The sequence below is a fragment of the Lutjanus erythropterus genome, chromosome 6, assembly GCF_056507025.1.
Source record: "Lutjanus erythropterus isolate fLutEry1 chromosome 6, fLutEry1.hap2, whole genome shotgun sequence".
Taxonomy (NCBI): domain Eukaryota; kingdom Metazoa; phylum Chordata; class Actinopteri; order Lutjaniformes; family Lutjanidae; genus Lutjanus; species Lutjanus erythropterus.
This window is the reverse complement of record NC_139322.1, coordinates 33,300,756-33,581,280: the sequence shown is the minus strand read 5'-3', so window position 1 is coordinate 33,581,280 and position 280,525 is coordinate 33,300,756. Positions and strand designations below refer to the sequence as shown.

General features: G+C 39.7%; 8 protein-coding genes across 19 annotated transcripts; 1 reads left to right on the top strand and 7 right to left on the bottom strand.

Moving 5' to 3' along the window:
* Positions 1 to 41,677: 41,677 nt before the first annotated feature.
* On the bottom strand, positions 41,678 to 78,879 carry kcnq2a (potassium voltage-gated channel, KQT-like subfamily, member 2a). 2 transcript variants are annotated; one of them, XM_084721743.1, is made up of 19 exons: positions 78,221 to 78,879; positions 60,918 to 61,008; positions 60,704 to 60,830; positions 60,162 to 60,337; positions 58,414 to 58,539; positions 58,149 to 58,259; positions 56,491 to 56,586; positions 56,272 to 56,366; positions 55,561 to 55,620; positions 54,079 to 54,108; positions 53,259 to 53,312; positions 52,224 to 52,432; positions 50,141 to 50,188; positions 49,825 to 49,842; positions 47,810 to 47,915; positions 46,739 to 46,870; positions 46,020 to 46,088; positions 45,130 to 45,223; positions 41,678 to 43,802 (listed from the first exon to the last, which is right to left on the bottom strand). In XM_084721743.1, the coding sequence occupies exons 1-19, from the start codon at positions 78,517 to 78,519 to the stop codon at positions 42,945 to 42,947; spliced, it is 2,799 nt and encodes a 932-aa protein (XP_084577869.1). In that variant the 5' UTR covers positions 78,520 to 78,879; the 3' UTR covers positions 41,678 to 42,944. The 2 variants fall into 2 exon arrangements, with proteins under 2 accessions (XP_084577869.1, XP_084577870.1); XM_084721744.1 differs by lacking the exons at positions 46,020 to 46,088; positions 50,141 to 50,188 and having other exon boundaries at positions 78,221 to 78,877.
* Positions 78,880 to 80,747: 1,868 nt separating this feature from the next.
* Positions 80,748 to 180,464, bottom strand: prex1 (phosphatidylinositol-3,4,5-trisphosphate-dependent Rac exchange factor 1). The gene is made up of 40 exons (XM_084721742.1): positions 180,076 to 180,464; positions 157,856 to 157,921; positions 157,481 to 157,603; positions 150,520 to 150,624; positions 145,966 to 146,067; positions 145,471 to 145,632; positions 140,176 to 140,309; positions 139,713 to 139,828; positions 137,772 to 137,921; positions 132,471 to 132,618; positions 126,568 to 126,668; positions 124,658 to 124,761; positions 123,644 to 123,693; positions 121,026 to 121,101; positions 120,453 to 120,525; positions 116,152 to 116,297; positions 112,710 to 112,802; positions 110,006 to 110,154; positions 109,831 to 109,916; positions 108,285 to 108,424; positions 106,234 to 106,378; positions 105,252 to 105,427; positions 104,686 to 104,847; positions 103,612 to 103,822; positions 102,029 to 102,314; positions 100,733 to 100,951; positions 96,720 to 96,808; positions 95,885 to 95,967; positions 94,490 to 94,580; positions 93,780 to 93,908; positions 93,629 to 93,670; positions 92,485 to 92,702; positions 91,697 to 91,799; positions 88,337 to 88,480; positions 87,257 to 87,371; positions 86,359 to 86,425; positions 84,505 to 84,680; positions 84,181 to 84,283; positions 83,044 to 83,111; positions 80,748 to 82,931 (listed from the first exon to the last, which is right to left on the bottom strand). Exons 1-40 carry the CDS (start codon positions 180,217 to 180,219, stop codon positions 82,889 to 82,891), a joined length of 4,938 nt encoding a protein of 1,645 aa, XP_084577868.1. The 5' UTR covers positions 180,220 to 180,464; the 3' UTR covers positions 80,748 to 82,888.
* A 1,673-nt stretch (positions 180,465 to 182,137) lies between these two features.
* On the bottom strand, positions 182,138 to 209,903 carry LOC146325611 (ral GTPase-activating protein subunit beta-like). Of its 11 annotated transcripts, none has more exons than XM_084721730.1 (33): positions 209,766 to 209,903; positions 207,774 to 207,994; positions 204,603 to 204,805; positions 204,262 to 204,428; positions 203,986 to 204,172; positions 203,568 to 203,699; positions 202,728 to 202,906; positions 201,964 to 202,032; positions 201,321 to 201,472; positions 200,571 to 200,808; positions 199,912 to 199,947; positions 198,877 to 199,078; positions 197,306 to 197,473; positions 196,393 to 196,507; positions 196,076 to 196,223; positions 195,877 to 195,941; positions 195,622 to 195,766; positions 194,023 to 194,153; positions 192,966 to 193,148; positions 192,630 to 192,778; positions 190,863 to 191,050; positions 190,600 to 190,703; positions 190,265 to 190,420; positions 190,029 to 190,094; positions 188,838 to 189,047; positions 188,401 to 188,559; positions 188,012 to 188,180; positions 187,749 to 187,871; positions 187,502 to 187,638; positions 187,167 to 187,275; positions 186,871 to 186,949; positions 185,888 to 186,036; positions 182,138 to 184,469 (listed from the first exon to the last, which is right to left on the bottom strand). In XM_084721730.1, the coding sequence occupies exons 2-33, from the start codon at positions 207,948 to 207,950 to the stop codon at positions 184,276 to 184,278; spliced, it is 4,689 nt and encodes a 1,562-aa protein (XP_084577856.1). In that variant the 5' UTR covers positions 207,951 to 207,994; positions 209,766 to 209,903; the 3' UTR covers positions 182,138 to 184,275. The 11 variants fall into 11 exon arrangements, with proteins under 11 accessions (XP_084577856.1, XP_084577858.1, XP_084577859.1 ...); XM_084721732.1 differs by having other exon boundaries at positions 190,265 to 190,417; XM_084721733.1 differs by having other exon boundaries at positions 194,023 to 194,144.
* An 8,206-nt stretch (positions 209,904 to 218,109) lies between these two features.
* On the bottom strand, positions 218,110 to 233,142 carry vwa1 (von Willebrand factor A domain containing 1). The gene is made up of 6 exons (XM_084721729.1): positions 232,746 to 233,142; positions 226,848 to 227,405; positions 223,061 to 223,384; positions 220,894 to 221,169; positions 220,328 to 220,597; positions 218,110 to 219,101 (listed from the first exon to the last, which is right to left on the bottom strand). The coding sequence occupies exons 1-6, from the start codon at positions 232,831 to 232,833 to the stop codon at positions 219,073 to 219,075; spliced, it is 1,545 nt and encodes a 514-aa protein (XP_084577855.1). The 5' UTR covers positions 232,834 to 233,142; the 3' UTR covers positions 218,110 to 219,072.
* A 16,338-nt stretch (positions 233,143 to 249,480) lies between these two features.
* tmco4 (transmembrane and coiled-coil domains 4) lies at positions 249,481 to 261,426 on the top strand. The gene is made up of 14 exons (XM_084721727.1): positions 249,481 to 249,624; positions 250,330 to 250,480; positions 251,855 to 252,029; positions 252,446 to 252,473; positions 252,576 to 252,705; positions 253,077 to 253,174; positions 253,778 to 253,921; positions 254,064 to 254,183; positions 255,701 to 255,865; positions 256,113 to 256,249; positions 257,230 to 257,314; positions 257,623 to 257,740; positions 257,899 to 258,016; positions 259,774 to 261,426. The coding sequence occupies exons 1-14, from the start codon at positions 249,582 to 249,584 to the stop codon at positions 260,254 to 260,256; spliced, it is 1,995 nt and encodes a 664-aa protein (XP_084577853.1). The 5' UTR covers positions 249,481 to 249,581; the 3' UTR covers positions 260,257 to 261,426.
* An 88-nt stretch (positions 261,427 to 261,514) lies between these two features.
* On the bottom strand, positions 261,515 to 269,684 carry htr6 (5-hydroxytryptamine (serotonin) receptor 6). Its single transcript, XM_084721728.1, has 3 exons — positions 267,778 to 269,684; positions 265,172 to 265,306; positions 261,515 to 261,983 (listed from the first exon to the last, which is right to left on the bottom strand). The coding sequence occupies exons 1-3, from the start codon at positions 268,690 to 268,692 to the stop codon at positions 261,627 to 261,629; spliced, it is 1,407 nt and encodes a 468-aa protein (XP_084577854.1). The 5' UTR covers positions 268,693 to 269,684; the 3' UTR covers positions 261,515 to 261,626.
* Positions 269,685 to 271,528: 1,844 nt separating this feature from the next.
* On the bottom strand, positions 271,529 to 274,471 carry micos10 (mitochondrial contact site and cristae organizing system subunit 10). Its single transcript, XM_084720056.1, has 4 exons — positions 274,352 to 274,471; positions 273,007 to 273,054; positions 271,897 to 272,003; positions 271,529 to 271,757 (listed from the first exon to the last, which is right to left on the bottom strand). Exons 1-4 carry the CDS (start codon positions 274,422 to 274,424, stop codon positions 271,752 to 271,754), a joined length of 234 nt encoding a protein of 77 aa, XP_084576182.1. The 5' UTR covers positions 274,425 to 274,471; the 3' UTR covers positions 271,529 to 271,751.
* Positions 274,472 to 275,984: 1,513 nt separating this feature from the next.
* On the bottom strand, positions 275,985 to 280,286 carry sike1 (suppressor of IKBKE 1). Its single transcript, XM_084721726.1, has 5 exons — positions 279,694 to 280,286; positions 278,644 to 278,749; positions 278,420 to 278,562; positions 278,188 to 278,301; positions 275,985 to 277,136 (listed from the first exon to the last, which is right to left on the bottom strand). Exons 1-5 carry the CDS (start codon positions 279,850 to 279,852, stop codon positions 277,005 to 277,007), a joined length of 654 nt encoding a protein of 217 aa, XP_084577852.1. The 5' UTR covers positions 279,853 to 280,286; the 3' UTR covers positions 275,985 to 277,004.
* Positions 280,287 to 280,525: the final 239 nt, after the last annotated feature.

The following is a 280,525-nucleotide window of genomic DNA, read 5'->3' as shown; positions in this document are numbered from 1 at the left end:
GCTATACCATAGTTGCAGACTTCAGTCTAATTGATTAATTAAAAAAAAGTGTAACTCCACTTTCACTTAAAACACTGACGACTCTGCTTGGCTTTATGGGAATGAAATGAGCTGATATCCTGCCAAACCCAGATTAATAACGCTAATCATGTGCTTCTGCTCCTCATTCTCTCACAAGCGTGTTACACTCATGAGGAGAAATTGTAGGACAGAGACAGAGAACTGTGAGAGATGCAACGGGGAATAACACAATGTGGGATTTAATGTAGATGCCTAATCAGTCAATACAAGTTCTTTTAAATCCTAAAAGTGATTAAGAACTTAAGTGGACCAGTGTGATTTAACCAGGATGCTTGACTGTTTGGACCCTGTGCCTGGTTGTACGTGAAAATCACCAATTTTACATTTATTAATAATTAATCATTATCATTATTATTAATATTTAGCATGGCATATCCCTCAGTCCATTTCCCATTTCCAAGGGCATTGTCAACAGGTGCAGACCAGAATGACTCTACCTACCAACAATCAGAGCAACGAAACGTGACCTTGGTCCTAAGGGCTCCAAGAAATATCTCTGAAGGGAGGGTGATCATATATATCTGTCAAAGCAAATCAATCATTAGTTTGTAGATTCTCATGCTATTTCATATTAAGTAATAGTTAAAATGTAGTCGTGGCATTGCATTTGCTAAAGCATATATAATAAAATTTAACATACAACAATCATGGGACTCCAGTTACCTAGACTTGAGTCTTGACAAGGTCATTCTCCCACATGGGCTGTACTGTAATCTCAGCTTTAGGTGATGATGTTTCTTCAAGTTAAACAGCACAGCAGGATGAATCAGTGCTGAAGTGGCAATATGGCCAAGTTAGATAGGTGAGGTAAAGAGTGCACTTCCTGCCACTGAAAAGTTTAGTTTTATAGCAATTTTAAATGTTTGCTGGCAAACCTATAAAGAGTGAAGCTTCAATATTGTAACTGATGAAGCTTCATCAATTACACAATGATCAAAACAGTGATAACAATGGCAGTGTCTATCTGCAGTATTAAGCCCCATCCCTTCAGATATATTTTTTTTAACAGAATGAATGATATTACTATATCATTGCAGTAAGACATCTACCATTGAGCAGTGGTTCCGACATGAGGACTTGAGTTAGCTCCAAGGGATCATCAGCAAAAATAATTTCCACTTGGAGTTTAGGATGAGACCTAATGAAAGATTGTGTAATAGAATAAAAGGTTTCACTGCTACTCCACAGCTGATCTCCACATGCAGCTGAGCCCGTTTTAACAAAGCTCTAAGAGCCCTGCACACTTGAGCACAGAGAAGGGAGGGAAGGATCTTATTTCTTTATCCATTTACTAATTCAAGAGTAGATTCATGGCCTGTGTACGCAGCAATGTAAGCAATGTAGGAAACCTAATCCATGGGTTTTCAAGGTGCAGCCTGTGGGGCAGAAACATTTTGTGCAGCCTCTCACTGTAGTATGAAATGCATGCGTTACACTTTAATTGTTTGCTGTCCATTTCAATACTTTAACTTTCAATAGACTACACTAAACACAATAACTTGTTGCTGTGTCAAATTGCCACCCTCTAACAAGCATCTGTCAGGCAAGGAATTGCAACTTGTTGAAAGCTACTGGTTGTGTGGCAACTAGTGACTTAAGTTACTGTTTTCAGTGGACAACCTGGCAGTTTAATGTTAAAGAGAAATGGAAAAGCTAGCACAGACAAAAACGCTGCATGGTTGAAGAGAGAATTAAGTTTCAGGAAAAATGGATCGACTCTTACCTAGACCTCTGAGGGCAGATAAAGACATCTGGCCTGTCTGCAAACAGGTGAATTCGGTGCTCAAAGAATTTTTATTCCAATCATAAATCAAAGTCATGGGTTTTCCTTTGCAGCCCAAAATCATATGCTGTCATCAAAACTTTGAACCCCTGACCTAAAGAGAGAAGTTTAAACTCTGGATCCTCCCTCTTCTCCATGCACCTATATGTATAACTGCAAAGAGAAAGGAGCTAACACTAGTTCCTAATACAGTGCTTCCTCTGGCTGACTTATGTCTTGATATTTTGATGTACAAGTCTTGAACCTCCGCGCCGGCAACCCATTATTGTGAACGCAATATCTCAAGAACGCCTTGAGGGAATTTCTTCAAAGTTTGCACATATGTCCACTTGGACTCAAGGATGAACTGATTAGCTCTTGGTGATCAAAGGTCCCTGTGACTTCACATCCATCCCGCTCTCGTGAAACGTGACATCTCAGGAAAAACCGGGGTGGAATTTCTTCAAATTTGGTGCAAACGTCCACTTGGATGAAGGAGCATGTACTGCTAAGAATTTGAGGATCACAGGTCAAGGTCACACTGACATCATAATGTTCAGCTCTCTATCTGTCCTCTGTACTCTTCTGTAAAAACAGTCTTTAAGTTAAGACAGCATTTTTCTCACTCGGAACTGGAATCACATGTCAATATAGAAAAAACTTTCATTTTGCAAAAAAAATACACTTAATACTTTTATTACACTGCTTCAAAATCTTCACTGCTTAGTGAATGAGTCTTGACAGACATGAATGTAACTTCAACTTGGCTACAACTGCAAGGCGGTTGGTCTAAGTGTGAGCCCCCAGTTACAACCTCAGCCACGGAGGTTATGTATTCTGTGTCCTTCGTCTGCCCGTTTTTCAGCAGAATTATGGAAAAACAACAGGCCCAATTTAAATGAAACTTGGTGAAAGGGTGTAGCATGGGCCAAGGAAGACCCCATTAAATTTTGGAACTGATCAGAATCACTGTGCGGAAACACAAATTATTTTTCACTTTCGTTAACATTGCAAGATGGGTTTTGGCCTTGGTGGAGGGATGTCTGCCCCCTTCAAGTTGCCCTTGAGAAAAAGAGAACTTGAGAATCTTGGCCTAAATAACTCTCACCTACTTAACGCTTGAGTGCACTACGCTACTCGGTGGTCATTAACAACGATCAGATAGATGTCCTACATTAACATAAGCATGTTAGCAGCGATACACACATGTATATGAATGTGGATGTACGTATATGACAACAAGAATAGTGGGAGGCTGAGCTATAGATTTCATGTTAATCAGAAAACTGTCAGTAGCCATGGGGGGATTGAATCATACGTGAGAACAGTAGCATTATTGATGGACTCCCAAAACCCAGTGAAGCATCTGTAGTATTGATCAAATCTCAGAGTATGTTCCCACTGAAGCCAGCAGCTTCAATGAGGAGAGCTCCCTGGAACAGCCCCAGGATCTGAGATCACCAGGTCAGCTCACACTGATTCACACAGCTCTCTTTGTTACACTCACACTGACATGCATCCACCTTCATACGCACAAACCCACACAGACACAGGGATTCATCCCATGCATACATAAGCACCCAGTCTACTCGGGCTGCCAAGATCACCTGTCAATCACGGCTACTGCTCCTTTAAAGACGAGACAAAAACCACATCTGCACTTCTCCTGGATTATCTGTGGAACATAAAGCCGCTTCAGTTTTACTTCTCTGCAAATGCCTTGTAGGCATTTGAATGGAAGGGCAGATCTTTCAGCTTTAAATAATAATAATATTGTTGCCTTTGCTGTCGCACAGTCTTCTTTTTGTCAAGTTTGCTTTGAGGAAGGAGTCATATTGGATGGAACTAGCACCCTGAAGCAGTGGATGGGTGTTGAAGCCATCCAGAATGCTTTGGGCAAAGGCAAATATTGACATACAGCAGTCAGATGCCAACCGTGAACCCACCTGCAACAGCCCAGGGGTGAGCGGAGATGGCCACTGAACAGGTACCAGCTAAGATGGGGCACCTGCAGCATCTGTGAGCACCATCTGTTAGTTACACACACAACCATAACAAAAAAATGACGCCGTCTCTGTTGGTCTCTTTGAAAAAGATTAGATTAATGAAACTAGAGATGATTCAGTGCAATTTCTACCCAATACTGACTCCGATACCTGGACCTGGACCAAGTATTGATCAGATACCAGTATGTTTAAAAGAAAATCTCACAGTTCAGTCCACTCAGTAAAGAGTCAGTTTTTTTTTTTCCCCAAACAGTTCACAATAATATAAATATGTATTCACAATTAAATGTGTCATAACGTGTAATATACATGCCTGGTACTCCAGTATCAGTGGTCAGTCAGGTTTGCATGTTCAGCTTTAGCTCCAATAAAGCACTGGCAACTCCTGAGAAACTCCAGCTGAGTTTATTTCTCCTCTTGTCACAGACTCCAGAAACCTTCTGCTTACCACGAGCTGGCTACAATAACGCCGACTTTGTAACATGATCTGATGCCAAAGTAAAGCTGCCGTTTCTTTCCTCACCTGACCATAAAATTTGTCGGACTCTGCTACTTCCCAGCAGTGTCCAGTGCATAGTATCAGATCAGTGCAGACTCGCTGCATTTTAAGCAGTATCAGATGCAATTTCCAATACTGGTATTGGTATCGAAATAATCCCATATGAAACTCCCTTTTTCTTGTTTTTTTTATAGTAGCCATCCAGAAAGCTGTGGGCAAAATGTCACCATCTCTTTCAAAAGGGTTACAAGATGTTCCTGTATGACTTTTCCATCCTGATGCTGATTCTGACACCTGAATTTTGTGTATTGGCTGGTATCTAGTACCAATGAGACACCAGTGTGTTTAAATCCTCAGAATTCAGTCCACTCAGTAAAGAGTCTGTTTTATTTTCCCCACAGCCCCAAAACAGTTCAGTCCATTCCACTTCACAATCACCAAAGAAAGACAGCTCAAAATCAGCTCCATATCAGGAAATAATTAAATGTAATTAAAATAACAACGTCTGCATTCACAGTTCAGTTACAAAGATTATGTACAATATACACACCCACTACTCATTCCACTGATGTTGAGTCAAAAACAGTTTGTAGCATCAACTTTAGGACCAATAAAACACTGGCAACTCCTGGAGAAACTCCGACTGGGAAAACATAATCCACAGAATTATTCCTCCTCCTGTCACAAACTCCAGACACCTTCTGCTTACCATGAGCTCACCACAATAACTCTGCAACACGATCTGAAGATGACTTAAAGCTGTCTTTTTACTCCTCCACTGACCATAAAATTTGGTGTACAGGAAGCTGCTGGGAAGTAGCAGGTCCCCTATCAGTGCTGATACATTATGTGGTATTGGATCAGTGTGGAGCTGTATTTTAGGCAGTGTCCGAGGTATTTTCCAAAATTTTTTTAATTTAAAAAGACAAAGAATTTATTTTTTTCAAATTGTAGCCAATATCATTGACACTTTATTGCCTTCGTTTAACACTAGCTAATGCTACATGCAGGTATCAGTGCTGGTGGAGATCAATATTATTTTGATTACAGTGAAAATCAATAGGCACAAACACCATTAAACCACACAATGTTATGTTCAGGAACAATAGCGATTCTGCCTTTATGTGTTGTAGTTCATCTACTGTTAATAGATTGATCATCAACGTGATATTACAGAGCCGTTAGAGCTACATTACTGTATAATGGTGTTCACGGATGTCATGAGTTAGTAAAAGTAATGATAGCTACACTTACAGCAGAATATTGTAATGTCAATGTGGGGTTATATTAAAGTGTATTACTGGAGGAAGAATACATGCATTCTTTAGCCCTATAGATTAATGTTTTCACATAGAAAAGAAATACATTTCTTCTTTCTTCTGTAACACTGTCTTCATAATTTTCACCACACATCACAATTGCACCTTTTTACAAAGACATACTCCTTTAGCTTGACATTTCATTATCTTATTTTTCTTTGCCTTGTACATTTTACATTTTTATTTAGCTATGTTTCCAATTATTTCATTCCACATGAATCCAGGTCTGAATGCTTCTCTTTAAAGGCAGTGACAATGATTTTTCATTCATAATGGCACCTGGCCTTCAATGTTTTCATCACCATGTTCATTTTGAAAAAAGACACATCGGAAATTAATTTAAATGATACAATCCTCATAATTCTCAGCTGGCTTATTTTTTTTTACTATGAATGCTGGAATAATATATTTGTTTTCCGATAGCAACAAATAATAACCAACTCCTGGCAACAAGTTTTGCCTCAGAGCATTAAATGGCCCTGCCCTTCCATTCAATAAAGAGTTAGTTTTTCTCTCTGATCTTATTCAATCATGCCTAACAGAAGGTCTGCATGTTGTTCTCCATACTGAAAAGAAAACAGCTGGGGGCAGAGGATCTCCTTCAGCCTGCACAAATCTTCAGTCATACATCTACAGAATCAAACCATCTCAAACACCACCTGGCACTGCCTTAGAAAAAAATCTGAATATTTGAAATGAATTTTTTTAAGCTGCTACTAGAACATCCTGTATATATAAGACTCACCATTATAGACACGGATATATGTTTTTTTTTGTTTGTTTGTTTTTTGTTTTTTGCTTTAATGGTTATCTGTATTCGTTTATAAATATTTTCCAGAACAAAATTTGTCAGGAAATTACCAGTTGGCTCTGCGCTACACATGAGACAGCAGCGCACATTTGAACCGACATCAGTACAAGGAATTTGGTATCAGTACTCAACAGTACCTTTGTAGGTACTTTAGGCTACTCCTTCTGTAATGATAAGATTGTAATTACAGTTGCAAGCTTCTTGAAGGGATAGTTCATCCAAAAATGAAAATTCAGTCATTATCTACTCACCCTCAAGCCGACTGAAGTTTGGGTTTATATTTTTTAATATAAAAAACGCTGCTTTTTCTCAGTTTGTTGTTTAAAGGCAGTGACAAAAAATCAGTATGTGACGAGTTGGGATAAGAACATGGTGAACCACCACTGCCCACATATTTCCATCCGTCCTTTACACTGGCATGGATGCTAAGCAGTACATCCACTAGAGGGCGGTTTGAACATTACACCAAAGAAGAAGAAGAAGAAGAAGAAGAGTCAAAATTCCTGGCAACAACAAACATGACAACGCTGGAGGAGGTTGTATAAGTGTACCTCTTTAGAGACAGGCAAAAGTGTAGGCAGAAGGTGGTGAGAAGGTGGTGAGAAGGTGGAGCCATTAAATACACTGTGTCAGGTGAACAGAGAATTCTTGTCACCAACTAATTGATGAAAAACAGGTACCATTGATTGACTTAACGTGAATCAATAGGCCTACTCAGTAGTATCAGCATTATTCATTCGGTAGCCTTAAAAGTAGGAGAGTAAGAGTTTGGCTACCAAACTCTAGTCAGCACCATTAATGACTGTGAGTTAAACATTGCAATTAGTGTAGTCAGTGGAGCAAATCTACTGACGATCTATGCAATAGTAGGCTATATGGAGCTAATGGAAAAGTCATGTTAACCATAATTATTGTATAGCCTGTAGTTATAAGTTGTGTTGCCTTAAAGTGTTTTAACTGTACCTAAGCTTTCAGCGGTTTTGTAGAGATTATGTAATATCCATGTTGGGCTTGATTAACTCAACAGCCACCTGAGATTTAAGCTAATACAGTAAAAATCTGTTGGTACACAGTGGTACACAGAAAAATTCAATTACAGTTTAATTACTATACACAAAGGACTGGGGGCTTACAATCCTCTGCTGCCACTGCTGACTCAGGATTTTCCACACAAGGGCATGTATGTGCTAATAATTTCTGTTGTAATGCGCACAGAGGGACACCATGTGTGAAAGACAAATCTATTGTTTAAGTTTGTAGACATTGTTGGTGAACTTTTCTCATCTATTGTTTAATGAGTTTAATCAAAATGTCAATACACTCATGCTCCTCCCATTTCCCCTTCCACACTTTGTTACCCTTTGAGGTTTGAGGTGGCCCCACGGAGGGGGGGTATAATCTGTCAAAAACGCAATATTGCTTTCTATGAGACACGTTTGCATCATAGTGAGTATGTGACCGCTTGGGGCATGACATAATTACAAATGGGAAATAAGATGCAGCTGTAAGTGTGACACTATTGTTGTCATCCCAAAGGTACATGTTCATCCGCCGTAGTAGACGACAACCCACCACAATGTTGATTTGACTTTTAAGTCTTTGAGAGATGGAGCCATCCAGCGGCTTCACTCTGCAAGTCTAAACCCACTGTCTTTATCTTTAAATCACACTCTTACCTTACCTTACCTCTGTGTCCATTTGCAGTGTGCTATCTGAACATCTAAAAGAAAATAAGGCTGCCAACTCTGTTTAATTAACTACAGAACCTGATGTGCAAGGTAATCCTGGATTTTCAGAGAAATTTCAGAATAAAAGCTTTATTAGAATAAAAAAAAATGCTCCATTTAAACATCTTGATGAGAATGAACTGGCCCATTTGGAAGAAAACTGTTTGAAAAGCGTGGTAAACTGTAGATCTTATGTAATGTTATCAAAAGATAGAAATGATGTCAGCTCTTCTATCTATATTCTTACTGTGCATTCCACACCCACTTGATGTTATCTAGTTTCTGTGAGGTTTTGAATCATGGTGGGTGCTGCGCCTACTTCTGTTTATTAAGAGAACTATAGTCACATAAAACAGTAATAATTCTGCAGTGCAGTTTGCACAGGTCCAACCTTTTCGGAGGTTTGTCTGTGGAAATAAATTGTGTCCTGTAGGTGCAGCCTTTGTTTAGAATTTGCATGTTTCATTTATAAAGGCGAAAAAACATGAGCCGGAACAAAGGCTATCTGTCATTTACCAGTCTCATTCAAAGAGCTCACAAAGAGAGTGGCACTGATATACAAACCCCTCCTTCAGCTCCACTTTGACTCAAAGAGGAATCCAGCTGAAGTGATTACAAAAGCAACAGCAGAAGAGAGAATAATACTCTGTGGGTTAAGCTCGCATACATATTTCTGATATGTGGAGAAGTGTTGTATGTTTCTCTCATGTTTTTTTTATTGCCTTATAATGCAATAAAAACTAACATTAGCCCACAATACGGCCATAAATCAACTTCCAATGATGTTCACACTGTAAGTAGCTATGATAAATATTTGCACCATACATCATCTCAATGGTACGGCTGCAGAATGTGATATATCTGGAGGATGTGTTTAGAGGATATAGTGTTGTATGTGGGGGAGTATGGTGTGAAGTCCCTGGCGTGTCAGCAGCATATCAGTAGAAACAGCTGAGGAGGCTCCCCTGGGAAACAGTGCAGGGGCACAAATTCACATTTTTATGAGGGGGAAATTTGATTTTATTATTACTATCATTATTAGTTTCATTGTACTGTATTTGGTTGCATACATTGTTTTATGAACGTAAACTACAGTAGAAAGAAGGGCTGCGCAATATAGAAAAAAAAATCATACTGCGATCAGTTTGACAGATAATACGATTATTCATGATTAGTGGGAATCTTTATGATGATTATGATGATATGATCAGGACCATCGCGAGAGGGTGGTGCAAGAACCTGTCCAAACTTGATGAGCGAGGCCCTCCTCACATTCGTTCGTATGAATCATGGACAAATGTACATATTCTAGTTCTACTGCATTGCCACACGTGTAATCGTGATGAAATGCATTTTGTCCAGATATAATATGAGCAATGTCGCAGCAGCACAGCTTGTTATTTCTCCCCCTGCAGATGAGTAAGTGTCTATTTATTCATCACTAACATAATTATCGTAAGACAGTCTTGTTTTTATACACTTGGGGACAGTTTACTTATTCCCAACAGCTCCCTGTTTTTCTTCCAAATGTCGTCCTTTTGGGGGATATTTCCATAAATAAAACATCATGAAATGTGCCACTTCTCAACCTTGTTATTAGTCTCTCATCCTCCTTGTTGACTGCTTTGATGACAGGTAATAGAAAGGACATCGGCATTGCTTTTGATCAGATGAAATATCTTGGCGGTTTAGCAAAACTTTGCTAAAATACAGCCAGGGCGAGTGTTCTTTCAAACAAGCAACACATCGCTTAGCCCATTCACTGATGCACGGAGCAGATTAGGACATCCTCATTAGAAATACTGAAACAATCAGCTGTTTTTTCGCATCACTTCTAATTAGGAAGGGCCAGTATCACAATAAAGTAGTCCAGTATGCACACTCTGGGGCTGCGGTGTATTCACTTTACCATTTTAGGCAGAGATTCTGTGGGCAAATCAACCTCCGGAGGGCCACTAAATCGTGGCGGTGGACAATCCACCCCAAGCTTCAGTCCCATTTAGCGAGGTCAGTGTCAGATCATCAGGTAAGTACAGGATTTCTGAAACCTCTCGCAGTCTTGCGTCTGGTAAGTGTTCCTCTTTCTTGCAGCAGTGGTTTGGTGACCACTCAGATAATAATCAATGAGACACTGCCTGCTAACTGGGGAGGTGAGATGGTAAAACACCAATGAAGGCCATCACTCAAGAAATCAAGATTATTGAAAGGGATATTTAGTCCTGTGGACTCAACTTTCTTCTCTCTTCTTTCCTCTCCTCCCTCATCAAAGTGAGTTTAGTCCATGTTTAGTCAGAACAGACAGCTCTTCTTGACTCTACTTCCCTCTTGCTCTATTCATTCTACTGTAATCTCTTTCTCTCTTTCTCTCTCTGTCTATTGTTCTAAATTATTCTACCTTCTCCATATGGACACTTACTTCAACATAGTCCTTCCTGATCACTCTCCAGTAGGCTGCGCACACTTCGCACAGCCTATGCAACGGATGTGGATGTGACGTTTGTTGCGATGGTCTGTACCAAACAAACATGCTGTCTTACATCTGGAGAACAAGATTTGTAGGACAGGGCATCTCTGTAGCACTACAGTACTTCAATATAATGCCGTTTTGTCATACAGGTTTCCTTTATCAAAACCTGCAGCATCTTTTTTCTTGGATTCTTTTTGGATATTATATTTGGCCATGTTGTAGTTTTGATAATATTTTGATTAAATGTGCAGCCCTAGTAGAAACACCTTTTAATAATTAAGATGTGTAAACATTAGTATTGAAATATACATGACAAACATTATTTATAACTAACATTTGGCTTCAAGATCCGAATTAAACAAATCTGAGGCAAGTGAGACAATAATATCCCTTTAATCTGCTCTGTGATTTTCTTATGACTTCTTCTTGATCTTTTCATCACGGTGATGAAGACAGTAATAAAAAAAAATCAAAAAAGATTCAAACATAAACACAAAAAGCAAACAATGAAACTGCACATCAACTAATACTATGAGACAGTTTCGAAAGACAGGATGTTCCCATGGAAACGTTGCGGTGAGGGTAAGTTTCTCAGACTTATGGAAAAGTTTGGATCATGTATAAGCTCCATCTGCCAATGTGTTCATTAATGTTGCATGTGTTCCAATACCTTTTGCTTTCTTATTATTTCTAGCCAGTTCACCAGTTGCTATGCAAGATGTAAAAAAATTACCATAAAGCCACCCAGGAGGTCTAGAACAGCAAACTCTACCTTCAAGCTCTTAAGATAAAAGGTAATATACAGAAAATACTGTACATGGGTTGAAAAGAGTCAGTTTGGGATTTTGGAGGTCTTGGAGGTTATATTTTTCATAACAGAGGAAGAAAACAGAATACTACACTGTCTACAATCATGAAAACATTACTGAAATGTGTTATACAGTGGCTTGTTGAGTCTGCTGTTTCAAGAGAGTCCGATCCCAGCAGCAGGAAGCTTATAGCCCTAATACCCTATGGGAATACTGCAGGAGTATGACAAAGCCATAGGAGATTGAAACTATACTCAACAAATATATAAAGACAACACTTTTGTTTTTACTCCTGTTTTTCATGAGTTGAAGTAAAAATCTCACACTTCTTCAGTGCACACAAAAAATGTTTTCTTTCATATTTGTTTGTCACATGAATTTGTGGCATATAGAGATGCTGATTAAACAGTGTGATCATTGCACGAGTGTGTCTTGGACTGGTCACAATAAAAGGGCTCTAAACTGTGCACTTTTATCTTTAAAAAAGACATTTATTAAGTGATGAAATATGGCTATTTCACACAGAGCTACGATATTTTTTTTCCCAGGAGGGCAAACTCATGACCTACCCTACTCTGCCTCTGATTGACTTGCCCTGATAGTCTTACTCTAACACCAATCCATCACTCCTTATGTCTAAACCTAACCAATCCAACCAATAAAGGCAAGTACTATCAGAGGCAGGCTCTTTTTCTTACAGGATGGCAAAGTCATGACTTGCCCTACTCTGCCTCTTAGTACTTCTTGCCTTTATTGGTTGTGTTGGTTAGGTGAAGGCAAAAGGTGTGATTAATTATGGTTATGCTAAGAATAGCCAAATCAGAGGCAGAGTAGAGCGGGTCATGATTTTGCCCTCCAGGGAAAAAAGGGGTATCTATGACCCTATGTGAAATAGCCATAGTTCAGTGACTAATTAATGTTCTTTTTCCAAGATAAAACTGCTCATTTTGAGAGACCTTCCATTGTGACCAGTCCAAAGCAATATTAATTCTGTTTAATAAGCACCTCTATATGCCACACCTGTCAGGTGAATGGATAACCTTGGCAAAGGAGAAGTGCTCGCTAACAAGGATTTTAACAAATTCGTGAACAAAATTTGAGGGGAATAAACCTTTTGTCGGAAATACATACTGAGTAAGAAACCACTGCAGATAAATAGATCATATTCTAGTGACTGCTGTCGATGACATCCCCTAAATGGTGACACCTTTGAAATTTTATTTTCATGTCATGATTCATACTGAGTTATCCTCACCTTTAGCTTCACTATGGAAATCACACTTCTCGCATTTGCACTGAACTTTTTCTGCCGAGCATAAATTGGCACTGCAGGATTGTTGCATATGAATGTAATTCATAGGAGACGGGGTGGAATTAACAAGACGTCTCTAAAATGTCAAGTGAATTAGGGGGAATCTCCAATGCATATTAAGAGTCATTTGTCTCGGCCGCACTGAGCGGCCCACGTGGTGACACCAGGGTCCTGAACGTCCCTGGCTGTTTCTAGCATGTTGCTACTGGCTCCACAATCCATCATGAGTGAACTTGACAGCACACAATGTGCCTGGCTGACTTTTGTGACTATTAGCCTCTGATCCCCCCTCGCCCATCCTGCTGTGTTTCCCAGCAAGCCATGCGTGATTTCTTTCCCAAATGGTGATCCATCAATGACAGTATTAGTACAGGTAACATTTCACCATGCTTGTATCCTTGTTATACTGACTTCTCTATGAGAAGGCTGCTGTCAGCCATGTGCCATGGCCAAAGTTGTGCCAATCCCCTTGTGTGTTGTCATATTAACAAATGGATTTTTCTCATTTATTACTCTTCTCAGTCTTGGTTCAACTTCTCAGTCTATTGTAAAGAATTGCAGCTACAGCAGCCACTGTACTATATTCAACCTATTTTTAATATATTGTAAGTGCAGTTTTGGGCTGTAGGGGCAGAATCAGCTCCTAGACTAATCTTTGCCTTGTTCACACACACACACACACACACACACACACACACACACACACACACACACACACACACACACTAGTATCCTGCTAATATGGTTGCCAGAGGTGAACTTTTACCTTTATGAGAATTTTTCAAGTCTGTCACTAATTTTAAAATCAAAATTAGGCCTGCAATTTGGAATTAATATCCAAACCTTTCATCTAAGTCTTAAAGACACAGTATGTATTTTCTGCTGCTAGGGAAAACACTCACTTTCAAAACATCATGAAGTAACGGGGGATCATGGCACCTGTTCGGTGTTCAACTACCTCTGTTGCCGATGAAAACCTATCTGAGGTCGCTTAGGCAGAGATGATCATGGACGAGGTAATGTATCCAAGTTTTATTAATGCCCTGTTTAGTAACATTCAACAAATTCCTGAGGGAAAACAGACTTGGGAACAAATAAAAAACAAATATTAACATAATTCAAAGCGGTCAGCAGGCTTGCATTCATATCTTGTTAACCTTCAACAAGAACAAGGCTTTAATGCTCTAATCAGTCTCTGTTGGTGGATGATATCATTATATAAAAGCACGATGAAATAACACTTTTCCTTCCTCCCTCTCATGAGCTGCACACCAAGCTCCACAGGATCTTTCCCAGCGCCGGTTAATACATTTTCCAGGAGCATTGATTTATCAGTAGGCGGTGCTTTTATCCGAGTTGATCTCTTATCTCAACCATAACGTGCTCCAGAGCAGATTAGCATTTCACTGTAAGCTACCATGGCAGTTTACCATGGTTAGAGGTAGACCACTATTGTAGGACCAAAAATAGAGATAAGCCTAAAGGTTACCTTGCTAACCATAAATCCTGCTTGGTAGTACAGGCCCCTGGTGTTTCTCGTGTTTCCCCTGAAGCAACCAAAAGTATAAAATTATTTGAACATTGTTGGAAACATTTGGGATGATGTAAGTACACAACTCAACAAAATATATAACATGAGCCAAGCCAGTTTTAACGCAAAAATGCTTCATATCACCCTTTTAAAGATCGCATATATTTGCTGTTATGTGCTGTGAATGTCTTGCATTTGCTGGCATTCATTTTTGTCAAGCTTTAATAAAATATAAAACTTTTAAAACTTCTTAACTTTGCAAACACAGAAATTGTAGTGTTACCTGGTGGATTTAATGTACTGAGCTGATGGCAGGGGGCACCTCAGTGCAATGGTAATAATATTACACTGTTGCCCCATCACAACCTCAGCTCCTGCTCCACTGAAACACAAAAAAATAATAATATACAGCACCGCTCTTATTACCAGACATGTACCTCAAATGGGTGCCCACCAGCTGGAGCAACAATAAACATAATGGAGCCCATCTCATTTCCTCCTCCTCTATAATAATGGAGGAGGAGGAGGCTGTCTGACTGCAGGCAACGAGGCTCATCAGTGATTGACAAGGAAGTCATTTGTGCTGCTGAGCTTTTTGGGGTGTCAACAGCCGTGGGGCTTGTTGTCTCCGGTTTCCATATCTACTTTATCCAGCAGTTGAGGACAGTGTTGAAAGTTCATGTACAGTCTTATCATAATTTGAGGCATCTTTGTGCTGTTTAAAACCAGCTTAACATACTGTGCTACAAAAGCATATTTTTTAACCTTTTTATTAAGTGGCTAAAGTGACTGTGAATCGTGAAAATAGTTGCTGTGAAAAGTAAATGGTGAGTAGTTTTCCTCCGAATAAAAAATGTTCAATATAGCAACCTTGAACACTGATTACTGGCTGTACTTTTAAGCTATTCAGAAACAAAAACATCTCTCTTTGTTCTCTACCTTTCACACAGGTAACATCCATGAGAACTGAAGCTGTAGGAAACTGTCTGTGGTGATTGCTACAAAGTATATCCTACCATTGCTGTTCTTCTTCTTTTGTCTCACTCTGTTGTCCCAACTTCTGTCCCTCTTTGGGCCACTATCCATCTCAATCTGTCTCTCCAAGTCCAACTGCTGTCGTCTCTTCAGTATAAGGAGGGTCAGGGGAGTCTGTGCACATTTGTGTGTGTGCGTGTGTGAGAGAGAGAGAAACCTGTTTTTTTAACAATGTGTAGGCATCCACAGCAGCAGACAAACTGTCATTAGTGTGTTTTGAAAAGTAAAACTTAAGATAAAACTTAGATACACACATATACTAGACTCCAATGAGTTGAATATTTAAAATAAAATGCAGAAAACCTGTGGTGTTTCTTTTCAGCAAGCACACTAGAGACACGCTTCCCTTTGGGAGCGAGGCTGAGTCACTGTCTCTCATTATAAAAGACTCTTTTCATTGCTACTACTGCACACTAATGAAGCCTTGTTGTCCTTCACCTCAGGGCGACTCCATCTGTATTCTTTTCTGTGTTTTACAAATGGAAGCTCCCACTCAGCCGTGAGCAAAAAGCAGTGACGTAGGTTAGAGCGCTGACGCCCTCCCCTCCCTCAACATCTGGCGTTTATATGTAGCAACGTTATCGTGCAAAAAGCTGTGTCAGGTCACGTGGAAAAACATTTTTAGAGGGGCTTGACGTTAAAACGCTCGCATTTTGACCAAAATTTGATCGTTTGGATTTCAGCAACACTGGAAAGATCCAGAATGAGATTTTAAAAAAAAGGGGGGGGTAAAGCAGAGCTTGGCCCAGGTTGTGTTCAGCCTGGGGGGAGAACTGTTGACCCATGATGAGGATATTTTTGGGTGGTGGAAGAAGCACTTTGAGAATCTGTTTGCTGTTGCCCCATGTCTCCATTTCTGATTGTGATATTCATGGACAGGAGCTCATGGTGCAGCCAGGGTGAGGAGAGCGGAGAATTGCTTCTTTGCTTTTTTCAGATGATGTGGTTAGATTGGCTTCCTCAGACACTGATCTTTAGCACACTTTGAGGCAGTCGAGTCTGAATGATGAGAGTCAGCACCTCCAAGTCTGCCAGAAAACAGTGGATATCTCCCTCTGGTTGAGGAGTGAGTTGCTTCCCAAAGTAAAGGAGTTCAAATATCTCAGAGTCTTGTTCACGAGTGACATGAAATGGAGTGTGAGATCAACAGGTGGGTTGTGCAGCGTCAGCAGTAACATTGAAGTGAAGGGGGAGCTGAGACGGAAACCTTACCTATTGTCACGAGCTTGTGTAGTGACAGAAAGACAGAGATAGTGGATATAAATGGCCGAAATTAGTTACCTCTGTACGGTGGCTGGGCTCAGCCTTAGAGATTGGACAGCCGATCCAGCTGAAGTGGTTCAGGCATCTGTTAAGGATGCCTCCTGGATGCCTCCCTCTGGAGGTATTCATGGCAAGTCCCACTGAGGGGCAACCCCAGGGTAGACCCAGAACCCACTGGAAGGATTACATATCTCATCTGGCCTGGAAATGCCTCGGGATCCCTCAGGAGGAGCTGAAGGGTGTTGCTGGGGAGAGGGACGTCTGGAAAACCCCGCCTGGCCTACAGCAAATTGATGAATGTATGGATGGATGAAAAACTTCTAAATAACAGGACCCACCCTTTAATACTCTTAACTGTTACAGATTATTTATCTGACATAGAGTTAGGGAAAGAAAGAAGAGGTAAAATGCTGCTCCACCAACAGCCTCAGTAGACCAGGGTGCATTGCAGTCACAAGACATGCTCTGCGTATGTGTTGCAGCACTCATTTTATATCTACTGAAGCTGCTATAGACCTTTTTCACAGCAACCATTTTGACATGAAATAGTGCACAGGTGTAACCAATGATTGTAATTCACGACAAACAGAGTCAGGGTGCTGGTACTGTGCAAGTTAGCTCACTGGAAAGGCTCTGCTGCACTAAATGGAACAGGACCTTAATTAGTATCATTGCTGAGACGTGTTTTCTATTTCATATTAGTATGGCTGCCATGAAAAGTTATATTGCTATTACTTTGTCAATCTACACATATAACTCAAGAATGGGTATGAGACCCATTCTCTTAAGTTGCCAAAAGGAAATCTGGGAAATGTAGGCAGTCTTTAATGAAAAAGCTGATCTACATGAAGCAGATAAAGTTGAACTTTTATTGTGAACATGTGTAGGATTGGCCTTTAAACTTTTGCTTAGTTTTTAAAGTGTCTTCATGTCAGCTTTAACAATGGGCCCATTTTCCTCCTGCTGTTTTCAATTATTGATGTGATACTGAATACGTGAATACTTTTTCTGCTCCAGTGTGCAATTATTTGTTACATACCTCGGTTAAAGTTTCTTATGAAATAAACAAAAGGGTTTTTTTTCCTTTCTCCTTTCCTAATGGCCTATTGGGGGCATGGGAATAGCACAGAATGACATTTAACAATGAGTCCCAGCCAGACTCGAACTAGGACAAGGTTGCAGTTCATTGTTCAGTAAGTTTGAAACAATTAACAACGTGCCGTCCAACCGTCTTATGACAGGAATGTTTATATCTGTTCTTCATGTCCACACTTAAATGTGAATCAGCCTCCATCTCTCACTGACTCCACCATGTCTTTCTAAGAACTCTGAGCCAAATTTACCACATAACACATACTGCATTTATTAAGCAGGCACACCAGGCTGAAATCGCAGTTTGCATGTCATTTGTTCACACCCTCCTCCTCATTGCATATGCATTTAAGGGAGGATCAAGCAAGTAATAATAGGAGGAGATGGGTTCGCAGAGGTTGATTATTCATTCTGCTGGATTTATTGAGGTCACGTCGTTTGCGACTTTCAGTTTTGTGTGCAAATACTCCACCCCCGAAAAGGAGGTGCAAACACACTGTAGATAGGAATTACAAGAATAGTGTAGCAGTGAATGAAATGTACATTAAATGCAGACTTGTATATAACTAAAAATTATTATTAGGAAAAAATTAAGCAATTAGACAATCACAAGATCTGATTACTGATTACACACACAAACAGTGGATGGATTTTGGTTTGTGTCCATCAAACTTCAATTTTACCTTGACCATCAGTGATCTCTCTTTCTTTTATAAATGTGATGAAATCAGCCTCACTTCCAATGTTGCTATAAAAAAAGAACCGCCGCACTCCACCACATGGTGACTGAGCCGTCCGGTCCGGTGTCTTGGGTATTCCTTTCAACGGTCTCTGGCATGAAATGTTAGAGACACTGTCTCGTCGTGCACGGAGGGTTTTTTTTTTTGTTTTGTTTTATGATGATGTTTTATTTATGAGAATAAATCCCTCTGGAATGACATTGCTCAGGACCGTTCTGTGTGCAACAACTGGCCAGAAAAGATGAATAAATCAAGTGTCCTGCCTCTGAATAGGACCTCAGTACTGTAAATCCCCCTGTGTGGTACCAAGCTGAGGTAAGTGAAGAGCAGGCTGCTGGTGTTACGTGTTAGGGCTCTTGCTGCACTCTTGCAGCTACATTATGTATAAGAGATAAGATCCGTGCTTCTTTTTCGTTATTATCATTGTTTGCTGCAACTTTGTGGAAATGTTTGGAGAAATCAAAGTGTTAAAGTATCGAGTTTCTTAAAGCATATATTTAATTTGTTTTTGTAATTATAATTTTTACTCACTATTGAGGAATCCAACACACCCTTGGACCAATTTGTATAGTAACTCGATTTACCTGTTTTTTTAATTCATGCAATTCAATTTGCACCTCAGTGCACAGATAGAAAATTAAAGCACTTTCTGTTCTGATGGTTCAAAGCAACTCGGGATCACGATGTATATTGAATGTGGAATACATACATTAGTTAGACCGGCTGCAGTACTGAGCCAATAAGGAACGACACATTAAATAGCATCTCTCCAAGTAGATGAACATAAAGAAGAAAATTGTTTTTCCTGTAAATGGCATCACTGTTATTACGTTGCAGTTTTTTCCATACATAATATGAGCTTTAATATTCTTTCCTACTTAAAACAAATTATGAAAATAACAAATAACCTTTTTGCACTCCACCTTTTTAACGCTTCATCTTTCATTTGCCTATTGTTATGAGTCTTTCACTAATGCCTACTGATTACCCAGTTTAAAGAGCGCCCCATTTTGATCGCTTTAATTAAATAGGGAATACTTAAGTGCAGCCTGGGTGACTAATGCTGTTCCCCTGATGTTCAGGTCACCATCTGAGGTCCAGTGTGGGCGGGATTGTCAATATCTCAACATATTCTCAATAGATAAGTGCTGGTTTTTTGTCCCCAGAGACACTGAAACATCATGCAGTAACAAATGACCACACGACAAATGCATTCAACAATTTTAACCCCTCCTGGCGTCTTTGCTCAGGAAGAATAAGGGTTAAATGCTAATGACAATTAGCTTTGGCCAATCAGTCTATTTTTAGTCATGCATGTTACTTTGCGATGCAGTTAATTCATTTCATTCATTTAACCAAAGCTCCCAGTCTTTATATACACCTTTTAATTTGTTTGATGAGTCTTGGGCACTCATGCCTTCAGGCTCTTATCCAGTGGCACTTTTAATTTAATGGAAGTTCTTTCAACGGTGTCCAAATTGAAGGGCCAACAGTTTTTTTTTTTTTATGCTCGTCTTAATCCCATAGGGCAGTGAGAAACCAATCTTACATTCTGGTTCAGAGGCTTATAACAAAAGCTTAATCTTAGGTGTGCTAAGACACAAATTGATTCTGAAACATGAAGGGGTAAACCCTCTGGAAAAAAAATGTAGCAGTTGTTTAAAGAGCTATGAGGTAAACTGGGGTGAAGGGGAGACCCGGGTCCTGTGTGTCCTTGATGCAACTGACACAAATGGACGTGTTGGACGTGTTCACAGAGGGGGACAGCATTGAAGATTCATGTCCTTGTCTCTGCATTATCAACAAGTGCCTCCTCATAAAGTAGGGTTGAATTTATGCTCGTCCATTAAGGTGTTCCCCACCAAGATGCCTCCATTTTATGATTGAATTTATTGTTCAGCGAAGATTTTAACTTAATGATTGTCGTACTGCAACACCAGTTGTACGCGTCATACGCTATCAGGCTGTGACAAACATCCATCATCTGCTCAAAGTGATCGTGTTGGCATTTTTTCACTCAGACCTTAGTATGTGTATCTGGTGAGTCAGACTAACTTTTGTGTGGTTTTCTATAGAAAGGATTAGTATTAGAGGGATCTCTGGTAATTTGTAATAATTTCAGAGCTTGTCTGTGATCAGAATTCCATGTGAGTCTGCCGTGTCTGTAATGTCCCATCCAAATAGCGTTCATGACAAAGTTGGCTGTGTGAAATATATTTACTATCAAAAATACAAATGTGTGTGCTCATGCAGAAAAGGGCTGGATTGTTCAGCTTTTCTTCACACTTGTTCCAGGTTGTCTTCACCATCAATGATCTGTATTGGCATCAGAAACAATGAGGGAGAAAAATACAAGCAGCCCAACCTGAGCAGTCACAGTTCTTTTGGCATCTCTATAGACAGTAGAAACAGTGGACGGAGGTTACGGGTCTGAAAAGTGAAGCTAATGCCTAAGTGCATTCTCTCAGATGGTCAGTAGGGGGCGACTCTACTGGCTGCAAAATGAAGTCTGATTGTATTGCGTCTTATATGGAAATGACTCTATTTCTCACTTGATTTATGGCAGTTTATGGTATTAATCACTAGTTTCAAGTTTTCTTCAATACAGCACGATGTTCATTTTGGAAGATACAGTAAAGTGAATGATAAACCAGGGTATGCGTTAGGGCGGGGCAACCAGGTAATTGACGAGTCATTCTCAGTGAGTCTGTCCAGAGCTCCCGAAACTCAGATGAAACTGTCAAACTAGGCAATGCTGATCAAATATGGATCAAGATTGAGAAAGACAGGAGAAATATGAATATAAAAAAGATGACAACCAGGCAGCTCCCTATTATTTCCTGCTGAACAGATGAGCCAAAACCAACCACCACCAAAGTTACAGTTCCTCACCCACCAGCTTCACGCTCTCATCGGTACTGTGCATACTTTGGTTACAAAAAACCAAGATCCTCCACAGTCGAAGACTGTACTGTAACAATGAGAAAGCTCAAAATTTCTAGGAAACATACTAAAATAGATCTTTGAGTTTTCAGATTCTTAAATTTTGAAAAAGTTTTACCAACTTCAGATCCTCTTTTGAGATAATTTACTTTTAAAGTATTGTACTAATAAAATATTGAGTAAATCCATTAAAATGAAAGTGAAGGATGGTTAAAATTTTAAAGTTTTCAATTAAAACCATTTATTTTTCAAGCACCAAAACCATCACAAACTGTTTTTTTTTACAGTGTGGCAGTCAGAAAATGGTGAAATCATGGATCAAGCCAGAGCTCATATTCACCACTGAGACAATCTCATTTCAACCTTTTCAACTATTCAATATGAAGTGTGATAAAAAATAATTGAAATACATCCTTGTTGTCTGTCCATGTCTTTTTTTTTTTCGTGTGTTTGTCCACGTCAGTCATTTTTGGAGAGCAGAGGATCTGATTCCTGCATTGTGGACGCCAGCTGTGATAATAATTGCAAGGTGAGAACATCTCTGTCAGTGGAGATGGAGAAGATGGATGAGATATTAAAGATGGATGAGCGATAATTGTGTTGCAGAGCTTGACAAGACTTCCTGGGGTTCCCCATCGTGTTGTCCCTCACCACCCACTGTGGTTTGAGGCACACTTCACAGTACTGCCGTCATTTGCCTGGCGCAATGTGGTAAAGTTAATAAAGTTGTGTATTTTTTGAGTTTATATTTAACTAATTTAATGAGATGTGTCTGTTATTTGAACCATAGACATATATACAATTCAGCTTCTGATGTTTAATACAAAATGGCTGAGATGTTGTCTTCCTTATCCGATTTGGGCTTATTTTGTGCTTTCCCTGAATTTCTAATGAAAGTTTGACAGTGGCATTTGCTCTTGCACAGACTTTACTTGATTTGCCTCTTTATGAATCAAGGCCAACAGTCACTGAGGAATATACAAACAGACTGGTGAGAGACAGACTGGTGGAGATTTCAGTGACGCAGCAGTTTCTGAGGAGTCTTTTGAACACATTAGTGCTTTTTAGGTAGAGCCTTCCCAGGGAGACAAATTGCCATAAATATACTGTATGTGCATCTCAACCTACAACCTTAAACCTTTTTATATTTTTATATTGTACAGTAACTCACAGCTCCTCAAAATACCTCTAATGCATCAGAGGTCAGAGTACATCTCGCTTGTTTTCTCTGCAAGAATGTCGTAAATCATTTCCAATTCAAAAGCGATGACGAATGTCTAGAAGAAATTGCAAAGAGGCTAAGAGATTTGCTGATTTAAATATTTCCAACCATTTCACAAGTCATCCTCCACCTTTGAAAGGTAACTTTAAAGTGATCCATCCTTAGTGTATGGGGTTGTTTTTTAATGGTACCTAATTTATACCAAATGTGGCCAAGCATTTTGTCCCCACTCTCTTTTTTGATTGTGAGCCAAAAGCTTAGAACAGCTCCACTGGAATCAGTCCAGACCTTGAAAAGATGAGGGACACCATGTTGACCATTCCTTTTCAGATTGTGCAAACACATTATTGGGTATCTGGTACTGGTAAATGATTAACTGATTTGCCATGTCTGGACAGTACACAATATATACATTTAATCTATAAAAGCTGTTGTGTACGATTCCCAAAGTCAACACAACTGAAATCAGAGTCTGCGCTAAACACGAAAGGGTTGACAGCTGTAGCTGGACTGCAGGGATTAAATGTCCACTTTTTTGGAGTGACACTATGGTTGAGTTTGTGACAGAAATGTCTCTTTAACACTGTTACTGTGGCAGGTTAGAAATTATACCTAGACGGGTCACAGAAATCACTTATTACTAGGATATTAAAGACTTAGTGGTAAAAGATTCTGGTGTCTTTTGGTCAGTCATCAAGGATCAATGTTTTAACCACCCTGATTATGATGTGCAAAGGAGCTGACAGTAGTTTGGGCCTCATTATCTCAGAGGTCATGTACTGTGAAAAAATGTCAATAAAACTTAATTCCACCCCCAAAGCAGGACAATTGGCTGTGGAGTGAACCCAGAAAATAACCTAGTGATGTCATTAGGGTATTGCCTGCATAACAAACGTGGAGTTTGAAAGAGGTAGGTGTTAACCAGGCAGGGAGGGTCTAAAGAAAGTTGTATTCTGGAAAGTGTAATATCCAGAGTTTTTGAGCTTGACCAATAGAAGTTGGGGTATCCTCAGACCTAAACTTTATGATGATGAGTGCAATACTCACTTTATAAACCCTGCACCATACGTATTACCCATTGACATACATAAAGATGAATGCCACATTTCCATTTCCTCCCACTTTACAAAATTAAGCCAAAATATCATGGATATGAGTGCAGCCATGCTATGCTTGTGACAGAGTCAGAGTCTGCGCAGTAGTGATCAGCGCTGGAGCATTCACCTGTCTGACTCAATCATGATGTCAGCTGTCAATCATGGCCCTTTTTATGGCATGATTACTAACTAATATTGATTAATAACTCATGAAAACCAAACTTATCAGAAAAATGAACAGTAAACATACATCAGTATGATAAGAACTACCTAAAATTACATTTATTTGATGTTTTAGTTTAGCAAATGTCCCATCTGAAAGACTCAAGAGGAATGATTTTTCACCTATACCGCAGCCAGCCACCAGGGGGTAATTGACATGTTATGGCTTCACCTGGGGGTGTAGCTATCATGTTGACCATGTTTATATATGTCTGCCTTATTACCCAACAGAAAAACTACTGTTTTCTACTGAATCAGCGATATGTACACTGTCATGATCTGGGGTTTTGGTTTGGTTTGGTACACATAATTGTGTATTTAGTCAGTGTGCGCTCGCTCTTTCAGTTGTCAGGTCATCGGTGTCTGCTCCGCAGTCCTGTGTTTCTCCATTCTAGATTGTTCTTTGTTGTTTCATGGTCAGTCTCATGCGGATTTATTTTTGTTGGACTTGTTTTTTTCTGGTTTCCTCAGCCGCTTTTTATTATTTTGTGTTCATAGCCTTCTTGCCTGTAAGTTTTTAAAGTTACCTTTTTGTTCATTCACTCTTGAGAGTCTGCAGTGCGGGTTCACGTTAGCACTGAACTCAGCCAAACACCGGAACAGACAAACATCGTCTGTCTCTGAACACCAGAACAAAACTGATCAAAGATGTTGTCAGTGGATGACCAGAGAGGGGGATCAAGGAGCCCAGTCACATCTGATGCTAGAGACCATCTCAAAGAAACAAAAATAATTGCACAAACATCATGTTGTGCACAAAAGACACCGTTTCATACCAGATTGTAGAATGAGTTCTATCTGTATAAAGTACCAGGGAAAAGTCATGTTAAACCACAATAAATGCACATTTAGACCCATACACAAACAAGATAATAAAGTCATCCTAAGCATCGTGCATCTCACCTCATCTCTGCCCGGGTCTCCAGGTTTTTTATACAGGTTAAGTGATGAGCTCACACCTTTGCCTCCCATCTATTAAGCTGAGGTTAGTAGGTCAACCCTAAAACTCTCAGCTCAAATCATTGGCAGGCTTGTTGCTCTGGATAGTAGCTTCCATTCCTCTGCCCTGGACAAGTCCTGACTAAAAAAAACACACTGCCTTCTGTGTTCATCTGTGTCACTTGTCACACAGCACTGAGTCCTTCACTGAGCAGCACCTTCTGTCACATTTTAAGAAGATACAGGGCAGATGGGTCTCCTCCAAATGGCTAAATGTCTAAATTTATTTTCCTCAGACATACACCACTCTCCTCTTCAGCGCTACAGTAAACTGTCACACAAGTCTTTTTTCTTACACTTAAACAGCATGGGGAGTGTTAAAAGCTCAGCATATCGAGAACAAATCTTTGTGCTTTCCTCTCAGAAGCTCATACTCTTTGTGCCAGACTAGTTCCAGCATCTTCAGTCACTGTGTTCCTAAAGGGTGTCCTCAGACAGAAAAGCAAAGCAAATTTTCACATTATTTATGCCAATGTGACCGTCGGACCATGCAGTCCATGTTTATTCACCACAATCAAACTACAGACAGCTGACTTTAGCTGTAAGCTAGGTGGCAACATACGGACGTGTTTATGTGACAACTCCTCCATTTCCTCTTATTTCTAAATATTTATAGTCTATTTTATATTTTTGTGTCATGATTCACATCTGGGCTTTCCCATGTGGAGTTTCAAGATACCACTATTTTACAAAGTATGTATCCTCCTATAATATATACCAACAAAAGTTATCACATTATGAAGTATGCTGCTTCTATCTTCTTTCAAATACCTGTAATATATTTTGAATAACACATTTTTAATGACCTGAACATTGAAGAGAACTGTTACTTACCTGCAACTTATCCTGATTGAGAGCTTTTTTTTTCCCTCATCTTGCCGGCTTTCACCAAGTAACAAACACATCCAAATGTTTCACCTGTGAACAGCCAGTCTTTCCATACAAAATCAATATATGTTTTGTCTTATTAAACAAAGCATTGTGCTGTTACTCAAATTTGTCATGTAACTGCACCCACTCACATCCTTCCACTGACTTTACATTGCAGTTGCACTTCGTCTAAAATCAGTCTCATGGTGAAGACCCACTGGAAGTGCATGGATTGTACCACGTTACCTCAGTAGCCTCTTATTTGTCGCTGTGCTCACAAGCTAGGAAGTCACTTTCTCTCTACATTTTCTATTGAACATGGCAAACGCAACCCTATTTGAAAGCAGCATCGGTCGGCTTTCTCCTCTCCTGTTTCCTGTACTTAGATAGCTAACTTGCTAGCTAATCAAGTTTCAAGACAATCGATCAAGACAAGCCTAGCACATAGCACATTTAAGGGCAGAAACAGGAACAGAGAAGGGATGGGCTTAGGAGGGACCAATTGATGTTGTGATGTTGTGCGAAGTGGCACACAGAAAAAAAAAACAACACTGGTCAGGTCTATGTCACCTGGAATGACATAATGCCTTGTCCCATGAAAATCAATGGGACAGACTTTGCATGGTGTCAAACCTGCTCAGTGCGTCTTATTCTGTGTGAAGACACTTTATCGCCAGCCTTTTTGGTAACCTTCAAATGACCTGTAGGCCCACAGTCATTTTTCTGGTGAGGACAGGCTGAACCGTCCAGGTTGCAGTCCTCCACAGCTGGACTCCTCACACTTTCCTCCAACCTGGCCGGACTGAACTGATTCAAGACCTTCACTTTGTCTTTGAGCTTCATCTCATATTCCCAGACCTATTTCCCCCTTGAGCTTCATTCACGCACATTTATCTCACTGGTGCCATTGTCTTCTTTTAAACTGCTGACTGGTTCTCTCTGACCTTCAGTTTCCCATTTCCATACACATGTGGCTATCAAAGAAACTAAAAAAAGAACCTCCACGTCCACCCAAGAGCTTATATTTCTCACTTCAGACCTCTCTGGCTTCATTCTCTCACACTGTTTCCAACCACAAATACTCAAGAGCCCATATTTTTTTGGCGTTGTGAGCTTTTCAGCTTATTTTTAACCTCTGTGAAATTACATCAGCTAAAGATATGCCAATCATGCTTCTCTCCAGGATCCCTTTCTAATCACAAAATCAGCTGAGGTCACCACAGACACACTTAAACTGCTGCCAAGTTGTTAATTAGAGCTGGCATATTGCCAGGGTAATAATCGAGGCATCGACAAATTACCGAATTATTTCCCGTTCAAATGTGGGAAATAACAAGACTGTGCATTCACCTCAAAGTCACTCACCTCGCAGTCGCCAGACTGCCATATTCATGTTGTTCAGTTTATCACAGCCTGTGAGTTTTCCTGTCTTTTTCTCCTCCCTGACCGGTCTGCTTTTCGTCCTGTGATAGGTTAGACCAAAACAGCTGAGATAATGTGTTGAAGCATGTTGTAAGTAATTCCCTTCCCAATCCATTTTCTTTTCAGGATTGTTGCATCCTAAAATGCCTGATTTTATGGCAGCTTTTCTAAAAAAAAAAACCAAAAAGGTGATGCATGTTGCAACTTTTTTAGGCATTATTTTGCAATGAAGAGGAGAACTGTAAAAGTGCTTTTTTTTCGTTTAAAATTAGCAGCACCTTGTTCTGGTGAGAGTAAAATAAAGTCACACTCTGCTGTGACTGTTCCAAGTAACCTTGCCAAAAAGGCTCAGGATTAGAAACATTTTAACGTGTGCTTTGTTTGCAAATTAAACACCCTTGAAGGGTATTCCACAAAGAAGCAAAACATTTTTGGAGCGCAAACTCAGCCAGAAATATAAAAGTGCACATAAATGTCAATAATAATGACAAACCTTGTGTTCTTGTCAGTACCGGGGACAAACTGAAAAATACATAAAAATACAAAACACTAATAAATAAATAAAACACTGAGTTGGGTCATTGAGACGTACAATGAATGTATGATGTTTGTGCGGGGGACTGCAGTGATTGGTGCAACTCAAGGGAAGATAACTGATGATGATGATTAATTGCAAAGTCGTGCAGAAATCATAAGAATTGGTTGAATGTGCATGAACATCACAACTTGCCTTATGATGAGTGTTGTCTCCCTGGGTGTGTTGCTGTCTTGTAGTTCCTGTCGCCCAGCCTCACTTTCGACAACCCTTTCATAATAATTTCTTAATTCATGTTATATTTGTTAAACCATTTTCTGAGGCTTTTGATGGGTAGTAATAGGAGTATTTTTTAAGAATTTAAGCTGAGAGATAAACCCTCAACAGCTTCCTTCAGCAGCTGCCATCAAGTAGTAGCACTCATTCAGAAAAACACTGTGCATGTTCAGCTCCATCAGAATCAAAGATCATGTCCAAGGCTTTCCCCAAGGCTCTGTGAGACGGGCCGTGCTACTCCCGCTGAATACTAATGAATGTAAAAGCAGCGCCACTGACAGCTACATCCTCACCTCTGTGGCCAACTTTGTGATGCAACCCCCGCGTGGAGAGGGCGAACAAACTGATCTTGATGAAATAAGGTCGCTTTACTCCTGCAGAATTTACACTACTCACACTGTACACAGTGTCTAGACTCTGTAATTATTTACATACGGGACATTTTGATGTAATGTATCTGAAGGCTGTCTTTAAATAGCCAGAGAGAGAGTCACAGAAACATTTTATGATATGAGATCTATGCCTCAGTTTGACAATCTGGTGACCACGATGAAATATATTTATCTGTGCAGTTTGAACAGTCATGGAGGTCATCGCTCTCCTAACTTCATTTCCAGACAGGCCAGGACAGTGATTTCAGCTCCAGTATGTGGGGTGTGCTCCCAACGCAGTCTTTGGCTTCTTTCCTCCAACTGCAGCATGATAATGTGCGAGTTTAACTTGAACAATTTCAATTTAGGCTCCTCTTATAAATACGGAATTAGCTGAAAACTTTTTACTTTTATTTGTGCTTAAGCAGCACTGTTTCTTTGTCTACTTGGTTTTCAATTATGTTTGTTTGCTTGGAGTTCAATTATGTTTTGTTCATTTTGCTGAGAAGGATTTATTGAGCTACACTGAGAGACCTTAATGGACTCAGCAACTCTTCCCATTGTTTAGCTCATTTCTGTTATATCTCCATTAATTTAAACTAAGGCAAGTGAGTGTGATTCTTGGTAGTGGTATGAGTTCTGTAGTATTTGTAGTTGTATTTGTAGAAGTGGTCAAGTGGTCCATGTTCAAATACATAATCAAATGTATCTTGTCACTGACACCTTGAGAGCATTAACCAGCAGTCAGCTTGCTTCAAACAACTAAAATATAATAAAACAGAGAAGTCAGAAAAAAGCAATATGATGAGATGCAAGAAAATCCTGTTATCCATTTCAGTATTCTTGACCAATCTCTAATTAATGTGGAACGTTCTAGAAATTACAGGGTAAATCATGATTGGCATCAGACATCATCAGTCTTAAACTATGAAATGAAAAGCTGTCAACTTTGATTTGGGGTTTTCTATCTAACTACTAATGAGTACTTTAGTCACCCTTGTTTAAACCACCTTGTAGCTGCATCTGTCACACTTTGTGTGTGGACTGCAAAAGTTGAAAATTCACTTCAGATTAAAAGCAAAAGCGACAACAAAATCATCAATATCTGTTCGAAAGGCAGGAAAGTATTCCTTCTTAAAGGTACTATGTGGATTGTCATGATCAACAGCCTGTTGTTGATGCATGCAAGCTCACACTGCGTAGGTGCAAAAGAGCAAGATCAGCCAAAACAGTGACATGACACAAAGGAGGTAAGTAAAGTTAGGCTTGTGTTGTGGTGAGTGTTTTTGCTGTAGGGGGACTCTGGAAGGTCTCAAGGTCTTAAATTACATTAATTTGTTCATATGTTAGACTTGTTAGACATTGATTAGCGTTTACAGTAGTCAATAATGCTGTGCGTTACGCCCCTCCCACCATGCAACATGGATGTGACGCTACGAGGGAGAGTGGTCCTATTAGCTGACTCTCCCCAGTCTGAGAGCTCCCTGTGAACCCAGCCAGACCGAGACCAAAACAGCCTCTAAGACCAACGGAGGTCAGCTTGAGGAAACTGTAGTACCAAGCTAGTTTTCTGGATTTGGTTCCCAGCAGCCTGGGGTTAAGTCATGGCTAACTGGACTAACAGTAGTATTGCATTTACCTAACTTCTGTGTTGTGTTGGTTGTGTTCAGTGCACACACCCTGGTTCTGTTGCTTGCTAATGACACTTAAAAGCTAACCATTACGAGTGAGGCTGGAAAGCTATCTGTCTATCAGGAAATTCTGCAATTAAATCACAGAGTTGACATCAGAGGTGAACCCAGAAAACATGCTCTCCATGAAATATGATCCAGTTTCACCCAAATCAGTGAATTAAGTTATAAAATTGTGCTTTTGTACAGTGAGGCGGGGCCACAGAAACACTCTGGTGTATGAATCCATTTTCTTTCCATGCTCCACAGCGTGATAAGCAGGAAAGCATCAAATTTAATAACGCCCCCAAGTGCAGGATGAGTTATCAACAGATTTAAATCATTTTCCAGGAAAAGACAAACTCTAAAAATATTACAATAACCCGACAATATCTACAAAACATTTGTCATTGTTGGGTCAGATACTGATGTGTAGATGGTGTATAAAACGATATATGATTTTTTTGAAAACACACAAAGAAGCCATATTACACTTTTTGGGCTTTTCCCTTTTCCTTTACTGTGTTATATGTTTTTGTGCATGTAAAAGCTCTGCAAAGTCACAAAGACCAAAGTCCAATATGAACACAAACTCCATAAATCACAAATAAATGTGATCGTGACCGTATATATTCAGTATTATATATTGGTAGGAATGCCTCCTTGATCACGGTCTCTGCTTTTGATTTGTGGTGTACAGCTTGTATTTCACCTGACTTATTTCAGCTCATTTCAATTCTTTATTGAAATAAGTTCTGTGTATTCAAAGGTCAGAGCTCACCTTGCTTACCTTGAAACCAGGAAATTTCACCGACTCACAAGGAACAAATTAAATCTTAAGTATTATCTCTAACTAAACATCACATCAGTGGTTTTGCCCCATAGATCATAGATGAGGGGTTTGCTTGGCTCCTGTAAACCCACGTCATCTCTCTGCTCAAAGATAAAGGAGTCCCTGTCATTTCCTGCTTTGAAAAGGAATCTGCTGATGGAAAGTGAAGGACTGTTTTTTTTTTTTTAACAAAGTCTTCAGTCAATTTCAGCCTCCCACCTTCCTTTTCTTTGTGTCACTCCAGTGATTGATGTCACAGAGGCTGTCCTGGTGTTATGAATACTATTACAGACATGTAAAGCTGCTAAATATCACAAAAATGTCATCAGTGCACAACAGACATGAGAGTACTTTAGTTTTCTGTTTCTATTTCTTTACACAATTGTGGTGCATACATTAAATGCATGAGCTCTCTAAAAATCCCCAATATATACAGACTCAGCTGCTGCTCCTGAAAATATTCATGAGCTTCTATTTAACATTTTCCCTCCTTAGTAATGGAATTGTAAAAGACAAGTCTAAAGCATGGTAATGTTTTTGCATTTTCCTTGGATTTTTGGTAGATTTTTAATAATAAGATTTTTTAAGTTGCTCAAATCAATATTTCTCTGAGTCAGATGATTATCTGTAATGTGAAAGTGGGTGGCTCGTGCTGCCAAACCCTGACTCTATAGTTCAGTTCTATGAAGCCTTACAGCATCTGTTACCTTGGTGTTGTAGTTTTATGGCCTTAAATTTCATTGTTTTTGGTTCAGTCTCGCTGTTCTCACCAGTATCATTTCCAGCAGCCCCAGGTAGCTGTAAGAAAGCTTTAATAAAACCACAGTAGACCCTACCTGCACAGCACCAAACAGCAGACAGACAAAATTAGCAGGTAGATGGTGAACTTGTGGAGCATTTAGCAGCTAAAGAGACAGATTTTCCTCGGGAGTGTGAGTATTGGACTTATATGTGTCAGGTCACCTGAAACACAAATCCAAATGAATGCTAATGAAAATAGGCGACTCTTTGCAAACCAAGGTTTGGAGGGTTACTTTAAAATGTATTCTAATACAATTACTATTTACCTAAATTAAAAAAAATGTATTTGGTAACTGAATCTTGATTACTTTCTGTTATTCTTGGATTACCTCAGTACTGGATATGTTGAAATTGTTAAGCCTAATATGTTTCATGTTGGTTGTTAGGTTTATTAATTGTTTGTCAAGCCATTCCTTCCCTTGTTATGCACAAATGCACATTTGGATTAATAGCAGTAACATCAGGGGTTGGTCACACCTGTCATTGTTTGCTCGCAGATGACAGTATTTTTACAAAATGTATCAGGCATCTGATCATGTCTTACTTTGCTGCAGCCAGTCGGCAAAAAAAAAAAGCATTGCTTTCTGCTTTCAGCATGGTCTCCAGTTTTCTTTAGCCTGAATTGTAAACTATGTCACAGTTCAGGTGTTGATAACAGGAAGGGGAGCTAAATGCAGACACTGTCAGAGCAGGGAGAATCAAATGAACAAAAAGCTGACTTACTTTGGGCAGCATGAAGGAAATCCAAAGCAGTAAGCTAATCAAATAGGAGAAAGTCAGGAAAGCAGGTCACAGCCAATTGAGGTTACAAGGCACAGGTGGTTGATGGAGTATGGGGCTTTTTCCCCCCTATCTTTATTCCAGAACGAGGTCTTTCAATTTGAGAGCACTTCTCAGCGGTTCAGGTTTTGTAATGCTTTCCTTCCCACATGCAGCCCTTGTTTGCACATATATTTGCTCTGCTGCTGCTCAAACTGTGTGCTTGCACTCAGATATACTGTTGCTTGCACAGATTTCCTGCGCTTCAGCTTCAGCCCTTCTCCTCGCGCTCCGGCTGCTTCTGCACGCTCGTGAAACGTCTGGGCTTTAAGTAAATGAGTCACACTCTTAAAATGAAAGACAGGAATAAAGCCCCAACTGGCAGTCGGTGGGAAAGTGTGAGGGCATCTGGTGGACAGGTGGGGGATAACAATATCTGAAGAGTTTCATAATAAATACATTAGCCTGAGGAGGGGTGAAGGTTAGAGAGTGGAGAAACAGAGACAGGGCAGGCCAGGTGTCGTGACAACGTGGTGTAATCTCTGTGGAAAACGTCATAAATTATATAAATGAGATTACATAATGAAGACCACAAAAGTTTAGTTTTTGGGCTCATCAGTGTTTGAGACAAAGGTGTGTTTGAAGCAGTGTGCTTGTTGATGGATGCCAGCTCAAAACTTTCTGTCTTATTCAGTTTGACTGAAGAAAATCTGCAGTTTTCTCTTCATTCCTTTTGTTCTGAATTATTTATTTTGTGCACCAACCTGACTGATTTTTTCCTTTAAATTTTTAATTTTTCTTTTAAGCAAACCAAAAACACTGAGAGTTGAGGTTTATTATTGCAACAGTAAAACCTCACCTTGATCCCAATTTGTGTTTTTTTTAACTTCATTCGATTTCAACATCAGTAACATAAAACATAAAGCAGTATTAAACAGTCCTTGAAGCAGTCTTCTTTTCATTTTTCCCTTTCCCAAAATTCAAGTACAACATAACTGCAGTCCACCTTTATTTTAATTATTTCTATCATATATGCTACTGTGTAGACTGAGTTTGCGTCAGCAAAAGCTCTTTCCTCCAACTGACAGTTTTTCCTTGCAGTGTTTGGCTCTGTCCGTTACATTTTGGTGTGGAGTACAAACAACGAAGGCTCTATTGGGATGGCAATTTTCATTATCTTTTAAATTCTTCTCTTATATCTTACCAAAATCCAAGCAGTATTGAACAGTCCCAGAGGATATATGAGTGATCTCCAAGCAGCCCACATTTCCTTCAACATAAGGCTGATACTGAACCTTTATCAAACATCGAGTGTCAGTGGAATCCTGAAAAATCTAATTTTTATCTTCCAATCAAATTAGATGACAGTTAATACCTTTGTGACGACTTATACAGTCATCCAAAATCCTGTCTGAAATAATTATATTTAATTCTAAATCCAATTTCTCTTTATTATGCCATATTTTATGCCGTGCAGCTGTCCTTAATACCCATTTACACCAAATGGATGTTGTAACTATTTAGCATTTTCATCTTGTGAAGGGAAGTTTATGCTGATAGGACACAATTCAAGTCACTGTGTAATAACAGAGAATTTGTTGGAGAGGGGGATTGTTTTTTGTTTCAATTTTTAATAAATAAAGGGGAATGGCTACAGTTAGTGTAGCTCTATTAGTGTAGCCTTAACTCATTTCAAACACATACAACCTGAATCTGGACAGTGTGAAACTGATAATGTAATAATTGCATATAATGTAGTAAAACTAACCATATACCTGCCAACACTGTAAAAATAAGATGTTTCTTTTAACTAAAAAAATTTGATCTGAAAAGACAAGTTGAGGTAATTTTGTAATGATTCAAATCAACTTTTGTCATCAGATCTTCTCGACATTATTTCAATTGTACTTGAGAAAACATGTTTAATTCAAAGTTCACGATATTAAGTTGAACCAACAACTTTTCAGTCTTACTGACAAACATCACAGATAAATTTTATTTCCTCTTACGTTTTATCAGTTTGAAGAGTCGATTCTTCATTTCTTATTTTAAAGTGAATTCGAAGCACACAACAAGCTTTTTATCATATGTTTTCTTCAAACTATAAAAAAGGAGGGTCTCAGAATATTTGTAACTCTCATGCAATGCATGTTGGGACGTCTGCTAATGTGCATGCTTCTTTAGAAACTTCATTTAATGAGTTGATTGAACTCTGCACAGTAAATTCATTCAACTCATTGTTTCAAAAGACTTCAAATTAGAAGAATGTGTCTATAAGTTCTGAAGTGTTCTAAAAATAAATAGTAGAAATTTTATGTTTAATTAACCTGACTAAATAAAACTTTTATATTTACATTAAACTGATGGAAAATGACTAGTTGATTCCAATGTTGATAGGCACACAGATATCTGATTATATTTTCTGAATGTGTCACATGGGAGCACAGTCACATGATTGTGACTTTGCTGTCTTATAATTATAAGAAGCTAATAAGTCAACTCAGATTATATACATTAATAAAATTGCCCTCTCCCTCCTCCGATCTGATAAATGGATCACCAGATTTGCTTCGGGCAAAAGCCTTGAGGGAATTAAGATCAATCCAATTCAGTAATTGTCTGATGATTAATGATAAGCCGTGTGCACTCAATTAGGTTCAGTCCAAGGTATTATTTTCCTACAGGAACCAATATATAGATTCACCCTGCTTTTTTTTTAATTGTTGACCCAAGACTGAAATTTTGTCGTTTTGAAAGAACTTGTCACTCAAATCATACCACATTTACACACTGATGATGAGAATAGGTCTGCATGTGTCACGTGCCGTTCCTGTGAAACATATATTTTTACCTCAGTTATAAATCCCTCTTTTATTCACATTACATCTATGACCTCAGTATGATTATGTTTTTTCATCTGTATAGCCTATAATGATGCTTTCACATATCTATGTCTTCATATAAGAGCCAGAATTTGCCATTGGTTTGCAGTCCTGGAGCATTAAAGCAATACAAATCGCCCTTGTCATTTTGCACAGCCTTTGTCTGAAATGCAGCCCATGTGTAATGAATCTAAATTGTGATATATTACATGTTCGCCAGTATTATTTACACAACCGTTAATCCCCACCCCCCCGTCATGATTGTGGACCAGCATGTCTTTCTCTGTGTATGTTATAGACAGAGGAAGGAAGGTGACCTGTGTCTGCCCTTGGCGGACATTGATGGCACATTGCTGATGTTAACTAACATAAATAAAATGTTTGCATGGAGACCTCCAGACGAGACCTATACACAAACACAGCTGATGCCAAGGACACCAGAGTCATTGCTTCCTCTCAGCTGTAAATAGAGAAACTCTTCTATAGCAAATTAAGGCTTTACATTCAATCTGAGCTCATTTAAAGAAACAGCATGTTAATTCATCTATTTATACATTTGAAATGCAATCAAATCAGATGGTATCAGTGTTGTTTGTTCTGGTGAAGAGATGCAAATAAACTGTGGGGGAGACCAGGGAGTGTTGGAACACATGGTTAGTTGTAACACTGTCAGTTTAACCAATTAGGACTGTAACATTTTCGATCAGGATTATTTTTTTCTGAGCATTCATTGTATTGTACATATAATGGTTTGACTTACATAACCGAAAGTAGAAGTTTCTCTAGTTTAATCTGATGCTTCGCATCCATGCTACCTTAAAGCCTGTATGCAAAAATTCAAAAAATGGCTGCTTGAGACGGGGATAGTTGTAAAAGTTTGTTAAAATGATGAGAATATCGGCATTGTGTGTATGAAAAACTTTGCAAACTCAATGCAAAACTAAATGCAGGTCAATTCTAGACCCCCAAAGCCTTCACCATAGATGCAACCATCTACATTTGCCTCAACAGTGACACTGATTGAACCCTGAGCTGACACATGCACATTCAGGAATACAGTCCATACACACACACACACACACACACACACACACACACACACACACACACACACACACAAACTTCTTTTGTTGACTTCATTCAAAAATGTTTATTATTTATTCCTCACTGAAGGTCTTTGATAAATTGGATAGTCTTAATTCAGCAGATTACCTCTCATTGTTATATCTGTCCCAGCCAGTGTTGCAACTCATCCTATCAGTGACGTAGGTTCTAACAACAGAACTCTTTTTTGTTGTTGTTGTTTTATATATTAACTCATATAATCTGTAACTGTGTCCTGGGTCCAATGGACCCTTCCTAATCCTAACAGTTGAGTAATCTTGGTAAATGGTGTCACCTCGGTCAATTCTCTCCTTTCCTGTTACCTGTACTTAGATATGCTAAATGCTAGGCTTGTCTATGTTAAATAAAGTTTTTTTTATAGTGAAAAAGATCTTGCTGGGGAACCTGTAAAGGCCACATGTAGTCACATCTTATGTTAGACAAAATAATAACTAACTAGTTAGTGAACAGTTAATGTAGATTAGCTAACTAGCTGGCTTACCTTTTGCTAACATCAGTGATCAGATGTAGCTAGATAGCTTATAATGGAGGTTGATTAGCTTGCTAGTTAGTTAGTAAGCTAAAACTTCTTTTAACCATCTTCAAAAGTTGGTTGTATTTCTAACATAGATGAGCTTAGCTCATAGCATGTGAAAATACAGGAAACTGTAGAGTTTATCAAGGTTCCGAAAAGGGCAGGATTTAGGAGGGGTCATTTGAGTTTTATTTGCAGCAGACAAATATGGTTACCGTTAATCAAAGTTTAACAGGTCTAGCAGGAACGACCACTGAGTTACAGGTGCTCAAACAAAAAGTGTTACTACCGTCCCCGGTCTCCCCTAAATGTATTCAATGAGGCCACTAGATGAGCTACATTCTATTGCATTCCTGTCAGAGCACTGACTGGTGGAACATGTCAGCACACATACCATTACTAAAATGCATACAGTCCATCTGTTTTTGGCGTCCCTCTCTCTTGACAGGTCTCCCGTAAAAGTCGGATCACTAATGGCTTCATTGATTGTTGGGTGTTATCATTCATCACCAAGGGGTCAATGTCCTACCCCTGTCTAATGATGCCATTTGAACGTAAATCTCACATCTCTGAATAAATGCCCTGAGCAAACTGATGCAGGAAAGTGCCAACAATGAGGAAACATTTAAATCTTGCTAATTCATTTTGCTGTGATGTCACTTTAATAAGTTTTCCTCTGCAAAACTCTGTCTGTCCTTGGTACAGTGTCATAAACCTACATTTTTCATTCTGGTTATATAATGATATAATATTCACAAATTCGCTGTTGTAGATTCAATTTCAAATGTTTGTCTTTGCTCCTTGTTTGTCCTCTGCTCTGTGCTTTGGCTGGTCAAGACATCTGCAATTCCCCAGGTGCTACAGAGAGTAAATAAGCCTTAGGTGCTGTGTCGCCATCATCTGACTTTTATTAATGAGCCAATCAATTCCTATTTGTATCACCCTTTCAACTAAAATCCTGGCCTCACAACACTTAACAAATTGGCTGACCCGGGGTTGATCATGTGGCATGGAAACGCTCCTTTGCTATTTCATTGACATTGGCCAACGGTTGTTAAATAGCTTGTTAAATAAAATCTGTCAAGCAATAGCAATGAATAAATCAACCTTTTGCTGACGTATACACACTAGTAGAGAGTTACAGTGGGTTAATTTACAGTATATGTTTTTGTGTAACGTTTGGTCTGGGGCCGTTTTTCATTGTTTGAATTAGGTCCCTTATTTCAAATTAAGGGAAGTTTTTATGTGACAGCATACAGTGATACTGTGGGCCAATAGAGTGCTGACTGACCTGGACAGAGCCGTGACCACAATCCCATCCAAGACCTCTGGGATGAACTGGAGCGTTGACTGCGAGCCAGGTCTTTGCTAATTGTCCATCTTGGACCTCACAAATGTTACTGTGGCTGAATGGGAGCAAGTCCCTACAGATAGCTTCTGAAATCTGGTGAAAAGCTTTTCCAGGTACCACTCTCTGTTGAGTGTCACTTTATAAAAAGTTTTTAAGTCATAACTGACGGTGTTATTTATGGTTGATGAATTATTTACACTTTAGTTAGTGTAGACTTACTATAAGCCATCAATAAGAGCAAATTTTGTGTTGCCAGGTTGTGAAAAAATCCAACTGGTGTATATCCTATACAATACTGAAAATATTCATGTTTGTAATCCATTAATTTATACCTGTGGGCTTCTAATAAGCCATCAGGTCTGTAGATGTTCATCAGTTGTTAATACATGTTGGCCCAAATTCTCTGCAGTGATTCTTTAAACCAGTGGTTCCCAACCATTTTACTTAAAGAACCAGTGTGCAGAATTTAGTGGCCTCTAGTGGTGAGCTTGGAGATTGCAAACGCCTTGCCTCAGTCTCCCATTACAAGCATGTAAGAGAACCTATAGTGGCCATGAAAAATGCAATAGGCTATCTCATGCAATTGTTTGGTTTGTCCGATTTGGGTTACTGTAGAAACATAGCAGGACAACCTGACAGACTCTATGATAGAGGACCAGCACCCTCTGTTGACTTTCCTGATATGTTCAGGAGCTTTTAATACTTTTCTCTGTATTGTGTTTTTTTTTTTTTTAATTTTCATACATACATTATAGACTCCTGCGATGAACTGGCGACTTGTCCAGGGTGTACCCCGCCTCCCGTCCAGTGTCAGCCGGGATAGGCTCCAGCAGCCCGCTCCCTGATGCTTGACCATTGTCCTGTTAGGTCTTTGCTTGTTTTAACTGTGTGCTTTTCTAATGCAGGACAACACTCTTTAGCAGAGAGCATGTGTTCAGTTCTTCAACATGCCCTTATCCTTTGAGATTTTCTCAGTGTCTTAAATAATAATAATCTAAACTTTGAATACAATAATTTGATTTAGTTTTCCGCCCAGAAATGAATAAACTGGGATATAGGGCTATTGAATTGTTCTTTAAAAAGCTTACTTACACACCTTGAAATGAAGAAGGCCATGTGACCCCCTGTGAACCTTTGGAGACCCCAAGTGGGAGTCGGAACCAGTTCATTAGAGGGTCTTCCTGATGAATTAAAGAACTGAAAGGACTAGTCTCCTGCAACACCTGCATGAGGAGGTAGCCTATTGGTCCCCACTAATGGCTTATAACTGCTCTACAAACTATAAACTGGTTGATAAACCACAAGTAAATGATTTAGTATTCTATTAAATTAATAAAGCCATCTGGTATCTATCTATCTATCTATCTATCTATCTATCTATCTATCTATCTATCTATCTATCTATCTCTTCAACATTTCACACCTATGCTGTAACAAGAAAACACTAATTTGAAGCTCTTGATTGCCATCTAGTGATACGTGGCCACTATTACACCAAATGGCTGATGCACATCTCACCGTCTTGGTTAGACACAGCAGATCATGTCACAGTGCTGCTGTATTGAAACAGACCATAAAAACATGAGACCACAGACATGTTTTTTTTTCCAGTGATGTACAAAGTTTTATTATTGAAGAAGAAGGTGCAGTTACATGATGGTGTTAAACTAAGAGCTACTGTGTCATGTAAAACCCTACATGTCCTTTCTTTGGGTTGTAGAAAACATGCCAGCAGGTTTGTTTCTTCTTTTCTGAAAAATATGGACTGTGTGTCTTTGTGTGAATAGTCTCTACTAAATGATATTTCCTCTCTCATCGTGTCCATGTTTCGTTGTTAATATTAAAATGTTGATTTGCTATGACTTGGGAAGAACTGTTCATGCTTCAGATGCCCCTATGACTCCCATGCTTTTTAGCATTATCAATGACTAAATTTGTAACCCGGAATAACAGCTCTCAGGCCACAGAACCTCCTATATAACACTTGAAAATGTACTTGCACTACCTTTATGAAATGTTTAGAATGTAATTGTTAATTTTAGTTACAAAACAATGGGTTTTGGTGTGAAAAATAAGGCCATGTTACAGTAATGTTGGTACAGGATGGTTCTTGATTGCCTTGCTTGCTTTTTATTGCATTTCCTCATTTAGTGCAGAACTGACATAGCAGCAGAGAGTCTAAATGACTGACCTATGCATTGCAGGCTCAATGCCATCATGCCTGAGTTACAAGTGTCCCATTCGATCCAACGTCAACACTGCATGTTGGGTGATAACAATACAAAATGTGCGAGCTAATGTCCATTTGAGCCCATATTGTCTCCATATGTGGCATTAAACATCTGCCTTTGTATTTCACGTGGACATATTTGCCCAGAAAAGAAGAGCCATTGAAATTAGCAAGCTCGGGCTGCATCTACATGATTGGAATTCAAGCAAAGCCACATAAAAAAATCAACACATTGTGGCTTGAAACCAGTCATGCATGCACATTTTCATGTTTTATTCACCGCTGTTTGTCTGTTTAGAAGAAAAAAACACTTGTGGAATTTTTCTGCTGACTTTTCACAGCTGTTGTCTGGTTTTGTAGCCTGCTTTAACACAGCCCTTAAATCAACCATTTAACATGCCATGCTGCAGATTCACTGGCTTATTGACGGGGGGGAAGTATCTGCAATACTTTGAGGGGGGCGAGGGGGTTCTTCTGTAGTATTCAGTAAACACCAGGCTGAATTAATGATTCTGAAAAGCAAGCACTTTTTTTTTTATCTCTGCAAGAATCTAATTGATTATCATAGCTAAGATTTTGGCATCATAACACCTCAAGTCATTCAAAGGTATAGAAGTTATCAAGACACTATGCTAACCATGTGATAAGACTTTGACAATCTTGCATCGCTAGCTCCCACAAAGTTTAAGAGGTCAGTGTAACAGAGGAAGTGCTGAAATGAACTCACTATTCATAAAAGAAATCAAGGCGATTTTCTCTTGTGTTTTATACAAATCAATGCACACTGAACAAAAATATAACTTGTTTTTGCTGCCATCATGAGTAAAAGTAAACTAAAGACTTCCTCTGTGTGCACATGAGGTTTATTTCTGACAAATTTGTTCACAACTTTGTTAAAATGTGTGTTAGTGAGCACTTCCTCTTTGCCAAAATAATCCATCTGACAGGTGTAGCATGTAAAGATGCTGATTAAATATTCTGATTATTGCACATGTATGTCTAGGACTGGTCAAAATCGATAGATGAGGAAAACCCAAGTGGAGGATGCTGAATTTGTTGGCCAGTCGGATGCCACAGGAGAGCGAGTCTGAAAAGTGGCTAACTGAGCTAACATGGGTACTATACATGGGTTCTGTTTGTTTTATGTTCAAGATATGCAATGTTGTGGCTGAGGCAGAGACAGTTTGCTCACACTGGAAAAGTAGCAAGTGGCAGCATGTTGGAATAAATTCCAAGGGTAAAAAAAGGATTTAAAAGCACAGTAAACTCCAGTAAGAAGGTGACCAGCTAGTCTAGCCACTTGGCTAAAATCAAACCTCAGCTAACGTTTCACTAGCAGCAGTAGAGGAAGTCCAGAATCACTCATTTCACTTAGGTCCAGGTGTCCAATTATAAAAACTTTTATCCGGTTTAGACATCCAGCACGTGTCATAAAATAAAACTTAAAATCTGGATTAAACAAACATTCAAGACAGTGCTTTGTACAGAGAAAACATAGACCCGATTATGTCAAGTCTCTTGGTATCCGCAGGACTACAGATACCTTTTTTTCCAAACTCGAGACCCGTCCTACTCTGCCTTTGATTGGCTAGTACTCACTGTCTTTGTTGGTTAGGTTTAGCACAAGGAGTGATTGGTTAGGTTTAGGGTGAAAATGTCAAGAGTAGGGCAGGTCATGACTTTGCCCTTTGGGGAAAAATGGTATCTGCAGCCCTAGTGACCTTTTATTGCGACCAGTCTAAGGTACACCTGTGCAATAACCCTGATGTTTAATCAGCATCTCTATATGCCATATCTGTCGGGTGGATGGATTATCCTAGCAAAGAGGAAATCCTCAAGGATTTTAATAAATTTGTGAACAAAATTTGACAGAAATAAATGTTTCATGTGTAAGAATTCTTAGATTTTTTTTACTTCAACTAATGAAAAATGGGAGCAAAAACTTAAGTGTTGTATTTATATTTTTGTTGAGTGTAAAAGTAGTTTGATGACCTGAAATTAAGTGTCCCTCACACATCTACACTCTCATGTATCTTTCATCGCTAATAAATACAACTGAAATGTCCCCGACTAAGTTAAAGAAATATCCCTAAACAGCTATTTTCTATTCAATCAAACGCTTGATGAATGCAATGCAACTGTAATTAAGCACTGCTTGTAAAGTGTTACATCACAAAAACAAACATGGTGATAAAGGACCATCTGCAGTAATAAACAGCTAATCATGACCATTCACTTAAAGTAAAATAGTCTGTAATAGCATCGTCAGCAACAACAGTCAGTCAGTTGGCTACAAGGTCTCATGAAGGTCTTGTGTTGGCAACTGAAGCGCAGATCTCTTCTCTCCAGGCGAAGTAGTCCTTCTTGACCTACTTCAGTCCTGGCCATGCCCTCTCTCCACATGTGGGCTCTCCGGTGAAGGACAAAGGGGAGGGAGCATAGAGGTCAGAGTCTGTGTCTGATTCTCCCTCTGCTATGAAGGGTCTGACCCTGGCACAGAGTGAGGGTCCAGCTGCGGCTTCAGTCCCCGTTCCAGCTGCAACCCCTGAGCCCGTAAAGAAAGAAGGCCCAAAGAAGTCCTCCTTGGCCTGGGAGATGCTGAAGCCGCTGAAGGAGCGCTCCAGCTCCTCGTGGTCAACAGACGGGATGGACAGAGACGTGTCGCTCTCCACAGCAGTGGCGTCCTGTTGGCATCTCTGTCTCCTGTGGCGCCTCCTGCCCTGGGAGCTGCTTTCTCTGCCGCTGCCACCTGGGCCAGAGGATGAACGGTCGTGAACCGGAGCAGGCGGAGGAGGAAGGCGGAAAAGGGTGGGCGAATGATCACCGCTGCCACCGACTGGTGAAGGGGTGTTGGCCACGCTGCTGTTCCAGGCAGGCTGGCTGAGGGGGTGCTGCAGCTGGTGCTGCCAGGAGGTAGAGGGGCGGCTGTGGCTGCCAGAAGGAGTACCCACCGATCTCGCCACAGACCGACCCAGTAAAGGATCTTTCTTTTCCAAAGACCCATCAGAGCATGGGACATCTGCAGCTGAGCATGTCTTCACCTCCTTTTCCTCCTTCACTTCCTCTTTATCCTCCTTCTCCACCTTGCTCTCCTCTGGGCTGTGGTAAGGCGGGGCTGGATACGGCTCTTTGGAGTTGAAAAAGGCCTCTGTTTCTGAACGAGGGATACCCATACGCTGCACGTACACGTTGACCAGGAAATCAAGTTTCCTGTCCATACAGAGCACCTACAGGGAGAAAGAAAATGCAATGATGAAATGGTGTTCCATCACTACAATAAAATATACCCATCATCAGAAAAATATATATATCAGTCCAATCCATTATTGTCCAGGGGGGAACATATGGACCTGATGTATTTTATTTTTTAATGATAGACTATTTAATGCTTTACTTGGCTCCAAACGAATTAACACCATGTCAAAGTACCAGCACAAATAGCTCAATTTGCCCCCAGCCTCAGAAGAACTGAGTGGATAAAAAGTTGATGATGACAACATGTGTGAATTTTACTCTGCCAGCCTGTTTTACCAATGAGGGCTGGTAATGGTTCAAGCTCAATGATAAATTGATACCAGCTGTCTGCGATCAGACTTCAATCTTGAAAGCTGTTTGTTTTATGTTGTTTAATTAGTAGGTTATCCTGTTGAATTTGGTGCTAGCACACTGCTAATGTGGCTATTACCACAATTTAATTAATTAAATTAGTAATTTATAATATTGAGGGACAGTCAAGAGAAACTGTGTCAATGTAAAGCCTTATTTGAAGCCAACTAAATAACAAGGGTAGAAAGTTGGATGTATTGTTTTCAGGTTGCTTTTTGTGGAGTTTATACTATAGCAGGATATGTAACATTAAATGTATGTGATAGACATGCTCTGAAGGTAATGACAGAGCCATGTGTGAAAAAGTATTAGTCAAATTACAGGACTTTAATTTATTTGGTTGGCAACATGTTACTTGGATTAGCATCCATTTATGCATGCAGGTATAGTGCAGGCAATGTGCTGTGGCTGATTTAGTTAATATAGAGACGCAAGATGTTTTTTGCCCATCAACTAATCGATCAGTTAAATAGTAGTGAAATTTTCTTTGGCTGACTACAGCTCTCTCTGTAAAAAATATATCTGCATATGAATGCATAAATGCATCTGTAGGCAAGGGACAAGGTAGGATGAAATCCAATCTCAGAACCTAGCAGCTATCGTATGACAACAATTAAGCTTTTTATTGTCATTAGCTTTTTAAAAAATATATATTAATCTGCATTCATTTGCAGATATCTGTATAGGCAAAATGCATCTGTCTCATCAGTCTTTTGTCTCAAGTTGCTGATTGGACAATAATCAATGGCTGGTACATGGAAAAGGAAGACTTGGCCCAAATATCTGTTATATCCACTGACTACACCAGAAGCCTGAAACACTGGTCATTGCCCCCAGAGGTTAAATCTCCTTTAGACAATAGCTGATATGTTCAGAGATTATTCAGAGATTAACCTCAGTGTTAACCAACTCATATAATCTTTACAGACCTGGAAGAAACATTCATACCTGCTTTTCCACTTTGACCAGACGTCCCATCATGCTCTGGTCCTCTGCAGCCTCTCCTTCAGTTTTAGGACCTTTACCAACTATCTGGTCAACTCTAACATTTGAGAAAAGTAAAGTATAGATTAAAACAAACACTCTGTTCTGCCACATGAGTTTAACCTATTAGTTTAAACTTGAGGTGATGATGCGATTATGTGAACTACTGTTACGTGGAGATAAATTAAGTGTTTATGTTGATGATACTTGTCAAGCTACAGATATGTTTTGAATGAATGAATGAGCATTTCCTGAGAAAGTATTGATTTCAGGTGGACGGTGTGGACGCATGCATAATGAGTTGAGGCAATCTAAGGAAACACAATGTGAAGAGAGGGGACATTTTGTCTATAGGGCCAAAATGCATCACTTGGCATGCTTTTGTTGTGCTTCATGCTTCATTTCCATTGCATCCTACTGGGGGAGCTCTCCCTCTGTCTCTCCAGTATGAGAGCAAGCATCTAGCGCTGTCAAACCCCTGTTGAGTGAGGCCATATGACATGGCTCATTAACATTCAGTGAGAAAACTGCAGGATGTCTCATTTTTTCTTTTTTTAATATAATGATATAAAGTGGCATAACTGCAAAAGTAACCAGCAGGACATCCTAAAATGATGCACACAGAACAGCTCATTAAACACTTATTTAGATTTTATTTAATATAAAATATTTAATATTGGCTTAAGCATGTATTATCCAGGTAAATGAGACAAGTCAAGTGGCTTGAACTCAAAAGGGGTTCCATCAATCAAAATAATAAGGTAGCATGTAACTGCTTTAATATTTGGACTATGGTATAAGGAGCATAATGCTGGTAAAACGGTCATTCTAAAGGTGCAGTCTATTAACCTAACCTAGGACCTTCAGTGGACTTCTTATGGCGAGGTGTTGTTGGGGGAGGGGGCCCCACAATCATATCTATCCTGGCAAGGCACACAGAGACGATATGAGTGCAATGCAAAATGAAGCAACGTGGGAATCACATCAGCTATGGACAACAGGTTTCAATATATTCCACACACACGAGACGTACGGTGAGTCTGACTTGCTTTGTGGATGGAAAGTGCATGTGTTTCACTGTTGGAATATATTTATTTTACATGTTAGACCTTCAGGGGTAAAAAATGTGAGGAGCTAGTTTTGCGGAAGGTAAAACTGATACAGAAAACAATGTGAGTTATACAGCAATGTCATTTTTAAAATGAATTTGTGACGCATTCAAAGCTGAAGGCGTGAAACATATTTTGATATAAAGAGGTAACAGATATAAAACTGAGATCTGAATACAACACATGTAGCTGGACAAATGAAACAGGCAAATCAATGACTCACAACATGTGTGTATCCAGTGGCACCCAAACAACTGTATTACTGATACACATCTCTACTGTTCATCTGAATTTAACTGATTATTGAACTAAAGAAATAACTTGTATCCATGTATCTTCCACATCCATCCTGACATGTGGGCTCACAGCAAAAGAAGTCACAGTTCGGCAAGTTATTCACTCTGAGACAACCTAAAAAAAAGAGTGTGGGTCAGATTTAAACTGTATAGTGAACGTGCACTTGCCTGGACTGCAGGTTCTTAATGCGAGACAGCATGTCCAGGTGACCTGCAGAGTACTGCTCGATCACATCCATGACATCGTAAGGCCGCAAGCTCTCTTTGAACCTCCTCTTTGACACCAGGAACTTCATGATGCTGAGGGAGAACACAATCATTTTCTCATGTGACACACAGAGGCAGCAGACATTAAGACTTGTCGGAAAAAACAAGTGTTAGTAATAGCATTAAAAATGGGTAATAGGACACTGGGAACTTAGGACCCTAGTAATATAGGAACTTTGGAATGTAGGATCTTGGGAACATAGGACCTTGGGATCTTAGGACCCTGGGAACATACAACACTGGGAACATAGGTCTGCAGGAATTTAGCACCCTTGGAACATGGGACCTGGGTAAAATAGATTCGCTCCCCTAAGTAAGTCATGGTAGTGTGACAGTGAGTCAGCATCAGTGGCAGCAACCTGACAGTGAATCAGCTAACTAGAATTCAACCATCATGGTGATGCTCATTCTGCTTTGTATATATGTGTTTATATATGTGTGTCTGTCTCTCTGTATCTCTCACAGACAGAGAGCAGAGAGTTGGTTGCCATGTTTTCATAAAGTCCTGACCTCAAGACTTGCACAATGTATTGCTGTACAGGCAGAGGGCAGAGACTGTGCAGATACAGCCACCACCACACAATTCTACTGGGTAATAAGTGACGGTGAAGTACTATGTTTAAATAAGTCCATACATTTCTTTTTTTTTTAGGTAAATGTTGCATAGCATGTCTTTAAATCTCTCTGACCGTATATTTGATGACTGTTCATGTTTCTTGCCCCATCAGACTTCTTTTTACTGCTTTCACCATGTTCCCATGTACCTAACTCCCTCTCAGTTTGGTACACTGTTATTATGACTGATAGGACTGATAACCAAAACTAAAAGAGCTGAGCTTGTAAAGCCTGTGTCACTGATCACCACAGTGTGAAGGAAACAAAGTAAGCACAAACCATAAATGTCTACTATAAAAGTCTCCACTGGTGAAGTAAACATTGCAGAACCATAAAAATATTAAAGTGAATTCTTACCAGATTGCCCTTATCGTAACCTTCAAGCCTGGTGGTAACTCTTGAGTGAGAAACTCGCAGTGGCAGCTCTTATCATCACCAATTTCCTCTCCTGGGAGGCTCGCCTCTACAAAGCAAAGACAAGGACACTCTTAAAGAATACATCATCTGCTTCTACATGACCAGCGTCCACAGCAGAAGCAGAGCAGTGCTATTGCTTTTAGCTTTAAAGGTGCAAAACTCAATTACCAAGTTGGTTTCAAGCCAGTTAGCCAGTTTGTGAGCGTAGTGAGCGGGCTTTGTGGAACAACAGAAAAAAAGACTTGGTGCAGAATTGAAGGATAGTGCTGATGATGGGGTAAAGCTTTACTGGAACCTTTAATGACAAGTACTCTCTTCCCACCACCAATTATACTATAGATTAGCATCGTAACTAGCATGTTTAGTTTAGCCAGAAGGCTAATCTATGGATTTTGAAGCATACAGGCAAAGGTGTCAGGGCCTAATCACTGTTTATCAGGAATCAGATGTGGATCTGGTAGGGAAAGTGAGGTCTCTTCATGCAACGTGAAGCGGGGCTTTTGGGCATTTGGTCTCTGGGTCAATTTTAGATTATCTTGGCACCACTTGACTTGAACCCACAATCAACTTACCTATTATATTAAAGGAACAGTTCACTCCAAAATCAAAAACATATATTTTTCCTGTAGTATCTTACTGTAGTGCTATTTATCCATCTAGAGTAATGTGAGTTGCAGAGAAGTGTAGCGATGTATTGTGGTGCTCCAAGTGCCAAAAACTACCTTTAAAAAACTCAACAGCAATGTCTCATTCAGCAATCATGACCTTGTCACTCAAGTTAATCCAGCTACACTCGGCAACAGTATCACTGCACAGAAGGAAGTGTGCATCTACTCACGGACAAGAGGCTTGTAGTCATGACAGTGCAGAATGTAAACATTAATGGCATCCTACTTGGCTGAGCTGTAACCTCTCGTCCACGAGTAGATACACACCTCCTTCTGCACTGGGATGCAGTTGGTGGTTGTAGTTTGGTAGAAAGAATATAGGTCCTATGACTATAAAAAAAAAAAAAAGTAACAAAAGATTCAATTTTAAAAATGTGAAAAACCTAAATTTTGAGTTAAGTTTAAGTCAAACTTAAATGCTTAAGTTTTGACATAAACTCAAAATAGTTTTGCATACCTATTATCTTTTGTTTAGATAATTTACTTGTCTTCTTTAGATAAACTTGAACCATTGAGTTTCAGAAACCCCAGAACCCAATTTGTCAGTATTTGGGTGCTTGAAAATTAAATGGTTTCAACTGAAAATTTTAAATTATTACGCATTATTCACTTCAATTTTAATGGCCTTACTCAACAATTCTTGAAATACAACATTTTTTATTTCTAAAACTCAAAGATTCTTTTTTTTTTAAAAGAAGAAAAGCAAAGCTTAAGAGTTTGAGTTTGATTCAAAACTCAAATTCAAATTTAGTGAAGACAGTTGCCACAATGCTTTTTTTTTTTTTTTTTTTTTTTTTTTACACTTTTTTTTTACACTACAAGGTCTGTGGATTATCTTGAGTAACCAGGTCACTATTTCCTATATACTCCAGAGAAGGCAGACATCTTCACAGCTGATATCTCCAAAACTCACCAACTCACACCAAAACAATCTTGATGGATAAATCGCGCTACAGGTAAGGGAAAATATATGTACTTTTGATTTTGGGGTGAATTGTCCCTTTAACTTGCCTACCACTACTCTAAATAAATACTATAATCATTCGTATGGAATCCTTGAATGCTAATAAATACTTGAATCATTACATGCGTGTTTTCAGCTAGGATCATGCTTCAGTCTTCAGTCATCGTTGGGGGGAGGGGGGACTTGAAAATAAAAAGGGTTCATGTCAAGTGAACAAATTTCAGCAGGTTTCAGCATGCAGGTTTCTCAGACCAGTGAAGGTGACTTGTCTTTTGATTATTTCCCCCACAGAAGCCAACCAACAAAATGTCCCAATGTCTTACTTATTAAACCTTCAATTGCTGCAAAAAGAGAGAGAGGAGAGACATGGAAAAAGATTTGTTATGGATTCTAGCAGGATGACTATGGCAGACAAATCAATTCCAAACATGGGAACTTGTGGAGTCCACTGAATGGTTTCTGGTTCATGTTTGAAAGGGCTGGTCTCTCTTCTCTAAATATCTATATTTAACAAACTACTAATATCATAAAGCTTTATATAACATATATGGTCAAATATAGGCTACTGTACATCTAGACATTACATTGCAGAGTATATTACAATCTAAATTGAAGACATGTCATGATGACTTGTCTAACCTGGAGAACTCTTCAGTCCAAAGTCTTCGTCCTGCATTTCAATCAGCACTTTAACATGCCATGAAGCGGAAGAAGAAAAACAGCTAATGAGAATTGGTTCAAATTGTTGAACAAAAAGGCAAAGAAATGGTGAAGGAGAAGAAGTATACTTGTTGATAGTGACACAGTGGCCTGGATGATATATGGATGCAGCTGGGCTGTCTAGGAGTAAATGATGACCAACAGACTCTTGTCTCCCCAGCAAAATGTTGAAATGTTGGCTTTAGTATGTCAAGAAAATCTCCGTCTTCTTCGTGTCTTTTAATACATGCAGGTCAAAGTATATAGCACGGCCTGCACAATGACTGCATCTTAAAGATTAAGTTAAGTGTCATCAACACTTTCCTTCTGAACACAAAAGTGGGGAGTTGTTAGTCTTGAGCTGACACACAGATCTCTGTGATGTACAGTAATCTTCACATTAACTGATATCAGTACTGTGGAAAGATTCATCGTCTTAGTCAAGTAAGCTTTGGAGGAGGTTATGCTTATTTTTTGGCTAGGATGTTAGATGAGAAGTCTGACAGTCAAGTCGAATCAGTTTTCTTTCTACGGCCCAAAATCACAAATCACAACTTTGCTTCAAAGGGTTATAATCTGTATAGCATAGAACAGCCTTTACCTGCACATCTTTGATACCTAGAGGCTAAATATGAAGTTGGAGTGAGCAGGGAAGTATTTTAGCTTAGCTTTAATGCTGGAAGCAGGGGGAAACAGCTAGCTTGGCCCTGTCAAAAAATAATATTAAACTGTAAAACCACAACGTGTCTAACTTGCCTAAACTATCAGCTTTAGGCATCATTATGTCTGTCCTTTGGTATCTCACTTTAGTCCAGAGAGCCATCAAATTTTGTACAGATGTTAATGGTTGTCAAAGAATGATTCCAAGGCCCTTTGGTGATTTCTTGACTTTATAGCACCACCAGTAGGTCAAATCGTTCACTTATATTTAAAATATCTCAACATCTACTGGATGGATTGTGACCCATCCTAGGTCCCATCCCTCTTTGCTCTGTGCTCTAACAACAGTTGAGCAAGCTTGGTACCAGGCAGAACCTTGATCAAATTGTGCCTTTCCTGTTTCCTGTACTTAGACATGCTATGTGCTAGGCTGTTCAAAAGAAAACCTAATTTTGAAGATGAGTTGTATGGATTAAACAAGATGTCATAAGTTAATTAGTGAGCTTTAGGTGCTGGTATAGGTGGATTTTGTTACCTTCGGACAGAGCATGGCTAACTGTTGCGGACTGCTCATTGTTCCAATGGCCCATTATTCTGAAACCCCAAAAGTCTGAAAAATGTCTCATTGAACTGAGAGCCCATTTGTCTGACAGCCCATTATCTTGAGAACAAACACCCACTGCTTCAGAGGCTCATATTCAGAAGATACAAGAGCCACAGTGCTGAATTGGCAGGGGTTTTCCCTTAATAGGCTATCTTTCTGGTCTTACACCAAATAGCATTTCGAGCAATTTTACTGTCACAGACAAATTCCCAATGTCAGAATAAAAGCATGCGAGTTTCACCTCAGTTGGTGCAAGCCCCCATCACTCAAGTCATTAAATGGGTTCGATATAGCAAACGCAGGGAGAGGGTGCGTTTTCAGAGCAATGGACATTTGTTTTTGGGATAACAGGGCTGTCGGATGAATGGGATTTCGGTCAAATGGAACATTTTCTTGGACTACTTTTTTTGTTTTGAAAATAGAACTAGAAATGGCACCAGCTGTTTACCCCTGCTGCCAGTCTCTGGGCTAAGCTGCTAAGTCTCTTGCCATAGTTTCATATACAGACATGAGTGGTACTGATCTGCTCATTTAACTCCCAGCAAGAGAGCAAATAAGTGGATATCCCAAAATGTCAAGCTAATCCTTTAAACAGCTGTTAACCTCCCTTAAATAGTGACTTTTTCAACAGTTTGGTTTTTTATGATGGTTTAAATGCTGTTTCAGAGACTTTCCACCGTAACATGAATTCTATTGTAGAGCAAAGAGATCATTTACATCTGCTCAGATGTTATTCTGCACTGTGTGTAGTTCACTCACCCTCTGAGTTTTGACGTGAGGTGCTTCCCCGGACTCTGAACGCAGAATGTTTTGCCCCACGGTTCTTCTCGTTGAAGCTCCAGCTCTTGGTGACCTTGCTGGGACTCGCCTCAGCCCCGTCCTCTGCCCCTGGAGACTGGGCCTTTCCCTTGGCCACGGGAGCCTTGGAAGGACTGGGGAACACCTTGTCCTTCAGGCTGGCCTTCCGACTACAGAAAGCAAGTAACGAGAAGGGAAATGTAACCAATTTTGCATTTTTTGTAAGAGCATCATTAAATTAAAGTAAATAACTATCTGTAGCTAAATGTCTTTGTCCTACTGCTCTTGGGAATTTGTCGAATTCAGCACTGATGTGATAATAAATCTTACCTCAGCAGAAACGCAAAATGGGCAATGTCCTACAGCAGAAGGAGCCATGTCCACATACGAACATAGTGGTGCATTCAGTGGGTCAGGCAAGCAGCAGGAAGCTACAAGCAAGCATGCGTGGGAAGCAAAGTGACAGCGCACGTCTCAAAAGGAAGAGCTTCTTACTCTATGCAAAAAGTCAACATAAATCATGCAAAACAATTCACCATACATCATACTGTATGCTCCACCTGATACATGGAAATTGGTCAAAGGAAAAGCATTGTTAGGTACTCAGCAATATGCACCTTGCCTGCTGAACAGAGGTTTAGAAGGGCTGAATAGGCAAAAATGGCAGCAAGCAAATCAACTGCATAAAGACATTATTAAACAGAAACCATAAATCAAGTGTGACAGGGCGGTAAACAAGGATGTATATCTGCATTTTTTTTTTCATAGAAAGAGGCAAAAGGTGTGGGCAGATTAGCTCTTCTGTTTATATAAAGCGTAAAGCTTTCATTTTGAGCTTTACTACGCTATAAAAAGTAAACTAGTCAGATTTTCTTGTTATTCTGTGATTCCTCTACCTTTGCTTGTGTTTAAAGAGGGAGAGGAACAGAGATAGGAATGTAAGGCGGCACACAGACTTGCAGTGCAGTTGTCAGTATATCTGTGCAGCAACTATACCTAATAGTTCTCGGACAGCACCCGCAAAGTCTGTCTTTGTGTGCATTTTCATTACTGGAGTGGTGGGCAGTAGAGGAGACAAAAAGATAAAAAATAGCAGTGGGTATAGTCAAAAAACAGCAGTGTGTGCCATACTGTAATGCCAGTAACACTTTATTGTAACTATAGTTTCTATTACATTTGCAACCCTTTTGTCTGTCATATCATAAATAAAACATTTTGTATTTTTTTTCCCATGTGTAGAATTCATTTAAATAGCTTTATAATGCCATTATAAGGCTGGTTTTTCATATCATACTTTAACAGTGAGTTAAAGTGTGCAAATGGCTTATAAAGGACTATGTCATGATAAAGTGTTACTACATCATCATTAATTCCACTTGTTTCTTTTGTCAAAAACAGTGTGATAAAAAGTCAAGCAAGGCTCTTAAAGTGTTCAAAATCACTTTTTCCCGAGGTGATGCTGAAAGCCAGAGTATCAAAGAACAGCTTATTTGTGAATATTTAATAAAGCTGCCGGTTGGGAGTGAGGCCAAAGTGAGCTGATCTTTGAGCACCATGTGAGCAAATGCAGCAAGACCGTTCTTGAAGGAGGCATTTAACACACAGCCGCATACATGTCTGACACGCAGCACCTATAATAACCCCCAACACCTACACACACAGGCACACACACACACACACACACACACACACACACACAAATATACTGTACACGCACTCCCCCAAGAAGAGTGCCTCAGCAGCAGCTAAGAGCAGAATTGAAGGGAGCCAAAGGGAAGTGAAGAGAGACAAAAAAAATAATAATTTGATCACAGACCTGGGAGAGGTTTCTGTCTGAGACTCCTTCCTGTGAGGAGAAAGGACACCAACTGTTACACAGTGCAAGTCAGTCATTCAGTCATGTATTACACTGCACATCGCTCCATGTTGTGCTGCTGCAGATCCAAATCATCCATGGGACAAGACAAAAAGTTAATGTTATCCAGTCCTGGCACTTAAAGGCACACTCTGCAGAAAACAATATATGAATCATATAAATATAATCCCTCTTAATTGCCACTTATGACCCGCTAGAGGTGTGTGTTAGTGTCTGTATCTGCAGCGACCCTGCACTCTGCCTGTATTTTCTTATTTCCTCATTATTTTACTCTGTTCAGGACGGTTTACCAACCCGAGTTGGCATTTGATAACCCTAGAATGAGATTCATCAATCAATTATCTTTCTGGTGCATTTACAAACAGCAGCCCACAGATCCTGCATATTCTACCAGTCATACTGTATGCATATATATGAAAATGAATGATGAATGAATGAATATTTAAATTAAACCTGCAGGAAGTAATTTTGTGGTCACTTGGAGGAAATAAGTTCAAGCTGGTATGATGGACTTGTTGGCAAAAAGCTGCATATTTGCACATTCAGCAGATACTGAGCACTCATTTGAAATTGAATGTTCAACAAATGACTGTAAACACAATATTCACTCTCCTTTAGCTCTGTTTTTGATCTCCACCACTCATGGGAAGTAGCTGACATGCTCTGTAGTTGCTAGGTGCTACTGCATTATTCACCAGCCAGTCGCTAACCTTGTCTGTCTGTCATTTGGTGCTGAGCTGGTAGCGTGCAGAGGGTTTATCAGAACCATTTTGCTGAAAACAGCCATTCAAAAAAAAAAAAATGCCAAAAATGTTCTGGTAAACCAAAACTGTGTGGACAAGTCACATGACTTGGAATCAAGTCAGACTCAAGTCACAAATTTGATGACTTTCAACTGGACTTGACAGAATCAAAAGTATTTGAAATTCTACTTGGATTTTCTCTGCAAGTAGAGACTAATATTAGCATGATTAGTGGGCTAATGCTTAGCTAATGTTAGCTAAACTTTATATATCCAAGAGACTGAAAAATCACTGTTACATTATTGGGACTTGAGAACAAAGATTTGAGACTTGCTTTTGGCTTGCAAAATAATATTTGATCCAGCCTCTGCTATAAAGCTCTGTAGAGGTGAGAGGAGCTGCAGAATGAGGTGATAATTCTCTGTGCAGTTTGTCACTATGAGTGACCCCTTTCATATTACACAGTTATTTGAACCTTGTTAATATAATAATATTGGTAAGTGTAGTTTTAACATGAATGGCAAATTCTTTTTTTTCTCAAGTCTTTCTTTTCTATTTCAAGATTCTTGTTTTCACCATTACTAATCATTATTATCATCACTTCTATCCCCATTCTGACATCCTCATCATCATGAGATCATCATCATCAGCTGAGTCACTCTTTCGGTCATATTTATACCTGAATGACTTGCCCTTTAGATTCCTCAGCAGGTCCAGCTGATTCAGAGGTGGAATAAGTCTGAAAAGAAAAATACAAAGAGCATTTTGTCATTCCGTCAAAGACAGTTTCACCAACTCAGTGCCCAAAGGTTAAAGCTTGCCGATGGGCACTTTAAAGCTAATTCCATTTAGTTTGGCAGTTATCTATTCTGCTGGTCATCACCTTTTCACCTCAAATTACTGCTGGAATGAAACCGAACATGATGCCATTTCCAAATAGGACAGATGAGCAGCGATCTTCTACTTCTAGACGCATAAAAGGCAGAAATCTGTGTTGTGAAAGTCAAGCAGCTTATATGCTGATTCATTCAGCTGGACAGAAATATAGTTGGTTAATTTTACAAAGTAGCCACTGGCAGTGTTTGTCTTTTGAACAGCATTTCAAAGAGATCCAGCTGTCACTGCCAACGGCAGCCTCATCCACTGTAAAATTACCCTTATTAAAGCAGAAAGTGAAAAGTCACACCAGTGTGTGAGTCTCCACAACAGGCAGTAGTATCTGATTCAACAAGGGAATACAATAAGTTGAGGATACTCTGTGGGCTCACTTTTCATCTTAGCTTCCCAGTTTAAGGAGAGATGACAGAATATGATATGGCAAAGCAGTTGTATTTATTGAAAATGCTGAATAATGTTCAGCATCATATATTCAGACAGTTTTATAAGTTACCTGTACATTGGAACAGCTACAGTCTGCTCATAAAAATCCCAAGTGCACAGCAGGTCTGTTCGGGAAAGGTTGGTAGCATAATACCTCCAAGCACCCTGGATGGAGGAATTTAAAAAAAAAAAGTCTTTTTAACTTTTTATCAGAAGCATAAAACAGAGATTATATCTGTTTGATAAATGTGTACACTGTTTTGTTATAGAGTTTTTACTGGACGCATACCTGGATGAGGCCTGCTGCAGGGTTACGTCTCTTCTCAAAATGTTTCTGCCTGTGTTGCTCTTGAACTTTGAGGGCGAAGCCAGAACCCAGGATGCCCTGCACAGATTCAGAGTGACACAGAGAGCTCATAAAGTGATCAGTGACTTTTATTGACCTCTACAGGTCAAGAGTTGCAACAACAGCATGCTGTCTCCTCCAGCACCTTGTATGATCCTTCCACAGCAGGGAGCACTGAGCAAATCCAACAAAATAAATACATAATATCACAGATTTTCACTTGTCGTCAGAGCCTCCAGGTAAAAGAAACATGAGCCAGAAGTCAGCGTGACCATTTCCTGTTAAGTGAGTGCTGGTCACAGCAATACAGTTATTTTTAAGTGTGATAGACTGAGCAGGTCTTAGCTGCTTACTCAAAGCTGACTGCAGAGTCTGACATCTTCAATCCTCAGGTGAAATGCCAAACATTTACCAGCTGCTGACAAACACATCAGCAACTGGAATTACAGCACCATAAGATGAGAGCTTTCTGAATGTGACGTGAAAAAAAAGAGCTTTTGCAGATGCAGAGGAAGCTTTTAGCTTAATTCTGTAGCCTAAGTACCACAGATGACAAACATAACACAACAGAGTGCTAGAGTAGGATCATAAAAGACTGAAAACTGCACAAGACCATACAAAGTACTTGTCCAAAATATATGTTTTGTCACAGCAGACAATTCATAATAACATTTTAAAAGCACAGGTGTAATTAATAACATTAACAATATCTACATTCTGTTTAAATGTCCAGTGCTCTGGTATTACACATGCTGGTTCACCAAGACAATTAAATGAAGTGTTATTGGTTCCATGTGTGCTTTGCTAAGATCTAAAAAATGAAAAAACAAACAAAAACAAAAAAACAAAACAAACAAACAGATAAATGAAGTTAAAGCTACTAGGAGGAACTTTTATATTTTGTTGATTTTGGAGGCCCCTGTGGTCAAAAACGGCAGTGTTTCCATCATACTAACCACAAAATATTATGTCAGAAATACAGTTGTATAAACAAAAATCTCCTCCTGGTTCTTATTAACTAGCTAACATTCTAGTCACTGTAACTTTGCCTAACAAAGTGTAAACACAGGCTTCATTTGAGTTCAGATAGAATCCAACCCTGTGGCAGGCATTAAGAATAACTTTCTTGTTTCATCTCTATGAGCAACACTTTTCACATTACACATATTAATTTGATCCATTGTTAACACAGCTAAAGATTAGTGCAGCTTTGAAGAAATAATTAGCCATGTTTAATCAGATTTGCTAGCATAGACCAATAATGCTAGAATCCAAATTAGGTATATTCAAATCATTACATTTTTTCCACCTGCTCTTCCAAATATTCACTGTCTTGTGGGTCTTGGCACGACAGGCGATAAAAAGAACAGCCAAAGAGCGACAAACTTCATCAAAAGAAAATCCAAGGACACACACATCATATAACTGGACACACTGTTCCTTAGGGATGTGCAGGGCAGTAACACTTCATCGATGCGCACTTAACACCATGATGGATACACTGAATGAACACAAATGAGGCTCTTACAAATCAGCACTTTTAAGTTGCTCTTTTGCTAGCGTCACTGGGTTCAAAGTCCTGACAAAGTCCTCGTACTTACAGCAGGAAGGGCAAAGAAGGCCACCCCGATCATGCTGAATGTGGCTGCCAGCAATCGTCCATTCCAGGTCTTGGGAACCTTGTCACCATATCCGATCGTGGTGAGAGTGATCTGAGCAAAAGATAAATTGGAGGTGTGGCACAGCCTGGAGATATTTTGGGAGAAAATTACCACTATAAAATCACAGGATGCTATTTTTGAGTAATTCTGTGAACAGCAAAGTGGATACCCTTCTGTTTGTTTGTTTTTTTCAGTTTAGTCTTACCAGTCCCCACCAAAGAGCATCAGCATAAGTCTCGAACTCATCATTCGACCCCTTCTCCACAGAGTAGACCAGGAAAGAAGCCAGGATGAGACACAGAAAGCCGATGTACCAGGCTGTGATGAGCTCCTACAGAGAAAACCAATGCAATAAGCTTCAGGGACTCTAAAGTAATAAAGTGTCATCTAGGAGGCCTTGCAAAGTGCTGATGTAACCATGGTAATTTGGTTCTGTAATAATATTGGACATGATTATGTGAGTTGCTTGCCCTCTGTGGCAAACCAAGTATTTCATAAACGTCTTTATTTCCCTCAACTCCACACATGCCACACACCCGCCCTCTCTCCTTCTCACCACACTGCACTAACACACACACACACACACACACACACACACACACACACACACACACACACACAGTTAAACATTTTCCACAGCTTATTAGTGTAAGCAAATAATTCTATTTCAAAGCTCATTAAAATAAAACTGAGAGAATTGTGTTTCCTCACCCTGACAGAATTACTTGGAAGAGGCACGACTGGAAACAGTGCGTCACTGAAGTAGCACAGTGGAAATTAAAGACCTGCAGCACTTTAGCTTCAACTCCGATGCTTCAAAATCCATGTGAAGGTGTTGTCTACATGTTCAAAGTTACACATGAATAGTATTAACTCAGACTTTTGGATTTAAAGGTGCAGACAGCTAAAATGTGCTACTCTATATTGATACCTGAACACTTTGTTTTTATGTAAATGTATCTAGTAACATAAGGGTGATGGTATGACTCCAAGGAAAAGAGAATGCTGAACGAATGAAGACAACAGAAGCAAAAAGGCAGCAGTGAAAACACATTTCTGATAAGGTGCCACCAAAGCACATAATTTCCACTCTGGATGGCTGAGACATGTCCCCCACACTTTTCAAAATCCCAAGCTCTGAGCTTTGTCTCTCGGGTTTATTTATGGAGGTTGTTGATGCTGTATGCAACCTGAAAGAAGGACTGCAGACATTACTCAGGGCTGAAAAATTATATTCACCTCCTGTGTATCTTTTTTTTCTTGAAAGAGGGCTGTTTATTAAAAAAGATTCTGGGATTGGACAATAATCAAAGATAAGATAGGAAAAGATCATCTTTAAGATGCAACATTGCACAGTTTCGACTCTGAAATCCTGATTCTGAGATTGTTGCTAATGTCAAACAATTCCTACAGCTGCAGCTTCATATTAAAAGCATTTAAGTGGCAAAATTGAGAATTGACTTTTATAATGGAATAGTCACATGAAATGCAGCATATTTCCACAAAACATGATGACGGTTGTTTTCAGTTTTTTTTGACAGTGGATCAGTGTGAAATATTACAGGGAGTGATGGAACAAGAAGGGGCAGCCACAACGAGCTGTTAGATGAAGAGCTGCAGGCGACAAGCTGCACACCTCCAACTTCTCAGGCAGATAAACAACCCCTTTCAACGCACCCTGCTGACCACAGACTCATGCTGTGTTCGACATAAAATCAAATCACGGTTGCTTACGCTTGCCTGACTTTTTAAAAAAAAAAAAATTAAAATAACAATAGTTTGTTTTGCTGCCCCCTGATTTCTGCATTTGCTGTCGCCACCAGTAACTACGGGTATCACCAAATCAAATAGGATTGAAATCTTTGAGATTACCACTTTAAAAAAAAAAAACATGTATTGCTGGTTGGTGTTTCCATAAAGTAGTGGCCACCCTCTAATGAATGAACTGATCACCTTGCTGTGGGCGTAAACTACAGATCCAAGCAGCTTCCAGGTGCCTCCACGGCGGTCCATTCGCAGCATGCGCAGGATCTGCAGGAATCTCAGACTCCTGATGGCTGAGGTGGCAAATACATTGCCCTGAGACCCAGCAGCCAGTACAGATACTGAGGCGATCAGCACCATGATGTCTGCAGAGAGAGAGCGAAACACAATCATATTATACTATATTGACTGGGAAGCAGAGGAAGTTCAAGATAGTATATCCTTGATCAAATCAGACTGAATTAACAACACTTTACTGTGTGCAGTGAGGATCAGTTTGCATGGAATTGAACATTGACCTAATTACATGGGAGCAACTAGTATTAGAAGTGTCATTATAAGTATTAGAAGGTTTCTGTAGTTACAAATCTAGTTTCACTGTGTCGTCAAAGAACAAAGATGGTCATCATATTCTCGTTCAGGAGTGGAAAAACACAGTAATGTGTTCTTCTGAGAGAGTAAGGTGAGAGAAATGACAACCAGCAAAGCACATGCCAACCCTGTTTTCTCACCTATGACACAGAAAGGCTTTCTGGCAAATTTTACCCTTCCTCTCCATCCTCTGTATCGACAGCAGCACCCAGCGGCCCATATCCTCACAATGTACTCGACTCCAAACACCACGATGGTCACAATTTCCTGTGGAGGAACCCGAAAGGGCGGAGTTAACCACATAATATGGATGTATATGGAATATAGATCCACAGAAGATAAAATGATACCTACCAGGATGTACAAGGCACTCTCTGAGCTATTTTTGAACTCTTTGATGGTGGCAAAGACTGAAAGTATGAGACAGGAGAAGACCAAGAGGAATCTGGAAGAGATAGAAACAAAAACAGTTATTGCTTTTTCTTTTTAAAGAATGTCACAGTTAAATTTGTCACATCAAGTTGGAAGTGAAACAGCTGGCTTAATTTAAAGTTAGGTTGTAGGCTGTAGGAACATATGAATATAGCATCTGTGATGTCAGTGAAATGTTTCTGAGGAGCTGCGTTTACTGCTCATAGCCATGCTTGTCAGTTAAAAACCAAAATTCGGTGTCTTGGTGTGCCAAGCAGGTGGCAACCACTGTGTGTGTCATAGGTCATAACAGTCAAGCAAACAAAACCTAAGAGCTACTTATGCCTTAATATTGCATGGATGGAACATTTACTTTACTTTACTGCACACTTAAATGTGTTTTTCGAGCTGTAAACAACATGACTTGTACTGTAGCTTTTTGTTTTTCTTTTTCTGCACTGGCGCCCCCCAGGGCTGTGCGCTCAGCCCCTTCCTGTTCACACTGTTTACTCATGACTGCAACCCCCGACACAGAGAAAACTGTTTCGTGAAGTTTGCAGATCACACCACCATCATCGACCGGATTATGAACGACCATGAGACTTCACAATCAACAGTTTTGTAAGGCGGTGCAGTGTCAGCAAAACCAAGGAGCTGATTGTTGATTTTCGGAGAGGAGGCAAAGACACACATCCCTGTCCACATCAGTGCAGCTGAGGTGGAGCAGCAGTTTTAGGTCCATGAGAATCAACATCACAGGTCACACATCTCCACCCTGGTAAAGAAAGCTCAGAAACTGCTGCATTTCTCAAAGAAATTTAAGAAGGCAAAATTCTTGTGTCATGTTCTTGACAACTACAGAGGAGCAATTGAAAGCATTCTGACTGGAAACATCACAACCTGACATCATTAGACGTGCAGGGCCAGGACAGAAACATTCTACAGCTGGTCATGAAAATGGCCCAGAACATCACTGGTGTCCATCCACTGAACATCAGTGATATTGGGGAGTTGAGATGCCTGTGCAGAACTCAAAGGAATAAAATATTTTCCCCACCCCAACCACAGCCTGTTTACCCTGCTGCCATCAGGCAGGAGAAACATCCACCGCCGAACCACCAGACTGAAGAGCAGCATCTTCCCTCAGGCTGTGAGACAGCTTAATTAATCCTCAGCACTACAAAATGTAAATTACTTTGCTCTATTTTTTTTTTTTATCTCTCCAACCAATTCCTGTCAGTCAGTAAAAGAGGGAACTACACTGACATTTCATTATACAACCTTGTTGTAAATGATAAATAAATTGCCTTGTTTCCTTATTCCTTATTGACGTTTCTTACTTAATTTATAATATCAGCATTTCATGGGTTGAAAATGGATGAAAATAGCACCCACTGTTTGCCCATCATCTTGAACCTTGCAAGGACAATGGTGAGACAGAGTTAACAGTTTGGGACCTATAAACATCCCCTCCCAGACTCTTGCCTACTTTTTATAATTTTTCAAAATTACACAGGGGTGGAGTTGGGTTCAGACGTCAGGGTGAAGTTACACTTTAAAAAGCACCATCAAGACACACAGTAAAATTGATACTATAATATCTAAAGGGCCAGTTCACCCAGTTTATTTTCTCACTTCTTCTGTATCTGCTGTGGTTTTGTGATTCACCTCTGAACAGCAGGTGATTTGTTAATATTTAACAGGGGGGTGACCTAATAGGGTGCCCAAGTGATGAGAAGACGAGTCCTCCTAACTAACTGGTATATATGCTATATATAGTTTATAGAAGGGCAGGACTGAGAGAAAAAAAACCTTTACAAATCAAATACATTTGTCTGTTACATCAGCACCAAGGACAGTCCCATACACAGCTCAGTAAGACTGCCGAGGTCTCAGAGCCATGGTCGAGGTTGTAGATTCTAAGTTGCACAAACCTCTGTCAGATAAAGAATCAATGAGTCAGGCAGCCTAGAATATCATATTAAACTAAACAACCTCTCTGCACTCTCTGTGCTCTGCTAAGAGATGGAGATGGCATGGCAAGTTAACAAAGTAAATGCATTTTGCTAGAAAGAGGGATAGCATAGCCCCTCAAATCACCCAGTGCCTCTGAAATGTGTCGTCACCCCAATACAACAGCAGACAAAAAAATCATTTGACTGCTGTTGATAAAAGCACTGAAAAGTGTCATTTGAATAACTTTAACAGCATGTCATGTCTCAGTTCATCTGGATCAATCACAGACCTCAGTCAGCACTTATCACTGGGATTACTTCTTTGGTTAAAATAAAAACATAACCATCTGTATTGCTAGATACCATGAGGGATGAACCAAACCTTAACGACATAGTTCCACATTGGATTTAATAATATTCAGTAATATCCTGTTGATGTCTGCAATATAATCTACCATCTGCTAATCAATTCCTAACGCTTAAGTGAGCGCAGTTGGGAACTCGATGAATAATTAGAACTGCAGATCCTGGGTGGTGCCTTTATTAGTGGAAAGAAGCCAAACCGCTGCAGCTCAGTTAAAATACAGGAACTGACGAGTAAAAGAAAATGAAAACTTAAAGGAAGAACTGAGGGCAGGCAAGCAGATAAAATTAAGTAAGGTGAAAGCTCGCTTGAACATAGATTTTTCCTGAATCAGTTGAATAAATTTAATTCCGTTATATTAAGGTTTCATATAAGCAATAAGTGAGCATATGCAAAAAGTGTACCAGAAATCCTGCAAGTATGGAACATAGAGGAACATCAGATATTGTCACCAACCTGCGCTGAGACAGACATATTCACAGAAGATGTCGAGGATAACTCAATTAAGTTTAAGAATAACTTATTTCCATTGTGGTCCTCTTTCCAGGAAGGAAGACCAAAATAGCAGTATAGATAGTATAGAGTCTCAGAGGACTAACATGCCCTGTACCACACATAAGCTGCAATAAAAAACAATACATACATATAAAACTACACAGCAAAACAAAAGTAGATAAAAATTCTATCTATATAAATGTATACATCAACATAATTACTGTGGAAACATAGCAAAGGCTACTTACAGACATACCTACACTACACATATTCCAACCTATTACATCAGTCTAAACTTCAGTGAAATGACCGTTTCCCACATGCATATTTAAAACTATGACAGAGCTAACTTTTTTTTCTCTCTACTGGAAGTCTACTGCCATGTACAGAAAGTATTTTGTCCACTTAACAACCCCACCCTTTGAAATCTCTACAATGGAAAAACAAAAGCTTATCAATCTCCACCTTACAGTATAAACAACATTATCTGCCTTTTGCAGAAAGCATTAGTGATGTTTATCATATTAGCTTTTTCAACTTAGGATGAGAGTTAAATTTAAGTGGTTTTTGTTAAGAGTGAGACAATATAATTGACCAAACATCTCCACAAACACGTCAAATCAGTTCAAAGATCATTGAAACCCAACTTTTAGATAAAACAGAAAGGTGATGGATGGTAGAGTGTTTTAAGTGGACTGATGTGATTCTAAGACTTTAAAAAGGTTTGGAAGAAAATCAATTGTGCAGCCACGCCTCCAGGAGACTGACTGAGACCATCGGGCGAGCGTTTTATTGGATAGAAGATAACATGTGATCTGAAGAGGAAGAGGCACGGCAGGACCCGACCTCAGGGACTTTCTTTAGAAAAGATCTTCTGGAGGGAATCCAAAGCAGAGCTAATGGAGAGTGCCTGGTGAAACCCAATACTGGGACAATGCAGGATTTTCAAAAGACGCAGCAGGCGCAGCCAACATTAATCATAGTAGAGATACTGTGGAATGACAGCAAATACTTCCTGAGTACACGGTGTTACACTGGAAAGACCACACTACACCCAAGTGATGTAGTTTATCAGTATAAGCTATATGAGATACAATCATCATTTCTGCAATGAAAGGAGTTGCTTTTTAGGGAAACTTCCATCTGATGTTATACTTGTGCCTCATGACATCATTATTTGTATCTGTGTCTGTGGCTGTATCTGTGTGTGTTCAATCAACAAAATTATCTGTATCTGTTTTAGGATGAAAGACCAGGAGTGGGCGTGGTTTATACCAGAAGTCATGTTAAATCATGTAAATAGTATATTAAAATATGTTAATGATATGTTAAATTATTATATGCTGTTATTTTCTTACCAAATATTCAATACTCAAGGTGTTGTGCCTTTAAAGCAACAAATTGAGTTAATATTGGCATATAATTAATTATGAAATATATCTCTTCATCCCTGTCTTTTTTTTAATTTTCATTTTTACCTAAACTAAGATTTATGAACTGAACCCCACCACTTCCCCTTTAACAGGGGGACACTGAACTATCATAAACTGAAAAAAAACATCCTTTATAAATCAAAACATTCAGTTTTTCATTTGACATAACTGTTTAAAGTAAATATATAAACCATATCCTTCAGTTGAAGGGGAAAATGCAAATTGCAAAATTGCAATCATGCTGCATTTATCTTTCTTGATATATTAATCTACTGCTGTTCACAGTATTACAGTATTACATATTAATATATTACAGTAGCATACTATAAAATTAAGTAATTGTGTAAAAATGTACTTACATAAAAGTAAAATGTAGAACTCTTAACATTACTGTGTTACATTTTGGAAATAATAAGAAGCATATAAGGATAGGATCTGTTTTAATCACATTATTTCTGCTTTCCCAAATATTCTACTTGTATCCAGGTGCATCCCTAGTAATTATATGTATATTATTATATTACATCAGTTAGTCCTACTTGCATGTTTATTTCCTGTCAACCGTAACGTTAAGCCTCCATCATCTCCCCAGTACTTTTTCATTCTTAATTTAATAACTTCATGTTTCAAGTTAGCTTTGTACATATTGTTAATCGTATTTACATTTGTTTTTTGTTTTGTTTTTTAATTGATAATCACCTCAGTGTCTTAGATAATCATTAGTGACATTAGCTAGTCACTCAGTGTAGCACTAATGTTGATGATTTTCATGGCTTGGCTAACATTAGAATGCCAGAGCCAACAACAATGAGGTTGTAGCTTACTGCTAAAACTGTGTATATCACTCACTCTCATTTTTAGCATTTCTGAGTTTCTACAAAATAGGCCTTGCAACCTAACATTAGCTAAGCTGTGAAAATCAAGCTAACATTGCTGCTTCACTGAGTGGACACTGAGGTGATTATCAAAAATAAACTATAACATTATGATTATTAACAATATGTACAAAGCTAACTAAAAGTGAAATAACTACTTTATGCAAAATCACTGTAAGGTAATATGACTGTAGAAATGACAGGAGGTAAATAGACATGTGATAAACATGTATGTCACACTACATTGTGCAAGTAGAGAAACAACAACAACTTTAGCATTTATCTTGAATTGTGATTCAGTCCACTTGGTGAATTTAAGTCTCTTCTTTTGCTAAATGCTTCACTATGTTCACCAGCTGGTTGCTAACTTTGTCTGTCTGTTGTTCAGTGCTGGACAAGTAGAATACAGCTGCTCGCTACAGCTCAAAAACCAGCTGATGCCAGCAGAGTTTGCAGGTCAAAAGAGGTGAAAGCACTGATGGGAACTGCAGTGTTGAGTGATACCTCTGAAATGGTTTTAAATCCCTCATTGCCCGGGAAAACTGCAGGTAAGCAGGGCAGATAAAAGTTGAACCAGGAAGCTGGTCTGTAAAGTGCTGCAGCTGATGACACCTTTCCATTACACATAGTCATTTCATCCATTATTAATATAAAAAATATTGCTTTGTGCAGCTTTAAAAATGTAGAGGGAGGCCGTCATGGTAAAATTTCACATACTGTAAGGCTGAGAAAGACCTGATACACAGTCTTGACAACCTCTAATTATACTATTTGACCAATTTTCACAAGAGCCTATGGGTATGGCAAATAATTTCGACTTAAATGAATCTTATCAGAAGTTGAAAATGTAGACTGTGATTTAGTCATTGCTTAAATTAGTCAGGCATATAAATTCAGCAGTATTTTTTGCTTTGCCATCATCTGTTCAGCAATTCAGAGGCAAGAAGTAAAAGCTTGACTCTGAAAATACAAAGGCAATGAGAGAAATTTCTTTCCTAAATCCTGCCAATTAATTGGTTGTCTCAGTCATCATCTGCCAGTGAAACTTCCCTTCCAGGAAGCTATTTCCACAAATTCCTCTCAGTTTAGAGTGAATCAGGCCAAACATCTATAGTATCTGATTTTTTTACACGATCCATCTTGACACACCAGGTCTATGCTCTTATTTTACATTATGCTTCATTTAACCCTCATCAACTCTCTCTGGATCCCTTTCCTGATTTTTTCAATAACAATAATAACAACAACACTTTTTTCTTTCCTAGAATTTATTTAAACTCTCAACTGCGGCTCACCTGATTTCCCTTTTTCTGCTGCGTCAGTTTCTGTTTGGTCACATCAAACTCTTGGCAGAGGCCGTTGGCTGTCAGCCAATCAGAGTGAAGCAGCAGAGATCAATGGTACAGCATGTAGCAATGGTAAAGTCCATAAGCTGATTCTTTATAAACTTCTTTATTATTCTTCATATGAGGTATTAAGACACACTGATGAAGAGCAAAATGAGCTCTTGGCACATTTAGTTCTGTACATTTTACATTGTTTGGTAAGACTGAGGACATTCTCTCCAACATCTACAGCATATGTGTGTTTTTGGCATCTCATACATCATTGATGGCTACAGCATTCAAGGCTTACTTGAGAAAAGTCAGCTTTTCACATGCAGAGAAAGCTTTTATTACATCCTGTCTACAGTCTGCAGCTTGTCAGTGTAGTTTGGATCATTACAACTAAATCTTAAATGTAAGCCGCTGAAAGGCATCTCTGATGTATTGCAATCACTGTATAGGTTTTGTCAGTTTAAATTAACAGCACTGTATTATTCATAACAACTTTTCTTCTATTCTAGGTCACTTAATATTGCAGCCTGTTTTTATTTGACAGGTTTCTACTACCAGCACTACCAGTGCTTGTCATATATTATATGTACATGCCAGGAATGACAAAAATACATTTCTTCCTCTTTTTAGCACCCATTTTATTCCTAAATAATCACCTCCATCGCCTCATCCTGCAAGAGAAGGTGCAAATAACGTGTGCTCGCTGTGTTAAAATTCATTTATATATCTACTGAAATAGGATTTGAGCTGGTTTTGAGCTCTGAGGGAATAAAGTACCTGCCATGTAAGCACATGCTTTCCTCAAATCCAGAAAAACATTGTGTTGTGACGATTCTGAGATGTCTGCTGTTCCCATCTTTTCAAGCGTAGCCACACAGCACATTTAGGTCAGTCAGTCAAGGAGTCAGACACTTCACATCTTGTCATTTACAGTACTTTGACCTGTCACATCGACTTGTCATTTCATCGTCTGAAGACCAGCATTTCTTCCTGGAAACAGTAAATGGCCCCTCCTGGTCAGAATACACTACATTACATTATAGTCTGACATAATCGTGCTAACACCTTAACAAGTTGCACTATGAGACTGCACAAAATCAGTTTTGTACATGTTTACACTAACGTGGGAGTTAGATTATTCCTCCAGTAATTAGCTCCATAGTGCCAAAATAACAAAAAGCTCCTACTTGTTCTAAAATTACAGTCAAGCAGATCTCTGTTATTCCTAAATGCATAGAGTATAACCACTGAAATTAAATGTTGCAGACAAAGAAGCTGGCTGGCTACGAGTCTAATTGGACATCAGTTTATGCAACTTTCCTGACTCGACCTTGCCAAGCTCATCAGTACCTACTAATGAGGACACTTGCTGATAAAGGAGAGGGACAGAATCTGCCTCCTGAAGCAGTCAAACAATTAGCTTCTGCAGCTACTCGCCTATCATTCGCTTCACCATCAGCAGAGCGATTCATTTATACCTCTCCATCATACCTACTGTCTGTGGACGGATACACATAGCAGCTGATGGTTGGGTCTGTCTGGGAGACATGGTCAAATATATATGAGGTCTTGTCAGGACAGCAAACAGAGGGTAATATAGGCCACAGTGTCTGACTGCAATAATGGCAGGATACAAACTGTGAAAGTTTTTTGTTAAACAAAACATCATTTCACATAATTATCATTTTATTTCAGAGAGTCAGTTGAAGAGATTGACTTCACTCTCAAGCTACACTTAGCATCTGGTTATCTTAGTGAAGCAAAAAGACTGAAAGCAGTGAAAATGCTTCAAAAAGAAACAAAACAATACATTTAGTTTTTTATGGATCAGACAAACAATACAAAACATGTTTATTGAGCTTTTAGATGTGGTGGTTGGTGGATTTGCTACCTTTAACCAGAGCCAGGCTGTGTTGTCAGTATCAATGCTAATAAGCTAACCATCTCCTGGCTGTAGCTTCATATTTAGCATAAAGACATGAGAGTGCTATCAATCATCTGTTTTGATTCTCTGAAAAAAAAGAAAAGAAAAGTAAGGGTATGTCTTAAAATCTTGGACATTTCAATTATTATTTTAAAGCAGAGGTTTTCAGAGTTGGAGGCAGGTCTCCCCAGCGGTGCTCCAAACAGTTTCATGGGAGGTTCAGTAAATGGAAGTGAAAAGGTATTACATAAGTTATATAAAGGTGATCACATAGCCTAAATATGCATGGTTTAGTTAAAGAGAGTTCAACATACAGTAGTTTGTGGGAAAATCTACTCCCTTTATCACTTTCCCAGTGTCAGAAACCAAGAAATACCTTTGGACATTTACAAATACAAATACAAGACTCTACCATGCAAAGTGAAAGTGGAGAAACTTCTCTGCAGCCCAGTCTCATATGAAATGGACTGACAGAAAGTGGAAAAAAGTGCGCTGTGTTTTCATTTGACCTCCAACTCCTCTAACTCGCGCTGACTTCAAATGCCTGCATCTCTGATGGTATGTTAGTGTGTTAGTGCCCATGACATGGTCACATCTGTGAAGGCCCCATTAATGCTGTAAGGTGTTACAACAGTGTGGCTTTGTAGTAATAGAGTTTGAGTCTCCCACTGAAAATGTGTGGTACATTATGAAGCACAAAATACAACAACAGGGACCTTGGACTGTTGGGCACCCGAAGTAAGAATGAGAAAGAATTTCACTTTGTTAAAAGAAAAGTTTATCACAGTGCTGCCATCCCAACTTTTTTGGAATGTGTTGCAGGCATCAAATTCAGAATTAATGTATATTTACAAAAGAGTTTGAACATTAAATATCTTAACTTTGGACTGTAGGTCAAAAAGTTTTTGCTAATCATAGCATTCTATTTTTAATTTATATTTTACACAATGTCCCAACTTTTTTGGAATTGGGATTCTGTGAAGTTCTGTAAAACAGCAGCATTAGACTATTCTGGCTCGATTGTTCAGTGTCTAAGAGATCAGTCATGATCACATAACTGTCCCACACAGACACATCACATCACAAAGATAAGAATTAAGCTAAATAAGCAAGTAAACTAAGAGGGGCATCTTGTACCAGGCTTTGTCTGAGTGGAGGACCACAGTCTCACAGTCATGCTATGCATCCTGGTACATGTAGGCACTGTTGATATGGGTTTGCAAGTAGGAGATCACTTTTTATGTTCAATATATAACACACTGAGGAATTTATCGCTTTAATTGACAACATTTACTGTCTGTAAATTTGAGAGTATTATAGAAGCAAGAAGAAATTGAGTAAAGTGCAGTTCTGAGGGGAAAAAAAGCCTCATTTACAAATTTGCCTCCTGCTTCAGCAGCACAGACAGTGCCATGGATTTATCAATACACAGAACAGTTAGATATTTCAGAGCCATGATCAGGGCCAAAGCTTTGAACTTGCACAAACCTCAGTCAGATAAAAGATCAATGAGTCAGGCAGACTAGACTAACATGCTGTATTTAACTAAACAATGCTTCTGCCCCTGCTCTCTCTGCTATGCATTTTGGTCATTTTGCATTCATATCCCCCCTCACATGCCCTCAAATCACCTACTGCTGATACCACGTGCACCACCAGAATAAGAGCTATGGTCTCAGACACACACACACAAACACACACAACAGTTCTATTTATGTCATCTCATCTGGACTGCCACCTCTGTCCCCAATAAAAACCCACTTAGAATGAAAATCACATTAACTCTTGCAGTCGACAAACAGCCTTGGGCAGCAAAACACACACACACACACACACACACACACAACACTTGTTGCCAGAGAGGTCCAGACAACATCAGTAGGAACGTGACTTTTGATCAATCAAGCCAAGGGGACTGTTGTTGGAAGCAGAAAAGCCTGCATTTCCTCCTGAGCTGCAGATAAAGAAACATTGATTTGCCCCGCTCAGCACAACATTGCCTACCCAGACATACTCATCACGCTAAATTTAGACTGCGACGAACTCGAGGAGAGCAAATAAGAAAGAAGGGGATTTTTCACTGAGCAAATAGTGCCTGTGAGGACCATGTGCCAGCATGGCACTGCGGCGTCCACTCTGTGGCCTCCTCGGGGGGGATGTTTGAGGGTGATTATGACTTTCTGGGGCACTCGTCTTGTTAAAGAAAGACACAAGTGACCCTGCTACTGTAGCTACCTGCTGTCACTGTGTTCCCTTTGAGCCACAGAGGTATCTTGCAGTGCCTGCAGCATTCACAGCACCTTTAGAGAACTCTGCCAAGTGAAAACTACATCAGCAAATAATGTAATATCCAATGCAATTAAAGGCAATTTAGGCCTGTTCCATTAGAAAGAGATTCGAGTGATTTTTTATGGGGATAATATGTAAAATATAAAGATTTAAACTGTGGCAAAAGTAAGTACCTCAAATGAACAGCAGATACTGTTCTGTATTAGACTAACAGTTCATAGCTTGCTACTTATCTATCTGCAAAATCAGTGTAAGAAAAATTACATTTTTATTTGGTTTGACATTGAATGTGACCCTCAAGATATGATGGAAAAAGTACAGAAAGAGTCCTTTAATGAGAAAAAGGAGACGCAGTGGAGGGATCCATCTGTCAGGACACATCCCAGTGGATGTAGAATATAAAGAGTAAACAGATGGACCTGTAGCAAAACTACCATTCAATTCAAAACAAAAGTGATACAAAAAACAACAAAATTTTATGTCTTTTATGCTTATCTGAGCCTGGCCATATTGTGTTTAGCCCTGCTACCTGTGAGGCAACACTTTTTCACAGCAACCATTTTGACATGAAATAGTAGTGTGAACACAGGTATTATCAATTGTATTGATTAAGGTTCAGTTTCCATACAGTTCAAAGAGTCATAATGCCGTTATCGTGCATGCTGGCTCACTGGAAAGGCTCTGCTGTCGCCTGTGTTATCCTACTATTTCATATCAATATGGCTACAGTGAAAAGGTCTGCAACCTGCAAAACCTGACGGCAGGGCAGCAGAAGCAGGCTGCAAGCAAAATACAACGGCTCATTTACATAACAAGAGGACGTTAAGCAACATTTGTGCTGTTTCCATCTGATGAATGTAGCTCCATCCATCCATCCTCTAAGGAAAATCAGGCTGCTCTTTAGCTGCTAAATGCTCTACGCACCATGTTCACCAGCAGGTTCCTAAATTTGTTGGATTGCTATTTGGAGCCGGGCAGGTATTGAACATGAGTTTATCAAAGACTTTCTGTTGAAAAAGCAGCTGCCTGCTGCAGCCAAAAACAGTAGCATGAAACCAGTGAGACTGAACCAAAAACACTAAAGCTGCAGGCTATAAAATCATAACATTCAGCTCAAAGATGCTGTAAAGGTCTGAAGAGCTGAGGGGATGTAGAAATTATTGATTGATTAAAGCAGCTTTAAAGAATTATTTTGTTAAGAAATTTTAATGCTCTGATTATTTGATTGCAGGTCCTTAGAAAGTCTAAAAATTCTAAAATCTGACATTTAGGCTTAAAAATGTCTTAAATATGATTTTGACAGGCCTTAAAGTTTAGTTCAGGAGGTTACACGAGGAACTTATAATGTTGCATTAATTTCAGTCTCGTTTTTAAATGTTTTAATGTATTGTATTATGTTGTATCACACTATAAGAACTACAAAATGAAATCAATATGGAAACTGTGCAGTATGGCAATGTAGCATGTGGCAGTATGGATGTTAAATAGGCCATAAATTGCATTTATGATGGTCTTTAAAAGTCTTAAATTTAACTTGTTGAAACCTGCAGAAATCCTGTTCTAGCACTGCTGTTTGCCCCTGTTGTTATGACTGTCATCATGAATAGACAGCTAGTGACAAACAAATTTAAAGCTAGCTTTTTGCCACTGCGGCCTCAGGTCACATCAGTGTGATGATGCTAAATGCTAAACCATAGTGCACAAGAATAGCAGCTGCAGAGAAGAGTCAGCAAAGTGACGTAATATCAGATTCACAGCAATATTATCATCATATATCAAATATCATATATCAAAAGGTTGCTAACGTTAGCTAACATTAGTCACTGTAAGCTAACTCGTTGTTCCCAAGTATGTCCGGGATGTAGTGACAAAACCCCTTAATGTATTTACTAGATTATTAAATATTAAAATATCATAACAGCTTTCTGGGGCTTCTCATCAAAATCACAGCGGGACACAATCCATTCATAGCCATAATTCAGCAACAGGACTCAGCATTCAGACCCGTCTTCTCCCAAAACAGACCACTCCATCACATCTCAGGGACTTGGCAACCAGCATCTGTCTGCGACTGTCCTCGCCTTATTTCTTCCTCAGTTTGTCTCCAGCTGGCTAGCTCAGCAGAATAGTGAATAACTGGACCATGTCCTCAATCTGTCTCTCTAAATCACCTCGTGAAAGTTTAACAGAACATTTATTTTGTTTTCACTGATTGATCACTTTCTGAACTCTTTTTGTTTTGTTTGTTTCGCACCCCCCTTTTCTTTGCCATCTTTCCCACCAGCACTCCTCTTTGTCCCACTTTGGTGCAGAACTGACACGTTTTGTCAGTGCCTTTCATTTTTCTCACACAGCTGCTGCCTCCTGCAAGAGAACACACAGTAATGAGGCTCCTGTTAAAGCCAAATCAGTGAAGGTATCACAGCTCCATTGCTGGGATAGATCTATCTGTGGCTAGAGACAAGAACCTGACAAACATAAAAGTCTTTTCTTTTTTTCAAATTGTCCCTTTTTACAGAGTTTGTGTCAACGAAGAACAGAGACACACAGCAGAATCATTTTTTGTAGAACGTTTTTGGGTAACACTTTACACTAAGGTAAACAAAATTTTGAGAAATTACCAGGAAACAAATGAGGAAAGAATAACTGCTAGTGAATGCTAGTCAATGAGTAACTGCTAATCAAATCATATAGAGTGACTAATGATTAGTTAATGATAAGTTAATGAAGAAACAAATGAGGAACAAATCAGGAACTACTTGATAATTGATGAATCGTTAATAAGTACTTCCTTAATAATTCATAATGGAGCTATATAGTAAATAATGATGAGTTACTAAAGAACAGACTGTGAGATCATATATTAATGAATGACTAGGTAATGATTAGTTCATGAATACCTGCAAATCAATCATACTGATCACTTTCTTTATGAATGGTTCCTGATTAACTCTGAACCAGCTGGTGAATGGCACAAAACTAGGAGTAGTTTGTTATTACCTTATGATTACTTAGCCTTTTTGTGTACATTAAAATAAAGTCATACATAATACTGAGTAGTTACTGAGTAATACCTTATGATTACTTACCCTAATTTGACCCTTCTAGTAAAGTGATAAATAATACTGAGTAGTAACTAATCAGTCCTTCATTACCTTAAGATTACTTACTCTTTTTGTGTCCACTGAAGTCAGGTAATCACTGTCTACTATATAGTCCTCCACTGAGAATTATTGGGGTAGTACTTGTTAACTAATGGTTTACTAGGAGTTAGCAGTGGTAAGGTGTTAGCGGTTTTTCTACAGTTTTCACTTTCACTTATAAGATTTCAAACTTGTCAAACCCAGTCTGTGCTTTTTGCAAGATGTTAAAGCTCTGGATCCACAGGAACATCCTTGACTGTGGATCACTGTGTCTCCCCTTTAACTAATGTTGGACCAGAGACGGAACACAGGGGGAACAGTGGCCTTGATCTCGGACAGCTAGATAGATAGAGAGTGAGACGAGAGGCAGCAACACACTGGAGAGTACGCTGGATATAGGTGTGCTCATGTTGCATGTATCGATCACTCACACATGCGTTACAAACGAAAACACCTGCCAAACATTTCAGCAGGGTGGCCGTCAGAGAGAAATAGCTGTTGTCTGTTCACAAGCAGGTTTTGCAGCACCGTCTCTCTCTGTCTGTCAGTTCAAGGCAGAGGTGTCATTTTGTTTTGCCAAACGCTGTCTTTTGGAGCAGAGACAAGTTGAAGAATGAAGGAGGAGGGGAAAGATTTGACTGAAGTCAGCACATGATAGTTTTATAAATCAGCTGCCTGGAAGAGTTGGGAGATTAAATGAAGTGTGGTGGCTATGAATAATGTATAGGAGAGACAAATGGAATAGAAGCAGAGTTGTGGTGGTTACTCTATGCAGATGTTCTTTTGCAGGCTGGATGGCTCAGTGTGAACTATGAACTTGCTGTAAGTGTACATGTAGGCATGACAGAGTGACTTTTATGATCAAAGTCATGTGTGCTGTCACTTTGAGACCAGATTCTTCATATTAGGTTAGAGTTGTGTACTAATTTATAACATGGTATCCAGAGGATTCAGAACTAGGCAGCACACATGCTCCTGACCCTGTTCTAACTAGGTTGCTTGGTGAAGTTTGGCTTCCATACGCTGCGATATCCTACAAAAAAGCATCACGGCTGCCCGCACTAGTTTCAGCAGTGAAGCTAGCACCATCTCCTGAAAGCGACGGCGGTCAATAAAGATCTCCAAAAAGCAAAACAAATGGGGAAGGAGTTTTAGCTGGCTGCTATAGTATTCAGTTAATATTTCAAAAGCACCCTGAGGGCCTGTGTGAGTGTGTGTGCAAGTGTGTGTGTGTGTGTGTGTGCGGTTTCACATTAAAGCACAGGCTTACTTCTGGGCATCCAGCCGTCTCTGGGGAGTCGATATGCTGTGCACAGTGAATTCCTTAATGCTGTGGCCATTTCAACTCCTCACTACTGAGCATGCGGTATCACTGAAACTGAAGGATTTGGGCATGGCTGGAGGGTAAACTACCAACTGCACTTTATCCACTGTGTCATTTGGAGAATAGAGCTTACATTTGTTGGCTAATATACTGTAATTACCATATCTCACATTAATAGGGTGCACAAAACTACTGTGTATAAAATAAAACTTCATTGATTTTACACATAAAGGTCATGTTACCTATTATTTGGGAGCTTGTGCAAACAGCTAAAATTACTCCTAGGGGCTGTATTACAGAAACTTGTTAGTTTGCAGATCTTAACTGTTTAACCATGGTCATTAGGGTTAAGACCCGATTTAGCTGACAAGCATGTTGACATCCCAAAATCTTAAATAAGTCACTCAACTTTAACATAACATTCTTAACTTTCACTTTTCCACCAGGTAATGTTAGCTAACTTAAAACGGGTAGCTAACTTACTAATTAGCAAACAGCAATTAACAGTAGTGTTGGCTAACATTAGTTAATGGTAGGGTTGGCTAACAGTAGTGGTGGCTAACAGTGGCTAAAGACAGTGTTAGCTAACTTGTTAAATCTGTGTAGCTGCTCTTTTATTGCTTTGGCACAATGGACACCGGATTCAATGCAGACTGTTAGAAAGTTGTTTAGAGTAGAAGTGGTTGCTAGGTAACAGACATTAAAGTTGATAAGCAGTGTTGGATTGAGTATTTATGATTTTCTAATCTGAAATAAAATAGGTTGAAGTGAGATAAGAATAGACAAACTCCATCCTAGACTAGACGTTTCTGTAATAGAGCCCCTGGAAGAGAAAATAAGAATAAGAATAAGAATAATAAATGATCATGGGTGACACAATTTTATAACAGAAAGTCTACATTTCAGACATGATGCCGGAAAGACATAGGTGATGATGAGACAGGGAGGATCTAACTAAAACATCCTCTTGCCGGCATTATGGGAAATGTAGGATGTATATCTGTATAATATTTGCCATTACTGCATAAATTCTCTCTATTCTGGTTTGAGTTTCATGTTAGTCCCCCAGCTTTATTACTTATGACAGATTGCCCAAAATACAAGATTATATATTAAAATTTCAAGTTGTTTCATTCTAATGTAACACACTATTTTTTGTTAGGTCTGACCAAACCAAAAATATGTTAGCAATGGCAATAAAAAAAGCAGTTTTTCAGAAAACTGAATGTTCTTGAAACACTTGAACACTGAATTGGGGTCCTCCAATGAGAGAAAAATACCACCTGAGTTTGAGAACCCTGGATGAAGGAACGTTTTTCCTCAAGAAATTGTTGCTATTGGTGGTTGTTTACCTCAATGCTGGTCATTCAGCAGAGGTCACAGATCATATCTATATTATTTATGATGACATCAGTGGAGTCAATATTTTGGATTCAGCCAAGACCTCACACACACACACACACACACACACACAGGTAGAGCATCATGTTCTCGCCACGAAAAGCTCACAGACTGTCTTAATGTCTGTCTGATTACTAGCTGTAGTATCCAGAACACTCCCTCTGCCTGCACACATACACACTGTGTGTGTGTGTGTGTGTGTGTGTGTGTGTGTGTGTGTGTGTGTGTGTGTATGTGTGTGTGTGTGTGTGTGTGAAGTCCACATGACTGTGCAGAGCTGAACTGCAACGTTAATTACTGAAAGTAGTGACGCGGCGCGGAGCTGTCCACACACCGCGGTGCTGAAACCAAACGCTGCCGCAACACATGAGAACTCTGATCAATGGAAAACAATACAGTACAATATACACGGGCTGTAGGCATGTCCTACTGCACATCATCATAAACAGTCGGACAGATCAAAAAACAAGCAGCCAACATGTATGACATAAGCACGAGTTGCCATATGAAGAGTTATAAGAGGAGTTATGCAGGTGAAGTGACACCCCACGTATAAGCAGGCTGTGGCAGCTTGGATGCACCATCTGATCAGTGAAGAAGGAGACACAAAACTCCATGACAGCTCCCCCCCCCCCCCCAAAATCCTGACACAGTAGCGGCGGTAAAAGGCCACGATGACAGAATCAAACATGCGAGCATCACTTACACATAAGCGTGGTAGACGAACGCCCATCCCCGCGGTCTCTCCAGCGCATTATAGAGGAAATTCTGTAGTTTCCGATAGCTGGCGTTTTTCTTCGTCGGTCTGGGTCTGCCGGCGGAGATGCTGGACCTCGGTCTGCAGAGGATGCTGCTCCGCTTGGTGCTTTCCGAACCCGCAATGAGCAGCGCCCCATCCCTGCTGGATTCGGGAGCCCCGGGGTCCAAGCCGACGAACCCGACTTTGTGCTTCTTCTCTCCGGCTTGAGTTGGGTAAACCCCGCCGTTGAGAGATTTCTGCACCATTCTAAAGTCGAGACGACTCTGACGAGGAGTTGTCCGTGCCCTTGCCGCGGGGATGCATCACCGGTGCTGAGGGGTGTGTGCTGCTGCTGCTGCTGCTGCTGCCGCCGCTGCTGGTGATGATGATTGCAGTCGCTGTCGGTCCCCCTAGAAAACCAATTGCAATAAGCACGAGAAACTGCACACTGGATGCTTTTACCTTAGCCCCTTCCGGCCATTTGACACACGCACTCAGCGAGGAGAGAAATGCACATGATTCTCACTCCACAGTCTAATCACGTTGGCCATCAGCAATTTAGATCTGCAATCAGATTTCTTTGGGCCAGAGATGACGAACACTGCAAAGTTAGATTGCAAGCAGCCTTTTCATAGTGTAACAACATCTGGTTTGTCAATCTGGAGTCAAGTTTTTTTTTTGTAGATGATTAGGAGGAGAGGATGTTACTGTGTTTTGGGAACATGGACGTGTCTTGTTTCAAATATATAAATAAATAAATAATAAAGATCTATCCTGAGATAACCCCCCCTCCACCTCCATCCTCTCCACTCAAGTCCAAGAGAGAAGCTGCAAGAGAGACTTTCATTTGATGCTGGTCTGCAATATTCATATGCGCAGATTTCTTCAGTCAGGGTAATGGATACTTAAAACTATGTCAAGCAATGGTAAATGACACATACAGTACTACAATGACTCCATAATGTATAGAAGTGCTGCATGTTGAGTGAATTCAATTTCCCCATGATAATGATCAGGGTTGGTTAGAAAGCAGGATGTAATTATGATCTGTGACTTAAAGCAACACTTCAGTCAGAGAGGTCCTGTCAGGCAAAGATCTTCTGAGTCTTAAATAAAAAAAACATAGTCTAATACAGTAGACTAAAGGCAACATAAGCATGGGAGGACCAGTAGGTGATTTGAGGGGGATGCCATCCCCTTGTTAGTAAAATGATCAAAATGCATCATCCCTCTCCATTCTCCTGTGGCAGAGAGAGTGCAGGGGTGGTGGGATTGTGTGAATATGTTAGTCTAGTCTGCCTGAATCATTGATCCTTCATCTGACTGAGGTCTGTGCACGTTAAGAGTCTATGGCCACTGACCATGGCTTTGAAATATCAGTAGTCTAACTGTGGTGTGTATTGAATTGTAATCACACTTTTATCTCTCAGCCCCGCCCTTCTGTCAGCTTTGTCCTGGACCTTTAATATTCTCTCCACCATTTTCTATAAACACTCAACTGACCCTTCCTAAATCCTGACCCTTTTGGAACCACGTCAACGTTCTCCTTCCTGTTTACTGCACTAAGATATGCTAAGTAGCTGGCTCATTGATGTTGACAAGAAAACCAAATTTGAAGATGGTTAAGGGTGCTAGGGGACCTGTAAAAATTACATATAGTCACATCTTTAGTTAGTTAATGTCAGCAATACACTAACTAAGCTGCTAATTAATCTACATCAGTTGTAAGCAAACCTTTTAAAAATGTTAGCTACCTAGCTACTAGCTAATCCTAAATCATTAGCTAGGCAATTAGCAAGAATTTTGCTAATATAAGCAAACTTGTGATGTGAATATTTGCCACTTTTACAGATACCAGTGACATCTTTTAACCATTTTCATAATTTGGTCTCCTTTTCAATGTAGACAAGCCTGTAACTGCATTTCTAGGTACAGGAGAGGAGGAAGTGAGTGAGGTTCCACCAAGTTAAAAGATTGGAGCACAGAGCAAAAAGGGGCGGGACTTAAGGAGGGTAAATTATACACTGTATTATATTCATAATCAAAGTGATGAGTAGAAATGTGGTCACAAAAGAGTGAGAAGATAATAAAGTACCAAAGCTACAACATTAAAGAAATACTCAAGGTACCCATTCAAAACCTGAAATTGGGCTTGCAGCAAAACCAGACAGTGTTCAAGTGACTTTTTCTGTCACCAGGGTGCCTAGGACTTTACTTTTCTTTTTGCCATAACATTGAAACAGGTTTCTTTTATTCTTTTTTTTTAGTCTGTGAAGACCCTCTGTGCTGCTGAAATTACATCAGAAGACTAAGCCACTTCTGTAACAAAATATTTCAGGGGAGATGTGACTATAGATATAGTTTTTACAGATGTTCTTGACAGGACCACTTAAACCACTGAAGCTGTGTGCATTTGCATTTACATATTGGATATCACATCCTCTGTTGGATTACCACTTCCCAACATCGCTGCTTCACTGAAAAACAATCATCATACTGTGAACATTTTATTTACTATCTTGTTAAGATTGCATTTACAATTATAATTTTAGAAAGATTCAACAAAGATTCTTTGTACAGTTATTTTCAAGCAACATAAAATTGCAAATAAAGTATATACAAAAACATTAGAATAATGTAAATAAATGTGTAATCAGTGACATGTATGTTTGTCCAGCTACACCAACATGCTGCAGTCATTAGCTAATTTAAACTGGTGACACTTAAAACCACATTACAGAGGCGACTCTTGCTCTCTGAGTTTATATAATGTACACTGCTCAGATTAAGATCAAATCAAATTTGATGAGGGAAATCGTAATAATGCAAATATCCACTGAGTCTCATAGGCCAAGAGAGAAATGCAGATAAACAGCGGCCTTGCTAGTGCCGACTCTTTCAACATGCCTATTTGGAACCAGACTGCTTTTAAATAAATAAAAAGGACTAAGTGATCCACCTAATGAATGCAGCATGTCAAAGACAGATTCTTGAAATGCACATCGAACCTTTTTAACAGTCGAAAACAATAAGTTGTCAGTGAGGTTACGCTCAGCAAAGAGAAACTGCTTCTCTTCAAATGCACAGTCATGAATAGAAAATGTTTTATATACTATATTATCTCCATAAAAATAATCCAATTTAACTTAGAGCATTACTCAGCTGCTGCTGTGAAACATGTCCTATCTTTTTCTGACATTGCTACAGTTTGTATGTACAAAAACTTAAAATTTTCAGTAAAACAATGTTACTGTGTTTCAGTCCTGAAACGATCCCTTTGTTTACATCGCCCACAAACACATGCTTACAGTACTTTTTGCTAACACTGCAACTTGAATGGACCAATTGTTGCACTTCTTTTAATACCTACAGTAAAGTCCCAAGATGCTGTAAAAACCAATTTAAAAATCCAAATAATGTCTTAGTTAACAGAAGGCAATCCTTCAACTAGTACAGGTGAATTAATATATTAATAATTTAACAATATCCCAACCTGTTGACTTGGCTGCTTGTTGACAAACAACCTTGTTTGCTTTAGCTTCCTTTGTCCTGATTCTGATTAGCTAGCTTCTGTTCAACGCCCCTCCCTTACGCTCCCTGAAGATCAATGTAACACTTCCTGACATGATAAAAGTCCATACATATAAATAAAATACACAAGCAGTTACGTCTAAAAAAAAAAAACATGGCATGCCATTGGTCCTTTAAATACTGTTCATCAACACGTAGGCTGGAATGCTTTTAGATTCTTTAATACCTGATATAGTATAAGTGAGGGATAAAAATGCTCCTTCCGGACACAATAAATAACTATCCTTCATATAGTGCAGTAATACAGTACTCACACTAAACCTACAGTAATTGCACAGTAACCACATGCAATGGGCTGAAGAAAGAGCAGCCCCCCCACCCCCTATCATCCGTCTTTTCATCTGTCCCTCAATCCCTACTTCCATCTTTCTGTCTATTCTTTGACTTTCTGCATCTATTCTGCCAGCTAACGTACACGAATACCAGAATATTCACAAGTATTCTACTTCACGCTCAATGCTGAGCCCTGCAGAACACCAGCCCAAACAGAGAAGGAGACAGCTCTCTGGAGTTGCAGTCCAAGGCAAAATGGGTAACATTTGCATTTAGGATGACAGTCAGCTACAGGTAGTTTGGTTAATCCAGTTAATAGTAAGAGCTCGGGTTATGAGCATAATCACTGTTGATGTCCTCCTCTCCTTTTCACTTATGTTGTGAATATTTTGCACCAGTTGTCAAGTCGTTCGTGTCAGCTTTGTGGAGACAGACAGCTCAAGCAATAATACTTCTATCTGGGGGGTGTTCCCCATACGACAGTACATGACTAGTCTCGAGTTTCAGGCTGTATCAGTCTCACTGTAGGTGCTCGCTTGTCCCGTTCAGCCTGCGTGTGCACTGAAGACTCTAGTGGTATCCATGGTGGAATGATCCCTGTGTAACTGGAGCAATTTGGGGGGAGGGGGGCAGGGCAAGGGGTCTTTCCATCGGCAGTGTCTCTTGGAAAGAAAGCAGGGAGACTCGCGCTCTTCAGTTATTGTCATCTCTCATTTCTCCCTCTTTCACATTTACCCTTCCTCTGATGAGTTCTCTGAAGTGAAGCTTTTCTTAGAGTTCTCCGTCTGAGGGTGGCAAACACAGCTTGAAGAGCCTGTTGAAAGAGAAGAACTTCAAATGAGGGGAATCGGCCTTGTCTAAAATTATAAACGGTATAAAGTACTGATGGCATAGGAAGAGGTGCTTGAAGTTGTTTCATATTTTACCTTGGGAATGCTGGAGTCATCTGGTCCATTACCTTGAGATTTTTAGCAGAGAGCTCAACTCTTGCCCCCTGGTAGAAGAGAAAACATACTCCTTAAACTCCACAATGACAAAGTTGCAGCTTAATTTCTCATAACGGCTAAACATACAATGTTCAGAGTCAGATGATTTGATTTGATATGATTTTGCCAAAGGCATCCATGCAGTAAGATGTTGTGGTTGAGGTGTAGATCAGAGATGTCTTGATGATAATAGTTACGCTTACTCTATATGTAATCTACTTTGGGTGTGACTCAGTGTTGTAATTCAAAAGGAAGATGATATTGCTCCGCTTGTCAATACAATTTCTAAGACCCACATCGCATTCTGGGAATTTGTGTTTTATTTGCTGCAATTTCTAATTAAGGAGCAATCTCTGCGGGACATACTTCTTCTGCAATCTTCAGTCGGGGGAAAAGCACAAGAGCACCTTTACAGCTTATCAAGTAAGATAAACTTGATGCCCCTTTCTCTGTTGAGCTGTTTGATGATGCTCAAATCTTTTAAGGTCTCCAACAAAAAAGCTACATTAGCCACAGGCTGTTTTGTTTTATACTGATACCACCATGTTTCTGTCATTCCCAGAAACTCCGCCACCCATTGTTACCCTCTCGTTTGGCAAACATGGAGCAAGACTAAACGATTATTCCGATTTGGTTATTATTCTGATTATAAGTGGAATATTAGATTCCATGTAAACGTAGCCATTATGATCATACCTTGTCATCACTTCCTACTATTATCTTTTAAGAATGTTGTTATCCAAAGAAGTAATTTAAAGTAAATTGCATTTGAGTACATATGTCTGGATTTTTGTCAGATGTCATGCATTAATGAGAAGAAACGGTTCATTGCATTGGATATCACACATTATCATTTTATAAGTGATTTTTGCATATCTTTGCTATACTGTGACATACATCAGTATCAGAAAAATAAACTATTCCACTGCTAATATTATGATACTAATTTCAACCTTTTTCCACAGTCCCAGTGCTTAATAACATGATTTCCATCTGAGGGAAAAATACAAGTTCAAACAAACTACACTTTAGTTGGGAAGTCCCCAGAACCCCAAATCAGCTGCCCCTGAGGTTTACCTGTTTGCGCATTATATCCATGGTCTGCATGATGCAGCGCGGCATGAGACCGTGGTTCCTGGCTAAGATCATCGCCTGCTCCAGTGTCACATTTAGGGTACATCTGTAAAGAACAAAGAGCCAAAAGGTGAGCGCCGTGTGGACCTCTGACCCTGTTGAAAGACCCTCCAAGTAGAAATTAATCCGGACATTGAGGTGAGGCTGCGCTTTTAAGGTTCAGTGGTGCACGTCATCCACTGTGCACTGTGTTAATCTTTACTCCAGCTGACAATCTGGTGGTAATACACAAACAGTATAATAATGTTGGCATGGTGCCAGGCTGACCTCTGCATGCCTGTACCACACATGGTGATGTGGCAGGCTCCCAGGCGGTTGCACAGCTCAGAGGACACGCACAGCACGCTGACACCTGACGGGTGGCCTTGGGGGCTCGGGCGCACGTTGACGTAGGACTGCATTAGTCGACAGAGGTCGTCCAGTGTGTTGAGGGGTCGCAGCAGCTATGAGGGGAAGACAGTGAAGGTTGGAGAGGGTCAGTGGTTAAATGGACTGTTGAAAAGATGATATAATATCACAAAAGTGGCCATCTTAACAAGTCATTTAGACCACTATAAGAGCGCTGCAGGAATGTGTTCTAAAAGCCAGAAATGAGTTTGCATTGGTAACACTTCCAGTTCCCTCATCTCAAAGTCAGTGGGTTTTTTCAATGGGTTTTTGGCTAGATGCCTGAAATAAGCTCTGTGGATAACACAAGCTCTCATAGGTGCTGCCGTTGTTGTATGACATCAGGTAACTATAACTTAACGTGGGTAAATCCATCTACCCTGAAATTCACAAGTAGGAACTCTGAATTTGAGTGACCTTCCATTGTACTTGTAAAAGGTCAAGAACTTCAAAAACAACTTCTGAGTTTACTGGAATGCCACATCAGGGGTGGTGATGTTGAAGTCAGGTGACCACGGTGTGGTCTGTTGTAGCCTTACATTAATTTTTTACTTCTGGTGATTGCAATTACACTTCAAAAATCATGAAAGTGCCTTTCATTTGTGAAGATTATCTTCCTGAATAAAACATGAAAGTATCATAAACTTTCGTCAACCACAGGATTTATTTTCTGCACTAATCCAAAATCCAAAGGAAAAATCCCATTAGCCTGTTGTGAAGGGAACCAGGGTGATGCTAAATTACAGGTTGGCCTAAAAAAATACATCATCCCTACATCACTCTACTGAGAGTTAAAACCTGTATTTTATAGAACAAACTGGAGGGAAAAAGTCACTTGTTCCCTATGTACTTTATGCAAATTCAAGGTCTGTCAATTTTTCTCAAGACAAGTGATACTACTGACATAAGGAAAATAATAAGTAGAGAGAAATGAGATAGAACATAGACATAAAGTTGATTTTTATTAAAAAAAAATTATTGTCTTATGCCACTTGATATATTTTGAATATTCAATACTAGAATAAGTAGAGTAACTGACTTGTTAAGATGGTACCAGCAGAAATAGGGAGAAATCCATCAAAAATAAGACATAGAAATTCAACTCTTTGCAGTCTTTGAGAATAAAGCTCGCTATACAGACAATTTTCATGGCAGTCATATTGATATGACATAGTGAGGTAAAAACAGGTGTTACCAATGATACTAATTAAGGTCCCATTAAATTTAGCCTAGCAGAGCCTTTGAGGGGAGCCAACATTCACAAGAGCAGCACCCTGACTCTGTCTGACCTGAGTGGAAACTTAATTACCATCACTGGTGACACCTGTGTTTTCTCTGCTATTTAATATCAATATGGCTGCCGTAAAAAAGGTCAATTGAAACTACTGTGTGTTCTACACAGTTTGAATCAGTGGGATCTATTTCAGCTACAGTCAGTTTAGGATTTTCAGGTTCAAATGGAAGCAGTTTATGATGTTGGAGTGCCGAGGTTAGTTAGAGTTAATAGGAGGAGTCTTGACGAGCTAGTGGGGGGTTTCCAGTGGAGGGAACAGGACACCAGTTCATCTTACTTTTGAAATGCTTGGTTGAAGGTCTCTAACTTCAAGGCCCAGTATCTGTGCTTGCATTTATATTCAGTCACAACATTATATAAAAATGGACTTATGTTACAAGAACAGGATATAAGTTACGTGATAAAAGAACATATAGGCTGCAGAATCAGTGGATATTTACCTGGTCTATCTTCATCGCTGTGGTGTTGGAGTCTGTTGGGAGATTGGACTTCTCCAAATAGAAAGCCCTGTTAGGACAAAAACATATCTATTTCAGTTTTTTAAACTCTCCATCTCCTTCGAAAATCTACAGATTTTTTCTCCTCTGAGTCACTCGATGTGAGAGCTGAGTCATCGAGCATCTACAGTGGAGTACATTGCTTTATAGAATATGCATCTGCTACACTACATGTTTCATTATTTATTGATGTTGCATGAGTCATTTTGTGGGAATTAGTGTGTGGACATATGAGAAATCACGACCATATTAACATGTTATTTAAAAGACATGACTATATTAAAGGGCAATTAACAATAATAACTAAAGTAGCTCTGTAAATCTTTACAAATTAAAAAATACATGAAAAGTTTACACTTGTTTGAATACACATGAGGTTTTGATGTAAACATCTTGCATAGCCTGTACAAATTATGCTTAAAAACTATGATTATCATGTTTATTTTTCAAAGAGAAATTATTAAAAAATTAACAATTTTGACTGTATTTTGACCTTTTGATCACATTCATTACAAAGTAAAACTACACGTGCTGATGTCTGAGAAACAGTAGCACAGAGCAATTTGGCATCACTAAAGGAGCCATTCACATAGCCAACAAAATCCTGTTTGTTGATGTGGGGCTTTGTCAGAGGCAGGTCTAGATAAATGATACAGTTCTAACCTTGAAAAATTCTGGACCTTGAAAATAGTTAAAAGAAAAGTGAAACAGCAATCAAAGCGTAGTTCTTGCTTGCTTATGCAACACCAGGGGGTGAACGCTCCCTTTAAGGTGAAATATATCCTGAGTGCTAGTGAGTAAGCCGCTGGAGGGCTGTGATGCAGTGCACAGCATAGTCTACCTGAGTCTGCGGTAGTAGGCCTTGACCTTCTCTAGTGAGATGGCGTTGGTGCGCTGCTGGAACTCCTCCATGGCTGCGTAGTCCTGCTGGGACACTCCCTCAGGACGCTCCAGAGCTGGATTAAACGGACAGGAGGCATTCAGATCAACACACAGAGGAACGCATTTATATTATCACATATTTACATGACAACTTTTATACTAACTGCTTCAAACCTCATCATCCTTAAACTAACATGAATATAATTTTAATATTAACTCTGAAGACCAAATTAGGCCTTAAATATAATCCTAATCTTAATATTTTCGAAAAAGTCAGAACAGGCAAAAATACCCTTACTCCTTACTTCAGAGGACTTTTTTAATCTATATGAGGACATATGGTGCTCCCAGATATGGCCACACACTCACACAAATAGCATCTGCAATATCTTTAGGTGCCCCACACTCCCTGCCCCCTCCAACCTGCAGCAGAGTCTACTTCCCAGTAGGTGTCAGTGTTCATCCACAAATCACCACGCCTGCATCACTCTGAAGCCGTGCTGCAGCACTACATGAGGGCAATATGAGCTTTCTCATTGGGTTAGTGTTCCAACTGGCACTTGTCTATGGAAAATTAATGGCTATTTGGCAGACAGGCTTGATGCATAATGCTATCCATTCATATGAGGCCAGCTGAGAGTGATGGAGAGCTAGAAGGAGCACAGCAGCAAAGGAGACCGTAAAGGCGTCAATCTAACTCAATAAAAGCTATCAGGAAATGTGCACATATGATAGGCTTCATAATGCACTGAGAGGGGTTTTAAATTATACAATGTATAGTGCATATAAGTGATTTTCATTCCCTGGCTTGTGCATTAAAAACAAAAAAAGATAAAGCCTAATTTAATCAATAATTTAAGCAAGAACTTAAACTGAAATTCTATTTAAAACCATTGCTTTAGTACTCAGGTATTGTATTTTAAAAGGAACAACACCCAGTTGCATGTGCCACTGTTGTGTTATGCTGTAGCCATTTATTTACACCCTGGACTTCTAGTTTTCTCTCCACTTCCTCTGTCCCAGTCTGCCCAGTACTCACCCCTGGTGAAGAGGACAGTGTGAAGCTTGAGGCTGCCTCCGTTTTGCAGCCGACTGGGCAGCTCACTGAAGTGACAGCTGTCCAGGTACAGGGTGACCCTCAGGGCCTGCCGGCTGCCCTCCACCTGGTAACACACGGGTGTGTCTGCAATAAACAGGCACAGACAAGGAAGACATTAACAAGACTGCATTATTATACTATCAAACTCAACAAATGAAAATGTTGGAATTATAATGGCCGTTAATTTAGTTACTGTTAATTGCTTTTAGAAAATTAGTTATGGATGTCCACAGAGTGAACAGTGCAGGGCTGCAGCTAACAATTATTTCCATTATCGATTAACCTGTTGACCATTTTCTCAATGAATTGATTGAATTGAGCAGTCCATAAAATGTCAGAAAATGCTGAAAAATGCTGATCACTGTTTCCCAAAAGCCTAAGATGACGTCTTCAAATGTCTTGTTTTGTTGACAACCCAAACCAAATCACATTTGAGAAGTTAGAGAATTTGGACATTTTTTCTTAAAAAATGACTCAAAACAATTAATCAATAATCAAAATAGTTAGTGATTAATTTAATAGTTGACAACTAATGAATTAATCTAGTAATTGTTGCAGCTCTAGAACTGTGAATCATTTGTTTTCAGCATTTTACAAATACAAAACTCAACACTAATAGAATAAGGAATAGTGAAGTTTTACAGTAGATCCTCCAATACATTTGCCACAGTCAGAGTCAGAGGCTGTTATAGTGCAGGTTTTCCAGTTCCATTAAAAATTGGGGAGCTGCATTGGTGAGCATCAGTCATTTCAAATAATTTGCACTTTTTCTACACGATGATTTCAGAAACTACATCCTGATGTATGCGGAGAGTCCACAGTGTCTCCAGCACGGCCTTAGTTTTGCTTTGACACTGCCACAGACTGCACAGTAATGGAAAAAATGACGAAAGTCTATTTAAATGTAACAGTGGTAGTTACCTGCGTGTTAGTCATATTGGGAAAATCCACGGTACACATACTTTTATATCTGTAAGCTGTTTTTTATGTAGTGGCAGCTGGTAAATACACTGGTGGAATCAGATTTTGACACTTTAAAAGAAGCAAAATAAAAGACATGTCATTGCCTCACATGATGAAATCATCATCTATATGTACCATTTACATATTTATGTCTATGTCTGGTACATTTTTAATCTTTCTTTATCTTTCTGCACCTAAAACATTTGTAGTTTAAAAGAATTTGTCATTACTTGTATGGAGAGCAGTGACCTTTTCTAATTCTATAAACAATACATGACTAGCAATAATTTACAAGTTGATTTCTCTTAACATTTTCCGACTGGCACGTGAGCAGTTCTCTGGAAATGGAAGAGATGACTTTTTACTGAGCGACCTCCTGGGTCAGCACTCTTTCCTCGAGAACCCATCAAGCAATAATCCTGTGGAATTGGCTGTGATGCTTCAGGCTGAACTCAGGGGGCCTCAGGCTCTGTGCTGCTTACATGACTCTACCACCTCATACCACCTACAGTACAGTACAGTACAGTATACCTCCCAGCCTGCTGAAGATGCTATTAGCAAATCAATACTGTCCAATGGACTCTGTCGCCACAAACCATCTGCCTGCACTGCAGCAGTCTGAGTAGAAAATGCAACTTCAGCAGAGCAGTTTGGTTAAAACTATTTTTTTTTTACGTCAAAGTGGACGAGTCTGCACACTATATAGCTCTACAGTATGAATGACCAAGTAAATGTATGTGTTAGTGCATCCATTGATTGGCATGCTTGTGTACAATATAAGCATGTGTGCACTAAATACTTTCTGCTGCTGAGTGTGAACCTATAATAGCATATCCTTGCTTCATCCTTGGCCTTGCCTCCTAAAATGGGAAGTGCATGTTTTGCTTTTCCTTTGAGCGGCAATCTCTGCTGGCCATATTGAGGCAGCTGAAAAGAAAACTGATTCAGGATGCAGTCGCCTTTGTATCTGCCGGCTTTAAGGCTTTTGGTAGCCAGGAGTGCTTCATTGAATACAGATACTGAGGTTATTAAAGACCCAAATACCCCAGGTCTTAAACTTAATATACACACACTCGTGTCAAGATGCTCACAATGCCCACTGTGAGCAACCTAGGTGCATCCTTATTTGAAAACTGCTGCAGCGCTCTATTGTATTTGAAGGCTTACTCTGTTCTGACCTTAAACGGTTTCGCAGGACAGAAATGATGCAAACCACAAAATCATTTTCATGGTCCAAAGGCATATTTCTCTACTACAGCACAGCTGCATGGGGTGCAAGAATATTACATATATGTGAGTGTTTAAATGTGCTGTTTGTGAATATCTGTGGGTCCTTCCACCATATATCAGGGAACAACAGTTAATCAAAAAAATTATCAAAATCCCAATATGTCAAGAGCAATATTCTAATTGCAGGAGCTGCAATCCTTTGATCAAGGTAAAATCTATCTTCATCATTAATGAAGCATTGAGGCGTGAACATGCATGTTTAGTAAATACACCAGCAAAAATCACATTCATTCACACTCATTTCATTCAGGACTGCAAATAATTATTTTCTTTATCAATTAATGTCAATCATTTTCATGAAAAAAAATGGTGAAAAATGTTGATCTGTTTTTCCCAAACTAAAGGTTACTTCCTCAAGTGTCTTATTTTGTCCACAGCCCAAAGACATTCAGTTTACTGTCAGAGAAAACTAAGCAATCCAGACAATATTAACATCTGAGACACTGAAATCAGAGAATTTGGATTTTTTTTAAAAAAAGATTAGTCAAAATTATTAAATAAACTTTCAAAATAGTTGGTGAATTATTTAATAGTTGATAGCTAAATGATTAATCAACTAATCATTACAGCTGTAATAATTTTTACTATGTTCTTCTGTGAAAATGAAATGCAAAAAGTTCTTTCTTGCTAAAAATTTGACTCACTGCAATTGCAGTATCTGTCAAAATAATTGCAATATTAGCCCTACCATATATGTGTTAGTATTTCATGTGTCTCAGAGCGGCACTAAAGTTTAAATGAAGCCCATCACAGCCTGACAGGAAGGGACCATCTTATCTGTAATACAAGGACAACGAGGACGAGGCTCTGCCCTTGTTTAAGATGATTTATGGGGCCATTATAGTGTTGTTTTAGCTCCCTATTCACTCGCTCTACACTGAAAAGAAAATTAAATCTGCAACGGCAAAATGGCAATTTCACCCTCAATAGCTACCATACATGCACATAATGGAACTTTATTCAGAGTTGGTCAAACCATACAGCTGCTCATTAGCGGCAGCGTGGTTTGAAAGAGCCAAGTCAGTCTTTGTTGATGGAGTCTCTTACTTGCGACTAGACACTCATCTTCCAGTTGCCTGAAGAACACAGTGACTTTGTCCAAATCCAACAGGGCCGCCTTGGTGTCTTCCAGCATGGTCCGCTCCTCTTTCTGCCGGGAGGAGAGAAAAGAAAAGCTCAGAGGTCGCACCAGGATGAGAGTTTTGATGGTGGTAAGGCAGCTGCAGGGCAAGACGACCATAAAAACCCAAAACACTTCACAAATGTGGATACAACAGGAAAAACACTACATTTAGATGTTTGCTGAAAGGGATAGTTTGGATTATTTGATATAGGCTTATATGAGTTACTTACACACAGTAAGTGTATTACAGTAGCAGTAGTAACAAACTAACCAATGGAGGCAGCAGTATATCAGGAACTACCGTGTTGCGGGAGTTTGGATGGTTTTTGATATCTGGCTTATATAACAGCTGTTTCATATCACAAAAGGCTGTCTGATGGCAAGTTTAAGTGGTGAAAATATTCTAAATATAGCATAGACTTGAGGAAAAAATACCTGTTGCCTTGTTGATGATCCTGTTCACAGCAGTACATTACTTAGTTTCCGTGCTGGTACTTAAAATTGGGGACTTGCTGACTGGCATCTGCTGTAGGTAACTGACTACTGACAAGTACCTCATAGAAGCCAACTTCAAAAACTTCAAACTATCCCTTTAAAACTGCATCAGCTATGGCTTCCAATTCATGAATTTACATTACAAAGTGGGGCTGCATTTGAAAACCCATCAGTTTGTCCTTTTTGTCAAACAGTTCAACAGAACACCTGTCCTCACCAGGTGTGGCGCTAGCGTGGACTGGAAGTGCAACAGCACGCCAATGACGGATATTTGCTCCAGCCACTTGCGGCTCGTCTCTTTGCCGTCTTCCTGGTACTCGCCAGCGTTGTTGAACCGCGACCGCAGCGCCGCCAACAGCTGCTCCGCCAGCGTGCACAGGGCGGCCGTCGCCGCCTGGCAGAAGATCACATCCCGTCGCAGCTGCAGAGATGTGTCTGGTGTTGGGGAGGTTGGAGAGCAAGAGAAGTTTTGATGTCAGTGAGTGATGGAGGGAGATCGGGGGGGGGGCACAAAGGTTACAAGGTAACCTTCCTCATTACACGTGTCCTGGAGTTACTAAGGTTTGTATACTTGATTCCATTAGCCTGGATCCCTAGAGAGAATATCGCCCATTAACCAGCACCATCTGCCACTGTGCACAGTTCAAAGTGACTGGAGCTTCATGTGCCCCGACACCCAGCCTCATTCCTGTACAAACATACAGAACAACTGGCCTCAACCTGGATATGATCCACATCTGGGAAATTAAACTAAGACTTTTTAGAACTATTTAATTACACTGGAAATTAAATAAATTTAAACATCTGCTTTATCTCTTTGTAATAAAGCTGATGTGATGAAATCAAAACATACTTGGTATATGGCTACATCACAGACAATTACATTAGGCTGTTTATTATTAACATAAAAGTGCATTGCTTCAAAGCTAATGTGACAAACTGAAAAAACTGACAATAAAGACAATAAAAATATAACTTCATTACATGTTGAAAAATTCCAGAGAAACTATATTCTTGACATGTTAAATAAACATTTTTGTGATAATTTAATAATCTTTGGAGATATTTTAAAGACCTGCAGATGTCCTCATGTAGAACCGGCTGTATTTTCATATGATGGATGATCTCATTTGCTCAGAAACTCTAAACTGTTGGAATCATTTAAAATACTCCAGTTATGAGGCTTTTCCTGCTGCTTCAGACTGAACTCTGCTGAGCGATTGTACAGCCGGACTTGACAAGTCCTCTGGTAGATTTTATGGAAAATTAGAGCTGGATTTTTTTTTTCTAGTTTGATTATTCGCCATCAGCTCACTCTGAATATGAACTGGTTTCTATTAAACACTGACATGTTACTCTACCTGTGCACTTCAGCAGAGCCAGGAGGAGCTGGTTCTTTCCATCTGTAGAGGAAGAAGAAAAACAAGATGGACTGACTGATTGTAACTGTATACCGTGTGTGTGTGTGTGTGTGTGTGTGTGTGTGTGTGTGTGTGTGTGTGTTCCACTCACCATCTACAAATCTCTGCAGGCTCTCCACCAGGGTTTTAATAGAGCTGGGCAGGTTCCAAGGGTCCTCCTGGATGTTCTTGTGGATAATGTAACGACAACGCACAGTCCAATCTTCTGTTTGGCGGAACTCTGTTCACATAAAACGCAAGAATGTGTGAGTGCGTGTAGCTGCTGTGTGACAGCTGTATTATTGTTATTTATTTATTTGGATCCCCATTAGCCACTACCAAGGTAGCGACCACTCTTCCTGGAGTCCACACAAGTAAACATTACATCATAATGTTAAACAAATTCAAAAAGTCAAGGAAAAAGGGGACAAGTAAGACATTTCATTCTGCTCAAAGTAATACTAATAGCACAGCATATAATGTAACAGAGAAAATAAAGTGAAAATAAAATGATACATGACCAGGAAAGGCCCTCATTAATGATCATTAGTCTAATACTATGTAGCAAAACATGTCCCATTTGAAAGAGAGGCTGGTGCTCTGTGCCATTAAATATTTCTTTAATTAGTAAAAGTGTTTTTAAAAAAGTTTAGATGTGTAATTTCTGATGGAAACTCATTCCATAATTCCACTCCTCTGTGCATAACAGCACACTGAGAAACAACCTCTTGATGCACACCTAGTATTATAACAGCAGCATGACGACACAGACACACCCTTTAATCTTTCAAGCTGTCACTACACACAAGTTAAAATGTGTACCTGGTTGGCTGTGGTCAGAGTAAAAGTGCTTAGTCTCCTCGCAGGCCTTGGCCATGACAGGTCCTTTGAGTAGGCTGTTGATGGAGTCAACCTGTGTGCAAAAATAAAAGGATACACACACACACACACACACACACACAGAAAGATAAGGTAATCAATCAGGTTTCCTCTGTCCTCATTGATACTCAGCCCTAATCTATCTTCCAGCTTCCTCCTTTCTTTTTGTGTCATTCAAACATACTCACACACACACACACACACACACACACACACACACACACACACACACACACACACACACACACACACACACACACAACTCTGTGATGCCTCCTGGTAAGTGTATTTCAGCATTAATAACAACAAGGCTTGTGTTTTCAGGCCCCCTGAGCTGCTGTTTACATGTGGAAAGAACTAAAGCAGCCAAAGTGAGTGCACCCCACGAGGGCAGTCATGGGAGCAACATCAAATGCTGGTAAGAGGAGATGAAAAGATGGATGGATGTCTTCAACCGAGCCCACGTACCAGTGAGAGTTTATATGTGTGTGTGTGAGGAAATGCAGAGAAAGAGAAGCGTACTTTAAGGAAAGAAAGAAAGGAGGTCAAGTGAAAGATGAGAGAGAAAAGTGGGATCCTGACCAGAGGACAGAGAGCTCCACGAGGTAACTCAGCCCAGATGCTGACTGATTACTATCACAATCTCTGTTCCAAATGGTTTGGCGGCAGCGGTGGTGGGGGTAAGGCTGACATGTGTGTGTGTTCTTGTTTTACTATCTCTCAGTTTTAAATCTTCTGACTGAGTTCAAACTCTCAGTCAGTCACTTCTTCTAAGGTGTAGTTTGAGAATAAAGATTAATTCATGTTTTGGTGAAATTAGGATTAGATTTAATTAAGGGTTTGGAGAAGTGATTAGGGACAGTGTACAATTCGGCAACACAAAACATCTTAAAATACATGTACTAATTCCTAGGACTGACCAAGTACTTGGATGAAACTAATATCCAGTATGGATAATGTACTTTTTACAAGCTCAAGTACCATCAGAGTGAAATGTGTCGATAATATCAGCGCTCATGATGAATGATGTAAGTAGCTAATACTGCACGTGTTCACTTAAGTTTATTCATTTAAGTTTCTAAAAACTTGGTCTGTAATAGTTCTCTTAGTCATGTGACCAAAAACATTGACCTGAAGCTCCATTCTGTGTCTGTTCTGTAATTTTATAATAAACAATCTTTTATCTAAACAATCTTTAATCCCGCACACTTGCAGTTTAAGCACCGCCCATGTCTGGTTTAAACCCTGAACATTCCAAGCATGGAGACGGATAAAGATAATTTACTTGGTTGAACAGATATGGATACAGATAATGGTGTACTGAGCCCTTGAACTAACCTGGTTGAAAAGGTGCTCGAGGCAGCCGTGCAGCTTGTCCTGTTTGTCTGAGGGGATCCTCATGTCACACGGCAGCTCGTCGCCTAGCAGGCAAGAAAAAAAAAAAAGAAGTTGAGGAGTAATTACACATTTGGACACCAGCATTCACTTTTGAACATTTGAACATCTGCGCTTATTAAAACATGTTTCTATCCATCTGTTTTCATGTAAAGTCTGATGCATCGAATTGGAGACGAGGAAGGATAATAAACCATTTCAAGAGAGTGTCTCATTGTGGGCTGTTTAAAATATAATGCTGATATAAACAAAGTGATAAACAGCAGTGGACACATACTTGGCTCACAGCACGATAAATGTGGCTGCGAGGATTATGAAATGTTGCGTCTGAAATATCTGACCATATTCACCTCCAGGAAATATCTACAGTGTCTCACTGTTTTGGCACCCTGAATGCATGACATATGAACAACATTATGACAAATTAAAAAGGATTCACTACAGATAATTCTTACTTAAACAGCCATTATTTCTTGCCGTTGTTTGACACTCAGGAAGCATGTGTTTGCTTCAGCCTAGCTTATGTTGTTTATGTTGAATTCACTCTCTGGTGTTGTCTGTTTGGACAGTGACACACTTTTTCTTGCGTTTACTCAAAATTGGATCTGAACTGATTATCATTTCACTTGAAATCCATTGTGCTGGAGGACAAAATAATTCAACACTGTAGATGAAATAACAAATATTCTAATGAGGAGTTTCTAGAAGAAAACATAAAAAATGTACAGCTCTGCATTATAATGAGCTACATTTACAGATGGACAGAAAAGCTGCATACCTGATCCCATCTCATCACTCCCCAGGTAAGAGCTGTTACTTCGCACGCTGGTGTAGGACAGGACCGAATCTCTGTTGCTGTTGCATTCACTGTAACAATGCCAATACACATACAAATGCACACAGTTAAAATGCATTGCAAAGCAGAGGGTTCATTTCGTTGTTAAACCACAGAGAGGATTTGGAAAGCTGCGTCTTGTAATTATGCTGCCAAATAATCCTTCTGATTGTAAATGCCTTTTCTGATTTACAGTACAGTGAGACCAAAGGTAATTAAATGCTTCTCATAGCAACAACCGCCACTGGCTTGCACAGAGAAGCGTTCAGCAAACTGGAGCTGCATCAGAGTCCCAAACATCTGACTAATAATAAATTTGTACATTAGACTTAAACACTGCAATGCATCTCACTTATTTACACAAACCATTTAGAAACACGTTTTTTTCAGCAGTGCCAGTGTGCTGTAGTTCTGTTGTCAGTGTATTCTTACTGGTGTGTGTGGAGTACTTTAATCTACCTTAGACACATTTTGGAAAATGACATAGTCAGGTATTTATAGTCATATGTCTACGTGATTCAACATGATTACCGGGAGCATGTGGAAGATTTACGTGGCTCAAATTATATATCGCTTAGAGGAGCTCTGAATGATTCACAAGCTGAATTACCATGACAAATGGCCTACGAGTGACTACGAGCTACAAAACTACAACACACGCTTTGTCTTCCTTTGCCATTACCCGACTTGGCTGGAGGACAAAGTGGGGGAGTGGGGGGTGGATATCACCTGCCGAGTTTATCCTGTGGTCCCTGATGTGTGTGTAGAAGTGTGTGAATGTGTGGTTGTGGTGGTAGTAGTGGGGGTTGGCCAAGTGAGAGCTGCTACAATTATGGGCAGAGAGTTAATATAACCATCTTTTAGTAGTTTGGCTTCAGTTCTCTGCTGGCTTTCATTCACACACAAACACTCGTACAAACACACCCAAGTTTTAGTGTTTGTACTCTTTCCCTCATCAGACTTCAGGCCGCCCGTTGCTTTTCTCTTTATTTGTTGCCCATTATACACACAATTCCTTCTCACTGTGTGTCCTGTATTATTTCCCTTCTGGCTATCTGGTCCTGCATTGGGCTTCTGTTGTATTTTCCAGAATTTGGGATAAATACATGCACTCTCTCTGTTTGACACACATACACACAGGAGGTGATTTCCAATTTTAGATGCACACTTCCTGCCAAAAGTGTGATCACCACTGTGACAATTATCCTGCTTGTAGTAGCAGATCTGGCCTAAATCTGAACCACACACACACACACAGGTCCTGTTCACACTTACATTGAAATAAACACTGGGTGATGTATTCACAACACAACATATAGGTAAGAATGCATTCATAAACACATTGAGAACACACTGGGATCCCAGTGAAAACTCATTAAAAGCCTCCTCTGAGGTTGCTTCTTAAATTGTAGCCAAGCCCTATTTGCACTGTCTGGGGCTGTAAAATCACATATATTTAGTTCTGTAACTATTAATCGACTATTTTGATAATTGATTGATTGTTTTGAGTTATTTTTCAAGAACAAAAATGTATCTGATTTCAGCTTCTCAAATGTGAATATTTTCTGGTTTGTTTACTTCTCTATGTCAGCAAACTGAATATCACTGGGTTGTAAACAAAAAAAGACATTTGAGGATGTCGCCTTGGAAACAGTGATCGACAGTTTTCACCATTTTCTGACATTTTATGGTCCAAAAAACTGATTGATTAATCAAGAAAACGCTGGACAGATTAATCAATAATCAAATCATTGGTTTCATCCCTTCTTTAAATTCTACCACGCAGAGAAAAAGACCTGAATTATGAGTGGACATATTGTCCCAAAATGTAATGTACAATGAAAACTGAGGAGCTCCTCAGCCATTAAAGTGGTTAAACAAATTTGGACTTTGATGAGACAGCCTCAGGAACATCCCGAGAATCAAAAAAATATAAAATAATTGGAGATGAATTTGACTTTTCACACTGTGTTCAGGCTGAAGAGGTCCATTACGTCTCCAAATTAAGGTCCATTTACTGTCAGTAAGTGGAACATCTTGAGCTGGTTTGCCAAAGGAAGCCAAAAAGAAATGTCTGTGTTAGATTGATTTTGTGTAGACTCTTGTTTAAGGAAACAGACGGAATGAATAGTACTATCTGAAATGTTAGGCAACGAAGGAAGATCAATCACAGATCGTCACGTGAGCAGCATTTTGATGCCAGGAGTGAAGTGTAATCTGTCTCAGCTGGACCTGGACACACTCTACATACACTGTATCTAAATACAAGACAAAGGGTCTTGACAGGGCCAAAACACACACGCACACATACGGGTGCACATTAGAGAGCCAAAGATTAATGACAAACAAAATGTACCAGAGTTTAGAACAAACACTACTTGACTACCATTTCTTCTCACACTCTTCGCTCTTGATTTCTTTCTGTATTTTTCTGTCTTTGACCCCCCTGCGTCCGTCTGTCTCTCTGTGCGTGCACAGAACCAGTCTTTTCTGCCCTTGTTCTCACATTATGTTCCTCACAAGCTGTACTTGGCCAGTGACCTCCGACTGTTGAGCTCTGCTGCAGTCTGTCACCACCTCAGGCTTTAATGTCTGAATCTCTCAGCAAGAAAAAAATGAAAGAAAAGATTCACCACCCACCTCTGGAGCACAGAAGCACTTTTCATCACATCCAAAATTTCACAAGTGGGATGATTCATCCACATTCACGGTGCAGACTTATACTGCCACCTTGAACAGAGTTTTTTTTTTGTTTTTTATACACAGGGCTTCCAACCCCTGAGTAAACACCTCACGGACCGTGTGTGTGTGTGCACCACACATACTACAGAACAGCCTACATTTTCCTTTACATTTTATTGCGATGAGGTAGTTGCGTTTCACATGGCGTGGCTGGGGCCTTAATGACAGAGTGGGTGAGGAGGCCGCGCCCCAAACATTTGGCTCTATTATACACCAGCCCACCACACCAACAACCAATAACTACATCTTAGTGGGTGGTGGAGGGTGGGGCTCAGTGGAGCACTGCCCAGTGAACCGTGCATACACACACTCTCTCTCTCTCTCACACACACACACACACACACACACACAGAAACATCCGAATGAACTCACAACAAGCAAATGACATAACCAGATCTGACCAAAACATTTTGAAGTCATTTTTAGCACTCGATCTCGGTTAAAATGCCAACATCTGGAATGAATTCTAGCCTCCAAAGGGGGGAAATGAGCACCCTTATGGGTTTGTAGAGTAAAGAGGGATTCTGAACGTCCACAGTACAAATCCAGGTGTGAGAAAAGGGTGTCCCACATCTCCCTTCTTGTGCTTTATAAAGATGTTGCTAAACTAGGTGAATACAGATATTTCCCCAACATCAATAATTAATTGTGTTTTTTTAACCAGGCAGCATACTGAGAAAGGAAGAATTACAATATCATTCTAAATCATTAAATTCAAACAACAGAAGTGTAATTGTGGTTCAGTTTTAAATGACCAGTGTAAGATTTAGTGGCATTTTTCCCCCATTCTCCCCTTTCAAGCCTGTAAGGGAACCTACGGTGTCTGCAAATTGAAAAAACTTGAAAGGCTGTATATAGAGCCAGTGTTTAGTTTGTCCATTCTGGGCTACTGTAGAAACACGGTCGATCAACACAGCGGCCTCTGTCAAACAGGACCCGCACCCTCTGTAGATATAACCAGCTCATTCTGAAGCAACATGATGAAAATGATTCTTATTTTCAGGTGATTATACATCAATGAAAACGTATTTAAGAATATTATATACAGTTTCTGCCTTATTCTTTTGATAAATCTCCCTACATGTTACACACTGGACCCTTAAGCTGGTCTCAGTTTAGAGAAATGTATTTTCTAAGCCTCATCAACACATTCTAATATCAACATCTTCAAAAAGTCAGTTTGATTCATTTGTGGTGCAGTCTTCAGCCATTACCTGTAGGAGTCCCTGTAGCTCATGGTGTCATGACCAGAGTCCTCCTGGTCCTCCTCATTCACCTTAAAGCAGACCCTTTTAATGCCGCCTTGTTCCACTTTGTCCTGGTCGCAGCCGTCCTCGCAGGGGGCCAGAGAGGGTGGTTGACTTGGCTCATAAACCGGAGGTTCCCCACCATCCCCCTGGAGTTGTGTGGGTTCAGTGATAGATGACAAGAGGCTGAATGGAAAAACAAAACAAAACAGGGGATTATTCCCAAAATTAGATTTGAGAACAAATTTAAGGCAAACTATGCAGCATTCTCCTAAAAAAACAAGATTTGAGTTCAGGACTCTATGAAAACATAGCAACAAACGGTTTCATCACATTTTTCATCTCCTTCCTCTGCTCTCTGTCTGTGAGAGCTCAGTGGACACACACATGCGCGCGCACACATTTATTTTATTTATTTACATAAATTTGTTTTATTTTTGTGATTCACTGCTTTGCTCTCACTAACGGTGCTCGCTCTCTTAATTCACACTCTATGTCTTTACCCCTCTTTCTTGTTCAATGAGCCAGGGAGGAGGGGTTGATGTTGAATGGTTCATTTACAAACAATGCTGCATATTCTATTTTCAAAATATGGCTAGTGATGTTGAAGTTACATGTCACCTTAGAAGTGTTAAATACAATTTATAGCATATACTATAATATATTTTTGTGGTATATTTCTAGCATTTTTAGATGACAGCTTAAGAGATATAAAGTATTCTGGAATAAACCCTTGAAATAATGTGAAGACATTATCATGCTTATATTTATATTATAATACACTCTGCATAGATGCCTTCACAATTCATCTATTCTTCCACATTGTCACACCCCTTCCTTTGCACAGACACACAATATGTGTCTCTTTCTCTTGATGTTATCCTGGCCTCACTCCCTGTTCCTGTACTCGGCCCGGCCCATAAATATTTTGGCCCTGAAGAATGTTCCTTTTGTAAATCCTCAGCTTTAAACAAGGCAAAGGGCAGACAGACAAAGAGAGGCTGACGAACAGCCTCAGGAGGCTGGTGTGGGGATAACAGCTCCCAGCTTTTTATGCACAGATCTCTAAATGTCACTGTGAAGGCTACCAAAATAGTCCACTCACATATAAACACCAGTGGAATGCCAATATTTGATAACCGCAGCAGCTGTCGGAGCTGAAAATAGTTTCTGAATGGATGGAGTAAACACTTTCTTTTCATTTGATAGATGACATTTGCCACAGGGGTAGAGATAAGAGGTTGATATTGAATATTTACTTACACATCTATCTGAGCGACATACTGCTTCATCTCCCTCACAGCAACGTCCAGGCGGCTGTACAAGTTAATGTAGGCGTCCTGGGTCTCCGTGTCTTCCTGTTTGAGCAGGAAGCTCAACCCGCCTTCCCCGTGGCCGCCCCGTCGACTGTCCGTCAAGCCCTCGCCTCCGTCCACGGTCACCTCCTCGCTGCTGTCCGCCTCGTCCCCTTCCAGGCCAGAGCAGTTCCAGGATGGAGCTCCCATGCTGGTCACACAGTGCTGGGTGTGGGACATGGGGTTCAGTTGTGCTACAGGAGGAGAGGAGAATTGAGAATAAACAACATGTTCGCAGCAGATAAATGAAACAGACTTCACTCTCTGAAAATTATATCTACCCCAGATGTTCAAAACCTTATGAAGTAACACGCCTGTCTGTTCTCCATTTAGACTTGATGGAAAACAACTTCTTAAAGAGCACTTATGCAACTGATATGCACAGTGAGAGCAGGATGCAAAACTGTTTGTTTGGGTTGAATGCCAAACTAAGCTGCAATAACCTGAGACATCCCAAAACTGCAGACGGATTAAGTTCTTGCAATGAGCCCACAGTGTGTACTATTAGTGCACAGTGAATGTTACGATTAAATGGAGAAGCCCTCATACATTTTATGTACATTCCAGTCATACCTTTAAAACCCAGGGAACAGTGCTGGAAATTTTTTATCGCCTCAGGTAATAAACCTTGTAATTTCAGTCTATTTCTGATTGCACCACTAAAGACTAGCAACTTTAAACATCATCTCCGTGGCTGTTGACTGGTTGAGGCAGCAGAACACACGCTGAAAGACACCAGAGCTGAATATGTCGTCAGTACAACTGCGAGGCAGATGTCTGACTTGCAGCTGGTGCTGAGAGGAAAGATGAGGACGAGGCATCCTGGAACAATGCAAGCAATGCTAACTGTCTGCTGTCTAGACAGCTGTATTGCATTTTCATCTTTGCTGAGACTAGAGGGGGTTCAGCAGCCAAGCCAAAAGACTAATTAATATCAAGCTGCGTCACAATTAAGTCCTGCCAAACAGACAGAAGAGAGGATACTTCTTTCTGTATCTGTGCATGAACAACTTCTTAATGTTTTGCCCTCTTATTCCCTCTCTTTCTCACACCTTTGACCTCTTCAGCTGCAGCATTTAGTGAACGGCACACATTCCTATGTGGCTGTTGAGGCACAGTCTTTGCTGACATCATTCATTCACTTCTCATGTCAATAACATGAGTGTGGCCCGGGGCTAATGGAGTCTTAATGGCAAACCACTTATCTAATTTACTATGGGAATCCTTGTTCAGACCTTATGGCTACTGTGGGAGGCTAGGGTTGACTTTCCCTTCTCTGTGCTGCGGGGATTTAAATGGTCACGCAGGGTAATTAGTCAAAATGATCAGTGAGCTGGTGTTAAGTGGGTTAAGCTTTATTATAATGAAGGAGATGGATCTCAGTGAAGCTTAGTTTAAGCAGTGGATATGTGACAGAGATTCTGCTAAAGCAAACCAGTACAAATCTTGATATTGGACAGAAGTGTGTGTGTGTGTGTGTGTCTCCGCTACCTTGGTCAGGATCCAGGCCGAACAGGGAGTTCTTGCGCCCAAAGCGGATGCTGAAAGTCCTGCCGGCAGAGGTAGTGCTCTTGGGGTAGGAGACCTGCATGAAGTTGATATGGCAGTTGGTGGGAACAAAGTCCATGCAGCCCAGCGGGTGAGGGCGAATGCCGGCCTGCCTGAAGGAGGGCCACGCCTTGTTCCTCAGCTCCAGGGCAAACTTGTGGAAAAAAGAGACACAAACATAGTTTAGGGAAAACTCTAGCTGCATGACTGACAGCTCTAATATTTGTATTGTATGTTTATATTCAACACAAAACATGGTCACTGTTGCAGAAAATCTGACATGTAGACACAATAAGGATTAATGGTGTAAAGTAATTTTAAAATTAGAAAAAATTTAGTTGAGGAGAGTTCTGGCTGTCTTGAGCAGATGAAAGCAAATTGAATTTTACTTTACATTATGTGACCCAATGTAAGAAACATACTTATTTTTAACCCAAACCCTTATCTTTTCCTAAACGTACCCAAGTAGTTTTGTTGCCTAAACTTACAAAGTAGTTTGAGTGTTTTTTGTGCCTTTATTTTGAAAGTCTACCCATTTACTGTTACTAACTTGACCGCAGGGCCTTGCACATGCAAAACTGACACTAGAAGGTCATATAGTGCCGTAGTTTGAAGCACCTGCCAGTGGTTTAAAGGGTGACTCCCTCTGTCCTCTTTTCCGAGGTTTTCAAATGAAAGCTGTTAGCAAAAAACAATGATGTAGGTTACAGTGCTGATGCTCTCCCCCTCCCATCCCTCAACACTATATCATCACAATGTCATCATGTAGAAACCTACATCAGGTCAGGTGGAAAAAACATTTTTAGAATGGGCTGGGGAAAATGCTATTTTGACACTAAAACATACCTACTTTGATCAAAATTTAATTTTTTTTATTTGAATACTTAAAGAACACTACTGGAAAGCCAGCAAATTATAGAAAAAAATACTCAAAAAATATAAAATTATCATCTTTGGTGCTTTTAAAAACTCACTTGGATGTGTTCAAGAGCATACAGAAAAAGTATGTCTTAGTACCTGCTGATAGCTGCTGATCCGCCGTCGGATACTCTCCAGCTTGGTGTCACAGATTTGTCTGAACTCGTACTGAGGCATGGTAACTACTCGGTCGCTCTGGGAGATGAGCTGGCTGCAGTTACGAACAAAGAGGCTGTCATCACCAGAAAATGCCTCCAGAATCTGTAGTGACAAGAGACACTAGTCAGGACGGATTACTCCTACAATAAAAGCCTAGAAACTTGATTTAATCGAGCAAAAATAGCATTCCTAGTAGCAGCAAGTACGTTTTTTTTTATCTAGCTAAACATTCAGCTTTCCAACACTAACAACTCAAACAGAGAGTGAGGCCAAAAAACACTTTTGCAGCTTTCAGATCCTGTCATAATTGTACATGTTGAATAAATATCAGTGACTCACCAAATGGTGAATAGCCAAGTTGAGATCTTCTATGATGTGAACATTACACAACATCTAGCTAATAAATGAATGAAAGTATGCCTTATACTCCTGTGGTACATTCTCTCTTCAGTATCTTACTCATTCACTTAAGATGATGAAACTTCGTCTCTTTCTTCCATAACTACCTTAGCGGTGAGGCTGAAGCAGCCTTTGGGCTCCACCATCTTCTCAAGGACATGGCTCTTGATGCCGGCGGTGCTGACGTATTCGTAGACGACACCGTGCTCCAGATGAACGTTATCTACCGTCATACTGACCAGAGGCAGGTCATCTGAGAGGGAAAGTCTGGCCAGCCGGTAGTCTGTGGAGCACAGTTTTCATCAGTCAGTATGTGTACTTTGTCTTTTGGGTACTGAAATAAACATTTACTGCACCTCTGAACGAATGCAAAGCTGAATTTCAGTTGTACCAGTTCATTCTTGCCATGTCAACAAACATGGTAATGATTTGGTCTAGTGGCTTTCATCACAGCATCTGTTCATATGATATACTCTATTTCAAAATCTCTAAGTTTAGCATTCTGCATTTAGAGAGAACACAAATGCGCAATCAAAAAAACCTCAAAAAGGTAATCTGTTCCAGAGAGCAGAGGTGGAGTCATGGCCTATAATGTTGGAGGTACACAGTGTGCTGCACATATTGTTGTACAGTGGCAACGAGTGTTACTGTCTGTAACTGTGTATAGCATGTGGATGTGTAATTTTGAAACAGAGAATTTTCTATATCTAGAGCAAATTACCGACTGTTGAACCCATTATACTGACATAGAGGCTGTGACCCAATTCAGAGGTCATCTGAGAATAGCAATCTAGGTGGAACACAATATTCTGATGTAATGTTTTTGGCAGCGACGGATTTATTTTTAACATCAAGCCTGCAATCAATCTACACAGACTCACAAAGCAGCCACAGTATATAAGGACACTCCCAAGTAACACTAATACTTTTTGCTGACTGATGGGCAACAAGTGAAACTTATTGCTTATAGTCACTGGCATTAAATCTGGTATGGGCATTAAAAAACTTTTAAACTTTTAAAATATGACCTTATTAATAAAAAATAAATGGAAACACAAAAAAGACAGAGGATATAACATTATGTGTCACCTGTTCCATTGGTGCCGCTCTCCTCCTCATGGTCAGAGCCATTTTCGACTGGATAAGGCTTGAAAAGGCTCTCCTCCTTCTCATTCGCACCTCTGTCTTTTTCTAGTTGTTCCACATCCTCAAATGCACGATACACCCACTGACACTGGGGTAAAACAGAGGAGATAAGAGTCGAACAGTTATATTAAGGATCACTGTAATGTGTAAAAAAAAATCATCACAGAAATCAAAATGAAGAAGTGAGCATGAAGTGAGCAGAAAAAGAAATACAGTGAGAGGTGTAAAAAGGGAGACAGCATGAAAGATAAAGAAAGGGGAAATTGTTATATTTAGTCATGCTCATGTGTGAGCTTTTCTTTAAACAAAGTTGAAGATGTGGGTGTGCTTGCTACAGAGAATTTGAAGGGAGAATCTGAGGTATTTCTGCGTGCCCTGTCGACACTTTTCACCTGACAAGGGGCCGACTGCACCGCCCCGAACTCGTCAGTGCAGTCAGCCACATCAACAACATCCTGGTAATTTATCCTGCTGTTAAATGAAGCAGCAAACATTTACTGGAACGAGGCCAAAATAAGGCTGCTGAGCTAAGCCTGTTCAAGAGGATTTGCAAGAAGAGTAAGAGCTAAATATAACAAAACAAAACAATGTGCTTTACACAGTAAGGAGGACATCTGTAAAATACTGCCTGGAGCCAAACATTCAAACAAACATACGTGGGTGTTGCATTTTTAACGTTGGCTACGTATTATGGAGTGTAAATACTAGCATCCAGTTATGACTGAAAAATAAAATTCTGTCAATGTTACTTTAAAACAGAATTCAACTTAAAATGAATGCATGAATGGATGAAAATTCAGCAGAAAGAGGCAAGCTGTTTATCTGTTGCTTTGGGCTACGATTGCACTCCGAGGAGCTGAAAAATGTTCAACTCTCACTACATTTGGCCTTCAGCAACAAAGTGACAGCCAGCAATTTATGTTTTGAGATCACTAGGCCACCCAGTGTTGAAGCCAAGAACGCTGATGAAGCGAAGAAACATGCTGTATGATTCCAAATTGGTATCATACAGAGATGAAAATTTAAAAGAGCAAGTGTGTAGCGAGGTCAGTGAAATCCTTGAAGTTCTTAATACGTTTTTCAAACATTAACTTTCTGTGACTAATTCCAGCTTTTAACTACTGTTAATTTTGTTTTATGTTCTGTCTCAGAGCAGGAATGTCTGGGTCACTGAGGGTCTCTCGTCTGTAAGAATGTGAATTTAGTGAGCTGTCTTACACTGGTGAATAATCTGTGAAATTAACTTCCAAAGATACAACCAGTGGGGAAAGAAGCATTCAAAGTACTAATACCACACTGTGAAACTACTCCACTACATGTGAAACTCCTGCATTCTAAACCTTACATAAGCAAAATGTATCAGCAATGTGTACTTGTAGTTAATAAGTAATTCTTAAGTAAAATGGTCTCTGTGTTTTACCACATATGATGCTTTTGGATTAATATTACTGTTACATTTATGTGCATGTTTCATTTACCTACTGAACATGTTTCAGGTTGAACTACTTTATATACTGTTGCTTAGTTAAATCTACAGCATTATATTCTATAAGATCATCATGTGTGTGTAGTGTTGCTGTCCTGTGAGAACCATGCCTCTATAAAAAGTTAACTTATCATGAGCTCAGAAAAACGGCCCTGTCTCTAGCTTCATGACAATACATTTGCCAGCTTATCCAAGAGGGCTTATAAGTAGTTATTCTGGCTTCAGAAGGAGGGGAATTTTCTCAACCCATATCAGCAACGTTCGAAGGTTACACAATTTGAGGCACACTAGACAGGAGTGTATGAATAACTGTAACCTGAAAAGTAACTAGTAACTAAAGCAGTACAGTGAGAGCCGTAACCACACAGATGTAAATGTAAAAACTGACTGGACACCATGTACAGAGTTTTATTTATTTTAAAATGCTCCCAATTAACGCCCCGCTTACACTACAAAATGTTCTGATGAAGAAAAGGTGGTGTGTGTTTGTTTTCACATGTTCCCTCACCGCCTGGGGAGGCTCCTGGTGTGTGTGCTGTGCGGTGAAGTGCTCAAGGACCTCCTGGTAGTCACTGTGGTTGACGTTGTTGCCGTTGACCTTCAGGATGACCTGGCCGGGCTGAAGACCGGCCGCCACCGCCTCCCAGCCTGCAATGTGTCAACACAGGCTTTGAGGTCAAAGGTTACAGTGTGGTGTAATTACAGTGGAACTGTATACAACACATTGGGCTATTATGTAAACATGACATTAAAGTTCAGGAAAAAGAGGAGTTGAAAGTGTCATAGGGTCTCCTATATCTAGGAAAAATCTTCACCAAAATTAAATCAAAGCACATGAGTCAGTTTTCTATTCTCTCTTTTTGAAAATCTCATTTTGGACGTGATTCCCTTATCTGTACATAACCTTGCCCTTTTTGTTCCTTCAGGAAAATAGAAAATTACTTGGTTCAATGCTGTAACATGCTGTCCCAAGCTACTAATGGCTTTACAGCCTGGAAGTCCAATCAACACCTCCATCATCTTCCTCTCCGACCTAAAAATACCAGCGCTGGCATCACTTCCACGCAGGATGCCAGCAATTACCTAACCCTGGGGCTACTTGACCCATGCAAGGATATCACACAAGGGGACTGATTTAGGAAGAAAAAAAAGACACAACTCTGAATTCATATGGAAAAAAAACTGCTCCTCAAGACACAAGAAGAGAGAAAAGGAGGAGTGTGGAGAGGGAGGGGAAAGGAGAGAAATGGGGGGAACTGAAAGGGAGAGAAAGTGGAGACGTAAAACCAGGAGATCACATTCCTTCCTTGCTACATTCGGCAGCTTCTCTTCTTGCTGTTTTTGTGGGAGTCTCCTACTCCTGTCTGGTTTACACATTGGGATTCATCCCTCATCCAACTTGTCATAAATCTCTAATTTTTCTATTTCTAGGCAGTGCAAATATCTGGTTAGGAGGTTGTAACGACAGAGCAGTAGGAATAAGAAGGAAGAACAAAAGTGTCTTTTCAGAAACCTATTACTGTGTGTGTGTGTGTGTGTGTGTGTGTGTGTGTGTGTGTGTGTGTGTGTGTGTGTGTGTGTGTGTGTGTGTGTGTGTGCACGTGTATGTGTTTTGAAAGTAGAGTTTGATCTATTAGGGGTTTGAACCCTGACCACAGGCTGTCTGGCTGACAGGTGGCCATAAAAACCTAATAAAGGCTCACTAAAAGCAGAATGTAACAGGTGGTTAGAGGCTAGAGTTACCTCATCTTTCCCTTGAATTCTGCCAGATTTATTTGTCTTTCTGACACCGTAAACACTTTCAAAGCATTTACTGGCACTGATCCTGCGATAACAAGGTCAAATTTTTACAAATCTGTTACAGATCTCCAGTTCCGGGGCTATTAGTAAAATACATGTCACTAAATTGAAAAATTATTAATTTAATTACATCTACCTGGGAGCTGTGAACTGTTAAACCAATTACTTTTCCATTACACATTCAAACTGATGGTGTCCTTTTACCTTTAAAAACTATTTTGTATACTATGTCATTTCTCATGAGTGTCACTCACCTTTCCTGACAGCGTGGACATGAGGAGGGGCAGAACCACAGAGTCTGAAGGAGAGGCTATCTGGGTGGTCAGGGATCTTCACAATCCTGGATTAGAAAAGACCAGTCAGACTAGTGTGCCCTCTATTTGTGTCTGTATATGTGTGTGTCTGAGTGTATGTGTGTGTGTTCCTCACTCCTTGGCCTTGGTGGCGACCAGCAGCCGGAGGGAGCGTCGCATGCAGAAGGCCTGGCTGATCATGGTTTCCACCTCGGAGAAGGGCCTGAGGAACAGCAGGTCCTCGTTGATGGTGTAGATCTTCCTGCCCACCTGCAGGCCCGCCATCTGGAAGGACAGACGGACAGACAGGAGACAAAATGCTTTTATTTTTAGGTTGCAGCTCGTTTAAGATCCCCCTTAAGCCCCATTTGCATGGTAAGAGTTTCAGGAAGGGTCCCTAGAGTCACAGCAAGACCTACACTGTGTGCTGCACTTGGCTCAGATTAAGTATGACTCAATACTAGAGTGTATTACCCCAAATCAAGTCCCTGTTCAGTATACGTGCCTCCAAAGAGCATGACAGAAAACAATCCAAAACATAAGAGAGAAAATCAGTGAGTACTGCTCAGTGTTTTCACAGCATGTTCAGTCTTGTCATGTATTTTCCAGCATATGAACAGGCTTTTTATGGATGGAGTGCATTTCAAGATCAGCAACTAGATATGATAAAGCTGCATGATATTTACATCTGAATCCCCCTGTCTGCTGGATTTGCACACACAGATTACAGATTAAAGGGTGACTCTCAATTGAGATTCACTCTGTTTACATTTTTCTCTTAATGTGTCCACTTTCTGCCTGCAACTACTGGCGATTTGAGTTACTGGATTTTGCCTTTTTCCTGACCAGTCACAGTGCATGTAAGCATCTGGGGAATACAGCAACAATTCCACACACAAATATACATGCTCATAAAATATCAAACATTCTTGGCTTTGCGTAGTCAGATCTCAACTTCTGAAATCCCTTTACAAATGACAGACACAGAGCACCAGCAGCCTGCTGCACGTCAGTGAATGCAGTCATCTTGCACATCTTCGGTCACGTTGTGAGAATAATGCTGCCTCTGTGTGTTCGCTGTGTGAGTCCAGTGTCCTGGGCACAGATCCGGTGGGGTGGCCTTGGCTCAGCCGGGGCCTGACTCTGGATAACGGCCCAGGATGGATGCAGTGAACGACCGGGAGGAGCCACAGACATCTGAATGTGGAAGGATGTGTGTATGTGTGTGTGTGTGTGTGTGTGTGTGTGTGTGTGTGTGTGTGTGTGTGTGTGTGTGTGTGTGATTATACAGGATGGGTGTATGTCTGCACGTGACTTTCTATAATGGTATCATATAGTGAAAGAGCTCTGTGTGTGTATGTGTATGTGCGCGTGTGTGTGTGTGTGTGTGTGTGTGTGTGTGTGTGTGTGTGTGATTATACAGGATGGGTGTATGTCTGCACGTGACTTTCTATAATGGTATCATATAGTGAAAGAGCTCTGTGTGTGTATGTGTATATGCGCGCGCGTGTGTGTGTGTGTGTGTGTGTGTGTGTGTGTGTGTGTGTGTGTGTGCGCGCGCGCAAGTCTTAGCCCTTTTCAGAGCCCCATGGGAATCAGCTGAGCTTCATTCACTGTGCTGGCACATGGGTTGTGTCACAACTAGCTATCCTGTTATTGTGGGGCAAGGGGGACATGGGGTATGAATAACAGAGTAGAAGGGGCAGGAGAATGAGGTTTTACTGCGATGGAAGCAGGCAGGGGAGAAAGAGAAAGATTATCCAGAGAGCGACTGAGGAGCAGAGCACTATGGGAAGAAACTGCAATGAGTAACATAACAGAAAGCAATCAGGAAACTTGAACCAGAGGGACAGGAGAGAAACGAGGGGAAAATGAAATGGTGTGGAGCAAGACGCCTAAACTCAATAGCTGACGAAAAGGTTTTTCATCTCTAGCCTGAGAAAAAGAAAGATTACACAAACAACAGGGGCATCATCCTGTGTTTTCAAGTAGAAAAATGCTAGAAAGATTGTATAAACAATACATAGGCTTTGGATTTATGTCACTGGTCTAATCAGACTGGGGTGACATGAAGCAAAGGCAAAATCATAGGAAAAGAAATGTTAGTTTATGGCTTCGCACAAGCAAGTAACTATAGCAGGGGTTGGTGTTGGGGTGGAGGGGGTACTAAGGTTAAAAGAAAACAGGAGAAAAAGCGTGAATTTGTTCACTAATTTAGTCTACAATGGAGATATAATCATGCCCAGTGGCAGACTGTTTTTTCATAGTGAAAGTGAGGCTTATCTAAATGCGGATGGTGTTACTATTCCACAGCGACTACAATGTGCAATCAACATTCACTTCATAATGATGAGTTGAATCAAAAACTTGTGTATTTCTATTTGAATGTGACTGTATTTGTGTCAGCTTGAAAAACAATAGGTCTGTGAGTGCTGTAGCCACACATGCTGCTCCTGAACAGAACAATACTACAACAAGCTTTATTAAAAAAGAAACTCAATAATTATGCACGTTTTAAATGCACTGTCACAATCGTATTGGCATTTTAAACTGCTCTGGATGAGTCAAATCGTGTGTGAGCAAGCATGTCTAATGACCCTACAGCCAATCAGAGCCAAGTCCTTCCAAAAGGAACAGAGGAAGACTGACAGCAGCCGTCAAAACAGTAGACAGCCATTACCTACTGGAACTAATGCCCTGGGGCGGGAAGGAGATACAGAGTGTGTGTGTGTGTGTGTGTGTGTGTGTGTGTGTGTGTGTGTGTGTGTGTGTGTGTGTGTGTGTGTGTGTGTGTGTGTGTGTGTGTGTGTGTGTGTGTGTGTGCGTGTGTTGACCATTACCTCAGCATGTGAGCCCCTGGTGACAGATTTCACCACAATGGCCTTGTTTTTCTCCTCTATTTCGAAGCCGTAGTCTTCTTCCTCTGGGTGAATCTAGCACAGAGAAAATCACCTCATTACTCTCACATTTACACTGGTGAACACCTGTTTGACTTAAATATCATTAGTAAATGGCACAGTAATTGTCATGACACATACATTGATACTTATTTTATTCACCTCACTATGCTCTGCTGCTATACTGTACACCATGTAAATATCTTGTAATGTGTGTCTCCTATGGCTGCAGTCTCTTGCCATAAAAGGCAATTTGTTCGTATTTACTGCATTAACCAAATTTCTTCTGAGGAATCACTGAAGTTTCACGTTATAAACGTGATGTATGCCATTCTCTCTGGGTGGTCACATATATACAAACTATCCACACACTAGTTTCAATCTTGCAGGCTTGCAATTTGTGATTTTCATTGCGTGTCAGGTGTCTTGCTTCTCATATTCTATTCCCCAGCGGGGCACGGCTTAGTTAAACACTGTCATCACCAAACACATTAGCCGGCTTCCATTAGGTAAGCTGCTGGGGCCATCTTTTCCTGCTGCACGGCCCTGATAAGATGGGGATCTCTGCTGTTACATCACAGGAGATGGCTGTGGTAAATAAAGAGTTCCTGCACTTCAATTCAATAATAGCCATAAGGGAGGATTTATTCTGCTAATCAAAGAAAAAAGCCTTATCCACTTCTTGTGGAAGGCCAGATAGCGTGCCTACTTCCCACTCTGATATGGAAAGGGATGCAAGAGATGCTGCAAGGTTTCCCCAAAGATTAAGGACTTAACTAAACAGTTCACTTTCTGTTTCAGTCCGTGGAAACCACTGTATGCTGGACCCAGAACAGTGTACACGGACACCAGTTATATTCTCGTTTCATACTGAAGAGGCTGTGTGCTATATGACCTATTGCACAAATTATAATGACAAAAGGACATCAGACTATTTTTCTTCTTCTACTGTCAAAAAAATAATTACAATAGAAGTCTCTCGTCAGCCTATGATGGTAATAGAACCGCAGCTAATGATTATTTTTATTGTCAATTAATCTGCCAATTATTTTCGCAATTAATTGTTTAGTCTTATAAATTAAGTGAAATATGCTCATCACTATTTCCCAGGGCTCAAAGTGACATCTCTATATTACATCTTTTATCCAACCAACAGTCCAAAACCAAAAGAGTCCTAACTGACAACAGCAACTCCTTACAAATAAGAAGCTGGAACCAGCACATTTTTACTGGAAAAAAAGCAATGAATTGATTGTCAAAGTAGTTGGCAATTTTTTTTTTTGATAGACTAATCAATAAATCACCTCACTGTTGCAGCTCTAGCTGGCAGGACGTTGATGTGGAAAAAGTCACCGTTTTTCAGTACAGAGAAGTTTTGGGAAATTTAATCTGATGAGCAGACTATTTTTCCCAAATCTATTACCTTGTACCCAGCCTATAGGTTGGAACATCCACACAACCAGCTTTCTGTATGTATGTTACTTGCAGCAGTGTTTTTTTTTTTGTTTGTTTTAATGTCTCATCATGCCTGGAGCTTTCTTTAAAAAATTCTGAACATTTTAGAAACTTCAGGAATGCTCCCACAATTTTGCAGTGTTGTTTACAGCAGCTGCTTCAACCAATTTCACTGAGGACAAGGTAGGCACTGTTTAAACATCTCACTCCTGATGTTTGTCCCTCTTGGAGGTTTCTCCTCTTCACTCTATTCTCCCTCCCATCACCTGTTTTCTCATGTCATGAATGAGGATTGTTAAATGTCAATGTAGCACCAAGGATAAAAAAAGGGGCAATGTAAATATGCAAGCAGTGAAAAAGAGCAACAGTAAAGAGCTTCTGCATTATTAGATAAGGGGACCAAGCAGCCTGTTGGTAAAAGAAATAATAGGAACCAAGACTGGAATGACATTAAAAGTCACAAGTCCTGACTAGCAAGCTGGCTCACTTTTTGAAATAATTCACATAAAGGTTTTGTGTGTGTCCCTCTATGTATCATTACTTCCCCAAAGAGCGAAAAAAGAAGAGATCTGCGGCTTCAGGCCATCCGCAGAAAGGATGAATGGTAAACTGTGTGACCCGGCAGTCCAGCCAGTCAATGCATGTCTGTTGATGCCACTGGGTAAATGAAATGTGTGCTGATTGTGCCAGTAGATCGAAGTGAAATAAGAAAAGAGTCTTAGTGATGGTGGAACTTACGTTTTTACTGTGAAAAATATAACCCTACCATAAAATTACTTAACTTAAAAGTTAAGAGTTAATAGTCTGCCCAATGCAAAGACGGCCAGGAACAGAGGGTATTCACATACATTAGGCTGACCCACTACCTTCAAATAATGAACCTTGTAAACAGCATTAAGTACTACCACTGCTTCTCTCGGCTCATAATAAAAGGTTGTATGATTAGCGAATGTCAAACAAAATAGTCAGTACACCACTGTCCCACACTAAGTTGTAATGAGCTCTGTGCCCTTACTGGCGAGCTATTTTAAATGTTCATATTGAAGCAGAACAATTAGTAAAAGAAGGAAAATCCAAAGTAGGCTAACTACCGCTTACTAAGCCCCGGGTCACGTCACTATGCAAGTGCACTAAAATGAAATGTTTCCGACCATTTATTAAATGAGGACTGTAGAGTATATTTGACTGCAGCAATCACATCCTGTCACCTCTCATAGTTTACTCTCTTGTCTCAGCAGCAGCACAAAAGGGACTTCATCCCAGGCAGTACAGTTGATTATATTAACACAAGACAACACTCATTAAAATGCATACGGATCAGAGCAAATTCAAAGGTGTTTATTGTCATCAAAGCAGCCCCCGCTCCCATGAGGACAAGGGGGTCTGTTTCTGTGTGTATAGTGATGTTAATTACATCTAGTTATGGAGATCAGAAAGAAATACACACACACGCACCCACACAGGTCTAAACAAACTGGAGTGAAGGATGTAGTGGATACCACTATGTCAGTTCAATTAGCTATACAATACAGTCCTGTTACATAAATGCTGTGTGCATACACATGTACAAACACTGAATACACAGTACTCTGCACATACTGTGTGTGCATGTATGTGTGTATCTGCATGACAGAGTGACACATATCCAGATCAGTGAGAATACATTTGTTTTGGCATCTATCCACACTGTTTCTCACCCCTTTTTTTTATAATGCTGGTATCACAGTGTAGTGAATTAAAAGATTTTGAGCCACATTTAGTGCGCTTGCTTAAGGGAAAAACTTCAACATTCTCTTTATTATCTGCATACTTCTCTTCAAAGGAAACAAAAACCATGGCTCAGTGACAACAAGTAGCTGCGAAGCCATGTATTTGTGTGAGAGAATGTGGAAATCTGTGCGTTAGTGTATGTGTCTGTGCTCCAGCTCACCACAAGGGATTTGGCCAAGATGTTTTCAATGAGTTTGAAGTCATTCCGCTGGAGCTGCTTGCTCTTGGTGCTGGTTCCCTCCATCTCCTCGTCCGCATAGAAACGGAAGAACTGGGACTCGTCTTTGAACTCGCTCTTCTCCAAGACTGAGGGAAAAAAACACACACACAGCATGTGGTCAGAAACACACTGCAGAAAGTAATAATGAGAGAAGCAGCAATCTCAGATCACATCTCAGTATTTCAGTTAAAACATTGCTAAAAAATAAGTTAACTGAAATCGATGAAAGGCAAAAAAGCTACAGGCATTAAGCATTAACTTTAACAATACATTGCTGCCTGTGTGTTTGTGCTTATATGGGCTACATTAATGGTCTTATAAGAGAACTGGAGCATGTAAATGTTAGGAGTGCAGAGATGGTAAGTAACTATGAACAAACACTTTTCAGGTATCTGTACTTTACTTTGTGTATTTATTTGTCTTTCAACTTTTTGCTTGTACTACCTACATTTCAACACAATTATTTGTAATTTCTACTCCTTACATTTTCAAAAACTAATCTATCTCATGACGGCCTACTCCTAATGTAGCTCACGTTCCCTATTAGTGGGTAAACAATTCAACACTTTGTAAAATTCTGCTTCACAATGATAACAAAAGCAGACATCAAAGGATCAGTTACTTTGGATTTAAAGCATTTGAGTGAAATTATTGCTTATTTCTCTTTTACATTAAGATCAAAACCAATTTCAACATAAATGGATGGAACAATAACAGACGATTCCTTAAGTACATATCACACTTAACAGACTTAACAGGACAAAAACAACAGAAAAGAAATAACATGAATAAGGTTCAATTAGCTTTACACAGCCAGTAGAAATGTCCTTCAGAGGGCTAGTTATTACTTTTATACTTTTATACATTGCATAAGTATCTCTACTTTCTTTTTTAATGTCTTTTTTACACAAGTATCTGCACTTCTACTTAAGTAAAGAATGTGTGCACTTTTACCACCTCTGTAAGTGTGTTACATGATGACACAACCCCTGTTTTGCAGGTCATTTGCAACTTCAAAGACCTATAGAGATACACAAGTGATTGCCAGAGCAGAATCAAAAGAAACTGCCACTTAATCTGTGGGAATCTTCACACAAACAAGCAAACGCTTAATTAGTCCATGAGCTAATGATGCTAGCAGGAACATCTGGAGCCAAACCACATCTGGGCTGTGCCAGCTCAGGCCAGCACTAGGAAGAGTTTTCCCAAGGACACAAGAAGAAATGTCTGCTGTGTGTGTCTGAGTGTGTTCAGAAATCCCACTGATGGGCCGAGCCTCACTCCAACACATGGGGCACTTCAAACAGGTGAGCAGCACATTACAGATGCTTCTCCAGTCACAGCAGCAAAACACAATACATTAAAACTACTGCAGATGAATGTTTCTCTGAGAAGGAGCCAAGCCACTGAAATAAAGCCCTCAGTTACAGTATTTGAGCATTTATTGTGTTCAACAACCATTTTAATGAATGAAAGATGCTGCCATTCAAAGTTTAACTTTGTTATTTTATGTGGAACACTAAATGAAAGAAACATAATGCTCTTTAAAAATAATTTTCCACTCATGATGGCTGTCAGTTTTCATTTGCTTCAAGTCAAAGCACAAGCATTGGACGCTGCAACAGGTGCATAAACACAAGTATGCTTAGGACGACAGGATATCAATTTCACTGTATGAAGTTTGACAGCTGGCATTGACAGAGCTTTTTGATGTTTACGTTTGGACAACAGCCATGCTGTGGGTGGGAGATTTTATTGAGCTGGAAAGAATTAAGAACATATCCATGTTGTCTGTCACATAGGAGTTGACATGTTTGACATTTGGCCCAAATTTCAAACACATTCACAGATAACCAACCAGTGGCCTAATCTTAGGTGTATAAATCCGTATGGCCACTGTAAAATGGGGCTTGTACAGGCAACAGTGATAGCCAACGGTACCCAGCTGTTCAGAGATTTAGAGAGCATCTGGCACCCTCAGGTGAACAAAAGCCTTCACAAACTGATTACACACACACATATGCGCGCGCCAAATCCACTCACACTGGCCTTATGCCAACTCAAACAAACCCTGAACGTGAGTTATTTCCTCTGAGTCACAGAGGCTGTGGTCATATAATAATCTTAACACGACCTATTCAACTGGTGGGAGTGCTCCTCCGGAAACTGTCATACAGTAATGACACACACACAATTACGCACACACGATGGTAAATCATCATTTAAATACTGAGAAAAGCTGACAAGAAAACACCGCTAAAACTAAGACTTTTATTCACAAGAGTAGGAATGCACTTGACAGAACTAAATAGTGTATCTTTTAAATGTTACTTTATTAAATTAAACTATGTATAAATGCCATAAAACACTATGCACTGATAAAACTATATGGGCAATAATTAAATAAAAACTTCATTAAGTGTCCACTCTACTAAGTAAAAACAATCTAACAATTTAAAACATACATTTGTGACTCATCTAGGTGCAGTGGTACCTTGAACCAGACCATCAAACAGAACCCTGACCTTGACACAATGGATCCCAACAAAGTTTCATTTTGCCCCAGAGGAACACGGAAGCATTAGTTTTTACTGGTATAGTATTGAACTGTTTAATTGTTAAGACCGCAGATAAGAGAACTGTGGTTAAAGGGAAGTCTGTCATTAAAAAGATCATTACTATTCACCACTGCTTCCATTATTGCATTCTACAGTTAATATTGCTGAATGGATAACTAAAATATTTTGGGCTGAGGAGCCATTCAACTCTGCTGTATAACAGGACTCACATTGCTCTATCTGATGTTTTGCTCTGTTTGCAGAGTTCGCTGAAGGGCAAACTTCAACAGGTGTTCACAGCAGACATTTAGATGAATGATGTAAGCAGGTAAGGACAGATGAAAGGCATATTAACTGTGTTGTCTGTTCTCAGCGATATTGCCACCAGTGAGGAGCCTCCATAACCTCATATCAAATAAAAACAGACAGACAAGGACAGAAAACAGACAGAAATAGAAAGAGAGCTCTGAAGGAACCGGGTCAAGAGCAGCAGATGTGCTGACTAAGGACTAAAGAAAAAGTGACTTGAGGAAAGGTGAGGAGTGCAGACGGGCTGAGAACAGAAAGGTCGTGACCCTGATGAAGGGCAGACAAGAGGAAGAGGTACAAGAGAACAGGTGACACCTTCTAACAGATGGCAGAGGGAGGGAGGTGTATGTGTGAGTGGCAAGAAGGCAAGTGAAAGGTGAGGTGAAAGCCACTATAAGCCTGCCTGAGAGTGTTTGTGTGTGTTTAAATGACAGTGAAATACAAACTCTTGACATAGTATTTATGGAAGAGATTTATAAGCTTTTACTCGTGTACATTTAAACTTTGATACTGTATACATTCAGATTTATTACTTGTACCGACTACTTACTGCAAGGCATGTTAATAAGCATCCTGTGAAATAGTACCTGTGTGCTAGTGAAACCTATATGTAATTCACTCCTAGGACAACTGTACAGGCTCTCTCTAAAAATAGATACCAGTCTACAAATTTGCCCAATTAGAGCCCTTGTAACAATGTATGTTTTTGTCTTAGGTATCAGTCTCTTTGCTTGCCTTACTATATGCATCTGGAAGCCCTGTCATCATGTTACTTCTTCAGTATTTCAACACTAACTATTTCTTTTAAGTGGTTCTCACTTTACACATAATACATTCGAAGATGATGAAGATGGTCGACTCAGTTTTATGGTCACGGTTCAGCGGACTGACCCAGACAGCCATGTAGCTACGCCAAACAGCTCTGGTTAGGGTACACTGCTAATGCTGTTTACATTCAACATGCTGGGCTAGAACCAAAGCCGCTCCACTACAATGTGGTCAGTGAGGTTACAGGGATTTGGCTGGACCGGGTATGCAAATTTACGATGCTCCTTTTTCAACTTATGACAGCATGACATAGGAGAGGCTAATATTACATTTTTGTGGGTAGAGAGAAGGATTGACTATGGGGACAAATAAAGGGCAAAATGAGGTAATTAAGTTGAAAAAGGGATTTACTGGGGCAAGACTGGCAGAATGATCCATTCATATAACAATGAAAATAAATTTAAACCAGAGCTATTACAAAGAAAACTGTAAATCATAAGTTGAATAAAGAGTGTCATCAAAGTGAACGGAAGTAAAGTCAGTTTGTGTGAGTTTCCCGTCCTTCATGTATGTGTGTGTGTGTGAGAGAAAGAGAATTCAACTGACCGTGGTGCATGAAGCCATTGTTGCAGAGCCCCACACCCAGCATCACGGCATCCTCTCGGGTTGAGCAGTCTCCCTGGGAAACCAAATCAATGACGCACACAGTTGGTCAGTTACAATGCCTGTTTACACCTTTTCATACAAAGCAGACAGCAGCATTGCTGGCCTGAGGTATCAGAGTGGTGATTACAGTGAAGATGATGATTTGTGAGCCATTATGTGTTGATAAAAACATTTATAATATAGACAATGAGAGACTGTCACTGACTGTGCTTTACAAGGTCATTGAATAGTGACAAATGCAAAAAATGTGAAAAAATAATGTGAAAAACCCTCGTGTTTTAAATTTAATTAAATTAAATTTCCAAGTTTTTTCAGTGGCTAGTTTCATTTGCATTAGGTGGACTGCAAAATACTCAAAATACAGTTTAAGAATGATAAAATACTGACATGAAGTTTGCACTCAAATAGTACAGTTACACAAAAAAGATACCCAGTTCCATCAGTGACAGTTTTCAGTTGTTTAGCATTATGTAGGTTTGGATTAAATGAAAGTATAATAGACATTGATTTTACCTGCAGGAGTAACCAGTCAACAAGTTTGCTGGCAGGCACCACAGATTTAAAGGTTTTCAGATGGTGATCTCTGTCCCTAAAAGAGCAGAAAAAAAGTTACATAAAATCTGTTCTTGCAGAAACCTGTGGCTTCACATGAAACAAGTGTTTCAAGAGTAATAACAAGTGATATCAAAAACAGCATCAGCACTCAACAGTGTCTGTTATGTTTATGTAATGTTGCTTTTCTTGATTAACTGGCAAGAGCATCCCTACTTAGTCAGAGAAAGTAATAAAAAGCACATATTATTATTGTTATTGCCATGACAACATCCATATCATGAGCAGTATGCATTTGCAGATGCAGAACTACATGTGCTACATGTGTTGCTGAGAGTCTGTTGTCCTACAGTTTTCTAAATCCTGCTACAATAAAAAACAACTCACATTCATTGTCTTGTTAATATCTGATTCTTTGAGCTTTTGTGAGATTACATGAATGATCACAGCGGAGCAACCAGCATAACATGTTAACATGTAAAACAGGAAATGCTACAGAGGATGTGCAGTTCACTGTGTGACTTGACAGGTGTTTCGCAGCTGATCAAGTGAGCATTATGCTCTATTTGCTTTACCATCTCAGGGTTATGAGTAAGACATGTATCTGCACCACCCATATTACACACACATCAGAACAAAAGACAAATGCAATACGTGTCAAGCACACATGCACACAATGCCTTCAAACAATACGAGGAATGAGGTGCTTCCAGACATGTGATCAATGATTTTTTGTATCATCCTCTACAGCATGAGACATTTGTGGCATTCCTATGATTGATTTTATTAGGTTTATATCTATTTTATCACATTATAATTCTTATTTACTGCATTTTAATGTTATGAAACTGGCGGGTGCTTTGTCACTCAAACAAGTTTAATAAAACACAGGCACAGTTTATGATTATTTATGATTCATAAAACGCTATACATCCATCACTCAAAAATTAAAATTAATGGTTGCTACATACAATGCCAATTTAGTGATGGATTAAACAAAAAAAGCCAGGCCATATTACATAATATCTCACTGGCAGGCAGAGGGCTTGCCTTTGTATGTTAATAGGATTTGTCCCCGAACCAAAAGCTCTTTGTTTGCACCGATGGCAACCCCGGGCACTTCAATCAGCGGGTGAGTGATGGAGGGAGAGATAGAGAGATGAAGGGGGAACAATACGAAGGGAGGAGTGAGTTTGTGTGTGTGTGTGTGTGTGTGTGTGTGTGTGTGTGTGTGTGTGTGTGTGTGTGTTTGAGGGGGTGTCAGAGGGAGAGGATGTGTGTTTCCTGTGCTTCAGTACAAATTCGTACATGTATTCTGACGCTTAGACTTTCAGATGGAAAACATTTTTGTAAAGTGAGCTCATTCTTTCACTTCTCAGGACTAATTCCAGTTTCTGGATTACAATTTAGATTTCTTTTAGATAAAGTTTACCCTGACTGAATCCTTTAGTTTTAGGTCTTAAAAAATTTGAATTATAGAAAGACTTAGTTCAGATTTATTTTTTTATTTTTTTATTGGTATTGTATGGAGTACATATCCATAGTCAGTGTAATACTTTTTCCTGAGGGAAACAGCCGTTACATAAGCCAAATCTTGCTTTTTTCAAACCAACCAAATTCCATTGATAAAAACTGCCATTTTGTGTTATTGTGTTTTAAAAGGTTAGTTTGAAGTCACACAATAACAAAGTTTTCTTTCTGAAAAAGTTGTCTGAATGTAAGGTAAAGTGGTGAAAACATTCTAAATATAGCGTACACTTAAACTGATATTGATTTTTTAGGTGGCTATATAGGTGGTTTTGCAGCTGACCCTATTCACAGCAGTACTCTGTTTAGCTTCCTACAACAGTACTCCTGCTGCATCTCCAAACTCGGGGTGTGCCGACCACATTATACTGTAAGTGATACACTGACTCTGAGATCTCATCGAGATCGATAAGTACCTCATACAATGTCCAAACTACCTCTTTAAGGACTAATGGAGCACTGCATTTGTATATTGACGTAAAGAGGGTCTAACATTCAGGGGATGGTGTGTTTATGTGTGTGTGTGTGTATGTATGTACTGTATACAGTAGTGTTTACATTTCTGAGTATGTGTACTACATATGTAAGCAAGAAAGTGAGAAAGTGTGTGTGTATTTATGTGCGCCAAAGAATGGGAGAGCATGAAGAAGAAATAAAAAGCGATTCATGAGTTTAAAAATGTTTGGACAACCACTTAACTTATGTAAATTTAAATAGTCACGAACATAAATCAGCTTGATTTTGAATTTTCATAATATGTGGCTCTCCTTAACTCTTTAAGAGCTACCTCACATAAACCTGCGGTCATGAAAACCTGGCATCCCCATCCTGAACTGAATCCTGGCTGGGAGTCCGAGTTGGTGTGGAAAGTGGTTGGAGGGCTGTCATTCCTGGCAGTCATTACAGAGAGGGTGAGGTGGGCCGAATGTGAACCCCTCATAAATATGCATTCATGCACCTGGAGAGCGGGAACATTAGCATATCGGGGGAGGTGGGGGGGGGGGGGGGGGGGATGGAGTAGGAGAGGAGGGGAGAGAAGGGCAGGTACTTACTTGATGACAGGCGTGTGGAGGCTGTGAAGGCGGCAGTACAGCCTGACGCCCTGAAAGAAAAACGGAGCCGCTGAGTCATAGAACATACACACCTTGGGTAAACAAGTACAAGCATGGCTTCAGGACAAGAGATTTAAGTGTTGGCTGTGAAAAGAAAGAGCTACCCCAAGGCTACAGTTTTAAGATTTCAAAATTTCAAAACCATAGGCTCTGAATGAGAGGCGAACATAACCAACCTTTATGTGCTGTTTTTTTTGGAGATTTAGTTTCTGACTGAGTTTTCTATGGGAAGAGATTAATGCCTCCAGAGATTATATTTCAACATTTGCATAAACTGTTAGACACCACTCACATGAGGCTTATTCAATAATGTAAATTTTAAGACACTTTAAAAACATGATACAGTTACTTAAAAGGGTAACACTTTCTATGAAGGTCATGTCTATAATGCATTAGAAGTACATTCATAATACATTACAATGCACTTCCAAGGCCTTCTAAAACTCTTGAGAAATGTTTATAATCATGCATGACAACTTAGAATGATTATAAAGTATTGTAAGTAAACATCTTATATTATAAGTTCAGCATTCATAATGTGTTTATAACTCCATGCCAAAGTGACGACAGTCTTTGAAAGAAGATTCAGAGTAAAGGGTTACACAGCACGATATACCTACCATAACTTTAGTCAGTTATAAACACAAATAGAGAACTGCTCTAATGCATCATAACAGATTATAAATTCTAAGTTTCTGAAACTGAATAATGGCTTATAAACATCAATTATTCAGTATAGCATTACTGTGAGCTTTAACTGACAGAACTGTATGAGGTTATAAGCAAATGCATGATACTATAACACAAGACTGAGCAGTATTTATAAAGAGTTTCCCAGAGACTTATAAATGCATTATAAACGTGACCCTTGGTCATTAAAATTATATTTCACTCAGTATGGGAGGTGTACATGCAATTTTAAAACTAAGGATATCCAGAGGCACTAACTGTTACCTTTGACATGATGTCCTCCATTTCACTGCGGGCCTTGTAGGTGCCATCGTCGTAGCGGAATCGGTACAACACCTGCTCGTTCTTGAACTGGTGTTTGTCTGACACTGAAATATCACCAGAAGAAGAAGATGTCACCTCAGCTGGACAACTTGAATACTGGGAGATTTGGGGCTCATGGGACTTCTAGCTTCCCATATGGCCTTCATCCTCCACTCTTAACTCTCAGTTAACTGTCTCAACTGTCATTTCAGTAAGTCTGCGTTTCTAAATATACAGGTAGATGCATTAACTGATTCCATCTATGTATTATTTATTCTATTTGTTGTATCAAAGCATATCTGTGTTGAGTCAACCTCTGAAGAAACTTTGCCGGATACGGTGAAGCTTGGGCTACCACTAATTTGTCTGGGCCTTTTCAAACATGCCAGTTTCATAATGTTTGTAGAATAGCTGAGCATTAGGTTTTTAATGTATTCTGCTGATTTTACGCACTTGATTTCCTGAAGGTATTGGGATAAGTACAGATAAGAGTCGAGAAGCAAGAAGCAAAAGTTTGGGGGAAACACTGCAGTTGTAAATTCATGTCTGTGTTGAGTAAGCCATGAGAGTCAAATATTTAACATAGCAGACAGCTGCCAATTCCCATAAAATCCCCCAAGTCACATTAATAAACAACTCCAAAACAAGTTCTTATTTATAATCAATCCAAAACAGAAAAATGACTAATACACACATAAGCAGATGTCTAACAGTGAAATCTGCCAAACGGAGGCAGTTTGGTTCCACCACAACAAGTTGGCATGAGCCCAAACAAGCTGCTGGTTTTCTCAGTCTAGACTTAAAATACCCTCATAAAACAGGCAGCACACAATCATGCATTGTAAAGTGTCAAATGTGGAATTTAAAGTACATGAAATGATAGCTGAATTATTATGGGACCAAAGGAGATGTCAAAATTGCAAACATTCAAGTATGAACTGGTGAGTTTTAGTGTCTTAAACATGTAAAGCCAATGGGAAAGTTCATAAGATGTACAATAAAATGTATGTGGTTGACTGTCTCTTTTTATGTGTCTCCTCACGAAAGAAATGTATGACTTAGGAGGGATGCATGGACAGCTTCAATTTGCCACTCTGTCATATAACCTCTTTTGGTCTGATTTCTTTTCACTGACTAACTGGTGACACCTACACTTTGCCTGCAGGGCCCTGAGCCTCTTCGGTGTGCCCACAAAGCCTCATTGCTATCCCACAGAGCCCTGCATGTCATCATTGTATCTCTCTGCGGTCGTAGGCTACTGTGAGGGAGGATCTCAGGGGATTTTCCACAGGTATTAAGAAGTATGAACATTGGGTTTCAGCAAATTTCCCTGACAGGGTGGCATGTATAAATCGTGACAGCGGTTCGTATGTACTTTGTACAAGAACCCCTTCGGCAACACTCTGGACAACTGCATTCATGCATTATTTATAGCTGTTTGTGTGTGTGTGTGCGCGTGTCTGTCACTTCTCAATGCATAATTCAGGTTAGTGGACCTGTGAATGTCACACTCAAGACAAAAATCAGGGAAGGGGAAATAATGTGAGGCACATTTCCAGAATCTTTTTTACGAAGCAATGACTTTGGATCATGGCATTTGCTACGCTAAAACATCTGATCCAGTGGTAAGTGGGGGATAAATTTACAACATGAATGAGTAAAGCAATTATAAAAAGGAAAATCTGAATCAGGCAGACAGTAAAACAAGCCAAAAAAACAAGTTAACAAAGTTAAACAGAATAAAAAAAAATGATGAGGGGACTGCAAAGAGCATCAGAATGTGGGTGAAAAGTATGTAGGAACAGTAGATGAAGGAGGTTTAACAAGCAGAGAATAAGGAAAGAAGAGAGAGGATTTTTGTTTTGTCTCACCATGGTGAATGATGCCATTTTCCAGCAAAGCTTGTCCCAGGTTCACCCCTTCATCAGGCTTACTGATCTCTCCACTCTCTATCAGCCACGACACAAACTCACTGGAAAACAAAAGACAACAACGCAGAATGAGACCTGCTTTCTTAAAGCAGTAATATGTTCATGGTTTGCTCTTAAAATTGTTACCATCTTTGACATGGGGCTCCTTGCTGTGCTGTTTTTGCATGAACATTTCACAGAAATCACCTTGGCAGACACACGGTGTGGGTGCCACCATGCCACTATGTTTTTTTCTTTCTGATTAAGCTGGTATTTCTGAAAGTTGTCCTATTTTCTTTCACAGTCATGCGTGAAGCCTCTCACGCTAAATACTGAACCTCACACTACACACACAAAACATGCAACACTTGCCTGGTTCAGGGGAATCATCAAGATCAACATCAAATTTAAAAAAGTTAAAAAATAAATGTGAAGAAATTTTGAGAAATGTTTTGTTGTATTAGTCATAGTGGTGGCACATAATCTCATCTGCAACACCTACATTTATGAGAAATGCTTTGGCATATCCACTTGAGCAGGGGATTTCCCTACAGTACAGTCTTCAGCTGAAAACTGCATCTTGGTATTTTAGTTGGGAAAGTGCACAGCTTATTATGGATCCACTATTTGTTGTCAAAGTGTTTATGCACGTGTAGAGATGCATTAGTTAAAAACTATTTTGATAATCAATTAATTGTTTCAGTCATTTTTCATGCAGAACTGTTTAACAATTGCTGGTTCCAGCTCCTTGAATGTAAAAATGTGCTGCTTTTTTGTCATTTATGATAGTAAATGAAAAGCCTTTGGGTTTTGGACTCTTGCTTGGACAAAAGAAGCAATTTTAAGACATAACTTTGAACATTTTACACAATTTTTTATAGACAAAAGGATTAATCAATTAATTTTGAAAATAATTGGAAGATCATGTTACTGCTTTTGCAACTAGCCAAGGTGATAATGACTCTGCATGCTCCAGTTTGCCTCTGGCACCAACAGAAACTAAGTGGATGTACAGACTTGATGACTTGTGCACAATGGGGGGCTGAAAAATTTGACTGTGATTAAGTGATTTTGAATCCAATCCTTTGTTTGTAAATGACAAGGACTGCAACACATGACTGGCTATGGCTGTGACTGTTAAATATGACAAGTTTAACATTTTAGCAGGAGCTAGTTAGTTTAGAATATGGTGTTTTTGCCTGTTTCCACTTTGAACAGAAGTAGTAATTGTCTGTGTGATTGTTCTGTATCCTAGTAGGGCTGGGTGATATGGATTAAAAATAATATCTTGATATTTTAAGGCTATGCCAAGATGATATATATCTCGATTTTCTAATTTTCTGTTAAACAACATAGCATAAATTCTAAAATAGTGCAAACATATAATGATTTTTATAGAATATGACTTAACTATAATGAAGATTTTAACACTTATGCCATATCACAGTATCAATATAATATTGATACATGGTCCAGCCCTATATGTTAGTGGTACATGCAATGCACACAGTGTTTACAAGCAGATGTATGTCTCTTGCAAGCAGAGTCTATCACTTTAAGTCGGCCCATGAGCCACAACCAGTGAAATCCATTCTAAAGCTGAGCTGCCCCTGATGTTCACCATTGAGAGCCTTGTGCAATGCAACATGTTGACACTGTACAAGGCTCTTCAGCTCTTTGAGCTATTCAGCCTGTCAGTATGACATTTAAAATGGTTACAGTGGTTTTAATGAACTACTTAAACCACAGTCAGAGACAGGGCATCTACAGTATAAATTCAAAGAAGAGTTTATCCTCTTCTCTTCTGCTACAAATATCCCTGAGGCTTTGATACTGAACATGCATTAAGCATCTAAATGTAAGCACTTCAGCTCTGCTCCCTTCTTGTCACGCCCAGTGTGTGCTGAACTAATGTTTGAAGGAGAAAATTACATTTTGGCCTTCTTCGTCTTTCATGCTACTGAGTGAAATCACTTCCCCAGATAATAATGAACAGTGAATTAGAGAGAGCTTGTGCGGCTGTGTTCACAAATTCTGACATTGAACACTCCAGCTTGGGAATCATTCCAAAGCTTGTGTGGATTTTCTTTCAGGCAGTCATACAACGGATGTATGAGTGTATGCGCGATCACTTAGCAAGCGTAAATGTCAACCATACAAAGTTTGTGCTTGCAAGTGTGTGTGTGTGTGTGTATAACCCACAAGCATATAATTTCTGTGTGTATGATCATGCAGAACCACGGACACCTTGAGCCATCTGCCACTAGTCCTCTTTGTCTGCCGGAAACTCAAAAGGAATATTTTATCATACTAATTTTTTTAAAAGTTTTTCTTATGACCTGCCAGGTACATGCTATAACCTGTAAGCGCTGTATGTGTGTGTGAGCTATATTTTATATTTTCTGCCAAATTTCAGACTCAAGAACAGTTAGTTGGGGATGGCTGGTGCAACTGGGGACAGACGCCATTTCCCCATTTCACAAAAATGCAGTGTGGTTAAGGTTAGAGTTTGGTTACATTTATGGTAAGGGTTAGGCAATTTGTTGGTATGTGTAGGGTTCATCTCCAGGAAATAAATGCAAGTCTATGTAATGTTCGAAAAAATAACATAACTAAACTTCTATGTGCTTGTGTGTGTGTGTGTGTGTGTGTGTGTGTGTGTGTGTGTGTGTGTGTGTGTGTGTGTGTGTGTGTGTGTGTATGTGTGTTTTCACTGTCTTCCTGCATGTTCATGTTAAGACTGGTGGCTGTTAATTGACACTGACTGGGGACTGAAGTGAATGCAGTGTGTGTGTGAATGTTATGTAAGAGTCAGGTTAATTTTGGACACAGATCTGTTATGGAAATTAATACGATGAGCAGGAGTAGGGTGTGTGTTTGTGTGTGCAAGAAGGAGATTTGTGGGAATATCTGATGGCGATTGGTTGAGCTTCTGCATATTTCTGTAACTGAAAACTGTGCAACTGTATGTGAAGTTCAGTGGCTTTAGCGGGGTTGTTTTTATATGCAAAAGAATAGTTCATTTTGTCACTTTACTGAGCAACAGAGATCAAAAGAAATTTTACCACATTCTGAAGTGAGTCCCTATTCATCTAGGCTTGGATAGACAACCACTGTGGCCCAGATCCATACTACTTACTAACTGTGTATAATATATACCAGATACTGTTTTGCAATGAGTATACAAGAAATCAACATAGTTTTACTGTTTTTATACCAAGTTTCATACCGAGTTTATACCAAAATTACACAATACGGGTGCCACTGTATCCATCATCAATCAAACTGCAACTTAGGACTGTCACTGCAAATTAAATTTCACAAGGAGAAAACAAAATGTTTTTCCCAAACACTTCATGTTTTTGTTTTCTAAGATCTTCCTGGAGCCGTCTCACCACCATTTGCTATTTATTTTAATTTGTTCCAGCTCTGTTTGCTTTGTGAATTGCATTGTGGGACAATAGGGTGCATCAACAACACATTATTACACAGACTTTTCATATTGTGCTTAGTTTTGCCATGTTTACACTGTGAAAACACTACATGCTCAAAACCTTCTTAGAATGAAAGTGCAGTATGGAACTGGGACGCAGCTAATGTATTTTTCCTCAAAGGGTAAGGAAATAAACTGACAACCAAACGATGGAACAGAAGCTAACCCAGAAATGGAGCTGGAAGATTTGTCTCAGAGTGAACAGTTGAGACTTAATTCCATCTCTTCCTAGTTTTGGCTCTACTCTCAAAACAAAAAGAAAAAAATTAGGATATATCACTACTCTCCACAAATGATGCTAGGAAAGCACTACCAAAAAAGTAGAAGTAAGAAAATATAAAGCATTTGAACACTGACCATCTTCCAAAGTAGATAGCAGACAGATGATGGAATTATGCTATCAAGACAACAGCGTGCTATCAAACCGGCAGTCAGCATCTCTGTTTAATGCAATAAACACTCAAACTATGGCTGCCACTAATTTCATCAGAAAGACAAATGCAGAGCTAATGCAGGTTGCACACATCGGCAGGAAATGGCCGAGTGATAAAGCGAGCAAAGTGGGAGACGGTAGAAATTGAGACCAGAGTGAGAGAAAGAGGCACACAAACTAGACTTATACCATGTAGATGAGACAAAGGAAAGAAGGAGTAACTGATAAAGGTTTGTCAGAGAAAAGAAACATCCATGTTGGTAGACAATGGAGTTTAAAAAAGCTGCTATGACAGCTTCTGTTCTGGCACTGACTTTTAAACTCTGTCCTGCATGTAAAATAGGGGCAAGATAAAACATGACTACGCTGCAAAGAAACTAATAACACACTATTCATAAAAGAAAAGCTTGGATTATCTGAGGTGGCGCTGTATAAGGTATGAGGTGCTCTCTAGGCAGTATGTTACCTACAGTAGGTGGCGGTCAACACGCCCCCAGTTTGGAGCAGCAGAGAGGAGTAGAATGTATGGAAGCAAAGCTATGTACTGGCATGGACAGGTTCAGCAATAAAAGGTATTTTAGCAACTTAAAAAAGGCCCACCTGAAAAAATCAAACACTACCAGTTTGCACTATACTGTATTAAGAATATTTTCACTGCTTTACCCTGGTGTCAGACAGCCAGACCCAACTGGCAAAATCAATACTTTAAAGTCACATGACACGAGTTGCTGGTCTACCACTGTCTCAACCTGTTCGCTTGTGTTATTGTGTGACTTTGGTTTGTTAAAAAATGTTAAGTTTCACCAAAACTTATACAACAATAATGACATTTTTTTTAGGTAGGCCTTTTTGCAAGTGGCTAAAACTAATTTTGATGCTGACCCTGTTCACAGCAGTACATGTCTGAGCATCTGTGCTGGTACTCCTCTCTGCTTCTCCAAATTGAGGGCGTGTACAACCCCACAACATACAATCCCACTTCAAATAATCCAAATTATCCCTTTAATGCAGTCTGCTCAGGCAGGGAAGAGGAATGCTGAGTGTTGACAAACACAATATGCAGGACTGAAATTCCTGGGAGGTCTCATGATCCAGACTGCCTACATGTAGTGAGGTTTATCGGACAGAGAGAGGAAAACACCAAGACAAGGACTTCATATGACGCCATGAAGACGGAGCATGTCTCCCAGAAACACCATTATGTTTCTGAGCAACTCATTAAACTCCCTTCTTGGCATTAGCTGAATGTAGTGCTATCTTCCACTACATGTACCTCCAGAAAACTATTTCAGATGGAGGATGCATTTAATGATTTGCAATATACTAAGAGGCCATGCTGGTAGTGTTGCAGACATCAATGACTGCTCCCTCGTTTCTCTTTACAAGACCAGTCATCAGTCACCATCATTTTGTTTCTTTTTATTATTTGTCACCCCAAGATGGTGCTGGAAAGAATTTAATTGATGCTCAGGATGTCACAAATGTTGGTGTGTAAGTAGAGCATCTGAGAGAAACTTGAGCGAGTCTCTCATTGTCTATTCATTGCACTGAAACATCAAGGCGACACAAAGGGGAATGGCTTGCTGAGGAGCGTCAGTTAAAGGTCCTTTACTAATGAAAGTCTGGGTGTGTGAGTGTGTGCTTGATGATATGAGTGTGTGGGGAGCGACTTGGGCCTTTCTGTGACCCGTGAGAGGAGACTTTGGTGGGGGGTTGGGGGGGGGGGGGGGGGGGGGCTCATTACAGACAAGAGCATGTAGGGATAAAATAGTTTAGGCATGTTGCCAGGACTCTGAGAGACTGGATCCCAGCTCTTTTGAAAACCTACTGATCTTACGTAACAGCAATTTGTAAAGATCCCCTTGTGAACAGCAAAGCATTGCAGTCACATTCCTGGAAACTGAAGAAACCAGGCACTGAGGACGCAAAGGAACTCACTTTCCCATGAAGCACTTGGGCACAATGCTGAGCTTCCTGCGCCTATCCTTAATCAGGTGCCGACTTTTGGTCATCATCATGTGGTAGAGTTTCTCCCCCTTCTCTGCGATCATCACATAGGCATCCCGCTCCATTCCGAGTTTGAGACCTACCAACAAAAGAAAAAAACAAGTCAGATCCAAGTGGATTTGTCAACATCGCCACCATCAGAATGTGAAAACAGTGAGAACATTTTAGTGAGCGAGTTGACGACAGGGGATGTGAAAGTGGAAATAAATTAACAAACAAAATCTCACTCCGACACAGTGACTGTGTCATAGTGCCAAGACAAACAGAATCATTATAGAGCACAAACTCCAGCTTTCTTTCCAGAGCTATCTACATGCATCAAAGCCAAAAGGCAGAGGCTGTCATGGTGCTGTTAGAGGAGACAAACAGGTCTTTGCCTGGTCGGCCTGGTTGTGTTCTGGTATTGTGCAGATGGAATGAAGCCAGGAGCAGAGAGAGCATGGCGGCCCGGGTCTGCCACAACCTTCTGAAACAAACCCAGATGTTAATCTCGCCTAGACAAGCCGCTTTTAGAGTGCGTAAAGTTCAGGAGGGCAGTGTGATCTTGATCTTGTTTCTGTGTTGGTTTGTTAACTATTATTTCTCTATTGTACAGCCAAACATGTGAGGGTCCATTGTAAGGCCTGCTGCCCCAATAAAACCTCTTCAGTGAGTGCACTGTTTGAGCTGCTTAACCTCATTGTGGGTTTGATGAACTTCTGAACCAAACTGTGAAGCTTTCTGACTCGGGGTAAGTCAACTCTGCTACACCGCGCCTCCCTAAGCTGCTTAACTCTACTGAGAGATACACCAATCTGCTGAAACTGACAATAAAGTGTTCTGATTTAAGTATCACAGTACTCTTGCCAAAGAACTTTGAATATATTTGTGACACCTGGAAAAAGATCTGACATGGGATCTTCATCATATGTGAGCCACCTTGCTTTCTCTCAGGGCCCTGACACACAAGCTGACAATTGGCTGTCGTTTACCATTGTGTCAGTAAGCCTTTGCTGACTGGCTGCTCAGTGAATTTAGTGCCACTTCTCCTTTTTGGCTTGAAAGCTGACTTTGTTTTTCTTCCTCTGATGTTCTTTGGACTACAAGTACAAACTGCTGACTTGTTATTTCCTCACATGCAGCCGCAACACATTCGTGCATGCTGGCAGTCAGCTGGCATTTGACTGTAGCCTTTGCACTGACTTCATCTACAAATGTGAACAGAAGGCAATGTGCGGCAACTGAGGGCCTTACATCAGTTGTCAATAGTTCTTTGCAGCCGGCATGGAGTGCCACAGTCCTTAAAGGCACAAAAATGAACATTCATATCATGTTGATTTTAGAGGCAACTGTGGACAAAAGCATTAGTGTTTCCACTGTAATAAGCACAAAATATAACATCAAAAATAAAATGATCTTAATAAAGATCTCTTCCTGCTTCATTTTAACTGGCTATTATATGACTCACTGTAACTTTGCCTGGGAAAACGTAAACACAGGTGGCTTTATCCCATTTCAAGGAGAATCCAAACCGGTGGCAGGTTTTTTAAGAACTATACAGAAATAGCTTATCTTCTTGCAGATGGTTTTGTGAACTTATGAAGGTCATAACGAGGCAACATAATAAACTGAGACAATTTCACAACCAGTTAAACACTCCTTGTAATAGCTTTAAAATGTGAATCACTATGCTGTCCAGCAGAGGTGTGGATGAAGAGATATGACAAAGAGTTGTGTCGCAAATTTGATGACTTCAGACTCAACTTGACAAAATCAAAAAAGACTTACAACCTGACTTGGACCTTAACATCAGTCACTCATGACTTGACTTGAACTTGAACCTTCTGACCACAAAATACTTGATACTTTCCCGTCTGTTATTTCAAAAGTGCACCATGAATCAGTTGATTTCCCTTCTTGACCAGCAAGTAGTCACTTATTCTCCAGATCCACTTTGTTTAGGGTCACAGCCTCCAATCAAGCTGCAGTATTCATAAAGACCTAACTTTATGTTACTGAGCTCTAGTTGGATAAAATACCATCAAAGATAACTGTGTTTGCGGTGGTCAACAAAAAACTAAGTATGCAAAACATGCAGGTCGGAAATTACAGAAGGAGAAGAACTTCCAAGTGCATGACTTCTTCAGGACTTGAAACTCAAAGTTTAGAACTTTGGACCTGACTTAAGACTTGTCTGTCTTGACTTGGGACTTGTGTGCAAAGACTTGAGACTTATTTATGACTTGTAAAACAATGCCTTGGTCCCACCTCTGCTGTTCGGTAAAACTTACGCAATACACAGATGAAAACAAATATAATTTATACTGGATTATGCAACTTGCAGCACCTGAAAGTAGAAAGCTAAGTGACAAGTGTTGGGATATAAGTCCGACCACTAAAAGGGAGTAAAAGGGATGAGACAAACAATGTCTAAAGTTTCACAGCCAGCTCTTGAATCCCATTTTCCCATTGAGTCTTTGGGGTTCTGCAGTGGCAGCGTGTGATGGAGGTGGGGTTATATTACATTTGACAGCAGCTGGAGTAGATTTAAACAATGAGTGTCATTGAACAACAGACGGGGGCTGGTCCACAGCGGAGGCCCCCCTCAGCTTCTGGTCCAGCTGTCAGAGTTTGTCTTGTGGTGCTCCTCGTCTCGCCATGCTTATTGGCACAAGCTAATACCCTACTGCATTATCCTGCCCACACATTTTCCCCAAACTTCCATGAAAATGGTGATAAGACAGAAACCTCCAGCTGACAATCACTGAACAATCACAGTCTTTTGAGGGAGTTTGGGAACAACACATGGAAGGGCCACAGTGATACATGGAAAAGGTCACATTAAACAAGGCGTGGCAGGAAAAGCAATAATGCATGAAGGAGGAGAGGTGGGAAAAAAATCAGGATTTATTGCAGTAAAACTTTATCATGTAGCTGTCTAGACTGTAATAAAGAGGCTGAGAGAAAGAGTACGCACACTGAGAGCAGAGCACACTGCACAGTGGGTAATAGAAAGGGAGAGTGTGGGGAAATTGGGCACTGTGACGGATCTGGCATCTGTTAGCCTCAGGTCGATTTCCGCCGGGTTGAAACGTAACACCACAAGCTGCAGCACACTCCTCCGCACTTATTTGTACTCTGAAACCCTTTCATCACAGGATCAGATGCTGGTGATGTCAAACTCTGCTGTGGATGCTTGTTTAATGTAAAGCTACACAGACTAATTAACAAAAAAGCAAATGTTCATGTTGATAGTTGTACTCTCTGTAGTTCAAATCCCTGTACATGTGTCATTTTTAGCAAAATCCTGTTCAAATAGCTTTAGGGATCCAGTTTTGATTTCCAGCCATCAATGCTATCAGGTGGCCTGTTGTGTACTGCCCAAAATCAGGTGAAAGCCTTTAACACTGTCTAATGCACACAACATAACAAAGACAGATGGCCAGAGCTGAACAGGTGGGAACACATTTTAAAGGAAAAGAGGGAAGTCGCATGATGAAGGGGCAAGAATATCAGTTTACATTAACAATCTCAAATCAGTGGAGGCGGTGCTGTGTAGGTTTTTTTTTCTTTTTTTTACCATCAATGATTAAAATGTATCTCTTTGTAGTTTTTTGGGTGAGACTAAATACACTTTTGAATTTAAGCACATTAATCCAAAGCTTATTTCACAGCTAATTTGTCATATGTTTACAAAACTGCTGAAACAGATACAAGTCAGCCTTTAAGTCTGTGCAAGACACACACACTTTTATTACAGCAGAAACAAATCCTGATTTATTAAAGAAGTGCATGACGTAAATTAGCTCCACTTTCTTTGACAACTGAATGTGCTTCTATTTTAAGCATTTGATCAAGACTCTTTTTTTTAGCACATATGTTGTTTGTGAATGGGACGCTTGATTTGTCAGTAACTTTCCATCAAAGACTTTAATTTAGTGAAATATCTGTGTTGTATTGCTTTTTTGAATGTGAAAACATTGGTGCGGCAGCCTCCATTTGGTGCACAGGCCAACAAGGCCAACCGTACACGTCATGTCACCTAAGCCTCTATTTACAAAGCAAAGCCAGGCAGCTTGTTCAAGGTGGAACATACCCATCGGACACAAACACTGCATCCAGGTCATAAGCACATCCATAGTCATTACTGTGTGCCAGCTGTGGGAGCTTTGATAGTAAGTGAATCTAAGGTGACACCAACATGTAGGGCAACATGCGATGGATGAACTAGCAGAAAAAGCCTCACAACCGCATGACTATATCTGCAAATCAGGAAAACAAAAGTGGGAAAACAAGGTCAGAGACACATCACAGCAGTGGCCACGCTATTTGATTCATAAGTTATTTCTAGGAATGCAGCTCAACACTGCAATGAGTGTGTAGCACAGAAGATTGAGACAAGATAAAGAACGCGGATTCTGCAGATCGAGAAAGCAAAGGAAGTGGCAAGAAGGCAGAGGGTAGAGAGGGGCAGTACACTTAGTTGCCAGTTTATTAGGTACAGCTAGCTAAATCTAACATTGTCTAATACACCAGTCCAGTGATAAATCCTCACTGGATACAGTTTGTGGTGCTGTTTAACTGTATGGTATTATACTGAGAGGTGTTTCCATTATTTTAGCCCCATTTATAACATATTGCAATTCAACAGCACCACAAAGTTGAATTAAAGGGTATTTCACAAACAAACTAAACGACTGAGGCAGTGGGGGGCCAACAACTCCTGTGTTCAGCGAGGTAAAATGAATGTTTTTGTCAGTGTAGTCTGGTGGCTTTTGAAGAGAGTGGTATAATGGCTGTTTCTGGTTAAACAAAAATGAACCTACTCTTAAACTAAAAAGCTCTATGTATGTATGTATCCCTTCCATAATGTTGACACTTAGAATATCAATCTGAGCCCTTCAGTGGAAAAAAAAGCACTTTTAGTGGGCTTACTTTGACAGGCACAGTTGCCCCAATGATTATGTTTCAGTCACTGTAACTCCTTTGGTGGATGCCAGCTGAGGCAATCTACCTGACCTATTTCAAAACTTTTTGTATCTACTTAACACTATACTTGTGTATTTCATGTAATGATCTCGATGAAGTATTAAATAAATCAATAATTATTCACACCCGTGAGTTCCCTTGTAAAACATGGTTGGTTTTCTGTGAAGGAACACCAGCATAAAAAAGGATAATTTCTGGTTTTGCGCTGTCAGTCCAATAAACCAATAATGCCATAAAAGTGACCCTTAAAAAAGTGTTACTCACTCTCTCTCTGCTCCCGTTCTCTCAAGATGGCGTCCAGCCACTTCTGCTTGTCCTCTGCATTTTTGGCCATGCAGACAAACCACTTGTTTTTTGCAGTGTTGTGGATCTTCCAGCCATTAGTCACAGTGTAGTTGTTGCTGTGATAGTCCGCTGCAGGGCAAAAAAAAAAATATCAAGCAATTAATTTTTAAAATGGGAGAGACGTATACAGCCAGATGAGCTTATTTTAATATATCAGGCTGACAGCATACTGGAATAGCCCTTAAGGTTTAAGGATTTACTTAAAACAAATCACCTAATTAAAATCAAATTCATTACTGCAAATCATCTTTCTGGTTCACTGTTTTTTGTTAAACATGTTTTTCTTTCCCCTCTTGTTCTCTTTTAGGCATTTTTCATTTTGAGAAAATGATACAAAAACCACAGATGCACACACCATGTGAACACTAACATCAGTGGTGAGTAAAGGAAGTAATGAGTATGATCACATTTCAAAGATGTTGTATAAGTTAACGCTACGGTTGTCTCTGAAAGGGATTTACTACTCGAGCAGTGATTTACAAACCAATTAAAGATAAACATGATGCACCATGAGAGCAGTACGAGATCTTTCCACTGACTCAACAAAATCTCTCCTCGTACTCCTTTCTAATTTTATCATCCATTTAGCTGCAGGTGAGCAGCCACTGAATAATGAATGGCCACTGGTAATGGGGTGCATTAGTCTCACACTCAAAGGTCATATAAATAGATCTGATACTTCAGGCCCCCACAGGGAGCAGCTCCTGCTGGTTTGGGAGAGCATGGATCTGGGTTGGGACACACACTACTGTGTTGAGCCTCTTTTTTAAGCACTGGGATGGAAAAGATGGATTCTGGTAAAATCTTATATAAGTATATGCTGAGATCAGACAGTGTCAGTGAAGGTGAGGATATTCTTCATTTTTGCTAAAGCTTTCCCCTCAGTTTGAAATAAATTAATCAAACAGTTATTTGTTATTTTAGCCAACCTCTTTAACTGTGGGATTTAAGGTTGTAGCATGTTGTGTGTAGTTTATGAAATTTGGGTTATCTGTTATTAGACATTTCCATTTGAGTTTTCAGCAGATGACCCCAACCACTCCCACATTTCATATCTGTTACACTTAGTGATCAGATAATGTGTCTTCTGGTAGATCACACATGTACGCATTCGCAGTGTGGGACGTTGTTCTGCGAATAAGGCATGTTTTTCTTTGTGGTTTCCCCTACAGCAACCTAAATGTGACAGCCGGCAGCCAACATGCAGAAAAAAGGTCATGTGAGCTTGCAAAATATTCTGCCAGCACAGAAGAGGAAAAAAAAGAGGAAACATATGAGAGAGAGGAAGACGAAGTGTTTCTACACCAGCAGACAACTCGTACCGAGCCCAATCCGGTGCCTCGCAACAAACCACAACGGCAACGTGAGCAGAGGGACGGGCGTATCAGGACGAGCCCACAGATGTGTCATTTATCTGCAGCACAAAATCTCAATCCGAGCATGAGTTTCATCACCTAGCTCAGAGTTGCTTTTGTGCTTCAGATTTGTATCAACACGTTAACCCATCACTGAATAGCTGACTTCAAAAGGTGGTACATGAGGTTGTGAGCTACATCCTGTTTGAAACTAGGTGCAAGTATGATACTCCACCCAAACTGTCAACAAGTACCTGATTCACATCCAGCCACTAGTTTTTAAATGGCACCGTTTCATGAGCTAAGATGTAAAATGAAAAATGAGCACTGAGGAAAATTGAAAGTAGTAATTAATACTGTTATTTACATGTCTACTTTACCTGGGATATCAAAGTGAACAAATCAAGAGCTAAGGTAAGGTGGCTGTCACATCAGAAATTACACAAATGCTCCAGGAGAGCTGCATGAATGAACATATAGACAGTCTAAAAAGGCAAACACAAACCTGTTCCATCTTCTACATTTTCCACCTCCATCACCTCTGTGTTGATTCGGCCTCTGAACACATAGAGGGGCCCGTTGATAGACTTGGTCCTCTTGGTGGACTTCTTTCCAGAAACCCTAGGAAATGGGACAACACTGTGGTTACGCTCGGCAGGGAAAACATCCGTTGATGCCAGTGCCACGGCAAGAAAAGAACTTGTGTCTGTAACACACATGCACATTCATACAGATGCAGCTATGGCAGCAGCAGACACGTGTAGCTGTTTTTGTTTTGCCTCCATACTAAAAATCTGTCTACACAAACAGGAATGTGGACTTTTGCTACAATTTTCCGTGTCTAGCTTCTTTCCAGTAATCAGCTAATAAAAAGATTTTTGAATGTTTTCTTGTTCCTCTTGTTCTGCTTTGACATGCTGCTGCGGTAGCTGTTGTACAAGCATTTGTCCAGAAATGGCTTTTCTCACCTGGACTTCCTCTTACAGTAAACCAAAAGGTTGTCAAACAAGAAGAAGACACGTTCCTGGATGTTGCCTGCTGAGATTTTTAGGAGATTCCCATGAAGCAGCAGCTCTGTGCAAATATCTGTCAGGTTGGTTCCCTGAAAAAAAAACAAAAATTGAAAAGGACATTAGCTACTGACATCATTACTGTATCAACATTAAGAGTTACACAACTTAAAGAAATAGTTCAGATTATTTGGAGTGGGGTTGTGTGAGGTTCTTATCCATAGTCAGTGAATTACCTACAGTAGAAGGCGGTTGGCATGACAAGCACCAGCAGTACCAGCATAGGAAGCTAAGTAATATACTAATATGGACAGGGTGGGTAGCAAAACATATTTTAGCGACAAAAATCAGTATCAGTTTAAGAGTACAATATATTTAGAATATTTTCACTGCTTTAAAAGTGCTGTCAGACAAACCTTTTCTGACGAGAAACTGCTGTTATATTAGTCACATATTGCTCTCTCCAAAACAACCAGACTCCACTGGCAAAAACAGTGATTTTGCCTCACACAACATGGGAGTTGGCTGTCTACCATTGCCTTGGTTGACTGTTTTGTTTGCGTTATTGAGAGACTTTGGTTAATCTGAATAAACCTTTTAAAATACTTAAGTAACACAATAACACGAACAAACTAACTGATGGAGGCAGAGGTTAGACTAACAACTCCCGCTTTCTGCAAGGTAAAATGACTGTTTGTATCAAAGGTGTCTAGTTCCTTTGGAGAGAGATATTTGCCTCATAAAATCAGGCTTACCTTCAGAAAAGACTGCCAGACGGCAAGGTAAAGCAGAAAAAATATTCTAAATAATAGTGTATCCTTACACAGATATTAATTTTTAAATGGGCCTTTTTTGGGTGGCTAAAATACATTTTGTTGCTGACCCTGTCCACAGCAGTACTTCTCCAAACTGTCAACCTACATCTACTATAGGTAATACACTGACTATGAATCAGTACCTCATACATCCCATTTCAAATAATCCAAACTATCCCTTAAAGAATGTAGTTTGATCCATTATATACGATGCCATTTGTCAATTCCAGAGTCTTCATGCTCATCTGCTGCAACCATAGTTTACTTTATCTGAGCAGAGTGTGGAAACTCTGATAGCACTCTCAGTCGAAATCGGGTAGCTGCAAAGAAAACATTCTTGTCTTTGTCAAAACTTGAAGAGTTCACAACCTCAGTGAAACAATATGAAATACAATTTTGACATTGTGAACAATTTGTTTTCATTCCATCGTCAATGATAGGAAGGAGTAAACACAGCTGTCCCCCACCCATCTCTACAATTCAAAACTGCACACTGTTCACCGCCAGAACAGTCAGGCTCAATCAGTGAACCAAAACTTAGCACTACTGCACTGAGTGTTGTCAACACAAAGTAGCTGGCAAGCTTCCCAGCATTACTGCAGGATAATACTGAATTGAAGGTTTTTGCAAATTCATGATGTGTAAGTTAATTGGAGGCAATAAATACTAGAGCGGCAGGGCAGCCCTGCTAAACTGTTACCTTGGCCTACATATGATTTCCTGTGGGAACAAACAAAGCCTCTGTTTTCCCTTCTTAGGATGTAAATACACAGAAATACATGCCTCCATCCATACACATAAACAGCTACAGCTACAGGCATAGAGAAAGGGAATACATGACTGTTGACATAGTAAAGAATAGGTGGAAGTGCTTAAACCTTTTTCTGATCCCTACAGAGAAACCTGATGAAATGCTTTGTACCACTGTCACGCCAAGAGGGAATTTAAAAAATTGTGAAAAAGCAAAAAAAAAAAAAAAAAAAAAAAGCCAAGTCCACTTTACTGTACTTATTCAAGAAGATGTATTATATTACTCTGCAGCCCACCACCTTCACAGGATGTGCCTTTCTTAAAAGCCGTTTCTCGTCAGCTATCAAATACACCACAACCTGTTTGAGACCAAGAGAACCTTTCTTTCTGTATGAAGCAGTGCCAAGGCCAGTGACAAAAAAACCACACACTCTGGTCTTCTACAGTCAACACACTGTGAGAGCTGAAACAAATGCAATGTCGCTCAGTTCGACATACAGTTTTTGCCAAATTTTCTGTGTACAACCGTCTGAATTAAGGCTGGGTGAAATAGCTTAAAAATTATCATTACAGTCTCTATTGATAATTTTTAATTACCTCTTTTTTAATAAAGACATTCATTATGTGCTTTCATTGTGGTTTGCATATAATACATTTATGTGAAAACATTGAACATTTTTTAAATAATTTTTTATTGCTACTGATGAAGGGTCTGTTGCCAGTACATATAGCTACTGTTTTTATTGCTCTGGTCTAGTCTGAATTATACTAATCATCAAAGATCAAGAGGTGTCTGAGTACTTAATTTCTCATTTTATGCTGAAATTTAGAAAATGACTATTTAGAAAAGTGGTTTATGACCCTTTCAGTCTTTGTTAATGAGGTTATTGATGTCAGTCTGGAACTGTTTAAAAAAATGCCTTGTTGATTGACCACAGCATGGTATTTCATTAACCTTTTCACGGAGTGAAAGTGACTGAACTTCAGGACAAATTACTAACATTATTCATTAGTTTTAGAAATTCAGGATCTACACATTTCCTACTAAGGCACAGAAACTGATTTCATAGATACAGATATATGCATGAGCAATCAAGCACATGTTCCTGTCTGAGCTGTGAATGACTGAGGAAACTATTTCCTAGAATCAAAACTCAAACAACCAAGGAAATACTGAGGGATTTAATTCAACATGGATAAGTTTCTAGTTAGTCCATGAGCAGGGGTAGGTAAACCGGCTGCCCACCGCCAAAGCTGTCCAAACAGGACTACTAAAACATAATATAGAGTAACTGAGTTAAAATACATCTCATTACTCAATTGTTAAACGCATCATTCCACTCCAAATCATCTGGAACTAAATACACCCATGTGTGGACTCAGGACAGCCTCCCCCCTTTGGCTTGTAGAGCACCCGTGATCACCCCCCGCCACATCCCCACAGGCACACACGTATACATCAGATTTGGACTTCATTGTTGTCTTTGATGTTTCTGACACTGGGTCCACCAGAGACCTGTGGAAACCCCCTGCCGGCCACACCCACACTCGAGCGTCCATAATTGATTCCCATGAGTATATATTTATGATTGATGTTCATCGCTCCAGAGTTCATAAAGAGAAAAATGATTCTCTGAGATTTTCTTAAAGGTGCATTCCGACAGAGTCTGGGGAGGGGATCGTATTTCAGACGATCGATTCAACCTCATGTTAACTGCACTGAGCCGAGGTGGGGGGTGGGCATTAGTGTGTGTAGAAGTGTATGAGAATGCAGAGGGCATGCCTGTACTTAAGGGTGTATGTGCACACATCTCTTGCAGTGTGTGTTTTCATGCACGTGTGTGCTTTCCTTCATTTATAATGTATGTGTAAACATGGAAGTGTAAGAATATGTGGTGGTGCGATGTGTGTGTGCGCGTGTGTGCAGTGTATCTGAGCAGTGGTAATGCGTCTGGGCCTGATTCGGCACTCCTGGCGTCCTCTTCCATTAGGGCTGGAGGTGATTAGCCTGGAGAGTGGCTGCAGAGAGGCAAGAAGAGCGAGACTAATGCTGCAAGGCTGAGAGCTCGAAGTGAGTAGGAGGCGGGGCAGGGGCAGGGTGAGCTTTGACTGAGTTGCTCAGAAGAAGAAGAGACTGAAAAATTTTCCATTTTGAATAGCAAAAATTACAGTTCGTTTGAGGTTTTTCCCCTGAATAAATCAGATATGCATCAAACAGAAGTAAAAGTTGCACTTTGAGTGAAACTTCATTTCTGGTTAATGACTAATATCAATTGAGTTCAACAATGATTCACACTCAAGCCATTTAGGTAATCAACTATCAGTCCAGTATTAAGCTATTACCAATTTTGAGTGACTCGCAATGATGCTACTACCATTAGGGTTTTACCTTAGAATTATTTCCATTATTCATTATTATTTCCAACGACGCAATAAAAGGCGTGGTCAGTGATTCTGGAGAGAGATAGGTGATTATTAAGTATAAAATTAACAACACTTTAGATTAATGGTTCTACGATGGTTAATTGTTAAGTTTCATACCCAGGTCCTGAAATGCTTTGGAGAATGAGACTCAACTATCTTACCAACCAGTGATTTGCCAAATTTTCCAAACCCTGAAAACAAAGCCAAGAGGAGGAGCAGAAGTCTAGGTTTCTCTCAAACCATTAGAATCAGATTATGCTTAAAGGTTATTATAGAACGTTTCCCCAATGACACCAAAAATAAACTGCATACCTCGGCTTATTTAATTTAAATTTGTCTTCACAGTTTAGAAGATGGAACTGGAGAACCTTTGATAGTTTTGCTTGAAAAATCACAATTCTGACTGATTATCAAAATCACTGATGGTTTCTCTCAAACTTCTGCTCAGCTCCTTCAGAACTACCTTGCTATGGACTTGACTTATACTTGATACATAAAATAAAGGATGGGGGCATCATTGTGGCTAATGCACAAGCCATTTAATAAAAAGAAACACAAGAGGGACCAGAAAATATTCTGTATGATCTTTATCTGTCAGTATACCCAAATTAAATATCCATTCCTTGCTTTTTTGTAATGGTGGCAGACAATTATCAGGGTCAAGTGGTGACATTTTTCTGAGGGAAAGGCAGAAAAGGGGTCTGTTTTGGCAAGCAGATAGTAGGATGTCCCCGTGGGGCCCACTCTCTGGTTCCATCGTTCAATTTTCTTCCTTTCCCCCCTTCAAATGTCCCCTCGTATAACCCTCCCAGTGCATGTGAGACTAGAGCTCTACTTCCTAGCTCTCTTCTGATTGGGCAGTATGCCCGTTGGCATCCCCCTTGGCACCCTGTGTGGGTGGATTGTCCCATTGGTGCCTGCGAAGACAAGGCCTCTGTTGTGGTGGGTGAGGGAGGCGTGAAAAATGCACTGGACCCTTCACTCGGCTCCCAAGCCCTGTTTGTGGCCCCTGTGCACAGAGATGTGATTTGGCTGCAATGGCACTCAACTCTTAAGATAAATGGAGATTGCAGTGGACGGGGTATTTCTAAAATAAGTCTGGAAGGTTTTGTCATGGTTATGTTACAGGACTTTCATTTCTTCCTTCTGCAGAAATCTTGTGTAACTGTGCTGCACTTTTAGCGTGCTCTGAGAAAAGGATGTCTTCTTTAGAACTATTGCCTCTGCTCTTCCCCCTGACACTTTCTCTCCTGCCTGCTCTCACCTCCCAGCCCTCAATGTGGGACTGCAGCTGCTCGAGAGCCTCCAGTTTTTCCATCTGCCTCTTGGTCTCATTGATGTTGGAGCAGACAGCCTTCATGGCCTGCAGAGCCTCTTCCACTGCTGGATAGTCGGCATGCTTCTTAGGCGTCCGCTTCAACAGTTCCTAGTTTGAGGAAACACACATTCAGAAAAACACATCAGTCTTCCAGGGGCATAAAGGTGTCTGTGACCTTTAGTAACAACACCTCTTCTACACGAGTCCTAAGTCCGCTGTCAGAAATACTAGTGGTGGGGAAGATTGGGTGCCTTGAAATGCCAGCGGATATAAAGTTTTTGCTCTAGAATATTTGGCCGAATAATGTAAAATGAGTCACTGTTCAACATATATATAGTACATGCAATTCCATTCTGGTGTTTGCTATTATGTTACCTTAGTTTTTACATTGTCTGAGCAGGCTGTGATGACAGGACCAGGACATTAGTGCAGTGGTTTTACCTTCAGCAGCAGAGGGTACTTGCAGATCCTCTGAATGGGGGTGAGAAGGTAGCCCTCCAGGGGAATATCTGTGCTTTTTTTCCCTCCAAGCAGCATACAGTGCTGTAGAAGAAATGCAAAGCAAATCATATTACACACCAATGTACACCAACATACATTAAATATTTAATAAATTAAGGATTATGTGTACAGCCTGACAGAAAGAAAAATATTCTGTCTGAAATGAAAGAGATAGAGAAAGTAAGAGCTTGAAAATAAAAGGATGTGAGGAAAGAAGATTTTATTATTTTCCCTTACTTAGCATTCTCCTTCTCCAGGGAGTCATGCAACTTAGTTAAAAATGCCAGCGTACAAAAGTGAAAACCAAAAGAGTTGGAGAGGAAAATGTGCTGGCGAGTCTAGCTTTGTCTGGACACAGTGTTGGCTTTACTTTCTGCTAGCAAACATGTTCCACTGTAATTCATCAGTGCTGCACTGCGTCAAGTTACCAGTGGAATTAATTAAAGATTTTTTTTTTAAATTTTAAATATTTATAACTGGGTCTTGTTTTTTTCAAAGTGCATCTTGGTTCAGTTACAGACTAGAAGAGTCCTTTTAACTTTTCCATACCTATTGAATAAAAAATGTTTATCATCTAAGACAGCACCTGTCTGGAAAAACTATTTTAGAGCATCTGCAGCTGTTTCAATTGCTGTCTCATGTCTCTTGTGTCTTTTTCAGCAATAAACAGACTTTAAATGACTATTGTTGCATTTCCATTCAGTCACAGTCTGTGATCTATTACAGGTCCAGGTGCACTAGAATAATCTATCTTTGTTTGTCTGTGAGCAAAGCCTCAGGAGTGGTACATTTCCATATCTTTTCTGCTTTTATAAACAAGTTATTAAACCTGTATGCAGACTGAGACATGCTCTTCATACTAAACATGCACGTGCAATTGTGAAGCAAAAGTTGTAATTGATATGGCATTTTTGTATTTAGTTTCCCAAAAATCATAAATACAGAGTGTGATTGTCATGTAGGTCTGCCTGATTTTTTTTCTTAGCCTGTTTCGACTTTTATTTTTGTTTATTTAAATATGTATTTTATTTTTGCAATTTTATTGTTGTATCAAAGTATACAGACTACAACATTTAGTAATTAATTAATTAAGTTACATTGTTCGTTGACCTCTGTGATCTCTGTGCACACCCTTGGTTTTGGTAAATATAAACCACAATAGTTGCAGTTGGAAGGAAAGCTTCGCACCGCTAAACACCACATCCTGTCACTAAAGCTTCATTTTGGCAAGTCTGTGGTGTTCAATTACTGGCAATAACATGTTCTGGTTTGATCCAGCCTCATTTTGAGATTTAGGTTGATACACATGCAAGTTCTGGACTTGCTTAGGTGTCACGTTTTTACTTTTTATTTATTTGAATTAATATAAATGCATGAAGCATGTTGGTAGCATTTTTACATAAACTAGGGCTGCACAATATAGTAAAAAAATCATACTGTAATTATTTTGACAGCTATTGTGACTGCAATATGATTCATGATTAGTGGGAATGATCACAATTTTCATTTTCTTAATTTTCACTGAAAATAATATTAAAGTCATGATATAAAATTTGTTGGGATGTGCATCAAAGAAATATGTTTTTTAATCCTGAGAACAAGATTTGTAGGCCAGGGCATCTCTGCGGTACTTCATTATAATGCTGTTTAGTCACACATTTTTCCTGTATCAGAAAATTGCAGCAATTTGGATATTGCAGTTGGTGATATTGACTAGCCTTAATGTATATGAAAAGATGATTGTCTTTATGCATCTGTTAAAGAAAACCAACAATCAGGGGCTCAAAACAAAAAAAAAAAGACTTTCCTTTACAGTGCCACGGAAAAACCCTCCAAAATATCCATGCTTTTCAACAAAAGGATCACTGAGAAACCTCTAAAGTGCCCTCTCATTCCGCAGAAGATTTTGGCTTTAAGAAACTGCCCCCGTGAACCAGATGAAAGGAGGGGTTTTCTTCAGAAAGGGGGCTTACAGTTACAGTTATGGTTTCTCTACGCCTTGTATTTTTGCAGGAGCGCAGCCCGTCAGTATGCTATGAGCTCATGGGACGGGATGAAAGATCAAAAGCAGCCATGCAGATAAACCACTTGAGTGTTCCCCAGTGGGAAAGAAGGCAGGAGATCAGTTTGGAGCATAATCATATGGCAATTCCTTTCAACTCGACACAGAGCAGGAGAGGATGGTGGGGGGTTGTGCAGAATTTTTGATGGAAAAATGAGAAACAAAAATGCAATTGATCATCATTGCAAAACTTTGGGATTCCACAAATTCCTAATATATTAATCCTAAAGTGTTTCTCTCCCATACGACCATTTCTATCTAAATCTTCCCAGACTTCCTTTTCTTCTTTTCTCTCATCTTCTGCTTATTTGTAAGCTGCCAGCCTAAAGCCAGAACTCCCTCCGCTCTTCACTCTGACCTCCTTTTGCTTTCACTTCACTTCTCTCTTCTCCTCCAATGCAATTAACACTTCATTTCTACATACAATTTCAGAAGCTCTCTTCATTGTGCGATTCAATTAGCATAAAAATAGTTTAATCCAGAGGAAAAAAATCCACTGGAATTAAACACATCTGAAAAGAAGCCAATGGCAGTACATATTACACTGCCTTTAATTACTATTACAATGATTCGACATGGTCACCACTTCAAGAATTGAAAAACCTTCATTCTGTATCGTCTGCAGTACTACAAAGGAATCAAACATTTTCTTTGTAAAAATCAATATACCTTTGAAGGGCAGTTCACCCCAAAATAAAAAATACATATTCCTCCTTTGGTCTGTAGTGCTATCAATCAATCTACACTGGTCTGGAATGAGTTATTGAGTTTTAGAGATACTGGCTATAGAGATGTTTTGACTACAATCCAACATAATGCAATTAGATGGCACTTGTGGTGCTCAAAGCCCCCAAAAATACATTTTAAAACTCAACAGCAACGTCTCTTTCTAGAAATCATGACCCAGTTATTCGAGATAATCCACAGACCTTGTTGTGAGCAGTTTCATGTAGGAACTGTTTTCTTTCTACTGAACAACAACCATGTCACCACACAGAGGGAACCGTGCATCTGAATGAGAGGTGACATCTCAGCTGGGGAGGACACCATTAATGTTAACACCCAGCACTGTCACAAGCAGGAGTCTCTCATCCATGAGCAGATGCTCACTTCCTTCTGTGCAGTGATGCAGTTGGCGGGTGTACTTCTGTAGTAAGAAAATGGTTCCTACATGAAACTGCTTACAACAAGGTCTCTGGAATACCTTGAGTTACCTGGTCATGATTTCTAGAAAGAGACATTGCTGTTGTTGAGTTCTAAAAATGTATATTTTTTTGGCATTTAGTTCCATTATATTTGAGAGAAGACAGACATCTCTACAGGCAATATCTTTAAAACTCTGCAAATCATACCAAAGCAATCTAGATGCATAAATACAGGCCAGAAGAAAAAGGTGCATTTTTGATTGTCCCTTTAAATAGACAACGCTTTATGTTTTTTTCAAAGTTCCTGTAAATCAATCTTGTTTCTATTTTGCTCACGGTTGCTACACAAAGCACAAGAACTATTCCAATATCTGAGATTACACTGAGCAGGTCTGACAACTGTTTTAATATATAACCAGATGTTGTGTAGTGATTTTATTTTGGAAGCATCAGTGTCACACAACCAACCAATTAACCACTGCATGACTGGGCCAGAGGAAGCAAAAAGCCAAAGCACACAGCAACACTCTGATCCCAGTGTTTCCAGTCTTGTGGGTCAGAATAATACCATGGAAGCAAACCATCAGGCAGCGACAAACGCAGGGCCTCAGATCTCTCAGCCAAACTCAAAAAGGCTGCCAACACTCCACAGCTGGCTGGCCTAGAATCTGCAGATGATTTCATTGGTCGGGCCCCCACTCAAAGGCCCCGTCGCCATTCTAAGTTCATTGTCCAGGACCCAAAGGTTTGGGTGTCAAAACACAGAAACAGCTGGCAGCGGAAACACTATAAGAGCGAAACAAAGTGACCTTGATGGTGGCTGCATCCTGTCCGGACAGGAAGAACCCTCTGAACTTGTTTTTTTTTCTGCCCTTTATTAAAGTGTTAACATGGAAATGGAGGCGATATGATGGAAGGAAAAAGGAGGAGGTTGGAAAGATGACAGAAAACAAAATAAGCAATTAGAGGAAAGAAATGTAGGGCAGAGGAAGACAGAAGGGAAGTTAAAAGCAAATAAAAAATAGGGTGAGAGGTTTATGTGGACAAACACAAGTCTGACCACAACTAGAGGAAAGGATACAAATGATTCATGTGACGTGAAATAATCAGAACATGGAGGGTTTTTTCTACATAATTAGGAAGAGAGAAGTCAAGAGAAATAGTAAGAAGAGGAAGGAAGCCCGTAAAAATGCAGAAGAAGGATAAAGCGATGACTTGAGAGCAGACAAGCAATGCAAAGAAAAGGCAAGACAAGCAAAGCAGAGCAGAGAAGCTGTGGTGACTTACCAGCAGAAAGGTCCTGATGTTGGGGATCTTGTTCAGCTCCATCAGAAGCCGCAAAGCCTTCTCATGATTGCTGCAGTACTCGCCGTACACTGAGAAACTCTCCCTCTGCAAAACAGGACAGAAACACAAGTCAGGATTTGAGACTGGGGGCCTCATTTTGAACTCAAGTATGATTTGACTGTTTTATCATCTCTGAGTCAGTGAACACAGTGTAGAAACAGACGAGAACAAAGTTTCTCAGCCATAACTCCTTCTTGTTGCAAGTTTCCAGCAGCATAGACGCATGAGTTTGACACCAAAGTTTTGCAATGCACAACTGTCAGCATCGATAAAAGGAATTGATAAGCTCAGAGGCATATGATTCTGATGGTTCGGGCAGTTTGGAACCAGTTCTTGATTGCCATAACTAGCTGTGATCTTGTCTTCCAAAAAGTTTGCTTTTATCTTTTGGTCTATGGCTATTCCTGACTAAACCCTCATCTGTGCTTGCAATATATAAATGGAAATCACTGATTATAAGACATGTGCCGTTAATTTAAAGTTCATTTGAGATTCATGGATCACTGGTGTGTAAGTGGACTTCTTAAAATCTGCATAAGCAAAGGTTTTTTATGCTCAGTATCTTTTATGAATTGAACATAAGCACACCATCAGAAATTACCTTACTAACTCCATGCAAAAATCTAGAACAATTTTAAGAAATGAGGCCCTGGGGACTTGATGCCATATTTTATTGGCTAGTTGGCAGCCATGAGGAATCTACTGAGACATCTGACAGGGGGAAGACTGATAGTTCAGAGCACAAACTGGAGAAAAGGCTCCAGTTAGCACAGTGTAATGAGATTCAGTTGTACTATTACAAGTAAAGTGGTGGATGACTACAACTCCACAGCTGTCATTGTTTATTATTAGCACTAGTAACAACATCAGCATTTGCCATGCCAGGCTAGATAAAGTGTTAGTGTAGCAATGATTGGACAGAACCACTAAAAGAATAATGACTCTCATAAAACTTTTTGAGTTGCTCTATACTCACATTCATCTACATCATTTGTTACACTTCTCGTTTTCAAAGTAATCGACATCATAGTGGAAAAAACAGCATGCCAACATATGACACTTCCTCTTCTTCATACATGATAGCATCACACTGTGCAGCAAGACAAAAAAAACCCTACCACTAATACAGGAGCTTTTGTCCAGCTGCCATTTAGGTTTCTTTACAATATGCAATACGACACTCAGGCAAGTTAATCTACTGTAGCTTAAAATGTATTATTCATGCAGCATACTGTAGGCAACAGTGTACACACAGTATCACAGCTGCAGTTGAATTTACACCCCGGAGCTTATTGAAGCCTATTGTGTATTCTTAACTGTGCGACGGTAATTGGGATGTGAAACCATGTGCATGGTGGGGCCTGAGCTTGAGGTCTAGAAACTGAAACTGTCATTTGAAACAGCATAGTAAGTGAAATCTAAAACTGCAGGTGCTCGGACACTGCTTTCAACCTCAACTGAAACGGTGCTGCGCCAAGGCTTTGCATGTAATCCTGGCCTGGTCATAGTACTACAAAAGGAACAGTCAATATTCAGTCACTGAGACCAATCAGGGTAAAGAGCTTAAATTTACTGATTAAGATGTTATCAAGTTCCATAAAATGATTATCCATGACAGCACCTTTAAAAATACAAATGGTTACCAAGTCAGCATCCTGTACTAGCACAGATATGGAAAATAAATGTGTGTGGTTTTTACTCCCACACACAAACGCATGTGTGCTTGTTTTACACGGTAACCCAGCAGTACTGACTGAAGCGACCAAACAAAGCTAAAAGGTCTTTTTTATAGAACTCTGTGTCTCCGCTCAGTCCCACTCTGTTGACCAGAAAGAGGTGAAAATCTTTTGTAGATGTGTAACACAAGTGAGCAGCACAATGTAAACGGAGGGCAGTTTTTAACCACACAGGCAGGCAGGAACCCAAACACACCCAAAGCTGCGTTTGGCAGGGGACTCCAGTCCAAAGCACCACTGGGAGCAACAGCTGGGCCGGCATATGGCGTGAAACCCCAGTTACTGTCAAACTGAGTTAGTACACTCACACTAGACAACTAGTAGACGAGAGCATCAGAGGGTCAAGGCGTGTACTACTTCAGTCTATTTATTCATGTGTACATGTGAAGATAAATTATTTGTATTCTATTATACATATACTATATGTACTTTACACAAGAGTAATAGAAGGCATTCTGAGTGGCAAGATTACAAACTGATATGAGATGTGACAGCAGGTAATTAAAAATGCCCAGGCCATCACTGGTACCAAGCATCAGTGATATCAGGGAGAGAAGGCGCCTGTGCAGAGCCCAAAGGATACCCAAAGACAACAAACCCCAGCCAGAACCTGTTCACTCTGCTGCTGTCTGGCAAGAGATACAGAAGCATCCGCTGCCATAGCACCAGACAGCAGAGCAGCTTCTCCCTCAGGCTGTAAGACTTCCACCATGCAAAACAGTTTGTATTATTTTGATTTCTCCAACTTCTTATTTACTCAAAAAATAATAAATGTATATAATGTTAATATATAACATTGCATTTGTGAGTAGCAAGAGAGGAAACTACAGCTTAATCCAATTATACAACCCTGTGTTGTAAAATGAACAGTTGGACATTGGTGACATTTTACATGTTGGTGTTTCTGCTCATCTGCTCAAAATCATGTCCAGTATATTTAACAGTAAGGTAGTAGTTACAGAGTTAGGAGACTTTACCACTCCCATTACCACTTTGTCATAAAACACAGGCTTCCGTTTTTATTTCAATGAGACCACTTTTGTTAGCTCTGTAGTACCAAAGCTTTCCAGCAGAAAACAAATTCAAGATAGTGTGACAATAAAGTTGATTCTGACTTTATTTTGTCCACCGCACGTAACATTGTGTCATCTGGTAACAAACTATCGATCCAAAATATCAAATATGTGCATACCTTGTATTATGGAGCAAAATGTTAATATGAATTTTGAAGCTTAATTAATTAATGCTCTTAATCTGGGCAGAATAAGTAACTTGAACAATAGCTATTCATAAAACTAGTTAACAGAATATGTCTGTCTGTTTGCTCTGCCCAGCTTCAGAGAACAGCTACATTGAATATGCCCACACTGTGAAATCCAGCAGTAAACAGGATGACATGTTTCCATGTGTCAGTATCCCAGATAGTATGCATGTATCCCAAACAACTTGTGGAGGTTTTATTTGTCTGAACTAAGCTGTTCCAGTCTATATTAAAGAGAGTACAGAAAAAAAAATACATGGATCAACTCATGAACTTGAGCAGGCTGAATATTAAGGACACGTAAAATGTAGCCACAGTATATCGGTTTACGCTTACATGCTCTTGGATATGGTGGCTCTTCAGTAGCTGAACCTGAAGACAGCATGCCTTTCTGAAACTATGTTTACAACCCAAGCCCCACTCCAAGGTATTTCCTTGTCTCAGGTGTCAATAACTACATAGTCAATTCAAGCACACTTAAATGTCTTACCAGAGCCAAAATGTGAACCACAGAGTCAATTTAAAACTCTAAGACTGAAAGACATCAGTTGTACCCAATATAGCTCAAAGACTTGGGTTGTCCCTTTGATAAACATAAGTCTTTATTTGAATTCTTCGTCACTGGAATGTTATTCCGGAGGCTAGATGAGAGGGTAGTATCACACACGAGGAATCACAGAGAGTCAAAGCATAATGGGTGTAGTTCAGAACGTGCATAATGACATGACTGTTGCTTCTTGCACAGTGCTCATGTATACACTCACAGAAATAGAGCAAATATTGATGTCTGTGATTCCTCCTCTCAAACATGACTCACTTTTTCACCTTTGCAGAGTTTGAATAATCCCATGCATGCCGTGATCTTGAAACGAGGGCTTTGACATCTGTGTGTGTGTGTTTGGTTAGAGAAAACAGACTCATTCCAAATGTTTGAATGAAAATTATTATTTGGTAAAAAGTCTTACATTTATTAATAGTGATGACGAAGCATCTCTGTACTGCTGAAGGGGAGTTATAACAACAAATGTGGTTATTTTAATTCAAAATCAAAGACTGGTGCACTGTTTTTTTTAACATCTGCAGCCTCCCAAGCCATCTTGGCAACATCTGACTTTGAATAGCAATGAATCTTCCCATTTTTCTTCCCTAACTGTGAGTGGCAGACAGTCTTGTGGAACAATGCGGGAGGTTAATCAAATCCCAGTCATGGTGTTGACCTCTGGTCGAGGTCAAGGGCTACGGCTGGAGGGCGCCAGACGAGGCCGACCGATTGGATGAGAGGTGTCAGTGTTAGAGGAGACAAAAGATCATGGGTCAAACGTAATGGATATGCAGCGTAACACTTCTTACTTTCAGTCCCCCTATTTAACATTTATAAGCAGTATAGAAACATTTATTAAGTTGTTTATAACACACTATAATGTGTATTATAGTTGTAAACTAAGTGAAGCAAGAAAGTAAAAAAGAAATGTTTTATGTATGTATTCATACTTTTATATAATTAATTTTGAAGCATTAAACATTAATGCTGAAACGATGCATTGGAACATTATTCACAAACATTTGACTGAAATTCAAAAATCATTCAAAGGAATACTTCAACATTTTAAGAAATAACTTTATTTGCTTTTCACTGAGTCAGATGAGAAGATCATTACTCCCTTCACATCTATATGGTAAATATATACCTGCTAGCAGCCTGTTAGCTTAGCTTAGCATAAAAAAGGGGAAATAACTGCCCAATGGTGACAAAAATTTGCCCGCCAGCATGTTATATTAACACGTTATATCTCATGTCTTTATGGTGTAAAAAAAACTTAAGTGTAAAAAAAGAAACTTGGTTTTACAAGGGTGTACATGGTGGACTATTTCTCAACGAGGTGCAATCACTTCCTGGAATCTTGTTGTCACTGCGAGCAGCCAGACAACCTTTGAATTATGAGGTGACCATTCCCCGCCAAAAAATTGTACATATAACCCTTTGTGAATGTGTGATTTATCTTTTTTACACTTTGTTACATTTCAAAAATTCCTTTAGTAGCTCTAAGTCACAGGGAAATAAGCTTTATCAGACTTTGTCTACAGTACTTGTTACAGTAGTAAGAAAAAACAGAATATCGTCAGCCTTCCACTTTAAGACATCCATCAACAAAAAATGTCAAACACAATCTGGTTTTTCAAAGTAAGGATTTTCTGCTTCTATCCTTCTATCCTACATTATTTTAAATGTGTCATCTTTGGCCTGTCTGTCAGACAAAACTAATTGACAATTGAATAACTGACAGATTGACTGACAATGAAAGCAATTATTAGATGCAAACCTGAAATATGTATAAACATTAATTATATTATAGTATTGGTACTATACGTTTTAAATGTGTAGAACCTGTACCTGTGTTTTTATGTGTAGTTTTCATATGACACATCATAATCTGTTGAAAAGAACTGGACTGAAATATTATTCATATTTATTATATTCTCCTTCAACACTATGACTCATCATCATACCTGAAATAGAAATCCAATTCTGGTTTGAGTCACAGAGGTTTCTTTCCTGTCATGGCACTGAGGCAGACTTGAAGTAAACTGAAATTATGAAGAGACCGAGGCTATGCCTCCCATCGATTCAGTTAGAAATCCAAGCACCTGCAGCTTCCCTATTACCCTTCCAGTCTGACCTCTATATCTCCCAGTCTGACCACAGATGGATGGAAAAAAAAAAACGGGTCAGGGTCCTTTAATCAATTTTCCACCCTGACACTTGGCCTGACAGACTGAATGACCGTAACATCTCACACATGTGTGAAGGTACATTTTGATGAGCCAATTTAACCGCCATCCACAGATGTGATTAAACTGAATTCATACTGCAAGGTATGATATAGAATATATTATTATTGAAGGGTAGTGTGGTTCATAAAGTGGCATGCAGGTTGGATTTTAAGCAGACGGTTCTCAGAGGCAAAACTTTCTCTGGAGGCAGAAATGATGTCAGTGGTTGAGTTTAATTTTAGCAGTACCAAAGATCCACAGATGCTTGGCTCTAATATTAGATTGAACCTGGGTGAAAAAGCAAGAGGCAGACAAAAACATGTCGGTCTGTTGGCTCTTCAACAATAAGAGTTTTTTTTATGCTTTTCAGAAACTAAAATTCAAATCTAATGGTATCCTGCAGCCCTGACCTGCAGACTGATGGAGGAATACCTAGCTGAGGTGTTATGTGCCTCAGTGAAAGTGAATTCAAGTTTATCAGAGAGAGACAAACAGAGAGAAAGAGAAGGAGCTTGAGATTGAGTGCAACCAGCAGAAGCATTGTCCCCTCGCTGAGTGACACACCATCTCTTCCTCCCTGGACACAAACCCTTCTTTGTTTGTTCCCTGAGGCCAAACGAGTTCAAATAGAGGGGAGGGGAGCGGAGGGGGTGGTGGTGGGGTCGCAGAGCGGAGAGGAATCTTTGGATGGAGGGATGGACAGGCAAAAAGAAGGAGATGGCAGAGACAGCAACTTGCACAGACTGATGAAGAGAGATGGAGGGCAGAGAGACTTTTTTTTTGCCTGACAGGATGCAGGCCTGTTAGGAAAAAGAGGAAAGGCAAAGGGGTGGTGGTAGCCTGTGAGAGTGTGTATGTGTTTGTGTGTGTGTGTGTGAGGGGGGAGTCCAAGAGATGGGAGGGGTGTTTCATGTGAGAAAGAGAGAATTAAGGGGTATTTTCACAGCAGGCTTTGCACGCTTTCCCTGCATCTGTGGTTACGGGTAGCCCATGAAAAGAGTTTGTGTGTGTGTTCTCGCATGGGGGAGGAATTCATGCATGCATGCGCTCCCACATGCGTGTCCATGTGCTTGTATATGCGTGTGACCGTCTTGCTGTTTTATGTGTGTTTTTGTGTGTGTAATGCACTTACAAACTGGAGGAACACGTGTCCCAGGGCATGCTGAGGGTTGGGTTCAGGCTGCAGACTGGTCTCCACTGCAGACAACACCTTGTTGTGCAACTCCAGGATGTCCTCAATATTTGAAAACAGAATCTATAAACAGAGGAATGATGTAAAGGGAGGGGATACAGAGGAAGGAAGAGATAAAGAGGCAGGGTGGAAGGAAGAGAGAGAAAAGAGCAAGGAAGTGACCAACAGATGGACAAGGATGTGGGGGAAAGAAGGAAAATCTGTGAATAAATATTATATCTGAGAAATCACAATATCAAAAACCAAATCATGTGACTTGCTAACTTGAACTTTTGACCGCACAAAAAAAAAAAAAACTTGAAAAGCCAGGCCTACCTTGACATGTTCAGGTGAGAGACACTGTTGGTCATCTGCAGTTTGCCTGATTCTGTGCAAAAAAGCCTAAAGAGAAAATGGAAACAAAGCAGGTTAAAAAAATAATCATTTACATATATGATAATATAAGCGTAGTGAGTTCTGAATGTCCCGAGTAGAGATGGTATCTAGAACTGGTAATAATCTGAATCAATTTCCTGACTTGTCAGTACTGAAATATCGATAAGCTCCTGGACAAACGATACCACTATTGGTACTTATGTAATGTCACATGAGCAGCTGACAGAGCAAAATGTTGCAGCTAAATGCAACAATTCAATGACACCACTTTAACTTCTTATTTCCACAAAAAAGTAATAATAAATTAACTGTTGAACCTTTTCACATCTTATCATGTCATATTTTTATTTTTGCACCAAAATATGGCCAGTAGAATCAATAAGAGGATCGACACACATCAGTATCAGTATCAGTATTAATGAAATTGATAATGAAACCTTTTCCTGTCCCAGGAGAGACTAATGGACTATCTAATGGGGACGCATATTAATATTTGGCACGATAAAGACTTTAAAATGAAATATCAGTATCAGCCTGATAAGATGAGCCTTAATTATGCACACCCAATGTGAATATGTCTGTGGTGTGGAGGTTTTTTGAAATGTCTAATAGTTAAGTTGCTATTTGCAATAATTGCATGTGCATCTCTACCATCAATGAGGACAGCTTTGAAGCTTTGACAGCTTTGACAGCTCAAACCCCGAACTATTTCATGTGCACACGTGAGTGGTCTGGAAGTGGAAGTCCAGGTTCCCTCTACTGATTTTAAAAGTAGTATGTACAAGTATGTATGTGCTCTCTACCTAGAGGAAACAGATATGTGTAGATTTTGTCACACCACTATGCATGAGCATAAACACACAAGCCTTTGAGCATCAGGCAGTCACATGTACACTCACACAGTCACAGAAAATTGTCTTTCATGGTGCCAGACACAGACATGTCACAGTTGTTTCACATCCCTTAGGTACCAAAGAACTTTTCCACTATATGACGTGTTTTTTCTCACTGTCTTGTGACACTGTGAAGCTCAGTGTATGGATCTGTAGTGGAAGCTAATGCACCTGAGCATTCAGCTGTAAGATACCAACAAAAATAGCTGCTTCATTGTTGCAGTGTCTACACACACCACTTCACTGAAGACGACCATAATAGGCTCATGTCAAGTTGAGCTTTGCTTGTGTGTGCAGTTTTGTCTGTGTGTGTACATGCCTGCCAATCAGAAGGACTTAGAAAAAGGGGGAGAATGGTGAAGAGAGGGGAAGTGAATCTGCAAACAGTTTCTTTTATTCTCTCTTCCTCAATTCTCTGTCTATCAGCCTGTCTCTGACAGGCTTTACCTGCCTCTGTCTGCCTCATCTCCAGGCGCCAATACTGTCTTGAAAAGAAAGGGATAGTGGAGATATGAATCCCCAAACGACCAAATAAAAGTCTACTCCTGTAGCCTCCTTCATCTGGCAGACTTCTGCTGTTGTGACTGCCTGCTTTTCAGCACCTCAAGTCTGAAAACTGATAGCATGCCACGTGGAAGACGGGTGATACAAAGGGAAAAAAACACTGGGTTCAATGATGAAATGAGTGTCACTGGAGGGTACAGCTCTTTGAGCTGATTCACACCTGCCACTTAAAAGATACAATGGTGAAACAAGCAGCGCAATGATGTGTACACAATAGAGCCTGGGCGCTCACGTTAAAGGGCAGATGATCTGGTGGTATCCAGTAGTTTTGAGTTTTATTTGCATCATAAATTTTCAACCTCAAGTTCAATACAATGGAAGCAAGCAAGCATTTGCACCCAGGTGTTAGCAGCAAACAATGCTATTGGGTAGAATAGCCAATGTAGCTATTTACATCCAAGTGTATATAGCCTAGCATGGGAGAGACAAACACATAGCTATCCAAATCCAAGAATGCTATTTGCAATGAGGGTGTAAATAGCCAATGTGGCGATTTGCATCCACATGGCAGAGACAAACCTTGAGCTTTTCCTGAACCTAAGCAAGTAGTTTCAATGCCTAAACCTGATCAAACTTCAACTGAAAAACACAGTTTCCAGGGTAAGGACTTGAACTCTGGTTTCCCAGGGGAGAGACCCGTGTTTAACCCAGTCATCCACCACAACCTCCTCTCAAGAGATTTATCTCTCTTTAGAGATTTAGAGGGGTAAATAGCTGAATAGCTGCCATGTATCTGTTCTCACCCGGGTGCAAACAGACACGTTTAACTTTTACTGTCACTCACAACATGAAAATGACAATAATTTTAACAGTTTTCTTTCCACAGTACTCAGTAGTGCTGGGTATCATTTAGAAAACGGTCAATGTCGAGTATAACACCCGAGTTTCAATACACAGCAATACGTTTTTAATACTTTTTTTCATTTAAAAATACATCAAACTGCTCAGTATATCTAAATGAAATAAAGACTAAAAATAGAGAAGTTTCGAGATCACGATCAAGAAATCTCCTATCAAAGAAATTCAAGAAGTAATGAGTACAAATCTGACCAAACCATTGTTGCTTAACATGTTTCTATTCTTGGTGCTTTTTTGATGCTACATTTTTATTTGGTATTCAAAAAGTAAAAAGATTCAAATTCCAGTCCAAATACATTTAACTAGAAAATAAACAGCAACCCAAAATGTTTGCATGGGCAGATACAACTAGATGCACATAAGAAAATGTTTTATTGTAATTTTGGTGAACCGACCTTTTATAGAAAGCCCTTGCATGCTCTCTACAGTCACACATAACATCAGCCTACTACATGTATTACTTACAGTAAGTCGCTTGCATATAATGAAAGACTGACACTTATAATCACACATTTGCTCTAAAGATAGAGGCCAGCCAACCAGGCAGTCAGGCAGTCAGGCAGCAATCATATCATTTCCTCTGAGGCCGAACACTTTGGGAGGATTGTCTCCAGTTTTTTTTTTTCCTCTCTTTACTAGCTTTTGCGTAGGTTGTACCAAAATAGAAAGCAAAGGTCCTTAGCAGTGAGCTGCGACCTTGCTAATTAAGACCAGTATTAAAGGGAAGCAGTAGTCGTTGTGCTCTTGACTGGTTTTGGGAGGGAGCTGATTGTGCTTGAGGCATACACTAATTAAATCTCCCATATGGCAACTTGTACCGTGTCCACACTGGAGGAGTCACTCATGTGAGAGATTGCTCCCTGGCAGAGAAGACAAGAAGAGGCAGGAAACAAGGCTTTTCCTCAGTCGCTTTTAGATGGTGGAGAGCAGGGTGAGGGCGGGGTGGGTGCCGGAGAAAGTAAATGGGGCAAAGGATGAAAATAAAAAAAAAGGAAAGGGACTGGGGAGTCACTCCTTATTGACATATTAGACAGCTACCATCCAAGCAGGATTCACTCCTTTGCAAAATGTGCCACACAGATGTGGTGACCGGGGAATCAGCAGGGAGGATGGAGAGAAGAAGCAACAAAGAGATCCTTTCAGTCCAGGTCCTCGCTTCAACATGGCCATTCTCAGCCCAGGGTTGTATTGGCTGTCTTCATTGTTCCATCACAAAGCACACAGGTTTATTTGGAGAGAAAATTGGAAGCTTTTTCTGTTCACCATCATGACTGAGACACTGGCTTGAGTAGAGCCAGAGTAGACAACGGAACAGAGCATAAACTGGGCATGCACACCAAGCATGTCTGAGCTTATTCAAACTCTGTTTTTTTTTTACAGCCTGGACAGCAATATATTGAGAGTGTGATCAGAATCAGCAACAGGAAATGGCCTCAAAAGAAGGTGCTGTGAGTATAATTGGAAGGATGTTGACATCTGATGGACAGCAGTTCATTATGGTTGGAAAGCAGAGCAGTGTAAGTGGGCAAACTGTAGTCTGCACTAAATTCGTATTCTGCCATTTTTTGAGCTTTTAATGGCAATTACCACCAGTCAAAGTACCTTTCTGCCAGGAAAACACAAAAGTCAGTCATACTTAGCAGAGGTTACAGAGACTGCAATCTGATTTGTTTTGACTTACTCCACATCCTAAATCTGTAACATTGCAAGCTGACTGCTTACTAAATCTCAGAGAACAGCTACATGTAATTCTAGGGCTGCCACTTGACAGTCAAACACTCAAATCACCAGCCAGAGATCTCCTGGTGCCTCTGATTCTTCAAGCAGTCGCAGGTGTTTTTGTTTGTTTGTTTTTTGTCAGAGCTCAGCTACGTCTGGGGACATTCTGGCCCCCAGACATAGGCCTGAATACACTCCCAAACAGTTACAAAGTTAGACAGCTCACAGAAAAATTATGTGATAACCAATACATTTAAATCTACTGTCATCAAAAAATGTTGTTGCACATTCCTAAAGCATCATTAGCATAGTTAGCTCACATTGGCTCAGAGGACATGAGTTTGGGAGTACAATCCAGGCTTTAACTTCGCTTGTTTACTATATTACATGAATGCTGCTGCCACTGTGAACTTCCCTGTGAACTTGGAAATTCAATAAAGTGTTGCCTTACAAAGAAAAGGAATGGATCATGGAATATCAGTATCTGATTCAGCCTAACAGATAGACTATGAATAATTCCATGTGACTTTTATTAACATGTTCAGATTGACTTTAGAACTTTAGCAGTGTGATACATATGTGTGTGTGTGTGTGTATATATTTATATACACACACACACACATATATATATTCCCATCGCTGAACACAAAAGAAGCAGATGTGACTGTACCCTCAGATAACCCTAAGCATATTACAACTCATGCATCATTTGCATAGAAAGGACAATACCTCAGAGCATTGCACAAACACACATGCATGCACACACACACACACACACACACACACACACACACACACACACACACACACACAATGACATTAAGATATGAGATGAATATTGAAAGAGCCATCCTTTCCACAGTACATCACTAAGCCTGTTGTTATTGGAAAAAAATCAATCATGAAAAACAGATGCAGCAGTGTTGACAAATTCTGTAACTCTACTCTACCCACTGGACACGGTTGTTGAGCTCATTACTTGTTCATCAACATACTGAGGGACAGCAGGATGCGGCTGACGGTCCTTGTTTACTTTCATATCTCCATCTCAGGTGACCTTTCTGCCTCTTTACTGACATCAGCACACCGTCATCAGTGAGGCAAGGGAGTGGAATCACATTAAGTGAAGGATCAGACATTGATGAATAATATTTACATGACTGATGAATAACAATAGCTGTCTATGTTAGTTACGATCGCCTGATTTACCTATCTGTTATGGAGATCTGATTCAGCCACATGCCAGCTCTTGACACATACAGGCTGCAAATTTGAGATAAATGAAAGAGGAGATGATTCTGTTTTGAAAGCCCACAGCAAACTGTGGTCCTTAAAATTATAAACGATAGATTTCCTTGGATAAAACACAGCTATGGATAAACATTGTGGCCTTTCCTGCATAAATTGCCCTAAGCAGCTCACAGCAGATTGTGTGCATAAGATACAGAGTTACTCTCCAATACCTAAAAATAGTGATGACATCAATCAATGTGTTAATAATAGTTGGTCAGATGGGACCCAAATTCATTTTTTGATACCCTTGGACTCATAATAATGAATCAGAGTGGCTCCACAGAGGGGGCTCAGCTGCTGCACGGAGCACAACAGAGATATTGCACATGATGGTCTCTTGCCACAGGGGCGATGGGCTGTTAGGGGAAACTGCTCATGATGCAATCCCACAGGAGACTAGAAACAAAACCATGAAGCTTCTTGACAGACCACAAAGTAGCTTCCAAATCCAACACTAATGTAAGAATTATACCACGAATATTTCAGTATGGTAAAGCCAGTGAAGTCCACCACAAAGGAAACAATTGAAAGTCTTACTAAAAACACAAAACACCAAGATTTACATGCTCCAAAAGGCCTGCTAAACTTGTGGTTATCAAAGAAAGAAATATACCAAACTGTTTTTTGCAGCCATTTACAGTTATTAATATATTACAAATGTGGTAGCTTTTTTTCTAAAATAAAGTAAAATTCTTGCAGTCTTACTCTTGTTGTTACCACTAACATTTTCACATTCTGGTCTGTACATTTATTATTTTGCTCAATTATAGTCTGTGCTGCAGTTATGCAGCATTGAATACTTTGTCTTTCTATTGCTCAGTACTTGTTCAGAATCTTTTCTTCCTTACTTACCCTGAAAAGCCTGTGTACTTCAACAGAAGTACCTGCTGCAGCACACTACTAAATTGTGACAGTAATAAGCATGTATTTGCAAAATGTCACTCATTCTTTAAACTTACTGGCTTGGTCTGTTCTTGTAAAGTGCTGGCATGTGGTAGTGTGTCACTTGCATGTAACTAGTCTAGACAAAAACTACAAATATTTAAGCTAGTTATTTACTACAGAAGCAAAACAACTGCAGACCTTAGGTATGCATTTGGATATTTTTATAGCATGAAAAAAGGTGAGACATGTAATAAGGCTGACTGGTCTAATTTAAACCATAAAGGGCAACTCTAAATGACCCCAAGTTCTCAGAAATAAGCCTGTGTGCTTTGTATAGTATACTAGCTTTTTGTTAGCATTTTCACATCCTCACACCCCTTCCTCAGCCCTCGTCGACAAATTGTTGTACAAGGGTGTTTTCACACTTGAACTAGCAAGAGGTTTTTCAGCACCCGAGGCCGTTTGACCAGTATCTAAGTAAGTATGTTTACTTGAGCGTGAAAACCTCTTGTCAAAGTCAGGTACAGTTCAGAAAAGCATTCTCGGGTCCACAACATAAGTGAAGACCAACCATTCTAGGATTGATCACTTTTTATCTCAACTGGGGTGACTGGTGTAATCAACACAAAAGGTCTAGTCTTATTTTAATAAACTTTTTTGGAGACTTTTTGAGCCTGCACATTATTTGAAGATGCTGCTTTCTGCACAAGGTACATTACGACAGGCCATTACTGGCCCCAGTATCATGCCAAAAACATTAACAACCAAAGTACCAGCTGTAATATAATAAAAGACATCTTCTGTTCTAAAAGTAGCACATTAGATGCAGATGTGACCGCATACAGTTTTGTCATGAATGCAAGTTGCACAATCTGTCCACAGTTTCAAGCAGACATCACTCTTCCTTCCAAACGCCTGACGAAACTAGCCAGGATCCGTGTTCAAGTGGACCGTTGTGAAACTTAGCCCTTACATCAGGTTACATAAGCTGTTGGTGGCCTGGTAGCTGAGTTGGTGGAGCCTTTGAGTCCTCTGCAGCAGCCATGGGTTCAATTTCCTCCTGCGGCCCTTTGCTGTCAGTCCTCCACAAATAAAGGCATGGAAAAGCCCCCCAAAATATTATTTAAAATTCAAAAACATAATAAAATAAAAAAAACAGCTGTCAAATGTGTCACTTGCTGAACAAGCATGTGAGCAGGTTGCAGCAAAGTTTGTCTGTCTTGAGTCACTGTCAACTTTATTGCAACAATTTATGTGCGAGAAAAGCTGAGGACAAGTTACAAAAGCCCAAACTGCAACAGCAGAAGTATGCACGCACACCTCTGTTGGGGTGTTTGTGTGTGTGGCATGCAAACAGGAAGTGAAAACAGAGCAATCACGCTGAACAAAAGCCAACACTCTTTTAGACACCCGAATCATTGACAAGAATGTTTTTTTTTTCTTTTCAAGTAGATAGGCAGCGGTTCAACTCAGTGGGGAAGGAAAACAAACAGTGTGCAGAATGAAGCAGTGCCTCTCGACACAAAAGCAGCAGCAGATGTCATTTCTGGACAGGAAGTGTGGCTTTTGTGCAAAGGAAGTACATGACATGTTTGACTGGCCGCTAACTCGACTGTGTTCCAAGTAAAGGCTGACAGTTTTGTGCTACACATGCAACCACACTGTACCAAACAAATAAATCACATTGTCCTCTATAAACATGATACATATGATTTAAATTATGGACTTTACCCTTAAATTAAAGAGCCACACTGTAATGAAACATGATGAATGAATGAAAAATGTTTTAAGGTACCAAAGATTACAAAATGAGCAGTATAAGATCATCCTATTTATTGCTATGGATATAAAGTAAGTACCGGAAATGCAAAGCAGCTGTCTTCATTATTTATTACAGCTGCAGTAATTAGTCAATTAATCGATTATTTGATCAAAATACAAATAGTTGCCAACTATTTTGGTAACCAATTAATTGTTTCAGTCATATTTCAAGCAAAAACATCTACTAGTTTCGGCTTTTTAAATGTGAGGGTTTGTTGCTTTCATTCATGATAAGAAATGAAAGTCTTCAGGTTTAGGATAATTGGTTGGACAACAGAAACAATCTGAATACGTCACTTTGGGAAGTTATGACGAGCATTTTTCACTTTTTTTTTTTACACTAGAAAACTATTAATTTATTAATTTAAAAAAATAGTCTGCGGATTAAAGGACCAGTGTGTAGTATTTAGTGGTATGCAACGGTGGCCACAAAACTTTAAAAGAAAAAAACACACAAAAGGCCGTATCTAGAGCTTGGTTTGTTTGGTTTGGAAGAGGACTTACACCCTATGTAGATATAAACAGCTCATTCTATGGTGAAGAAAACTTTTCTTATACATTAATACAATTAATACATTAATAAAAACATACCAAACTAGATTCCATTTCTGCTAATAAATCCCCATAAATCAAAATACACTGGACCTTTAATACATAATGATAATAACTGTTAGTTGCAGCCCTAGTGGATGAGTACTGTGTAAGTATTGTAAAGGAACAGGTAGGGATGCAAAGCAATTATCTTCACTGTTTAAAAATTTACATGCCAACCATCACAGTACCTGGCAGACTGAAAAAACATGTCTAATCCTACATGCATCATCACCTGCCACCCTGGACAGTGGGATCACTATTTAACACCAATAACTGGTCTTGTGTCATAAGAGGTATCAGGCATCATCTCATATGACCACCAGCCAAAGGGTTAGTTGTGGGTTGGGGGGGCTGCTAAATGTTGAGGTTTATCAGAGCGAAGAGGGGCCAGACAGTAAGGTGTGAAGATACAGAGGGACCATATGCTGGTGTGGGTTCAGTGTTCGCTCCACTGGACAGTGAGTAAGAGGCCTGCTGCCTTCACGTCTGCCTTGTCTGTCTCTGAAAAGAGCTTTCTACCTGCAGCAAAGCCAACCGCGTAACATGAACCAACAACAGCTTCACAATTTTGAGTCAAGGTCTAGAACCCTTTCAATCATCATGAAAAAAGATAAACACACATCACCATAAATTTCATCAAGCTGACCGTGAAACAAGCATGTACATCTACACTTTCTTAACAGCAGTCAAATTTAAACAAATACAAATAATTACTCAAGAAACTCTTCACAGTCACAATTATAATAGTTAAAAAACACAGCATGGAAATAACTAGAGAGAAGTAAGAAAACACCACAATTGTCAAACTAGGTCAAGTTGCAACATTGGCGAAAGTCAGGCGTACAGTCAGCCACATAGTCACACTGCTGCTGGCAGGGGATGTTGCCTCAAGAGTCACTCAGAGTCAGCTTCGGAGGATCCTTTTAATTTGCCTGTTTACGTTCAGTAAAGGTTATCCATATTAAACAGGGATTAATGAGAAGATGAATGTCTGCAAGAGCATGGCCACATGGCACCTTGACTGACATTTTGGAGGCTGTGGTGTTGTTGTACTGGACTGCATTATACTGAAAGGTGTTTCTAGTGTTTTGTACAGAAAAATAAGAAGGACAGTGCCAAAAAACCGTCAGCTGCTGCTGTACAAGACAAGAAAAGAAATCATGAGGGTTCAGTAAAAACAGGGTATTTCTGTCTATTTTAGGTCCACAAACCAACATGTGAACAAATAGATATAAACAGATATATCTGAATACTACATTCAGAAACATTTCTCTGTATTCTATTGCTCTCACCGACTAGACAAAGAGATCAACGATATAATTGGATTCAGATGAAACACTGACATAAATGCCAAAGTCGACAATCAGTTCTTTCATGTTCATTAACCTCCATTTGGTAAGCATACTCTCATGGAAACCAGAGACACAGAAGTCCTGGCATGTTACATAAAACTGATGGCTTATGTACTTGCTGCTGGTCATAAGAGCAAGAGAACATTTATATGTAATAAAAAGAAATTCCATTGCAAGACGGCGTAATGGGTATACACGTCAAATATTTCCATGACCATTTCCTTGATGGAACATTTGATAGAGCTGCCTCATAACAGAATTAGTCTGTTTATTGATGGGCCAATCAGATTCCCATCCTAATTTTCAAATATCAAACTTGATTATGTTCTTTTGCAGCGGACTTCTCTCTCATTCTTGCAGCTTCTCCATAATGAGACCAAAGATGGCATTAATGGGGACAAAACTGGGCTATTTTCCTGACTGCCCATGGCTACATCAGCATTCAGTAACAATGCTGGGCCATCTCACTCAATTCAGATATCTCACAAGAGACCCCGTATATCAAGCACAAGCTCGAACACTTGTCAGGGTTTTTCCAGCAGGCCCTGAGAGCCCCTTTTCAATTCGCTGCAGTTCCCACACCGACAGAAACAACACTTAAACAGAACCACAGATCCACAGATTCAGGACTTTTCTATGCAAGTTCTCAGGTCACCAGCCTCAAACTCTCTACCCCTCCTTATCCAAGAGAAAACAACAACAAGCTAAAAACAATGTGTCCATTAAGGGGGTCTCTTTTCAGGGAGAGGATTGGGGTGGCTAGCCACAAAGGGGGACAGGGCAGTTTTGGAGAGGGAATGGGGCCATTTTGGGGTCGACATGGCATGAAATTGAATAAATAAATGAAGAAATCCCCTCTTTGTCGCCCGAGTGCAGCGGAGCCAGAGAAAGGCCCGTGGTGTCGCCACAATGAGGGACCCCAGCAAACCTTAGCAGACTTCTTTCTCTCTGAAGCCGTAATTCACATCTCTCCCCAACCCTCCAAAAACTCCCCGAGCTCCCCTTCACCCATCCAACCAGTCCCTTGCTGTCTTCCAAGAGAAACCCTTTTTGGCAGAGCCAATCACCAAAATACAAAGTCTTCTTTGAGTCTTGTCCAGTGTTTTTTTTCTCCCACTTTCACTCACTTCCGCTTTGAAGGACTTTAAACTTCAGGGCTCTTTGAGTAGCTCATATAGGCGGAAACTGAACACTACGGGGGGATGAGACAGTGTCTCACCCACAGAGACAGTCAGTACTGCACCCGAGACTTCCCGCTTGAGACTGCCCTCTCATCAGCTCTGTTGCATTAATGAATGCATGATGCACGTCAAGTACAAATTTTCAAATAACACTTGCAGTGAAAAGTTTCTCAGCCTAGATCTGGTTGAGCAAGTCTCCTCAGTCCATCAAAATTCTGCTTTCTAAAGGTTTCAATCCTTCAATCTTCTAAGCATGCCATGTTTGTATTGCCCAAGCTGGCATGACACACACAAAACTGAGGAGGGGCATTGTCACCATCGCATTTAGCAAGATGCTTGCACTTGCTGCATGTAATTAGTGTGTTATAATCATCTTTTATGATATCTCCTCTTTTTAAAGTTGTTAGGCAGCTTCTGTCACACAATTACAGACTCACTCTCAACTCTGTCACTCATCAAACAAAAGAAAGAGGAGCACTCATTCTCACATATGACCCATGTGATAGCGCAAATGGAAATGAAGTGTGATGCATGTTGGTGTGCCTGGAAAACATGTCTTTATATTTGATTTTAACAGCCAGCACTTGCACATCTGCTGCAACCTGTAAATCTGTTAAAATGGCCTAACTTTATCTATAATTGACATGCTGAGATGACATATTCTCTTCGCAGGGAACGTTCAGCTTTCATCTTGGCTAAATAATCACCTAATTTCATCTCTACCAGGGCTGACACTCACAGGTTTGTCAGCGAGTCCTTTCTCTAAGTGGCTTTCCTGTTGAGGGGTGACATGTGGTGATCAGGAGATAACATCATGGACCAGATTGCAGAGGCCATCTGGACGTTTGGATGCAAGTTTTTTGGTGCTGACAGACGTAGGGGATCACAGACTGGATCAGAGTGTGGCGAGTATGGTGTAGAGTGAGCCATCAGAGACCTGTGAAGCTTCCGATCAGCAACAGAAAAAGATGCAGAAGATGTAGCACAGCAGATCAGTTAAGCTACAGTTAGGGATATACTATATTTTGATAAGATTGTGGCTGAATGATTTGAAAAATGTAATTGCTATTATTTTGACTGATATTTCAATTTGCGGTATACAAGAAAATTATAATTTTTATATCATGATTCTCATTTTCACTGACAAACATGATTTTGATTATTATGATTGTCAATGGTGTGATTTATGCAGCCATCTGTATCCATCAAAAATGTTGTCTTAGGTCTGTAGAATATAATTTGTAGTCCAGGACATCACTGCAGCATGACAATATTTAATTTAGCACAGTATTTTGACATACATCTTGCCTTTAACAAACATGCCTGCGATTTGAAAATTGCAGAAGGCCATATTGTGATTTTGATACAAATTTTGATTGATTGATCAACCTTACATAATACCTATACATATATGTGTTTCAAAACAAAAACATGTTTGCTTCCATAGAGGAGACTTAACTAGGCAAAACAAAAGTAAGACTGCCACACCTGGCATTCAGCTGGGCAGACATAAACAGCATCATTGGCAAAGACAGAGAGAGTGCTGGTAACGAACCAAATTAGTGTCCCACACTACAGCAGAATGGTCATTTGGCAAAACAGGGGGGAAGATAAGAGAAAACACCCACTGGTTCTAACCTAAACAGTATTTACCAACCTGATAAAGAACAGTATTTAATGAACAGACAGACAGAAGCTAGTTAAAGCCCTTCCTTGCCTGAAAAAGTCTTTTAGCTCTGAAAACACTGACGCAACTGACCTACATTCTATCTCAACTTCTCATTTTGGCAGCTGCTAAAGTGACAAACACTCGTGTTAAGTTTCCACTTACGAAAGTGATGCTTCAAGGATCATTTTGATTCACAATATTCCATCTCAGTACAAACAAAAGTGCAACAGAGATAACAGAGTGTGGAACTCAAATTGTCAAACTGAGTCACATGTGATCAGATAATGAAAAGAGATAATTCTGGTAAAATCCCTATTAAAACAAGAGCCCCATTCACTTGTAATTTTTCTGTCACATATCTATCCCATAAAGAGTCGTGTAAATGACAGCTGGAGACAAAAATCCCCAAAACTATGTTAATTCATCACGTCAAAATGTAGTAACATTTCCCTAAAAGATTCCCTGTCGGCGTGTGAGAACATAATCATCACAGTAACAGCTCAAGCATGTATGACTCAAGCCTTTAATCATGCCATGTTAGTTGGCAAAAATGTCATCACATTGAACAAATGCCAAAATAAAAGCCCTTCAGCAACCAGACCCAAGAATTTGTCAGCAGCTGTCGTGAACAGTTATAACAACATAGTCAGCAACCTCTTTAACTTGTGGGGTTAAATAACTCAAACAGAAAAAGATCGTCACTAAAGTGAAATTGTTTGTCTTAGAGATAATGTTTAATAAAGTCAATCATGACAAGATTTCTGTATAAGCCTTCCTTTTTTTCAACTTAAATGTTCTCTGTTTGTGGCCTGCTTTCACACATGCACTATAATCCTGAAGTGTTTACACATCACCCAGAGGAGCGGTATGTGAAAACGCCTGAATCAGTTGGAATGGACATTAAACAATCTTTTTTAATCCAGCAACCAGGTACAAGTCCACATAATAAATCAGATTGCACCCTTGTGTGGGTGTGCTGATAACGTTTCTATCAGGTAACTGGCACAAAACTGGAGGGATACAAACATATTGCCTGTATATTGCTTTGTACTATTTAATTTATGCTATGGATACATCCAATACACTGAATATTGATAAACGCAATTTAATTCAATTCAATTCAATTTGTATAGCACCACATCATAAGTAAATAGCTCCCACCAAGAGCAAGCACTGGGGTGACAGTGGTGGGGAAAACCTCTCATTGAAAAGCCTGAAACCTTAAAACCATCCTGCATGGTAGGTAGCCATCCACCTCGACCAGTTAAAACAAAACACTACAATTCCCTTAGCATACTGTTTGTATCATGTCCTGCCTTTGGCACACTCTAGCTAGGATCCACCCCTTGCCTAAACCAAATAAGTATTTTGAGTATTTCCAGGAGGCGAGAATGCATCTGACGTGGACAATTGCCTGTTGTGTGCTACATATGTGGAAGCGCGATTGCAGAAAATGTCCCCACCTGATTCTCAGGAAATTGTCTGTAGTAGGGTTGTACTAATTTGGCCATTATGTCCACAGTCTAACATCACAATGGACGATAACATCATTGTTTGGTGGGTGAGGAGAGAGCTATATAAAGTTAGCGAGTTAACTATACTGAGGAGGTTAAGCTATGAAAGCAAGAGTGCAATGGCAATGATGACTGTCAACCATTGTGACGGATGATGGCATCTTCCCTCTGCCTAACCCTAGTCCAGAGATTATATGAGAAAATGGGTTGGATAACGCAACAGAAATTTTATTTGGAGGAATATATATCCAATGAGATAGTTTAGATCAGTCAATTCAGGTATTGCAAAAACGCCAGCTGAGAACTTGTGGAACTGCTTCTGTACCATGGAACGAGATACAATAGGAGACGTGTGGTGACTGTGGTAGTTAGTGTGATGTGCGTGTGAGACACTTCATTGTCTTATTGTGTTGTGTGAACAGCTTCCTGGCTGGACAGTATACAGGCCAGACATTTACTCTAACCCGCCCTGACTGGCCAACACTTCAGCACTCCTGTAATCTAACCCAGGCTTTATTAAACATCTTTGCTATGTCCTCTATGTTTAATAATTATTGTGTAAAGGCGTTCTATTGTTGTTTTGTTGTTCAGCTTTCTTCTATGAGGCAACTGACCCCTGACCCTGTAAGACGCCACACATCTGGTTGCATTTGAGAAAGCAAACAAACATTGTAAGCCTGCTGCTGCAGTTAGTAAACCAAATAGGAAGCTCCCAGGGGAGAGTCTAGATGCCAAGTCATTCTGCAGGTATTCATCTATCCTATTCATTCACTTTTTCAAGGGTGTTCTCAAAAACATGCTGTACCTCAGCTCCGCCCTGAGAAAGTACCTGAGCTAACTTTGTCCAGGTCATGATCTCCAAGGGGACATTAGAGATCTCATGTTGCTACGCTTTTACAATTCAGGCCAGGTCACCCACTGTATCGTGTAACAGCCTGTTGAAAAGCTCTTCACAGAGTCACTTTTCACACACACACACACACACACACACTCACACACTGGTAGTACCTCTGTTTTGGTGTTTTCTCCAGTCATAAAAACCCTGTTAACCAAACAGTGAATCTGAAAAGTCTCTCTGGTCTTGTTTCTTGACCTTACACAGTCTAATACCTGACACAGTGAAAATAATAACATGATAGATTGCTAATAACTTCTGGTTCATGACTTTCTTGCCTCCACACACCCCAGATTCCACAGCACCCACCCCTGAACAGATTCACATCTTAAACTGCACAAACACTAACAGAAAACCACTCAAGAGAAACAATTACTCAGTTACAGACTTACTGTAATCAAATACTCAATATTCACAAAAGAGATCCTTCTATACTGATTGTGTGATACAGCTTTTCCCCTATGCTAATTCACAGCTGTAAGAATCCGCAAACATCTCTTGTGGAGGGAGGGAGGGGTGGTTTTTTGACATCATGCCTCCGGGTGTTACAGTGGTTTAGACTTGTTAACTTGAATTCTTAAAATTCCTGCTGCAGTCTTATGCCTCAAAGAAATGGCTTATCAACACACATGACTAAAAAAAGCACTAAGATTAAGTTGGAAACTGGCATTTACCCCATTTATGAAACACACTGCATTGTAATAATGAGCTAGTCTGGAACTGTAGGTGTACTGCAAGGTACCAGAGTCAGATGGAAGCATGCACAGCGGCAAGTTAAAACAGTAAGGTCACGTGTATGTAAAAAATGCAGGTCAAGTGTTTACCTCACCTGAGGTGAGAAGTAACAAACAACAAAGACTTATGAGGAGTAATGAGATATCTATAATTTATTTGAGTATTTATTTTTCTGACAATGTTTAGTCAGTACATGTAAACAATATCAGTACTTTCTATTCCTTACCCTTACAAAACAGGTCTGTTACTTTAGTTTGAATGCATTTGTGGGGAATGACTGATTATTTTTATTCTGCATCATTGCAAATCACCTTTCCAACACCAAATTCAAACTAAATGGATGGGACAGTAACACGTAAAGATGATTTCTAGGCGTACCCTTCAGTGCATATCATGCTTGACAGATGTAACAAGACGTAAATGATGTATAAGACATAACGAGGAAACAGGCAACAGAGGAAGACAAGGTGATGTTCAGCTTTGCACAGAAACATTAAGATGAAATGTACATCAGAGGACTACTTTGAGAACATTTCAGAGCCTGTACTTTTTCATTTTTTTACTTGAGCAGAGACTTTGAGTCAGTACTTCTACTTCTACCAGAGTCTTTTACACCAGTATCTTTACTTCGACTTGCAAAACGGATGTGTTTATTTTTGCCACCTCTGGGCTTTATGTTATGATAGAGCTACGGGTGTTATTTCTGACAACCAGCACTGCTTTAGAAAAAGTCAGACAAGTTGTTTTGAACACTAGTTAGCCACACATTTTAAAGTTCCGCTTTCCTCGAACACCAGCATATATGCCACAACTGAACACCACCTCCAGCATTTGAAGGTTTGATTAATCTGAGGGTTACAAGCTACATGATGAGACTATAAAGCCCAGTAATAATAAAACCCTCACAAAACCCCAGTAGTCTGTGATAGTAACTGTTCAGCCTACTGTTAGGACTCCACGGCCTATTTTTTCTCCATCACTGTTGGTATATATGTGATGTGTGCCTAGTGTTGTATGACTTCAGCAAGGCTGAGGTTGCAGTGAGCTGAAACCACTAGCATTGTGGCCAAGATGAGAGTTAGAATCTTAATCTATTTATACCCGCCTAGCCCAGAGAAACTTCATACTGGTCTTTCCCACCAAGTGGGGAGGGCTGGAGACATGGAGAGGAGGAAGAATACAAAAAAAGAAAGGAAAGAAGCAGACACAGACTCAAGTTTGGAGAGGAAGCTCAAGGCTGGCTTCCTGCATGTCTGTTTTCCTGGGCAACGGGAGGATAATGTGTTTGTATGCATGTACATACATCATCCTGTTTGCTCAGCAAGCCTTGTCAACAGTAACTACAGGTGGACATATAGAAAAGCCAACAACAGCAAAAAAAAGAAAGATGTGTGAACACTGTCGCTATAGTGTACAAGCAATCACACAACAAACCACAATATCATTTATTCACGCAAACACACATCAGTATTAGACATGTGAAAACTCACTTGTGTGTGGCCCAAAGCAAGGGTCGCAGGGGGCAGGATTTCCAGATGTTTCCTATTATCCAGCAGCCCTGACGAGACCTTCCTGGTCACCCAACTCTCTGCCTCTCACTTCTCAGAATCAAGAAGGAAAGTCAAGAGCTGACTAACTTATTGGCCAAACAATTCCACTGTTGCCTTTACTGGACAGGATTCATGAAGACATGGGTCAGTGTGGTCAAAGAATGAAAAAGCAGCTCTCAAACTGGCAAACCCCCATTTTTATGGTTTTAAAGGAAAATCCCTCACCTCTACCGGGTATGACGCCACTAACAGTATTTCTGTCATAGATAGCCTACATTTTGGTGGATCATGATGGGGAAAATCCAGTTGCCTGGATTAAATCAACAAAGAACTGCCCTGAAGAAAATCCCCAGTAATCTATGGCACTGCGAAATGATCAATTCAAACAAGGGAATTTGCTGCAACAAAAGCCTGAAGAAAGCAGTTATCACCATAAAAAGGAGTAAGCTTGATTCAATGAGACTGCTTCCACTCTACCTTGAAGAGGCGATAGATTCAGAGATTTGCAATGATAACACTGAGCAAAATGAATCCTCTAATCCCTCTTTTCACACCCCCCAACCCCCTTCTCACCTCTTCTCCTCCCACCATCCCTACATGCTTCCCTCCAGCACGTTGGATGAGCTCGTTGGCGCTGGTAATTGCCAGGGGATGAGTGACAAGCAGAATGGCTGAGATGCCAAAGCCGGATAACCATCTCTTTTGTGTGTCATTGCAATCATTGCGATTGAGAAGCTATGTTGCACAGAGGGTTAAAGATCTAGGAGGTTGTAGAAGAGCACAAAGGGAGTTGGGAAAATAAATCAGTGATAAGGCAATGGATGGAGGGCGGTCGATGGCGAGCTGTCATTCAATCAGCTAAAGTTCAATTTCTACCATGATGGACATGGGGGAAAAACCCCAATGTGACTGAGGGGAAAAAGCCGTCAGGTCCCTACAGATAAGGAATAAGCTGCATAAATAAATCAATACTGAACACTTGGCTCTGGTAATGCATTTGGGACTTAAAATTATGTCATGTCCAAACAGACCCTTTCCACCCAACATGGAAGCAGTTCTGTTCCCATTTGCACACTTTTAACCATTTGGAGTATTTCCACCAAAAATAAATTTCTCTCAGAACCTGAAAAGTTGTTACTTCCAAAAAGTGACAGATTTTCCTTGACCTGAGGTGCAAACTGAAGTGGGCATGTTATATTCTACAGGTTGCTAGGGCTACAACTGCTAATTATTTTCATTATCAATTAATCTGGCCAAAAATTTCAATTAATTGTTTAGTCTAAAATAATGTTTATCACAATATTTCCGGGCCCAAAGTGATGTCTACAAATTGTTCAACCAACAGACCAAAACCCAAAATTCATAATGATAAAGAGAAGGAGCCGATCCTTACATTTGAGAGGCTGGAACCAGCAAATGTTTGACCTCTTTGCTTGAAAAATGGCCAGCACAATTAATAATTTATTAACTATTGACTAACTGTTACAGCTCCACAGATCGATGTGCACTGTGCCATGCCCTCCATTGATGAAGCATCCTCGATTACAATTTTTCCACTCAAAATTGGTGGCAATTTGGGCTTGTTCACTAGAGCTCACCAGGGTTGCAAGAATCTTGAACAGAAACAGTTCAAGAACCAGCGGGTTTGGTGAAAAGGGGGTAACTGAGGTGTGAGTTCCACCAAATCAAAATATTCATTGTCTGTATGAAGTTCAGCGTGTAGGATAGGACAGTGGCACCAGGACTCCCGAAAGCTTCGCAACCTCAAAACATGATGTGTTTTTAGTCACACAGTGGGTGGGGTTCAAGTTTCTTGACTGGGGAAAGCACCTCTCACTGTCTAGCTCCTAACTTACCCCTGTTCCTGTCTCGCATAAGATGCATAAATGTACCAAACATTTTCAGTGACCTGTCATAGGGCACTCTGGGAAATGTAGGAGCTATCTAAATGAACTACATGAGGCAAGCTGAGAAAATGCAGACACTCAAAAATGTGAAAAACATCACTTATTGTCACAAAATAACTCTTGGGAAAAAAAATAACTGTCACAAAAAACTGAACCACCTGATTCTCTCCTATATAACCTCTCACTCACTTTTCAATATCCATCACTACTTTAGCCTCTTCTCACTAAAATACTACGCATCCCCGAACCTCCCACCCTGAACCACTGTCTATCTTTACTGAAACCATATGTTCTGAGCTCCCACAGCCAGACTTCCCTTATCAACACCAGAGTGAGCTGAATGGCGACAAAGCCGCTGCTCCCACTGAGTGAAGGGGAGCAACTCGACTGGACCCTAGACGGAGAGCTGGTGGGGGGTTTGCTGAGGATTGCTGTTGGTGGTGGGGAGTGATGTTCCTTTTCTCTTTTTGTTTTGTACTTCTTTGGCAACTTAAACAACTGAGCATTAATTCCATAAAGTCCTCCATATGGAGTTTTAGTGGACTGTGGAATGTACACACAACATATACTACACATATACAGTGCATTAGAGCAGCACACTTTGACATCAATGCTTGTTATGCACCCATGTGTGAAAATGATGAGTAATGAGAGCAATTATATGCATCTATTCCATCTTATGTAAAACACCTGGCATATTTCTCTTATACTTTCTTTCTTGATTCATTGCTGTATAAAGGCTATCTATACAAAAACAGGTAATAACAGAATCTCTTTCAAGCCTGACCGTCACTGCCCTCTGGCTATACAGCATATGGCTTAAATCAAGACATGCCAATTGATGCGATGATGGGGAGGAGCATAGTGGAGGGCACTAGCACTGACAGCTTTCATATGTTCAGAGGAAGAAAAAGCTCACAGACTTCTCTCGATAAATAATTGGGGCTTTGTCTTTATCATTATGCCGGAACTGGGCTTGGGGGGAGGAGGTCAAAGCATGGTCCCCCTGCTGCCTGGTCTGTCTTGTAACAGAAGATAAGCCTCAGCTGCCTCTTGTCTCTTGTGCAACTGAAAAAGCAAACAGTACCACAGAGGCTGACACCCAAAAAGATGCTTTATTAAGCACAAGGGTAGTATGTAAATCCATTCGGTAATCTAGTTCAGACATCTACTGCATGAAGCTACATTATATAGGTACAATTCTGAGAAAGTCAGTCTTCACTGACTTGAAATCTGTAAGATCTTTTACTATCTTTGTGACACTAGGCTATTCTGAACTATCTGTACAGAAGAACAGACATTATTTCAAGAACTTTGAGGAAGTTCCTAAACACGTGACAGCACAAGACAAAGAGGGAACCATGACTATGTTAGACAAATGCTTGCCAGATGTTTAAACTAGCTCTTTAAACTGGAAAATGTAAAGAATCATTAGCATGTTCGTAAGAAACCGTCATTTATCAGCAAGAAAATTTGATAACAACAGCCTTTTCAACCCTGGAAGCAGCAGGGTGGCAAAGTGAGTAAGAAGATAGCTTGAATCCCTACCAGCTGAAAGGTGATGTTTTGCAGCTGACCCTGACCCTTGACCTCATTGTAGAGGGGGTAATGAAAGAGGGGATTTCCCTACAGCCAGCCATAAAACGTTATAATAAAGTCACATTATTGCTGTCACATTAAATTCAGCCAATTCAAAGCTCACCACACACTGATTTCGTCTCAGCTGGAAGCAGAAACCACCTGCACTGTGCCAGCACCACAGACAAGGCAAGGATGAGGGGAGGACAAGGACAACAAAAAATGACAAGGAGAAGTGACAAATTGAATAGTCTCCTGCAGGTGGGAGCCATCTATAGCTGGCGCTCTGTTGGTGGCTGAAAGGAGCATGTAAAATTACCAGGACGTTCATTCATCAAAGGCAGCTGATGTACAATGAGTGAATAAATAGCTGTGCTGAAATGGTTTCTTATCTCTGTCTGGAAAAAGGAGGCGTGGTGGTGCCGTTGAAAGCTCATGAATATCTATTTATTTGCGAAGCAAGTGTGAACTGGACTGTCCTTTGATTGTTTTAAACCTGGGCTTTATCACACAATGGAGAGGTGTGAATGATGTCCCCAGCATTCATACCTATGTGGAAAACGCCATGCCTAAATCGTAACAACTCTACCAAGAAACATAGACTGTCTCAAATTGGCTGAAAATTTTCATTGATAATATTCGGATAAGAAGCAGCAAGTTAGACACATGTGCGTCAGTGTTTTTCACTGTCCCCTCAGATGAAAGCTGTCAATTAAAGTCCGTATGAAGTAAACCACATTATGCAGCAACTAAAAGCTGGTTACATTATATAAAACAACAACATGGAATTTAAATGTAATCTACTCATAGAGAAAGCCACTCTTTTGTACACAACCTCAAGCCAAACCCAATACGAATTTCTGGTGGTTTATCCTCACACCCAGCCAGTCAGCTACAGCCTGGGGGAAATATTAAAGTTTATTTTTCTTGTAAAACGTGTCACTTGACGTGATGTATGTGTGCCGAATATAAGAATGTGGCTTGACATTACATGAAATTGTCTAATACAAACTACGAGGCGTGTTTGTTGGCCAGTGGGAGAGGCCGCCTTGAATTGAAAGATTTATGACTGGAGTTTGGCGTGACGTTCTGCCTGTGTATGAGAGAGCGGAACGTGAACATAAGCAACATGAAAGGTAATGTCAAACTTACCGACTGAAGGAAAAGCAATGTCCGAACATAATCCCTCTCGGTGTTCAGTATTTCATTTAAAACACAAAGCCGGAGCCGCTGCTGTCTGTCCGAGTCCTTGGCGGCGTGGATACCGTTCTCCAGATGCCCGTCGTCCTCTTCCATGATGGTAATTCAACCCTCAGAAAGGCTGCTCTCTACAGAAATACTCTTCTTTTCCTAAGTATCCACACTTGGCAGACTTTGTTGCTTCAGTCCATTTTGCAGCAGTGTGTTTTCCAAAATACCCTCACGAGTAGTGATGCTCAACGCACCACACACTGGAAATAAAGTTCACCAAAAGTACCAAACAACAAGCGGAGTGAGAGCCCGGCTGTGTGGTCGCAGCACCAGCTGAGAGCAACAGTAGATCAGTTCAGGCTGGAGACACGGCAGAGAGTAGGAGGAGGAGGGACCCAGCGCCACAGACACACACACTGGCCACAACTCACTTCTGCTCTGAAAACAAACAAACAACATGTTCACAGACACATCTGTACCAGAAGTCATGGACAAACACTGGAGCTCACATTAATTACTGTGATGTTAAGATGGCCCCAAAGGAATCAAGCAATAACCCCAGAATTTATTAAAATGTGTAGTAAAAGACAGAACAAATTCTGTAGTGCCCATAATAAAGTCTTTCACCGAGTCCCAAGATCACTATATTAACTATATTAACCCTACTGCAGTGAATGTAATTAGGAGATGAGTACAGCCTGTCAGGCTACAAGTTTTATATCTAACCACAACCCTAACCCATATAATGCTGTCAAAAATACAGATTTTTAAGCATTACATTGAAACTAAAACGTAGAAAAAGTGAACAAAGTTGTGGCTAGTTAGCATTTTTCTCACTCAAATTCAATATATTCTAGCAACTTACCTTTAAGACAGAAATGACTGTTCGAGACACGACTTCTACGTCTTCTTTTTATTAAAAATGCACCTTAAAAATTTAAAAGTAAGACTTCAAATTGAGGGTCAGCAGCTATAACGCTATTAAATACTTGTAATATTTTTTACTCTCTACATTAGCTAAGTATTTTTACGCCCCTACCTGTTACAACAGCATCCCACCTGTAGCTAGCTAGTAAACGTAGGAGGAAGGCGCCCTCTGCTGGATACAGGCACAAAGTGAGAACAGACAGGCAGTCTGTTAAACGACTGTCAAACGGTCAACATGCTTGAGAAACGCACAGTCAATTCTAAACACCATTTAGCTTTGTCACGTCCTGTAGCACTGACTGGTTTTGCGCTTACAGACTTTTTTTTTTCTCAGCGACCACGTTATTAATGATACTAATTAAGGTCCGGTTCCATTTAGTGTCGCAGAGCCTCTCCAGCGAGCAAACGTGGACAACAGCAGCACCCTGACTCAGTTTGACCCGAATGGAACAGAGCCTTAAATAGCATCATTAGTGGCACCTGTGTTTCTCCTGCTATTTCATGTCAAAATGGCTGCTGAGAAAAAAGGACTATTTGAAAATGACGTCGCTTAGTTCTCAGTTATCGCAATATAAATCCGAGTGAAATACAATATTTTCGGTTTCAACCAGATTTATGAATAGTTTAAGGTCTCGCACCTGTGCTTGGTGCAGAAATTGATGCGTTCATGAATTAAAAAAAAAAAGAAAAGAAAAGAGCACGCTTCGTTACGGTAGAGCAGCTACAAATCATATTTTCAGTTACAGTACGTCAATATTGAACAGCTTGAGGACATGGACTGATGGAGACACACCTACTCTCACAGGTGTCACCCCCGGAGCTGCGGGCTGTTTTATCCGGCTTGTTTCACTGCAGTCATACACCACAGTTAACGCCTTCAGGCTACATTCATTCCGTTTGAGGTGTCAAATTTCATAACAGAATAACTGAACTGTCTGTATTTGATTCTCATGTATTTTTGGCTCTAACTAATTAAAGTAAGTTGGATCTAAATTTACAGTCTAAGCTGCAGAAAGAATTCTATCTAATATTAAAAAGTAAAAGTGAATCTTACACATGCTGTGAACAAAAGGTCAAGTGTTAGGAATGGGAGAAATTAAAATGTCAATAATAGTTTTAATTGATGCATGTTACATTCAATACCCATTGTGATCCTCCCATACATAATTGCATACATACATAACTTTTCTCGCTATCTCAGATGAGGAATGCAACAGACAACTTGTAAATGCCTTACACTATCATATATTTACAGATCATCCTCCGCTTCTGTACATGGCAAATCCTTAAATATGATCAAAACATCAGAGGAGTAACATAGGATACAATGTATGACTGATTGTATGTAGTTTCTTTGAAGCATATTTAATGTACTTTTTCCTTCCAAAAAAAGGCATGTGCATAAAGCACGGTCATAAAAAGTGAGTCACACAGTTAGACATGATAGGTTAAAAACTCCACGACACCTCTTCTTCATTCATATTTCACAAGATAAAACTCTTCCTTCAGCAGGGTTTTTCTTTCAAAAATGCACAAAAAGTACAAAAAGACATGTAAGGTAACCAAAAGAGAATAGAAAATAAACATAAAATGTGCTCAGTGCATTAAGACTTTCCAATATAACAAAGAAACTAGAGGTGTTTGCCCTGTTCCATCTCTGTGATAAATAAATTCACATTGTTACAGGCAGACAGTGAGAGGGCTTGAATCAAAACCAAAGTACAGTGAGTAAACAAGTGAAACAAATTGTGAAGCCAAAAGAAAGTTACTAAATGTGTAAAGGCAAAACTGCACATGAATGTTATCCAAACAAAATATAAATGACAATGTTAATTTTTCTCTGTCTGGGTTTATAATTTGCAAAAAAGAGAACTGATCAGCCAAAATGTGAGTCTGTTAGCTACATTGAGTGTTTTGGCCTTTGAATCACCATTCATTGGTTTGGAGGAGCGACACTTCAGCTGTGCTATGGTTCTGTTTGGCGTTGGCAGCGACCTAAATGTCTCTGTGGTCATTTCATGTTAGCCCTGCAAACATCAAGTGCAAACTCCAGGAGCTGTGTAACTACTCTCATTATCAGTAAACTCACACGTTACCAAGCATTAAGAGTAAACCAATTCTAGGGTTACGTCTTGACAGAGAAAGTTGAAATTTTCGGCACTGTATTGAGATTCTCGTTTATTTAAAGTGACAGAATTCATATTTAAATGCCTTTTTGTGGGGGTTTTAGGGGGTCATTGTGACTCTCTGTAGTGTAAATGATTTGACTGGCTGAACAAGCATACATGTGGCCATGTGTACACACACACACACACAAACACACAAACAGTGCAGTGGCTGTTGTGAGATGGGATGACTTTCAGACTGGCACGGAGACAGTGCAGGTGTCAAAAAATGACACCCACATACAATAATAAATGTTCTACAAATCAACTGGAAAATAAAATTAAAAAAAATCCTCAACAGCAATATGAGTGCTCAGTTGCTGCGATGGCCGAATGTCTGTTTGCACTAGGAAGACTTTAGCAGGTGTCTCTGCATGTAGATGAGAATTTGTAGTAAAATTACATTATGGGTTAATGCTGTCAATCATTTCTTTCATCGCTTGAAGCCACCTGCCTTGAGGCAGAAGCAGCAGTGTGTTTTATAAAACATTTTATGACGTTTACATGTTTATCTCCTTGGCAAAAATCCAACCAGAAATCTGTTTGGTTACAACAAAAACAGATATGCAGCTCTGGATTTTGGACACAACTCTGTATTAACCAAACCATCATGAAATTCACTCGTATCACAGGGTTTAAAGGACAAACTTTGTACAATTTCAGAAAGGCCAACAGTGTAACTATTGTATTGCAGTTAAGGACAAGCAGAAACTTTTTTTTGCCACAAAGCATGAACCTAAATGAGGAGAGACAGTCACTGTTGAGCTGCAGCCATTCAAATCTTCAATGAGCGGCTGCGACATAGAAATGTAGCTTTTTCCACCTTGGCATGGTTTTTGACACTTTGCTCTCGGAGTCAAAGGCAGACAGTGTTGATATATGTATTCATATAAATAACAAAACAGTACAGTATAAATATAAAGATTCTGTGTGTGTGAGAGTGTGTGTGTTTATGTGTGTGTGTATGTATGCACGCACAGTTGTAAATGAGTATAGGATAAGAGTGTGTCTGTGTGTGTGTGTTGTTGTGTGCACTTGTGAGCCAGTGTTAGGACAGGACAGAGGGGGGTTAGAGGTGAGGCTTTCCCTCCCCCACCTCGTGGAAGAGCGAGGTGTAAAACTCAGGCTCCAGTTGCTTGTTGCGGTAGCGCTGGACAATCTCAGTTATTTTCTGCTTCCGCCTCACGTGAGGCGGGTTGTACAAGTCACTTTCCAGACGCTTCCGTCGGCACACGTTGATGACCGTTTGGCGCACGAGAAACCCTGGGAGAGAGATGCAAAGACAAGAGCTCATCAGATCCAAGTAGTCAAACAGGACAGTTTTGAGACAAAAGGGATTTGTTTAAATGGATGAATCCTGTAACAGCTGATTAAGTACAAACTTTTATAACACCAGCATCTTCTCATGAGATAAAAGTAGTGAAGATAAACAAAAATAGGGCAGGAAGGAGATTGAAATATGATCCTACCTGCCTTGTCTACAGACAAAGAGAATATATATTTAGTAACACTTTCTAGGATGCCCATGTCTATAATGTATTATAATGCATTATCTTAAAATGCATTAAACTGTGCTTACAGGAATGTATAGTTATAAACACTCATATATTGATGCTTTATAGCAATAATCATAACACATTATAACACCCATGCTGATAATACATTATAATGCATTATAAACATATTTATAATATGTTATACTGTGCTTATTGCAATATTTAATTATCCTTATAATCACTCAATAATATTCAAAAATGCTTTATAACAATAATCACAACACATTACAAACCATTTTGCAATGATTTAAATGGTTAAGTAATCATAATACTTGACGATTGCTGGTCACTCACTGACTTTTTTTTTGGATCGATAGTATATTATAATTCTCACAGTTGTAATGCATTGTAACCATTTTACAATAATACATTATAATCACTATTATAATGCTTTAGAATTTGGTTGTAATGCATAATGAAATGATTATAATGTGTTACTGCAACTATGATTTGACATTAGTGAAATCGAAGTCATTCAGTTGTTCATTATCAAAGAATTGTCAAAGTTTTGTGTGTTGTTCTTGCATAGATTTAATGATATATTTCTCTTGTACGTTCTTGTTTTGGAGAGCCAAAGTTAACTGTCAAACAGAGCTTCCAACTATGCCATCTGCTGGCCAAGAGTGACATTACATGCACTGGAGCCAAATGATGTTTGTCTTGTTTTTTTTTTTTTTTGTTTATTTGTTTGTTTTTTTGTTTTTTTGTGAGGGTAAAGTTATTTACCAGCATAGGAAAGATATATGTTTTAGTTGATTTCATTCCTGGTACTACTAAATTGTGACATTTTTACCATCAGTCTGTATTTAACTGATTGTAGCTTGTGTACCCAACAAGCAGGCTTCCACTTGTGAAGACAAATAACACTTAAAAAAAAAACTATAAACTAACTATAAAACTATAAACTATAAATAGATGAAATGGAATATGTTTCCTGTTCATTATACGCTCAGATGCCAACCATAAAACATTAATGTGTGCATATCATTATTTCAGTAAGCTCATCGATGAACTTAATTGATTCCCAGTGGATACTATGTGATGCATTAAGACTTGTTGCCTCTGCTCTTTCTGATGATAAAAAAAGAATAGTAGGGATAAACAAAGAGCCGTGTGAGCTATTACCTAGCGCTCTGCGGCTGACCACCATGCCGTCCACCAGGGGAATCACCATGCCAAATTTCCCCACAGCTCCATGCAGACGGATCCTGAAGAGTCCTGTCTTCAGAGGGTGGATGAAGATCAGAGGAACGTCCTTCTCGAGTAACCCTGACCTGCAGCAGGAACAATGGGAAAAAACAGAGAGCGAGATGATGTAGGTAATGTGTAACAAACTAGAACAATACATTAATATAGAGTAATATTTGAGAAACAGTGGAACAATACAAAACAGGTTAAAAGCACCCCATTAACCAACCGATAATCTCATTTATGACAGATCAGACTGCAATCATGTAGAACCTAACTAAACTTAAGTGTTAATGAAATGAAATGTGTGTATGCACACACTGACTGGCCTCCAACTCTGGTGCAGTGTTCTGCATTTTAACTGAAAATGCGGAAAAAGCTAATTTAGCAATCTTTACAAATGCCACCCACCCATTATCTTTCAAGGGATCTGGCCACAAATTGTTACGTCACTAATGAAATGAACCGTTGCATCAGCTCACACTCCTCCAGACAACACCCTCTCAAATGTAGCACTGTTGTTGTCATCTGGTTACATAGAAACCAGTTAAATTTGTCTGAGGCTTGAGGTCTGTGGTTGCTGTTGATGTCAATATATCTACAAGGAGCTCAGTGTTATCTCAACAATGTAAGTGTGACTCATTTCACAAAAAATTAACTTTCCTTTGTGTCACTTCACACTTGTAACCACTGTCACAGCTCAGTTCCTTTTCTCTGCCTGCTTTTGCACACGCTGCATGTTGTACTTCCTGTTTTGCACGTATGTGCTCATGTACCATTTAATATCCTGCGTAAGAAACAGACGTAGAGTACATGCTCTTTTGCACCACCAATATCCTCATTTTTGCACCTGACCAGAACTAACTTATGAACCGCATGTTCTCCACACTGGCAGCAAGTGACTGCAAACTTGTGAATACCTGCAGGAAGTGCTGTTGCTCATGCTAGCTTCCAAACCCGTGCTGGTTTCCGCCAAGAGATCAGACAACGGGAAGTTCTCTAAAAAACACAAAAACATTCATGTACCTCAATCCAAACATTTTTTACCAGACACATTTTAAGGCTACAGATCTTGATTAATTTACACCAAAAGATTTTGTTTGGAGTAACTCAATTGGCTAAACAAGAAGAAAAGGTGGGAAGTAATATATTCTATCATTTGAATCCTGTGGTCTCAAATTACAGAACAGGAGTGCAGCAAGGAGTGTGTGCCTACCGATATCATCAAAGCGCTCCACCCAAACCACAAACACCTTCGTCTCAGGACCCAGTGGTGGGAAGGACTTTCCAGTTGATGACCTCTTTGTCTTCACAAGAGGACTCAGCTACAGAAATCATAAAACACACAGCGTAGGTTTAATCAAACATTACATAAAACAGAAATCATAATCACTGGTAATGGTTGGAATATTTAACAACTATTATTTTCATTTTTATCAATTCATCTTTTAGTTATTTTCACAATTTGTTGGCAATTTTCTTTTAATCAACTAACTGATTAAGACTAATTGTTGCAGCTCTAAGTCCAGATACACCCACAGGAACATTTACCTTTTTGGCAGTCTCCAGGTTTTCAGAATGGTTGGGGAACAGCTCCAGTGTGAGATTGGGTTGTTTGAGTAAACCAGGCATGAGGTCTGTGTTGGTGTCTGCCTCCACTGTGGAGTCACTGTGCACTGATGACTCCTCTGAGAAACAACAAAAGAGCAAATGGCAACTCTGTCAACCCCGAGTCCCTCACTGGGTTTTCATCACATACAATATGTATCAATTCATATTCAAGGGAGCGAGTGCTGACCAGAACTTTCTGTCAGAGACGGAACAACAAAGGCAATCTCTGTCAGAGCATCAGCGTAGTACAAAACTTTCTTCTCCCCATTGAACACCGAGCCTCCTGTGTCCTCGGGTGTAGCTGCTTCCTCTACAGTAAAAAACAAAAGAAGAAACAGAAGATCAATGCTGACATAATTATCATGAATATCCAACATGCAGGTAACAGTTGCCATGCTTTCATCCACAGTTTTCCTCAGATCTAAAGCAGTAATTAGCTAAGTCTTTTACCTGTTTGTTGTATATCATTACTGTCGGAGCAGGCGTTAAGAGACCAGCTAGTATCTAGGTGTCCCGTCCACCCTGGGTGGCGTCCCACGTCCACAGGCCAGCCCAAGGACAGCAGGAACTCCAGAAAGTGGGGCTGGACACTGGACGACGACTCCACATTCCTCAGGATCTGAAAACCACAGACATGTGAACACATCCGTTCTCATTCAGAGGTTTTCACACAAACATAGTGAAAGACGTAACAAGGTCAACATCTGTGCATTTTCAAGTTCAATTAAAACCATTTCATTTCAGTTCGATAATTTATCAATGGCAATCACAGTTTATCATTTAATTTGATACAAAATCTGCTGTGTGCTGCCACAACCAATCAGCTGGACTTTTCTCACCTCAGGGCTGCTTTTCTGTCCAGCCCTCACGTAGAATATAAAGACAGTGTCAAATGGTCGGCAGGGAAGCAGGTCCAGGTAGCTGATGTCATCAAAAAACCCTGGCAGCGACGACTCCAGGCCAATCAGATGAGGAGGTAGACGACTGTTGTTGGGCTCCTATCAACAATAAATTCATACACATGCATTCTAAATGAACTGCATTAACAACGACAATGTTATAAATGTATGTAACATGAACATTTTACACATTACAAAGCATTATCATTTATTACTATTATTCACTCCACAGACTAAATATGGCAAAAGTACCAACTAAATTCAAGTACAAGTAGCTGAAGAGCTATTACAATTTAATAAAGGCACAAAATACTTTTCGCAGCTTCAATCAAAGACATTTTATCTTGAAAAACCTCAGACAAATCATGTTTACCAACCTTGAGTGCCTCCAGAGACAGAAAGCCGAAGTGGGAGAGGAAGAGGCGTGCTGTCTGGAACTCCTGCGAGGGTGGAGGGGGTTTGCAGTCTGTCTGTGGGTCAGGGAAACGCTTGGACTTCCAGATTTCCTCGCTGTGCCGCTCCAAGGCATTCTCATAGTCTATCTGCTTGGTCATCAGGATACGAAGCTTGTCATGCTGGACCTCCAGCTGAAAAGAAGAAGGGGTTGGGGAATTTTAAAGAGGCTGTGGCTGATGAGCAGCACTCGATTTCAGCATGAATCCATACTCCCACAGTCCAAATGTCCAAATATTGTGTCACCTCCCAAAGTTGATGTAAAAGAGTAATTAATGTGCATCTGTACACTGGTTTGAGTTCCCATTTCATTGGCAAAACTTGTACAATACAATCCTGTACAACAGCTCTTCAATGAATCCAATCTTTGTGAAGCTTTTAATGTTCACCTTCTTAAAGGGACAGTTTGGATTATCATTAAAGTACGGAAGCTAAGCAATGCAATGCTGGGACAGGGTCAGCAGCAAAACATATATTAGCCACCAAAGAAAGGCTGACCTAAAAAAATCAGTTTAACCAACCAAACTCTTCAACAAAAACATTAATTTTACCCCACAAGACATGGGAGTTGCTGGTCTGCCGCTGCCTCAATCTGTTCATTTGTTTGTGTTGTTGTGTGTCTGGTAGCAACATAAACGGTTCAATTATTTTAAATATAGCATAAACTTAAACTGATACTGACTGTCTTTAGGTGGGCCATTTTTGAGGTGGCTAAAATACACTTGCTAATGACCCACAATCCACAGCAGTACATTTCTTGCCATCCTACATTGGGACTCCTGCCGCTTCCTGAAACAAAGAGCGTGCCGACCACCATCTACTGTAGTTAATACACTTAATGACTATACAAGTACCTTATTCAACACGCCATAAAAAATCCGAACTATCCCTTTAACACAGCGTCAGACACGTGTTGGTTCAACTCTATGGTTATATTTCATACCGCAGTTAGTGGTGGGTTTGGACTGCATTAAAATCTACAGAAATTATTGCAAGGGTTTGGCATTTGATTGAAAAACCAAACAAAACGATCATCACTTGTCACCACACAAGATGAGTGGACCCTTTTTCCCCAAGAGACACCCGAGTGAAATTTCATCTCTCCAACAACTCACGTGTGGGTAATTACTCATCAGTGTATTTGCTGCTCTCGAATCATCCTGCCAGCCCATACAACACACCTGAGTTTGTATGATAACAGATATGGGTCATTACTTTACTGCACGGCTCTATTTTAGCCATGACAACAAACTTGTTTTAGCTCATGGCTGCAGCAGAATAATTTAATCTCTACGTGATTAATCATCATGAGGATAAAAGATCGATGACAGGGCCGGGAAACAAATCTCACCTCTTTGCTGACAATGTCATCCAGGTCAGGAATACTGACATCAGCTTTGACAAGAGGAATCTTATCCACCTCTTCGGGGAAAGGCCTCTGCTTGACGTTGTACTTGATCCCCACATCATTGTTGGGCGTTGGACGGCCCTCAGGGACAAACACCTGCTGTGGAAGGAGAGAAATAGATAGACAGAGAACAGAGTTGTGTTATCAGCATAACAACTGAGGAACTGTAAGTTTTACAAAAGCAAAACTCTCATATGTGTTGTTACAACAGTTGTGAAGTGATTAACAGTTGAGCATTGTGGTCTTTCATGATGCAGAAATCAAAGGTGTGATCTCACCCTCTGATTGGCCCGAGCTCCTCTGGGTTGGTGGAAGAGCTGCATGGTCCAGGCATGTCTGCCGGCCGTTCCTCGGATCAAAACCGTCACTGACGGACTGGGGTCTGTGAGGACAAAGATGCTCTCATTTAGGAGAAAAAAAGACCTGATGCCTGATGTTTTACTAATTTTAACTCATTAAATCTAAACATCTTTATACATATACATTTAAAACACCCCAATGAACCAGTATGACATTAAAGGAAGGATGATAAGCTACTGACTCTGCTCATTGCCGAGGGGTTGCTCCAACATGGCAAGGATGACTGAGTTGTCCAAGACAAAGTAGCGGAAGTTGCTGGCTCCTGTGGCGCTCAGTCTGGCATAGCGAATCAGGGTGTCTTCATTCAGCAGACTGCAGGTGGAGGAGGTCCCGCTGGGAGAAGGGAAGGCCCCCAGCACCTGCATGATACTGGGGGAACACCACAGCAAGACAAGCAGGAACATAAATATACAGAAAATGGGTCAATTGGTACAGCATGACTGGGTCATTGTAGCAGCAGAGACATAGTCAGGCCTGTACCTGATGTCTTTTTTTAAACATTCAAAGCATCTATGGAGGTTTTTGACTGCTTTGACATGTCTGTTATATTTTATGACAACATAAAAAAAAATTAAAAATCAAATAAAATCCTCAATTTGAACAAGTGATTCACTTAATTAAATTAGTCTCTTTTATTTGAGCCAAAATAGATTTTTTTTGTTATTGTGGTTAAATAAATGTCATGTATGATGATGTTAGATTGCTGCTGTATCACCCTGTTTATACAGGTATGTGTCAGAGAGCAATCTTTGTACCAAAATAAAAATGCTGTGTTTGAAAGGAAAAACAGCATGCTAGCAATTTGGGAAAAGATTAAATCTTTTTTCAGAAGATTTTGACTTTTGGACCACTGGAATATAGTTCTGCAAATAGTATAATACTAATAATATTAGTGTAGACTAATCTTTATCTGCAACTGTGCAGAAATACTAGGTTTACATGCAATTAATACACATGCAAAAAACCCCCACAGCCTTTCAAAGTTGATTTAAAATTCAAATGTCAACACTATGAACTAAAAATCTACACTTCAATTTCAATTTTACTACAACTACAATTTAAAGAAAATGTCTATATGCCTCCAGCAGGGGCTGCTCCTTGGTAACAGTGTAATGTTAAGAAGATGGATTCAAGTAAAAAGGACTGCTCCGTTCTGCATCGAGACTGACTGACCTTGACACTACCAGCTACGTTTTGTCACTTATGGTGATATGATTTCTCTCTGTATTAATCTTTTGATATTTTCTACTGTACCAGTCAGTCAACGCTCCTTGACAAAAGATACATTTGATTTTTTTTATTAGATACAGTCTTTACTGTGTCACTGGGTATCTGGATCATGACAAGCTGTTCTAACTGCTACAACTGACTAGCAGCTATTAAGTCTGCACAGCAACATTAGGAGTACAAATGCACTTCTCTAAGATGGACATTTGCGTGCTGGTTTGTCAACAACCATGGTGCAAAACAAGATAAGTGTCTTTACTTGTAGATAAGAAGGAGGCGTCACGGCTGAAAAGCTACTGTCTGCTGTGGTTCATGGCTCTTTTGTGTCAGTGTCATAAACTGCTGTCTGGATGTCACTCTGTCACCAAAACACAGATGACTGAATGGTGACGGTTGCAGTTCTATGCAAATGTATTATATAATATTTTGAGTAGCAATATCCAGAGGAGTTCTCCTTCTACATACATAGAGACACACCCATCAGCATGCCTGTACACAGATGGGACACAAACATCTATGAAAGGTCAATCTTTCCCTTTTAGGTATGTTTTTCCCCTTATAAAGACGGCTCAGGACACTTAACTGACAGAGCAGATATACATGACTCTTCTAAAGTGATTAATTTTCATTTTTATTTAATTCAGTTTAAATAGCAAGATAAACAAAAGGACATTTTGAAATATATGCTTTGCTACTACTGTAGAAACTTAATGAGTCTCACCAGGACAAAGTCGCCTCAGCAGCGTCCTTCACCCTCATTGAAGCTGGGTTGTGCTCCTTCTCCCCTTTATGTCGGACTTCTTGTTCCTGTCGGGACTTGCTGCCAGAGATGCCAAGTTCCACAATCTCTAAAACCTCTACCAAACAATCCTGACCCAAAAAACAGGACAAGGGACAGAATCTCAGAGTGGGAGTGGACATTCTAACATTTATGTAAAATTCTCGCTAAATAATTTTTTTCAAGAGAAATAGCGGGGTTTCCAATTTTCTTAGTAGAAATGTAGTTTTCCCAAATAAAATTCTTCCCCTCTCTCACCAAACCACATATGAAACACACCTTCTCATCCAGCATGTCGGGGTGTTCTGTGAGCCACACACACAGAAACTGGAAGGCAGCTACAATCATGGAGTGCAGATCTCTGGACTGAAGAGGAGCTGGACGGCTACATTGATACACAATGTATCCACATATAGAGCTGACGGCACGTTTACGGTCGGCAGAGTCTACTCCCACCTTAACCTGATTAAGACCAAAAATTACAGGAAGATGTTGTACATAAGCTACATTATGCAAGTCTTTATTTCATGCGCCTTTGAACAAACTTTGTTGACTTTGGTAAGCAAATTATGACACATCTGCAGTTGTAAATAAAAGTTAGATTACAGTATTGTTAAAACTAACATTTACTGTATATAAATTTAAATAACCTTATGTAACCTCAATGTTACCTCAGCCTCTCTGCTCCTCAGTTCTCTCTGTTTGTGTGATATCGGCCATTGTAGCCAATTACAGTCTATTTTACTAATGCGAACCTTTTTGGAAACTGACACTTCTCACAGCAGCATATCACAGCAGGTGCACTAGTTAACTTGAAACAACTGCACAGCCATTACCAGACAGAGAAACAGTCTCCAGAAACTTCTCTCATTCTGGTATTTTGTGGTGTTGTGTAGACAGTTTGAGGTAAACTCCCTTGTGACAATTACAAACCGACATGAACCACCTGAAAGCACCATTAGTTGTGTTCTCTGTGAGGACTGTGAGGAGCTGCACTGGGTAAATGGAACCAGGGGTTAAGATCAAATTAAGAAGCCACATAACAGGTTAGTCTGAAGCCGCCCGTTGCCTTGGTAACAGGCAAAAGCAATCAGTAAACCTGATTTCTTGAATAGAGATTTTTCTGCAGACTTCTTGGAGAAGCAAATACAGGATTTGGGCTGTGGTTTTATGAAATGATGGCGGTGTAGGTTGAAGTGACAGTATGACAGCTTCTGGTAGGGAAACATGGGTGAACTGAAAGTCATTCAACAGTCTCACCTTGGCCTTGGCCATTTTGTACTGATTACAGATGGTTACACTGAGTTTCTGTGGTGTTTGGACAGTATATTCTTACCTTAGCGAGCCCAGCCAGCAGCTCCAGGGCAGCCAGTGAAATGCTCATGTCTTGCCTCCACTGGGAGTTGAGTCTCTGGGTGACCAGGTGGATGCTGCGCACCAGCAGGCCTGCCGCCGTATCTGGAAGAGCTAAACCATATAACACCCCGAAATACCAAACACCGCAAAGAATAGAGCAAAGCAGGATTCAGGCAACACAGCTTAGTATACAGGACAACAGGAAAAATGTCCTGGATGCCCAGTTGAAAACATGCATTAGAATAGAGTGGAGCACACAATGTTGAGGAAAACTTCAAGTACTTCAAGTAGATAAACTGAGGGATAGGGCTGAGCGATCTTTGAAAGACTTTAAAAGAAAATAAATTCTATAATCATCCAAAGCAAGGCAAACTTGTTAAAAACCTTACAGTTTTACATTACTTTATTTAAATGTGCTAGAGAGAGTTTTCAATTGGTTATGAATTTAATATTATTGCTTCTATATGACCTACATAAGCAAAAAAAGAACATCAGGGAGAAGACTGACTATTTCTATATAGTTATTCTAAATTCCTGTCACCAGGTCATATTCACCTTAAAATCAGATAAAACAATTAACGCCATGCTGACTAGAAGAGCCTATTTTTTACTTTTTCCCAGACTAAGTTTTGTTGGCCAATTAAGAAGAAACAGGAGATTTTTCTTTTGATTTGGCAGTTATGATGGTGGAAACACTACCGCTCTTCTCCACAGGGGCCTCCAGTAGAAACACATGGGAAAGTTCCTTGTAGTTGCTTTAACCTACAATCTATAGGACTAAAAAATCACTCCAAAACTAAGTAAAGCAAAGTGCATTGAACAAGAATGCAATGTTGCCTTAATAGTTCGGCTTCCTGAAGAAAAGTATTAACCAGTGGGAATAACACACCCTTAGGTAAAGCCTGTGACACTGGCGCCAGTTTTAGAAATCAGTCCTTGGATTTTCTAAATTTATGAGGATCAAAAAATCCCAAATCATGCTACATCAATGGTAACCTATGAAACAACTGCCAACGGATTCCTCCGCACTCTCAAGTCGGGATCTTCCTGTCCAGTACTGAGGCTCACAACACAATGTAACTGTCCTGTCCCACAGGAACCCTGCCGAACCCAGCCTTCCTCCATTTCCTGCTTGACAAGTCGCCTCTAAGCGGCACAGTGCTCAGTGAAAGTGAATATATAACTTGTGGGTAAAATTAAATGGCACAGGTGATTATCTTTTATATTCTCAGTCAAAAAAATGCCTCTCACATCATGTCTAACACATTAATTTAATTAAACATCGCTCAGCCCTATTGAGGAAAAGACAAGCAATCAACAGTTGTTCAACAGCACAGCATCACATCAACTCATTTTTGTTTCACCTACAAAGACATTTTACCCAACGCTTCTTAACTCGGCATATCACCGTTACCACGTTAGCTATACAGAACAAACATATTAATTTAATAAGTTACATGCTTTGCACTGATCAGCAAGCAGGTACAGATCACGTGAAATAAACCTCCAGCAAGCCTGTTATGCAAAGCTGCCAACCTTGTGTTAATTCATAGAGCACAAAGATATTAGTGCTTCTTACCGTAGTCTCGGAGCAGAGCCTGAGCAGGACGCTCAGAGTCTGGGCTCGTGGCCTCCGTGCTGCCACCGCTTGTGAAACTAATGCCACTGTTGGTGCGGCTGTGACTCTGACTCCTCACAGTCATGTGGCTCCCATCTATACTCCCCTACCACCACAAAAACACAGCAGTCTTAACGTCCACTTTATCACACTGCTTCTAGCATCATTAAATGTTAATCGCTTAATAGCAGATAACAGCAATGATCTGAGCCTTACTGTTTCAGTCTGTGCACCAATGGACTCCAACAGTGCTGAGTCTTGAACAATATTTAGCATTGCACCTGTGGGGTGAAGTTGCGGGTCAATAATTAAAAATTTAACCACTTAACTAACTATAACTATATCAACTCAGTTAATATAGTTAAAGTCAGCAAAATGGTAATGGAAAGGATGAATAAACAGATAAAGTAAATACCCAGGATGAGCTGTGTGTTGGTGGGGTCAGTCTCAGTCTGCAGTGCTCCTATGAGGACATTGACGAGACGGAGCCTCAAGGAGAGGAAAGACACGGGCTGGTCATGAGGCCACCCGTCCTCCTCGTTGAACTTTCCCTCCAACAGAACCTGAAGCACAGCATCAACATGGTTAAGACCTGGACATCCTTGTTTTTAGCAGCAAAAGGTTTTACAGTGTGGAAAAGGTTTAAACATAAGCTCTGGGGAAAAGCTGTGATAACAAAAAAACTGATTCAATTCACACCACGAACACCAGAGCAGATAACAAAGGTGTTACCTCTGATTTGATGTTGCCAAAGTGATGTGGTAACGGCAGCATGGCAAGCAGGATGTTGATGGAGGCTCTCCTCAGGTCGGTAGGATTTACATACATCTTGAATTTGGAGAGTTCCCTGTACAAGTAAAACAAATCTCATGAACTTCAAAAAACTCAGACATCTACCTCAATAACTCATCATGGAGAGACTTCGACTGGATAAATCTGATCTGTAACTTTATGATCCCTGACCAGAGATCCAATTTAGGTGGTCCTCCTGCAGGAGGGAGTGTGGGTCTTTTTCAGTGGACCATACACATATTTTGTTTGTTCTTGTGTATATGCTAAGTCTTTTTGAAAAGGAGTAGGCCATTTCATCTGAGATTCTGCACCTGAAATCTGATTTCTGTTTCAACTTTTTGTACTTATACAAATAAGTAATATTCCTCAAGGTTTCAGTAAAAGCGTCATATCCCTTTTGAAGATTTTTATGGCTGCAAGTCAAAAAAAGAAAACTATTACAAGATGCAGCCTCCAGAGGAATCCTCCTGCCATTGCCCTCTATTCAGTCAAAGGATATAATGACTTTCACTCTTTGACTTCAAAAGGAGAAGGGGAATAAATACTAAGAAAAATGGAATTGTTATAATCATATATCTTTGACTGAAGCCTTTTATACTGTATTCATTCTGAACTGTAGCCCCTTTTTTCTTTTTTACTGATTGTGCTGTAATGTCCCAGAACTCAACTGTTCTATGTTCATACAAAAACTAAAAGATATAAAAATAATTTTAAAAGGACAATAATAATAAAGACAATAATCACAATTTAATCTCACTAAAATTATTCTGTCGGAAAACACTAACTGGTAAATAAAAGATACCAATTACATGGAAACTGATTCAAAATTTGTGTAAGACGTTATCAGTCCAACCTGTCTGGTACAATAGTCTCCAGGGCAGCTATGAAGTAGGGCACGACCACATTGATGCCCTTCAGGTCAGTACAGAAGAGAGAGGAAGAATTGAGAATGATAGAAGCCAGAACTGGTCTACAGATAAAATCGGAGATTTGGAGACCCTGAATCAGGACCATGTAGAACCTACAGAGAGAGAAAGAGGAATAATTACAGTTTGGCACAGTTTAACATCTTAACAGCCATCAACACCAAAAAGGCATGTCCACAGTTTAGGCTGATGATAATGTCAGAATAAATGGCATGAAAGGGTGCTGTGACTGATCGGCCCCCGAGTGTTATCAGTTGGTATTTGTTCTGAATAGCTTGATTGCTAGTCTCTACAAAGACCAGAAAAGCCGATGATAAAGCATCCACCACAGTGGTGGGTGGTGGTTGCACTAAAATAATCATGCCCTAAAAAACTATGCTGAGAGTCTCTGGCACGTTTTGGTGTCATTTACATCTGTGCTGTTTTTGTCCTCTGCTGTCTGTGTCAGATTGACAAACACAACAGGGACTTCAAGGTTCACTGAAGTGCCCCTCATAAACTCGGGAATCTACATTGCTTTGTACGGCCATGCTTGTAGGTGAAAACAGAGACTTCATGGTGAATTCAAGTGCACCTTGTAAACTCAGAAATCTAGGTTATCTAAGTCAAAGGTGGTTTAAATGGCAAAGTTTTCTTATTTTCCTTTGCTGAAATACATAGGCCTACATCTGCCATTAGTTTCTTCTTTCACTAAGCAGTTTTAATAATTTGAAGTTAACATCACAAAATTAGCCCATTCATTTCGACATAGGCAGATTTTTTAAATTCTATTTAAAAAAGATCTTATCAAAATGTCATCAGCAAACTCAACATATTCTTGTACAACAGATTCCAAAGTACCTCTGTGAAAATTAAAGTTGCTTTGCATTTGTACTCAATATACAGTGTTGTTAAATGGATAATTCACCCAAAAAATAAAATTCATTCATTATCTACTCACCCTCACGTTGACTGTGATTGAAGTGATTTACGCAATGTTTTTAGCTCGAATCTTCACTGTGGATCTTCAGCTTGGAGCCACATTCATGAACTGGGCATTGTGTAATGTGACGGTGTGTGTGCGCAAGTGAATGGCATGTCAGGATTTTAGGAGACTTGAATCATGCCAGACAAGCACTATGGAGGCATTTTATGTTTCTTTTTTAGGTTTGAAAATTGGTCATCATTCACTTGAATTGTTTGGGAGATTTTGCAAAACTATTTTCCTGTGAAACTCCAGCAGTGTTTTGTGGCCTAATAAAACAAATCTGACCCTCAATGGGCATGAGGGTGAGTAAGTAATGACTGAATTTTCATCTTTGAGAAAACTATCCCTTCAGAAATAGTTGAATAAAAAAAGTAATACTACACAATACCAAGAGGATTTCAAACAGACCTCACGATCAATGATTGTTATCGGCTGATACTGCTTCCATTGAGCGGTGATCAGTAAACTATCCCAAAAGTCCTGATCAGAGGACCTTTATTGGTAAGATTACAAAAAACCTGATGATGTTACCTGGACAGGTAAACAGGGAGAATCTCTTCTCCAGTTTTCTTGCTACAAAAGATACGGCAGAGAGTCCCGCAGGCCTCAGCTCGTCCTGCCTCATAGCTCTCTGGGAACTCATTGGCATCAAACATGGGGTTGGACACCATGGAGTCGGTGGACATTTGGGAGCCCTTCCTTCTTAGCTCCAGACCTACTTGAGTGGCTATTGCTGTAGAGAGTGGGAAGAGACAGAGAATGAAAGGACCCTGAATTGTAATGTGGTCATTAATATACATGCATGTATGAGAAACAGGCAAACATAGACATGTAGCTACTATATGCACGCTACAGTAAAAAGTAAACGGTAAAAATCTGAAAAACAAAAGCACCATAAAGCAGACATTTAATCGCTGTCACAACAAGAGCGAACAAAGACTTCAATGACTGCAAACACACACACATACACACATCATTTAAAAGCATTCAAAAGGGTTCTCTGACACAAAGAGTTTGCCATACTGGCAGAAGTGTAGTGTGCTGGCAATAAAATGTTTTCAGCTGCAAGACCACAAAGCAAAATCCCTGTGTCAGCTCCCTGGCTGCTGCACACATGACTGTCACTCCAGGTACAGAACATTCACTTCATGCACTGAGGCACCAAACCAATAAAATCAAAACTCAAGTGAACTGACAATACAAAAGGAAAATTACAAGAAACAAAAACATTAATGCTGAACTTTAGGGGGGGTCTGAAACTAAATAATAAGGATTAGTGTGACCCAAAGGAATAGAAAATGAAAACTTAAAAACGGGGGGTGGCGTTGTCACAAACTGGCAACGTTATGGTTCGAGACAAGTGGTCAGTTGGTGAAACCCATTCCATCACCTTTGGAGAAACGCTGAGAGAACGCTGGTGAACTTTTTTATATATATGACAAGCAGTGGGAACAGAAAACAATGGCGATAATGGGCGATGACCATGAGGAACTCAACTAAAAAGCAGGAAGATTTTGTCAAGAAACGCAAATCAAGTGAGGAAAAAAAGCTGCCGTTCCTACTTACAAGATTTATAAGAAAGGAGAATTTGGATAAAAGAGGCTGCAAGATAACAGAAATAGTGGAGAGAGACAAAATCAAAGCAGATCCAATATTTTGGGATCAATTCATATCAAGCATGAATTGTTTTTTTCTTTTTTGTTCTCCTCAATACATGACTTTTGACCCATTACAACTCTTTAACATTAATCAGACATGGTAGACACGTGCAGGACACTACACCAAAAAGAGAAAAATAAATGGAGAGCCAATGATGAGCCAAATTCCTTTTTAAATAAAAAGTTCTGTATGTGCTGTCACTGACTTATCTAGTAATAATTTTACCAATAAAATGACTATATGAAGTCCTAAGCATAAGATAATAGTCTATATGAACTTTTAGCCAGGTTTCAATAGTTGACAGATGTAAATGGATTAGAATCAGATGGAAATCTCATTCCAGGCCACTTCTAACCAAGCCCTCCACACACAGAAAGGCACAACGAAGTTTCAGAGAAAATGGTGGAAAAAGGAAAGGATATCCCAACGACATACAGTAAAAAATAACACGGACACCAAAAAACACACAGATAACTTCACAAAAACACGTACTAACGAACGGCAACAAAACACCCACCTGCCCATGCATAAATGGAAACGCTATTAGCCCCCGTCTCGCTTCTTACCGGTCATGCTGGGGTCTCGGCTGAGGCCGCTGTGGAGCTTACAGTGGACCAGAGCGGCATCGAAAAGCCACTGGCCAAACAGGTTGAGGATGCTGTTGACCTTCGGCCGCGCTGGGGCCGGCAGGGGCCGAGACTCCCAGCTGCTCTGGTTGGGGCTGGAGAGAAGGGTCGGGGAGGACGAAGTTTGCTGCTGCTGCTGTTGCTGCTGGGATGCTTTGGTTGGTTGACTACCACTGCTCTGCAGGGTGGGGAGGGACAGGGGAAGGTATTTGTTGGGCTGCTTGTTGACAACATGACAAGTGGGATTAACAGATCATAGGTACAAACGCTAAGTTGAAGGTACAATATGCAACATTTTCAAAAAAAACAATACACCAAATAATCCCTGCAATCATAACTTTTAAGAACTTTACTTGTTTTACCAGATGAAGGTCTAAGGGCTGAAATTTTTTATTCTTATCTTTCTTCTTATTCTTAAAAGTTTACTACAAGTAAAGGACAGTATGCAGAGCGACACTGCCCAATGGATTTTCCTCCTACTCACCTGTTTACAAGAAACTGAAATTAAGGTGTGTATGAACCTTTAATTCTATTTTTGGAAAACAAAAAAAAGAGTTTAAAATCAAAAATGTGTCACAAATGTATCACTTCTGCTCTGTCTGTAGCTCAACTTGCAAATAATGCCATACAACAATAATTTAAACTGCACTTTTTCTTAATTGGTATTTAAACTGTTAAACTTTAACTTACAGTTGAACTCTTGCTCGTGGTTTTGGTCACCCCTGCGTGCCGTTGCTTGCGGCTATGAGGGGGCGTGGTGTTGGTGATGGAGGGGGGCGGGGACATGCTCATTCTGTTGACTGGTGTGGGCGGGGCACTGTCAGCTCTGGGACGTGATATACCTGTGGACGGGAACGTGAAATGAGCTGGAGACTTAATTTAGTGTTTTTCCCTCCACAGCAGGGGGAGATAAATATTTCTGATTAGTGTCAGCAAACAAGAAAAAGAATCTTCATCTCGCCACTTTCCCAGTGGACAAGACATGTTATGGGTAAATACAATCATTTGAAGCCATTTTTTCAAATCTATTGTTAGAGAGAGAGGAAAATGAAGTGGCTTCAGAGTTTGTAAGTTGATCATGGATAATATTAATTCACAGACATGCAAGACAACGGTTAGATATAAATCAGCAATAATTGACATCCATTCATCTTGATTGACGTTTGTGCCCCAAGACGCCCCTAGTTGTTGATCTCGTACTTTACTCTGAATGTTTGGGACATATCATTTCCCTATTACAAGACTAACCCCAGTTGTTAATATCATCACCACCAATAAATAGACTCCATCTTATGCCCATCTCATTATATGACGTATGAGCTGATGTCTGTACCATGAGAAAGCAGCACTGGACAAAAAGTGAACACCCTCTCCCGTACATCTCTCTTTTCAACAGAGACACCTACAGTGTAAAGAGAAAAATACACACTGACATGTTTCTATTCAAATGTTTAAAACAGGGATTACTGACTGACATTCTCCATTCTTGATTTTACTCAGAAGAAGTACCTAAATAAGAACTGGAAAGGAGTAAAACTGTTAGAAGAAATTAATGCTTGGTATTGCTGTCAATTGTTTAAATTACTTTTTTTTCACTACTAAACACATATACACATATTTTTACATCCATTTGTATCATTTGATTTAAATACAGAGTGAAAATTAAGTTTTAGAAACTTGAGATTTGCTTGATAAATCACAACAATCACTGTGTCTGCTTTTATTTGTAACATCTCATTTGCATGCCTTGAAAATCTGAGGGAAATACATCTAAATCTTGCGATACAAACCTGTTGTATAATGATAAATAAACTGATCTTGTATCTTAATGCTACAAATATGTAACGTTGACAATAATAAAGGCATGCTGAATGTGATGTGTTACCTTGCTGAACCACGTAGCTGGCTAGAAGGTAGGGACATTTAAAAAATTCTGAACAGATTTTGTAGCACTACCAAATTTTGCTGTTCTAAAATGTGCAAAAATGCATGTCTTCCAGCTTCTGTTTCTGCTGGCTTTTTACCATTTACAAAAAGTAACTCCTTCTTGAATGTCCCACGGCACTTCATTTACATTTTAACTTGGCATCCTCTTACCCAAGAAGGCGTCCACTAGACAGCTGACACCCCTCATGGCCCTGAAGAAGATCTGGGGTAGCTGCTTCAAACATGGATGCAGCACGACTTCATGAGGGATACCACTGGAGTTGAGAAACTGTTCCTGAAACTTTGGAGTGGTGCTCACTATCGCAGGGTTGCTCAGGTCCACCGGGTTGCTAGAAAACAAACAGAGAGAGAAGCAAATTTATGGATTAACCAAAACAGCTTGCAGATGCTGCTAACGCTTACTTGGATAGATCTGATATCTACTTCTGACGTGGCTTGGAAAGACTGGAATCAGTTCTCTGACATTTAATATTGTCAGCACTAGGATTACAACAGGACGGTATCATGACAATTTTGAAATCCTGAACAAATTTGTAACTAACAAAAGAAAAATGAGATAGTTTTAAATATTTTTAAATGATCTGTGACAAAGAATGACTTTCAAACTGTGGTCTGTGGCTGCAGTGCCACCATGAGGAAGATGTTTTGGAGCAGTTTGTGAGAATTACAGACGAAAGGAAAGAAGGATGACGGGGGAAAATGAATGAAAACAAGTAAAAGATGAAAAGGACGGAAGGATGGATGAAAAAAGGAAAAAAATACCAGCAACTGTATTAATGTTGTTTTCACAAACAGGAAGTAGGGTACTTAAGGGAAATAATTGATGTTAAGAAGGTCATAAGAGGTGCTACTTCAGTTCCATCCTGTGCTACAACTTCTCTGTCCATTACAACACATGAAAAATGTATCTCTTTCCATTAAATTTAGTCTGAATGGGGATAGAGCATCTCTTTTTCAAGTCAGAACCCAGAAAAATTAGGGTTTATGCACCTCAGCATGTGGAGAAAGCGATACCACGTCTGTGCCACACAGTCGTTGTCCATCTCTAAAGGAATCAGGTTGGCGTCTTCATCAGGAACTTTGAAAGGTGGGAAGGATGGTCCATGGGTAAAGCGCAAAAGTCTGGATGGAAGAAGTAAGACAGGAATCACTCTCAGTAGAGAATACAAGCACTTATTTTGTTTCCTACTGTCCTTGGTACAACCACCAATATATTCAGAGGCCGCTACAGTTTCAATCAAACTTAAGTTTGCTTCTCCCATCTGTGGACACAAGAGTTAAACAGGTTAGACAAGCCAAGTGACCAACTATCTTAACTCTTATCAGACAACTGAACAATACCTCAAACATAAACAAAATACACTTTCACAACTAAATTCACATGAAGTCAAGTTACTGCCTCTCTAACCTGGAGGTCAGGGCACAGGCTACTCTGCTCCACTGCTCTACAACAGGTGGGTGGTGTCTCCAGTTGGCAAGCATCTCCCTCGCTGTCTTCCAATATGGTGGCGTGGGAAAGCAGCGGGCACATGCCAGTAGCCACACCTCAAACAGCACTGCCATCAACTTCTCTGCCAGTTTCTCTGCAACCCCAACTAAAAGAGGGAAAAAATGGATTAGTAATCATTATTAATAACAAAGTAAATACAGCAAGAGAGGCCGTGAGGAACAGAGCAAGGCATACCTCCAACTGTGGGCGGGGCGAGTAATGTGTCGTTGATGCGAAGCAGGAAGAGCAGCAGCACCTCCCAGGTTTCCCTCACCATGGAAACAGACTCTCGTGCCAATTTCTGGACTGCAGTCAGAACTTGCTGGCAAAGCCTGATGTGGTTCAGACTGTGCTGCTCAGGCCTGCAGGGAGACAATGATTGTTAGAAATGAGGGGACACGGAGGAAATCAGAGGAGTGTAGAGAAAATAAGAGACACTACAAGTGACATCAGTAGCCAAAGATTAATGTAGAATTTACATTAAAAACTATGGCTAATGGGAGATAAAGGCTCTTCTGTGAACACTTCTGACATACCTCGGTACAAAGACGTTGTAGAGATGTTTGAGGATGGTCTGGACGTACATATTGGGCTCCTTGACCACAGGCTGAGGAATTGAGTCCCTGGGCGACACCAGGGCCATCATCCAGTCTGTGTACACATCCACACACAGCTTGACGGTGTCCCCCTCGAGGGGGAGGGTGAGGCCATAACACAGCACCTCCATGGTCCATTTCACCTGGGAACCAAATGATTCTCATCAGTCCACGTGAAAGTTTTTAAGTTGTGAGTTCTTGATTTCTTTTGCAGCTAAAGATGCACCGACTGATTGATTGGTGACCGGAACCAGACGGTTTCCAGCATGATTGGTCATAACCAGTGACCAGCTGGCCAGTGTCAGATAAATCACATTTATCTCATTGATTAAATGTCGATATGACAACTATTTCATTTGTTTTTACTGGCTCTCTTACATGACATACGGTTTAGTGGTGGTTGGAACTTCAAGCACTTAAAAAAAAAAAAACAGATTTTGCAAACTACAAACACTATTTCCTCACTTGGAGGAGAAAAAGTGGTGGAGTGCCATTACATTGCGCCCTGGCAGCACTACACCTATGACAGAAATGTCACTGTTATATTCAGCGGTGCTGGTCACAGCTACATACACGCACATGTTGGCACTTAACTGAGAGGAGCGATAGATTCCAAGAGCAGGATGCATCTCTGTATTGTATCATTTCACTGCACAGACAGAATGACAGCTCTCAAAACATATTTTCAGCAACGTCCTGTTCTGCAGGTGCTGCCATTCTTGTGATATTTACTGCGCCTTTGTGTCTGTCTGCATAATGTCATGTGATAACCATAAGCAGTTTAGCACTTCTGGTTTAGTGTCTCATAACAAGAAAGGCCAAAGGTTTAGGGTAAGATTATCAAGGCAATAACAATACATCACCTCTCTCTACCAAGTTTCTTAGTTTCTTGCTTTATCAAAAACAGAAAAGGCACAAAATGAATGAACATCAGATCCTAATCCACAGTGAATGTTACATGTAAAATTTAATGTACATGTCAAACCCAAAATACTGATCCAAGTTCTTATGTCTTCAGTCCCATCAAAATTGTATTTTTATGTATCTGAGCTATGTAATACAGCTACATACTTTGCCTCAAATCAACCTAAATATAAAGCCTGCAGCTCTCCTTTGACAGTCTCTTGTACATTTTGTATGATTTCCTACAGTGTTTTGTGTAAGACAGGGGAGAGTCAGCATGGATCAGTAGTGGCAGGAAGGTTTATCCGAGCTTTATCCTCAGCATGAAGTGAAGTTCAAAGCCACAGCAGCACTTCAGATGCACGGTGCACCTCAGAAACATTGCTGAAATATTTTTAACCCAACGCAGCTCGTTTCACATCCCTTCCTGACACATGCTGTCAAATCATTAATTGAAACTCCAGGCTTTCTGTGAACCCTGCAGTTCGCTCGCTCACAACGGTGTGTGTTTTATCACAAGGGAGGGAGACCACAAGGGGGACTTTTTTGACAGCTGGAGTATTCGGAGCACGCAAACAAAAGGATCTGAAATTGATCATAGTTTTTGAAGGTGACACCAATCCATCAAAAACAGCTTGAATCAGTCTCAGCCCTGATCCTACTGAAGGGTTTAAGACATCCCCATTAAACACATTAATGTTGTTGATCATTGAATATACTGTTTAATATAAGCCTCTGAGCCTTTATGATACAAAAACAGACATTTACAAAGTATTCTCCTTGTATAATCCATGCACAACATAAGTAGGAAATAAAAACAGACATAGTATCCAAACTCTTTTTCATCAACATGGAAGTTGAAGTGCAGGGGGAACTATGACAACAACAACACAAGGTGACTGTTGTGTTTCAGGCCTAAGCTTCCTGCAGAGATAGGGGAAGCTATATCTGTAGCACTTCACTACAGACTGCTAGAGCAGCTGTGCCAATGGTACTCCTGCGTAAAAACATAACACAGCCCAACTATGTTTTGACTAATGGCACTAAAATGGACGTTGAGAGCATGAGAGAAAAAGGAGACTGATCTCTTGACATAAAAACTTAACACTTTAGCCTCGATGTCAAGGATTAAAACGGGTGAATCACAGTCTACACGCGTATTATTATCCCCACAGTGAAACACAGTGGTGGCAGCATCACGCCCTGATTTTAATGGCAGGAACTGTGAAAGTGGTAAGGATTAAGGATACGATAAACAAAGCCAAATATAAAAAAGGACTCTGCTTAAATCCTGCTCCACAATGCATGCAAGCTCATGACACGTTGATACAAAGCACAAATCCAACATAGCACTGGTTTTTGTCCCAAAAATGTCTAGTGACCATGCTAGAAACATGATTTCCGGAAAGGATTAAGCACATGTACAGAAACTGAGTGTGTAGACGGAAGGGCAGGAGAAAAAGCCAGAATCTAGGTGTGCAAACCTGATCATTTCTTTTATGCGTTTGCAAATATTTCTCATATATTTTACTTATTTGGTGTATTGTTTACATTCTAAAAAAAGTTATCCAATTGCACTGGCTAATTCAACATTAACTGTCACAGTAATGACACAGAAATATGGAAAAGAGGTTCCATTTGAATGGAGTGGGCGGGAGTCACTGTTTTTATGACTCTGGCCTCTTATATGTTAATAGCATCTAGTTGGTACAGCTTCCATATGGCACTTAAGACAACTCCAGCAATTTAGGAGGCTGTTCCTTTAAGTTGATTATGGCTAAAATCACAGCAACAAACAATAATCACGAAGAGTAAAAATAATTTGAATTCAAACAACTGATATTTGTAGCTTAATCTCAATTAAAGAACTCATATGTCTTGAGTTTTTACTAATTGTAACCCTGCTTTATAGCCCACCTTTTTTATTAAGTACTTGCAAAAATAGATTGAAATGTCTATTTTACTTTAATTTCTCTCATCAAATGAGAAGCAATTTGACAATAATAGAGGCCTTTTAAATGTAATCTTGTAACTGGTGTTGTGTAAAATACATATTATGATAGAGGAATGAGACCAACCCCTCTTAAATCATATGGCACTAAATTTTAAAGCTGACAGGCTCTCCAAAGCTTGGCAAACTACCAAAGCATTACAATATGTCAAACATTGCATAGTACAAAGGCAGAACAGTGTACACCTCTTTCTCACCTCCTTATCTGTCTTGAGGATGTTCTCTGTGGCAACAGGGCTTACAGCTGTGCCCAGAGGCTTGACCACGGCATTTGCCACCTCTGTGCCCACAGTGGTGGGATATGTGTGCAGGACACTGAGGTGGCCCTGGTCACTCTGCACCACCAGCTGCAGCGAGCGCCACTCGGAGTACATACTGCTGATGTCTACTGCACCCTACTTGCACCTCCTGCCTCCACCTGCAGACACACAAAACCAAGAGTCAACTCAGTATGGCAAGTTGGGGGGATTATGAATACGCTACTTAGCCAATATCTTTCACCAATATAGTTATGCCCTTTGTTGTGAGAAGGCTTCTTCCAATACTGATAATGCGTAACCCTGCTAACAGAGAAAAATACTTGAAATTTGTTATGTTAATTATGTTGATCTGGAAACTTTCAAAGGTCCATCAAGCAGTAATGTTATTTCTTTGATTGGATTTTATTTTGAACATATAAAAAAATAAACAGATAAAATATACAAGGAACAACATATAAACTTAACAGCAAATGTTCAGAAGATTCATAATTAATAATTCATGTACTAAAAGGAGTAGGAAGAAGTGAATACTTAGTCCTACAACACCCCCACACACAGACACCTATTATATTTCATCAATAAACTTTGTGATATAGCCAGTTTTCACCAAACACAGTTCAATCAAATCAAACTACAGTTAACATTCATAACACAGCAAGAGCAAATAAGCAGAATACAACAAACAAAACAGCACAAATCAAAATCAACCTAGACATCCTGTCTTGTCTTACCATGGCAGTTCCTCATCTCCGATCATCCATTCCATATGATATAAATTGACTTTTAGCATTATCCCTCACTAATTTCTTCTTGAATTTACAAATTCCACTCAAATTGTGTTATCCTTTTCTCCTGTGGAACAACATCTGGATACTGCTGTGTAGTTGATGGGATTTTTTTGTTTCTTATATATATGATATAAGTTGAACAAATCTTTAGATCTTAGTGCTTTTAATTTTTTTGAGGGGGGCGGATGAATATACAGATATACACACCTTTGGACAGACCTTTTAATGTATTTGAGGCACTCAGAGTTTTATTAAACAGCAATAATACTCTAATATATTTTATGTGTGGCTTCCGGCATAACTTATTATCCACTATCAGTCCAGGAAATTTAATTTTGCTCATTCTTTCTGCTGTTAGTTAAACTTTATCTCATTTCACTGGTTAACTCTCGTCTTATTTATCTTGTGTGTTTTGGTTGACGGAGAATGCAGAAACAAACGATGCATAATGCGTGTTTAACGTTTGCAACGACAAAACACTAAACTGCATTACTGCATACTAAGTTACATGAATAGCAAAAATAAATGTTTCTTGGTAAACAGTCTGACAGTAAACAGGACCCATCCAACAGAGCAAATCGTTGCTAACGTTACGCTCTCTCCCTCCACAGAAAACAAAAAGTGCTTAGGCTAGCATTACATAGCATATGTTAGCTTAATATTAAAAAAGGCTTGTTTTATTCTCCGTAAACCTAAACCAAGTTACGGAATGACACGTACTAACTATTTTTATCCTAACCTCGGGTAGGTAACAAGCCGAGGAATCACAACCAGGAAACGGTTCTGAATATGATTAGCTCGCTAATGTTAGCTAGCAGTGACATCAAAACATCTTCCTCATCTTGCTGATGACATTAGCTGAAGTTAGCAGCTGGCTGGCTTCTCTGCTACAAGACTGTCTCTCTGGATAAGACAAGATGCTGCCGTTAAGAAAACCAGACGGTTATGTGTGCTAGCTTATCAGTTATCACAAACTACGTTATAGTTGATCCGACGTTGCTAGCTAGCTTGGCTAATGTTCGCTGCGCGAGCCCCTATCGTTGACATTAGCTGAGCTGCTGTCATCTGTGCTAGCTACCTAACTTTCCACTGACGCTAACGTTTGCACGCTAGCTGAGTAATCGGAGGTTTTTTCATTTACCTGGACCAGCTGGAAATGTTGTCATAACAGAGCTGTGAAACTCGCAGGTTGTGCTGTCTATGTTTCCTGGTCTACAACATAACAGCCTCCATCTTCGCAATGTCAAGGCTTGGATAGTGCAGCTTGATGGGCTAACGGGAAACAGGATCCGTAGATTGACGCCCCCTACTGGGTTGATACAGCAACTGCACCATCAGACCTGATGTTGCCTTCAGGTGCTCCCGGTCGCAGCGATTACCCTCTCGTTTCAAGGGGTGGAAGTTTGAAAACAGGGCTCATTTTGCCAAAACACTACACACAGTTCCCACAACCACAGACACAAGTAGCAGAATTCCTCAGATCTTTTGCAAAATGAAACACTTAATTCAAAACTGTACGAAAATGAGTATAAACCTAACTTTATCATCATAAGCACACACATGCCTCATATGATCTGATTTAGTTTGAACCACTTAGACACTGTTGAGCTCAGTCTAAAACATGTTTAACATTTCTGCTTTTTTATGAAAAGTCTGAGTTTTTAGAGATATTGTTAGGGCAGTGGTTCCCAAACTTTTTTGGCATTGCTGCCCTTTCATAAGCCGAACAAAGTTTGCACCACCCAACCTCACAATTTTTATTAATCATTACCAATAATTGGAGGTGGAACTGCTAAAAAAAAGGTTTGAAAGTTTAGAAGGATAGAATCAGTAAACTTTTTATTTTAACTTTTTTATTTTAATTTTACTTGTTTATTTCCCTTACATAAATCATAGTCATTCATTTTTGTTTCACTCTGTATTTCACCCCTGGTCTTCTGCACCAATATATGGATCAAACACAATGCATAACAGTGCTGCACACTGATGAAAATATTATTTCTCTCCACGCTGCAAAATTAGACAATTCATCTATGCATTTCCAAAGTTTGCATTTTGCAATGAAACAACATGTATGTATACAAAACAGAAGGTATGAATTACACTCAGGCTCTGACCTACATTGTACTGATTTGAGAGAAAAGTTGTTTCTTTCATCTTTGCTCATGTGGAAATGTCCAAATTACTGTTGCAACAGCAGATCTGTTGAGGTTGGACTGAACTCCCTGTCCATCTTCTCTCAGTATCAATATCTAAAGTTTACAACATGGTCAACAAATGCTGCATATTTGATCAATTTGACACAAGTAAACTCACCTGCTGCCTCTTCATAGTTCTCATACCTGACTGGAGAGTTTACTGTTAAGCAGCTAAGTGTCTGTACACCTGATGACAGTGTTTGATCCATTGTTTGGATTGTGTTGTATTTTGAAAGGCAGTGCTTTAAAAGGGCAGAGAACTGACATGATATTAGATTTCAGTGTCTAATGTAGAGAACTGTGTTTAGTGATTTGAAAAACACTGTCTTTAGTGTTTTGCAAAAAGTGTGAGGCTGAGAATGTGCCTGTTGTGCAGATCTGGACTGAAGTTTTGCTCCCTGAGTGTCAGGTTTCACTAACTGTGTGTTTATTTTAATTATAGTGTGCAAGTAACCATAAAAAAAACGTAAAAAACTGTAAATATACTTTATATTTAGTTGAGTAGAGATTTATATCTTGTACTTTTAATTTAAAAAAAATATTTTTAAAATATATTTATACTTTTAATAAAACTGTATTATCAGTAGTATTAAAAACACCTGATGTGCTGTAGAATGTGGAATGCGGCAGGGTCACATTAAAAGAAATCAGCGCATAGATATATTATGATGAAAACATTTTTATTAATATAATGAAATGTGTTCCTTAGTGTGTCTGCGATTTTATTGACATTCTTACAACCTTCTCCTTTGGTACACGTCTCATTTCTAGTACAAGCCTGACAGTTGTTTTTTTCTTTTAACAACCCAACACTTATTGTTTCCAAAAGAACAATCATGAGTCATTATCACAGAGTTGTGGCCTACAGAGCAGCCTGTAAAATAACCTGCTATTTTTAACTGGGGACACAGAAATGTATCTTTAGAAACAGTTTCATATAAATTTTTGTATAAATTGCAGGGTCATGCATGTGCAGGAAATCTTTGGACACACTTGAGTTTTAATGCAGAGTTTTGAAGGAATGAAAAGTGCTTGGATTTTGGATAAAGTGCTTAAACTTGCTTGAAATTGCGTTACATTCATAATAAACTGCTGCCTGACAGAATTAGTCAGTTACATTTTTACATTAAGATGTAGAATAAGTCCCATAGTCACTGAGCCAGATTGTGGAGGACATTAATGACGAGTCTTTTATCAATTAATTGCCAAATAAGAATTTAACTGATTGAACATACTAATATGTTTACATACTAATTGATTATTAATCAATAGTCTAGAAGAGGCATTAATTACGCTGCATTTGACTTTGTTTTGTCTGGCATAGCCATTCATGGATGAGGAAATTTAAAATTAAACTTCAAAAAAGGGGGGAAAAGTGAAAAAATGCATTTTATGTCTTATTAATTATTAATGATTAATCAAAAAAAATCACTCGTTAGTGATATCAACTATCTAATCAACTATCTGTTTAAGGAAATACATAAACTTTACAACTCTGATAGGAATTCATTTGTCACCTGTTTGTAGAAATTGGACATGCAGGTGACGTTGGTCCATCGCTGCAGCCTGTGAAGTGGACGGCTCCATTCCTGCTGGTGTCACGCGCTGCTTCTTGGCCGTCTGAGTTTCCTCTGCAACACAAAACACCAGTCGGTCTTCTAAAACTTTAAAAACTCAAGATACTGCTTCTTAAACCTGCTTTAAAGGATTAATATGTAACCCCCTAGTGTTCAAAAAAGAGTACTACAATCCAAATAGCAACTATATTAAATAGGCTGAATCCCTATTCAATGTACAATCTATGGTTGAAGCAAGTTGACTTGAAGCTGAAGCAGGTTGCAGGGACACTTATACTTTGACAATGACAAGCAACAATAAATCCTATACCGTTACAAAACTTGCACCTATATGTGGGTTTTCTAAACTTAGCTTAACACCAAAAAAACAGGTTATTGACTCTTGTCCCACTGAAGACAAAATCCAGATGTTAGTGGGTGTTAGTGTGTTTTTTGTCCAGTGTAAAAGAGTTTATTGTCTCAGTCACTATTGTCAAATCTTGTTCTATACAGCTTGATGTTCGTTTTGTAAATTATGGTGCAGCGCTCACAAAACTCAATATGTAAAACTAGACAGTATTGATCAATGCTCTGTTACTACATTGTCTATTTCTCACCTAAACTGTTTTCAGAAACTGTTTAATTGTAAGAAAACAAAGATCGCCAGGCAGGCTACCATTATTTCCTGCTGAATGAACCAGCTTAAACCAAGAACTGCCCAAGTCGGAGTATGTCACCTACCAGCTTCACACTCTCTTCAGTACTGTGCATGCTGTGGTTACAAAAACCAACATGGCAGCCCCCGTAATACCAAACTTGAGGCTTCAAAACAGTTGTCCACAAACCAATGGGTGACATTACAGTGGCTGCGTGCACTTATTCTACTGTCTATGGTTGTTACTGACTTGAATATTGTCTTACCTTCAGCCCCTGTGGGGGCCTGGCTCCTCTCCCGCTTCCTCTTCGTCTTTTTGTCCTACACACATACAAACATATTGATATCAGAGGATGAAAAATGTCCTAACACTGTCTTACCTGTCCGTGGCCATAAGCACCTCCTTGGCTGTACAGGTGATCTGGCTGCATGGTGGTGGGAGCAGCTGTCATCTGAGGTGTTGCTTCCAGGAAGATAGACCTGAAAAATTCTCCACATGGGCGTTCTACTGGGTGACGGTGGAGGTTGACTTCCAGCTCATCGGGGACAGGAGAAGGGGGTCTATTGTGTTGGACGGCATCAAACAAAAGTAGAGCATCCTCCAGAGGGATATTGTCAGTGTCTCCTCCATTCTGGTTTTCTGCTGGCTGAGGGTGGGGGTTCAGTTCCAGTGGGGCAGAGACAGGTGGAGGAGGTTGGTTGTCTGGAACAGCATCAAAGAAGATTAGAGCATCTTCCAGTGGGGTGCTCTCAGGGGATTCTGCACCCTGGCTGTCTGCTGGCTGAGGCTGGGGGTTCAGGTCCAGAGTGGCAGGAACAGGAAGATGAGATCCATAATCAAGAAAAGCTAAAATATCGTCCAAAATAGCGTCATCAAATCCGCCATCCTGGCTGTCTGCTGGCTGAGGGTTGGGGTTGAGTTCCAGCCTGGCAGGGACAGGAGGAGAGGGAGGAGGTGGAAGATCAGGTAGGTCATCATACAGTGTGTACAGGGCCTGGATAGCAGACTCCAACTCAGTTTGATGTCGCTGAACTCTTCCAGAAGAAAGACGTCTACGTCTGATTCAGTCTGGACTCCTGTTAAACACATCAAAAAGAAGCTGCTTTTGAGACACTTGACTGTGGAGTAACATTCATTTATATGATATATCATATAGTCATTTAGGGATATATTGTATATTTTAGTTCACTATATTTAAGTAACAACTGTTACTTTGCAGATATTGCACATACTGTGTATAAACAACTAACAACAAGATTTAGAGAAAATATTCAGCTAATTTTAGCTGTGTGTGTGTGTGTGTGTGTGTGTGTGTGTCTGTGTGTGTGTGTGTGTGTGTGTGTGTGTGTGTGTGTGTGTGTGTGTGTGTGTGTGTGTGTGCTGTTCAGTTACTTACGTTCACACATTTTACTTTGCAGTTCACTAAGTTGTCTTGAAATTCTTGAAACTCTCTCTCTGGGTTTGGATTCTTGATTCGTCGCTCTCACTGTTGCTCTGAAGGCTTCGTGAATACTAGACAAATGACCAAGTCTGGACTCAGAAGTCCCTGATGCTGTCTCTCATTCTCATGATGTCATGAGGTGCATTGTGATGTAAGCATTCCATTCTCTGACTCCATTCTAATTTATTCACTTTCTCAGAATTCATTCCAAATAAAAAAAAAAGAGTTTGAAACAAATTAACAAACAATCAAAATACAATAAATCAGAGCAGAAGATAAAACATTTCAGTCACAATTACAATAAACTCACCACAACATTTTTAAATTATAACCATGTATAACCATGATGTTGATTCACAAAATTGCATATATGTGCATATATTTCTCTTTATATTATGAAGCATTTCCTTTTTTTATTACATATCTATGGGCACAAGCATGTGTAAAATCCAACATTTTATATACAGCCTAAGATAAGCCCTTTAACACTTTTTAAAGATGAATAAAAACATTTCAAAAATGTCAGTTTGGATGGATTATGGTCTGCTGGAACAGCTCCTGGTATTAAATGGCCACTTGCTGGATAAAGTTACCTAATCAGAACTGGCCAGAACCAATCTGTCTTTTTATATATGTAGTTTTTACACCAGCTAGTGATTTAAGCTCACTCTCAACCCAGACCCTAGTTAAAGTTTTATATTACTGTGGTAAAAAAAAAAAAAAAAAAAAAGTTGAACTGAAGAATATGAAAACCACATAAACAACATTGTCTGTCAGTGAAGCTGCTGAGCTGTTAACTGCATAATCATGAGTGTCTTTCCTGTAATGATTATTTTCATTACCAATTAATCTGTCTGCCATTTTCTCTATTAATCAATTTATTTGGCCCATAAAATGTAAGAAAACTGTGAAAAATATAGATCAGTGTTTCCCACAGTCCAAGATGACGTCCTCAAATGTCTTGTTTTGTCCACAACCCAAATATATTCAGTTTACTGTCAGAGAGATTTAAAGAAACCAGAAAATATTCACACAAGCTGAAATCAGAGAATTTGTACACTTTTTATTTAAAAAATGACTTATAACAATTAATCACTTATCAAAATAGATGGAATTTAATAGTCGATAACTAAGTCAATTAAACTTCCACCCAGTGAAGCATTTTTTCACTAGAGGCTATGATAATGTGCAGGGTAGTATATCATCTATGTTTTAAAAGTGTAATCCTACTAATAATCCTACTTTTTAACTGAAAGCATCTGTAATCTGATCATGTCTTTTTTTTTATCTGTAACTGTAATGGAACACAGTTACATTTTTTTGTATCCAGATTACGTATTCCTGTTACATGTAATCTGTTACTCTCCGACCCTGAACGTTGGTCCACCTGTAGAGATGTTGCAGTGTTGTTTAAGTAGTGATCCAATGGCAGTTCTTGACCAGTTTTACTTTGGGGTCAGGCTGGAGCCAGTTGTCCTGCCGTAGTAATAGTACATAATGTAATAGCACACATTAAATACCATGATTGGTATCTGTTTGAGTACCTTACAACTGCAAGTATTTGTTTCAGTAACAGTATTCGGTTCAGTAACGTGGTGTCAGCACCATATCATTGCAAGAGAGTGATAATTTTACTATTATTGTGGCTTTTTGAAGTGAGGGGGCACAGAGGTGTCCAAACAGAACCAGTGTTACAGAGCCGCCACATAGAGATTCCTTTAATATCTCTGGTTGACGTTCCAGAAAAATCCTGCAAATCAATGAACAGGACAGCAGTTTCCTGGCAAACAAAAATATATTCTCATTTAAGTGACCTGGTTTCAAAGAGACTTTCAAAGAAAAGAGGATCCATTCCACATGTAATAGTAACTTTTATTTGATCCATTCAGAACCACTGTATTGAAGAAAATGTTTACAATGCAATCAATATTTTTAATTCAGAAAACATTGAAAATTTATACACTGGTGTTTATCAAACTGATGACTCACAGTTAACACACCGGCTGACAGCTGAAGATGCTTTTATTCACCTGCAGGGGGAAGCATTCATATATGAAAGTTGTCTTTGAGGTCAGTCAGTAGTCTACTCAGCAGTCAGTGTCCTCAACTCATTGCGTTGAGTGTGTTTATGTGACCTATGTACACAATCTAGAATGACCAAAGTTTAGTCTCAAGCCCCAGTTTACATTATAATCTACAAATACCAAGAAACTTCTCCTCAAGGTAGAGTCAGAACAGCCTGCAAATAAAATACACCTTATCCTGACTGTGATACGACTGTGCTGTTATCATGCATCTATGTCTTTCCTACATAACTGAAGTGTATAAATAGATTCAATCGTGCACCACAGTTTTGATCAATATCTACCTACTCAGTACGTTTTAACAATAAGTCACTGTCACATGACGGACAGGATTGTTGGTAACACATGAGCTGGTTCCAGAGAGTCATGCTGTTCACACCTTTTCCCAAACTAGATTAAACTTGAAGAGGAGCCAAAATGCAGTGCTTCCCAAGATTAGGAATAAATTATAATGGCAAACACTAAATAGAATTTTTAACAGAAACTAGTGATTGTTTTTTTTCCTGGATGAAAGTAGAACCTTTACTTTTAATCCCACATCTACCCTCAGACTTCTTTTGTCATATCGATCAGGTGCCTTATTGTATCTTTCAATTTTTTCATTACTTTGCCAATACTTTTCCCAAATGACTTCAAATCATTGTTTTCCCTTTCAACTTAAGGAGACAGACACAGATGCAGCAGACCGATCTCCTCATTTGCTCTCTTTTCATTTTACATAATATGCAAACTAACAGTAACTTTTCTAAATAATTTTTGATGGTTGTTTTTTTTGAGTCGTGTATTCTTGGGGTCTCTAAGGATCTCAGTCGGTAGACCTTCTATGTTGAACGTGTTGGTAGGATGAGGGTTAAGGTGAGGTTAAGGGGGGCAAATAGAGGTAGACTCCCTGTAAAAACCTGGAATGAAAAGTTCATTCTTGTCTGCCTATTTCTAAGTAATTACAGTAGTATTGTAACTAAACTAATGAAAACTAGCTCAATAAATCAGTTGAGAACCCTTACTTTGTACCCAAAATAAAAAAAAAAAATAGTGAAGGCTCTCTGAGGCCTCTCATCCTTTACAAAATGTGTAAAAAGTTTTAGTCCTTCCCTGCACTAAGACTGACTTCTGAACACAGCTAATCAAGCAGAGTGACTGCTGATGCTGCAGTTCTGCCAGTAAGTGATTCAAAAGGGCACTTTATTGATTTATTATTGCAGCAAGTTAGGCGATGTGCAATGGACAGATTTGAAAAAGAAGACACCAAGACATCTCTAATTTTAGCCCCTACAAAGGGGCAAAAAAGACTCACTACACAATGTATGCAATATACCATTTATTTGTTATCTATTTTGCAAATAAATGTTATATTGCAATAAATGTTATATCTGATAGATGTGCTTAGTGTTCCTTTGTTTTATGTCCCTAGGATGGACAGGATGACTTTATCTAACGACTCTTTGACATGTAAAATGAGTAGCACCCCCTTTAAAAAAGGCTATTCATTAGTATATTTAGCCCTAATCTTAGTGCACAATGCTAGATTGTACAATAATAAAAAAATACAGTTAGTATAAACAAAATTATTAAAGAACTTTATTGCAAGCTCATGTTAAATTTCAACAGTGGTCGACAAACATAAAACAGGACATTTCCTCTGAGAGGATAACAGTGGAAGATCAGCTGTGAGCCTGCAAGGATGCTTTCAGTAGAGGGCAGCAAAGACCAACTTTAAAAAGGTATCAGTCTTTAAACGTAAACAGCAAGTCCGTAAATACTGTGTATGCTATTAATTCTTAAACTTACATGATTCTTGATTAATAAATATAAGAGATGGATCTATGTCAAGTACAAGACTTCTCTCAGTTACACACATCTGTATCATATGCAGCAGGTCTGTAGTTTCAGGGCATGTGGCCGGTCTGTTCGTAATTTCTTGAGAGTTCAAAGCGATCCTGAAGAAGATCCTGTTATTAGGGACCGCATGTTAACTTCCCCCTGTTGCACTCCAGCGTGCGTACACACAAGTATCAGGCATGGGCTGAAAGAGAAGCCATTTAAGTATGAGTAATAAGTATTCATTATAAATGTAAATCAGATGTTGCTGAGTGTTAGCAGGGTTTGGGCATGAGGCCCACATATGGCGCAGAGCCTTTCTCCAAAACAAGCCACATAAAACATCCCACATTCCCAGCATGCCCTGTTCTGTATCTGCAAAGCAGATCTAACAAATATCTTGTATCTTTAAACTGAAGCATTATATATTTAGTACAGGTGTAAACCAGAGGAGAGAAAAGCAAACAGTCCCCTGTGGTGCAGATCATAGCAGTCAACATGTGGCCATATTGTCCCAGACCACTCTCAAGTGTCTATGGCTTCCACATGAGTGCTCATTGAGCCAAACCACTCATCTCTCCTGGATGATGTCCACAGAGGGGAGAGGCAGAGGAAAAGAGTTATGTATGAAAGTCAGCATTCTTCTTGCCGTCAGCCCTCCATGTTTGGTAAGGTGCACTTGCGGTTCAGAGGTGCTATGATTGGTAGCCATATGCTAATGCATCTAAAAAGGATGGAGGGAGAAAACGCAAGTTGAAACATCAACATTTATTCATTTAACCATTTTGGCAAAAGTGTTATGTTATGAATTTTCTTGTAGCTATGCACACTACTGTCACACTACAAACTGAATTAATGTGAGGCTATTCATCCAGTCAAACAAAAACACATTTCACTTCAAAAGGTCTGCCAAAGCTAATCGAAAAACACATATTTTCTGACTTACTTCTAGTCGTATCTAGACATGCAAGCAGGTTTTATTTGTCTAGATCCTGATGTAACTGTCTCTGTGATCTCTTCCTCAACCCAGTACATAGAGGCAAGTGGGATTTTGTTTGTGGTGTTCACAGCAATGACAATTTGCATTTAAAAATAACAAGACTATTCTAGAAAGTATAGATACAATAAAAATGTGTTGCTGGTGAGGTCAGTGAATAATCCACATTAGCAAAGAAAAGAGATGTTGAGCACCACAGATACCTCAAACCCTCAATAATAAAACCAAAACTCTGCATAGCTATAGATTCTGCACTAAATGAGATAAAAACAAATAAACAACAACCTTTTAGCAATTAAGGGAAGTATATGAGAGTGTAATAGGGCCATTGTTAGATTTTAAAAAATACAGAGCCAGGCGATGACGGTAATATTCCGATAAAAAAAACTCTGGAAAAAATACTGTTTTCCAATTTTTTTTTTCCTTTTAGGTTTGGGACTTTAATACCAGAGAATTTCTTGCAAATTTACGACATTATGAGCTCAGGGAATATCACATGTCTTCTTGTATATTAACAACTTTTATCTCAGAAATTCAGAGTTCTTCCTTGGAATACTAACCCCCTCCCCTGGCTCTGTTTTTGTTTTTTGTTTTTTTTTTTACTTACAAGGGCCATTACGCCATCATAGCTTTTAAGGGAATAATCTGATGTTTTTGTGTATTCACTGCAGCTGGCTAACTGGCTGGCTCTGTCCATAGGAAAACAAAGTTTTAGACATCCTAGCAAGTGGATTTTTGAACTTTGGAGAGAGTTTTTCCACCTGCAAGTTTTTATGCTAAGCAACGCTAACTGAATCCTGGCTCTAACTGTCCTGTAAACATTAAACTCTCTGAGAGAAAGCAAACAACTTTATTTGCCAATCTCTCTAACTATTCCTACAAATATCGATGCAACTAACGCTAAAAAATCCCCTTCATGATGTGAAATGGCCACACACACTGTCACCACTCACCTGAATGAAACTGCGCCGTGCAGCACAGTCCCTCTCCCCGCGCCGTCCGGTAAATGGGTGACACGCACACTCTAGCCGACGGAGGGAGGTTTGTGAGGCGCGTCGACTGGGAGTCGGGCGGCAAATAGAAGGAGGAGCGCAGGCCAGAGCTCTGCTGCCCCTCCCAGGTGAGCCAGTAGCCCCTCAGACTGGCTGTGCTGACCTTCCAGTCGACCTGCACCGAGTCGCTGCCCACTGTGGTCAGCTGGAGGTCCGCCAGGGCTGGAGTCACTGCAAAAGGAGACCAGAGATGTTAGTGAGAATATAATTTACAAGGAAAGAAAACTGAGCATTTTCAAGAAGAGGATATGAATGAAGAGGAAGAAAAAAAAGACTGTTTGATGGGCTCAAGCTCCTCCAGCTGCTCAGAACTGCCCTCGGAGTAGTCAAAGCTGAATGGAACTGCAAGTAATTATCTGAAATTTAAGACCCAGGAAGGATGAGGCTGCGTAGGATTAGGATTAGTCTGCACGTAAATGGATCCTTGATCATCAAGTTCAGCTGCATTTTCTTCAAATATAGCTCACCTTCCTGAGTACACGCTTTGACGGACATGGCCCTCTCCTTGCCCGAGCCGTGACGGGCGGTAACGGTGACCAGGTAAGTGGTATCTGGTTGGAGGTCTCTGAGGAGCGTGGAGTTTTGCGTTCGGCCCACTGTGGTGGCGTGGAGCTTGCCTCTAGGCAGGGCGGAGTACTCGATGTAGTAGCTGGTGACCGTCTCCGGCTGAAGAGGACCCCAACTCACCCGAACACTGGTTTCACCCGACTCAGAGACCGACACCACAGCTGGGCTCATCACCTCTGGTGTGTGGGGAGACACGGAAACAGTCAGTACAAGATAACATGGAGAAAATACACAAGAGCTGAAATCCATGATCATTTTCACACTTCATCAGCAGTCAGCTGAACAAAGGCGTAAATTTCTACAGAGGACAAACAGTGTCAAGCTTAAGAAGAAATACATCAGAGGATTGTTTGTAATTTTGCATTCAACTTTATTCCTGACATTTCAACTTTTTTCTCAACTTTTCGACTTAATTCTGAACATTTTGATTTTATTTTCAACATTTCAACTTTATTCATGACATATTGACTTTATTCTCAACTTTTCGACTTAATTCTACACATTTTCTCTTGACATTTTGACCTTAATTTCATAATGCAAAATAAAAATATTGTTCCTCCTATCATTGTGAAATAATTTCATAATAGCCTTTCAGCATTTTGTAAATCAAGTGATCTGAGACAGAACTAGACTTCTGCACCTCCTCTTGGCTCTTTTTTCAGGCTTTAGAGAATCTGGAACGTGACGGTTGACTTAAACCAATCAGAGGTCTTCTCAGACTGGGGGTTCCTGTTGGCCGTTCTATTAGTGCAGCTGCGCGCGCACGTTTCTTCAGTGAGACCCTGAATCAATGACAGGAACTCCTGCAGGAAAAGTCGCTATAAAATGAAATTTTAATCAAGAGAATCTTAAAAATAATCTAATGAGCAACATGCTCATCCCAGGAGTTTGTCAGCTCACTCAGTTACTTTTCACTTCAACTTCAGCTGAGTTCATTCACGTCTATCGTGGAGGACCGAGGGCCAAGCTCTGCAGGAGAAGACTGGAGTCAGACTAGAAATGCTTAAAAAACTTAAAAACACGAGAGTCACTCTGATGTTGGCTGCTTTACTGGCATGAGGGGAGCTCAGAGTGTATGTTTTGAACTTTTGGAATTAAAAAGCGGATTTATTTTCACTGTTGCACTTCAACCCTCTGCAGCAACGAGGAAGAAATTGTGGACCGACAGACTGGCCAGATGAGAGCTCTGTGTTTGTTTTTTAAACTTTTGGGATAATAAGTGGATTTATCTTCACATTTGCTTATAAACCAGTGTGCAGCGGCACCATGGAGGAGCCGACCGCGCTGTTTACAGTAAGATAATTAGTCTCTCTCTGTCCATTTTGACTGCTGACTGGAGGAGAAATGTGTTTGAAAGTCATGGAGTGAGAGTCAACTTTTTCCGATGAGATGTCAGTGACATCGATGTCAGTGTCGCCACTGTTTGCAATAGTAGTAGTTTCTCTTCTCTGTCGCTGTTTTTTACTGTCAGGTGTCTGTTTTATTATACACACTTGATGTCTGTTGGTCTGTGCTCGCTCACAATTGCCTCAGTAAACTGTTGCATGCCTGCATGAAGCACGTGCTGCTTGTCTGGTATGATGTTGCTGAGAATGGAGAAAACGAAATCTAACCCAGATGAGACTCAGCAAACAACCTTTTCTAGGCTTTCTACCTACTGCAGCTTTAATACTTAAAGTTCAATTTCATACTCAACATTTTGACTTTATTCTAGAAATGCAAAATTTGAAAAAAGGATCTTTATGTGGCCCTAATATACCTCCTTAATGTCCTATTTAACTATAATTAATACCAAATTTTCTGATTTTTTTGGGAAAAACATCAGATCCATAAATTGACATTAAAGGATGTCAATTAATGGTGTTTGTAAAACAGTTCAGAATCACAAGATATTCAATTCACAATGAAATATAGCAGATAAAAGCAGGGAATTCTGAAATCCGAGAGGCTGGAACTAGTGAATGTTTGTCTTTTTGCTTTATGACCAACTCAATGAAAAGTGTAGGTAGCAAAGTAAGTGGACATTTATGGGATATGACACGGTGTGTAAATAGGACGTAATCCAACCTGGCTTTGTAGTGAAGGTGACAGAGAGTGCGTTGAACGATTGCTCATTGGACTCGGGGGTCAGTGTGGCGGTGTAGGTGGTGTCAGGCTTCAGGCCTGTTAGCCTGACAGCGTTGGAATCTGCAGACTGGATCAGTCTCTGGTACTGGCTACCACTGGTGCTCGGACTGGTCCCAGGTCCGCCGCCTCCTGCTCCTCCTGTGGGGACCGGACTGAAGCGGACCTCGTAGTAGCCTGACAAACCGGACAGAACGGGACGCCACTGGAGCGTGGCAGCGTTGGTGGAGACGTCACGGACGTTGATTCGCTCAGCTCGGATGATCTCTGTTGGAGGCAGGACAGAGATGAATGGAGTTACTGTGTGTGTACACGGGTTATAATTCTGCAAAGACACAGAGAAATGATGGTGACGGGGAAGAGGATGAGACAGAGTGCTAAAAATGCCTCGGCTTCAGACAGCCACCCACATAGACAGCCAGACTTGGGTTTCTGGGTGCATTCATAACCCTTGCAACAAGACAACTTGAAATAGCCAACTCAGTGAGGCCCTGCAACAAAATAAATGCCACAGAGGTATTGATATCTGTGATAGGATCCTTAGGTACTTAGCAGGGACTGTTGCATTTATTCTTGTTGTACAGAAGCCTTATTTATACCATGCATCATGTCTTACAGCTGCAGTATATACTGTAGAATTGCTGAGGCGTCCCTTGTGAGTGTTATGGCAGTTACCTAATCTGGCCAGCGGAGTGGGTGACCTCCCCTGGTCTATATATATATATAAATTTATATAAGCAAAGTTGAATCATTAATCCAATAATAGATCATCATATCTCATTACAGAGAATCTTACACACGCACACAGACACTCTCAGAGTCCGGGCTTCCCATTTGGTCTCACTGTCTTCAGGAGCATGTGTGGAATTAGGGAGAAGCCCAGAGACATGTAATGCAGCTGTGTATGAGTGGCAGGCAGCTAGAGTGATTGTAGCTGTTTGAATGAGGGGGTTTCTGCTGCTGAAACACACAAGTTTATAGGGACTAGTATTTCTTTGGTAAAAAAAAAGTAGTTCCACAAATTGATTATATAGAGTAAATAGGACATTGTTTCTGGAAAGATGATATGCTGTTCAATTTGGGAACCAATGTCTTAGAGGAATCCCTGTAATGACTGCTGGACACGGGATGACCTGGAATTGTTAATCATAACATATATATCATTTGGAAAGTTGACCCAGGACTGTGGAGTTTTCCACCTGCATAATTGCATAACCATTCTGGTATGTATATACATACATATATATATATATATATATATATATATACATATATATGTATATGTATATGTATACATATATATATACATAAGGCATAATACGCAACATTTTCCTAAAAAAAATAATACATAGATTTATATAAACATAGTCCCTCCAAGTAATAACTTATGACCCACTAAAAGTGTGTGGTGGTGTCTGTATCTGCAGAGCCTGCCCTCTGCCTGTATTTTCTTATTGTCTCATATTTTGCTGTGCTCGGTACGCTTCTGGGCTTCAGTCTGTTTGGCAGTGGTTTGAAGCCCCCAGCTAATAACAGCGCACAGGTTTTGAGGTCAGGAGTCTGTAAAACGAACCACCAGTTACATCACATTCTCTGTTTCCTTCCTCGGCCGAGAGCTGCAAAAAGCGCTTTTCACACATCCAGGCAGAGCAGGCTAAGGACTGCTTCACCGTGTTTATTTGTGCTTTAGAACTTAACTGCCGTGTAACAATCATAAAACAAAGGTTTTATTTCTCTGATTCGCTGCTTCACTACCTGCATTTCCTCTCCCAAATCACACTCTGTGTCTTTTGTAGGGATGTCCCGATACAACTTTTTCACTTCCGATACGATACCAATATTGTAGCCTTGAGTATTGGCCGTTACTGATATCGATCCAATACGATATCAGCAAGAATTGTACATACTTTTATTATTTATTTTGTAGTGTGGAATGTTAGAAAAGGCTTGATCAGGTGATGTTACTCAAACAGAAAACAATAGTCAGCAACCAGAGTCACCTATGGATAGAAGAGCTGGAGCGGAAAATGGACTGCTTATCGGAGCGCTTATATTGGAGATTTTAGATGCAGTCCAATAAAATCCAATACTCGTTTTTTGGCTGATATCGGACCGATATCCGATATCAATATCGGATCGGGACACCCCTGGTCTTTTGTCCTCTCTCTCGTTAGTTGAGCCGAGGAGGAGGGGCCAGCTTTGACTGTTGTGTTTGCAAAAAATCTAAACACAACAGCGGCTGTAATTATTTTTTTGGCCACTTGGGGGACACATCATCATTGACATATCACTTTTCAGCCTCAAGTTACTGTGGTGTGTTAGCTAACAGCCGACAATTTTTACGTCCAGTCGACACGGATCAATATTATCATTAATTTGGAGTCATGTGGCTCATCATTTGGCAAATATAAGTCCAATATTCACTCTCGTTTGGCTCTGCTTTGGCCTCTGCCAACACCTGAGGGAGATATCTTACCCTTTAGCAGCTAAATCACTTCGTTCTCTGGCTAGCCTCAAGCTTCGTCTGCTGTTTGGTGCTAAGCAGGTAGTGCTCATTTAGCTTGGCCATTTTTTGGTTAAAATAGCTGGAAACAAGGTTGATGACAGTGGTAAGATTAAAATAAAAGAGTGAAGCTGTGAGACCTAAAACCAAAACAATGAGCTGGAAGACGCTAAAAAGCTCCATACAGCTGATGGGAACTGTGGGTTTGTCACCAAGAGCGACACCATTCACCGGACACACAGACTGTGTTTGAAATCACTCCCTTCACTCATTCAGTACTTCATCCTTAACAGACACAAGTTTACTCTACAGTCAGAAATATATAGACATTTCAGTCACTTTGCATCATCACTTAAAATAAAGACATCGCCCAGAGCGACTTTAATAAATTGGTACATTTAAGTGAACAATTCTGACTGAATTAAATTTTCCAAAATTGCAAATTAAATCAAATAAATCGCTAAATTTGAAATTACTAATGTCAATCAATTTTTATCTCACAATTTATTTGTCTCCTGTTTTAACACAGTTTCTATTTGATTTAAAGATGAGTGTTCTTCATTTAAATATATGTAAATAATGTACCACCTAAAAATGAAACCAGAGTCCAACCCAGGAAGCAGAAACAGGGGCTCTGATTGACAGACACATTAATGAGTGAAATAGCAAAGGAGTAACAAACTTTATTTTGTGATTCCATTTAAAATTTGATTAATTCAGTATTCATCAGATATTATTAAATTATTATTAAAGGCACTACGTGGAATCAAGTGAACTGCAGTCTGCAGCATCCTATGTCTCACAGGTGCGAGTGAGCAATCTGGGCGTCAGACGAAACCATGGTGTGACATACACAAGACTAAATGTGATCGGCTGGCGTCACATTGACCTGAGTAAAATTAGGCTCATGTTGTGGTGGGCGCCAGTTTGTTTGTATACATTAGCAGACCCCATTTATAAGCTAACATTAGCTAGTGTTGCACACTGTTAGCGCCGTAGGGGAGCTGAAGAGAGACAAGGCACTTAGGAGCTCACATACATGTCACATTGTGTGGATTTTCCCAGAAAAGGCGAACAATGTCCTTGACATACAGTAGACATCAGTCCACAGGCTGGTAATCCACACTGATTAATACATTTAAATCACATCACATAGTAGTCTACCATTAAACAGTAAAAAAATCAGTAATTATTTTCACTCAACAAGTTAACCCAATCTGCACTCACCAATGATGGCGTCCCGCAGGTCGTCTGTGATGATACTCAGATCATCGATGTCCACAAAGTACAGGTGGTCCTCCACAGACGGGCTCACGACTTCCCTCAACACCAGATAGTTTCCATGCCCAGTGGAGACCACCAGCACAGCCACGCCTTCCTCCCGCAGCTCTTCCATTGGTCCAATCACATCACCAGGTTTCACCCCATCTGTCAACCACACCAGCACTCTGGGGAGCCCCGGCCGGGCCCCGCCCGCCGCTCCGGGTCTCAGCACCCGCTCCTTTGCAATTTTCAGAGCCTCCACTGTGTTGGTGTCCCCCCTGAGAGGTTTGGTGTTCCTCAAAGCTCCCTGGAGGCCACTTTGGGTCGTATGGGCGTCGAAGCCAAACTCGACGCGTGGGCGGGTGCCCACCTGCAGGAGTCCAACCCTCACCTGGTCCTCTCCCAGCGAGAAGGGGAGGAGGAGCTCAGACAGGAAGGTGAGCATGCGGGAGTGCTCGTAGGACGACACACTCCCTGAGGAGTCCAATAAGAAGAGGACGTCACCTTCGCAGCAGTTCAGCACTGTGGAGGAAAAATAAATTACCAAGGTCATTAATGTGCAACTTAAGTAGTTAAAGTATGTGCTGCCTTTGAGGCTGATGAGGGAACCTCTATGATTCCTCCCACAACTTTTCCTTTGGTCAACCCTCTGTAAAAAAAAAATCATACAGGAATGTAGTGAGATCAACTAATATTTTCTCATTATATCTTAACATAAATATAAAAGTTTTATTCTTCCAAGAATTCAACATAAAATTTATAGTATGTGTTTTCAGAACATTTCAGAACAGAGAAGAGTTCTTCTAACCTGAAATATTTTGACTTGAAATAATGAGCTGAATGAATGTACTGTACAGAGTTCAATCAAGTCAATAAATTTAGTTCTTCAACAATCATGATCGGCATATCAGCGGACTTCCCAGCATGCATTGTTTCAGAGTTAAAACTCTCTTGAGACTCTTCTTTTAGTTTGAAGAAGAGAATAAAAATACTGCGAGCCATAACTGAATTCAGTCCCTTCCCTAAAATTAAAAAAATATATATTAAATTGAATGTAAAATGTAAAAAGTAATCTAATTTGTTGACGGAGAAGTCTATTAGTTCAACTTAATCTTAAGGTGAACATGAACACTGGACATGTTTTCTCAAGTACAACTTAATTAGTATCAATTTTATTTGACTAGAAAAGTTTATTTGTTTTGAATCATTACAAAATTACCTCAGTTTGTATTTTCAAATTCAGTCAACTTAAAATTTTAAGGCAGCCTGGACTCTTGACACCTCATGATTTGATTCAGATTCACAGGGCTACAATGCGATTATAAAATGCATTTTAATGCTTCAGAAAGTATTTAAGCCATGCCTTGCAGTTCCTCATGCTCAACAATCCTCACCAAAACGCAAGACGTTTAGACAAAGATAAAGAACCTACAGCCTGTCCTGCAAAATTTAAAGTTAAAAGTGATCACAATGTTGAGTTTCAAACAGCTGATTAGTAAGTTTTCTGCATTGATTTATAATATTTCAAGAAAGAATTGTGATGCAGCTCAGAATCGATTATTTCCCTACCCACACCAGACACTAACTTTTTAAAGTTGAAACAAATACTTTATTTTTTGCAGTGCATGCTTCACTGACACACAAACACACACACACACACACACACACACACACACACACACACACACACACACACACACACACACACACACACACGGAATCTCCCTTTCTCCATCCACCCTCTTGGAACAACCCAGTCACACAACTTTTATAGGGGATATTGTCAGCATGAAAGCAGCAGAGTCAGAGGCAAATAAGAAACAAGTAATTGCAGCAAAGATAAGAAGAAATCCAAACAAACAGTGGAACTACAAAATGATGAAAGCAACTTGATAACTTCAGAGGTGGACGATGGATGAAAGGCATTCAAGCACTGAGTCGGAGAGTGGATTTTTTCCCCCCCAATTTTCCATATTTCGTAACAGAGGCAAAGTTAAAAGAGCGTGAGGGACAGGAGGGAGGGAAAACAGTAGCTGCTGGGCATTAGTGGTAAAGGGAGAGGGAGTGGAGAAAGGAGGTGGAACAAGGGGAAATAAAAGGCGTTAAAAGGAGAGCGAGGGTTGGGGGGGTTGCACTAGCAGTTCCAAGTGAGAGACGAAGAGGAATGTTGGATGGCCATATACAGAGCAGAAAGAGAAAGAAGAGAGTCAGCGGCAATAGAGACGAGAATATAAAAGCAATATTTGGTTGCAAATCTCCAGACTGTGCAGTCATCCAAGAAAAAAACGCCCACTGTTGAAATCTCAGAGCGAAGGAGCGTTAAAGGGAGAAGAAATAGATGTGTGAGAGACGGATATAGTGAGAGATGGAGACCTTAGATTCCTTCTAGATTACTCTGACTTTCATAATCCTGCAATTAAAAACACCGACTTAGACACCTTGACACCTTGTCTCTTGTTTTTTTTAATATCTGGATGTTTAACACATGAGATGAGGTTGGAAGTGTTGAAAGATGAGAAGGCAGCTGGGCATGTATACACACACACACAAATCAGACATGTACACACACATACAGACGCACACGCTCGCTGCCTTTCTCTCCATCAGCCTAAAGAATTCCTCGCATTTGCTTTGTTTGGACTTTGGAGCGAGGGGGCTGCTCCGTATCGCAGCCCCCCTACCTCCACCTTTGTGCAGGTATGCCTTTATCTAAAAACCATACGTTGACGTCTGTTTATCTAGAGAGCAGATGTGTTTAAATGCGGCCTGCTGTTATCGTACGCACGATAAATTGGATTTATTGGTGGATTATTAGCACTTGAGTGATACAATGGTGGAAAAATGAAACGTGAAACCTCAAGTGGCCCCAGTAAAACACTGCAGGAGCAACCTGCTGAACACATGGGTAAGTTTACGAGTCTGACACCGACACATGCACAACCAAGCCTGAACAATACAGGTTTTCTGGGCTGGATGTGCAGAAATGCAGAATGTGAAGACCACAAAAGGCAAACTTAAGCATTTGTTGTGCTGTATATGATAAAATCTTCTCTTAAATACCATTCGTGATCCTTAATTACATTATAATTACTCATAATTGCTCATAAATTCTGCAGCATGTTCCTTCTCTTTCTGTGGGTGTTGGCTGTGTTGATGGTTGGAATGTAACAGTATCAAGAGTTCACAGTACAATAACACAAAATTGCGTTTGTGATATGCAGCACAATTAGTGGGAATTATAATTTTTGCATTGCACTTTTAATTCTACTGAAAAATATAAACTAAAATGATGATATTTGTATGATATTTTGTACCAAACAAACATGTTTTCTTTCATCTGGAGAACAACATTTTTAGGCCAGGGAATCTCTGCAGCACTACAGTGCCTCGTTGTAATTGTCTTCTCAAACATTTTTCCTCTTTCTGGTTCTACGATTTGGATATTGCACTCATAATATTGCAATCCATTGTCCATATGATATTTATCTTGATAAATTCCCTGTATTATAAAATAAATCTGTTGTTTGTTTGTTTTTCTTTGGGGGGGGGGGGGGGGGGGGGGGTTATTTTATGTACAGTGCATATGCATTATATGATGGGGGTCTCTCACATTGCAGCAATACAAAAAGTACAGTTTGATGACATTGTGAAGAAGCGTGGGATCATGGGAATTGTTTTCTTTACTGTTCACAACCACTATACCAGATGAAATTTTATCTGACAAGGCCCAAGCAGAAATCATGTTTATGAACAAGGTAATATTAAAGTTTTATTCACATAACTTAAGATACATACATATAACATAACATGTGTTATATGGTACACATAACATAAGATGCACCATTACCTTGAATAAATATGTAATTCTCTACATTTGAACATTGCTGGAAACATCTGGGATAATGTAAGTACACCACTTAACAAAATATATATCATGTAGCATTTTGAGACATTTTAATGCAGAAATTTTACATATTATAGCTTTAAGGTTCTTTTGTTTTCCTTCTTTAAAAAGATCAAATTAAAGTAGCCAGCTGCGACCTATATGTGCAAATATTTGGCTTGAATTGTCTTTGGAAATGAATGTTTTCAATATTCTATGTACAGCTGCAAAATCAAAACAATGCCACAGTCAGTAGTAGTCCTTTTAAAGAAACTAAAAAAAAAAATTGCAAAATAAAATAATTAACCATGTCATATCAGGGTAGGTACAATGATGATATCTATGGTATTGAGACATTTTCATATAGATATCATATATAGGTCACAAGTGAATATTGTATATGATATACTGTTACAAGCCCTACAAAAGACAAATTTAAGCATTTGTTGTGTTGTACAAGAGTATTTCATGTCAACAGCCACAGCCTTAGTTTCTCCTAAATTCCATTCTTGATTCTTACTTATATTTTAATTACTTATAACTACCCATAAATTGGGCAGCATGTTGCTTCTCTCTGTGGGTTGTGGGGATGGCAGCCTCTTTATTATACAAGCATGACACTAATAACATCAAGTGCACTTATAAAACGCTTAGTTACTGTAAGCCATGTCGGTTCAGTCTCATCAGGCCTCTATTAATGGAAATAGCTCAGTGACAGCAGCTCACTCACTACTATGTTAACACAGTCATAAAGATGTGCTCCCACCGACAGACTCTGTGGTGTCACCACCACCAAGTTTAGCCCATCGTCAGACACTTCATGGTCATGAGCTTTACCACAGGGCGTGAAGGCACCGCAGTGATAAAGGCTGATAACATTTGTTATCAAACTGCCGATCTGGAGTCACTCAAATGATAACCATTAGAGATGTGTATGATGTGTAAAAACAGCATATAAACTCACTGGGGGGGGTCTCAGTCTTAGTCAACTCAACATTAGAGTGAAATCACTTTATTACATTTTTTTTAGATTGTAAACTGTGGATCAGAGCTGTCATTGTTGCTCTCACTTCTCTTTTCTCATGACATGACAGGTAGAATATGCATAATCTTTCAGGTGTTGTATGAAAAAAACACCAGAAAGATGGCTAATTTATGATGATCATCAAATATTGACTACCTGAGTTGGTAAAGTGTCACAAATAAACAGCAAAATAATGAGAAAAGGCAGACGGCTGTAAGTGATGACTGAGAAGGGTTATTTTTATGAGTCTATATATTGTTTTTTTGGGAAAATCCTTCGTATTATACCTTTAATGAATGAAATAATAATTAAAATTCAGCTGTTTCTCAGTTGATCTAAAGACTGCTTTGTCCTTTTCTTGGAACTCCTTGCTGTAATGCCGAGAGATTTCATCAGCAGACAATAATGTAAGAGGTCAAGCCTTTTTTTTTTTTGAGTGTTATATGGGGAGCACCTATCCTGAAGCCTACCAAAGGAGGCATGGGTGGTCCCCTCCGCCCCCTCACCCCAAATTTGGGAACCACTGCCCCAGGCTGTGGGATTTCATCAACTCATAATTCTATAGTTGGAGTCAAGCCATTTCAACGAGAACACACTGGTGTAATATCAACCCCACCCTGATCTACCCTGACAGTCCCTCCACCTCCAGCAGCAGCATCATATGTCCTACAATGCATGAAAACTCACTTTATATTAACTGGGGACAAAGTTGTGTAAAGACTGAGGGTATATTTGGTCATTGTGGGGATTTTTTTTTTTAGCAGTTATGATTAGAAAAAAGTGAATACTGGCTCTAAAAAAAAGTAGACATTAAGTTGGATTTAATTTTATAGCATTTTTTTAGTTTTACTTTTTCAGTAATGGCTTTCAAATGGATTTCTGGCACAAGTTAACTATAATAAATGACCTTTCCACTCGAACAGTGGTGTCCATATCCATCTCTGGGGGTTCTTACCTCCTTCAGGTGCGGGGTTCTGTGCAGCCGCCTGCCGCAGGAGGAGCAGACACAGCAGCATCCATGTCAAACACACGTGGTTCTCCATCACAATGGTTATTATGAGTTAGTTCCTCCGAAGAAATTTATAACACAAGTGTTCTGGGGTTCTGGAGTCAACCATATATCCACCACAGCCCGGAGGAGCGCACTCCCAGCCAGTCAGTAAATCATAGTCAGAAGCATAATTTATCTGAGTCACATCCAGGCCGACTTTTATTTTGTTTCTTCTCTTTCTTCTTCGTTGAACATGTCGCGAACTGCTGGAGACGCAGGAAGTTAAACTTAGGCTAAACTCAAACTTCAGTCCGTGTGCGTAAAGTCTGCAGGACTCTCCGAGGCAATGCAACTGGGTCTCGCTCGCGCTCAGGGCACCCATATCAAGCACGCGACGAGTAAATACAAGATTTCCGGACAAAACTTTCAAAATAAAACTCCCATTTCCTTCCGAAAACAGATTGTCCATGTGGAATGCCAAAATACTGTACAGAGTAATAAAATTCGATTTTGATTTTGATTTTTTAGACTTTTATAGAATTTGTACAATAGTTATTAATATGGAAATATGACATCTTGGTCAGACCTATGGTTTTAGTCAGTGGTGGAGTAAAACTTTTAATAGCCTGAGTAAGTAAGTTAAAAATACCCCACTGTAAAAATACTCCATCACAAGTAAATGTAATTTTTTTTCACTTAAATGAAAGTACAAAATTATTCTTTACAGTCCTCTTTAGATTCTTTTACAGTTATTCTTCTTTACAAAATGTAACAGTATATTCATAATGCAGAGTAGTCACCTACAGATTGTTAAGTCATTATATATCAGTTATATGATGAGTATTAGGCTATAATTGGTGCATAGCATGGTGTATATGGTGTGGCTTATTTAATGGTGTCTAGGTGGAGCCTGTTTTAATTGCTATACATAGCGTTGGCTAGTTTAATCTATAACAATGCCTTATCATTAATTTTATATGGAAAAAAACATTTTATAATACATATTTTTCAAAATCTTGAAGGTGCTTTGTTTTCTTGTAAACAAAGTTTCTGTGTACATTCAGTTGTACTCACCAAAATGCATTGTGTGTATTGTTAAAGGGCCACTGCATAAGATTTAGGGGGATCGATTGGCAGAATGTGCCAGAAATGGAAAATAAGATTCATAAGTATGTTTTCATAATCACCACAAAATAAAATTTGTTGTGTTTTTGTTATCTTAGAATCAGCCATTTATATCTACAGAGGGCGTAGGTCCTCTTCATGGAGAATGGAAGAGGAGAATGAAACGAGCAATTTTCACTACGCATCCTCACAGCTAGACACCACAAAGTCTACACACTGGTTGTTTATGGCCTAACAATTATGTTCAGTGCATTTCCTTTCTCATAAAACATTTGCAAAGCTGTTTTTTTTCAAAATGCATTATTTACATCCATGTTTACTTGCTAACAGTCCTCCTCTTCCAGGTTTTTGCTGATGCATTTATTGGACATTGTGGTCATCTTTAGATCAGTGGATTAGTTTGAAACCCCTGGCAGGAATGTGTACTCAGTCACCTATGTGAGTGTGCATGTGCATCCTAAATGCACAAAAACTAATAAAACAGGAGCCCACTGATGGAAACATTGCTCCATAGCACTCTTTATGATTGCAAATCTCCACCTTTAATCTGAAAAACTTTAAGTCTTGCTGTCAGATACATACGGTGAAATAAAAAGTCCTAGATTTACCTATGAACTGTGCTACAGAAGCCTTATAAAGAAGCATAAATTTGAAATCCTCAACTAAACTATAAGTACCTCAAATTAAGTACTGTATATGAATAAATGAAATCTACTGGACACCACTGTGTTCAGAATGAGCCAACACAGACCTAAGTGAAAAATGTGCTTTTATTTTGAAGGTAAGGTTGCTTTCACTTCCCTCTAACTACTTCTGACTGGCTTGACACCTCTGATTATCTTGTGTACCTCACTCCTCCCTTCTTTCTCTGGTCTCCCCAGTAACTCAGAATAGTAAATAGGGCTGTGTTCCCCATCCAGGCGTCAACACCTTGGAACTGAATTAGATTTAAGACTTCACCTTACAATATTAGCCGGGATATAAATGGGGAACCCCTAAAAAGTCATTTTACATTTTTGCTGTCTCTGAAATGACTCATATACAGACGACTGGAGCATTAGCTAATGCAAAGTTCAGGGATTTACAGAGAAAAAAGAGCATAAATTAAAAAATTTGTAAAACAGAAATCTTTGCAGAAATACCCACAAGCCCTATTGATATCTTTTGCACATGTGAGAGAAAAGATTAACTTCTTTAGACTGTGCAAATAAATTTTACCTTTAGGTTTAACTTATTTTCTGAATATTTGTCATGGTGAAAACAACCAAGAATTTCAGCTATTCGGGAGATTAAGGAACCTCTGGTTCACCAAGAGAGACCACAAATACTTGCAGCATTCAAACCACTGGGAGTGCATCCTTGAAATTATACAGCACATAGTCCTGGAGTGGAAAAAGGGTCACCAACATGTAGGCTATTTTCTGAGGTCAGCCACTCAGCCTTTTAAAATAACATAACGGTTTACATGTCGAAAGTGAAGTGTGTGGACAGTTAAGCACAAGCTGAACAGAGTCACACAGGACCTACTGTGTGATTCATCATGGACACTATTGATACTGTGTGTGTCTGTGTGTGTGTGTGTGCATGCGTGTGTGTGTCTATAAATGTGCATGTGTGTGAGACAAACAAAAAGGAAACAAAGGAGGTAGGAGGGAATGAATAGATATGAGAGGATGCAAGAATTCAAAGGTCTGGATTCCTCTGTGACGCATCGTGTCCAAATACATCTATTGTTCCAGTGAGACATTGACAATAAACACACACCCTTCCCAATACACACACCTAGTAACTAAACACTATCATTGCTGTGCAGTGATTGTGAGGCATTATGACAGAACCATATGACCTATATTTCATGGCAATCATCCATATGGAAATTATGGAAAAAGAGCATCACATAATGGACAAAGTACACACTAAGAGATCATACAGGAACTAAGCTTTTCTCATTAAGTTAACATAAGTATACAAGCTTTATTTAATATATTCAATTAAACTTAAAAATTTCTTGTATTTCTTTCCAGAATTTAAACATGAGTTCCTCTAACTTGAAGTCTTTTGAAATTATGAATTTAATGAATGTACTGTAGAGAGTTCAATCAGCACAATAGATTAAGTTTTTAAAGAGATCCACCTATTAGCAGACTTCCCAGTATGCATTGTTTGAAAGTTAAAACTCTCCTGAGACTTTTCTTTTCATATTTTGAAGAAAACATGCTTGCTTGCTGTATGTCTAACACAGTTTAAAGGAGAAATCTGTATTTATTTGCTGTAATACATATGTCATCAGAGATTAAGGAAGCATATTAAGTTAAATACTCTCTCACATCAATGCTGCACCCATGGTGTCCCCCTTTGAAATTTCTATTCCCAGGTCAGAATGACTGTTTTGTTTGCCTGTTTGATGTTAATTAAAGATCATATTAATGCCAAAATGTTAACCGAATGGGTTAGTGTCTGTTTATGAATCACAACAAAGCATTAATAAGGAGTAGATGTTTACAACAGTTCAGTTACTGTAACAAAGATGTTCATGGAGTCCAGAGTGTGTAATTTCAGAGCAGTAATTTTCTTGTTTTCATGAGAATGGTCTTAACTTTACATTGACAGACAACAAACAACAATTATAAACAACTGGTAGATTTGCAGTGGAGGACTTGTCCTCACTTGTTATTGTCAATTTATGATGCTGCATGCATCCTGTAGTGCTCCTGTGGTGCTCCTGCGGTGCTCCTGCAGCCTTCATGAGCTTCCCTCATCAGGGGAGGAGGGGCCGGGGGGAAACAACTTGCTTCAACTGTAGATTGTATATATTGAATAGGCTTTCAACCTATTTATTATAGAGTCTATGGCTCCAACTCGCTATATGGACTGCAGTACTAATTTTTGAACATGCAGCCACTACATCTCACTCTTTTAAGAGAGTACTGGAAACATTGCAAAATATAATAAAGGGGTTAGTTTTAAATACTTTAAATCTTAAAAATTCATTAGGTGCAGTTTGACTCATTGTCTGTGTGTCGCTGCTGATACAAATTAGCAAAGTAAATGAACAACCGATTCTTCAAACTGAGAAAATATAAGAGGAAATAAAATTGAGTTGTTGGTTCAACTTAATATTTTCAGCTTATTGAACATGTTTTCTTGAGTGCAACTGAATTACTATCAACTTAATTTGACTAAGAGAGATTATTTGTTTTGAATCATTACAAAATTAACTCAACTTGTCTTTTCAAAGTCAACTTAAAATTTTAAGTTACCCTGGACATTAACATGTTTAAGTGAAAACAACTTGTTTGTTTTTGCAGTGCCAGTACAAGACGTGATTATTGCAGGTGTTGTGTTGTATTCTTTGCTCATTTTTCACACACAATAAAAGCTTTGGCTGTCATGACAATTAAAGTTCATGTCCGGTTTCTGAAGATTTTTTTTTTGTTTTGTTTTATGCTCTGTGGCTAAAATTGGACTCCAAATGTCTGGGAAATCAAGTTCCCTGCTACATCATGATCCATTTACACCCTGCTGCTACTGCAAGACAGACATGCAACATTAATTTCACTGCGGTTTTCGAGTACCTCCCATCCATGGCTGAACAAGTTCTCACATGCACATTTACAGCCCCCGGAGCTCATGGTCAACGACACTGTGTTGTTTGGATATCGCTACAGATGGGAGTTCCTGTGCTAGTGAACTATAAATCTGTTAGATACACACAGTATACCCCCACCTGGAACAACTTGGCACTGGTGTGTGAGCGAGAGCAATAAATAGCTGAACATGCGTGTGCACAGAGCATATTCTTTTCTTTTGTGAGCGTGTGTCCGTATGTGAACACATTTCATCATGTCAAGCATTACATGAGTTGTGCAATGACAGATTATGTGCAGCTGACTGATCTGTGTCAAGCACATGAACTTGGAGTTACCATCTGACATTGTGCTGAAATCCACAGACACTGCCAGCTGTTTCCACCCAACAGTCTCGTGTCAGCACACTGTCTCCACCGCCTCAATCTGTATGTCAGATTGCCTCAAGTATGTCAGATTATGCAACCTGAACGGCGATCTGTTTCTGCTCATCTGAACATACCATCGTATTCCTGGTGGGATGACAACTTAAAGTCCTTTGGGAGGGAAAATGTGCAACAGTAAACTTGACCTTTTAGCTCTGGGCAATCCAGCAGCAGATGGAGTAGGAGGGACGGGTGGAGAGACAAAAACAGTGAGATGTCATTGAGGCAATGGAAGAGTTTACGACATTTTGTTCATCACAACATTGAGGGTGTGATAGCATGGAAATAGAGAAAAACAGCCCATCCTTTGGGAGAGTGTTGAAGCCCGAAACACTCTTAAAGCAGCCTGAGTTACTGCCTCTGTTATACAGTCTCTTGTAACTTTGGCCCATAATAGCAACCTAGTTGTAATTACCCATTAAAATTTTGGCTGCAACACAGGATTTGGCTACAGATTGGAATGCCACTGTCAGTGGTTAAGTGAATTCCACATATCTATATTTGCCAGTGTTTTCCTCCTCTCTGCCAGGCCACGGTATCCGAGGTTTGGTTAATAGCAGACCGTGCTTTTTTGTGCTGGTTTGAGGAAGAAAAGCAGAAATGTGCCCAGTTGGGTAAACCACCTTAAGTTTTTCCCTTGAGCAAAATATTTCCCTGAGCTAAGGGCTTCACTGAAAAGCGCTGCATGAAGCCTCTTAGGTTGTGTCTGTGCTTAAGTGTTTAGGCTGAGGCTTTCATGACAATTACCATCATAGTACAGCAAAAGTGCATTTCAGTTACCATGGTTACACTTCACTCACATCATTCTTTAATCTTACTAGACAGCAACATCCTGTTACGTCTTTTATCTTGTCACATTTTTTATGTCGTTTTCATCCTGTTACATCTTTTCTGTTTTCATCTTGTTAGTCTTTTTACATAATTTTCATCTTGCATTAAAACTAAAGTAACAAGCCTGTTTTGAAAATAGAAGTAGTAGTCAAGCAGAAGATGAGACTAGAACTAACGCTGTGAATCAAATCTATGTTCTCTAGCAAGATGTTGGCATTGCTCATAGCCAACAGTTTCTAAAATGCATCTCAGTATCTCCACCTCATCTTAAATCACTATAAATTCAACAAGTGTCTTATGTTTCATTAATTATTTCACTTAAAGTAAAACTTAAGTAAATAAGTGCAAACAATTAGAGATGAATTGGTTTTCCATTTCCCTTACAACATCCAAAAGAAATCCTAGAGCTTTTATGCAGCTCATTTTTTCCTATGGTATCCTTAGATGAAAATTTTAAGAACTCTTTAGCCTTGACGGTTTCATGCAACTGGGCACTGTATCATAAAGATAACTATAAAAGATGTTGAAGAAGAGGCTTGGTGGACCACTGATCGAGGAGAGAGAGATTTGAGAGAGGAATGAGGGTGATACGGGTATGAGAGTGTTAGAAAAGGGAGATAAATCCAAGGGATGCTGGGTGAAACACAGACAAAATATTTATCAGGATTTACATTTGGACCTCTCAGGCAAGCAGCTCAAAGGCAGAGCCAAGGAGCCTCTTTGCCTCCTGCGCAGTGGATTTCGACACTGCACATAAATAAAAGTCATTAAACTAAAAATACCGACAGGGAAGTCGGGGGGACTTCCCATCACTGGGATGTGCAGAAGACCAGAAGTGCACCAAGTGCCCACTGCCTTCCTGAGCAACGCAGACAACTCCGGTCCTGCGTCAGTGGTACTTTCCTGCCTCAGCTGGTCAGCATCCTGTGTATGTCCACAGTGGGTCTTTTAAGCCGTGTCTATGAATGTATTTCCTAAGCTTTTGACTTTCAGATCATTTTGTTTTGTATCCTAAAACCTGGCAGACAGTGACAGCGCCTGAGACACAGAACCTCAGAGTAAAATGTTGGCCTGTTGATATCTCTGTGTTCCAAGAACTCAAGACCGGACTGAATCCCGGAAAATGCTCTATCTTTGCTTTTCCTAAACAAGTATGACAAGTTACATTAAACACAAGCAAGCGTCCAGTTCAAGGCAGAACTACATTTTCACAGAATATGTCAAAGTGTATATTTAAGTTTGGACAGATGCATCCGTGCCTGCTCACTGTCTTGGAGTGAAAGTGGGTACACAGCTCGATCCATCTCGCTAGTTAGAACATCTGTTTTGCAATAATCGACAGTCAGCGAGTCTCCGCACTGGTGAGGCCAACACCCACTGCAAGTTTCCACAGTAAAATGTCACTGCCTCTGGTTCTGCCAAGTTGGGACGATGGAGGTTCTCTCTATAGCTGGCTCGGCTCCTCTCGAGAGGTCTGTTCAGACAAAGGACTCATTGTGTCAAGGTTTGGCAGGGAGACTTCATTTATAGATAGTGGATAAATATACTCATCTTTTTGGCTCAGTATGAAAACAAACAGAAGTTGGAAAGCCTTTCAAACGATGACTTGGTGGTCCAAAACTTTAATTACATGTACCACCTGAGGTAAAGAGTCCTGTGATTTATGAAGAAGCTCGCTGAAAGAACATTTTACGAGTAATTTTAACAGCACAGTAGGGTCTGACTCCAGCGGCATGTGAGAAACTTTACCCCTAATGAGCCCAAAGTTTTCTGGAAAGACTCTAATGGTTGTTGCCAAAATGTCTAAATAGAGTAACTGAGAGCTAAGAATTCTGCTTTGTTGACTGTAGTTCATCTATATAAAAAAGAAATTCCATTCACAGCCTCAATGTGCCCCCAAGTGCTCTCTTGCACTGTATGAAATGAAAGATTTCTATCCAAAACTGCTCAAAGAAACTCTAATGCTCGCAATGAACGGAGAAATACTAAAGTCCCACTTATTCAGAAACCACATGAGAAAGGTCAGTGGCGGTGACTCATCGATGTCAGAGATCTCTGAACGCAGCCTGTGGGAAGGAGGATGGTAGGCTGCAGTTGGCTGGCTGTATCAGGCGTTTCTCACACACACAGAAAACCACAATCCAGTAACTGTGCCGGAGTGTGTTTGTGTCTGTATTCACATCACAAGGACGCTAATAAATCCTTTCCTGCTTCATGTTCTCGAGCCACATTTCTACTCATCCTTCATTCTTTCTGTTCCTTCTTCAATCATCCCTCTTCCGATCTGTTTTTAATAAAGCAGGCCTATCAGTGTCCTGTCCTTTTTTCACCTTCTTTCTTTCAGCTGGTTCTCCAAAGCGTTTTGGCCGCCACGGATAGCAGCTGGATTCTCCATTCTCTCCTCCCTTTGTGATTCTTATTGCTCCTCACACCCGCACACTCCCTCCTCAGCCGTCCCAGCTGCTTTCCACCCTTAGTAACACCCCTGTATGCTATACAAACACACAGACACAAGCACGCACACAAGCCCTCACATGTACACTGACAGTGGCGCACACGCGTGCACTCATATGCGGTATTAATGCACACAACGGCCCGATACGCAAACACACAAAAGGTAGCTGAAGTCACTTTTGTGGTATGTCTTAAGGTTTAAAGGAGCAGGGATGTGTTGTAATTACAAGTGCATCCGCAGTGGAATCTGTTAGGGCAGGTTGAGTTGGGGGAGGACCTGGCAACCTATCAAAGCTATCAGTGAGGCAAACCACCCCTCGTCCTGTATCAGCTCGCTCTGAGGAGTGCAGACATAACAAGAGAATATTACAAAGGCTCAAATATTGTTCAAAAGTTATAATCCTCTACAATTTGGTGCGATGTATATTCATCTTACAAGTTGCACATTTCTGTCAATGCTATAGTAACGTTACCTTCGCTTACAACTTAAGTGATTTTTCATCTTTTTCATACAGTTAGCTTAGTATTTACTATATCAATCGATCTGGATTGATATATCGATTTAGTGTTCAACAATTGAATATGACCAATGATAAGTGAAAATACTGATTTATGTTGGTATCTTTAAGATATGCCTTTATTTTGAAATTCCCATGGCATGTCTGTGTCACAAACATCTGGAAGAGTCATAAAAATCATGTTTTAGTTGTTTCCTGTGAATGGATATAAATGTAAATGAATGTGTTAAATTGACATACGATGCCATCTGATACTGATCCAATCGAAATCATATTGTGGCAGACTTTGTGATATCAGAAAATATTGAACTGTTGTCCAGAGAATCTATATATTATCATATTGTAATGAAACTAGTTTTTACCAGTTGGTTTGTATATAGCGTTTTTTGATGATCACTTCAGGGTCTCGTTGGATTGTTGGAACAAAAAAATGAGCCATGACATTTTTTGGTGAGTTTTATTTCGTTTATGTCAAGTCTGAATGATGACAATGATGCTAGTTAGCTAGCGATCAAAATGCTCACAAACACTATGTACAAAACAAACAGCAAATAATATTATCAATATATACCAAAAACTCACCAAAAATGTCTCATCCCATCTTTTCACTGCTCCAATAATCACCAAGATGATGATGCTAGCTAGCTAACATTGCTAATAGTTATCTAAGACACTGAGGTGATTATCAAAATGTTCAAAAACTTTACACAAACCAAACTGTATATACTATTAACAATATGTACCAAGCCAATGGTGAAAACTGAAGTAACTAACTTAAAAATGAAAAGGTAATGTTACTATAGCGATGACAGGGAGTAAACAGAGGTGCAGCTCTTAACACGGATATACTGCACATCACAGTGTGCAAAATATCAAGCAGCCATCGGGGGTCCCTCCTATCCACTGCTCCTGTGTAATGCTGAAAAAGACTCAGTACACAAGATTTGAGTCTGTATTTTTAACCAAGTGTAACCATGATTGTGCATTTGGTTTGCAGAACATTTGCAACAGCACCACCTGTGAAAGAAGGCCTCATTAGAGACAACCATGTATTCAATAGCAATGTCAGAGGAAACCCCACAACAATATTTTTTCTGTATTTATATGTGTGAATAAATGTTACACAATTTGAATAATGAATACTGGACATAGTCAGACTTTAAAGAGACATTTTAATGAAGAAATGCAAGTGACAAATAGTTTTTCAAAGATTTTCCAAAGATCCCCTAAAATTTAGCTGTTGAAACTTTCAGAAGGTCTCAAGTTCATCAAGGCGTCCAAGAGCTCCTGTGTTTTCACACAATTGTCACTATGCATTTGCAAGTAGAGAATCTCCCCACCTGGACAAATCTTAGTCTTGGTATTTGAGCTGCAGACGTCTCAGGACAGGATTAACAGAGGTTGAAACTCCGTAGTGCAAACTTTTACTCAAACACCTGACCAGGTGTGATGAACATCCCACCATCCTTTAATGACAGACAGATGACAACCTTTCTGTCCGGCCCAACCTGCCTGTTAACACAATCACCTGTCATCCACATCCGCTGCCTGCCCACTTGAGTCTGCGCCTGTCACTTCAAGGCACGTTCTGTACACGCTCAACATTTCAGCCACTCTCTGTTATCTATTTCCTACTTCCTACTCTTTCTTTTTACAGTACAGCACACATAACACGCCCTCTGAAGTGCCCCACAGGTCATTCAGTCCAGTCTGTCTTGGTTTCACTCATCTCACCTCCTGTTTAGTGTCACGGTGACAGAAAGGAGAAGAAACCTGACATTGTCTGTTTAGTGATATGGTATGGGGGGAGACGGGGGGTGTTGTGTTTGAACTTGTCTGGAGTCAGCCATGGCTGTCTGCCTGTCTGTTTTCCAATGAGTAATCCATTGTAAGACTGAGCACACACATGCACGCAAACACACACACTGGTAGGTTGTGTGACATAGCTCAAGTACAAGAAGGAAGACGAGTTTTAGCCCGAGGGAGATCGATGGGTGATGTATGAGAGGAGGAGACTGCTGGTTAGGTTAAAGAGTTTGTCTTCTTTTTAGGGAAGAATGCTAAAGCTTCTGTGGTTGAAACAGCACCAACATTGGCTGTGAGCCAGTAATGAATACCTTAAATTGTCAAAGCTTCACAATCTTCACGATTTAACAATCTCAAACCCTAGTTTCTTTTTATTAGCCATGCTAGTGGCGTAGCCCTGGGGATGGCGATGTCAGTCTGTTGGTTCAGCACACTGTTGGATGGACTGCCATGAAATTGGTACACACATTTATGTCCGATAACACTTTACAATAAAGGTCCATTAATTATCATTAGTTAATTAGCATTAACTGACAGTTAATTAATATGTCTAGAAATCATTTACTAATAGTGTTCATGTTAACTATGGAGTTAATTTATATATAATTTCATAGTTTGTAAAGATGTTATTAACATAGTTAATACAGTAATAAACATTAACTTATTAATTAATACAAAAACAGAGATTTACAAGATGAAATTTCTTAGAGTAGACAGGGGTGATTGAAACTGGGATACAGTGATTTGTAACTTGAATGTGTGCCAGTGGTATAACATGGAAGGACCCTTTTCCCTACTTCCCACCCCCTACGTCTGGCGCCCTTGCTTGGACCACATCCATCTTTGAACTCTGGCTTCATTTTGATTTCAATAACACACCCATGAAGTTTCATGACTGCATCTTACGCTGTTGTGATGCTATCGTGTTGACAAAATCTGCCCACAGGGTGGCAAGGTCAATTGGTAGAGCATGTGCCCCGTGTACCAGGGCCGTGAGTCCTCTACAGCTGCTGTGGGTTCGACTCCCGCCTACGGTCCTTTGCTGCATGTCTTTCCCCACTCTCTATCCCCATTTCCTGTCTTCATTTCAGCTGTCCCATCTACGTAAATGCATAAGAAATCCCTAAAAATATATATTTAAAATCTGTCCAGGACAGATGTATAAATACCTACTCAAAACCACTTCTGCAGTAATCCCCACTACAGTATGTGTCTGCAGGACCACATTTTGCCATGATGACACTTTCACATACACACCCACACACAGACAGGCTCACAAGATGAAAACAATGCCAGTCATGCTGTTGTGACTAGTAATAACATTTCTATGTGAAAACATAAAAAAAAATCCTCATCATTCTCTGCATAGGAGTTCATGCAACAAACATTTGTTATATCTAAGATTCAGACTGTTTTCACATCTAACACTGTGAATTAAGGATTTATTTTGACCAAACCCTCATCTGAGAAGCTAGAAAAGAGAATGTTTCACATTTCTGCTTTAAAAAATACTGAAATGATTAATTGATCATGGAAATAGTTGCAGATCTTTTTTTCTCTTCACCTTATTTGTTAATCTATTAATTGTTGTATATCTAAACACAAGTAAATACTTTTCAAGTGTAATAAAGTATTTCAAGACATTTTACATTGTAGAAAGTGTCAATGCTACAGGCGATGCACTCGTAACAGCTAGCATTGATTTTATCCACGGTACAGAAGGAGTTTTCTTCATATTATCTTTTCTATAACTGCTTTTCAACTGTGTTTTCAGCATCAGACTGGGATTTTATTTTTTTGTCCCTGGTTGCAAGTCTAGACAAGGCTGTAAGTCTGTAAGAAGAGAACTTCAGCAATTCTTCAGTCATAATGCCTCTTATCTGTACATCATCAATAGTTTGTTGTTCTTGTGGTCTTTAATGAAAAAATCCTAATATAATATGCAAGAAAGATATTCCAAATAAAGATGCACAATTGCAAATCATTTGCAATCAAACTGTGTCTTTGCTACATATAAAGTCTTGTTTATGATACACTAGAGGCTGTTCAGTGGACTGTATAAACAGGATGCCTTTCAGAGACGAATACAGCACACGTAGGTTTGGAGATTCCTCTGTGACAAAGCCAGGATATTATTTTGACAAAGTACCCACTCTGCACTAACAGATCTTCCTCATGAAGACCTGGTGGAAATTCAGTCCGTCCTTGCACACTTTTCCGGTGCTTGCCGTGCTCTCTTGTCATTGTACAGAATTCAGACTGGAAAACATGAAGGGAGATGAGACCGGTGCCAAGTATATACAGTAAGTAAACTGGAGCTGATGAAGCAGACGGGAAGGGAGTGGGAGAAGAGAGAAGAGGAAGAGGCCAAACTTTGTGAAAATACCCAAGAGAAAGTCAGAGATCAACAGAACAGTGATGAGAGAGCGTGTGTGAAAATGTGAGAGACTTCTGGATAAAAACAGAGCATGATAAAATCATACCACATAGATAAATATGGAGGCTGGAGCACACTGTTTCCTGATTAAATAATCATTGACATGCATTAAATCACTATGTTAAAACGTACTTGACCCCCCCACTCTGACCTAATCACATTATCAGACTGTCAGATATGACTGATTAAATATTTATTTCATATTTAACAGATTATATTTTTCTTTACTATATGATACTACAATATACCATACTTATTGTACTATACAGTACTGTACTGCAATGCACATTTTATACTATACCATATTGTAATATACATATTTTACTGTACTATGCTGAATAATACCAAACAGTATTGTAATATTGTAGCACAGTGTGTACTTGTAGTACAAGTACACACTGTGTACTACTTTTAGTGTACAATAATGTATTTTACTGTAATTCACTATACAACACTATACATACTGTACCACACACTTAACTATATTTACTATACTCTATAATATCAATCTATTGTAGTTCACTATACTATACTGTACTTCACTAAATATACTATCATAATATACTGTCCTATCACTCACACTACACATACTGTACTGTACTATACTAGACTATACTACAATCTACTTCACTACAGTCTACTATAGTGCACTACTTCAATATTATATATTATCGGATTGTACTATACTATACTTATATCATAGCACACATACTGCACTGTACTGTACTTCACTACTCTATAGTACACATACTTTACTATAGTTTACTATACTATCATACACTGTCTGTCCAAAAAAGTCACCATCTGGATTTGACTAAGCAAATAAATAAAAGCCTCCATTAGATAATTACTGCAGAGATTAATATGTTTCAGTTGACAACAAGTTATTTAATCCTAACTGATGCAGTGAGCAGCTTCTCATTTCTTAAACAACCATGTCAGAAGACAAATATCCTGTGATCGAGGAAAAGTTGTTACTCTGATTCAGAAGGGTCAAATTATTGAGATTGATGAAACTACTAAAATTGGGTTAAGAAACTGTCCAACGCATTATTAAGACCTGGAAGGATAGTGATGAATCATCGTCTTCCAGGAAGACATGTGGTCAGAAAAGAAATCTTGAATGATTGTGATCGGAAATCACTTTTGGTTCATGTTTGGTGAAATCAAATCATAAAAAATCAACAGTAGAACGCACAGCTATGTATAAGTGTGAAAGTAAGAGGATTTCCACACGCACAATGTGAAGAGAACTCAAGGGATCGGGACTAAACAGCTGTTTAGCCTTAAGAAAGCCACTTATCAGCGAGGCTAATCGGAAATAAAGGCTTCAGTTTGCTAGGGAGGGAAAGATTGGATTCTGGAGCAATGCAAATGGAAAAAAGGTCATGTGGTCTGATGAGTCCAGATTTACCCTGTTCCAGAGTGATGGGAGCATCAGGGTAAGAAGAGAGGCAGATGAAGTGATGCTCCCATCATGCCTAGTGCCTACTGTACAAGCCTGTGGGGGCAGTGTTATGATCTGGGGTTGCTTCAGTTGCTCAGGTTGAGGTTCAGCAACGTTATGCGGCCAAAAACTGAGGTCATCTCACTACCTGAATATACTGCATGAGCAGGTTTTTACATCAATGGTTTTTTCCTTCCCTGATGACACAGACATATTCCAAGATGACAATGCCCGGATTTATCGGGCTCAAATAGTGAAAGAGTGGTTCAAGGAGCATGAGACATTATTTTCACACATGGATTGTCCACCACAGAGTCCAGACCTGAACCCCACTGAGAATCTTAAGGATGTGCTGGAGAAGACTTTACGCAGTGATCCAACTCTCCCATCATCAATACAAGATCTTGGTGAAAAAATAATGCAACGCCATATTCAAAGCGAAAGGCAGTCCAAAGAAATATTACAGTGTGTGACTTTTTTGTGGGGGAGGCAGGCAGCGTATATAATCGTATTCTACTCTACTTATATCATACTACACATACATACTGCACTGTACCATAAAATGCGATACAATACACTACAATACTATACGATATAGTTGGGGACTGTATGAATCATACCTCATATCTCCCTTGTACATAAAGAAGCTCAGCCCGGACTCCAATTAAACCCCAGTCATTCTAGATCCATTGCCCGTGTCTCTTGCTGTTCTCTCTTTATGCTTGTGACCCTGTCACTACTAAAATCAATTTACGAAGCACACATAATAGAACAATGCTGTTTCCTGTTGCTTTCATAGCCATTGACAACATCTAATAAAATAATTCCAGTTCGCTTCCATCAGTGTCCTTGAGTGAAGCTGCTGAGTGGTTGGCAAGCAACAGCAGTCATCCTGTACTGTCTCCCAGCATCTGTGCCTATTTTTTTTTTTCTCATGGCACACAGTCATAGATGGACCTTGGAACAACTCTGAACACATAAAAAAAGAATATTATTGCTTTTCTATTCAACATAACGAGGAGTTTTGCCACATTTCAGAATAATCTACATAATGAATAATACATCATTTAACTAATTGAAGTGACCCACAATAATAAATGCTATAATCAGGGTTGTGTAGGCAGAACTGCAGAAAATGGTATGAGGCGAGAAAATAAAATGTTACACTCACACCTACTGGCCAGTAGATGTACTAGCGCTGTTTTCAGACTTTGTAAAGGATTTCACTGGTTGTTTCCTCATCTCTGAAATGCTAATCGTTGAAACCAGCATCTGGAATCTTTGGTTTATCCTCTTGTGGCGATTACTCCTGACACAGACACGTACAAGTCATCAATTTAGTATCAATTTATCGAACAAAATTCTACCCAAACCTTTCACTCCGTTGCCCTGCTCTAGGCGTACGTGGAAGTTACGTCACTCAAAAGTTGTTAATAGGTGATGCTTTTACGTACAGTTGAAAATATTAACATTATGAACCACCGCGTTTTCCGTAAATAATGTTTTGGATCGTTATGTAGGAAGCTGCATTTCTCCCCTTATTTTGAACCAATTCATCATACAATATGTCTGGGTGGATTGATAATTAATATTAAAACATCCACGCGAAATTATTTTGTTGCATTTGTGGCAGTTATTACAGTTTTGATAGTTTGGGGGGGGGGTAATTTCATTTTCATTTTTGTTTTGAATTTAGTTTCAGCTAGTGTCTAGGGTGGATATTTTATTAGTTTGAGAATTATTATTATTATTATTTTTATCTTTATTATAATGTAAGGGTATATGTCAGGGGCAATATTTAATAAGTTCAACAATCCCAGTTACAAAAAAAAAATTGCTTTTGTTGCTTTTGTTGTTGACATTTACCATACATTTTTTGTCAGTTAGCTTGGTAATATCTTTTTGCTAGTTTTTTGTTTTGTTTTGTTTTCTGACGTTTACTAAAGATTTTTTCAGTTAACTCAAACAATTTTACACCTAGATTTAGTTTTAGTTTAGTTTTAGCAGCTAACTATAATAACCTTGGTTGATAGTTTTTGTGAATATTTACCATCGAAAGCGTTTGAACGCTTGCATGTCCTATTAACGTGTAATGTTCAGATGTCAGAGCTCAGGATGAGCACGTGAAGGCAACAAAAGTTCAGTCTGCAGAGTTGTGTCATCTGTGATCATGGAGGAAAAACGGAACACTACGGACAAAAATTTTGCTCCAGGTACCATACAGAGTTTGTTTATTACTGTCCCGAGTGTGGTAGTAGTATAACTTAATAAACTGACGATGGTAGGAAAAGTTAGCATTGATCCGTTAGCTAATAACCGCTCGAAGGCAGCACGGCCAGTATCAGCAGGCTGTATTTAAGTTAGCAGCTAACACAAGTGTTGTCTGTTGTTGAAAATTACTTCAGTAATTTTACTGGCTTTATTTCGAGTTCTAGCTAACAGGAATGTGGAAAACCATATGGGTCACAAACATTTTAGCTGCTACTGTACGTTGAATTCAGGTCAGTTCATTAGAGACATGATGAGATTAGTATCAAGTTTGACTCCATGTAACCCAGTTTCTTGTAGCTATTTGCAAGATTAGAACGACACTTCAAACCAAACTACGTTCAGAAATCGTCCAGTTTAATGCAACATTTCTCATAAGTCATATCAACATATCTTATGGAATATTACATAAGACCTCATACCAATCAGTGGGGTCTGTTGGTGAATTCGGCATTCAGCATTTGAAATAAAATGGCAACATTCATTTTGTATACCCCCAATTATACCATATCCTTGAGGTTTTTACTTATAATGAATATGTGTTAAACATGTCTGTATGTGTCGTTTATGTTTGCTTTCCTCCATAATGTGTCTGAATCAAACTGCTACCTTAAAGTTAATAATTAAGCTTTGTCCATGTATCACCTTAGACCCAGGGGGAGCAGAAACAACACAAGATGTCCCACGTGACCAGAGCCCAGAGGAAATTATCAGCAGACAGTTGACTGAACAGAGCCGCTTTGCTTATGCTGCCCTGTGTGGTGTCTCTCTGGGCCAGTTGTTTACTGGGCCTGAAAACAGGTAACAGAGCCATGAAAGATAATGTCATCATGACATTCCTTCCTCTTAATATCAATGTCCTCATTGTTGACAAGTACTTGCTTTAGTATTTTCCTCTTATTCCATCTAACATAATTTAAAAGAGAAGTGACTGATGGCTGATAAGGCATAAATATTTGGTCAGTGTGATAAACTACCAGACATAGAGTATTTCAACAAACACAGTATAGAGAGGACACTGGTACTGAATGCACCTTTTCTAGATTCAGTATCAGGTTTATTGCCAAGAAGGTTTGCTCATAAAAGCAATTTGCCTGGGTGATTTTGGTGCATACCAATTTAGTAAGTAGAAAAAAAAAATAAAGAAAGATAATAGGCAAGTACTTCATGCCAAAAGGCTCACATATAGAATATAAAACTGACATTAAGGTGTGGAAAAATATTATAAAAATATGTATGATATGTTCTTTGCATGAAAGGCTGTGCAGTTTTGTGCAGAAATGTGCACAAGTTCACTGAACGCAGTATAAGAATATTTGAAATGTGCAGGATAGTAATCCAAAAAAAGATCTAGTCCAAAAAGAATGTGCATTGAAGTAACACATTGACAGATGGCGCAGACCTTATGTTAATGTACGAGTTGTGTCTATGGGGTCAGGGTCATCAGGGTCAGTGTTAGTGGGGGTCTCTGTACTTGTTGATGAGGCCAGCTGCAGGCGGGAAGTAACTGTTCTTGAAGCGTGAGGTTTTGGTCCTGATGGACCGCAGCCACCTGCAAGACAGTGTTGCAGAAAGTTCGTGAAAGTTCTCCTTAATGGCTGTGTTTACATGTGCATGAGTATTCTGGTTTTCTTAAGCCAAGCCTTACAATAATATAATAACAAACTTTGATAGGGGGTGATGAAAACAGGATTGAACCAATGATTTGACAAACTGATTTGTCCAAACTGAGATCATGATTGAAAATGACACAGAGAGATTTCTTCAATGCAGGGTTGTTAAATAGGACGGAGAACCAAGACCGTTTGATAATTGAGAGTTTGCGTTATTTTGACCTAAGATTAGAATCTCTGTCTTATTGGAATTCAGCTGCAGGAAATTTTGTGACATCTGCTTGTGGATGTCATGAAATTTTGATGTGACTTCAGGATATGAGTACTCCAGGTAGCATATCCAGGTTTTTCCAAACCAGGATAAGGCCCAGGTTTCAAAGACCAGCATATAATCATAGCCACCACGAAACAAATGTGGACTTGCACATGCAGTTGTGTTTGTATATCCACCATGGTGAGAGAGTGATTCTTACTTAGTTTTAAAGAATTCTCAACATCTAGAAATTTTCAAAGCTTTAACTGTTATACGACATGAGAAGATGACCTGCTGTGTGTTTCTCAGTGTGTTCAGGGAGCAGTATCTGCAGGACCTGGTCCGCTGGCTGGACCTGGATGACTCGGTGATGCCGGTCATGGGGGCTTTCCTGTCAGGCCTGGGCTACGAGGGCTCCGACACCTTCCTCTCCATCCTGCAGGCCGAACCGCTGCTGGCAGCTGGAGCCACCCCCATCATACAGGTGTTTGTCGCTCTAATAGAATAGCAAATATAAATGTGGCGATGAATTTGCAGAATGGAAAGAAAAGAGCAAATGGGTCGTACTGTAACTTAGAGCGAGTAAAGAAGATGTTAGATAGCAATGTACTGAAATATCTCCAGAAATACTCAATCAAATATATGATATAAAATAATTATTATTTCAGTACGAAGAGCTAGGGAAGTGATTTATTAATTAATTAAAACGTCTACAAGTTCACACTCTATTTAATTTCATTAAATACGCATGTATATTTTAATATTAAAGGATTCACAACTGTACATGCTAACAGAATAATTAAGCTTTTGTTATGTTTTTAATGACAGTAATTCAACTGTATTTGTGTCTGTTTTTCTACAAACACTCCTGTTATAACCAGCTTTCTCTTTGTATTAAAGGATCTGGTGTCTTTTTCGGTCAAAGACGGTGAGAATCCTTTGATGAGTTAATGACTGTCTTCTTTAAGTTGCTGTTAATTCCTGTAAGCTTGTTACTTTATATAACTTTCATGGTCTGACATGTGCTCAGGCCAGTATGACGCCAGAGCGAGGGTTCTCATCCGTCACATCAGCTGTCTGCTGCGAGTCCTGCCACAGCAGCTGGAGCGGTTTGAGGAAACACTGGGAGAGAAGCTGAGGGAAGCAGGAGAGGAGAGCGAGTGAGTTATGGTCAGATGATAAGAAAATAGTCAGTAGCTGTGTTTACATATTCATGATGGAAAATTTCATTTGGTCTTAAAGAGGCGTTATAAACTTCAGTTAATTTAATACACTGAATGGCAATATGTTCCGACAACTTCTCTTTTTTCTAAATCTTGTGTGTGTGACTGTTTAAACAGCACAAACACTGTGCATGATAGTCACTCTTGTTTCCATAATAACAGCATGAACACAATAGTTGTGCGGCATAAACAAGCAGCTTACTGTTTTCAAGATGTCTGATCGTAAATGCATCCAAAGAGTCATTTGACATTTAAGAGACAATGAACGTTTCAACAAATACACATGATCTGTCTGGCATCTCCATCAGAGAGGAGTCCTCTCGGCGGCGGCGGAGAGAAAGAGGGCGGAAATTGCGACGCTACCTCCTCATTGGACTAGCCACTGTGGGCGGAGGAACTGTGATTGGTGATTATTGCTCCATTGAGTTCTTTTAGAAACTTTAGATGGACATTTAAAACATCTAGTATCTTAAAGACCTCAACTGATAATTAAATCATCAGAGTCTTAAAGGGTAATTACAGTATTTTTAAACCTGGGCCCTATTTTTTACATATTAATGAATAATATATCAGGTGCAAAAACGTTTAGAATTGGTTGAGTAGACCGCTTCAAAGGGCAGCCATGAAACAGCTGCAGTGGCTGCAACATCCTTGGTGGCAAATTACATCCACTAAAAGTCCTTGTTTTTGCCACTGGCAGGCTCAGATTGTTATTCTACATAAAAGGATTCCTATATATACCTTTATGTTTAACCAGAAATACCCAACATACTGTCCTCAAAGCTATGGGTCATTACTATTGGTCTATTGGTCAGTTATACCCCTTAATATGTAAACATTGGGCCCAGGCTTAAAAATACTGGAATTACCCTTTAATAATATCAGAATCACTCATGAAGATCAGTTCAACATATGTAGGCTTAACTTTCTCTAAAATACTTCACCCTATAGATATCAGTACTGACTAGCTTCATTTCTGTACTGACTGTCCTCTTTGCACCTTTGCCAGGTGTGACAGGTGGGCTGGCAGCCCCCTTGGTTGCCGCGGGGGCCGGCGCTGTGCTGGGGGCTGGAGGGGCTGCTGCCCTGGGCTCCGCCGCTGGCATCGCGATCATGGCCTCCCTGTTTGGAGCAGCAGGAGCCGGATTGACTGGTAAGAGTGTTGGATGACGCATGACTGTGTGCAGAAAGAAGTTACCGTGTTTAGTATTTTGACTGATACACACACATCTGTAGCTTTTCTCATCTTCCACGGGGTTTATGCTCCTCTCTGCTTTCACACATCATCTCTCCAGGGTATAAGATGAATAAATGTGTCGGTGCGATAGAGGAATTTCAGTTCTTGCCGCTGAACTCTGGGAAGCATCTTCACCTAACCATCGCAGTGACAGGCTGGCTCTGCAGTGGTAAATACAGTAAGTATGACCTCTACTGTCTCACTACAAAAACGTACAGTCTTTACTAATGAGGTGTGGGCAATTTTCTGTATAATGTATTGAGAACATTTTCATTGATAAAAGGACCAGATAGGACTGTTTGTGGCATCATCTTTTACATTCAGGGGTGTAAATCTTACATAATGTTATGATAACAACAAAATTTAACCCTACAACTACACTGGACATGTGCAATGTGTGTGATGAATTCAGGGCAAATAATTTTACCTTTCAATAGCTGTCTTTACTGTGAGAAGTAAGCCTACATAGTGCAGTTTACATATCACTGAATAATTACAAAGCAGTTCAGTTTTTTTTTTTCCTTCAAGAGGAGGATCAGTGCCAGGGCTGTCATCTCCACATGCTCAAGGGAAACAAAATCCACCAAAAAATAGATAAACAACCTCGGCCAGCCTTACACATTTGCTGTAATTTTTAGATTTTTTAAAATTCACTGTCTGCTTGTTCTCAGATTCCACGTGAGGAGGTTTAAGGGCACTGCTAAGTTGATTCCGTTGTGCATTGAATAAAAACTAGAGAATGTTATTTGTGAAGAAAATATTGAGGAATGTTTAGATGAACAGATGGAAACTAAAGTGCACTGGTGACTTAACCTTGTGTGAAGGAGCAGCTGAAGGAGTATAAAGAGAGGAATGGAAGGGCGAGGGAAAAAATTTAGTGTAATCTGTGAAAGGTGTTGAAATGAAAGCTGTAGTGTAAAGGCTTGAATGAGCATTAGTGTACGAAGAAGGAGTTTAGGTGTCACTTAAAGGTACAGTGTGTAAGATTTATTGGCAGAAATTAAATCAAATGTCCATAAGTATGTTTTCATAAGTGTATAATTACCTGGAAATAAAAAAAAGTTGTGTTTTCATGACCTTATATCTACAGAGGGAGCAAATGAACTTGGCTTGTTGAACCACCATATTTATATATATGATATACATATTTTGAAAATCCTACCTCATGCCACCCTCATTAAACTCTGGTCACCATCTTTAGCCTTTTAGTTTGAAAATCCGGGGGAAAAACCGTCTAAAAGTAGAGGATACAAACACTAAAAGTAATTTCTGATAATATCCTCAATGAGCTGTTTGTTTGAATGGAGACGAAGTAGTTACAGCAGGTGCCAAAAAAACGTGGAAGAATAAGAATTAGGAGAAACCGAAAACAACACAGATGGGATTTCTGGGCAACAGCAATTCCTTGATTTAAGAAAAACATTAGGTGACAAAAAAACGATAGTAAGACTGAGCAGAATTGTGCTCATAGTGTTCTAAAACTCTACCAGTTGAGTGTCCACCTGAGATTATTCCAACAATCCACTTAAGTTTTGGTTTTACATAAATCCATGCAGCTCGCTTCCCCTACTAAAAAAAAACACTCAGTTTTGCACAAGCTTAGTACCTACTTCACATACAATAGCTAAAAAACACTTCACTTCCAAGTGCTGCTTCGTTGTTTCCTCACATAAAAACACAAATACTGTCTTCCAGGTTCGTTCCAGGCCCCGTGGTGCAGCCTGGGCGAGTGCGGGGAGCAGTACTGCCTGGTGTGGGAGTCACGTTTCCTCAGGGATCTGGGCTCAGCCATGGCCTCTCTGTTGGACGGGCTGGTCAGCATCGTGGCCCAGGAAGCGCTCAAATACACAGTGCTCTCAGGTGGGAGGACGGTCCTGCAGGAAACACTGTATTAAGTGTATCTGGATTTGGAGACGGGATGGTTTTGTTTGTGGTGAATAGTTTCTCCTCTGACATTCACACTTGAGATGAGTGTTACGGGTTGTAAAAAGTCGGTTCCATTGTTGCTCCGGTAATGAGTCAATTTCTGTTATAAAATATCTTATCTAACCACAGTCCTTGCTTGATAATACTGCACTAATGTCTTTTACATCATCACACTGTCCAGGCATCGTGGCGGCTCTGACGTGGCCTGCATCTCTGCTGGCAGCAGCCAGCGTCATCGACAACCCCTGGTGTGTTTGTCTGAACCGCTCAGCTGAGGTGGGGAAACACCTGGCACAGGTTTTGAGAAGCAGACAGCAGGTATCGTACCACCTCTTACCTCTGTCAAGACATTTTACCATAGTGTACCACAGCATCAACTTCACCCTAAATGTCTTTGTTCTTTATTGTACGCCAAGAGGATTAGAACAAAACTTTAAATAAAATGCCTGTTTATTAGCCTGAAGTATTACACACCTGTACTCAGAGAGAACAATTTTCTTCTAATAATCTTCTTTACTTATGTTCAATAGGGATTTGCAAAACCCAACTTCTCTAATTTGATACAATACAGATAATTTTTGTTACAACTTTACTGATATGGATCATTTTAAAATGGATATGTAATTTTCCAAACTAATGACCAACTTTAAGAAACAAAAAAAAAAAAGTCTGGAAAATTACATGGCACATACCGGCCATTAATAACAAATTTATTACAAAAGCAAATACGAGGGCAGTTGAATAAAAATGTTTGCACTAATAGGTGAATAAATAGTTTTACAGAAATATTATGATAAAATGATAATAAAATAAATATTTATAATTATCTTAACTCCATGTTATGTTTCCTTCCTAGATCCTTGTTTGTGTTGCATCAGCTCTCAGATGTATGTCACTTCTGATAAAAGCATCTGCTAAATTAAGTTGTAAATTGTAAAATTGTAAATTCCTGTGACTCTCTCATAAGTTTGATGTGGAAGTGTGCGACCGTCCGTCCGTGGTGGAACGCTCGGTTCTGGTGTCTCATAGGTCATGTTACACATGCCAGTTAAATGAAAATGTTGGGGCTCTTTATTAGCACAAACAAAAATACTAAAAATGTTTTCAAGTGATCCAGCCACCCACGTTTTGTATTTTTATGTTTTGTTGTTTTTTAAAGGAAACAGTACCAAATGAGTAGCTTGTGAGAATCAGTGTATCAGTCCTGCAATTAGTCTGTCCCTAACGGTCAGTAAACACAAGGAGGATGAAATCTTTTCAGAATTGTGCATCTCTTCTCTTTCTTTCTGCATCTGAAGGGGAAGCGGCCTGTCAGTCTCATAGGTTTCAGTCTTGGTGCCAGAGTTATCTACTACTGTCTGCAGGAGCTCGCCAATGACAAAGGTATGGATACCTTCCTGTGGTAAACCTTATTTTGATTATCCACATTCACATCCACATTTCCAGTTTCAGTTTGATTTTCAAAATGCTCTATGCGAAACAATCCTGGGTTTCCAAGTCATGCCACAAAAATCATCATATTTTTTTCCTAAGTTGTTGGTGAAACAGAGTAGAATTTCTTATGATAATGGCCCTAAATAGCAAGCACCCTGTGAAACTGAACTGTAATTAACTTTGTTCCGTTTCTCAGATGTTTTTACACTGTAAATTGTTCTGACAAGTTTGTTGAGTCCTGTGTTGTGATTCCTCAGGTAGTGAAGGAGTAGTGGAGGACGTGGTCCTGTTGGGGGCCCCTGTGGACGGCTCGGAAAAGGCCTGGGAGAAGATGACCAAGGTAGTGGCTGGAAAAATAGTGAACGGCTACTGCAGGTAATCTAATAGAGCTCTATCCTGCAAAATGCATGAAGAGGAAAATGTTTACATGTTTACAGTAAAAGCTTACTTTGCTTTATAGTTCCTTATTGTTCACTCATTGTATATTTGAGTATTGCATGAATTAATGACTGTCTGAACTATCCACCTATCAGAGGGGACTGGCTCTTGGGGTACTTGTACCGAAGCTCAGCCGCACAACTGTGCGTTGCTGGGCTACAGCCAATCAACATCCAGGATCGGCGTATAATCAATGTGGATCTTTCATCTGTGGTGAGTCAGAGCTTTTGAAATGAAGCCCACTAAACTTTCCTTAATGAATAGTCTTTCAAGAACACATGAGCTGAAGATGTTTTCACCTTTAAGAACAGCCACAAGCAGCAGCCCCTTCAAACTGACGCACTGATACGAGCATAAATATTTGTCTGTTGGATCAGGGTCTGTGACATAATTTTATGGGTCCTTGACCAGAGGGGAGAAACAACTGACATGCTCCAGTTCTATGTGAGGCTACTGACAAAATACTCTCCACAATATACAGCATCTTAAGCCAGTCTGCCATATTCATGTCTCTAATGGTATGAAGGCTTACACTGAGTCACTGAGCCAGTAATACTCTGTCTCTGATTTGATTAGTTTTGGATTTCAGGTGGAATCCATTAGTTATGATTTTCAGTTTTTAGGTTTTGGAAACAGGTGGTCCACAACTGAAATAATCTTTGTGAAATCACTGGCTTATTCTTGACTGTTAGCCTTTGTAAAGTCTCTCTTCTCTGTTAAGCTCCCTTGTAATGATTTGTTTGCCACTTGAGGGCAGCAGAGCAAACTGTAACAACACTGACTTATTATTATTGTAGTTTTTATAGTAGAAGTTTAATGGTGACCATGACATTAGTTACCAGATGCCTATCATACTTGCAGCAGATACAGAGTAAAGTTAGCATTCGTTTGAAGTTGTGTGTCAGGGTACCTGGTGATATGATGTCCAATAGCTCTATTTAAGTCTTCACCAACCTCTGAGGTGAATAGCTGGTTCTTTAGCTGCTAAATTCAATGAGGTAAGAACATCTTTAGGACTTTTTTTTCAGTTGCAATCATTCTTTCATGGAACATTCAACACAAACAGCAGAAACATCTCTTTCTTCTTCTCCTCCTCTTGGAGCAGGAACAACTGATCGGTTATGTGATTTTTAAAAAGTGTTTCCGTCTGCCATTAAGCGCATTAATTATTTTGCAAAACAGGCAAAAACCACCTCAAACAAGCGCAGAAACTGCAAAATTTAGTTGTTGTTTTTTTGTTATTTTTCACAATTTTGTCATTTCCATCAACTTTCTCTGATGCAGTTCTTCAAAATGTGCATAGAAGTATATTGATAAAAATACAGTGCATGACCAACTTATTTCACATAGTCATTTGACCTTAATATAAAAGTATTGATTTGAGCATCTTTAAACAAGCAATCATCTGGCAATTTTTGGAAGAAATAATTACTTTTGAAAATAGCAGAAGAACTCTCTTATTTTTTCTTCTTTTAATTGTGGATAAAATGTTATGAGCTGTAAGTTTTGTGATGCAATATTATTGAATACAGAATTTCATTAGCACTTTAAAAGAGACAGTTGTATTGTTGGAGATAAATGAAAAAATAAGAAAAAATTAAGGCCCCTGCTGGTCTGTTTCAGTTCACAGCGATGCCCTTCTGCCACCCTGCAAATCCACAGGATTCCACACGAAAAATTCACACTTACTGGTCATGGCAGTTGTTTTGTTTTGTCAAAGAATCAGAGGTTTCACATTTCACTCAACTGAACATTTAAAAAAGAAGGAAGTAAAAAGATATTTGACATGTTTGAAGCACCATACACTATATACCTGTTCATGTCATATAAGAAACAGGAAATGTTGGTGTACAAAAAATATGAAAAGTAATCATCTTTTCTCTAGAAAACTTGAATTATACACTGTAATTTACAAATAAATATGTATACTTATTAGTCAAAGACAGTAAAATAATGTTTCTGCTTCCCAGGTGAACGGTCACCTGGACTACATGCGTCAGATGGACACCATCTTGGTGGCAGTAGGAGTTCCCACCAAAGAAGTCCCAGGCGCCTCCTTTAGTCTTCCTCAGCCTGTGAAGATTGCAAAGGGGACAGTGGACGTCCCTGACCAAACACCCAACGAGAAACAAGTGACTGAGACACAGAACCAAGCTAAGGAGGCTTGTACAAAGGAGAATAGTGATGTGAAAGACATGACAGAGACAGAGGGTGACGGCTGGGATATCCCTGATATATCAGACCTGCTGGACTTAAATGACACAGAACCAGAGAGTCAAGTCGGAGTCAATTCACCGCTTCCATCGGACGAGAATACCACTAATGACGACACAGCCTCTGCCTCTGCTTTTAATGCCCGGTGTGATGATGTGGAGGAGGTTGAGCCTGATAATGAACACATATCATGGAGCTGGGAGGATACACACTGGACTACAGAGAACACACACAAATGAAGGCAGCCAAACTTATAAAGAGCATGTTACAGAAGCAGCTGCTTCCCTGTAAAATCTCATTTCCTTTTTTCCTAACATCAAAGCTCTGTTGAAGGAAATAGTCATTCCATTCTCGACACACTGACATGCCAGAGACGGCGAGTTAAAAAACCCCTGAATTAACCAGTGTTTGAAGACTATTGTGTTAATTTAATAACAATATAGAATTTTGTACATGAGACTTTTAGATGTTTTTTACAGACTGTAAATAGTGTCATAATTTATTTTCTAAACTAACTGTGAGATCAGACACCTGTAAATATGACTTGAGTTTTGCAGGTTTCAGAGGATGCTTCCGAATAAGTGATGTCTGTGTTGCCCTCGTCCTTCCAGTTTTGATCCGTTGGCCTGGTTGCCATGGATATCATCACAGTAATTTGATTTCCACAAGACCGAGGGCAACTCAGTTAATGTGTCTTCTTCAAGGCCGTTCTTTTCTTCATTCCAGCCTTAACAGTGTGAAACGATACCTTCTGTACACTCAGAAATACAGGCGCTAACTAGAACCATAAAGGGTTCTGCAGCCTGTCCCCATACGAGAACCCTTCTTGGTTCCTGGTAGAACCAGGTTCCACCTAAAATCCTTTCAGAGTTCTACGTAGAACCCAACATAAAGGGTTAGACCAAGAACTAGAACTCCCTGTGAGTGGTTCTAAAGGAGAGTCTTTCTATTGTGCAATGGTTCGACCTAGAACCCTGGCACCCCACCTGCTCTGGGAGTTTTATCCAGAATCTAGCCACCTTCTAAGGGTGCTAAGAAGAACCCTCCCTCATCTAGAGACAACCCAGGGGGTTCTACTGAGAACCTTTTATTATGGTACAAAGACCCCTTAATGAGAGAATTCTTAAAGGATTTCAACAAGGATTTCTTAGTGGAACCCTTAGTCTTACAAAGAGCCCTTGACAGATCCTTTCTTTAAAAACGGTTCTTCACAAGCAAAGGGTTCTGGGTAAAACCTAAGCTCTTCAGGAAGAACCCTTGAGTTAACAGAGAGATAAGTTACATTGTGTACTGGCACTGATAACTGGAAACAATCTTAACCCTGACTTTTTGTTTTGGTGTGTACCTGGATCAGTTTTTTAAACTGTACTTGGAAAGAAACAAGTAAAACAAGGGTGGTGCTCACTGAATTTGTGTCCATAGACATTTTTTCTGTGACCAGTGTGTATTTTTTTTAATTTTTTTTTATTTCTTTTGGGCCTGAACCTCTTAACTCATGCTGAGTGAATGACTAATTATTATTACTGAGTCTCAATACTTGTCTTGAATCACTTCTCCACCATAAACCCTGACATAACATTTTGGCTGATTTTATGTCCATAACTGGTATTTAATCCAGGGTGTCGACCTGATTGGGCAGAAGCAGAGGCAGCTCGATGCCGGCATGCTCAGCGTCCAGCAGATTGACAGCGTCTGTGGCGGTGGCAGGAGCGTGGGTGGGGTCAGAGGCCAGCGGAGAGGGGGGGCTGCTGGCGAGGTTAGGCTCCCCAGAGTTGCGCAGAGAGAGGGAGAGCGCTGGTGAGGGTCGTCTGGTCGACCGTGACGAGCAGCAGGGCAGGAGCTTCCCCAGAGCTCGCTTGAAGTCTCTCATGAAGAGCGGGTAGATGATGGGGTTCATCGTGCTGTTGCAGTAGCCCAGCCAGGTGATGGCGTCGAAGAGCGCTAGGGGGATGCACTCACACACTGCCTGGAAGAAGACGGCGAAGAGTATTGCAGGCATTAAGGAATCACAGGTTCATTTATGGTGAAATGAAGAAAATACTAATTACACAGATAATTCAGGTAGAAATAAATACAGAGAAATACAATTTTAAAGGCACCCTGAAAAATTTACCCCAGTTTTGATGCAGTACACATTCCTGCAAACTAGAAAACACATTTCAACAATGAACAATTATTTAAAATATCAAAAACATCAGCTTTGTAAATGTTTTCTGAGGAAAGAAAAGAATTCAACACATTTCTTAGACCTCAAGCATAAATACTGTAAATGTAACTTGATTCAGATTTTAAAAAATGCAACTTTTGCAAAACTTTTACTTTACAGCAGACTACAAACTAAACTAGAATTACCACCTCACTCTTGTATATCTGAATGTTAAAGTTGACCTTTGACCTTTTGGATATAAAATAACCATCAGCTCATCATTTTATTCTTTTAGACGTGTGTGAAATCTTGTCCTGATTAGTGTATAAATTTGTGAGTTATGGTCAAACGTGTCATGTGAGGTCAGAATGACTTTGACCTTTTGACCTCCAAAATCTAATCAGTTTTGAGTTGATCAGCTGAGTCCAAATGGCCGCTTGTAACAAATTTGAAGAGAATCCCTTAAGGCGTTTTTGAGATAACGTGTTCAGAAGAATGACATGGACAGATGGACAACCTGAAACCATAATGCATTTGGCCACAGCTGTTGCCAGCACAGAGGCCAAAAAAAAAATTGTTCATAAAAATCAACTTACTTGCCATTAATGTATTCATTTATACATTTTTTTTTTGGCAAAACGGATATTTATTGCAAATTCACAATCAACATTTATTTCCATATAAAATCAGAGGTATAGTTATGTAAAATTCTGACATAAATATAGAAAGAAATTCAAACACAGTGGCACAGGCCCACCCTGTTCAGCTTCAGACAGTTCATGAACCTTACTGTAAATTATATATCAGTTACCTCATATTGTATGTATAACATTTCTCCATGTACGATGAGAGCAGTGGTTTCCAAATGTTTTCTGGCATGCAACCCCTTCAGAAGCCAAAAAGAGTTCACACCCCACACCCCACAATAGTTATCAATCATTAACAATAATTTGAGAAGTAACTGATAAATAATAAATAAATAAAGGCGATTCAGTGAAATAAAGCTCTGCACAATAGCACCAATAAACTCATGTTTCTTTATTTCCCCCACATAAATCATGTTAATTTAACTTTGTGTCACTCTATTCTTCCCTCCTGGTCATCCACGCCCCCCAGTCTGGGAACCACTGCAGTAGAGGGAGTTCGTATAACATCGTATAACATGAAAATGTAGAGTTTAGGCTACAGCCATTTAGTTTTAGGTAGTTGTGCACATTTGTTTATTTATAATTTATTGCACACATTTTTTTTTAAAATTGGGAGTAGGAAAATCATCAAAAAACACTCAAAAAAATGTTTGTACCACTTGAAAATTACTTAAATTTGGAAATAACAAAGAGATCAAGAAGGAAATATAAAAAAAACATATATGTGTAATAGGGCTGTCATAATATCAGATTCTCACTACAAGATCATCGTGGTACAGAAGAATTTCCAATAATGATATAATAGCGACTGCTACAGAAAGTTTGCAAAAACTGACAATATCAGTCAAATTCATCTCTAACTTGGTTTATTATATCTGTTGCCTCTTTGTTGGCAAATAAATTAGAGGATCTGTAACCCTAACTGTAACTGATTTCAGATTTCTACATTTTCACATGTTATACGATGTTATACGAACTGCCTCTACTGCAGTGGTTCCCAGACTGGGGGGTGTAGAGCCACTGCCAGGAGGGCGTGGATGACCAGGAGGGAAGAATAGAGTGACAGTATGTTTATGAGACACTAGATTATTTACACATTGTTATGTGTATTATTAACATGATATCAGTATGTAATTTTTCACACGTCATGGTTATTATCAGTACCGGTATATCACAACAGCACTGCATTGTTGCTCATTCATCATGTATCCTTCATGATTTATTCTTTGTTTATTCTCTTTTCTTTGTTGTTTGTTGTGTAATCATTAAAAAAAAAGAAGACAGATTTTATCTCTCGCTAATCACATAGGTTGTCCATCACTCTTTCTTGTGGAACATCTAATTTTCCCTGAAAACAACTTGCACATACATTTGGACCTGATTGTTAAAAACACTGATGTCGAAGATAACCACTAGGTTCAGAAGAGGACAGTGAAGGAGGAGACAGCTGTTAGAGGAGAGCTTCCAATACTATCAAGATGAGACAGGGAGGCGGTGGGAATAGGACAGAAAGGAGGGGTGCGTTTCACACACCACATTGAGTGTGAAAAGGAAGGAGAGTGCAGACACAGTCAAGTCTCTGTGCTCTATGTTATGCAGGGGAGAAGCAAGAGGGCACAGATGGGAAATCAAAATGACTGGATCATTGAAAGCTTGAAAAACAGGACAAGTGTCATTACCAATTTAGATTAAGCTGTTTTTTGACATTCATTTACTCTCGCAGAGGTTTCTCGCGGCTGCTGATGTTTGTTCGCTGAGTAATGAGCGTGTGTGCTCAGTCTAATCAAATCAAAATCAACAACTTAAAATGAATACTAATTATAAATGGTACTTTGGTGTGTTGTTTTCTGGCTTTTGGAATGAGTCACAACCACACGAAGCTGAAATGCCAGTCTATTTCCTCATTGGATAGCTTGGCAAGACTGTGACGCCAAGGCTGGCCAATACAAAAATAGACCGGTATCCAAGTGTTTTTTTCTTTCTTTCTTTTGCATTTACTTCACACTCTTTTAGTTTCCATCACGCATATAAATTTGCGAGAAAACTGACAAAAAAAAAACTGAGTCACAGACATATGAAATAGGAGAGCAACACAAAAAATACGACAGAAAACCTCAGACTTCTTTAACGGTGAGGAAAACTGTTTAAATCTATATAACGAAGAAAGACCTCTGGCATGTGCATGCAAGTGAAGGCAACCTGGTTAGATTGAAGCTATTCACCCCTTCCAGCTAATCTCACATCCAAGATTTGCTTGACAGATGGAAGCTAATACGTAATCGTTCCTGAATTTCTTTTTATTTTCAGTGACTACATCGGTGTCTTATCTGTGGTAGAGTCAAGTCAGGTCCTGCTACTGACCTGAGCCATGTTGGTGATGAAAAAGGGCAGCCAAGCGCTGAAGAAGAGCCCCAGCAGGACTCCCAGGGTCAAACTGGCCTTCAGTGCCCTCCGACCCTGTCTGTGAGCCAGACGACGCTCACTGTTCACTGACGGCTGTGGACAGAAAAGAACGAGAGAAACTGTGAATTTTGGAATTATATACAACGTAAATCTCCCTTTCCTATATTGGTGTTTTGAAAACGCTACCCTGGGAACCTCTTAATGGCTTCTTTGACAAGCTAATTACATTATATTAATTCATTTGGCTTCCTTTATGCATTTAATTTGCGGTTTGCTTGAGGCTGTCCAGTTTCTATCAAGTTAATTAATTAAATTAAAGGAATTCTTAGTCATATTGGGAAATATGCATATTCGCTGTCTTGCTGAGAGCTGCATGTGATGATTGAAAAGCCTCTCATGCATGTATGCTAAAAATGAAGCTAGCAAGCAGGCAGTTAGTTTAGCCCAACACAAAGTTCTGAGACAGGGAGAAACAGCTAAGTAAAAAACAAAATCCACCTACCAGCACTGCTAAAGCTCACTTTTTAAACAGCAGCCATTTTGATATGAAATAGCAGGGTAAACACAGGTGTTACCAATGATGCTAATTAAGGTCCCATTATATTATTGTAGCAGAGCCTTTCCAGTGAACCGACACGCAGAACAGCAGCACCCAGACTCTGTATGACCTGAATGGAGCCTTAATTAGTATCATTAGTAACACCTGTGTTTGCCCTGCTAATTCATGTCAAAAAGCTGTTGTGAAAAGTGTTTAATAAAATGTAACGTCATTTTTTTGTTGAGTTTTTTTTGTAAAACCACCCTCACAAATGGAGGCACTTTTAGTGGCTAGTGGCTGTAGCTCTAAAGCTAACATACAAACTTCTCAACTAACTCTCAGCTAGAGGGGACATTTCCCAGAACTGTTGCTTTAAAATTTTGATTTATTACAAATATCCAGTACTCAAGAATACTTAATGGCAGAAAATCCTGTTTTGAACACCTTAAACCTTACAGTCCAGTCATTACAAACTCATGATGTTTGGCCAAATATTAGTGACACCCCTCAGAATTGTATTGAATTTTAGTGTCTTATTTTGTATATATTAGGGGAAATGTGTTTATAATGATGCACAATCCATGTAATATTTCCATTTGATGGTGCAGCCATAAAACATTATCTTAGTGTCACTTGACTTCAGTAAAGAGTTGAAACAAGCTGATACAGAATACTCTCTTAATAATAATAATAATAAAAAAGATGAATTTAAAGCTACATAATAGAAAAAAACAGAAAACCAAATGTTAACGGTTTACAATTCAGCAGATTTTTGGAGCTGTTTTTTGAAGAATTAATTTAGAACTGACTGTTCTGGTGTGGTGTGGTTTTATTGCAGGCAAATGTGACAGACTAGCTGCGATCCTTACAGACAGGGGCAACACATCTGACACACACTGTCTGTACTTCTGTCTGCAAGATTCATAGGCAGGTTTTACATTTCTTCCCTTTGACTCAGTCTCTTCTCTTTACATTCTTGGCTCAAAGTAACTGAAGATGAAACCATTTTCTTGCTCTATTTTATACACTAATTACAGAGTGGTTTGTTACATCTCTACTGATTTTACAATTTATAACCTGATAAGCATGAAAAGTAAGAGGTTTTTTTTTTTTATCTCCTTGTGTCAGTAGACAGCCAGTAAACAACATTTTTACAGCATCCTCTCATTTATAACCTTGCTCTCTGTAGGGTCATGTTCAGTGACATACACTACATTTTAGTTTTAGCCTTTAACATCACCAAAGTATCTGCTATGTTTACAGACTCACCACGAAATAGTCTCATTTGAAAGGCCATAAACCTCCACACTGCTCCTTTTCATTGAAAGAGACACATCCTACTGCTGTATCCAAACACCATCAGATTTACAGCATTTAATTTGACAGAAATTCCTATTACTTTGTTGGTGGAGAAAACTGTGATGTTGAACACAAAACAGTTGGCACAAAACACTGGGCCAGACAGTATCAGCCATACTTTCAAATTTGTTAAACTTTTATAATTAAACACATCAGGACAGTCAAGAACTTTATAAGTAAAAAACACTAATTTAGCTGCAAGTAAATATGCTTCTTAAAAGCACTCCTGAGGTTTTTTTTTATGTTTGAACTAGTAGCCTATAATCATAAAAATAACATCTACAGGTTTACAATTGCTGCACAGAGATGATATTAAACTTTGGAGTGGATTTCAATAGGGAATTGGATTGAATAATTGCATGAGATGTAGGTGTGAACAATATTATGTAAATCCTTAAAGACAAGCTCGAGAACTCTTCACACAGATGGACAACTGTAATTTAGTCATTATCTTTGTCCCACCTTCTCCACTCAGAATCAACCTTTACAACTCCCACTCTCATTAATGTCTGCTCTACTCAAAGGCCAGTCTGCGATTTTAGCATCGGCACTGATGCTACGCTCATCGTTTCCGTCAGCACTCATACACTGAGCAGACTCAAGTAATCCTATATGTGTAGTGTCTGCTCTAGCTGGTTTGTTGCATCGTTTGGTCTCTTTTCCTTACCGGTACATTTTGTGACACTTGAGGCTCCTGGTGACTGCAGTCATCTCCGTCCTGCTGAGCTTGCGCCGCTCCAACCCCAGGTGAAGGAGGCCTGGAGGGTTCCCCAAGAGAGGGGTGTGGGTGAGGTGGGTGGCTCAATGCTGCAACCCTCTTTGCCTGCCTCCTTGCTGCTAAAAGTATGCGACAGTAGGTGAAGCAAATGGCGCTGGAGGGCAAAAAGAATGTTAGTACAGATGCCACCAGGGCAAAGGGCAGGGTGACCCGCAGGCGGCACTGGTAGGAAAGACCTCCTGATGGTGACAGCTGAAAGTAGGACGCTGGGTACGGCGTGTCAGTGTAAGAGCTGATGTTGCTACTGCCGACCCCAGGAGCTGATGAGTGTCCACTCCAGTGGCCTAAGCTGTGCCACTTCATCTGGATGGGCAGAAATGAAGCCAGTGCGGCCAACCCCCAAGCGGCTCCAACCAGGAGCAATGCCCGCGGTGGGGTCATCCTCTGCTTGTAGCGCAGTGGTGAAATGATGAAGATGTAGCGGTCCAGGCTGATCACACACAAGTTGAGGATGGACGCACTGCAGCACATGACGTCAAAACAAAGCCAAATGGGGCAAAAGGCGGGCCACAGCACCCACGCCCCGCACAGCACGTTGAGCATGGCCGGGGGCATGACCACCAGGGCCACCATCAGGTCGGACAGGAACAGAGACACCAGGAAGCAGTTCGAGGTGCAACGCAAAGAGCGATGGGCGAACACCAAGGCGATGAGCAGCATGTTGCCACAGACTGTCATGAGGATGATGACAGTCAGCATGAAGGCCAACAACCACGGGCCACTGCCAGTGATGTTCCAAGCACTGGTGGTGGCAGAGGTGCTGTTGTAGCTTCCTACAGATCCAGACAAGTGAGAGTCAGACATGGTGCTGGTTGGCAACAATCAATGAGCTCCTGAAGGTTCCTCTTCAGGCAAATGTTACGGACCTTAACCAGTTCTCCTTTGCGGGCACAGCTCTCATTTTAGGAGCATTATTGAACAAAAAAAGCCACAAAGGTCTTGAGTCCAGAAGCCATCGAACCCTCTCCCCGCCAAGGTTAACCAAACTCTTCTCCATGGGTAAATATCTCCCAATCCTCGCTTTGGCAGGAACACATCCAGTTGCCCTGGGATTACTTCCACTGCCACCAGTATAGTGATCAAAATCCCAAACACAGTTTCACTCATCTCTCCATCCTGGCCGGCATGTCCCTGCCTCATCCACGGCTAAGAGCCAGAATGAGCCATTCAACGGCTGACAGAGGGTTTCGAAGCAGCATGTCACAATGATGACAGCCACTGGAGGAGGGAACACACAGAGATGAGCTCGACTAGGCACACGAGAGCTGTGCCGGTGAGAGGAACTACTGAAGATGAGGAAAACAAGGACCCATTCTCAGAATTATACCTCACCTCACAGAAGTGGAATTGTACAGCTTCCGCAAGTCCTTTGCCGAGCTGGAGCTCTGCTGCTTTTCACAAGTCCTTTTATTCTGGGAGACAGCGGAGGGGAGCAGAAACCAACACAAAACTGTGCAGCAGTCATTTGTGAGCAAGGCTCCATTCATAAGTGCTCTACAGGTATCACGGTCCTTGTAACGCTGTCTTTATATCCCTCGCTCCTGTTAATCCCTGTGTCGGCCACTCCAGCGTGCCTCCCAGCCAGGGCGCGCAGCTTCTAAGAAGGAGCGTGTCAAAGCATTGAGCTGTTAATGCATAACCATGCACAATCACAGCCAAGAAATGCTAATTCTACATCATATGAACTGGCGTGGGTGGTCTTTTTCCATGTTTGGTCATGGTGTTTTTAACAACTGAGATACAACTATTATGGCATTTTTATAAGGCATTATAAGGATCTGATGTGACTGCTTTTTCTTCAAAGTTAGGTCTATCTGGAGTGTCTGTAATTGTGCATTCTGCCTTTTTGTTGTCATGGCATGTGTACAATTTAAAGACAGTGTGTGTCAAATCTATTAATGGAATAATCTTTGATGTTTTTTTCCTTTTAAGAGCAGTAGTAGTTCATTATTTCTATAAAAATGATTCACTCTTTCTTTTTTAAAATTATTTTCTAGACTGAATCACACTGGATTTAAATTTAGCTTGTGTACACTTCTGTTCCTGCCTTGGAAATGTTCTTGTATCCTTGCCAATTCAATAACCATTGTCCCAGATTTATTTGACTTAATGATGTAGTTTTCAACAACTGCTGGCACCTCCAGATAAAAGTGCATTTCACCTCAAATCACTTGTCACATCTTGATTATACGTAACCAAACACCATACAATTTATGTGACTTCTGACCCAACTGGCTGCATGAGTCACGATGATTTAGGTGCATCAAAGTGAAGGGCATCAATACTTAAGCAATCAATTATTTTGCAACAAGGGAGAGGTTGGAAACTGGGCACAATCTGTTCTAACCTCCTACAGAACACTCCTCTAACACTCTATCTCCTTACTTCCATTATATTTCAGATTATATTTTTACTATTTAAATGCACAACATTGTGCACTGCACATCTGTATATACTGTACATAGATATGTATACACACATATACTACAAATAATCTCAATCTCTTATTTCTTTTGCACTGTTTGTAATGTTTACAATTAATAGAACACCTGACTTATATATACGTTTTATTTAAGCTGGTGGTTACTGATGCTTCTAATAAAATATTTATATATAGCCATATATACACCTTTTTTCCACATTCTTGTGTACATAAGTCCTTTTGACTATTCACCTTTACATGATTAGCTTTGCTATCCATGTTCTTAGCTGTTATGTAAATTCTCTATTTGTAAGTACAAAGTCCTTCTATGTGTACTCATACTCGGCCAATATAGCCGATTCTGATTTACATACATTTGTGAAGATCTTTATTTTTCAATTCGTGTTTGTTTATGTTCTAAGTCTCAAAAAGCCCAGTTGCTTTCCTTGTTACTCAGTTTTTAAAACAGTAAAATATGAATATTTCAGTAGAAATTAGATACATGTATGCACATTCATTAATAGTAGATTTGGGTTAATGTTCATTAAATATTTTTCAGTGACTCATATTTACCAATGGTGAACAAATTCCCTGTTCTAAGAACTATTAGAAAACAATAGTCACTTCACCTCCTTCCTATGTTATTCTTAATCCAGACAACTAGGTTACATGACAACGATAATTATTCACTTCCTCACAGGAGCACTTGAATATTAAACAACATAAAACAAAAGCATTCGTGGGGAAAAGTCCTGTGCACTTCAGCATTTCAAAAGCCTTGACAAATACTAAGCATAATATGCAAAGCTCTCGATTTTCATGCCCCCTCAGAGATGACTAATCTCCATCACTACGCCCGTCATCTGCCACATCAGATCAGCTGCTGCCAACCTCCTGACCCCTTCTCACCCACACCAAGCCCACCACCTTATGGGATTGCATTGCAGTCCCCACCTTCCTCCGCGACACATTTCAAGAAAATCACTCCCACTCATAGTCAGAAATAAACTGAAAACCCACCTTTTCAATGCTGCATTAACACTTGACTCCTATTACTCCCTTAAGTACAGCCATTACTGCTCGGAGTGTGTGAACTATAATCTAGCTGTTAGAATTCATTAAATTACTCTTGTTTTTGCACTACTTAGTTAAATAAGCTCTTAAATAGTTTTCATCCACTATAAAGCACCTGAGGGAAAATGAATCACCAGGGTATCGTTTTTGTTGTTATGATTATTTTATTAAATAAACACAGACTGTCCTGATCAGGCACATAGAAATCATACAGAGCCATACTAGGGATGGATCGTTCAACAGAGAGATCATGATCTAACTGCAGAACAGTGCAAATGGTGACTCTCCCACAGACAAAACACAAAAACAACAAAAAAAATACAACCCTAAAAAATAAAAATGACAGTCCCTCGATGACTTGCAGTGATCACTCCTGTTAAAGAAAAACAGGAATCAGTTACATAAATCTTATATTTACATAAACCATGACACAGACTTGTTATTCTGAGTCAGAGATGAGGAATTATTTCTGTAAGTTGACATATGCGTTTAACATAACATAACAAACCAACCTGTTTGCTTCTGTGCAGCAAATAATGTGACCTCAGGTCATTTTGACAGTTGGCGTAGGCCATGCCAAGTCCCGCTCCTGAGCCAAATGAGATCGGCCACGTGTGCCCTACGAATGAAACAGGTACTTTATCTCTTACACAAAAACGAACGTCACTGTGTTATTAAAAACATACCAGAGATGGCGTGTGAAATCCTTTTCACACTCTTGCTGTGACACCTGGTATGATTTTATTTTTTTCAACACTTAACTTTAATATTCACGTTTCACATGCTCATTTTGTGCTTTTTGAGGATGGGTGGTGTCATTGCTTATCTTACAACAACAGCACTAAATATTCTCAATTAGGCTATAAATTCAGTTAGATAAGACTGTTGGTTAAGAAAAAACCTCAAACAACTGTCACTGCATAAAAGTAAAAGAAGTAGAGATGCACAATAACATCGGCACATCATCAGGCTTAAAATTAAATATTGCGCTGGCCAGAAATGAACATTTTTGCTGATATGACATTATGCACATGCAACACGAGTATTTCTGTAGTGTGGAAGTTTCTTGAAGCCAAGTTGCTGTTTGCAATGAGGAGGAGCCAAATAACATTCCCTCAACATACAAAGTTAATTTGCCCATCAACTGTCATCCTAATCATTACAGTGAGTTTGTGAATACATAAGAAAACCAGTGAAAAAACTCTCAGCAGTAGTTTTATTATTTTGACCAGTGGATGTGCCCATTTTGAAAAGCATTGTATTTTATGTCTGAATCTGCCAGTGGGCCATTATGATAAACAAAGTCATAAAAATATATTACTTCCACTAAAACACTTGATGTTCTCTGCAGCTAGGTGTAAAAAAATGTGTGTACATCTGTATCGGCAATTGGCCAAAATGAGCTGAAAATATAGCCATATCTGATATCATCAAATATCCAATGTCATGAATCCCAAAAAAGAAAAAAAGGTGTTTCACCACTGGCAGTAGCTGATAATCACTTGCACATGCTGCAGTAGCTCCAGCACATTACTCTTAACTCTGTCCCTCTTTTCAAGGACCTCTGAGCTAAATTACAGGTTCAAAATGCAGTACAGCAAAAATCCATTGAAACTACTTACGTTTGAAGAACAGGACAGAAAACACGATTCCTAACCCCAGCCCGGTACCTGAAAATAAGAGAGGAAAATTAAACATGATATGGATGGCGATGTCCCTTGATCAGACCCTTTTCATGACAGCCATGTTGACATGAAATAATACGGTATACATAGGTGCTACCAGTGATACTATTTAAGGTTTAGTTCCATTTAGATCAAACAGAGTCAGGGTGCAGCTATTGTACATATTGGCTCACTGAAAATACCCTGCTACAATAATAGAACTGGACCTTAATTAGTATCATTGGTAACGCCTGTGTTTAATCTACTATTTCTTCTTAATATAGCTGCTGTGAAAAAGGTCTATTAACAGGTATTGCTCCATATTTATTATTTATTCTGTGCATATGCTGTCTAAAATTGTCTTTGACATCTGTACATTTATATCATGTCTTATGTGCATATGTCGATACTGATACATCCTCAATAGGCCCATATCAGGCCAATATAAATGCTGACTGATATACTGGTTGAACTATAATATTTTGCATGAGTTAATAGCACAGACTGTTGCTTTGTAATGCACTGCTTTCTAATACAAATGGCAATTTGAACCTCTAAATTTTCCCTCATTCACACAGCAGGGCGGTGGAAAGCGCAGTCTCCATACATTTTTTCGAAACTTGTTAATAATAATGTGGTGTCATTTCACCTGCCACCTTCACACACAGTCCCACTACAACAGTGTGAGCCAGGTACCACAGTGCTGTGTCAATGTCACTGAACCAAACTCCATTCAAAAAACTGACAATTTTATGGAGCTTTGCTTCTTAGTAGTACGTACATTACGCTAACGTGACGTGAGGTACGTTCAGGGAAATTGTGAAGTTCTAAGTCAACGCAATGGAAAGTTTACATGCCATTATGGTATGATATTGAAAATGATGTTATGTGATGTTTTATATCCGCGCCGAATTACGGAGTATGCAATAATGTCTTGTTACAACGTCTTCTTTAATAGCCTAGCTAAAGTGCACATACGTATCGATAAACGTAACATTTTCTGAATAGCTTGTTCACTGAGGTTCTTTTTAGCAACACATCTGAGAGAAACCCAAATATTTATATGCAGGGGGTTTATATCCTTTAATTAAACAGCTAAATTAACCTTAATTTCACCTGTCAGAATAAGTCACAGGTATTTGACTGGTCATTCAGTTGTCCTTTATAAGCCCTTTATGGCTAGCAAGTTAGCCTCACGCCCAGTCAATGACAGCTGTGGACTACAATAAAAATTGCAGCTTATTTTGTCCTTATTCGGGGACATTATAGTGTCGTTACGCGAAGAAGACTTTGGGATATTTACCGAGTTTAATGGCACCGTCTGCCAGGCATCTGTCCCACTTTTTCCCCAGCTCCTTCTCAGACATGTTGAACATTAGCTTGTGTCGGGCAGGCTAGAAGTGTCAAAGGGAGCTCTGGTGCTGCGTTCAGGTTCTGCCGGAAATGTTACCTATTAAGATTTGAATGCAAAGTAACGCCCGCATGACCAAGTGCACACGGTCTTAGGTCACCGGATACTTTAAATGTTAAATTGTCGGCTCGATGCTGTTGTTGTGGTTTATATGCAGAAAAAACAACCTGTGTGTCACACATTTATGCTTGTTCACTTGAACGCAGCATTTCCCCTCTCTTGCAAACCTCGCGAGGCAAAGCGGCCTAATGTCGCCATCGTGCGGTAAAGAACAATAAATGAAAAATCATAATCCGTCATTTTTCTCCTTTTTTCAAGGTTTGTGTGAGGGGAGGACCACAGTTTCAAACTCTGGAAACCCTTGCAATAGACAGTTATTCAAAACATAATTTTAAGAACAACTTAACCTCTGAGTTGCTGGAGATGTTGTTAACCTGCAATGAAAATCTTTCATCTTAAAATAAATTATTATTTGATTTATCTGTTAGTGATAATGGTTTACTTTTAAAATATAATTTTAAATCTATTTGTTTCATAAAATGTCAAATGATATTAATTCTTGGAATTTTATTTTTGTTGTACTGTAACCTGCTGAAAAACATTTCACCAAGTCTTCTCTAAACTCATAGTTTGATGTGTTTGTAGTTTATAACCGCACATATCCAGCAGGGGGAGCTCTCTCTCCAGTGAGATGTGACAGTATGAGTGGTGTTGTGGTGCTCATGCAAAATGCAGCTCATCTGCACTGTGGATGTGGGACAACTGTTAGACACACCAAAGATCCCTAAATCAACGTTGCTCTTGACTCATTCTTGAACATTAACATAAAAAAAATTATAATAATGATGTTTTTGTTGTACTCTAAACTGCCTGGAAAAAGGATGATTGTTACATACATTAAATCTAACTTTAAAAGAATAACTTCTCCATGTTGAGAATGCTATTAAGCTGATATTAAAACTTTCTGTACAATAAATTCAGTTTTAAAACTCTTAATGTAATGCAGTTTTGATTTATGACCACAAATATCCAGTTGGGTGGCTCTCTCCTCAGTTATAAGGCAGGGGAATATTGTGCGAATTTCTAAGCATCATTCTGACAATGGGATGCTCTGATTTTATGCAATCTGTCATTCTTGACTTTACTGTTATAGGGAAAGAACCAAACAAAATCCTAGAAGCACATCACTCCATGACCAACGAATGGGAACAACATTCAATCTGTATTGGACGGCCAGCAGAACACAAAGAACAGGAGAAAAAAATCTTCATTTACTCTTTCTTCTTCATGTAAATCTCTAACACGGTTTATTTATCATGTGTTATGTTAATGCAAAGCTGCAAATCATGAAAAGCAGAGCATATTTAAAAATTTCTATCGCAATAAATGTGGTATTTTTTGACAAACAAAATTAATTTGTCAAATCAAATGGTCACTGATACATAACCTTTTACTGCATCAGTAAAAACAGTTAAAAAGTGGACAGATGAAGTCAACAGGACTGCTGAGTGAAGAGACTTGCACATGTTCACAGATTTTATTGCAAATTTATTTTAAAGTTTTTGAATGAAATTTCATTTGACACGAATCCGTACACTGTCATGAAGTCATTACAGCATGTTCACCTTATTAACACTGATTTCCTGAGATGACAATACACTTTCTGAAAACATACAGTGTGCACACATTTGATATCCATTACACAAAAAGTTGGCATGTTTTGAAATGGTTACCAATAAATAAAGATGCGCTGTCAGCCGGGACACGTGATTACTCTGCATCCAAATCTGAAAGCTAGAAAACTGGTGCTTTAACACACAAAACCAATGTGCTAAACATGGAAATCATGTTATATATGAATTCTACAAATAGACTCACAAACGTATCAAATTCATCAAACTGTCAGACAATCACATACAAATGATCCACTGTCACTCCTCAGCAGGCAAACTGTGTGAAACAGCCAAAAGTCATCTTGTTGGCAGTGATTATCAAGCACAGCCTCTTCAAATAGTGTAGAATATGAGTTGGCTTCTTAATGGACTGTAAGTGAACTCATAGCAGGGATGGTTATAAACATTTTACACATTATGAGTGTGCGTGAAACAGCAAAGGGGCACCAAAGAGGTAGAAACTGTGTCCTTGCAGAGTATGTGTGTCTTTGGCCAAAAACAAAATAAATCCCCTTGGCTTTTACTGCTTTTACTCCAGTACATGTGTGTGTGTTAGCTCCCACTGAAGTCTTGTCAGTGAAACCCAAGACATCTGATTAGAAGTCATGCTTTATGTGGAATCCATTCCAACACAACTGCAGTGATGATACATGTACTGTGCATATGAAAACAATAGCTATCATCCGCAGGTAAATGCTTCCTATGTTGTGTTTAAGTGGCCTGTACTACAAAATATATGTTGTGGATTTACTGCATTCCATCTTGTGTAAAAACACTAATGTGGTGAACACAGGTAAAGAGATCATCGACCCTGTCTCCTGGTCCTGATGGTCTTGTTGCCCCGACCACAGTTCACTCTGAAGCTGCTCTGATCACTCATTGGACGCTGGCTGAGGAGACTGTTCCTGTGCTGCTGCTGCTGCTGGCTGGCTGGTTTCTTCTCTCGCTGTCTTCACAGATCCCTTACTGATGAGCAGGAGGTCTCGCAGCTCCTTGTTCTCAATCTGAAAAAGATAGAAATGCCATATATTTAAGGACAAAAATGTGAAAAGATGTGAATTATATCCAGATTAAAGGCATAGTTTGTATTATTTGAAGTTGAGTTGTGTGAGTTACTGGTTATCTAGTCAGTGTATAAGCATGGAAGCTAAGCAATGTACTGCTGTGGACAGGGTCAGCAAGAAAAGTATTTTCACCTAAAAATAAAAAATCAACATCAAGTTTAAGTGTGTGCTATATTTAGATTAATCTCACTGCTTTACTTTGCCCTCAGACAGCCTCTTCTGACAGAAAACTGCCATTATATAACACAAATATCGCTCTCTCCACACCAACCAAACTCCATAGGTGAAATTGGTCATTTTACCTCCCAGAACACAGAGGTTGCTGGTCTATCTCAGCCTTAATCGGTTAGAGTGTTTGTGTTGCTGTGTGATTTTGGTGAATCCAAACTATGATTAAATCCCCAAAGTCACATAACAGCACAAACAAACAAAATCAACAACTCCTCTGTTCTGTGAGGTCAAAGTTATATTTTGGCTATGGAGATCGCTTAATCGATATTTGGCCTACATAATAATGGTTTCCAGTCAGAAAGGGCTGTCTGACAGCAAAATAAAATGATGAAAATATTCCAAACATAAACTGATATTGATCTTGTTGTTGGTCCTGTCCACAGCAGTACATTGCTTAGCTTCCTCTCTGCTTCTACAAATTGGGGGCGTGCTGACCAGCATTCTGTGTAAGTCAGACTGAATATTGATTAAGTACCTCATACAAAACCCACTTTAAATAATCCAAATGATCCCTTCAACAGATCTACAGATTTATATGCAGAAAGTACAATCGTGTAAATTTCATTATATGTATACATGCTATTCTATCACAGTATAGGTGATTATATGCAAAAATACAGGTTTGCATGTGTATTGTCTTTCACCTTAACCATGAAAAGTACCACATAGAGACAGCATCAGTGTGCATTTTTCAGAAATATGGATTTAATCAGAAAACCATCTACACTTGTTCCTGATTGTATTGAAGCTCTGCGCTCACCTCTAGCTGAGCGAGCCTCTCTCGAACAGAGCAGTAGTGCTGATCATCCACCTGCACCGCTCTTCTCATCACCTGACCCATCTCGCATATCCGCTCCACCTGACTCTGCACTTCCTAGAGAAAACAAGACATTTCTCCAAAATTACATCAGTTTTCATCTGTGCAACCATTTATTTGGAATCCTAACCAACAAATGACTGAGAATTTTAAAACATGAAGACTGCTGGTGTACTTTTGCGTGGTCCTCATGGAGGCTGAGGACAGGTTTGGTGTCCAGCTCCTTCTTCGCCATCATTAGCTGGAGCATCTGCTTGCGATATCGACCCATGATCAACTCTAACGCGTACTGGTGTTCTTCAAGAGACAGCCATAGTTCTGCAGAGACAGTCATGAAGAGGGTTAGAAAAATATAAAACACCAGACATACGATCGCCAGAATAGAGAAGGTGTTTTTACCTTTATTCTCCTGCTGCAGTTCCTTGATTTGAGTGTTTTCCTGAGTCAGAAGGACATGAGGCTTGTACTTGGTCAGCTCCTGAATCTCTGACGTGTCTTCTATGTGCTGGGAGGAGACAGGCAGCAAAGGGCAGTGGAATTTTTATTTTAGAGCTACAATCATGCTATTATAAAGTGTTTACTTACCAAAACATCAGCATCAGAAGATAAACAACAAAAGTATTGATAAGTTCCATAGAAATGTTTCCCTGACATTCAGGATGTTTATCTGTTACAATTTGTTTTTCCACTGATGGGGAGATGAACTGGTTGCCAAACAATTAACTTGCCTGTTTGTTAATGAAAATAAACATATGATAAATAAACAAAATGTAACAAGAAAAAATAATATGTTGAAGTCTCAGGAAGAGAGGGGTGTCATGCAAGATGTAAAATGAAACCTCTATCAATGATGAATGAATGACTCCTGCCAAACTTCATTCAAGAATAAAGGACTTTAACGTTGTTGTGGTTTTCTCAAACACACATCCACAACACAGCTGAAAGAACCATTCTGAAAAATGACCAAACACGTAATACTTAATTTCATCATGATCTAATCTTTTAACCTCATCTTTCAGTAGTGGTTCACGTGTCCCTGTGTTTTGATGGGAGAAGATTAGGGCTGCAGCTGCTTTTTTTTGTACACATCGCTTTTTTTTCTGATTAATCAATTAGTTCTTTGGTCTATAAAATGTCATAAAATGGTGAAAAATGCTGGTCAGTGTTTCCCAAAACCCCACGACCCAATCAGATCCAGAGAATTTTGACTTTTTTCCCCCTATAAACAGACTGATCAATTATCAAAATAGTTAGAGAAGATTGCGGGACCATCAGAAGAAACATTTGTGAAATTGTTCTGGTAAATTCTGCTTTGGTTGCAATCACTGTGAACTGACAGGTAAGTTAGAGTTCAGCTAGGTCCTGCTGTACAAGTCCTAAGCAGTGCGGCTTTACGCGGCTCTGTACTTGAATGCAATCTCGTAAACGTGTTGTGATGCTTGTCCTTACCTTCTCTGGAAGGGCATTTCCCACCTCTCTCATGCTCTGCACTCTCTGGCTGAGGGCCCCGGACTGCTCTATCAGCCCCTCGGCGGCCGTGTCGTGCTCTTTCAGCCTCTCCAGAAGGGTCCGGGCATCGCCCAACACTTTCTCTAAAGTGCAGGCCATTGAATGGAAACTAATAACCCTAACCTCTGCGTGTAACGTAAACAAGCTACTCCACACCGACAGCTACGTTAAAACACCTCGCAGTGTTAGCTTACGTTGGCTACCCAGCCTCTGTCAGCCGAGGCAGCTGCAATGTCTTTATAACGACCTATGCGAACTACTGAAGGCCTGAATGAAATGTTTGCCTGTAGACAGAATAAGTACAATACAAACAAATTAAAATGGTCACTTTGTTTGTTGTCAAGTCTGACGTTTCCGTGTGAGGCTAAACCATAACGTCACTTCCGTAACTTCTTCTTTGTATGTTTATCAGTCAGAAACAAAATTCGAGGTCGATACCGCCATCTACTGGACAATCTAGGTTTCATGGAAATATGAGGGCTGCACACACTTTTTCCATCCCCCTTTTCCAAAACTTAATTTTTTGGGGAACCCATTTCCGCCATTAAAATAAATGAATAAATAAATAAATAAATAAATAAAATACCCATAGTTATAAGATTAAAGCCATATGTTAGAAGCCAAAATTGTGAATTTTTAGATTATTACAACATACACACTAATGTTATAACAAGAAACTTTTCTTGCTATTTATCTTGTAGTGATACAATGGGATAACTTCTATTGTTAAAACATGATAACATGTCACGCTTTAACAATACAAGTTATGACC

Bases quoted from the DNA above. Each gene is read 5' to 3' on its own strand.
- sike1 (XM_084721726.1), bottom strand. From the start codon at position 279,852: ATGGCCTGCACTTTAGAGAAAGTGTTGGGCGATGCCCGGACCCTTCTG. The intron at 278,563-278,643 runs GTAAAAACACCT...CTGTCTCTGCAG, and splicing joins ACTGCAGCAGGAGAATAAAG to AACTATGGCTGTCTCTTGAA. The intron at 277,137-278,187 runs GTGAGCGCAGAG...TATCTTTTTCAG, and splicing joins AGAGGCTCGCTCAGCTAGAG to ATTGAGAACAAGGAGCTGCG.
- micos10 (XM_084720056.1), bottom strand. From the start codon at position 274,424: ATGTTCAACATGTCTGAGAAGGAGCTGGGGAAAAAGTGGGACAGATGC. The intron at 273,055-274,351 runs GTAAATATCCCA...TCTTATTTTCAG, and splicing joins AGACGGTGCCATTAAACTCG to GTACCGGGCTGGGGTTAGGA. The intron at 272,004-273,006 runs GTAAGTAGTTTC...TTTCATTCGTAG, and splicing joins TTCTGTCCTGTTCTTCAAAC to GGCACACGTGGCCGATCTCA.
- htr6 (XM_084721728.1), bottom strand. From the start codon at position 268,692: ATGTCTGACTCTCACTTGTCTGGATCTGTAGGAAGCTACAACAGCACC. The intron at 265,307-267,777 runs GTAAGGAAAAGA...TTCTGTCCACAG, and splicing joins AAGTGTCACAAAATGTACCG to CCGTCAGTGAACAGTGAGCG. The intron at 261,984-265,171 runs GTCAGTAGCAGG...GTCTTCTTCCAG, and splicing joins TCATCACCAACATGGCTCAG to GCAGTGTGTGAGTGCATCCC.
- kcnq2a (XM_084721743.1), bottom strand. From the start codon at position 78,519: ATGGTGCAGAAATCTCTCAACGGCGGGGTTTACCCAACTCAAGCCGGA. The intron at 56,587-58,148 runs GTAAGTACGAGG...GAATCTGTGCAG, and splicing joins CCTTCTTTGCCCTTCCTGCT to GGCATCCTGGGTTCTGGCTT. The intron at 53,313-54,078 runs GTCTGTGATCAA...CCACCACTCCAG, and splicing joins CAGACAGAAACCTCTCCCAG to TAATGAAAATGCACACAAAG.
- vwa1 (XM_084721729.1), bottom strand. From the start codon at position 232,833: ATGGAGAACCACGTGTGTTTGACATGGATGCTGCTGTGTCTGCTCCTC. The intron at 223,385-226,847 runs GTGAGTGCAGAT...TGCCTCCAACAG, and splicing joins CCTGCGGGACGCCATCATTG to AGATCATCCGAGCTGAGCGA. The intron at 219,102-220,327 runs GTGAGTGGTGAC...CATCCTTTTTAG, and splicing joins CACGGCGCAGTTTCATTCAG to ATGCATTAGCATATGGCTAC.
- LOC146325611 (XM_084721730.1), bottom strand. From the start codon at position 207,950: ATGTACTCCGAGTGGCGCTCGCTGCAGCTGGTGGTGCAGAGTGACCAG. The intron at 189,048-190,028 runs GTGAGTTGTTGG...TCTTCTTTTCAG, and splicing joins TGATGAGTAATTACCCACAC to CTGGAGGTCCAGCATGACAA. The intron at 187,639-187,748 runs GTCAGCACTCGC...GTTGTTTCTCAG, and splicing joins GTCTCTGACAGAAAGTTCTG to AGGAGTCATCAGTGCACAGT.
- prex1 (XM_084721742.1), bottom strand. From the start codon at position 180,219: ATGGAAGAGGACGACGGGCATCTGGAGAACGGTATCCACGCCGCCAAG. The intron at 126,669-132,470 runs GTGAGTTCCTTT...TTTGTTTTCCAG, and splicing joins CCCAAGTGCTTCATGGGAAA to TGAGTTTGTGTCGTGGCTGA. The intron at 87,372-88,336 runs GTGAGTACTGGG...CGTTTAATCCAG, and splicing joins CACTGTCCTCTTCACCAGGG to CTCTGGAGCGTCCTGAGGGA.
- tmco4 (XM_084721727.1), top strand. From the start codon at position 249,582: ATGGAGGAAAAACGGAACACTACGGACAAAAATTTTGCTCCAG. The intron at 249,625-250,329 runs GTACCATACAGA...GTATCACCTTAG, and splicing joins GGACAAAAATTTTGCTCCAG to ACCCAGGGGGAGCAGAAACA. The intron at 257,741-257,898 runs GTAATCTAATAG...TCCACCTATCAG, and splicing joins ATAGTGAACGGCTACTGCAG to AGGGGACTGGCTCTTGGGGT.